Source organism: Crocodylus siamensis, chromosome 6, assembly GCF_052110815.1.
Source record: "Crocodylus siamensis isolate JL-2025a chromosome 6, ASM5211081v1, whole genome shotgun sequence".
Classification (NCBI taxonomy): domain Eukaryota; kingdom Metazoa; phylum Chordata; order Crocodylia; family Crocodylidae; genus Crocodylus; species Crocodylus siamensis.
In genome coordinates this window covers 37,362,594-37,583,384 of record NC_143400.1, presented here as the reverse complement: position 1 = coordinate 37,583,384, position 220,791 = coordinate 37,362,594, and the positions used below count along the sequence as shown (strand labels likewise).

Sequence of the window (220,791 nt, the reverse complement as noted above, 5' to 3'; positions counted from 1 at the left end):
TCTGAACAGAATCCACCTACCAGAAATGGCAGTAGCAATATACCAGGAACATGCCCATCAGGATTGCTGGGATTACTTTGCAAAATACTGCTGGACTCCAGCTGGTCGTCGCTCGAGCAGCATAGTGGTGCTGCGATAGGCAGTAGGGTGCCCAGCTGATTGTTTCTGTGGGGGAAAATCTTCGGTTTTGCAGACGTCTTACAGCAGACCTGTTCTTCTTCACTGATCTCCCCATCCTTAGTCAGTGCATGTCCTACTGCTTTATTCTTCCTGGGGTAGTACATCCCATGGACACCTCTTGAACCATCACCCGCTGAGTGGGCATTTTCCTTTCTGCCTGTCCCATTGCTTTCCATACCCTGCATTCTGGGCCTTGTGCATCTCTATATGGTCCAAGCTGCTACACAAAGAGGGACAGTTAGGGATGCTCTTTGCTTCCTGTGGGAGTTTGTTCCCTAGTCTCAGGCCCCAAGGAAGTTCAGTCTCCTGCAGAGATGAGCTTTAAGCTCCTGCCAAAAGTGCCACCGGGCCCGGAGGATATCGTTTTGCTGGCACCGTCTCCCAGACTTCTAGTGCTGCATGGTGAGGCCAAGCAAAGCATAATAGTCAGATGGTTCATATCTCCATTCAGCCCCACCCTGCTGCCATGCATGCAGGGATCTCCAATCTCCACAAGCGGCACCTCCCTACCAAGCAGGAAGGCAAGCTGCACCCTGCTCCATTTTAAACCCATGAGGCGTGGCACTTGGGTTCCCAGCATTTCCCAAGGTGCGGGAGAGCTGTCTGGGAAGGGCAACATCAGGGTCCCCCTTGCATCTCCTTGGCAGTGGGGACCATGGAAAGTCCCTGCAGAGAAGCTGCAAAGGAAGCGGACCTGAGCAAGTGTGTGTCCATGTCTTTTGGGAAGCAGGCTCATGCTGCACACTCCTCCCCTTCTGAGTGGCTTCTTTCTCCCTGTACTCTCTGCCTTTTGCACATGCAAGTGCTGCTGGCAGCCAGCTGCTAGTGCTGCCACCTTCAGGGACTGGCCCTCTCCACTGCACACCGAGCTCACGCTCAGCAGCATTTCCAGCCCAGCTCAGGGCCTCCCGGGCACAGCTGGATGTCTACTCTGCTCCAGGGATGTTTTTGCCCCTTCCTTCTCCATGCTGAACAGGGTCAGCAAGATGATCTGACCTCTGAGATTGAGCTGCTCCTTCCCTTAAGACCATGATACTTATCTGCCCCCAGGCCCGTAGTATCGGAGCATCTTGCAGTCTTTGAGGTGCTTATCGTTGCAGCCACTCCATGAGGACCAGCAGTACTGTTCCTCCATGACAGGTGAAGCCCCAAGGGGCTGGCTTGTAACAGAGGACATCTTTCTTTGCCTGAGCTGGCCACGAAACTGACCCTCCCCAGTGCTAGGCACGTGCCCTACCCCCTGGACCAACCTCAGTCCTGGATGAGTGAGGTGTCACTGATCCCACAGTGCTAGGGCTGGGCACTCTGCTACGCAGTCATAATAATGGCATCCCAGAGAGGACGTGAACCCCCCAGGAGCCACGTGGCTTCTCCCCAGTGACACAGCAGCAGCCCGCCCTGCAGTCTGCAGACCTTGGCTCAGAGCAAAGGAAAATCCTCCTGCAGTGTGCTGGAGCCCATCTTGTTTGCTGCCAGCCTCACAATGCAGAGGAGCAGGATGCCCAAAGCCAAGATGCTGCTAGAAACACCCAGCGCAACCAGTGTGTCCAGAAGCACCAGCCACCCAGCATCAAAGGAGAAACAAAGCATGGCGACGTGGCATCAGTCAAGCAAAGGGCCTGGAGCACAGCGGACCCTGGGCTGCCAGTGTGGCCGCATTTGTTACATATATGCCCAGCCTTTTGGGGAGCCCTCGTGGCACAGAGCTTCAAGACCGTCCCTTTGCAGTCCCACTCTCATATCCTCCCCACCAGTACCTCTGATTCGTCTGTGACCCCAGTTAACCTCCCACTCATCTCTGAATCGGAGTAGCACTTCCACTTTCTTTTGGGAAACTAGGCCATAAGGCAGAAGCACTGTAAGGGGAACTGTGGCAATGGTCCCCTTGGAGGATTCAGAGATGCCAGGTCACCTTATGGCTGCCATTATAATTACCCCCAAAGTGACACAACAGCACACAAGCAATGTTTGTTTGCATTAGTCTCCTGGCTTGCGCGGGGGATAGCTGTGCTACTCCCACACCACCGATGCTAACAGAAGCGTGAGTCATGCAAGCAGTCCTGGGTATGTACTACGTAGTTTCCATAGGCAAATCAGAAGGGCCATGTTGAAAAAATGTGGAGACAGTGTCTGTCCAGCAGCCAGAGCATCCCCTCCTGGTCTTGATTCATGGGAAGACTCATAGAGTAGCAGCTGCATGCTGTTGGTGGCATTCAGTGCAATGATAACTATCCAACACAGTTCCCCTTGTGCCTATCTTCCTAGGCAAGTGTTTAACCTGATGCTAGAATTTGGCCCATTATGGGGAGCAGAGCAAATTATTTATGAAATAACTCCTTTGACATTACACTGTGGGACAATAAGACATTTTGTCACCGTTCACCCTAGGACATGGGTGTCTTGTGAAGCTGTACCTACGGCTACCTGCAGCACTCCCTGCTACAGTTGTGCAGCATGAGACCAACAGATAGTCCATCCTACAGACTGCAGCTGCCTCCAGCTCAGGCTGTCAGAAGGAAGATTGACCTGTCTGGGTTTCTTCAGCCCCAACGCATGGTTCGTAATCATTAACAAGCTCACCGAGCTAATATCTCCGACCTGTTCCCCATGGTCATGTCAGGAAGTGATTCCCAGGAACACGTAGCGATGGAGAACACTGGTTTGACAATCCCAGTCCTTGCTGACCAAGATACATTGGAAGAAGGCAATGACCCAACCCAGGGCCCCTGCCCAGCTGCACAGCAGGAGCTTGGGGAAAGTGGTGGTGCTGCCCCACGTCTCAGCAGGTTCTGCCTGTGGACTGCCCCAGGAGGAGCTTCCAGCCAAGGTGGCTTTTAATGAAGGGATGGGTGTCACTGGATCCATGGGATGAGCCTGCCTGAAAGTCTTGTGGTGCACAGTGAAACACAAGAAAGAAAAATCGACAGCCACTGCCAGGAGGAGCTGGCAGCCTCAGCCACCATGTCATCATAACCCTTGTTCTGTTGGCTCTGACCATCTGCCTCCCTCCCTGCTGTAAACAGAGTTTGCTACAGAGCCCATCCCAAAAGAAAGTGGCTGGACTTCACTCTTTCTTCTGAGCTCCATCTGGGCCCCACCAAAGTGGGCCCAATGCTTACCAGCAAAGCAGACAGGCGGGCCAGAATAATGCATGCAGCCTTGCTGGGACCCCTATTGCCACCCCTAGCTGGTGGTGCCTGATGACTGAACAGCTCAGGTTTGCTTCTCTCTCTAAGCCACTTGAGGGAAAGATTTCATCTAAACTAACCTACTCATGGAGCCTCCTATACATATAACCCTCTGGCCAGCTGTTTGAGCGGCCCGCTCAGAATCAGCGAGGGGTATAGGGCCAAATGTCTTAGCATCTGGTTAATATGGAGACCACACCTGGTATCTGAGTACTCTACTAAAAAGAATGAGCCAAAGGTACTGACCACCTATCAGTACAGCTGTCCGAAGCCAGGTGTCCTTAAGGGCCTTATGGCAGCGCAGCCACATGTGAGAGCATCCCAGAAACTCAAGAGTCATCTTGGGAATCTGGAAGTCAGGTTCCCTAAGAAATGAAAATACATGGAGAGACATGAAGAGATTCTTCCTTTCCCATCTCTACATATGTGGCAGGCTGAGGCCACCTCTTTCTAGCTGGGAGGATGGTCGTGGGGTTTTCCTCCATAGCCCAGATTTAGGTCCTAGTTCATTTCAGTGGAAGTTTGGTGCCTAAATGCTTTTGAGGATCTGGGCCTGTGTATGCTCATACCAGGGACACAATTCCCTGTACAGAAAATCCAGGTCAAGCTTTTTTCTTTGCATGTACTTTAAGTTGTTGGTGCTCACATGCAAAATGAAACAGTTCCCCTTTTAAAACCCCCATGTCCCCTGAGACCACCCTCCAGAGAGTACCCTCTCCCTCTCCCCAGAGGTGCTGCCCCTCTCTGCACCTGTGGGAGTTTCAGTAAAGCAAGCACCACATGAATCACTCTCACACCTTCCTGAACAGATGAACTTCTGCTAAATTTGCTGGGCAGCAGCAGGGCCTGTGGTCACAAGACTGAGAGAAGTCACATGTCAGCTGACAGCCAAAGCCTGCATGGTACAGAGGGACCGGCATGAAGGGGTCATTAATATTCACAGTTTGGGGCAGCGACAACTCTCCCCACATATGGGGAATTTGGTATTGGCAGGCTAGCCCCTTTTTGTCAGAGGCTCAGGCAGCCGTCTGGAACACTGCAAAACAGATGGTCCGGTGGGATGGGAAAGGCCTCGATATCATTCCCTGCTCTTCTCCTGACCTCCTTAGCGTCTCTCTCTGTGCCTCAGTTCTCCATCTGTGAAATGGGAGATAGCAGCACTTCCCTGCCTCTCATGGGTATTGTTGGTGCCTGCCACTTTAAGACTGGAGCCAAGCAGCCAGCAGGTGCTTGATTGTGGTGGCCATATTAGATCTCTGGCTGCCCGTATAGACCGATTATCTGGCTGCCAGGCTCCATAACATCCTGGAGGTAAGGGAGGAGCTGTAGGGGATGGCTAGGGGGCTCCTGGTCCTGGGCATGACCTAAAACTGCACCCTGATGGGAGTGGGTGGCCTGGTGAGGCTCTCAGTGGCATGGGAGCCCCCAGGAAATGCCAGGCCAGTTATCGCCCTGGTGAAGAGTGGGTAGGGGCGCCTTAACCCTAGCCCTCACCTTTGGGTGGGTTAAGTAACACTGGAGGCAGTTGGGGGCCAGGCACAGCTGAGCCCTGTGGGGTGCAAAACCCTGAGGAGGGAGAGTAGGAGCCAGGCATGGCTGTGGCCACCTGAGCCCTGTGTGGGGTGCAAGACCCTGAGGAGGGTGAGTGGGGCCAGGCACAGCTGTGGCCACCTGAGCCCACTGGGGAGCAAAGCCCTGTGGCCCCAAGTGAGGGGGTGGGGTAGAGCCCCAGTGAGGGGGGTGGAAATGAGGACCCCAGTGAGGGGGTAGCCCTAGGTGAGGGGGGCAGGAATAAGTAGCCCCAGGTGAGGGGTGGCCCCAGGAAGGGGTGGAAATGAAGAGCCCCAGTTGGGGGGTAGGGGGAAGCAAAACCAGAGGGCTGAGAGCCCAGTATGTTTATGTTTATAGAGTTGCCCCCAAAAGGGGCTAGAGCAAGCTTGGACCTGGTCAGGTAATTGGCTGGCCGCTACCCCGGTGAGGGTCATGGGGGAGGCCCCAAAGTTGGTATGTCTGCCACCCCAGGGATGGACTAGCTAAGCCTATAGCCTAAGGGACCTCCCAAGAGGGAGCAAGGCAGGATGAGTCGTTGATATATGAAAGATCCCCTGTGAGAGGGTGGAGTGAGAGAGGCCCTAGTGAGAGGAGGGTGGCATGAATGTGTGTGTGACTGAGGCCTGGTGGCATGGCCTAAGCTTGGTCTGGCTGTAGGCTGGGAGCACTGTAAACATCTGGATGCCATCTGCAAGGCATGGCCTGCAGTGTACGGCAGGTACGGAGCCACAGATTATGCCCCCTGGCATCGGGGCACTAAATGGGCAGCCTCCTGCCTTAATTAACAACTATTAATTAAGACCAAGGCAGGGCAGGCGAGTCAGGTGGGAGGCATGCCCAAAGGCAAGTGGGGACCCTAGCACTGTGGCCAGGCGGGGAGCCCCACTTGTCCACACAAGGACAAATACACCAAAGGTCAGAAGGTGTCTGAAAAGTGCATCAGTAGTGACCCTGACTTTCACAACCTGAATTCGGCAGCTAAGGCGACTCGAGCTGCAGAAAGGTGGAGTGTCTTGCCCAGGATCACGGGGCCTGTCACTTTTAGAGCCAGGAACAGAACCCAGGGTCCTGGGTTCTTGCTTAAACCCTCTTTAACTATTTGATTGTGCTGCTTCCAAATCGGCAGATGAGTCTCTAAAGACAGCACAATGCTGAGTGACTGTGTAAGAGAATGGGGGGCTGGGGGGAAAAAAAAGTATGTTTCCAGTTTGCTCAAGGCAGCAAAACTCCCTGATACCAGTGCTACATTTAGGATGTTTTTGAGGTTGACAAGGCAGCCAAAGTTAGATGCTAAGTTTGAGGTTACACCAGTTTCACTTTCCATGCTTTATTAATATGGAGAGTTCTTGAAAACGGAAGAAAATGTGCTATCCCCCCCCCTTTTTGTAGCATTTCAGGGATCAACGTTGTTACATCATCACCATCACTATCATGATTATTATTAATTTGATTGATTTGCATTCCAGAGCCAAAAGCCCAGACCCTCTTTGGGTGGAGGGGCCCTTTCTTGCCATACAAACACAGACCCCAGTTCCTGCCTTGAGGAACCAAAAGTGATCAGACTTTATTTAATATATTTGTTCTCAGCTGATTTGTGTGCACGCTGTTGCCTCTGAAAATCAAAACATAAATCTCTGTCTTCCCATGTGCTTGCCAGTAAATGCAAAGGAGTTTCAGTGGATGGATGTGAAGCGGATTTCTTTTTCCCTTTATTCCTCTCAGACTACTTGGTCCCGGGGCTCGGGGCCTGGCCAGTCCTACAGTGCAGAGCTGCCTTGGAGAAGAGGAGCAGCTGAGAGCTAGATGGACCCTTGCCTCCTCCTCAGACACGGGTCTGAAGCTTGTTAACTGGGGGTTTAAACATGGACCTTGTTCATTTTGGCAGCTTGCACCAGTTGAACTTATATTGGTTTGTCTAGGCTTAAGTTAAACCACAGTAAAGCACTCCTAAACCCAAGTAAAAGCGTCCATGTTGGGGCTCATCCCACTTTCACTAAATTTCAGTTTAATTTAGGTTGCACAAGTACAATTTTCTTGTGTAAACTGGCCCTCGGTGACTCATTTGGCTTGGACCTGGGCATAAACCCTGCTGTGGGAAGCAGGGGCTTCAGACATTGCACCAGACTCCTCTGTGCTTGGATTATCAGCGAGGAATATTTCCCCCCCTCAGTGTAAACTGGGTGGCAGAGAGCTCCGGGGTGAAGGGTGCACCTGGCAGGGTGAAAGACCTTCAGGTGGGAGCTCCACTGCTGCCTCTCCTCCCATTGTACAATCATCCTCTCCCCAGGCAGTGATCCACCTTGTTTGGTACCACGTGGAGCCAAGCCAGGGCTGGGGCAGGGCTGCCTGGCACTCAGACGGATGCCAGCCTAGAACCTGCCTTTCACCATCTCACGGGGTGAGGACAGCTGGGCCAGTGCCTGCTTGCTCCTGCATGGTAATTAGGAACAAAAGTCTCAGCTGGGCCTGCCAGGAACCTGAAGCAAACGCCCAGCCCCTGCACCATCGAGTCTGGAGTAACTTCAGACCCCAGCGATGCACTTGGCAGGGGAGGGCAGCAGCACAGGTGCTGGGGTTGGGAGGGTTTCCCGGTCTGCTCGCCCTGCCCCGCCGCCGTGGGAGCGGAGCCGTTGCCCCAGGGCTCCGGTGGAGGCCCCGGAGCATCCCGCCCGCCCGGAAGAAGGGGTGGGAAGCAGCGACCGCGCAGCGAAAACGGGGCCTGGGTCGGGCTGCGGGGGCCCGGCGGGGTGCGGGCGGCTCCGGGCCCCCGCCCCCAGGGGAGCCCCCTCGGCCGGGGCTTTGCCGAGCCCTTGGCTGTAGCGGCCCCGGGGATGCGGGGAGCCCAGGCCCGCGCAGGGGAGGGGAAGGCAAGCGGGGAACCGGAACCGGCCGCCAAATAAGGCACCGGAGGCGGGGCCGGATCCGGGCCTTGTATGGAGCTTCCCCTCGGCTGCAGGCCCGGCCCCCCGGCGGCCGCCCCGCACGGCCCGGCACGGGGCCCGGCTCCCACGCGCGGGCTCTGCCCGTGCCACGCGTCCCCTTCCCCGGGGCGGCCCCGCCCCCGCCCCGGCCCCGCACCCTCCCGGCGGGGCCGGCCCGGGCTGGCCCCGGCGCCGAGCGGCTCCCGCGGCGCTTTCCCACGCTCCCGGCCCGCGCCGTGCGGTGCGGTGCGGTGCGGTGCGGTGCGGGGGACAGCGCCCGGGCGGGCAGGGTCACACCCCCGGTGCGACCTGCCCTTCTCCCAAAGCGGGGGCAGCCCCGAGCGAGGCTTGACGGCTTCCCGCTGCGGCCCGGGCTCTCGGAGGGGGGTCCCCGCAGAGCATCGCTGGGCCCCCGGGGCGCTGGGCACCAGGTGTCGGCCGGGCCGGGGTGCGGAGCGCCTGTGCCGGCCCTCTCGAGGCTCGTCCGGGCGCTGGGGAGGCAGCGGCACGCCGCGGGGCTCCTGCAGCACCCCCGGGGCCGGGGCCGGGGCCGGGGCCGGGGCCGGGGGCATGACCGCGCCGGCCAGACCCAGCTCAGCCTGGGGCACCTGCGCCGCGCTGCTCGGGCCGGGGTCCGGCTGCCCCGGGGAGCCGAGGCCAGCGCGAGCGGGGGGCGGCGGGCGCTCGCAGCGGCTCGGCCGGGGCGCCGCTTCCTGCTTTCTAATGTTCCATTGTGAGGAGCTTCCATTGTGACGTCGGCCATCGGCTCCGCTTTGTCTGTCCTTATATGGGCAGCTACGTCACGGAGCTTTCCCGCCGCTCTCATAAATAGGCTGTGGATTTCCCTGGCTGAGCATTTGGGCAGCAGTGAGTGAACCTGCGAGCAGGAGAGGGGGAGCGCGAGCGAGCGAGCGAGGAGAGCGCAAAAAGAGGAGAGGAGAGGAGAGGAGAGGGGAGGGATCAGCTACTCCCACCCGCTTCTACAACCGCAGCTGCGAGGCACAGCAGCCCCCCTCCCCCCCGAGGAAACACCACCCGGGACCCACTGAGGATTGTACCCCGCCTTTGGACCCCCCCCTCGCCCTCCTCCGCAAACCAGCCCCCTCCTCCCCCCCTTCCCCCACCCCAACTTTTTTCTTGCATGATTTCCCTGGCACGGATTTGCCATTCGGATGTCGTTGCATCGGGAGCGGAGCTGGGAGCCGCTCTGAACCTGCCTCGTCTCCAGTGCTATGACAGGCAAACTCGTGGAGAAGCTGCCGGGGACCATGAACACTTTGATGAACCAGTTGCCTGACAATCTGTACCCCGAGGAGATCCCCAACTCTCTGAACCTCTTCTCCGGCAACAGCGAGTCCGTGGCTCACTACAACCAGATGGCTGCAGGTGAGGGGCAGGGGCCCGCGGGGAAGGGAGAGGGCGCGGGTGTGATGGAGGCTCCACGGAGAAGGAGATGCCGGGCTCGGGAGCGGCTCCCCCACCCCCAGCCGCCCACCCCCAGCCAGCCCCCGCCTCGGCGTGCTTGCCGGCGATCGCTGCCTCCGCCGCCAGGCAGAGGGGTGGAAGGTAGAGCGGGCAGGGGCTGGGCCCGGGGGCGGCGTGGGGGCGCGCAGGCGGGGAGAGGGCCCCAAGCCCCGGCGGCAGAGGCAGTGAGTGCGTGCGCGCTTCCCCCGGGCGCGGTGTGCTGCTGCCGCCGCTGCCGCTGCTGCAATGTGACTCGGGCTGCGCGCGTGTGTGTGTGTGTGTGTGCATGCGTGTGTACATGCGTGTGTGTACATGTGTGCCTGCGGCTGGGATCCCGATCGCCGCGCTCGGCTCCGGGGAGGAATAATCCGGCCCGGACTTTTGTGGATCTTGCTGTCGGCGCGGCAGGGCGTGGGGGGGTGGCAGCGGCTTCCCACCATGGGGGTGCGGCGGGGGCGGCGGCAGTAGTGCGAGCTCGGAGCCGGGCCGGGGGCGAGCAGGTGAGCCCGGGCTGCCGGGGGGCGGCGCGGCCCTGCTCCGCGGGCCCGATCGGGCCGGGGGGGGGGTCCCGCCCCCGACTCCGACTCCCCGCTCGCTCGCTGCCTTCTCCGGGGGAAGCCGGGCCCGCCCCGCCCCGCCCCGCCCGAGCCTACCTGCGCCGCCAGGTGCCTGCGTCCTCCGCCCCCGCGGGAAGGGGCCGCCGGGGGGTGGGCGGCGGCGGCGGCGGCGGCTCGGGGCCCTCGCTCACTGCCGGCCGCTTCTCTTGCAGACAATGTGATGGACATAGGCTTGGCGGGCGAGAAGCCGAGCCAGGAGCTCTCGTCCTACTCGGGCACTTTCCAGCCCGCGCCGGGCAACAAGACGGTGACCTACCTGGGGAAATTCGCCTTCGACTCGCCGTCCAACTGGTGCCAGGACAACATCATCAGCCTCATGAGCGCGGGGCTGCTGGGGGTGCCGCCCTCCTCCAGCGCCATCACCAGCACCCAGACGTCGGCGGCCAGCATGGTGCAGCCGCAGGGCGACGTGGAGCCCATGTACCCCGCGCTGCCGCCCTACTCCGCCTGCGGCGACCTCTACCCGGAGCCCGTGGCCTTCCACGACCCGCAGGGCAACGCCGGCCTGCCCTACTCGCCGCAGGACTACCAGGCGGCCAAGATGCCCGACTTCCCCATGCTGCCCGACTACAACCTGTACCACCACCCCGGCGACATGGGCGCGCTGCCCGAGCACAAGCCCTTCCAGGGCCTGGACCCGCTGCGCGTCAACCCGCCGCCCATCACGCCGCTGGAGACCATCAAGGCCTTCAAGGACAAGCAGATCCACCCGGGCTTCGGCGGGCTGCAGCAGCCGCCGCTGGCCCTCAAGCCCATCCGGCCGCGCAAGTACCCGAACCGGCCCAGCAAGACGCCGCTGCACGAGCGGCCGCACGCCTGCCCGGCCGAGGGCTGCGACCGCCGCTTCTCGCGCTCCGACGAGCTGACGCGGCACCTGCGGATCCACACGGGCCACAAGCCCTTCCAGTGCCGCATCTGCATGCGGAGCTTCAGCCGCAGCGACCACCTCACCACGCACATCCGCACGCACACGGGCGAGAAGCCCTTCGCCTGCGAGTTCTGCGGCCGCAAGTTCGCGCGCAGCGACGAGCGCAAGCGGCACGCCAAGATCCACCTCAAGCAGAAGGAGAAGAAGGGCGACAAGGGCCCCGGCGCCGCCGCCGCCGCCGCCGCCGCCGCTTCGCCGCCCGCCGCGCTCGCCCCCGCGGTCACCACCTGCGCCTGAGCGCGGCCGCCGCCCCGCGCATCGTCTTGATCCGCAGGGACGCGGAGCCGGGCCCGCCGGGGCTCGGCACAGCGTGGCCTTCCCCTCGGGGCTCTTCCACACATGCCTAGGATGCTGCCGCCGCCGCCGCCGCTTCTTGTCTGCCCGCTCCGACGTGCGGGGCTCCCCGCAGCCCGGCCAGGCCCCCGCAGGCAGCGGAGCCGGGCGCCGGGCGGCACGGGCCGGGCGCAGGCGGGGAGCCCTCCTCCCCCCGCCGGGCAGAGCCGCCGCCGCCGCCGCCGCCGCAACCGGGGACAGACCGGGGGGGCCGCCCCCCGACCAAACTCTATACAGTATGCACTCCTTCATGTCACTGCCGGCTTGCTACCACGGTCCGGACCCGAGAGAGAGAGCATCTCCGTCTTTTACAGCTTTAACGCTTTATTTTTTGGAGAGAGAAAATAACTGTGAGGCGTCCGAGAGTCGCTCCAAACTTTCCTCCAGAGGGAAGGCGGGGGCGGCCCCGACCCCCCCTCCCAGGTGTCCTCTGTGAGCAGCTCTGAATGTACTTGGCCAAGGGGAAGTAGGGCTGTTGAGCAGCTTTCATCAAAGATCTGACTGAATGTACTGTTGTTACCTAGTCAACCTTCCCCCTCCCCCCGTGGCTCTTATACTGTTGGGGTGGGGTGTGGGGGATGGATTTGAGTTTACAGGGTGTCTAATTTTAAAGTCACTTTATGCATCTTTCCCCACCCCCCCACCCTTTGATTTTTTTTTTTTGATTTTTTTATTTTATGGGGGGGGGGTTTCTTTTTTTAAAGCACCAGGTTTTGTTTTTGGTTTTTGTTTTCCCTGTTGGATTATGGTGGATGTAAATGGACTAACTACTAGCTCCTGGAAAAAAAATAAAATAAAAAGAAAAAAAAAGCAAACTAAAAGGGAGGTGGGTTATGAATTTCCAGGTACTCCTCGCTTAATTTGGGGCTGAGGGTGTATCACTGGGGAGGATGGGAGGGACGATGTTACAGGGCATGGTTTTTTCAGCAGAAGGGAAATTCTTTACAGAAAACAGTATTTTGCTGAATACTTTTTATAATGTGATATATTTTTATTTTGTTTTATTTGGTCACTTGCAAACAACAACACCAACAACCACAAAAGAAAAACCAAGGAGGAGAAATCAATTAGTCCTCAATATTTTTTTTCCTTTCTCCTTCTGGTATGTGCATGTCACTGCATGACTATTCTGATTTCTTTCTTCTTTTGTTTTAATAAAACTGTGCTCAGACATTTAAGCTAAACTAAGCAAAAATAATAATTATTTAAAAAAAAAATCTTTGTTGCCAAAAGGTCGTGCTATCCAGGTTTGATGTCTGCATGTGAAAAAAAAAAAGTAAAAACATACAAAAAATAAAGGAGAAGAGAGAGGATGCAGTCTAATTTATGTGAACTGAAAGGAACAAAAACAAAATCAGGTTTAACCACACAAACCTAAGGGAATGATATTTTTTGAAAGACTTTTGTATAAAGTTGAGTACTTAGAGAAAAAAAAAATCATACCAGATGTAATATATTTTGTGGATGTTTTTATTTCTTGGATTTATAGTACCTTATACTAAGGTTAAAAAAATTATGCTTGATATTGTGAAAAGGTGATAATTTTCACACACATTTCATTTGCTCATTTGTCACGTTGTAATGCAAAGATGATAGTTAATGCATACAGCATTTTTAAGAGAAAAAAATCAGAAACATTGAACTGATGTATTGTTGTACCATTTGCACTGTGAGCAAATGCTAATGCAGTAAATATATTGTGTTTGCTGACAATCAAATCCTGTAGTAAATATCTTTATTTTACCTTCCTCCTCAAGTACGCATTGGTTCTGAAAAATTTGGTAGTATGCAAGAACACATTCAAATGACTTGCCTGAAATGTGTAGGCTGTTGGGCGATGTGCCTCTCTGCAGATGACATTTTGGAATCCACTTGTACATTTTCTGGTGATATATATATTTTTCATGTGAGGTGTTTTGTTGTTTTATTTAAAAAAAAAAATAATCCAACCTTTTCTCAGTTCCAGCTCCTTCAGGGTCTGTTGACAGGACATGGTGGTCAGAGCAGGAATGCTTAAGGCAACCAGGACTGGCCACATTGAAGCCGGATTGCTCATTTCTGTGTCCATTTTCCACAGAAACTAGAAGCCTGTTAAGATACTTGATCCCAAACTCATGGCAGTCCGTAGGAGCACTGCCCTGCAGACAGCAGACTTTGGATCAGGCTCCTAATCTGTTCCTGTCCAGTGGAGACCGGGGTGCTTCTGACCGCTTTTTCTCTGGGGCTCTGTCTGGTCAAAGTGGTAATAATATCACCATTTTACAAGATCCTAGTCGTATGTGGTAAGGATCTGTTGGCTCTGTTCAGTAATGGAAGGGAAAAGAGGATCTTTTTGGTTCAGCTCTTACTGCTTGCTTTCCTTTCACAAGTTTGAATTATGGCAGGTATATATATATTAAAAAAAAAAACCCAAAAACAACAAAAAACAGGAGAACATTTCCATTCTGATAGCCAGATAGGTCACTCCGGATGAAGTACGTGGGTTAAAAATAAAAATAATACGAGGGTTTCCGTGACTGCTGTAGCCACCGCCAGAAAGGAAAACATCCAAATGGGAGATGTAATATTATAAGAAACCTTGTACCCTGAGAGTGGGCACGAGTCTCTTTCGCGCCCAACCCCAGGCATGCTCCAAATTCTTGTGTTGCGGTGACTGCTGCGGGACTGGGAAGTTTAACTCGTTAACGGTTAGAAAGTGCTTTGAGGTTGATTGATAATGAAGGGCAACGGAGTCTTACGTTAAGTAGCAGCTTGTCTTGCATGCTGGCTGGGGTGACTGTTACCGCGTGGGAAGGGGCCTGCTGGGGAGGACGACTGGCATTTGCCCAGGTTTTTACATGCCCACTTCCCCACTTGTGGACCCAGGCAAGATCTGACCATCAGGCCTGTTTGCTTAGCGCCTTCTCCTCTTTTCTTTCGTAGGAACAAAGGATGTGTAAGGATGTAGGCTCTCATTCAGCAAGGAAGCGGGTGCCTAACTTGGACTTCGGTGGGACCGCGTATGGGCTTCATGTCAGGCATGTGCTTAAGTGCCTTGTTGAACTTTGGCCCCGGTGCTGCTGTTTGAGCAGAAGTAGTACGGCTGAACCCCCACCAGTCTCAATTTCTGCAAGCAATAATTGTCTGTTGCGTTAGAACATCTCAAATTATAGCCTAGCGATCCGTAGCACAAAGGGAGCGGAGAAAGCTGCCTTTACTCCTGGGGGTACGTACCCTTCTCTAACCTGCCTTCCCCCTCTCAGTCTTCTCCTTACCATCTGCTGCACGAAAGACCCGGATGCATTCAGGTTACTCCAGTAAGTATTTGGAGTGGTGCCACCATATTTCACATCCTTTGATATATATTTATTTATTTATTTTGTCTGCGAACCGGCTAGGGCAAAGCAGGTTCGGCTGCTGGATTTTCATTCTTCTTTCTCAGGGGGCCGCTAGGTGGGATGAGTCAAATGACTCCCAGTGTGGCTTTGCTGTAGTGAAATCGGGTTGGAATCGGCCTAAGCCCGTAGGCTGCCTGGGCTGTCTCGGGGTTGTGAAAGTTGGCTTTGAAGTACTGCAGGTCTCTGTAATCGCAGGTTCTTTTCGGAGGTGGGGCACCCACCTTCTCCCCTCTGGCAGGAGGTAAGTGTGATGTCTAGGTGGTTTGGCACTTCTTGGTCCCTCGGGTGAAACTTCACAGCTGGTATTTTCTGCAGCACCGGGACAGTTGGGATCTCAGGAGACTTGGCGTTAGACTTGGGTCTTGTGCTGACTGTCTTGGGCCGACAGTTTCCCTGCTGGCGCCGTTGTGAAGTTAGACATGTGCGGGGTGCCCGTGGCTGGTGCTTTCTTTGCGCGTGTGCTTTGGAAAGTGCTAGAAGATCCAAGGAGGTATATAAATACTAGGCATTTCTGCATGCACTTACTTTGGCCAGTTTGGGACGTGTTGGGGCACTGATGTCTACGCATGATGATTTCTCTTGGAAATGGAGATCCCAGAGGGGGCACTTGGACCTCATGATGAACAGGTGGTTACAGTGAGCCACTAATAATAGGAAATTTGCATAGAGAGGCGTAGAGCGTCCCCCTATGCACAGAACTGAAACAAACAAGTTTCTTGGCAATGCGGCATCACTGAAACAGAAGCGGTCCCATTGCTGCCATCAGGGCAGTCGGTGGCAGCTCGTAACCCTCTTTCCTTCTATTGGGTGACAGTGGCCTCTGTACAGCAGATCTCTGTCACGCCGTTGCTTTCTATAAACCAACATCAGCCTGTTTGCCACTGCCAACAGTCTGCACTTTAATGTGGTGAGACCAGAGAAATACTATGTGGGATGGAGGCAAATGCGTCTGTCGTAAGTGCTGCCTCTTGTCGGGCCCAATGAGGCTGAAGAGTGTGGTGGTAGCTTCGCAAAGACTGATGGAGAGATGCCATCTTGCGTTCCTGGTGACGCTGAAAGGGAGAGCTTCCAGCCAAAAGCATCCCTTTGTTAGGGCTGAAGCGGACTAGGAGTGAGAGGCTACCTCCATGTGAGGAAGGGTCCACCGGAGAAGTCTTCATGGCTGAGGCAGTGCGGGTGATGGGCACCTGGGCTCAGCTGGGCCCAGGTGGGTGTGGGACTGCTGCAAAGCCCTAGCCAAGCTGTGGGTCCTTGCTGGTTCACTAGGGCATCTGGGGGTATATCACCGGGCTCTTGGGCTGTAGGACGACAAGTCAGGTTTTCTCCCTGCAGGTATGTGGGGGCAGGGGGACAGGCACTGGGACACTCTTTTCCCTTGCGTGCTTTCACCTCCATCCCCACTGCAGAGCAGGCGAGATGCCAGCCTGAATTAACTTGAATGCTAACCCTGCCCCACCATCCTAGCTGGCTTTTGTGTGAGCAGGTTTGGTGGGGGGATTAGGAGCAGTACTTGAATCGGGGCCCAGTCTGGTGCCACAGTGAGGACCTACCCCCATAGCATATCGCTGCCTGGTGGGTTTTAGTCCAGGCACTTTGGTTTTTCAGGGCCCAGGCCTAGTCTCCTTCCTCCAAGCCTGTGCCAAACCTTTCAGCGAGGGCTGGGTTGGGCCCTCAGATATAGCGGGCTTCTGTATGAGGCGTGCTACCCACACAGCCTGTACGCAGCGAGGATCGGGGTCTGAGCCTCTGCGGCACTGATCGCCTGGCACTTCCCTTGATGGCAAAGGGTGGTGAGGGGGAGCATTGCCGTGCAAGAAGGATGCTGGTTGCTAAGGAAGCACAGGGCTTCCCCCCCCCCCCACACACACTTTCTGGACCAGCTGTAGTGAGGCGGGGGGTGGGGGTGCTTTTGCCAGTCACATACCAGCTCATCTGTCACAGCACAAGTTACTGCCTATTTATTTTAACAGTGTCCTTTAGAGGCATGAATAAGCCCATTGCCTGACATATTCTGCCTGTTGTATCAATAACAGCGCTTTGCCCTTCACCACCACCTTCCACCCAAGGATCTTAAAGGACCTTGCAAACATTTAATTAAGGCCGACTGCCCTCTGTGCAGGAGGTTGCGTTTCCAAACCGAGGTGCAGCGAGCTGATGTCATTTCCCCAGGTCACTGTGACTCGGGAGCAATCAGGGCCACAGCCCAGGAGCCCTGGTTCTGCGTTGTCATGGCTAGGCTGCACTTCTTTCTTACGGCTGGGAGCAGAGCCCAAGTCTTCACCTCCCCGACCTCATCCCCTGCCCTAACCAGCCTCTTCTGGCAGCTCTCGTCCCCATGTGGCTCCTGTCACCCCTCCGCTTTGGAGCTGGTGCCTGCATGGAACCAATGTTTCTTCTCCAGTACGGCAATGTCTAACCCCAGCTTTCAATGCTGCACTTCCATGGAAGAGTAGGAGTCATCCCTCTGGAAGCTGCCTAGTTTGTTGACGCCATGTAGCGCAGACAGTGGAGCGAATGGCCATTTCTCACTTGACGATGGAGCTCTGCCCAACCTTCGCTGGGGTCTTTCTCCTGACAAATCTGCTCCCGTCGATGCCGTCGAAGGGCAGGCCTGCTGCTGCCGGGGGGGGCCATGGTATGGGGATGCCAGAAGGGGCTGTTGTGTTTTACTCGTGGCAGAAACATGTAGGCTGAGCGCCACGCAAGGCCTATGCTATCGATTGCTGGTGGCAGACGGGCCCACGGGAGGCTGACGAGTCGCATCTCTACCTCCTCGTTAAAATGATTTATATGAGTCATTCTCATTGCTGCCCCTGGATGTTTAGTCTTCCTAGCAGCCGTGCTCGGCATAGGGGAAACGACCGAAGCTTCATCAGTGCATGACCCTCGCTTGCCTTAAATTCATCTCCCCACTGTGCTGCTCAGGTGCCTCCTTGTCCCTTGCTCCAATCGGGGGCTTTGCCCCCTTTCCTGCACTAGCCTGCCCTGCCCCTGTGGAGACATGTGCATGGGCCCCACTCCATGGTGCTTGAGCACCTCCTTCCTCCTTAGGGTCTTTGCCACCCTCTCGGGCGCTTGGGAAAGGTCATTGTCCCATGCTGCAGATAGGGACTGGAGGCATCAGGCCCTGCTCTAGTACCCTAGCAGCTGGGCTGTCTTTCCACCTAGGCAGAGCAGGACCAGGGAAGCAGGGCAGGGCCTTTGGCACAAAGTCATCCACTGTCTGGGGTGGTGTCTGATCCAGGTTGAGGGAATCTAACCCATGGGCTTTCCTGGGAACTTTCTTAAGGCCTCCCGTTCCCAGTGTCCAGCCTGAGTGCCCCTCTGCCAGGGGCTGCCAGATAATGGCCCTAGGACCACACTGCCTTCTCCATCTTTGCTGTTTTTTCCCCTTCAGGCACTTGCAGATGGTTCAGTTTCCCACCGCTGGGCATCCTTTTGCCAGGGCCTATTTTTGCAGTGAGTACCTCTGTCTCCCCCAGGGCCCAGCTGGCCGAGCGGGTACTTGGCAGTCAGGGCCGCCCTTCTTCCAGGAGGGTGCAAAGACACGACCCTCTCCTTGGATTCGCAAGCAATCCCCGGCACTGGGCTCCTCACAGACTCGGGCCACCTCGGTCCACGCCTTCCTCTTCAGCCATTTCTCTTTCTTGCCTGTGTTCGCCATTCAGCGTGTTTGTATCGTCTGCTGACTGACGCGCCTGGAACAGGTGCTGTCTCGCCTGCACCAGACGGGCAGGGGATGGGACTTGAAACCGGAGAGGGAGATTTCATCATGCCAGCTGAGAAGGCAAGCTGGTTGCAGGGGGCACTTGGACCCAAACCGGGGGGAGGAGTTAAGGGCTCCTTTTATGCCTCTGCTCTCCACCCCTGCCCCTGCCTTCTGGATCTGCCATGACACCTCTATGCCAGAAGCCCAAAGATGTGCTCTTTTGCTGTCTGCTGCCATGTTGCATTGCAAATTTCTATCTCCCTTGCTGTCAGCTCACACCTCTCTCTCTCTTTCTCTCTTTTGCCTTTCCCAGTGTCTCCCATGCAGCAAAGATCTATGCTTTGGGGTCCTTTCTCCCTAGACCCGTTTGCTTGCATTTGTCCAGGATCAATCATCTCTGCTCATTTCCTGCCCCTGTTTCTAACCTCCCTAGATCCTTTTAAGCTAATCCTTTGTCTTTGCCAGTGTTTGTAACACTTCCCGGTTTAGCCTCATCTGCAAATGTAATTACCGTGCTGTTTACCTGCACATCCAGATTGCTGATAAATAAAGCCAGTCCTCATGCTGATCTCCACCGCTCCATCGGCCACCTCCCCGCTGCACCGTGCCACGTGGCATATTCCGAGTCTGTGGCTCTTCAGCCAGGTTTCAGTCCACGTGACAGCTCTCGCACCGCCAAGCCCATGTGAATCAACTCCTCAAACAAGATCTCATCAGGCACCATGTCAGATCATACCCCAGAGTCCAGAAGTCTTCTGTCCTCCGCATTGCCTTCATCCGTTCACGTAGTAATAGAGACGTGAGGCCACCAGTTTTGTCTCCTGAGGCTGGTACCTCAGTCTCCAAGGCTTTTTGTTGTCTTGGTTTTTTCCGCGTGTGGATCCTTTCTGGGGCTGTTTATATCCATCTCTCTCCCACTCTTCCCCTAACTCTCTTGCTGTTCCTGGAGTTGTACAGTGCTCTTTTCCTGTCTCACCTCATGCACTTCATTTTTCCCTCCCACACCAACTAATGTCTGCACGAGCTAATCTTGATGCCAGTCGACTCCTCCCTCGAAGCCCCTCTGAGTTGCATAGCTCCTTCCTCTGTGTCTGTTTGCTCCTTCTAGGATAAGTGTCCTCCTTAGTCTGCACATTCTTTCTCCCAGGTTCCTGATGTGTAGAATGAGCTAATTCCAGCCCTAGAGACGGCGATCCTCTCTCTCACTTGCTCTGCCTTTCCCTCTGTGCCAATTCTTTATTGTCCCCCAGATAAGCTGGGACTCAACCTTTTGTGCAGTGCTGTTCCCTGCACAGATTTCCCCCCCACCCCCGTCCATGTTGCAGCCTCTGAGGTCCCACTGCCAGGGCTCCCACTGTCCAGCCTTGGTCTTGGTCTAACACCATCCCATTGCACCTAGCTACACCCCTCATTCCCCTCCAAACTGTTCCTCTTGCTTCTTGATGCTTACACCCTTTGCAGTTGTATCCCATTGGAGTCAGCTGCTGGTGCTTTGAAGCTCCTCTTTCTTCACTATCCATCTGGAAGTTGTAGTCCACAAAATTTTCCCAGAAGACTTCTATACCGCCCCCACCCTGCCCACCACACACACCATCCCAGCACACAAGGTGCATTGCAGTCCCCCGTCTCTTGAACCTGCTCTTGCTGAAACCGCTGTCTACTGGGCACTGTGTAAAGGCAGAGCGGGACAGTCGGTAACCTCCTTGCTTTTGCCCCATGATCACTTACACACATGCCCTATCACTGCACGCTCAGCTTTGCAGTCCCCAGACTGTCACACAATGGTCAGACATAATGGGCTGCTCTTCTCTGCTCTGGCACAAACTCCTCTCTCTTCCGAACTGGCCGTCACCCCCAAGACCTCCGCTGCCACATACTCTTAGTCTTGCATAGCTTCTTTCCAGATGCACAACAACATCTTTAGGCTTCTCCCATGTGCACACGCTGCAGATCAAACTGGACGAGCTAAATCACAACCACTTTCACACTAGGACAAGAGAAAATGACCTGATTAAGCGTGCAGAGGAAAAGGGTCCCAAAGAGGGCTCGGGGCCTACCCACCACATGTGTGAACAAACCTTGTCTTTAGAGGCATGCTTGCAATTCTAAGCATTTTCCTCCCAGGTACCAGGAAAACAGCTGAGATGACCCCACACCCCAAAAAAACAAATTGAAAGTTATTTTCCTGAATTTCTCATGTTTTGCGTTGCAATGCAGGGCCTCCCCCCCCCCCCCTCACAGTTTCCTTTCTGAAAATAACTTCCAAACTATAATTTCCTCCCACTTGCTTTTCCCCTCCTTATTTTGATTTGCAAAATTTCTGGCTTTGTGGAACAACGTCACGGTGCCAGAGCTCACTTGGCGCTGCCTTTGCACCGATGGTCTCGGTGCTTCGCTTTCCTTGCACAAGTAGTTACTGACACACCCGCGTGAGAATCGTCTTTGCTCGATTGCCTAGATGAGCAAGCAGTGGCTCTGGTTCCAGAGACTTGGATGCCTGGGAGTTGCATGGCTGCTACTTATTGTGTGGCTGCATGTAGGGGCATCATCCAAGATCAGGGCTCTGTTGTACAGATCTCTGCTGAGAGTCATTCCTGGAGGAGCTAACAATCTGGAGAGATCAGGCTGACCGAAGGGAACATTACTGTCATCCCCGCTTTACAGGGAGGAACGAAGAGAGAATAATTTGCCTAATGTATCTCAGGAAGTCTGGCACAGCAGGGAACTGAACCCACATCTTCCCAGCCCCACACCAGTGCCTGAATTGCAAGCTCCGTCCTTAATCCTAAACTTTACATGCTTCAGTCTTATGCAAAGCTGGGCTCTGAAAAAGAAAGGGAGTCTAATGTTTCGTGCCAGTCTTCTTTCCCAGGGGCTGCTTTCCACTCTGTCTTCCACGCTCTCTCTCTCCATTCCAGGCATGACAACCATCTTTATATACATATTTATATGTATATATATATAATTTTATTTTCCCAGGCTCCGTGAATCCCTCCCACAATATCTGAAACTCCTGGAACGTGTTTGATGGGCAAATGCCCAGTGATGTTTATCTCCCTTAATTCCCGTGTGCCAGGGCCCAGGGGCTGCGGCATGTGCCAGGATCTGCCAGCGACTCTCCCCCTGGCTGGTAAAAACAGTTGTTCTGATTTCTGACATGCAGGGAAAATTGCGATAGATTTGAAAAGCAGCCTATTCCCAGGAGGAGGGTGGATGAGGAGGATTGGTACTTATGAGAAGAGATGTGGTGGTGGGGTTTTATTTCCCCTCCCCCCTTTACTCAATGAATTCTTCCATTTTGTGTAATTTCTGCGGATAAGCAATTCTATCAGAAATAGGTTCTACTTGTTAATGACAGTTAAGTGTACACAGTTAAACATGGGCTATCAGATCTAAAAGCTCTGGCAAACCCCCCTGCAGCAGGAGCTACTGCATGCTTTTGCTTACCTGACAGCCAAGAGGAGGTGTCAGGCTGGGAGGATGGTCTTCCCCTGATGGGACGGCACCGGGGGGCACTGGGGCTTAGAGATGGGTTCATTTCCCAGCTCTGCCACAGGCTGCCTCCTTGACATTGGGCCAAGCATTTAACACCTCTCCCTGGGGATATTTTGAAAGCTGCCTTAAGGGAATTTGACTGATAAATGCCCATTAACTTAATGGGAACCTTCTACCCAGGTCTTTCTGGGGGCTTTGGAGCCATCAGCTTCTGTGCCTCGGTGCTCTTAAAACACAGGGGCTGATGCTGCGCTGCTCCTACCCTCTGCCTGTCGTCTCCCTAGGCTGTGAGCTTTTAGGGGCATGAACTGCCAGGTGCTTCGTGCTTGTGCAGCACCTAGTGCAATGGGGCCCTGAGCTCAGGTGGAGTCTGGAGATGCTCCGGCAATGTAATTAATAAGCTGTTGTTTTGGAGAGCTGGGAGGGCTTGGGCTGCAGATTTTCCAGTTCTGCCCGGCTCCTGCGACGTCTGGGGCTGCCCGGTCTCATGGTGACTCAACAGTTCTTCTGCCACATCTTCCCATGCCAGCAGTGCAAGGGCGTTCACACCTGACCTAAATTTCCCCTGTGGCAGCAACCGTGGATGGGGCTCATTACCAGGTCTGGATCTTCCACTCCAGCGGGAGTGGTTCCACCGTGCCATGCTCAGACACTTTTCTGCCAGGGAGACTCGATGGGAAAAGGAAGATCCCCACCAGCTTCCCCTGTTTCCAGCCACTTGGGGCACCAGCCTTCCCCAGGGTGCTGCAATGCTGATGCCTTCCTCAAAGTGCTCGGTCAGCAAAGTACAGAGCCCTGGGGAGCAAAGGGTGCTTGGCTCCTTGCAGGATTGGACCCAGCCTGAGTGATGGTAGCAGAGCACTTGTCAAACCATCACGCACGATCAGTAACTGTGGCTCCTATTCGGACTTGGCGCAAGAGGCTGCCTTGGAAAAGGCTGCATCCACCAATCCAAGTCTGAATGTGTCCCAGCTTGCAGTCTGGGCTTGTACTTCCAAGAACCGGGCTGATATGGGGCACGTCTGTGGGTTTCTTGTTGTGCCTTTCCACCACCTTGGAGCCGATTTAAGAGCTGCTATTCTCGGCTCGCTGCCTCTGCGAGAAAAATCAAGTTCCATCTGCTCCTCCCAAAAGCACGAGGGAAGAAACAAGCTTCTCCACCTGCTAAACCCCACTACCTACCATGCAGGGCTTTGCTATGGAAACTTACGCTTGGGTGAGCTGTCTAAGGTAAAGGGACTGCAAAGCCGCAGTGCTGGTCTCCAGCTGCTTAGTGTGGCAAGCCCGAGTCAGCCGAGACCTCGTGGCACCAGGACCTTGCGCGTGGTGTGTGGCACATCCAGGTCACACGGGCAGAGGACTAGACAGATGCCCATTCTATGATACGGGTGATGCTGGCGCACAGAAGTCTCAAGCATACTTAGGAAGATGCTCTGCTATTTTGGGCTTGGCTCTTGCAGCAGGAGGAGAGATTCCTGCCCTCTCCAACCTGTTTTCCTCCCAGTGGTATAATCAGAGCCCACAGATAATTGAGGCCTTTTTTGTCTTTCCCTTAAAACACGCTGCGTTGTTTGTGTCTGCACCAGCAAAACAAGTGACACACGTAACTTCCAGCCACAGGCAGAGGAGAGGTCACACGGGTGCAGTCTCACTGCTGGGGCTGCGGGGTGTCCGGAGACCACGTTTGGGCTGTATCCCCCACCATTCCAGAAAGAAGGACCCATGTGCTGTGTTACATCTGGCCTGGGAGGGGAGGGGAGGTAGCTAACATTTTCCCAAGTCCAGCTGCGAGACCAAGCGGGCTGATGACAGCTCAGGACTCCTCAGTCCTGGCATAGTACTAATCCCCTTCCCTCCCACTTGTAAGGGCATTAGAGACTGAAGCTGAGACCCCCTTTGCCTCCTCCTCCACCACCACCATGATAGTGCTCTGGGCTGGCTGGTATCACAGTTTATTGCCATACCCCGTAAAAAGGTGCCTGGGATGCAAAGAAACAATCAGCCTCTGGCACTAAGGGGCTGATTGTCTTGGGAGACTGTTCTTTCTCCTGAGTTAGAGGAAGGGGCATTGAAGCACGGCAGGGAAGGAGTATTGTAGCCTGTCCAGAGTGTTTGGATTCACCTCAATGTCAGTAGGGAGGACTGAAGGAGGCTGCCAGCTCCCAGCAGAGCAGCCGACCCAGTGGGGTACCATTGTTGGAGGCTCTGTCATCTGCACTCCCAGGTGAGGGTGCTTCCCGGTTTGCATCATTTCAAGAGGCGCCCGTTAAAAGACTTGCTGTTTTTCTTGAGCCGTTTTTAATTGGTTTCAGTGAGTATGGTAAGCCGTTTATTTATCTCTGTTGTTATGCAGTGCGTTGACATGCCAGTTGGATCTGCCGGTGCAACGTGTTGGATGTGGGAATTGCAAAACCCCTGGGAGGAACCCAAATTCCTGCCATCCCAAACCGGGAGCATGAAGAACGAGAGCTCTGCACATGGTGCAAGACTGGCAAAGGGTGACTCCCTCCGGGACCAGCTCAGCATGGCTCCTTGGCCTGACAGGCCTGTCTCCTACTCACCTAGAGTATCTTAGCTTGAGCCTGAGAAAAGGAAACCAGCAGGCAGAACGTGCATTCGAGGAGCTGTGGTCTACTCTGGAGTTACCCTGCATGTCAGCCCATTCTCAGATGGAGACCACCAGCTGTCAGGACAAATTGGTGGGACCCTGCCACAAGTCAGCTGGGGCGTGTTAAATTATCAAGGTATGCAATACGGGAAGGGTCTGGGGATGAACACGGGGAATGGCGGAGCCTTTCCGCTCGAGGCTGCTGGTGCACCGGCGGGCCAGGCAGGTACTGCTTAAAGCTGTTACCCACTGAGAGCTGGTGAAACAAGTGTGGTGGGTCTCATGAATAAGGAGGGAAAGAGGGGCTTGTGGTTAAGGTGCTAGACCAGAATGTGAGTGATCTGGATTCGATTTGTGGCTCTGTGGCCTGCTCAGACAGTGAGCTCGTCAGGGCAGGGGCTCTCACTAGGGGTGTACACAGCGCCTGGCACAGCTGGGCTTCTAGGCTCAACTCTGATATGAATAATCGTCCCAGTCCGGTTTCTAGTGGGTAGGTGTCGACAGAGTCACCCCTGCCATTGCTAGTTGGCTGTTCTAGGGATGGTTTCACAGGAAAGCCAAGGCAAGATGGGCTCTGAGGGCTGCGCTTCCCCTCTCCCAGGCCAGGGAGGGGCACAGCGAACAGGGCGCCTCTGCAGCAAGCAGTCAGACAACAGGCAGCTGCTCGTCCAGAGCCCCTCGTGAGCACACGCCTGACACAGAGGCTGAATCAGGGGCCAGGCCTGCAACTGGGGCAAAATGGTGCCGCTCTGCCCCAGCCCATGGGATTCTTTGGCTAAGGGGCCCCTCCCGTGTCTGAGGCACACCCCAATCCTTCAGAGGATGGCGGTGGTTTCCTCTCTCTGGTGTTGGGGGCGAGGGGAGCAAGAAGATGATGCAAAGTAATTCTCTCTGGAGATACGTGTGCGCGCGTGCTCTGTCTCTCCCGTCTTCATCATGCCTGGGATCTTGCTAACAAGTCAGAAAGGAGGGGAAGGGAGAGAGCGCAAAGAGCTCTGTTGAGCTTTAAGCCTGGTATCTCCACACAGAAAGTGCTGTGACTAATGCTCCCAGTTGGCAAAAAGGCAGTGTAATCAAAACACTTTCTTCCCCCCCCCCCTGTTTTTTTCAGTCCTTAAAGTTAGTCATTCTGCAAGCAGGAGTCCAAACAGGCAGACATGAAATGGAAGCCTGAGAGCTTCTTATGCAATATTTCACGCAGAAGGCCGGAGGCTTGTCCTGGACCCTTGTGGCTTTTCCTGTGGGAAAGGAACAGCACCCTAAGGGTGGGTAAGGGATCCTGGAGCTCTCTGGATTGAATCCATTAGGACTTTGGTATCTCACATGCAATGAATTGGGTCGGTCCAAGGCTGGTTCCAAGAAAGCAAATGTTCACCTTCTAAAAACAGCCCCTACCGCTGGTACCAAAGAGCCCCTGCACTGGCAGCCTTGTTAGAGAGGCCTTAGACTGCATGGGCTGCTGGCACTAAATCCCCACCCAAGTGGATCTCCCAGTGCAGAGCAGAGAGCGGGCATTGCTGCAATCTGCATTGCACCTGCCATGCTGCTAACAGGACTCCTGGGCATCCCACTAGCTACATCTTTGGCTGAGGGAAGCCTTCCAAGTCCTGTGGCTGGAAGGATGTGTGGGGCTGTGGGCGGCAGAGGACGGAGCCTCCTTTCCTCTAGGGGCAAAGGGAAAGCTCCTCCAACTCACTGAGGGAACTTCCTCTGCAAACAGGTACAGGCGGGACTAGCCCAGCTCATTTTCCCCTCTGCTTCTTTATCTCTGCTAAGAGCTTGGGGTCTGGGGGTGATCCTTCCCCAGCTGGCAGTCTGGGCCTCCTCTGGTGTGGGGGCAGCTGGATTTGGATGAACCGATCCCTGGATCCAGAGAACAGGTTTTCATAATCAAAGGCAGTGGCAGCCCATTGCCACCATGCCAACAGAGGTAGGAAAGGCTCATTAAGTCTCCAGGATCTGTTCTGCCTTCAGAGAGGCGGGCGATCTCTTCTCTGCCTCAGGGGGTGAATGAGCCTGAGAGCAGCTCAGCTCCAAAGGCTGCCACCCGTCCTGCTGACGTTTTCCATTCAGAAATGCCAGGTCTGCTGATCCTTCCTTTGCAGCTTGGAAATTACTCTTTGCCCACCTGGAGCCCCCAGCTCCAACCATCTCCCTAGCATGAAATGCTTCTCTAGGGCAAGATGCAGTTAGCAAGAATGGCTGTGCTCACTAACCCACAGCATTACCAGATAAAGCATGTCTTAATCTGGGTCCTGGTCTGTGTCAGAACCCATCTCTCTGGCTCCATAGACCCCAGGGCTATTCCTGAGCCTTTTGTGCTCTCCTCCAGCCCTCCTCTGTCCTGCCCTGGGGATGCACAGAGAAGCCTGCACTCCGCTAATACCACATCTGACGTCCCTTGGTCTTTGGCAGAGAATTCACTGACTCCGATCTTTCTCTGTACAGACCCGAGGTACAGCGGGCACCTGCCCGCATGCGAGAGCTGCACTATTGGCAGTCAGAGCTGAGTGGAGGCTGCTTCTATTGCCCCCACCCATCACCCGGGTCAGTGGCCTCTCTGTCTCCCTGCTTGTCTCGTCACAGGCATCTAGGCCACGCTGCAGGGAAAGTCAAGCCCAGTGCCAGAGATCAGAGTCAGGCAGGGCTCACAGAGGAGGCTGGGGTTGGGCAGGATTATGCAGCTGGGTGGCGGGAGAGGTCAGAATCTGCGCCAGCGAAGGAAAGCATCAAGCAGGCAGGTGCTGTGGCAATCAGGGTGGGGAGAGCGTGCCCGAATCCTGGGGTGGGACGCGTAGCATGTCATAACCCAGCTCACACCTGCCCTGCCCAGCTGTAAAGCACACCGCAGCGTGCCTCGGCAATGGCTGCACGCACTGCTCGAGCACTGCCGGATGGGGCAGCGTTCACAGCCATTGCTGCAGGGTGCTATGCTCCTCATCTACCAGGGTGTGCTGCCTCCTGAGCAAGACCTGGTGGGGCTGAGCCATAAAGCATCACAGATTCCTACAAGGCTGAGTAAATCAGGAGGCAAGCAGGCAGCATGGTCCTGTGGGCAAACACCTGCTCTGGAGGCAGGAGCTCTGAGACGTGTTCCTAGCTCTGCTGCTGATCGGCAGAGGAACGGTAGGCCTGCGTGCCTAAAAACGAGGTGCCCAGAAATGCAGCTTTCCAAAGGCCGGTAAAATATCTGAGACCCACCGGGTGCCTGTCTGCATCCTTAGGGGTTAAATGCCTGTAAAAATCTGGCCCTGTGGCTTTCAGCTCTGCACCTGTGAAATGGAGTTGCATGGAGGCGAAAAATATGCTGAGGACTGCAAGGTATGCAGATACCTGCCATATCTACCACCAGCCAGCCTAACCACTTTGCATCTCTGTTTTTCCGATCTGGAAAACAGGCCTGAAATATAGTTGCCCCAGAGGCAGGAGGAGGGGCTGCCAAGTGTGACGACCTGTTGCTGCCTGACAGTGCTGTGACATCCTCCAATGGCAGGGACCAGTATAAAGCACATCTTAGATTTCGAACTACGTTGATAACCATTCTTTGTTTGTATTACAGCAGCGCTGAAGAGCCCCTGGAGCAGGTGCATGAACACCGAACGAAGACAACATCCTTGCCCCAATGAGCCAGCAGTCTCTGACCAGGGCAGAAGAGAAGGGGCCCACGGTGGGAGAGCACAAGGAGCTGGTACTGGGCAGCGTGACTGGAGAGCCTCATTGGTGTCCAGCTTTCCTGCAGGTATCCCGACACTTCTCTTGATAGTACATCAGGGGTTGCAGAGCTGGTCGCCACCACCCTTTTAGAGCAAGGTGGCCCCTTACCACCATCCCACCCACGGGAGGAAGGGATGGGGGAGCAGTCCTCTTGTGCAGGATTCCCTGCTCCTTTCCAGAGGGGTACTGTTGTCCAGTGGACCGAGCGTCCCCTGAATTAATCTGTGCTCTGATTGTGATTCGCTGTATGAGGTTGGACAAGTCACTGCAGTTAGCATCTTTGTGACTGTTATTTTGGGGGACGGCGGGGGCCTCCAGTAACCAACAATCCTGAATTTTCCAGGACAGCCCCAAATTTCAGGGCTGCAGCCAGCATCCCCATGGAGTCCCTGAGCTGGCAGTTTTGTCCCAGATTTGGGAAATGGGTCCTAAATCTTGACCAGCTCTGTCCAGTGCATTTCGGCCCTGTTGACTTTAACCAGGTCCCTCAGCCCGTGGTCTACAGCCCACCGCTGAGCTGGAGAGACACGTCCCCAGAGTCAGGCACCTTAGGCTTTCTTGTTGCGGATGCTCAGCTTGGCCCCCTGGCCCCCGACTTTAGAAGCCCTACACATCTTGGAGCTCCGCCGGGCTTCAGCGGCACTGCCACATTGCACAGTGCCCCAAACCCAGGCTTGGGGGGGCGGCTTTCCAAATGCAGGGGCTAAAAGTCAGATGTCGGCTCTGAGCAGATGGGCCCGAATCTCTCGGCTTCTGCTCCCACACCCACCGCCTGCCTCCGTCGACCCTCGCGGGCGCGGGCTGTGAAGGTCGCTGGTCTTTAAAGGCCTGAACGTGGCCTGGGGGAGCAAGCGCTAGGACAAGGGTGCGCGGAGACGCGCCGGGGGCCCCGCTGCCTCTTCCTCGTATGGCGCAGTGGGCGGGTGAAGCGTGCAGGACATGTAGAGAGGCCACAGGTGTGAACTCACAATCACACCGCGCAAACGAGCGCGCGGCGGGGCTCCGAGAGGGCGGCCCAGGCAAGCACGGGTGGGTGTTTCACTGCGCAGTGGGGCCTTTCCCACAGGGGCTTTGCTCCCGGGCACGGACCCGCCACCCCGCTCACCCCTCGCTGGGGCCAAGCAGCAGCCGGGGGTAGGGGGCGTGCTGATGACATCACAGAGCCCCGCTGCCACGCTCCGTGGGGACACCACGGAGCTCCCCTGTGACATCACAGCGGCGGAGAGACACCACCCCCACGACCCCAATCCCGCCGCCGGGCAGAGGCAGGGGCGGGCCTTGGCTTCAGCTCCGCCCCTGCTCCTGTGGCGTCACTTCCGGAGGAGCGTGGTCCTTCCGGGAGCGGCGCCGGGGCTGCGGGGCCATGAGCTGGTGAGCGGGGGCGCGGGGGAGCCGCAGGAGCCGCCCCCGGCCCGGGCCCGGCTTGGGGGAGCGGAGCGGAGCGGCGCGGGCACAGGCGGCTGCAGCTCAGCCCCTGCCCGGGGCCTGGCCCGCGCTCCGCGCCGCCCCGCAGCATCCCCCGGGCGCAGGAGCCTTGGGTTTGAGCCGGTGCCTCTGTGCTGCAGGGGCCGGGCGCCAGCGTGTCCGTGTGGTGGCGGACGGGAGACTCCTCCAGACAAGTGCAGGGCGCAGCTGGCGGGAGGGGCCCCCCTCCTGCTAGGAGCATGTACTGATCTCCGTGCGATTACTGGGGATCTGTCTGCCCCTATGCCACACGGGCCCGGGCCAACGCAGGGCCTTTGGGTGCTTGCTCTTCCCACCTCTGGTTCCCCACCTGGTTTTGCTCAGAAAAGGGCGACCGGGAAGTGGCTGGCGTCGGAGTGGTTTTTTTATTCTCTCTCAGCAATTCCACATCAAACCGTTTCAGTTTGCGAGTCAAATATTTGATATTTTCTTGTTCCCCTAGCTGCCGGCGCCGCAGTCTCGGCTCGCAAGTTGAAAAAGCGAGCGGTGTTCTCTGCCGCCTCCTGTCATCTTGAGTAATAAAGGCGCCAGGATCAGAAGTTTGTTGACAACTGCAGTGATGGGCCAGGTTTCCAGGTGTCCCAGCGCTCTGCTGGAGCGGTGCTGCCGCTTTAGGGCTAACAGCAAGCAGAAACTTTGGTGAATCTGTGAAGTCGGCAGATCTGACTTGATAAAAAGGGACCCAGATGCCTTGTGTGTTCAATCGGAACAGCTGGGCCTCCCAGTTCTTGATTGAAGGCTGTGTTTTAGATGGTCAGCAGGATCCTGTTTTAAGGGAAGGAAGTCACGGTGTGTACTCTGGGGTACAAGTGGCCTAATCAGTCTGCTTTTCCTCCTGACTCATGCACCACTGTGCTGTAGTGAGCTACCTGTGTAAGCACTCATTGCTGCATTTAGGCTTTCAAGTAATCTCTCTTGGAAGTGTCGTACTGCTCTCATAAGTTGCACGGCAGACTAGCATCATTCCTACTTTTGTTGGTACTGCAACACTCGCTGCGTCATAAGCTATAAACAGCTGCATCTTAAAACCAAACAATTGCCTACCTTCTTTGTCTGTCAGTAATGAGTTGCCAGCCCCAGATTTAAAAGTCTGATCGTTTAACTGTTAGGCTGTATGCTCTGACGTTGCATCATTTATATGTGGGCAAAGTTCTGTTTAGTCCAGCAATAAAAATGGATGAGCAATTGGCTTCACATCTGGCTTCTCATCTAGTAGCACAACTGTCCAATGCTTGGTTTCAAAACAGTGTAGAAGAACACTGTACTGCAGACAAGCTGTTTTAATCGGAGGGTAATACTTTGGATTATCCTGTTTGAGTCGCTTTGTAAAAAGCGCAGTACACAGGAAAAAATGTTGCAGTGGGACAGATTGCATGTGCAACTTCCCTTGTTTTTACATTGGTTAGCTGTGTGTGTTTGGGAGGGCTAGTTTTAGTGTTAAAAAAAAAATTGCTGAAGCTGGTCATGCATAGACAAAGTTAGTATGATGATGAGCGAGCTGTATAAGGTGGAGGAAGACCTTGGCCTGACTTTCAGATCGTAGGTTGAGTTTGCAAGGCTAAGCAAATGGAAAAACAGTTGATCTGAAAAGGAACTTAATGAGGCTGTGGTCAGAAATCTGTTGAGAAGGTTTTCCATTTTCACATGGGAAGTTCTTTCCCCTCTAGGTGAAGAGTCTTGTTTTTGTGGTGTTTGTTTTTCCTGCACCCCTGTATATTGTAAGCTAAAAAAACCAAACCTCTAGCTAACTTGGGTGTTGGGCAGCATTGTTTATGAGATTTTTGTTCTGGGAGCTATGTTCTGCCCTTGTTACAAGTTCCCAGCTCTTTTTGTAAAAATTTTTTTCTTCTCGAGTATGGCAGAGCAAATGATTTTACTGTTGTTGGTGATTAATGCTAAGGAGACTTGTATGGCTCTTGAATCCCAGCTGAGCTTGAAGTTGGGAGCTGGGAAGGAAAGACTCAGATGGTACATGCCAGCCATGAAGCAACTAAGACCACAGATCTAGAATCCTGCTGTGTCACTACCGTACTACTTGGTGCATAGCTACATGCTCAGCGCCTGCCTACGCCAAGGGGCTTGGAGTCTCTGTAGAGTTAACGGAAGTTATAAGCACTTGTAGTGCTCCTGAGTGCTGTCGGCAAAGCCGGAGTTGTCAGCAGGACTTGGAGCGTGCGAACACTTGCAGCCCCTCCTCAGTGGCAGAACCACACCAGTTCTGCCAACTAATGGCAGCCAGCGCTGCTGTAGTGGAGGCATGCAAGCAGTTTGTGTGTAGCTGTCCTGTGGTTTAGCTTGGGTGCCTGTCCTCTTCCGGGCATATCGGGAGAAGGCATTGGACACTAAAAATAATGTCTCGGCATTTTCTGGGAAGGTGTTCAAGTAGCAGGCTCACTGCAGGAGTCTCTTCCATAGTACTTGAGGGCTGGGCCAGAGCAAGCACGGCCGTTCAGCTGGTTTGTCTCTGTGTATTTGTTCTTCCCCCGGAGTAACTTGAGTGGAGTTAACTGTGCAGTGGACAGGCATAAAATACTGACTGAGTACAGTTCAGACATGTCCCCTCGTTTGGTAGGTGCCTGTGAATCCTACTTGCCTGGCATCAAGCAGGATACATCAGGCCTAAAAGTTGCCCTCGTGTAGCTTCTCAGTATGCAGGAATGCAGCTGCCCAAAGTGACTACCCCTTTTCAGGAACATTTGCCTGCCGTAATTTGCATGGAAAATATGTGGCCTTCACCAGGACACCAGGTCTTCATCTGCTGCTGAGGAGGAGCGAAAGGTCATTCTGGAGGGTGGAGCTACTTGGCTGAGATCTGTGACTCCTTTTTCTTCCTCCACAACAGATCCCGCGTCAGTCCTTGCGCGTATTGTGGCCTTGGGTACACGTGAATGTGAGGGTCCTGAACTCTGTGGCTGTTCATCTGTGTGTAGAACACACAATCGTGCTCAGTTTGGTTGTCAATGCCTGGCAGGCCTTGCCAACTATAATAGTTGCTAATGTATGCAGATATGGCCAGTGTGAAGTTGTGCTGCCGCTGATTGAATGAATTGTCTTATTCATTCAGGTCTGGAATTGCCTACGTCTTTGGAGGAGAAAAGGTTCTAATGACGCGCGGCCCCTGATGTAGGAAGATTCCTGAGGTCAAACTGAGCCCGTTTTGGCTGCAGTGGTTCTGAGAGAACAAGGCTGCAACAAGATCTCCTGCAGAATGGCGAGCATGTCAAGGGGGTCTGTTGTTCAGGGGCTCGTGCCTGACTTCCCAAATGTCACCATGAAGAAATGGGTAATGTCAATTCTGCCTCTCCCCCTTGGTGCTCTGTGGGAAGAGGGAAGGAACTTTGTTCCAAGCCTTCAAGGCCAAGAGTTTTCTTTGTGCTGCAGCTCTGTTGCTAACTGTTTAGTTTGCGCGTGCTGCCTCTCAACAATGGTCTGCAGCTCTGAACTGCCTGTTCCAGAGGTTAGCTGAGGTTTGTGTAGGGACCAAGAGTCAAAGTAGCTGGATTTTTTTTTTTTACATCTGACTCTGCTTCCTTGTGTGTCCTTGAGCAAGTAGCTCTGCTGTGTGGTCCCTGTCTACAAAATGGGAAGAGTGACCTTGTGTAGTGTGGGGCTCAGATTTGTTTCTGTAGCGCAGGAGTGCTCAACCTCCAGCCCATGGGCCAAATGTGACCTACAGAGCCTTGAAGTCCAGCCTACAGCGCTCCCGGAGGGTTAGGAAACTTAGTGACGGGGGAGCAGTGGCAGTACTTCCAGCCCTCCCCACAGCCAAAGTCCCAAGGCCCCTAGGGCAGGTTGCCCATTTCTCTCTGCACACACAGGTTGTGGCCAGACCATGCCCTGTGCAGTCGGTTCGGAGCCAGGCCAGGTCTGGTCCCCTTCTCACTACCTTCTTCCCCCTCCACCCTCTGCCCACAGGGTTGGACCATGAACAGCTTCCTCCCCACCTCCTCTCCCCATGCAGCTGAATTGGGGCCAAACTGCCCCTCCTCCCTCCTCCCCTTTGTGGCCAGATGGGACTCCACTGTGCCTACCCTGGTGCTGGATTGAGTCCACCCCTGGGATCCCACCTGTGGAGGGAGTGGGCACTGCCCCTCCAGCCCACTTGGCAAAAAGGTTGAGCACCATTGTTGTAGAGGGTTCTGGGTTCCCCTGAGATCTAAGGTCAGGGAACCTGGTTGTGACAAAAGGATGGGTGCAATTCCATTGTGCGTTACTAATTCTTTGCACTTTCCAAGTTCTAGAGCAAATCTGAACTGGAGCAAAATTAGGCTTGTTCAGGGAAGACTCTTGCGTGTGCAGAGAAGGCATCTTCTTTATCTTGCTTGTCGGGAGCTGCGCTGGCTTTATTCCAGTTTTGTTCATTAGGTGCTTGTCTCCTAGATGTGTTGCCCAGAGGAGGATACTGTTGTGGGGAGAAGGTGTTGTGTGGAGGCTCTGCTGTTGAGCTACTTGGGCTGGGCATTTGCATTGTAATAGGTATTGGGCTGCCCTGTCACTGAAGTGCTCGGAGAGTACTAGGCAGACAAGGTTCTTTGGGTAAATCTGATTATTTTTTTTTTTTCCAACTACTTAGTTGGTCTAATAAAAAAATAAATTCTTAGCAAGCTTTTGGGTTGAAAAACCCTTTGTCAGGCTGAGGAAGCATCTGCAGTTGGCGTGTGCTGTTCCTGGGTGGAAGGAATAGTAAAGAAGCCAGAAGCTAGTATGTAGGCAAGGAAGACAGTCAGTCAAGATGTAAATAGGAGATCATTAAGCACAGGTCCTTTAGCAGCATCTGCAGGCTTAATTGTAAAGAATAGGGGACCACAGCCACGTCTGTGACCAAAGTAGTAGCAGTAGTCACAGAACAGCACTATTTGCATTCCTCATCAAGGCCTGGGCTGGAGTTGTCCTGAGACTTAAGAATCATCCTGCCAGTGAGTTTCAAGTGAGTCGTCTTGCAGCTGAGACTTCAAGGTCCCAGGGCACTTTATGGATAACAAAGAAAAGTGTAGCAATGATCTCCAGACCACCCTTCTTCCCACCCCTGCCCACTACTTCCTCAAAGCAAGCAGAAAGTGAGAGACTAATACTGAGTGTTTTCTCCAGGCACTGTACAGCAGGCATCTAATGCATTATAATGCATGGTTCTGGGAACTAAATACAATATTCCTGGTTTCTTTTCCACTCTGCTTTCTCTCTCTCTTTTTTTTTTTTTTTCTCCAAAGCAGGCGTCGCCCTCAGAATCACAGAAAATTAGGGTTGGAAGGGACCACAGGAGGTCATCTAGTCCACTGTTTCTCAACCTGTGGGTTGTGACCCAAAAGTGGGCCACAAGAATATATAAAAGGGTGGTGAAAAACTAAAAATAGATCAACAAGCTTTAAAAATGGATTCTCCTTTAAAGGAGAAAAACATGGGAAACCATGGATTTTCCCTTGCAGGCTGGCAGAGTTTCAGCCTGCAAGGGGCTGCTTGGGAACCCCTATGCATCACACACATCCACCACCACCACCCCACACACTGGGGGCAGGGGGGCAGAAGGTCAAGGGTGAGGGGTACAGACAGGGTCAGGGAACCGTTTTCTACTGAAACTATTGACTGGGTTGGGACTGGCCATCCATGTTTACAAATGGGTCCTGGTACAAAAAAGGTTGAGAACCACTGATCTAGTCCAACCCCATGTTCAAAGTGGGACCGTCCCCAACTACATTATTCCAGCCAGTGCTTTGTTGAGCTGGGTTTAAAAACCTCCAAGGATGGAGATTGTACCGCCTCTCGAGCTGACCTGGTCTTCACTACCCTTTTAGTGAGAGATTTTTTTTCATAATAGCCAACATAAACTGCCCTTGCTGCAACATGAGACCAGTGCTCCTTCGTAGATTCATAGCTGCTGGGGTCAGGTGGGATCTCAACAGATCATCGAGTCCGACCCCCTGCCTAGGCAGGAAAGAGCGCTGGGGTCAGATGACCCCAGCCAGATGCCTATCCTTGTTCTGTCATCTGCCACCACTGAGAAGTCCAGCTCCATCTTCTTTTGAACCCCACTTCAGGTAGTTGAAGGCTCCTATTAAATCCCCCCTCAGTCTTCTCTTGTCTAGACTAAATAAGCCCAGTTTGCTCAGCCACTCAGGAAGCATGTGTCCCAGCCCCTGAACCATTTTTGTTGCCCTCTGCTGGACTCTCTCCAATGTGTCTGCATCCTTTCTGCAGTGGAGGGGGCAAAACTGGACCCAAGACTCCAGATGTGGCCTCGGCAGTGCAGAACAGAGGGGACTAATCACTTCCCTTGATCTGTTGGCAACACTTATACCAACGCAGCCCAGTATGGCATTAGCCGTCCTGGCAACAAGGGCACACTGTTGACTCATAATCCAGTTTATTGTCTACTGTCACCTCCAGGTCCTTTTCTGCAGAGCTGCTGCTTCGCCGGTCAGCCCCCAGCCTGTACTCGCGCATAGGATTCTTTTGTCCTCACTGCAGGACTTTGAACTTGTCTTTGTTGAACCCCATGAGATTTTGTTTTTTGGCCTCCACTTTGTCTATGTCTTTGTGAATGCTAGCTCCTAGCCCTGTCTACTAACCCGCGCGCCCCCGCCCTCCCCCCCCAGTTGGTGTCATCTGCAAACTTGCTTAGGGTGAACTCCATCCCACCTTCCAGGTTGTTAATGAACATGTGAAGCAAAACAGGTCCCAGGACCGACCCCCTTTGCTAATGGCTTTCCAGTCACAGCTGGGGAAAGTAGAGAAGGTGGGAATAAACCCCAGAAGGGAAAAGAGCAGGGGAGGTTGAGGGTGTGGAGGCTTGGAGGTCAGCCCCATTGCAACTGTTTACTGGGAGTATAAACATGTTGAGCTAGTGTTGGTTATATGCCATGATGTTTGCATGTTGTTTGCTTAGTACACTATAGCACGTTTTATGTTGGAATGTCCTTTGCCTTGGCTAAGCTCTTTATACCATACACCTGCTGACAGGTAGCTCGTGTCAATTGGATGGAGCATATGGCCCTCCATCTGAAGCTTAGGAGATTAATTTTCTTGCTTAGTGACCCAAGATTTAACTCCCCGCACTCTTACCAGGGCTCAGCCCAGATAGGGAGTTCAGAGTAACGTTCTGCAAGACAGTTGAAGCACAGAGAGGCTGGAGCAGGGGCCAAGCACGACTTATTGAGTGCCTGGGAAGGATCGTGGAGAAATGCAACAGCACTTAGGCTGAGAACTGGGAGGGAGGGTGGGGAACAAGAGCAGCTGGCAAGTGGCAGGCATGTCCAAACTCGGGTCCAACAGGGGCAGCAGGGTAGGCCATACAAGGAGAGGCTGCAGGGCCCAAACCTGTTCAGCCTCCACAAGAGAAGGCTGAGGGGGATCTAGTGGCCTGTTACAAACTAGTCAGGGGGGACCAGCAGGCAATGGGGGAGTCCCTGTTCCCCTGAGCACCGCCAGGAGTGACCAGGAATAATGGTCACAAGCTGGCAGAGGGGAGATTCAGACTAGACATCAGGAGGCGCGACTTCACGGTCAGGGCGGCTAGGATCTGGAACCAACTTCCAAGTGCTGGCTCCTACCCTGGGGGTCTTTAAGACAAGGCCAGACAGTCACCTTGCCGGGGTCATTTGACCCCAGCACTCTTTCCTGCCATGGCAGGGGTCAGACTTGATGATCCCTTCCGACCCGACCAACTATGAAACTATAATGGTTGTTATTGCTACAGACAAGTCACGTGCAGAGGCTCTGGTTAATGGGGGGGTGGGGGGCTCCACCTGCTTGGACTCATGTAAGGTGTGTATTTACTGAGAGAATATGGTTATAGTTGCAAAAGTGTTGTTGGGTTAAGCCTGTGTTTCCATGGGTTGTAGACATGCTAGCTTGCCAGTCTGATATCAGATGGGTACCAACATAAAGAAAATTGGCTGCATTGGAAATCAGCCTGATGTGGCTGATAATTTGGCCAGTAAATGGTGCCTGCATGCACGCAGCCGCAGCGCAGCATGCCGGCGGCGAGGAGCAGAGCCCGGCAGTGTGGAGAGCTGCATGCAGCTGGTAAGTCCGTTGTGGTGGAAGAGGAGAGGGGAGGGACCCAGCTGTAGTCGCTTTGATGTCTTTTCCCACTGATTTTAGCAAACCAGGGTTTTGGCCTTAACTTGGAATAAAATTTGATCCGTCAACTGGATATCATAGAGAAGTAGGGCTGGAAGGGACCTCCAGAGATCATTTAGTCCAGCCCCCTGCCTGAGGCAGGATCATCCCTATCCAAATCATCCCGTATAAACCATAATCTAAACGCTACATAAGATTACTGTCAACCCTGACACAACACAGTCCTGGTCAAGTGTGAAGGGGTTATAATAACTGCATGGGGTTTTCTAGTGTGGACGGGAGCACAGTCCAAGGTGTTTTGCACTTCAGAAATACCCATGTGTAAATGCAGCAGTGAATGAAGTAGTAACTTTCTCCCCTCCATAAATTCCCAACTGAAAGCAGCCCAAGGATGCTTCCTTACCATGACTGTCGTGTGGTTTTTTCCTCTGGTTCCATGCAAGCAACTAAACAAAATGCTGCGAGAACACAGTTGAACCACAACCGTGTTTCACAGCCACGCTGAAAATGGTTATTTTTGTAGCATAGCCAGGGCCTAAAACCGCCTTGCAAAATTCTGCTCGCCCACGCGCCTGGCGTGAGTAATTTTCTTTTGATGGGTGAGTAAAATATCATTAGTTTTCTCGTTATCCTTTTGGAATGGGTGGGAGACATTATTGTTCATATAGTCGCTTAACACTGACATGGTGCTTGGCTCATGGCAAGACCTGAAGACAGGGTCTCCCCAAACACCTTGTAGCCTAGCATTGCTGAGGCTGATGGTGGCTGGCTGGGACCAAAAAGGGCCAAGTCCCCAGGGGTTATTTTTTTTCCAAGACTGGTTTAAAACAATGTGTTCATGTCTTGAGGGTTCCTCCCTGCAACAGGGGCTTGCTCTGATGCTGCTTTACTGGCTCGCAGCCAGGACTTTTCCAGGTAGAGTGGAACCGGGATATAAGGTGTGTACATCCTACAGTTTCGTTCCTAGGTGTCCAGTGCCACCAGCCAAATTCTCCGGTGCTGCCCCTCCTGCAGTTCCAACGACCTCCTCGCGAGCTTCCCGGGCCAGAGGCGATGCAGAATTTGGCTTGGCGTCTCTCTCAACATAAGCTATTTGTGATCCATTTGAATAATTTTTTCCTCTTGCATTAGCGTTGTATTTGGAGTGGTTGCTATGAGTTCGTCTAAGGAACGAGGAGTGGGGTGGGACAGTGCATGCAGTTGCCATGGACACCATGGAGCATAGCAAGGCATCCAGAGTGATGTGTTATATTAAGTGCAACCATGTCTTGCTTTCCTGCCATTGTCACCTGTCCAGGCTGGGGCTGCAATTCCAGTGCTGCTTGGGCACTCGCTGGGGCATGGTATCAGGTTGTGTCCTTTTTAAGGCCAGGGAGCAGTCTTGGGCTTCCAGTTTGGGCAGCAGAGGTGCTGCTATTGTGCAACCTATTGTTTACTTGCATATGCAGCACCAAGCACACTGTCCGCACGCAGTGAAAATCTTCCTAAGGCCCTGGCTGTATATGGTGTTGAGCATTTCTTGCCAGGCCACATGAGCGCTTACCATCTTGCTAAGCATCTTCCAGCAGCGGCGCTTGTGCCTGAGGTCGCTAGTGTAGGCAGGGACTCGAGCGTCTTTTACCATCCAATCATGTCGGCCTTAGTGCCATCTAGGAGATGATGCGGTGGTTAACCGCTCGTCCTCTTGGCACGTAGCACTACTGCTAGGGTGGCTGTTTTGTGCCTGGCTGCACCTGCAGTGTGGTTGACCTGTGCTTGTGTTGACATGGCTCGGGTGGGGAGAGTGTGAAGGGTCTGGGAAGTTGGGGGTTTTCAGTGCCTCGCTAGGTAGCTTCAGTGCCTGTCCTAGGCGGGAACCAGTGTGCATGTTGTGATTTCACAGCATGGTTAGCAGCTTTTACTGTGAAAGTACAAGAGCAAACAAGTAGAAAACTGCAGCCTTTGCACTGGGGGGAAACCCCGCGGTGTTTGGGCAGGGACTTTTCCTCTGTATGGAGAGAGAGAGAGAGATATTTGGGTTTTTTTTGTCTGTCACTTGGTCAAGATGGTGATTCATTTCTGCATTGGCCTATGGGGAGCCGTATCAGTGCAGCTGTTGCCTCTCTTGGCTGTGTGTTTTCAGTCCTTTGCTGTCTTGTTTTCTGAATTGTTGTGGTGCTTCTGCTGTGAGCCCAAGGACAGAAAAGCAAACTCCATGGCTGCAGTGATACTTCACAGCTCCAGAAGAACCAAGGGGTCATCCTATGCTCCCTTCACATGTCTCTCTGGGCCACATAGGCTTGCAGTATCTGCATGCAGCAGGGGTGGGAGTAAGCAACATGGCTTAGTAAGCCTCTAGGTCTGTGGTTGCCAAATAACTTCCGAAGGTCAACTTCTTCAGTACTGTCCATCTTGAGACTGCCTGCTGCGTGAAATGACTGCTTTGGGAGATGACCATCTCCCTGCCACCTGGATGATATATCACTTGGATAGTAACCTTAAAGTCCAAAGATGAGACTTGATCACCCCTCTGATGCGATGGTGGGGGAAGTAGATTTGGAAGTTCTCTGTGAGTGGGAGCCAACAGCGATACAAAAGAAGAGGCGCTATCATGAGCACTGTTGCAGTTGAGGACAAAGCCGCTGCCAGCGCCTTTCCCCACTTGGAGGGGGACTTTAATATTGGGAGTTATTCTCTTTCCCTGCTCAGCGAGGAGCAAGAGTGGCCAAGATTGTGTCCTCCTTGTCAGAACACCCTGCAGGGCAGTAGAGTAGATCCCAAGTGCCTTCCTACTTTAAATGTTTCGATATGATTTTCACTGGGCTATTCCTAAGTGGAAGGGGTTGCAGCGGCAAAGTGAAGCAGTGCATGTTAACATTTGCTTCCCAGCAGACCTCCTTGAGTTCCTCCATTACCTGCTGGATTCATCTGTAATTGAGTGGTTAAACTCAATAAGGAGAGACAGCCTTTGGTATGTAAGCCTGAATGCGCACGTGGGACGGCCGAGTAAACCTAGAGCATGGCTGGGGGAACTTCCCAGGACGTGGGTCATGGCTGCGCCCCACCTCCAGGGCCTCCTCCACATCCCTGCGGAGGAGACACTTTCAGGCTTCTCTACCCACCCACACTTTTTTCCCTGTTTTTTCCGAGTCCCACCGCATCCTTTTAGTGGTGCGGTTAGCCTCCCGTCTGCAGTCCCGAGTTCTTTCTGCTTTCTGCCAGCCTGAGGAGTGAGGCCAGGAATGTGGATGGTGTTGCTGCTGCTTGGGGTGATAAATGACCATATCTGACCAGAGTGGAAATCCTCTGAATGACTCAGCTTGCCCACGCTGTTTATTAACATGACTTCACACCCCAAACACAACCCCAGCATCCTTTCAACAGGAAGAATTGCACATGGTCTCCTCTAAGCTGCATACAAGATGTCCTGATTTTCCTAGGGTTAGTGTCTATGGCTGTCTGTAACATGCAGTGAAAGATGGATGTGAAATGTTGTCCATGCGGGTTGGATGCATTTCTGCTGTGCCTATCCTCTGACTATTTAGACAGAATAATATCTGGAGACTTTGGTCCCTAAGGCAGTATGACCCGTCTGAGACTTGGCAGCATCTCTCTCAGAGATGCCTTATCTCTAGTTTAGAGATGGGGAAAACTGATGCAACGTGACCTGGCCAAGGCAAGCCAGCGCGCATGTTAGACCTGGGCAGTGCTGGTGCTGGGCTTGGGGTCAAATCATTTGAGTACCTCTCAGCTGCCAGCAGCACCTTGTTGAAGCTTTGCAATCCAGTTGCAAGCATGTCAGGTAAGCTCAGATCTCAAATAAGATCAGTGCTTCTAATCTTGCTGCTTCCTTGTTTTAATACCTCTGCAATTTTATTATTATGATTTTTTTTTTGATTTTTTTTTTTTTTACTGAGCCTTATGAAAAGGAAGAGATTCGGAAACCAGGAGAAGACGCTCACTAGAATAAGTTTTTGTATGTGCAGGGAAGAGGTGGGGTGAGGCGTCGTTTCATGGACAAGGTTGGTTGTGTTAAAGTTCTACTGAACAGATGCAATTAGGCAGGTGGCATCAGGATGCTAATAGAAATTTATAGCTTCCAAGCGTAATCGGTTGAACATCTTGTTGACTTGTTCTGGGTGGAAAAAAGTTGTGGCTGTTTCCTTTTTGGAGATGCAAAAAAAAAATCTTCCCTTAAATGAGATTGATGCCCAGTATTCTTATAGCACATGTGCTTGCGGTGTGCACTGCCCATGCAAGGAGGATGGCACTCTGGCTGGAACAGGATGACTTCATCCCATTAAGCCACGATTTGACCCAAGCTGCTCACTTTGTTATAGTTTGGCTTGAGGAGGACCGGCAAGCCTTAAAGTAGCTGGTGTCAGCTCAGGGTAAAGGTAGGAGGAAGGAGTATTATCAGCTAAGCTCAGCCACATTACCCAGGTGCTTCAGAAGACCTGAAGTACTCCTTGGTGTGAGCCCTGCTTCCTCCTTCCCTTTCCATCCTGCAATTAGCTGTTACATAAATCACCAGTTGCCTGTGATCTGAATTCCTGGGCTTGGCCTATTAGGATCCAGGGCCCCGTACATGTGACTTGTTCTGGTTGGCTTCCGGCATCCCTGTTGCGTCACTGGAATTTAGCTAATTTTACTTTGACAGTCGTGGTGGGCAGGGGGGTTCCCTTAGTTTTGTTAGACTGTCCAGAGCAGCGTGGAGGTTTTTTGGGGGGAAGCCCCTGTCCTTTGAGATGACGCCAGTTGGGGCTTCTCAGGGTCCTGGGCTGAGAAGGCTGATTCGATTAAGTGGTGCAAGGTCATGCTTCAATAATGGCTTATATCACACACGTATATCCATCTCATAGGAAAGCAGGGGTGTGTGCGTGTGCACATGTGAAATGCACACCCCACTGTCATACCTTGGCACTGCCACATACTTTTGTTTTTTCCCCCCTTAACCTGCTGGTCCTGCTTTCTGTTCCAGACGGGTTTGTTCACAGCATCTGTGTTTCAGTGGTTCCCTGTGGCTGTTGGTGTCTTGGAGCGTCTGTAATGGCCCGTATTTAAATTTCTGTTTACTTGTGTGTTAACTAAGATTAACCATTAAGAGCAGAGAAATAATTATCTCTAATCAGGCGCAGCCTTTGGTGAGTATGACGGTGCCTACTAAGTCTTCGTTTCTTTCCTTTTTCTCATCTGTCTTACTCGTCACCCAGTTCTCATTGCAGCTTGAAAGCTAAACGGAGCCCATTCAAATAGGGAGACCCTCCTCCCTCGTATTACTCCATGCCACATCTGGGCTATGATGCCACGTAAAGACTGACATACAGAATAGGGGAGTAGGCAGAGAGACAACTTTCCCATTCCTTTCTCTACCACAAATGCCCAGCCAGGGCCCTGTCTGCCAAAAGGAGGATCAAGACTTAGAGAGCCCTGGTGGGAATATTAGCAGGAGGTGTTTTAATTTTTTCCAAGTAGTTTCCTGCAGCACAGCATCAGAGATACCCAGGGCCTCCAGGCACCCCCCAGGCAGCTGTGTGTTATGTATGTCACTAGGAAGGAGTTTACTTGCGCACAGGTTCTTTGCTCACTATTAGCTTCTCCAGTCTCCCTGTTGGGGCTCTACATGGTCTCCAAGCAAGGCTTGCTGGAAGGGCTCCTCCGCAAGCCTTCTGGGCACGGCAGGTCCAGATGCTGCAGCTGTTTGGCTTCTCTCTTCTGCCCTGCTTCTTCACCCCTCGGGTGTTTTGTACCCAGCTTCTTCCCAAAGGTGATGGCTGATGGTGGTTTCTGGCTGCCCCATCTGTGAACGTCTTATGTTGCCATGTGTATGCCTCTGTTGGAGGCACCTGGCTCTATTGACCCCGACTGTGTGGCCAATATGGGGAGCTGACCCATTTTTTTTTGACCCGCCTTGGAAGAAATCCTGTATTATTGTCCTCCTTCCACCAAGGCATCGCATCCAGCAAGCGCTGCTGTAATTATATGCTAGATGATTGTTTGTTTATAAAAGAAGGATGATTCATGGTGGCCGAGGAATGGGAAAGGGTTAATAGCCTAAAATTGCATCGGCTGAGAACAATAAACAGGAAGTGCTCCAGAAACTTGAAATTTTCAACTTTTGTGACTCAGGTTGGCTCGCGCTCTGGGCAGGGGGCAGGGTGGGATGGGTTTTAGTTGAGGTTTCTCTTCTCGGTGGCTAATTATACCAGTGGTTAGAAAATGGTGACAAGGATTGGCTCAAAGGAAGCCAGGCAGGATCAGGCCACCGGGAGACATCTCTCTTGCTTCCCTCGGATTATATATGGCGTGATGTCACGGTACGCAGCCCGTGATGTGCTTTTTTGGAAGGTTTTGCAGACTGACATCCAGCAGCTTTGTCTTAATGGTTAGGTGTAGGTCACGATGGGTTTGACACCGTGGAACCCTAACAACAACTGGGTGGGTTAAAAATACAGGCAGTCCTCGACATACCACATTTTGCACTTTAAAACGTTTATAAATTGACACCCTACTTCAACTTTCTGACGTCAGTTTTGACTTTACAACGCTTGATTCGGTGCGACGCCATGCCAGTGAACAAGTTTCCTGCATCGCCCATCTCCTTGGAGAGCATCTGTCCAAACTTCCTTGGACACTTTCTGTAAGAAAGCGACGAGACTCCAGAAGCGTCCGCAGCCAGGACTCCTGAGAAGACACCAGCCAAGAGCCCTTCAGAAAGTTCAGCCAAGTCACCTCAAAGAAGTCCTTCCAAATCAATATGATAGCTGTTTACAGTATAAATACGTTGATGTTGCTATATTACTCATCTGTAATTGATTGAGTACAAAATTCTTGGTTATTTTTAGTGAAAATAGAGTATTGGGCCTTGGCTCAGGAGCCAGTCCCCCATTTATAACCTTGTTTCCTATGAGAAAATGGTTCTGAGTTGCAACCTTTCAACTTAAGACCTAGTTTTCAGGAACCAATTAATTGTGTTGTCAGTCGGAGGACTGCCTGTAAATTATTGCAAGAATGAACCATCTTCCTTGTGTTGCCTGCAGCTTCTGTGCATGGGTTCTTGTATGTGAAGCTAATTAGGGACAGATAGGAAATGAACTTGCCTGCTTTCATTATCCAAAATGAAGGCAAATAGAGTTTAACTTAAACTGTGGGGGGTAGGGAAATTGAGAAGTCACAAGGTGGGGATGTATTTCTTGCTATGGAGCATCTGGTACAGACGGTAGTTTGCAGACAGGATATTCTTCTAGAGGAGCTGCTGATCTGACCTAGTTGGGAAAAATCCTGCGTAAAGAGATTTCCTTTTTTTTTCTTTTTAATGTGACCACATTCTGTCCTCAGATAAAATGGCCTGCTGTGTAACCTGCACACCGTGTAACCCAGCTGGTTGGTTAAGTGGCGAAAAAGTTTTGGACCACGTAATTTAACCTGATAACATCCCTCTACATTCCTGTAATACATTAGAGGTGGTCGACAAATTACTGGTGTTTGTGTGTGGGCTTTTTATTACATTGGCTATTGAGGAGAGGAGGTAACTTTTAAACGAGTTCACTCATTGCAATAAAGTGACCAAGCCAAAAGCCTGAGCGCGGTGTCGTCTATGAGCGCTCTTTCTCCTTGCACAAGCTAGTGGGGAGGTAACAATTTAGGTCACCCAGATTGTACAAACAAGCGCATGAAGGTTTTTAAGAATGAAGGCTGCTGAGCTGGCAGGTGAGCCATTCCTACAGCTGTTGTATCAGGGAAAAACTCCTTTGAAGCAGCTCCAGACACTTGGACTGTTTTGTTTTTTTTGTTTTGTTTTGTTTTTAATGTCTTTCTAAACACTTGCAACTTTTTTTTTTTATCTCTTCACTCACCTTTAGATTTTGTTGTTAATACTTAACTTTTCTTCAGCTGTCTGCTCAGCCAAGGAAGCCTTGCAGCAGCCAAAGCCCATCTTGGTGTTACTAGGTGCTGAGCAGATGGGCACGGGGTTCTCACGTGCTGAAGGAGACTCAGCTGGCAGTGCTGTAAGGATCAAAAGAAATGCTGCATAGGTATCAAAAAAAAAGGGGCTGTGACCTTGCAGCCCTTGGGTCTGGGGGAATGCCGCACTGAAAGCAGCTGGTCTTCTCCGTGGACGTGAAGGAACATGGGACGGAGGGGGTGTCCCTCCTGTTGCCTCAGAGGCCGGCTCTTGGATGCTCACATATCCCTTATCTCTTTTTCCAGGATTCCGTTCAAGCTCGGGCAGCCCAAGAAACAGATTGTACCCAAGACGGTGAGTAAACCGATTCCCCCTTTTTTTAGATCTCGTCCTTGATCATGTGGCTGATGAGTCAAGCCAGCACTTTAACTCGTCCCATTTTTTTTCCTATGTGCATGCCCGTGGGAGGGGAGTGTGAGCGAGCAGAACCTGTTGCTGTGTGTGTGACCTGGGAGCAACGGGGAGTCCCAAGGAGCTGGAGTACTCAGGGCTGCAGTCAGTCCCTCGGAGAGGAGGGGGTTCACTCACCCTGGCACCGCTTTCCTAGGACGTGGCTGAGCATGCTTCCTTCCTTCCTTCCTTCCTCCTTTCAGCAATGGCTTGTTTGTTCCTCCTCTCTGAGCAGATGGAGGAGGAGGAGTGGTTCAGATCGCTGAATATAACTGTTTCCAAAGGAAGGCTTATTGGAGGGAGCTGCGCTGCTGTTCGGGTGTGAACTCAGTTTATGCTGCGCAGCGCTTGGTGCAGAAGCAGATGTGGAAAGTGTTTTGCCTTTGGAGATGCTGGAAAGCCCTGCTTCAAGGGTTGTTCTTTGCAGTATGCTCTGGTATCTTCCCCTCCTTAAGCAGGTGACCTCTGTCTTGTGCAAGCATCCCTCTCCCCAGCGCTGTCCTTGAATTAACCTGTGCCTCTGCCTTACCAAGTGTCCTAACTATGCCTCTCGTAGTCATGATCTTGATAGCCAAGCTGGGAGCTGAGCCCCTGTATGGATTGGTGAACCTGATCTTGATTCTGGCAAGGCTAGGCCAGCTGTTATGCTGCTTCACTTCTGTCAAGGTTGAAGTATCCAGGAGGCAAAAGTTAAGGAACCAATACCTCTGGTTGGCTTCCCCTTCCCTCTCCCTCAATTCCCCGAATGCTGAAGAAGTGCCATGAGTCTGTTTCAGTGGCATTGTTGCTCAGCATGGGCTGGCTTATGGCCTGCCATCTCACTAATGGTCTTGGGGCAAATGTGTGGAGAACAGGAAACATGGAGCTGTGTAACCTCACTGAGTAAGTGTGAAGTGAGTCCTTCAAAAGACTACAAAAGACAGGAAACCACCAGTCTCCCCTGGGAAGCTGATGTTCCGCCTTGCACTCGCCTCGGTTTCATGGTCTGAGAGCGTTGGGCCGCTTTGTAGCTCCAGCTCACTTTGGCCCAGTCGCAGGCTGAGACAATCCATCTGTGCAGGCTTGTGTGAGCGGCGGTGCCGACCCTTTTAGCTGTCCATTATGTTCCAGATGTTGGCCTCTGGAGCCTGCTGCAGGAAGTGGGCCACTGTAGCATCTGCAAGGCTGCATCCAGAGGTGCTGGGAAAGGAATTGGTTTCAGGATGGATCTCCCACTCACAAGATGGCACCACAAAAATCAAGGAGCAGTTGTCAGAGCTAGCTTTTGGCTCCTCCCAGAGCAGGCAGCTCCAAATGGGAGAGGGAGAGTTGCTTGGACACAGCGGGCTTGACTTGCCACAGACTTTTGGTTGCAAAGAAGCCAGTGCTAGTATGAATACGAGGCTCATAGTAGGACTGGGAAGTCATTTGACTGGGCTGCAGCAACAATGAGTCATGACTCCCTGTGCCCACTTGCTGCTCGTCTCTTGAAGAAGGGCAAAGTGTCAGTGCCGTTTAGCTTTCTGGGTAGCAGGAAGCCCCTGTAGAAAATTGGCTGATGAGCTGCTCTGATCTCCTACCTCTCCAACATCTCACTGCTTTGCTTTGTTTCTACCTTCACCTGGACAAATCCAGTTTCAGACAGAATAATGTCTCCCCTCCTCTTCCCCTGTCACTGAGCTTGTACAGAGGCAAGGAGACTGGGTAGGAGGATACAGAGAGGGATGGCAAGTAGTGCAGCCCAGTTAAGCTAACGCCCATTGATAGGAGGGGAAGCTGTGCCGAATGTTGGTCTGAATCCGAAGGGCGGGGGAAGCCTCTTGGAGCAGAGGCGAGTTCCTGCCTCTCCTTCCCCCAGGACAACTTTGTTCTGAGCAGAGGTTATGCTCGAGCCAGGACTGCAACACAACCCAGCTGCCTTGACTTCACCTGTGTCACCCTGTGGTTGTGCCATGCTCTTCCCTAGGGACCTGGTTATCTGAGCTGGCAGCTGGCAGAAAAGTGGAGCTCCTTTTGTCCCAGGAAGCCCCAACCTCGGAGCACAGGCTCCCACCTGCTGCCGGGCAAATCCAGCCCTCTTTTTTTTCTCTTCCCCCTACCCCACAGTCTTGGTTGGGTTCTCTCTTCCCCATCCCTCCCTCCCTCCCTTTGGCCCCTAGGCTGTGGGCTGGAGCTGCTCAGGATGCAGCCTTCCCTCAGTGCACCGTGGGCTGGCCACCAGTGAGTCAGCCTGGCAAGAAATGTCCAGAGCGCAGGGACCTGGGTTGTGGTTTGGCGAGGTTGCTTGACCTCACTTCCTTGACTTATCCACAGGCCTCAGGAAACACAGGGCTTCATTATAACCAGGACTTCACTGTGAAACTGGTCATGGAGTTCATTTCCCCTTGACATAGTAACAATCCTCAATCTCCCACAAGGCAGTAACAGCGCGGCCGTGACACTGGAGGCTCAGTTTGGTAGCTTGCCTTCCATGATCCCATCCACCCTTCCAGCCCCTGGCAGAGTGACCTGTCCCCCTGCCTTGAAGCTGCGTGCCGTGCGCCCGGCGGGAGGCCACAAGAGCAGCTTTGCTTGTTGGCACAACTTGTCCACTTGCAACCCCGCTAGGAGGTGGGTAGGTGTGACTGGTTGCTTTGTGAAGCCTGTGATATCCTAATTGGGATCAGAACTGCTTGGGTCTGGGTTTCAGCATGATTGTAGCTCAAGGCACTTGAGAAAAGGGATATTGTGTCTAGGGCTTATTGTTTACTGCGCCCAGTTTATGCACACGCAATCCTTTGTCTGGCGTCTTCAGTGTGTTGATGAGATGGCAAATGCCCAGCAGAAACTTGAGGTTATGACAGAATTTCTGGCTTAACTACACAGGTTTTTCTCTTGTTCCCAAGTCCCATAAAGAGTTGGAGTCCCGTGGAGCGGTGCCACGTAGAAACCAGAGAGAGCACCTCCTCCAGGAAGAGAAACCGACTGGAGGGGGGGAGGGGAGTAAGGAGCCTTCTCGGTCCCTGATTTCCATCCCTTTGTAGTGCTGGCAGTGCCTTGCATTGACTGCTTTGCCTCCATGGCACTGCCTAGGATAGCGCCCTGAAGGTAGAGAGGTCTTTTGCGGCTGGAAGGCCTGAAGCTTGACACCTCCATTTCTTCCCCCTGTTGGCAAAACAAGGTAACGCACCACAAAGAGATTTTTTTTTTTTTTTTTAAGAGCCTTTAAATATAAAATTTGTGGATCGGTACTTTTGAGTAACTCTCCAGCAGCCAACCAGCGTGCTTTCCCTGGAAGGGAAAGCATCTTGGTTCTGAAACAGATGTTGACTTGAAGCTGCCCACCTCGCTTGCTCCTGACGTTACTTTCTATAACATGCAAGATCATGTAGGGTGTGGGGGTTTCCCTTAACCGGCGCTTCTTGTTTGCTCATTCTATCAATAGCTCTTCACATTCAGTGTGGGGAGTACTAGGCTGTAAGCTTGGATGCTGGTGCTGCGGGTATGAGCCTCCTGTACTGGCCAGATGTGCAGGGTTCCCTGCTGCCTGGTCCTCCTTGCCCCCTCCATTTTTACTCATCTGCCTGTTGTCTTTGGGTAAATCCAGATAGTGAATACCCGGGGTAGGGGCTGATTTGTATCATGTGATGGAGCCCTCATTTGATTGGGGTCTGTGGTGCTAGCATAATGCAAATAGGACTTTAATAATAGCTGGTAGAGGCATGTCAGTGGGCAGAAAGCAATGACTGGTAGGCAACTGTTACTGTGGGGGTGCACAGTAAGCAAGGCTTGGCCAGCTGTCTGTGTCGCTGTCACCAGGGAGGTGAGTAGAGAGGGTAGTTTTGAAGTGCTGGCATGATGAGATGCATCTCCAGCACCACAATATTCAGGTGAAGCAACTGTCACCCTGACATGGCACACCAGATGGGTGGTAGTGTGGGGGGGAAGACCCTGCATTTCTCGGGTTGGTGTCGTCCCATGACTAACCCAAGCACCCTAGGCTTTCAAAGAAATCTGTTGATCAAACCATAAGGGAGATAGCACTGACCGGTCTGTCTGGAGTGGGATGGAGCTTTGTGCAGAGAGCTGGGGGAATAAGACCACCAGCCTTCAAAGGACATGGCTCTGAGTCAGGCCAACCCCCTTTGCCCTGCGACCAAGCCACTTTGCACAGACATAAATAGAACGTGGCACTCGGTTATTTTTACAGCGGGACAGCCATAGAAATACAGGGTGGCTTTACTATGTGCTGGTTACCTGACCTCGAGGCACCAGCTGCCGTGGATTTTTGCAGAACTGTGAGCCAGGCGTTAGCCGTGTGAGCTGCCCCCTCACTGCACGCCTTTTCTGGAGGGACCATTTTTAGCAGTGAGAAAGGGAGTGTGGTCTCCGGAGCTTTTTGGTCTATAGAGCCTGCCAGTGTGTGTACCATCAGTGATGGTATGAGTCACACACCTGTCCAGGGGGAAGTTCAGCAAACTCCCTTCTTGGCCTTTAGACTAGAGTGGTTCAGCCATGACCAGTTCTGGCTGTGTTTGCAAATCAAGCTGATGCCTATGAAAGGGAGTTGCATGAGCCCTGTTTAAAACGTTGCTCATCTTGCAGCAACTCTGATAAGGAATCAAGTGGGAAGGCTCTAGGTGCCTCTTCTTCGAGCCATGTTTGACTGCTCCAAGGCTGGATTTTTTTTTTTTCTTTTTCCTTGAAAACTGGAAGCAGCCTAGAGGTTTGCAAATACTCTCCTCCATTCTGGTCTCTGTCTGCATGCAAGGATTTGTTGCTTGTATAATAGCAGTGGTGACTTAATAACAAAAACCCAGGGCTGATCCCATGAGAACAGAAGCACAAGTGTTTACTCTTGGCTGCTCAGTTGAAATCTATTTGCTTAATTGGTCAATGAGGTGTGGAATGAATGTTTAAGTAAGTGTTAAACAGTCCCTCAAAGTACCTCCAAGCATTTTACCTCCTTGGCATGAGCCATCATCCCCAATCTGCTCTGCTTGGAAGACTTAAATAATACACTTTTTTTTTTTTTTCTCCCCAGGGGTTGTGACTTGATTTCAGCACTCTGGAAAGTGCCTCTAGTACTAAGGGTACTACTGTGAATTGGATAGTTGAACTGGCTGCTTTCCACCCCATATTCTAGGAGACCTTTTTGCAGCGGGGTCAAGCAATTTGGGAGGGCTTGGGGACCCTAGTAGTAACCTAGGGTAAGGAAAGGCCTAAGCTCAGTATCTTTTTGCTGGAGACTTGTTTCTTATGGGTTGCAGGCTAAAGGTTAGTTCCCCTGGCATCTAGAACGGAAAGCTGTGCACCCAAAGGTAGCCCATGGTAAGAGGGGAAACTGCCGTCATGTGGGCTAAGGTAGAGTCATGTAGCTCTTTCTCCTGGGCAGTAAGAGCAGCCATTCAAACAGCAGCTGTAAAGCAGTTGAGGCACATGACAACCCCAAGCCCTTTTAACACCCTGTAAGGTCTTCACTGGGTCCTAGCCTTCAGCGTCCAAGTCCATTTTAATGAAAATGGGACTTGAGTGCCTCTCAAAATTGACTGCTTGGCTTCATGTATGTGAAGGTGGCCAGCCTAGCCTGCCGGTGACACTGTCGACAGAAGTAGTTCCCAGATTCTTAGGAAGAAGGGGATCCTTTTGCCAGCTGCTTCTTTGGGACTAAAGGAGCGTGCACACGTGCACCAGAATGCCAGATGAAGCTTGGGCTGCAACTTGTGTGTAATCAGTTTTTAACTGTAAACATTTTCTAAATCCTAGCTGGGGATGTGGGTATCAAGCCCTCTCCTGGACCTGGCTGGCTCTGTTGCTGCATTGGCAAAGGACAGTGCAAAAATCTGTTGATACTTGTAATGAATTGCATGTCTGTGGGGGAAGACTTGTGTCTCAACAAATGACATTTTTAATTAATTTGGTACACCAGGGTGGCTCAGCATGGGGTGCCTGTGTGCTACTACTTGCAGATCAACCTGGTTATTTCTTACTGCTGGGAGAAGTGAGGTTGCTCAACAGCAAAAACTTCTCCCTGATCTCCCTCCTGTGTGTTCGGATATGTTGGAGCTCACTGTGCTTCTCTTCAATCCCACAGGTGGAGAGAGACTTTGAAAGGGAATATGGGAAACTACAACAGTAAGTGCTCCGCAGTGTCGTGTGAGGGGCCTGTGGTCTGTAGGACAAGTGTCTGCTTCTTACACAATCTGATATTGTGTGCTGCCTTACGACAGTGGTCTGATGTACAAGTTACCAGCACTTGTTGCCTTGAGGAGAATCCTGAAAGGCAGGAGTGGCGAATGAGCACCACAGCTTGGGCCCAGATAGTGATAATTCAAATGGGAAGAAGTATTTGCAGAACAATGAGGGGGGCATGCTCCCTTTGTCAGCTTGGGAGGTGGGGTCAGACCAGGCTGCTAGTCAATAAAGGCCACGGCTGACCTGATAGAAGGTTACAGGTGGGTCTCGGTTCAGCTCCACTTCTTTGAAAGCCCTCATCACTTGACTGACCCTTTCCTGGCATTTGGTCTCAGCGGGTCTCAAAGTGACTGACTGCTTCTCTCGTCTCTGAGACATGACTCTCCAGTTCTGGACTGTCACGCAGCAGTGTGCACTAAGTTATACATCAGGGGTGGCCTAAATCACCGCCCAGGGGCCAGATCCGGTCACCAAAGGATTTTGTCCAGCCTGCAGCAGGTTCCTTGATCCCAACTAGTCCTGCTGCCCCTGGGCACGTGGTAGGGCTGGGGAGGTGCAGCGGCTGGACTCGCTCCCTGGCATCTCTTTCCAGCTGCCCCCAGGGGCAGGACCTGCACAGGGTTGGGCAGATAGGATGGGGATGTGTGTGGGTGGGAAGTGGTGTTTGGGACAGGGATGGGCAGGCAGGGCCAGGATCACAGGGTGGTTTCAAAAAAGAGAATGTATCAAACTGCAATGAAAGGGAAAGGCAAGAAGGTCCTCTCTTTTTTTTTCTTTTTTTCCCCAACTCCCTGAAGTGCTATCAGCTTATATAATAAAGAAAAAGAATATGGTATGAGTTGGTTTGTCATTTTATTTGTACTCGGAGCTTAGCCTTGTTCTTACCTTTTTCAGGCTGGAAGATCAAACCAAGAAACTCCAGAAGGACATGAAGAAAAGCACAGATGCAGATGTGGGTGTGTAACAACATGCAACTCCCTGGGGTGGGGGGTCACGTTTTTTTTCTTTGAGGTCACATACGACGTTGGTGGCACCTGGAAACAGCCTAGATCTCATATGGGTTTTCCTTCAATAAAAAATCTTCCTTTGGAGAGATCCTAATCTAGGACTGTGCTAAGTCCTTGTACAGCAAGTCACGTAGCACAGAACCTGAATATCCTGGACCCCTGCTTTGTATATAACAGTAAAAATGACTTCCCTTTGTGCCTCTGCACTGGGAAGATTGGGATTGCTATCGCCTGTGTAGACGAAATGCCTGGAGTCCCATTGTATTGGGCACAGTGCAAGTCTATAGACGTTTCTTGCTCCATGGAGCTTGCTGTCTCATGACTTGCTGTTTCCCAGGGGGAGGAGGGTGCAAGAGTGACTTTCTGCGTGGCACTTTGTAAAAAAGCATTTATGACTCAGCTGAGTAACCCTGCAAGTTGTGCCTAATGGCTGGTCTGGCCTTGCAGCAGTGGGTCATGTAGGAAGCAGTCAACAAGTCATCTCCGTGTAGTCCTGCAGCTGTTGTCGTCTGAGCATTCAGTGTGACATCTGCCCTGCAGGTGTCTGTCTCTTCTCCATATCAGTCCCTGCCTGCTCAGTTAGCAGCCTCTCCCGTAGGAAACTAGCCTGAGCATACCACGTGACGTAGGGTTTAAGCAAACATTGTTCACTCTTCTCATCTTGCCCAGCTGAAGCGGGGCAGCAGCAGTGGAGTTCAGTGACTGCCTTAAGGGTACGCAGCAAGTCTGTCAGGACTTGACAGAGTAGGCATGCTGGGGAGAAGTACTGGTGTTTGCTACTGTGCGCTCATGCCATGCCTGCTTGCTCATCTCGATGGTCACTCCATGCTGAAGACTAAATCCCTTCCCAGGGGACAGGTTCCCCTCCCTGGACTACTGGTCCATTGTCAGGGTTCCCCTGGTAAGGTTTTCCTTGTAACAGATTCCCCTCCCCTCCCTTGCAGTAGGCGTTGTTTATATGAAGCATTTTGAGCCCCAGAGGAGCTGTGGGAGGACTCTCTTTCCGTTCTGCTGCATGGCAGAGTTGCAAATTATCCCAGGCCCTGTCCAGATCCAGCCAGAGCTGAACTCTCGTTTTAAAGGCATGAAATCCTGAGACGGGAGGGCAGTGAACAAAGGGTGGAGGGAGGAAGCTAATTCTCAACAGTCACCAAAGACTGCTGGATGCTTCCTTTGCCCAGCAATAGCTACCAAAGCCAAGGAGTTAAGCTGTATTCAGCCAGCGAGCTCAATGTGCAGCCTGGCAGGGCTTGCTGCAGTGGTCCCCTGAGTGTCTTTATTTCTTCCATTGTACCTCGCTCTTGAGGGGTGCAATTATTTACTTGGCCTGTAAACACTCATTCGCCAAGCCGACCTGGTGGGGTGAGGCTCTGTCTTCTGCCAGGAAGGATGCAGCCTTGTTCCCAGCATGAGTCTTCCTTGTGTGCACTGAGGTTTTCCTGGGAGATTTGGTGGCTGCCCTGCCAGCTGCAGCAGCAGGGCTGGGAAATGGGAGTGGGAGCTTGGCATGACTTACAAGTAGCACTCGCTGGGCAGCTGTTAGGGGCCACTTGCTCTCCTTCTGGACAGGGTGTAGGGCTAGAGTATGGGGGGGTGAGGGTCAAACAGTTATCTGCTTTGCAAACAACACAGCTGCCTTGTAAAGTCAGCGTTTATGAGATTCAAAGATGGGGGTTTTCTATGAATGGAAGGCTACATATGGCCTTTCTCTAATATCGATGCTCATCACGTCATTGTTACCAAGTTCTCCGTGGATGTTTAACCAGCTCTTCCCCAGAGGCTGCTGCTCCGCGAGAAGTAGCTGAGTCTCCTCACTTAGCAGCTGGCACAGAGGTGAGAATCAACTCGGCACGAGTTGCACGGCATACCAGCAGCAGAGGAGGGGACAGACTCTCTATTCCCATCTTGGTTGCTTTCACCACTTCCTGCTGCAAGGATCTCTCCTGACTCATTCAAAAGCCTAGATTTCCCTGCGTTTTAAAGGGGCAGAGTAGCTTCTCCAGCTGAGAATGTACAGTTTTGAGCTCATCCCTTTTTGGCACAAATCCTTCCTCAGATGTGGTCACACAAACGGATGATATTCCATCTGTTTTAAATGCCTAAGCCCTTAACATTTGGATAATGGACGGATACGGTAGCTTTGTTCCTCTGTTGTGAGCTGCTCGTTCCGGACTGGGCTTTGCAGTCGCTGGAACTTGAATTTCTGAGTTCTCTGTGTAACTGATTTAAAGATGAGACAGAGTATTTAACCCTTGACTTAAGATCTGAAGTGCCATTACTGGGTAGGAATTTAGCTTCTGATATTTAGCCTAGCACAGAAATGGTCCTTTATAAAACTGACCTCTCATATGGTGGGGTCTGTTTCAGCTGGCCTTACAGCAGCACTCCTGAGAGAACAGACAAATTTGTAGATACTTCTCCTGCTTCCCAGGCATCACGTGTGCGCATGTGTGCCTACACACAACAATTGGGATGTTTGAGCCTCTTGCTGTGTGATCTCCTCATTGCTCTTCTCTGTTACTATTTTTACCTTAGTGTGTGTCCAGCAGACCTGGTGAAGGACTTCTGTACTGAACCTTTTTTCCATTGGAAAAAGGTCAGTTGCTGAGACGGAGAGAGGCATGCAAATATAAAAGCAACCAAAAGTGCTCAATGAAATGAGTGGGTGCATACAAGTCCACCAGTAGGCAGGTGGCCGGTAGCAGCTGCTGGTCCTCTGCCTGGAAGTCTTCTAGAGTGAACGAGCAGTCAAAATTGCAGCTTCTCTTCTGGGCTGTGGAAGTAGCTTCTTCCAGGACAGGAAACCTGACCTGGTGATCATGGTGTAAGCTTTTCACGCCTTAGCTTGGATGCAGGGAGTTGGACTTCCTGACGCAGGAGGTGCCTTCAATCTCATGATTTTATTGCTGCCCGTGTTGTACCTGTTGAGGGCAGGCGACACTTGTCCTCTTTGAGTGCTTCTAATCTGGCCTCTTCCCCAGCTCTAAATCCACTTAAACTAGATATTTTTGTAAAGCTGTTTGAGATTTAATAGACTGCAAAGTTTTTTTTCGCCTCGTTGTGGAAGCACTACAGTGAGACTGAGTGACACTTGCTAGTCTGAGAAAAGCAGACACTGAAAAGAACCCCGAACCATGTACGCTCATTTTCTTTCTGTTCTTTTGCTAAAGAAAGCTATGTTTTGGTTAGTCTGGTATTATTTCTGGCTACATCACAAGTCTTGCATTTAAATGGTCCAAACTTAACTACATATAAATAAATGCTTTCATGAATGACGCAGTACTTTTGTGTCTTCTACTTCAGCCCCCTGCTTGTGTTCCTGGGAAGTCTGGGCTCTGAATTTTTAGTGGCCGACGTTTTTAGGACGTCCAAGAGCATGCTTTGCAGTGAAAATGGTTCATTTTCCACGTGAGTGCCCTGTGATTGAACCCTGTGAGACGTGAATTGCTGACAGGCCTTTTGTCTCTCTCTCTTTGGGTTTATGGGTTCTGTCGTACGGCAGCCATGTCCAAATCTGCTGTAAAAATCTCTTCGGACCTGCTGTCCAACCCGCTCTGTGAGCAAGATCCCAAGTTCCTGGAGATGGTGATGGCCTTGGACACTGCTATGAAGAGAATGGATTCCTTCAACCAAGAGAAGGTGAGGACTAGTTTTACTGAAAAGGGATGGAGGACAGGCATGGAAAGGAGGGTAACATCTTGTGCTGTCAGTGTGTCTGTCTATCAAACCTGTCCCTGCCCCTTGCTTTCCCCCCTCCCTATTTCAGAGGGATCCCCAGACTGACTGACTTTCCTCCAAGGCTTATCTCCCTCTCTTTGGGTGATGAAGATGGATGTGCTTCCCGGTAGGGCTATGGGTCCCCTGTTACTTGCACAGTGCACCCTGTCTCTGAGTTGTGTGTCATTAACTCATCACCCCCATGGCAGCCTGTTAGTCTGTAGCTAGTGAAGAGCTCACTACAGTTGCCACTGATGAGCCAGAAGGCTGCTTGGGCTTACGGTACTATTGGCAACTTCCCTTCAGCCCGGGATCGCAGGAGGCTGTGATGTGTTTGGTGCCTCTGAAGGGGCTACTGCAAGTGCCTTGGTTATAGACCCTGTATGGACCTGAGACCTAAATCAGGTGATTGCCTTCAGTAACTTTGGTTTGTAATAATCTCTTCTTCCAACAGGTGAACCAGATTCAGAAGACAGTCATAGAGCCCTTGAAAAAGTAAGTAGCGGCACTTTTTAGTACAAGCAGCATCAGTGCAAACGTGTCAGACAAGCCTGGGGTGTTAATTTGATAAACTTGTTTCCCCTGGATTTCATGCAAAAGTTGACTTTTAGTCCAGTTACATTTTAAGGTTTTGGGCATGTTTTGGTCTGAAAGTCCCTCTAACGTTGCAGGAGAATGAACATAACTTCACATCACAGCTGGGCAGAAGATCGGGCCTGGGAACAGCCAGAAAGTCTTTTGGGATATGTTTCAAATTCACTTGACCACAGACCTGTATGTTCAGCAGACCCAACATCAGATTTTTTTTGGACTTGGCTGAAGTCAGTAGGAAGTGATGTTTCTTACAGAGACTCTGCCCCTGAGTGTACTAAGTGTGCACGTGAAAGCAGAGGTTTGATTTATGAATCAGTCTCTGCAAAGCCATTTGCTGTCTGTGTCCAGTGTCTCTGGTGTGGTAAAAGATGCCATGAGAATTGGCCGATTTGCCAGCTGGCCTCCCAAATGGAAGGGAGAACTTGGCATCAAGGCTTTTCTGTGCTTACATGGAGGTACTGTGGGGGGGAACCTGGGTCTCCCTGCAGCTCTTGGCTTCCCTGGGCCAGACCCCCTGTTCCCTTGAAAGCCTAGATCAAGCCCCCTTGCGCATGAGACCTGAGCAGACTCTGCATCTTTATCATTTTGCTTCCTTTACATGATGAATAGCACCTTCCCTGGAGTAGGATGACCATGTTCTTCTACCCCTTCACCCCTTTGAAATGTAGGAGGCCAGCTTACATTGCACAGTGGTACAAGTCAATGAGGTGATTTCTGTGGATCTGAAGGAGAACCCTTGTAGAGAGACTGCAGCATGCAGAAGGCTTATGTACTGAATTCTCCCAGGCCTCTGAGTCCCGCCAACTGCATCAGAAGTCCTAAGGCCATGTTGGAGGCTGTACCCCCAAACACTTAAGGAGAATTTAATTTACTGCAGCAAATGTGTTCAAGTCCCTAGATTTGCTCTCTAGCAGAGCAAGAATGAAAATAAAACAAAATGACTCTAAGACAGTAAGCAATGCAAATTGCTGAATAACGATTCCAGGTTTGCATTTGATATGTGGGGGGGTTTTAGTTTTGTTGCTTAATCCCAGGCATGAAAGTCAAATATAACGCACCATGTTGTACATAGGGCTACTCGGTGGTCCCAGTGTGGGGGCGCCTGATGACTTGTAATGCTTGAGTAGTCTGCAGAAAACCCTTGATAGTGGAAATAAAACTGCCCCGTGCTGTTGAATGGTGCCTGTTACATATCTATGTTCACTTTCTCTTCTAGTTTCCAAATTGGGGGCTGGTTCAGAAATGCTGGGGAGTCTTCAGGTCAACTTTTTCTTTTCTTTCTTTCTTTTTTTCCTTTCTGTTCTATGTTTGTACAGTAATGAGCACAGTGGGGTCCTGGTCCAGGCCTGGTGTTTAGGTACATTGGGAATGCAAATAACTCATGTCACCGTGTGCATATAGCAAGAGCGATCTCTTGGTGCCCCCTTGTATTCTACTTGCATTTCAGGCTGTGCAGAATCAAGTCAAGATCCATCATTAATGACTTGGCTCGGGAGATTTTCGTGCTTCCCGTAGGAAGCAGTGTTGGTGACGTTCTCCCTTTAGCTGCGGTGCTGCGTGTAAGAGTCGTTGCACAAGGGCATCATCTCACAAGATATGAAAGTTGGCTCCTGACCACTTGGCACAAAATTTCTTACATAGGGTTTGAACACTTAATACTTGGGTGTGCTGACTGCATAGGAGCTTCAGCAAACTGCTCTGCCTCCCTGAGTGTTGCCTTAGCTTCTGAATATGGCACGTCATACAACCTGCTGTTTGTTGGTTGAGAGCTGTTGTGATCCCGCCTTGATTGTGTCTAAAGCAGGTGCGTTGGCATTGAGCAAAAGCAGTTCCACACCCCCCCCCACCACCAATGTAGAAGTGTCCACATATGACCTAGCGCACTCTCTGTGGAGCAAAGAAGCCAGTGTCTGATATGCAATATAGAAATGGAAACTTTCCCTCTGTCCTTGTTGTGTTAGCCAAGAGCTGCCATAAGCTCTGTAGAATGGAGTTAAAATGGAGTGCAAGCTGCCTGGAGGTTCGTCTTCTCATTTGCAGTTGGGTATTGCTTTCTCTGGTAGAGGCAGCTCTCCCCAGCCGCTCCCAAACTTGCCTTGACCTAGAAACAGGCTTGGATTCAACAGCTGTGCTGTATTACTACTTCACTGGTGGTCTTTTTATAGTTTATTAGCCAAGACAGAGATAAGTATAATCCAGGCAATTATCATTAGTGGTATTACATGGTAATCGGAGGCATATGTGCAATAAACTCCATTCTGTTGTCCAGCGATAGGAGGGTATCGAACACTTGGCTGAGAATAGCTGTCTCGGAAAAAGCAGCAGCGGCACTGGTTAGTTCTCACTGGTTATAAGGGATTTGGGATCGTGCGGACTTTCCCTTTCAAGCACTGAGCTATTGCAGTTCCATCATGGGGAATGGGTCGCTAGAGTTTTTCTAACTGAGGCAAATTTAGCGAGGTGTAAGGTGAAAAGGTGAGAAGGGGTCTACACTTCACGTTGGGAGGTGCCTGAATGCAGCTTGCATCAGATCAGTTAAGCGGGTGCATGCTTGGGGGGGAGGGAGGGGCAGGAAATATGGAGGAGGGGAAAGAAACCAGCTGCTTTTTGCTTTACTCTGTAGCTTCCAGTTCCTTAGCTTGGCTGGGTTTCTCCATCCCCTGGGGTGAGGTGTGTTGGCTGAATATGGGGCTGGAGCTGAGCTGAGTACTGTCGTCTTGGTGTTGCATCTTGTCTGTCCTGACTTGAGGAAGGAAGGTTTTTATGCAAGCCAGGAGGCTTGGCGGTGGGTCTGTAATGCCTCTCGTGTTTGGTGCTGGGGTCAGCTCTGACCCTTCTGTTAGACAAACCCTGCTGCAGACTCTGCCGGTCTGAATCTCCTTGCTAAGCAAGTGGTCAGGCTGCTTGTGGCCAGGTGAGGCCCTTCCCTGGGGGTCTAGGTACTAAGTGATCCAAATCACTTTTTTATCTGACTCCAAGGGTCCTCCCCCCCCCTCCCCCCACAAATTGGTTGTCTCGTTTGTGCTAAGATGGTGTCAGCAAGGGGACTGTTCCCTGTGTCCAGAAGCACCTCTACGTATAGGAATAGTTGCAAGCAAATAACTGGAGGTGCCCGAGTGGTTTAGAGCTCTGCCTCGGTGCTGGCCCAGCATCTCCAAATGGGCTGGGCAGAGCACCCCCCATAGAGCAGGCGCGCCCAGGCCTTGGTTTGCCTGGCTTGTCGCACACACGCTGTGCAATCTCCTTTGTGTTTCCCCCATAACCACAAACAACCCTGCCGTTAATGCCCTACCACAATCTTGCACTTCCTCTGACAACAAAAGCAGCTAACCAGCCGTCGGGATCCCCAGGGGGTGCTGGGGACCGGAAACAGGAAAAGCCGCTTTCATGTCCTCGCAGGCCTCTAACGAGGATTTCATACGCGAAGCTAGGCACACGGTTGCTTCCCCCTCCCCCGGCTTGAGGCTCTGAGCCTAATCCCCAGGATGCTCCGGCGCGCACTGCCGTCTTTTGAGTCGCTTTCTGCTGCCGTCGGAAGGGATGGTTTTAATTTCCCCTTCCTGGTGGGTGGATGGGCCGGCGACGGACGTGTGGGCATGGGCTGTGGAATGGCTGGCATGCCTGAGCATAGCCCAAATGCTTTGGCCCAGCACTGAGCCACCCCTCTCAGTGCTGCCTCCCCACTTCTCTCTTCCCAGTTGTTTAGCCTTCTCCGTGTCACACTTGGTGGCAGTTTCTTCCCCCTCCTGCTTCCTGCCTTTCCCTACCCTGTTCCCCTCGTCCCCTATCCTGGAGCGCCCTCGGAAGAACACACGTGCTCGCTGTATGCTGTCAGCAGGGTCAGGGCCGGGCTAACTTCAACCTGCAGCCAGATTTGGGTTTCTCCTAGTAACTGGGATTGTTCCTGCCTTGCTCTTTACCTGATAGGGTGAGTGGGGGGCTTTATCCTGGGAGCAGATGTGGGTCCATGGTCAGTAGACAGCCATATTTGAGGTAAGGCAGCAAGGTGCCAAGACAGCACCACCCAGACCGGACAGTGAGAGCGGTGTTAGTGTACCATGGAGGAGTCTAGCGTGTTGACCCACCCAGCCTGACCAGGAAGGGTGTGCTGCTTCTGGGTCAGGTGTGGGCACGTAGGGAGCAGAGACCCTCAGCATAGTGCTGGCAGAGACAATTTGCAGCCAGGTATGGACAGGGCAGCCCAGCTGAGCTCTGTGCATGTGCAGGGTGAGACGCCCGTGTCAGTGCTGAAGAAGGCTCTGCAAGATGGTTGTGAAAATGCTCTTGGTGGGAAGGAATGTGGCAGGAAGGAGGGAGCTGAGGGAAGAGGAGCAGGTCGCGGGGTGCGGGCGAAGATAATGACAATGCTTCAGCACTCAGTCTGCGTTCGCACCGTGCTGAGTGAGTGCTAATCCTCGCCACCTGCCTGCAAGAGGGGAACTCGGCAGAGAGGGGAAGTGACTTGCCAGAGGCTGCTCAGCGAGTCAGTGGAGGAGCTAGAAATAGAGCCGAGGAGTCCCGTTCCCCTGCCTCGTGACTCATCCCGTCTCCGGAGGGGGGTCAGCCTGCGGGTGAGGGGCAGCACGGCAGTAAGAGTGGGAGATGGGTAGAGAAGAGGCATTTGGGAGGGAGCAGGCAGATTGCTCGATGGCCTTGGTGCTGCCGTTCATCTGGTGAGAACGTGTGGAGAGATTGACAGAGGGAGCGGGCGCAGGGCCCTCTCTGCCACTCGTCTGCTGTCTTGTCTTCTGTGTCTTCGCAAACAGAATGAATCACGCTGCTTCTTGCCGGGGGCTCTGTGAGCATCCCCTTCCCCGCGGCAGCAGAGCTGCCCCGCGCTCGCAGCCACCCAGTTGCCACGTGCTGATGCGTGCCCCCTATACCCACAGGACTGCCCTGTCTCCTGCTAGCCAGGCGTGCAGAGTCCCACTGGGGGGGGGAAGAAAGGTCTCCGTCGCAGCTGCCATGTCATAACTGGTGAGGGAGAGGCGTTTGCAATGTTCAAGCAACAGCCCTGTCAGCCGGGGTGACTAACTAATGAATCCTGCAGCAGCGGAGATCCCGATAGCACTTTTATCTCCCGTGGCAGCGTCTCTCCAGCCCCATCCTTTAATTATGGGAGCTGAAGGGAGCTCCGGTGTGGAGTGGAAGTGGCAACATGTTTTATAATTCAGAGGATCTTCTAATGTCTGGATTCCCTTTTTAAAAAAAAATTTTTTTTTGTTGTTTTTCTGAGGCTAAAATGTCACCTAAGAGGCACTTCATTGGTACATTTTTCTGCAGTGGTGGGGAGCTGATAATTTGTGTTTCCCTTTTAGTTATCCCTGTGTACCTACTCTCACTTGTGCCTTATAAGCTGCCTTCTGCAGATCTCCCCACAGCTGCCTGTATGGAGAAGTGATAGGAAGCACGGGCAGCCTCAGCAAGCCAGGGGCTGTAGCAGCCTGTTCCTAAAAGCTCCACACATACTGTTTCTTCCCTCTCTTTAACCGTGTGTCCATCCATGGCAGAGCCTCTGAAAGCCTCCTTTACTTTGTATTACATAAAAGCATGCTCACGCGAGGGGACTTGGGATTTTTAAGTGTTGTGGCTGTCAAAACTTCTCCCTGTGCCCTGGAACAGGTATATGGAGTTTGTGGCAAAGGTGGCACTGGGTTCATTACTGTTCCTAGGAAGGCCAGGCTGGAAGGATCCTCAAAGCAGGAGCATCCCTGACTCTGCCCTCGAGCAATAGTCTTTTCATCCACAGACCTTGGAGCACGCAACAAAAGTCCACGTGGTTATCGGGGAAGCAGAGGCACGTAATAGGTTTGTAACCTAGCTTAGCATCCCGCAGCAGTTCAGAGGTGGAGTGTGGAGCGTCTTCATTTCTGGAGCAGCTCTCCTACTTCCCCTCACCCTGGGCTACTCTGCTTTGCAACGCCCACCTTGTGAAAAGCCTCTGCTCCTGGCTTCTAATCCAGGCAGTTTTGCAGGCTCCCTCTGTCCCTGTCTCTCTCAGCCTTCATTTCCCACCCTGTAAAATGGAGATGCTGGTGGATGCTTTTCACTCGGAGAGCGGCGGTGTCCTACAAGCACCATTCACCGGTTCGGCTGCCTTTGAGCTAAGTACGGCTCCACAAGTAGTAAGGGCGTCATTGCCCAGCAGGTTTGCGGTCTCGGGGTCATGCTGTCTTGCAGGGGTGTCATGAGACTTAGATGAATGTTGGTGGAAGGGGTTTTCCTCCACCCAAACCTGAGCAGACTTCCTTGTTCTCCCTTTTCTGTTGCGGGAAAAGTCACCTGCTTCAGAAACCACCTCTTGCAACAATAAGAGCATGCAAGGGGTTGAGCACTTTGAACTCCAGTGTCGAGGCAGGCCTGCGAGCGGGCGAGCTCCTTGGGATCGGACCTGAGGGGAGAGCTGACGACAGATGAGGTGTCACCTGTGCCGCAGGGCTGTCAGGTGCTGACACGCTGAACAATTAGCTTTCTGCTGAACAGCTCATTAGATGACTAGAAGAAAAAAAAAGCCCTAGTATCAGTAGGTGTTGGTTTCCTTGCTTCTCAGGAAGATGCTGAATTTGGTTCGGGGCTTTTAATGGAATAGCTCCCTGAGTTTGATCTAAGCCCCAAGCACAGACCGCGGGGACCCGAAAGTTTGAAAGCAGCGATTTCAGCAGTAGCTAAGGTTCCCTTGAAGGGCTACCAGTGTAGCGCAACAGAAGATGGTCTCCTATCATTAACCCTGCCTTTTGAGGGCTTGGCCCTTCTGGGATGGAAAGGAGCTTTCTGTGCCTTTGATTCAGGAGCTTGGATCTCCAGCTTGTCAGCAGAGTCTGGAGCTGGCAGGGTGCATTGTGTTAATGGCAGCTTGTGGAGTCGACCCAGCCTCCTTTCTCTGAAATACAGTGTGTAATCTATGCATTAAAAGTCCTTATGAGACAGTAGTTGCTGTGCCCACACAGTAACTGCCTCTTCAGACTCGGTTCTGTAGCTGCTTTTTTTAAAGCACTCAAAGTACAGTGTCCTTCCATTACAGGCTGCAAAAACTCACTGGGTTAAATGAAAGCTGGTTGGAATACGAGAAGTTGGGAAAAAAAAAGTCAAAGCCATTTTGTGTTAAGAAACTGATTTCCCTTCAAAGTAAATGGAAACCGTGTTGCTGGTGCTTGCCTGAGCTCTCCCTTGCCATGTTTCTGAGCTGAAGGTTCCCCCACCCCCAGCTGGAGTGGGTTTATAGGATGCAAATGGCTGCATGTTAATTAGTTGATGTCCTGCGTGATGCTCTCAAGATATAAAGCACCGTGTAAGTGTTAAGTATGATGGGTTGTGATGGAGAGAGCTCTTGTTAAACATGCATCTCCGAGCGTTACAGGGAAAACATGTTGATGAACCTATTTAAAGGATAATATCTAGTACTTGGACAGTGTTTGGCATTTTTTTTCAAAGGCTCTTATGATACAAAGCCTCCAAACTCCAAGCGTTGAGGTAGGCAAGGATTATTTCAACCTTACAGAATGGGAAAACTGAGGCACAGCTACTCTAGACAGTGGGTAATTATAGTAAATAATTATATCTATATTTATATGCCTAGTAATAGCTGGCTTGTGGTTGCCCTAGTTACCAAACCCCACCCCCTACTCCCCCCAGCCATCACCCCCTTGGTAATAAAGTGAAAAGAAATGAGGGCTTCTGTATTGGTCATAGTCCTCCTTTTCAAACCCTATTTATTAAAAGCAGCCACCTGAATTAGCTAATTTAGCAGCCTTTATTCACTATTCACTGCCACAGGAACTCGGAGGTGGGTTCTGTTTGACCATACAGTGCACCTAGCCTGTAATTTTAGGAGGTTTCCCATGTTATTTCCCCCACCTGCACAGATCACCTTGTCCTTTTAGGTCCCCATTGATCCAGGCCCGTGTAATCGCTGTGTTTCTGTACGTATTGTACTGGGAGGAAAAATTTTGTGCACGTGTTGGAGATGACGGATCGGTTCAATGGCCTTTCTGCAGCCAGCACCAGTGGGAGTCGCTCGATGAGCTCGTTGCAGCATTTAAATATAATGGCCGGCCCTGTGTGACACTTACCATAAAAAGTCATCTCCGAGTAGCTGCATCTGATATGCATGTGGCCAGCTGGATGGAATAATGACGCTGGGGAAGTGTGTGATCTTTGATGACTTTTTCAGGTTTCGCAGGATGATACCAGCCTCTCAGCGCTGCAGCCCTAGCTACAGCTCCACAGTGAAAGTAAGGATTGGTGGATGCAAAGAATCAGCCGTATAAGGCACCGTGGTTTGGAGGGCAGGGCTGGGGATCTGCCTTTACTGACAGGCCCCGAACTGGTGAGCTGTTGCCTCCACTGCTGGCAGCGAGCTCTTGGGGGCACCCTGTGGGTATTAAACTCACAAACCGCAGTTGCTGCAAAGCTGCCGTTCTAATGCACAGCGTTGCCCCACGTACCCTTGGGCAGAGTGGGGGATGCTTTGGGTGGGCACGTGATCAAGTGTGAGCCTCGCCGTGTGCCTGGCACTGACTTCTGCGCTGGCTGGTTTGAAATGTGCCTTGCGGTCCGGGCTGTGACAATGGAGGTTGACATTGCACCAGCCACATGGGGTATCAATGTGTCGCCTACCCCAGCTCTTCTGGCTTTTTTCCTCAGTCTGAAAGGGCAGGGGCCTCTGTCTCCTTGTTGTCTGCACAGCTTGTACAACCTTTTGGGTGCTAACACGGGGTTTAAAAAATACAGCACTGTGGGGATAATGGCCAGGGCTGCAGTGGGAGTTTGATTCCTCCTTTTAGGAGGCTTAAGTTCTTCTGCATGGTTCGTGGGTTGAAGGATAGTCAATGTAACACAAACAACAAATGGGGTCTGCCTCTATACCCAATTCTGGTGATGCGTGTTTCAAATCGGGGGGCTGTAAAATTTGCTCACCTGTGAGGAGGACATAGCTGGGGTGAGCATAGCACCACTGTGGACCGATCTTTCGTGAAGGGTTGTTGGCTGTACTCTGTCTGACCACGTGGCCTGTGAACAGCCGGTTTTCCAGTATGCTGTAGAGCGAGCTTGGCAGGGTTCATGCAAGTGAGTTCTCACTAACAACAAAATCCACTGCAAGTTAGAGATGGCTGAATTTTTTTCACAGAAATGCCATACAAGTCTGTGCCAGTTGGCTTCCTAGTCAACTGCTGGTCTGGTCTCCATCTCCTGGCTAAGCTGGCTGCTGCTTGTGCTACTTACTGCAATATATGCTGTCTGGCCTCTTAGCTGAATGTATGGTTATAGATTTCTTCAATCGCAGGGCACAATGATCATTAGGAGTACTCCTAGCTCCTGGGGATCTGTTTGGCTTCATGTTATGGGCAATAGGTGGGTCTGGATAGCGTGGCTCCCCTTCAGTCGGGTGCTGTCCAGGGCACCTGAGGGTCCTAATTTAGTGGCACACCCTAACAATTAATGGTGGGGAGGAGGGGACTTGGTCCTTCCAGAGTGATCATTTTGCATCTGTGTGGTAGTTTCCCTCTTTGAGTAATTTTACAGATGTTAAGGCGTGAAGTCCAACAACTGTTTTTCGGTGCTTAAGCAAACTAAATGTTTGGGGGTAATTTTCGGGCTAGGGGTTGCTTGGTCAAAAGCGTTTCAGGTTGCACTCTAGAGGTTTTCACAAACTTCTTTCCCTGGAAGCGGTAAACTGGGGTCAACGTGTTGCTGTTGCCTGGGTGTAGTAGTAGGATACGATTAGCCAGCTGGAACTGCCTTGAGGAGACCAAGAGAGAGGGTTTTTTCATATATTAATAGATTACATTATTAACTCAGGGAAGTTCAGACTCATATTTTTCTTCCCACTGCCAAACGAAAGGAAGCTGCAGGTTCCTGGGCTGGGACAGAGGGATAAGCCCAGCTAATTTTGCGACAAGTCGCAAGTGCTAGCGCCTGAGAAATGTAAAAGCAAATAATAGTTGGCTTGAGGCTGTCACTTGGAAATTCAATGCTCTGTGCATGCGTGGTAACTTTTAAATAAATATGAAGTAACACTGGATGAATAGAAATGAGCAAGATGAATGAGGAGAGCACATTCTCGCGTTAGCTTGTTTGGTGTGTTTAGTAGCACTTTGTAAGGTCAGTTTCTGTCTTTCCACCCCGATCCAGTGTAGCCAGATTCCCAAAATCTTGTGCATCTCTGATGGAGCAAAGGGAACAGGGTGGGGAGGAGAGATGCTCTTAGAAAAAGGAAGCTGAAAGTAAAACCACAAGGAGTGACCAGATGCCTCAGGTCTGAATTGGACCCATTTTACTAGGCACGGCAAATTAAGTTGACTAGTCACGGATGTGCCGCTAAAGGCATAGCGCTTCCCACAGAGGCATCCCACGGTGCAAGAGCCATTACTGTGGTCCACGGTATAACCTGAGTGTCATCCTGCTGAAAGACATCAATATACAATAGGGATCAGGTGCCCCCGAGTCTTAACAAATGTCTGGAGTCCATTGGCTCCTAGGAATGGTCTGAAAAGAGAAGCTGAAGTTGGCCTGATATCCTGTAGGCCCTTATTTTAGGCTCTTAGCAACTGGACTCTTGGATGGGAGGTTGGTCTAGCCAGTGCTCTCCTGAGACTCCAGCCGGACTGTTGCATTCAGAGAGGCTTTGTTGTTTTGGCCCCTGCAGGTTCAGCAGCGTGTTTCCCAGCCTGAATATGGCCGTGAAGAAGCGTGAGCAAACCCTGCAGGACTACAAGCGGCTGCAGTCCAAGGTGGAGAAATATGAAGAGAAGGAGAAGACCGGCCCTGTTCTGGCCAAGCTGCACCAGGTACGGAGCTAGGAGGTGGGTGGGAGCCAGGCTCCCCTCATTTACTGGATGATTTACTCATGTTTGCTCAGGATAGCGCTTGACGCTTGCTGGAAGCCCCAAGGTGCTCCAAAAGTGGGTATGACCGAGTCGTGACCCATGGCTTCAGACAGTCCCAGCTGCATGGGGACTGGTGTCCCATTGGGTACAATCCTGCATGGGCAGGGAAATGGCTGGGATGATGCTTGTATTTTTCCTCCATGGACTCAAAGTCGCTTTATTCCATGTTTTGGTGGAGCCAGCCTCCCATTATTTGTAGATAGAAAATTGATGCGTGCTAAGGCCACGCAAAGAAGGTTATTTGGCATAAGAAGAAGAAACCAGACACCTGATTCCATAACAGAAAACTAGCTGAACTAAAGACCCTTTCCAGAGCGCGTAGCATCTTGAGTTGGGATCCGTTTCCTCCTGCCCTCAACTATAACCTCAGAATTGGACTAAACGGCTGTGGAAAAGATCAGAGCCTTTTGAAGTTGGTATATTTGCTGCTGTGTACAAAGCTTTACTCTCTCAGTGCAAAGCTTTACTCTCTCGGTGTACAAAGCCTTGTCAACATTTCTTCTCCTTCCTAAAACTCCAGGAAACGCACTGTTAGGAATTTTTTTTCCCAGCTTTCCCAACCAAATCTATCATCACTGCAGAAAGATGTATGCGTGACCTGTGAAGGAACAGGTGACTTCATTGGCGTCGAGCATTTTTGATCCCTTCCCCTGCGAAATTAAGCATTGTGTTTAAAGAATCACCCAATCAGCATGAACAAAAGAGAATTCAGACTTACTAGTAAGCAGCTTACGCTCCTTAGGCTCAGTGACTAAAGCTGTGGCTGGAAGAATGTGAAGCCTTTTGTCCTGGTGATTATGGGGGTTTATTTTGTCATTCCCCCCCCCCCAAATGAACCCCTTGTAGGAACTGATGTTTCCCACCAGCAAATGTCTTGCATAACCAGTCTGAGCCTGCACACCTGTCCATGGCCAGCCATATTCTTGGAGAGAACCTGAATCTAGGAAAATGTGTGATGAAAATATGAGTATAATTCCATCGTGGTCTTTCCACCCAGCCTAAAATATATTCCCTGGCCCTTTAAGAGCCACTTAACCAAATCCTCGGGAGATGCAACTTTCTCATGAAATCTTGGGGCCTCGACGCAACAGGCCAGTGTGTTTTGCCAGGAGAAGCAAACCGTGGATCATCTCCTGAGCTGCCCTGTAGCACTACAATGCACCCTGCAATTTCTGGCAACACCAACAGCAGAAGCGGTGGCCTGCGCAGAATATCGGGCACTGACTATATAGCCAGGTTGGACTGGAGACTTGACCCTAGAGGTCTTCAAGAGAAGACTGGACAGTCACCTGGCTGGGGTTGCCTGAAGCCAGATATCTTTCCTGCTTGTGCAGGGGGCTGGGCCCGATGATCCTTCGGGGTCCCTTCCAGCCATACGATCCTATGACTAAGACAACCAAATCCTTAGGATGTTTTAATGCTGGAAGAACTCATCTTTAAGCTTAGAAAGTGTTCGGTTTGGCCCCTTTTCTCCCCTCGGTGGTGAGGCGTTCTGTTAAGACCTTGCAAGCCCAAAGCAAGGCAGTTCCTTGCACCCAGCCCTGCATGCCTGACAGAAGGCCAGAACCTGTGCCGAGCCACCGGCGTGCCCATAGGATTAGATGCTGCCAGAGCAGCACAAGTGTGTGGCATCTCGCTCTGAGCCTGCCCCCTCACCCTGCCCTGTGCAATTCCACCAGGATTAAGTGACGGACTTGAACTCGTCTAATGTTTCACCGCCCACCCGCTCCTGCCCTTTTCCCCACCTTCTCAGAGACATTTCCCTTTAGCCCCATGCTGCTGTTTAAAGAAGCCAAACGGGACTTGCCAAACTGAAGGTCACTGGTAGGCTTGTGGCGAGTCTGCTGGGCTCTGACCCTATAAATTCCCACTGGATGTGGGAGGGGAACAACCCCAGGGGCCGAAGCTCCGTACTCCACAGCAGCCCTGGCACGTCCCACAGCCTCTGGAAGCACTGCCGTAACTCAGCCTGCAACCCCTCTTCTTGCTTTGCTGGCCCAGCGACTCCTTTCTTCTGACCACTAGGTTATAGCAGTGAGTTTTTTGCTCTAGCCTGACAGGATATAGTGCCTTCAGTGCAGGGGGCTGCAGTTCTCCCAGGTGGAGAAGTGCAACAGATAGCCAGCAGGACCCTGTCAGGCTCTGAGGTTGCTGGTCCGAGATGAACCATTACAGCTGTTGGAGGTGTTCTTGCCCTGCAGCGCTCCATACTTTTTCTTAAGGCTCCAGTACCTCTCTGTCGTCTTCCCTTCCCCCTGGAAAACAACTTATTATCTTCTCCAGAAAACAATTCATTACCTCCCCCTGGAGGAGAGCTCTACCTAGTTGCTCATAAAAAGCTAATCATGAGGCACACTATTTACAGCACAGCATAGATGAGATGATCACGACGGCCAAAATGCACTGAGTTAGCTTGCGCATGGGCAGATGTGGCTAAGCTGGCTGGGTCCTTGCCTTGCAAAGGACTTTTTTGAGACGGGTTCTTCGGCTTTCCCTCCCCCAGGAGCTTCTCAGAGACGATGGTAAGCCTGAATTCCTTTTCTGGTCCCAAATCCACGTGCAGTCTTTGTAACGTGCCGTCGGCCCAAACACTGGGGAGCCTCGAGCCATACTCTGGGAAGCCGCTGCCCTGTAGCAGCATCGGAAGGTTCTTGTGGGGTAGAGGATTTAGTCGTGTGTCTCAGCTGCCTCCTGTCTCACTTCTTCCCAGGCCCGTGAAGAGCTGAGGCCGGTGAAGGAGGACTTTGAGGCGAAGAACAAGCAGCTTCTGGAGGAGATGCCCAAGTTCTACAGCAGCCGAATCGACTACTTCAAGCCTAGCTTTGAATCCCTGATCCGGGCTCAGGTGAGATCTAGAGTGAAATTTCCACATGGCACAGCTGCCTCGCTGGTTTCCGTACACCAAGGGGTGATGTGATGTTGGTTTTGGGATGGTTTTGCCAGCATCCAGGCCCCTGGACCAAACGCGATATGCAGGTGAATACTTGGGAAGGTTTGTGGGCTGTACATGCGGACCTGGGTGCGCTGAAAAAAAAGTTTGGTCTTTTTGGCCCTGCTTTTTGACTGGCTTGTTAGGTGTGTATCGTAACTCTTAATGGCTTTGTTATTCTTCTGGTATCAGTGCTTTTGGCATGAGGGATGTGTAATGGGCAATTCGAGCCTGCTTTTTGTAATAGGTGGTTGTGAGGTAGTGCACACAACAGTGCCTTTCCACCCTGGCAGGTCTTCCCCAGGCTCAAAACTCGTGCTGTGGCCTGGCAGGCAGGCAGGCACCTACCCTGGACCACAAGGTCAGGTGCTGTATTGGGGTCACAGGCTCCAAAGCGGCAACGCTGCATGCAGGGGGGTGTGTGAGCCTCAATCGGGCCTTCTAGAGGGAGCGTACGGTGGTGTAAACAAGCCCAGAAAAGGCATTGTTGAGCCTGTACGTGGCACTGACTGCTGTGCGCAGATCCCCTTGGGATTTGGACTTCCCTGTGGCATGGCAAGCAACTGGCCCAAAAGCCAGCTCACCTGCCATCTGGCATTCAAGTGACCCGCGGGTCGATGAGATGCTAAATTCTAGGGCTGCGGCAGTGTCTATTCCCTGGGTAACGATGGAGCGGAGGGCTCCATACCCCACACGTCACGGCTGAAATAACCAGACTGCCTGGAGCCGCAAGCAAGGTTGCTGTGGCCCTGCCTCCCTCCATGCTAGATAAACAGTGCTGTGCAGCCTGCTGGGGGTGGGGCTCTTGGACGGGACCTCGCAATCCAGCGGGCTGTGTGCTGTGTGTGGGCATGAACAAGCCTCTGGCAGCCTGCGCAGAGAAGGGACTTGCCCTGCTGCCCTTGGCCTAAATTTCCCTCCCATCGTGCCGGGTCCCTGTGCCACGTGGCTGTGCCAGCCACACTTAAAGGGCCCGGTTTTCTCTGCCGTTGGATGTACGCAGGCTGTCTCAAAGCATTGTACAGGTGACGAGAGCTAAAGAGGCATGCCTCCCCTCTCTCCTCCTGGAAGTGGGAAGGTCTTACAACAGGTCTAGCAATGCCCAGAGCTAGTGTCAGTTCCCCTTTCCCTGGTTTACGTACTGGGAGTCTCTGCACCCTGTTGCTCCAGTATGGCCATAGCCCAATGAGTAAGTCGGGCTTGCTCACAGGGCCCTCTGCTTGTTCACTCTGCTGCGTGTGCTGACGATGCAGCCAGCTCTGCTCAACCCCCACCCCAGCTCAGACACATCTCTGGCTGCAGCTGGGGGAGACGAGGGTGGTTTTATTGGTTACTGCTTGGAGGTGTCCAAAGGCAGAGGCACTTCAGGAGAGGAGTCCCAGGGTAATCCTACCCCCATGTGCACAGAGTTGTCATCCCGGGGCCTGTTGGAGAGGGATTCCCGCACGGCCTAAAAGGGAATGTTAAGTGACTGGATCCTGCTGCCACCGAGAGAAGACTCGGACAAGATTTGACTGGGCAGCACGTGTCTGCGTATTCCCTTTGGCTGGCACCTGGGACTGCACCCAGCACATCATCCCCTCTGCCAGAGGCCCCAGATAGATCAGGTTGTGCTGCATGTATAGTTTCCTCTGTTGGAGGGCACATGTTTGAATAGAGGTGATGCCTGCACTTATGGGAGATGGGGTCAGGACATCTGTGGCTGACCTGGGCCCTGCTTCTGCTTCCTCCCTAGCTGTAGGCAGAAGAGGGGTCAGCATCCCTTGGTTTCATTCGCAGCCACTGTTGGTCGCAATGCCAACCCTGCTCTAGACCCTCCATCTCCGCTCTGGGAGACTTTCAGGCATATGCAGCAGCTAGGTATTATTCCCCCACTTTGAAGATGGGTAAAAATGAAAAGGGAAGCATCTAACCCAAGGTAGCTCAGTGAGTCAGCTTGGAGCCAGGAATAGAAGCCAGGAGTCCTGACTCACCGCAGCGGCCGCCAGCCAGCAGGGTCCCCCCGGGGTCGTCTGAGGTAGATATGCAGGTGAGGGCTTCCTTCCCAGTCTGGCACGGGACCCTGTATTTACAGAGCTGCCCTTCCCCCTCCCAGGTCTCCATGCCCACGGCCATTTGCATGCTGAATGGGGGGTGAGCTCATGGTCAGAGGCATGTGGATGGTAATGGGCTGCTTTGCCGCCCCCGGGCAGCCCATTCATCCCGCTGACGTTCCTTCCGGGTTATCTCTCCCTCCATGCCTCATTGAGCGTATTTAGCTTCTTGGGGTTTCATATTACCCAGTGGAATGTCTATTTTCATCCTCATCTACATGTCTTTCTCTGTAATAGCAGCAATTGGTCTAGGACCCATAGCCCTTTTTTAAAAACACGGGGACAGATTGAGCCTTCAGAATGAAATAGCAAACAGTGCATTGCAGTGATAGCTCTTCCAAGCACCTTTTGACTCTGAGGTCAAGGACCTAGGAGCTGCTTGGTGAACCCTTGGTGGAACAAGCCTTGCCATGAGCTGGCACATGGCAGCTTCCAAAAGTGTGGTCCAGCGAAAGGGACTGCAACCCTTTGTCGCTGTGGAGTCTAGCATATGTGTGGTGTCTGTCTTGCCTTGGCTGCCAAGTCAAACCTGTTGCTCTGAGACTCCCTGAAGTTTGAAGCCAGGCAGTAAATAAAGCGGTCGTCCTTCTGGCCTTTCTAGTTGGCTTCTGTGCTAGAAGGAAGGGGCACTGGGTGGCAGAGTGAGAAGCTAGCGGGGTTTTGGGCTGCAGTAATCTGACATGGGGGTGATGGGGCCTTGCAGCAAAGCTGCTTCCAGAACATAGGAGGCCATGGATCAGGGAAGCAACTGGTCTGAACGGCCCCAGAAAAGTAGGGTGCCGGTTCTGATTATCCAGGTTCACATGCCAAGTATGTGGATTTTGTGTTACAAGTCAAACTGGGCTCTTCTGTGCAAAGGGGCTGAGCCAACAGAGTGAAACGCTTCCCTCGCTTTGGACTTGGAAGTGACCCTATGACGGTTGTGGGGCGGGGGGGGAGTTCACGCTCTACAGTCTTTCCTTCCCCCCAGCTAGAAGACCCGCTGCTCCTGCTTTCTGCTCCTAGTGTAAAGCATGCAACAGAACAGGGGCCTTCGTGTGGGAACAGCCTTGTACGTGCTTCAGCCCAGTGGGTCTTGGGTAGCAAGTGTTCCCGTACAGAATGGCTGCAGCGCAGCCAGAAAGGAGCCCCCACAGCTCTGTTTGGCACGGGAGCCGTGCAAATAGGGGCGACTGCTCCTTATGGAGAGGTAGCGTGGAAGACGCCGAGATGCGCCAGCGAGGACTGTGTTACAAACGTGATGGGGAAATGGGTAGGATGTGCCTAACGGGAATAGAAAGTGTTAAGGACGGCTGGAATTGGGAGGCTTTTGGGCCTGTCTCGGCAAAGCGCGACTTGGAGGGCTGCGGCGGCGTATGGGATCTCCAGCTAGAAAAGCCGGCAGCCCACATGCAGCTGCCGCTGCTAGGCTAGAAACGTGGAAGGAGAAGCGTTTGACACGGGGTCACTGTTTCAGAGCTCAGTCCTGTGAGAGGTGGGGCAGGGGCTGTCCAAGGGCAGACCTGACTTGGGCACTTCCGAGGTCCCTGGGGGCCAGGGCACTCGGCCCGGGCTGCAACCCTGCTCCTCCTCACTGCATCACAGCGTTGCGTGGCCCCAGAGCAGCGCCAGGGCATGCCCAGAGATGCATGAACCAGCAAACGGTGGACCCAATCCTGCTGTGTGCTCCCACGCAGGTCAAGGACTTCAGCTGGGCTCTGCAGGGCATGGGGCACATGCAGAGCACACTGTCCTCTCCCCTCTGATTTGTCTGTTGCGTGGTTTGGTCCCTTTAAATGCCAGTCTGCTGCTCTGTCCCTCCTTTCTGGAAACGATCCTGGGTGAAAGTGAAGGTAGCTGTGGCAAAAGGGAATCCCCCGCAGCTGCTGGTTTGATGCCAGGGCCTTGATCTTGCCCTGCTTGTGAAGTGGGGAGGCAGGGGTGGGGGTACCACTGCAGCGTGCCTGTCATACGAGCCTGGCCTGGGTGCAACTTAGCAAAATTTCAACTTTGCAAAAGGTCTTTACCTCTTCCTTCCCTCCCTCCCCCAGGCAAGACTGAAGGGGAGAAACATCTTTGTGGGATCCACGCATGGTGTAGAAGGGATCCTGCTAATTCAATGCACGTATTTGAGCTGTCGGGCCACGAGCTGATGGTTCTCAAATTGCTTCTCACTAGAAAGGTGTCCCTCAGCCAAAAACCCTGCCCCAGTTTCTGAGCACAGTCCCCTTGCCAGCCTTACTGCCTTGGTTACTAAGCAGACGGTAGAGGCTGAAGTGCTGCTCAAAGTGCTGCCAGGGGCTCTGAGACCTGAAACCGTGGCCAGAAGGCTTGCTCGGGCCCTCTCGAGAGAGAGGGGAGGTGGCAGAAAGGAGCAGCAGTGTGCCTGGGTGGGGATGTAGAGTCTCGCAGCTGTCCAGACCTCTCAGCCTTCCTCGCTCCCTCCGACTCGTGCATGCTCCCTGACCTATGCAGGGAAGTGGAGAGATGACCGGGAGCATGGGAGAGTGTCGTATGAGCCTCTTGCTGGATTGTAAGCAGACTTGGGCTGCATGTGTGCAGCTGGTTCCAGTTTGATGGAGGCTGTGTGCATGGCTGGGGCTGGTACAAAGGATCAGGCAGTGGCCTGGAACGGGATCCTTGGGTGGCAACGTCTCCCTTGCTGTGTTCCCTGGAGGGAATAGACTACTTCTCCATCCGTGTTCCCCTCCGTACTTGAAGCGGCAAGCATTTGAAGATGGGAATAGCCTAGAGGCGCAGAATACGACAGTGGATCTGGTGTCCCACAGGAGGCGCATGGGCAGGTGCCATCAGCTCAGGAGCCAGGGGTGCTGGTAACGCAAGTGCCAGGCATCGTGGGCTGTATCCGGCTTGAAAAGTAGGCGTCAGATGTGTGCTTTGCACGTGACCAAGTGCGCTAGTGCACCTTCCTAGACGGCCATAATGAAAGGCACCAACTTTGGGGAGTCTCAAGTCACCTGCGGGGAAATCCAGTGCTGCGGTGAAGTGCTTCTCGTGTTCCTGGTTAATCGTTCTTCACGGGGCATCGCTTAATCCTCTGCCTGGTGTGTGGGGCCCCCTAGTGCCCTGGCCTGTGTAGGAGCAGCATCTGCAAGGAGCTGTGAATACAGCCCTTCTGGCTACTTGCCCCTCCAACCAAGAGAGGTGACCCCCCTCCCCCCCACAACAGCCCTGTTCCACCTCCAGGGGCTGCAGGGATTTCTCATGGCACTTGGGCTGCTTTGTTTATGGGTGATCGGATGCGACTCCAGAGTGAGGGTAGCTGTTTCCTTGCTTCTTCCCAGAGTGAGATCTCAGTGGGGGAATGTGGCAGAGTGCCGATTGCAAATTCTGCCGAGCGTCATCTTCCATCCCCGAAGGCCGCTGGCCCAGCACGCACCGCAGGAGGTCCTCCAGGCAGTCAGTGCAGTGGAGCTCCCCCTGAGGCTGAGCCTGTGGCCATCTAAATGGGAAACACCAGCACCCGGCAGGAAGCGGAGAGGACTGCAACCTGCCTGAACCTGCCAGGGGGTTCCAGGCTGCAGCCGCAAGACCCAAAGTGCCCTGGTGTAGCACTGAGCATGTTACGTTCTCCTGGCCTCGGTAGGGGCCCTGCAAACACCTCCCTGTTGAAGGCAACGTCCAAGGAGCTCGCGGACTACCTGCTGCCCAGGGCCCGTGAGTTAGACCGTGGCCATGGGCCTGGAATCGGGATTGCAGCTTGGCATCTGTTGCACGGACCCCCACCCGGCCCTGGGGTCAGCTCTCCCTCACAGGGAGGAGTTGCCCCTGCCGAGTCACCCTGTGGCTATTCTCGGACAGGACAGCGACGTGCTGCCTCCTCTGTGGGCTCAGGAGCCTGAGCAGTACAGTCTGCTGCGGTTGCAGTGGCAAAAGGCATCTCGTGGAAAGTGCTGGAAGCTGCTTTAATTAGGAACCGTTTAAGTGCTGGGCGATCATCGAGGTGGGGATAGCAGATAGAGGCGTCCTAGCCTAAAGGGTCCTTGCTCATGCTGGCTCTCTGTGCTGGAAAGCACAGCCTGCTGCTCATGGGCTTGCGAGGGTGCAGCCGGGCTGGGTCAAGCATTGTGCCCCTATGCCCGGGTAGATGTGCCCTCCCATTATTGCCTGTACCACACCTCTCTAGTGTAGGGGTCAGGCATCCTGAGCCTGGGTCCCCTTATCTGCATGCTGGGCACTGCCCTTCTCTGCTGTAGGCCCTGGGTGAGATGCAAAGCCACCTTGTGCACTGCTGCGACTACGGGGGTTGCTTTGCTCTCCCGGTGGAATAAGCCTCAGTGGAGCCCAGCACTTGTGGACAGACGCATGGGCTCCCAAAGTGGAGGTGCCTGCACTGTGGTCGTGGAGGGGGCAGACCTCAGAGCATCCAGCGCTGGTGCCTTGCGACTGAGCTCAGCCCCGTGCACATAGTCCTCCCCCTGTGCTGTCTGGCCCGTTACCTCCCACATGCTGGTTACCCCCGGGCCCGCTGCTAGGTGCGGTGCCAGGACCTGCTTGACTGCCCAGAGCAGGGCCGTGGGGCGCTCCGGGTGCTGCCCACTTGGCTGCGGTGCCGCTGAGGGATGGCATTAGTCACCGTGCAGTCAGGTATTCCTGCTGCATCGCCGGGAGCTGAGCGTGGGCTCCTGCCGCCCTGGGGAGGGACCAGCCCAGGCCCGGGGGCGGGGGTCCTGTGGCAGCACCCAGAGGCTGTTCAGGCCTGGCTACGCCCATGTCCCAGCAGGGACACGAGTAGAGCATGGGGAGGGGGGTGGGACAGTTGGCAGGAGGCTCGTGTGTCCCCAGCAGCCCAAAATAAACCTGCGCTGGAGAGAGTGCAGGGGAAACGGTCTCCATGGAGACAGCGTGTGTATCGGCACCGGAGCCGCTGGCGCGGACTTCAGCGGGTGGGATCCGTGTGGCTGGGGGCTGCCGAGTGGCTCGGCGGAGAGACCCGTCTGGGTGGAGACCTGTGGGTGGGCAGCGAGCATGTTGGCAGGAAATGCGCGTCTCCCAGAAGCTTGTGATGCAAGGCTGGCAGCTCCCCGCCCTCCCCCCCCCACCCCAGGGTGGGAGGCGGCCCAGTCCCAGGTGATGTGTTTGGCTGCAGCAGCTGGGAAAAGCAACCTGGCGCTAGTCTGAGCCAGGTACCCCTGCGAGCTGCGCACTCGAGCTCTGTGTTCGTGCACTGTGTCCTTGGAGGGCTCTGTCTGTTGTCCTAATCATGTGCGTGCATACAGTAAGCAGAGCTGAACTGGCCTGGGGACCTTGTACTGCATCCCTGGCGCCCCCGATTAGGCTTTATGCTGTGCGTTGGCCCCGAGAAGGAGCACTTGCCGAGGAAGCGTCTGTAGCACGTGGAGCTGGTGAGTACTGCAGAAGGCCGAGAACCCAAGCATCGAGCCTCTGGCGAAGGAAAGCTTTGCAAAGCATGCAGCCCCATGGCCCGAGGGCAAGGCCAGAAGGGTAACTGGCTGTGCCCTCGAGCCTGGCACCTGATGGGCATGCTCACCTGTCGTACAGGGAGGAGGTAGTGGTGGCGCAAGTCTTAGCCGGCCTTGGGGAAAGCTTTGTAGGAAGTCCTGTCCCAGCCCGCACTGCGCTGCCCCGGAGCACAGCTGTCTATGGAACACCTACAGAGAGGGATGGGTTAAGCCAGGCTCTTCCTGGCTGGCGCTGCTGGAAGGCCACTTGCTGCGGAAGGAAGCGAGCGCTCCCCCAGCCGCGTGCTGCAAAGGTCGGAGTTCGTGATTCATCCGCTGCCTCCGCGCCACTCCAGACTTGGCAGGCACCTGTGTAGGCAGAGGCTTTGTCACCGGCGAATCATGCCTGACTTCTCCATGGCAGCCAGAGCAAGCCGTCCCCGGCAGATGTCAGCTCAGCAGCCGAGACCCAGCTGGGCCTTGCTGCAGCCCAGCCCACTGCCAGAGAATGGAGCATGCGACACGGGCACTGTGCAATGTCCTATGGGTGTCCCAGGAGCACAGCAGCAACAAGGCCTACATCCTGGAGGCCTACGCTGTAGGCCTTGTTGCTGCTGTGCTCATGGGGATTGCCTTGCTGTCAGGATGTTGGTAGAAAGTCTGGATGCAGGGGGGTGGAGACTGCTTCAGCATGGGAGTGTGCCTGAGCTCTGCCCTGAAATTCTTTCTAGACTTGACCAAACCTAAATGGGCACTAAACACCTCCCTGGGCAATTTTATTGGGAATGTCCTCCAGGCAGGCGGGGCCCCCACTGTGTCAGGTGCTGATGGTGGTTCTTTTCTGGCATAGCAGAGTTTGTGCTCTGAACGGAGAAGTGGTCTGAAGGCAGTGATGCTAACAGGCCCTTCTTGAGGCTGCACCTCTGTGCTGAATTATAGATAGACCTGAGCATACATGATGTATTTCAACACTGTACTGCCTGGGACCCAACCGACAGCCTGGGCTGGGGCTGGTGGGACAACAGGTGGGTTTTTTCTGTGGCACCCCCAGCCAAGGGGCCACATATGGAGCTGTAGTGAAGCCATGGGGCGAGGGGAAGGGCTGGTGTCAGCTGCAGAAGTGTTTGGCTCAGTTTGTCCCAGGGACTGCTGCGCCTCTGAGGAAGACAGCTCCCCCCTGACCACTCTCTCATCCCCCAGGTTGTGTACTACACAGAGATGCACAAGATCTTCGGAGACCTGACGGAGCAGATTGCTGAGCCGGGCCTCACGGACGAGCAGAGAGAGAAGGAGAATGAGGCGAAGCTGAGTGAGCTGCGGGCCCTCTCCATTGTGGCCGATGACTAATGCCCCTCAGCAGGCTGCTGGCCAGAGCACAGTGAGGTGGCAGACGGTGAGAGTCCACTGCTTCTTGGGCATAGCCAAGCAGACTTCCTGACTTTAACCTCTCGTGTACAAGCGACTCTGTCCTGTGTAGCTCCGCACAGCACGCGAGATGAGGTACAGCTTCCCAGCAGTGGGCTCCAGGGGTGGGGAAGAGCCTAAGCCTGCTCCTGACTTGAAAAGGACTGTAGCCTAATGTGCATTGGGGGGAGGTGGGAGCACATGTCAAGGAGCTGCAGCAGGAAGGTGGGTGAGTCAGGGCTGGGGCTGAAGTCTTTCTGAAAGGAGAACCCGGAGCATGAGCCAACCAGGCTCAGCCGCTGCCTGACTGTGAAACCCAGCTCAGGTGCAGCAACAGGAAGGCAGTTGCAGCCCCATTTTCACCTTTGTCCACAGAGGAGCTTGTTTAGTGACTGCCTTACATCTTGGCACACTTGCCCTCCTGTGGCAGAGATATAAGCTGTGGAAACATGCATGCAAGTTTGTCATTTTTAGGTTGGTGCTGCTTAAAAGCTCTATCGGTCTGGTTGTATGTGTCTCGTGTGGGAGGAGTGGTCTTCTGGCAATGCCCCCTGGATGGGACCTGTCTGGTGAGGGGCTACAGCTGTGTGCTCTAGTAACACTGCAAATGAGGCTTTTTTTTTTTTTTTAAATAAAAGGTTTAACTGAAGTGTGTTGTGTGCTGCTGCCCTCTGTTGCTTTGCACAAGCTATAGATGATCCATTGGGGTGCAGGAAGAAAATATTAGAACTCCTATTTATATTTATATATGCATATATTAGGGAGTGCATACTCAAATTTTTTACTGATGAACATAGTAATGTGCCAAAGCACTAGTACCAGCCCCCCCCCAGTGAGACAAACAGCACAGTGATGGTTTTGTAGCACACAACTATTTTACTTTGTATACCTTTCCTTTTAAAAAAAAGAAGGTAAGCAAGTTAAACAAGGCCAAACTGAATGTTGTTTTGGTCTAGGGGAGACATGGACGTAGTCACAGACTGAGTCGAAAGTACCACGTTTACTTTATAAAGCCACGTGTTGATACTAACCGGAGATGGCTAACCTTCACGATTTATATCTAGCACTTCATCAAGGACCTCTTACCAGTTGCTGCTCTGCACAGGTTGTTGTCTTTCTGTCCCCTTTGCATGTTGTGCCACTACCAACCGGCTTAAGGGACTCTAACTAAGAAAGCAGCAGCCCTATGGGATTTGACTCAAGCCCAGTAACCCACTGAAACTCTCCTTTAAGCCCAGGATCTCCACAAGGAGCAGAAGCTGGACAGGGTTGAGGGCTCCTAGGCCTTCTACCTACATGGTTCCAAGGGAGGCTGGGAGACTGTTGGTCCCAGTGGCGTCTCCTGCTTGCAAGGTGCAAGTCTCTGTCCCTGCAGCTGCTCCCTTGGCCCAGACCAGCTGGCTGCAATCCCTTCCCTGTGTGCAGGATGGGTACCAGCCTCTGGCAGTGAAAGGGGTTCAAGTTACTAAAAAAGGTTTGTTGGAATCTCCAGCATCTGGGTGGGACGCCAGCTATGCCCCTTGCACCTGCTAGGGCAACCATTGTCAGTTGCTGGGCGCAAGTTCCTTCTTCTCTAAGCAGTTATTAGTCTGGAAGAGACAGAAAGACAGAACATGCCAGCTTGGCCTTGGCCCAGGGTGGGAGGGGGAGGTCTATCACAGAGCCTAAGACCTGGGATGCCCCAGTACCTTCTCAATGATCCTCTGAATCTCCAGCTGCAGCGGAACCAGGCGCTTCTTGTTCTCCTGCAGCAGGCGCTGGACGTGAGCTTTCTGCCTCTCTGCTGCTCTTGCCTGCTCTTCTGCCTCTGTCAGGCGCTTCTGCAGCTCCTGCAGCTCAGACACTAGGGCTTTGTTGGTTGACTCTGTCGCTGAGAAGCGGACCTGGGTCTCTTCTGCGGGTAAAGCCCAGGACACAATGTAACATGCAGCTTGTGATCGGACGGAATCAGCAGAGCCCCTACCGCCCATCACGGCTCACCCAGTTTGACCTCCAGCGTATGGATCTTGCTTTCCAGGTACAGCCGGCCACTCTCAGTCTGCTCTGCCTTCTCCAGCAGCTTCCCCACATTGAGCACTGTCCCATTATGGGAGACAAGGTCTCCGTGCTCCACCACTGCCTTGGACTGGGCAGGAACCCCAGCTGGGGCCATGGAGGGGGGCAGCAGAAAGAGATTTCCTGAAACCAGAAGAACCAGCATCAGCCCTCCACCTGCACTGGTCTTGGCGTAGGATTACCTTCCCCTCTAGGCTCCATACCTACCCAAGAGCTCCTCCTCTGGCAGCTGGTTGGTAGTACCAGGGTCCGGACCTTCCTGACGGCTGTAGCGGAGGTTTCGGTATTGGCACACATACTGGGTCACCACCCGGCTCACGAGGCGCTTCACCTGCCGCAGGAATGTACAGATGAAGCTGCTGCCCTGGTCCGGGCCCTGAGGAGCTGCCCAGCCCTGGCCCTCACCTGCTCCTTGCAGAGGTGCAGCCCCAGCGTCAGCAGGATCTTCTCCAGGTCTCGTCGGTGCAGGTAGCCACAGAAGTTGAGGTCAAAGTAGACAAAGGCCAGGAGAGCATCAAGGGGCAGCACAGCACTTGGATCCAGCTCCTTTGGCTAAGCACATGGAGGAGAAGAGCAAATTACTCCTTGAACTGGGGAGCTAAGGCTCAATCGCTACCCAGCTCGAGGGCTGGCCACTGACCGCATCGTGGAATGAGGAGAACTCCATGTCGGACTGGTTAGACGCGTTGGATCTCACTTCAGAGTCATCCAGCTTGGCACCTGCAGGAAGGACGTGAGTTGGCTGAGACGCCTAGATTTGCTAAGGTGGCTAAGCGATGGCTGTGCAGCTCTGGCTACATACCAAAGTCATCTTCCTCATCCTCCCGCAGCAGCAGCAGGTCATCCTCCAGGCTCAGCATGCACAGCTCGTCAGTGGAGTCCTTGGGCTCGGTTTTGCATTCGCCTTTGACGCTCTCATCCACTTTGGCCTCTTCGCTGCCTGCTGTCCGTTGACATTCCACCTCTGCATCCCCAGTGTGATCCACCTGTGGAGGCTGAGCACACCCACCCACAGTCAGCCAGCCCTGGGGAAGCAGTAGCAGAGCTCACACCTGGAGGCTGAAGGATTCCAAAGACCCACCTGTGCTGCCTCTTGGGTGCTGGCTGTTGCGCCCTCAACCGTGGGAGTCTCCTGGGCCTCTTCCTCCTTCAAGTCTTTCTCTTGAGCTTTCTTGGCCTCCGGCAGCTCCTTCTCTGGTAGAGTCAGCAGTGCCTTGTAGATCTTGTAGCCAAAATCCCGCTGCAGCATCTCCTGGAAGAGCTCAGCCACCACAGCCACCTGGGAGAGAGGAAGCTGTGAGTATGGGGCTGCCTTCCCCCAGCAGGAGCACCTTGTCCTTCAGCACAGCTGTCAGGCGCCTACCTCAAAGGAGAGCTTTTCCCTGCGCTGCCTGTACTCCAGCAGGTTGTGGAGGGACATGTTGGAGCAGCTGAGTTGCCCACCTTGTGTGCTTGGGTGGGCCATGATGGCAGGTTCAAGTGGGGGTGTGGGGGCTTCCAGCTCTGGCTCAGGTTCTGGATCCTGTGGTCCAGGTGCAGGCTCAGTAGCCTCCTCTGAGGCTTCTGCTGCTAGTTCGTTGGCCTCTATGTGCTGCTCAGGGGTCTCTACTTCCTGTTGAATGCAGGGATTGAACTGCCAGTAAGACTACTGCTTCCCTCTCCCCCCCTGCTGCCCTGCCTTTCCTGCCCACCCTCACCATGTCTCCCTTCTCTGGGGAGGGGGGTGGCAGAGCAACTTTCTCAGCTTTCTGCTGACAGAGGGCCTCCCACTCCTCCAAAGACGGCATACAGCTCCACACATCAGGAAGGAACACCACCACCTTCTCCTGCTGTGCCAGCTCACCCTGGTGCAGGTACCGGAACTCAGCAAAACGGACCCTGCAATCCGGGGCGGGGGAAGAAACAGCAAATGTATGTGCTGCAAGTACCTGCAATCCATACGACACCTAACATGGCTTTGGGCCACCGTGGTTCCCACAGACTTGAAGGCTTTCAATTCAACATCTCGCACCTTGTCATGGACCTGAACCTGTATAAACTAGTCAGGGGGATCAGCCAGCCGTGGGGGAGTCACTGTTCCCCTGAGCAATCCATACTAGCATACCAGTATACTTCCCATAGTAGACACCTAGAGTCAAACTCATAGACTAGACTATCTACTCACCACTTGGTGCAGCTGCTTAGGTCCAGGCCTGTCTGTGCCTTAGTGCAGCGTATTGCTGTGCGAACCAGAACCATGGGGTCAGCGTCAGGGTCGGACCCATCCATAGATGGCACCCACTCCCCTCCTATCAGGACAGCTTCATCCTCCTTCTTCCCAAGGAAAAACTAACAGTGAAAATGCTTTGAGTCAGGCAGGTGCCAGCAAGACAAAACCTGAGGCCACCCCAAGCCCCAGGACTACCAGCCTCACCTTGATTAACTTTGTGGGGTGCTCTGGAGTCTCTCTCTGCCCCCCAGGATCTTCAATATACAGCAGGCAGTGGCGGTAGAACTCCTCCAGCCCCGGGGAGGACAGCAGCATCACCTAGGCATACGGCAGCATTGTCAGCCTAGCAGAGACCTTGCCCCCACTACCAGCAGAGTCCACTACTCCTGCACCACTTCACCTTGGCAGCAAATGCAGCATCTGCCTCCGCCTCCTCCAGTGTCACCTCTTGCCCTGTGTCATCCTCTGCTTCCGTCACCTCCTCTGGCTCTGCTACCTGGATGCGGCTGGGGTGCCTTAGAGGAAGCGGCTGTGTGAGAGGGAACGTGTCTGGCCAGCATATGCGCAGGTCGTAAAACTCTTGGGGCAGCTGGATGCTGCTATACCGTCGCAAGATCTCCATGGCATCGCAAAATGGGCTGGTCCAAGCCAAGAGAACACAGGCATTAGCTCTCTCCCCACCCTCTTCAGCACTGGTGGTTGAAGGTTTTCCAGCTAGCTCTCACCTGTCCACAGTATAGTGGGCAAAGTGGACCCGGTACTGCGGAGGATCGTGGCGTGGCTTCTTTACCCCCCAAGGCTCACCTCCTTTCTGTTTCCGCTTCTTTGAATCAAACTCATCCCTGCAAGAGATACCCATACATCAAGATGCAACTTCACTGCAACAGACTCAAAGCAGACTACAGAGGCACTGATGCACCCATACCATCTGCCTGTGTCCTGCCTGATCTTAGGACCCCGTGCAGGGTATCTTCCCACATGTCCCAAGTGTAGAGATGGAGATGACTGAAAGAGACTGATTGCTGGGAAAAGAAACAACCCAATTGGTCATCACTAGACTGGTTCCCCCCACCACATCCCTCCCTCACAGCATCAACTCAGGGTACTCACGCTTCTGGGGAAAGAGTGGGGGGATCCTGTGCGGCTGGAACAGCAGCTGGGGTTGGGCCCCCAGGATTCCTTGCTTCTGCCCCAAGGATGCCACATGCAGGAGAGGTGCAGGTGTCTTAAGCAGAGGCTACAGGAGGAAGAAGGCACCCAGCCATCATCCACAGGCTTTGGCAGCACCCAGCACCGCCAGCACCAGACGCTAGGCAATGCCCCAGTCCACTACCTGGTTGGACAGCGTCTGCACTTTCAGGGCATTCCAGGGCACAGCTTGGCTCGGGTTGTAGACTGCCTTCACCAGCACCTTCTCTCCAATCTGCGGGATCCGGCCCTTCACCGCACTGAGCCAAAACACACAACAAGGCCCCTCTGTAACTGCTCCCCCCTCCCTGCACACACCCCAGCACCACCCCTCCCTACCTCAGCTGGAAGAAAACCTCTTCATCCACCACCCCAAAGTAGTCGTGAAGGCTGGTGACGATACCAGTGAAGACACGCTGCTTCTCACCCCCCTGCACAGCCAAAAAAGAGGGAAGCCAGTCAGCACCCCAAAGCCCACCCTGTGCCAGGCAGCCCTCCCCCCACACCTGAGCAACCCACCTGTAGGTGCCGCGTGCTCTGCAGGAGGTCGGCAGCCACGGGAGGGCTGAGCAGGCCCGGGGGCAGCCCCAGCAGGGACGTGGCTGAGCTGCCTGTTGGGAAAGGAGCAGGATGAGCCCCCCGCGGGCTGGAGCCACCCCCCCCGGCCCGGCCCGGCCCGGCCCACCCCGCACCTGGGAAGGCGCGAGCCCCCGGCAGGCCGCTACTGCCCGCACGCGGCGGCTTCTGGCGCTGGAACTGGGCCATGGCGCTGCGGGAGGAAGCAGAGCGTTAAACCCGGCCGCCCCCACCTCTAGCGCCCACGGGGGGGCGGTGCTAGCAGCCAAGGGCAGGGCAGGACGGAGCGAGCCCCCTCACCGCTAGATGAGGGGCAGCCCCCTCCTTCGCCCCGCGAGGCGCCGCCCGGGCAAACAGCGGCCCAACCGGACGTGGTGGTGGCGAGCGGACCCCGCGGGGGACGGGCCGGAAGCGGAAGCCGCCGAGCCCCGGGTTCGGACAAAGGGACCCGGAAGCGGGGCCGGAAGTAACACGGAGCACGAAGGGCGGCGCACCTCGGCGGACGGAGAAGCGCGGTGTGGAGGGCGGCACTGGGATTGGGGGAGGGCGCGACTCCCCGCTGGGTGACGTCATAGCGGGGGAGGGGGCACTCCTTTGCAGCCTGGGAGATGGCGAGATCGACGCCAGGGCATGCATTACATCATGTGATGAAACCTCCCCAAATGAAGGGCACGGGGTGCAGGGGACGTCACATCCTGCTGGGTGACATCATCTGGCAGCAGGGTGATGTCACTGCTGGGCGGGAGCCAGCACAGGCCCCAGTCCTAGTGCATGCAATAACCTCCCCCAGGAGAGGGCACAGGGGGGCAAGTACCCCCCAGCCTGACCGCAGGGTGCCTGAGCCAGGGCCAGGCAGGGGGCCATCTCTCCCAGCAGTGCAGCCCTGGCCCCTGCTCCACTAGCTGGCTCTGCAGTGCCCTGCGTCCTCCCTGGCCCAGGGAAGCCCATGCCTCGCACTGATCCCAGGACTCCAGCCGCAGGGAGACTTCCCCCTTCAGCGCCAAATGCTTTCCTTGTGGGCGGAGGGAGCCCTGCCTGCTGGCTGTCACAGCCCCGCTGTCCACCAGCCATCCTCCTCCCCGCTCACGCTCCAGCATCTGGTGCAAAAATTCTTTGATATTTTATTTTTTCCCTAGAGTGTCTTGTTCTTCCCCCATGCATGTAGCTCCGTGAGCTCGTATAAATAAATCAACAGAAGTGGATGTGGACAAGACAGCTGGCGCCAGTCAGAGGCTGAGAAGAGATTGCACAAGTTTTATACAATGCCGGGAGAGTTTCCCCTGCCATCAAGACCCCAGTGCTGGGCTGTCACTGGGGCTGGGGACACGCATACAACCCTGCTCACGCCTCAGAAGGACAGTGGGTCATTTCTGGTGTACACATTGTTCCTCAAAGTCCCCCAAGCGGTCTGTGCTCCGCCTTGGTCCATAGCGAGATGCCGCATAGCCGAGACAGCCATCAGCTTGCCCAGTGCCTGGGGCACACCTGAGCAAATGTGACCTGCAGCAGCCGGACCCAAGCTGGGAGCAGCAAGATTTCAAAGCAACCTGCTGGCACCAGAACCAGACCAGGGAGGTGCAGGGGGAGTGGGCAGGAGGGGCTGAGCCAGCTTCCTGAGGACCAGCCTCCAGCGTGGTGCATGTCAACCGGAGGAGTAAGGGAAGAGTCACAGCAGGGGTAGAAGCAGGCCCAGCTCAACCCTTTGCCATGAGCCCAAAGTTTAGGCAAGGCAGAGTGCCTTGAACCTGCCCCCAAGTCCTTTCCCACCCCAGAGCCAGCAAGGCAGAGTCTGAGGAATCACATCCAGGATTAGGGGTGAGACTGGGATGCTTCGAGGAGTGCAAACAGTTCCCGGGCAGGCTTAGCCTCTGGCACTCCAGCACCAATCCCAGAGGCACTGCAGGCTCCAGGGTGCTCAGCGCACAGACAGGGTCTTCGCTCGGTGCTTCTTCACGCTCAGGCCTGGCAGGAAGGTCCTTGCGGGGTGGGAGATATGTTTCTCCAGCGTGGCCTCCGCTCTGCAAGGCAGAGGATATCAGGCAATGCCCCACACTACAGCAGATGCCAATGTGCCTCGGTCCCAGCCCAGAACTGCTGGAGCAGCTACTCATGCCCACGCACCCTACAGTTCCCAGCCCTGTGCTGCTGCCCCCAAGCAAACCCGCTGAGGCCTGCCCGTTGAGTCCTCTGCCCTCCTGCCTTCTCCCTCAGCTGCTCTCTGTCCCAGCTGCCTTGCCAGTCTCACAGCTCCTCAGAGCTGCCCCAGCCTTCAGGCCTTGCTGCTTGCTTGGGGGGGCTCGTACCATAGCAAAGTCCCTCACGGGCAGGGAGAAAGGCAGGCAGGCAGCTCTGGGGACTGGCTGGGAGGGGAGGGCAGAGCTGGGCCGGGGCTGCAACATGGAGCCGCAGCATCCTCAGGCTGCACAGAGTTGAGGCAGTATCTCCCCTGCGAAAACCCAGACCCATGGCACAGCTGCCCTTGACCCACGGAGAGAGGATCCCACAGGGGCTGGCTCACCTGCAGTGCTGGCCCCCCGCCGCCTCCTCACTGCCTCGTGTTGATTTCCGGGCGATCCTGGTGATCAGGACTTTGACTTTGCCCCACTGCGACAGGTTGCTCTGGGAGAGAGACAGTGAAGCAGTCAGAGGGCAGCAGCAAGGAGGCCAACTTCCCCAGCTCACAGCCCTTTGCATCCAAAGTCACCTCGGCAGGCCCAGACAGAAAAGGAACTCCAAGCCCCTGCTGGAGCTCAGGCCCATCCCACGTTGTTGCTGGCCCAGCACCCTCCACCCACCCCAGCCATCCCCTTGCACAGAGAGACATTTCATGGCCTGCCAAGCGCAGGCTTGCCCCTAGCCCCCAACTCCCAGTGTTGCAGAGCACAGCACCTACCTCGGACCTTGTGCCCGGGAGGAGGGTGCTGCCCCCTCTGTCCGAGTGATCCAGCAGGCTGGGTGAGCTGCAGGAGGGCCCAGCTGCCTTCCTGAAGGGAGCAGGGTCGTTCTCTGCAAGAGAGGAACCAGAGTGGGTACCAGCTATCTCAGCATACAGCACCGGGTCCCAGGGCCTGCACCCACGCGCCTCCGCTCCCAGGATCACAGCCTGCCTTAATGCTCAGAGAAAGACCTGGGAAATACTAGGTCTCATTTGAGAGACTGCTTCCAAATCCCACTTGGGCTCTGCAAAGAGGGGTGCACGTGACAGCCCCAGGCTGGGGGCTGGAAGCAGGGACTGCCTGCTCCCAGTCCAACAGAGATTGCTCCAGACAGCCCAGAAGAAGAAGGGCCAATGCAGAAGAGGAGACCTTACATGCACCACACTGCTCCCCTCTGGGCTTGCACAAGGAGACCTTCTCTCCACACCCCCTCCCCTGCTGCCACAGGGGCCTGGCCACTGCCACTGCCTACCTGCACTCCTGTTCAGGTCCCACAGCGTCCCCGTGTCTGAAGATGAACGTGTCCGGAAGTGATGGGGCCTCCACGGCATCAGGGACACGTCCTCCTCCTGCATCTGCAGCTCCAGCCCTGGTGCTGGGTCTGACATCGGCGCCTGCTCCTCTGGGGCTCTGTAAGGCACCTCCACTAAGTTCATTATCTGCCGGGAGAGGAGATGCAGAGCGTGAGGCAAGCTTATAGTTTCATAGTTTCTAGGGTCGGAAGGGGCCTGAGTAGATCATCTAGTCCGACCCCCTGCCATGGCGGGAAAGAGTACTGGGATCAAACGACCCCAGCAAGGTGTTCACCTAACCTCCTCTTAAAAACCCCAGGGTAGGAGCCTGCACCACTTCTCTTGGAAGTTGGTTCCAGATCCTAGCCGTCCTGACCGTGAAGTAGCACCTCCTGACCGTGAAGTAGTGCCTCCTGATATCTAGCTCATCATGGGTAAGTCTGAGCGGGGGAGTCCCTGAGTCCCAGGAAGGAGGCAGACCCTGGAGTGCAGCAAACCCAGGGCATCTGAGGCTGGAAGAGGTCACAGCGTGCCAAGGAAACACCAAGCAGCCAGGAACCACCCCATCGCCACTCCCCTCCCAGGGCATCCCAGCAGCAGGGGGACACCAGCCAAACAGGCTGGGACATTTCTCCCTCCTTCCTGCACGTGGAAGTTACTAAACCCAGAGGGAGCAGGGGGCACTGACCTTGTGGCCCCTGCTGCCAACACAGGGGACCAAGACACTGAACTCCCCACCCAGGACTGGCCCTGGCTGACTCCCCTCCCTCCAGTGCAACCGGCAGCCTTACGTGCTTGGGCTCCTGGCTCCGGAGCCGGCTCTCCATCACTGCCTGCTGCTGCTGGAGCCGCAGATTGGCCTTCTGCAGCTGGGCGATCCTCTCCAGCATCTGGCACACGTGCTCCAGGTAGCGCAGCCCCTGCCCTGGCAGGGTTAGACTGGGGTCCCTGGGCCCCTGGGGGATGAGACAATAAAGGGCATCACGCACAGGCACGGGCTCCCAGTCATACCCCACACAGCAGCAGCTGCCTGCAGCCAGCTTCTCTTGCCCCCGTTTTTGCTCTGGACACACCACGCAGGGCCCCTGTCCTTGATGGGGGCAGTAGCCGAGGGGAGCAGCCCCTGGGAGCCCACTGTGTGGGGAACGCATCGCCGTTCCTCCTGCCCATCACCCACTCAGCCTCCTCTGCCTCCCCTGCTGCCAGGGGAGCAAAGCAAGGCACACAGCAGGGGGTTAAGGGGCTTAAAATCAGATTAGGAAATTAGGGCATTCCTCAGTTAGGCTTCCACAGAAGCCTGGCCCTGTTCTGTCCCTCACCCAAGCAGAGCGCAGGGAGGAAGAGGGAGCCAGCACCAGCCGCGTGGGCAGGGAAGGGAGCCATAAAGATGTCCAGCTCAGGGTCCCACCCCAGCTGCGCAGTCAGCTCCATCGTTCCAGTGCTGGCAGAGAAATGCAGGTTGCTGCCACGCCCCAGCCGAGACCAGGAGGCACCCCTACACGGGGCACGCTCATGGGCTGGGAGCCAAGCCCCCACCCACAGCACTCCTGCCCAGGCACCCATCTGCACAGGCTGCAGGCCACATGGCTGCTCACAGCGCAAAGCTCTGCCCTGACTGCTCCGGGGGCAGGGGATGCCTTTCTCTGCAACCACAGAGAAACCTTCCCCCTTCCCCTGCTCTCCCAAACTCCCAGCCCTCTGCTCCCACACAGCCTGCCTCCACTGGGGGAGTCTCACTGCGGGGCCAGAGCTGAGGTGACAGAGTCCAGGCCTCCTATCGCTGTGAGGCATGTGGCTTTTGCCCCCTGCACCTCCATCCCCTTCCCTACAACTGCCTCTGAGGCCCCCCACAATGGCACCCGCTAGGCCCCCCGTGGGAGGACACTGCCCTGCGTTACCATCACCTGCCCCAGCATCAGCACCCAGTCCCACTTCCATGCACGTTGCGGAGGTGGGGGCGCTGGCCTTCCCCACCCCACTCAGCCTACTCCTTATGAAGAAGTCAAGTCCCAGCACTCACCGCTGTCCGGTCCCCACTGGGCTCAGGACTCCCTGCCTCTGGGCTCTGGTGGCTGGAGGGGGCTTGGCTGTGCTCCCCCGCAGTCCCTGCGGTGCCACCCTGGCTGCCAGGCTGCTGTGAGCCACGTGGCCCTGCGCCCGCCTGGCTCCGTCGGCTCCTGCTGAGCTGTCGGGCAGAGCGCCCGGCTGCACGGTGCTTCCTGGACCGCTGCAGCACCTGAGCCAGCTTCACGCTGGCCGACAGGCTGCACTGGCAGTCCCGCTCCTGGAGGGTGTCCGGCTGCCCCAGGCTCGCTGCCTGGGTACGGCTCTCCTCGGGGTTGCTGCCCGCCGGGTCGTCAGTGCAGGGCTGGAAGCCGTCGAGGCCGTCCAAGGAGAAGCTGCTCTCAGAGCCGAGCGGGGTGGAGGGCGAGTGATCGTTGCTGGCCATCTCCACCCCGGAGTCCTCCGACTCGGACTTGAGGAGCTGCCCACTCTTGGGGAAGAAGCCCAGAGAGGCAGGAAGGCCCCGCACAGGCCCGGGCTCTCTTGGCAACTCGGCCCGGTCCCAGGGATCCTGCTCACCGCTCATCTTGCTGGCTGGCTGCGCCCCAGCTGGGGGGTCCCGGGTCTCCTGCAGCTTGCGGTACACGCTGGCAGAGGTCAGCACCACGCAGCCCTCCGTGGGCTCCCTGGCACGATCTGCAAGGCAGAAAGAGAGGGACACAGGTCACAGCCAGGTTCTCTTTAGGGCCAGCTTCTCCCCTCTGCTCATTCCAGCACAGTACCTGCCAAGCAGGTCACTCCTCCTCCCGCCTCCACCTCCGCGGCAGCCACCTCCCAGCCCTGCGTCAGCCCCTGGCCCGGCTCCAGCCCAGCCCACAGGACCAGGCCCCTGGAGAGCTCCCAGTAGACACTGGGGCATTTCGGGGAAAGCAAGGCTGCAGGGACGGGCGGGGGAAGAGCACTGGACGCAGAGTGCTCCTCTGGGGAGCCAGAGCCATCCTGCACCACCTGCCCTGACCTCCCTCCTCCGTTTGCACGATGTGCATCACCCGTTCTAGCCAGTGCCAGGAGATGGGCCCTGCCACCTTCCCATGCACCGTGACCTCGTCCCAACCCGCAGCCCCCACACACGCAGCTCAAGGACACCTTCATCCCAGCTGCCGGCAACCCCAGCCCCGCGCTCCCCGCAAACACCCCAGGCCTGCTCCATGCCTGGGCACGGGATCCCCTACTCTGACCTATGGCTGCCAGGCAAGGAAGGGGGAATCACCGGGCATCATTCAGCCTCTTGCGCCCTCCTCCTCGATGTTCACCGCCCGGGGGGCTGAGAGCTCACCCCACAAGCCTACAGAGCAGCGTGTATCCCCGCAAGGTCCCTGGAAGCATGTCCCCGGACCAGCCCAGATCTCATGGCCCACATTGCCAAGACGTGCCTCCACACCCCTGGCAGCAGGCCCAGACCACATTCCTCAGCGCTGACCTGGCCATGGCTCCGCTGAAACTGCCGCTCTCACCACGTCACCGTGGGAGCAGGCGTGGATCCATCCACAGGCAGGCTTCCCTTCTAGAGCCCCAGTGCCCAAGCCACAGGTGTCCTTCCACCCCTGCCGCAGGGCACCCAGGGCCCCAGACACGTCTCTTGAGCATCCCTCCGTGAGGAACGCCTGCTGCAGCTGGGAAACCCTCCCCCCACGGCTCTCAAATACCCACCGATGGAGAATTCGGCACTGCCCAAAGCAACCTGCTCCCAGCTTAGACAGGGGGTAGGGAGGCAAAACTGGGCTCGAACTCAGCCGGCTCTCCCAGGGAGCGCCAGAGCCTCAGCACCCAGCAGCCGCAGAGACGATGCAACTCCTGCATCCCTGCTCTGTGCACGGAGATGCACGGCACTCCCAGCATGGACCCTTGCCGCAAGTCACAGCGGGGAGAGCGCATGGACTGCAAACCTCTGAGCATGGGGTCCCCTTCCCCTTCCCCACAGACTCCCCACACCAGATGGGACTGGTCCTGCACTGGTCTGGGCAGCTGGGAGCATGGCCTGGGGAGGGCCCTGCAGGGAGAGAGCTGGGTGAACTGCATGTGTGCAAGGCTGGAATCCATTTCCCATCGCCATGCAATTGGAGACACAGTCGGACCCAGAGGGACTCACTCGCCTTCCTGCCTGCCCTCCTCTTCCACCCAGAAGCCCGGCCCCGGCCCCACATGAAAGTGTGTCAGGAGGAGCCTTGCGAACAGATGCCTCGCACAGGATAGAGGCGTTTGGACCGAGCCTCCAGGACTGGCAGCTGCAGGGGGAGGCAGCCTCTCCTCTGCCAGTCTCACCCGTGTGCCTGGCTACGACACAGCCTTCCCCCCCGCTGGCTCCGTCCCCGCACCCATACAGTTTAGGGGTAAGAGTAGCCGTGGTCAGGCTGTTTGGGGCAGCGACCAGCCACAGATCCCGCGCTCAACTGCTCCTTTACTTCAGGCAGGACTTCCTTTACCCAGGCCTGGCAGGTAGGTTTCCGCACGCACAACTCCCTCATTCCCACAGCACCAGTTCCCGGAGGCAGGGCCGGGGGCCCCGTAATTCGGGGTTTGCATCCCACCCCAGCCAGCCTTCCTGTACTTAACTTGCATGTCGCCGCCACGGCTCGCGGACGAGCAGCCCCTGCACCCTCGCGGTCCCGACTGCCCCGGGCCGCCGGAGGAGGCACCTGCAGACACTGCCCACAGCTTTCCTCGCCCGCTCCGTGCTCCAGCAGCCCCCCTCTCGCAGGGGTCCCAGACTCGGGCGCTCGGTTTTCCTGCGAGCCTCGCAGCGCCTCTGCCCGCACCGTCATGGGCTGAAGCGCCCTGCAGTCGCTTGCCTGAGGCCATGCACCCGCTCGGCGCCGGACACGGCCCCGCCTCACCTCGCCCTCCGGCCACGCGTCCAGCCTCCCTCCGCCAAACGCAAACCTGCGCCCGTCGATCCATAAGGACTCTTGGGCAAGACCGCCTCACGTCTCCAACCAGCACGTGAAACCGGGAGGCTGGGCCTGGCAGAGCGATGACGCTGCCAGGAGCCGCTGGCACCGGGCAGGAACAGTCGCATTCCCGGGCGCGGAGGGGCGACGAGGGCGCGACCCGGACCGGCCAGGAGCCGGAGGGCCGGGGTCGCGCCAGAGACCAGGAGGCTCCCGCCAGCCCCGCGCCTGGCGCCCCCGCAAGGACCATGCCCACGGGCGCTGCGACCCCCGCCCCCACGCAGACTCGGATCTTTTATCGGACCGACTCCAACCGCCGGGAAACCTCCACAAGCCCCCGGCCCCGCACTCACCGCGCCGCTCCACCGCGAAGACCCGCCGGCGCCGCAGCATCGTCCCGGCCCGCCCCTCCGCGGAGAAACTGAGGCACGGGCCGGCGGGGCGGGGCGCGCACGTGCGGCCGGGCACGCAGCCCGCGGGGGGGGCAGCGGCGCCCATCCGCCCTCCTGCTCCTCCCAGCCGGGGGTCGCGCGCGCGGCCAGGCAGGCAGGGGGCGGCAGGACCCCGCCGGCACCGCGCCTGCGCGACGAGGCCGTGGCGCCCCCTCGCGAGCCAGGCCCCCTCGCCCCGGCCGCGAGGTAGCAGTGCCGGGCAGACGCCAGCCGCGGGCGGCCACAGGCCCTTAACCCTGCCTGGGTCCTCGCAGCACGCCGGCAAAGGGGGCAGGCGGCCTGCGGCCGGGGCGCCCTGCCCAAGCCCCAGCGCCGCGCCGCCCCCTCAGGCCGAAAGGACGCGGCCGGGGCGATAAGGGAGGCGGGTGAACGTGCTGGAATCCGCCTGCCCCCCCGGCGGCTGCCGCCGCGCGCGCTCCGGCCTGGCAGGGCCGAGGAGGGGGCGGGCGGCGCGCACGTCCGCCCACGGCGCCCCCGAGACAGCGGCACGGGCGGGCCGAGCCCCCGGCTGCAGCCGCGAGGCGCCGCAGGGGAACCCGGGAGCCCGGCCGGTGTCCCAGCACGGGGGTGAAACGTTTCCAGGAGAGAGTGCACGCTCCCGTGGCAGCGGGCAGAGCGGAGATGCTGCCGGCTCTGCCACCCGCGCCGCACCCAGAGCGCACAGATTGCTGAAACCGGCCTGGCAGGAGGGCGGGGGGGCGGGGCAGGATGCTGCCTGAGATAAGCAGCTAATCCCCGATACCTCTCTGCAGACAGCGCCGGGGTGAGGAGCTGCAGATAAGCCCTCGCAGCCCGGCGTGGGGGGACAAAGGCTTCCGCTAACGACACGTCCCATTGACACCTCGTGGCAGAGAAGAAGGGGGCAGGGAGCAGTCTGCCCTCCCTGCCAAGACAATCATTACCCTAAAGGATTAGGGTGCAGCAGCCCACCTGGCCCCGAGCACACGCACACACACAGCTGCTGCCCTCCATCCCCCTCCCCACACTGCCCTGGCCTGCCAGGCTCCCGCTCCAGCTGGCCACTGGGGTCAGGCATTGCAATGGGAGACGGGGGGGGGCTGCGGCCTGCGGGCATGGGCAGTGGTAGCAATGAGGCAGCTGGGATGCCTTGGCAGCTATCGCTCCCAAAGCTAGCCTGCTCCAGCGACGCAGCATGCCTCTGCTTTGCCGCGCAGGAACAGAGCCCAGGAGGCCTGGCTCTCGGCCCTGCCGGCCCCTCCATCCTAAGTGCCAGCAGCACCTGCGAGAGGTCCCTCCGCACCAGCACCGGAGAGAGACCCCAGGAGCCCAGGCTCCCAGAGCCATCAGGCGGCTGGGGAAGGGAGCAGGCGAGGCCCGGCTGCTCGCCGTGACCCAGCTCCTGCAGCAGGCGGGGGCTCGGGTGCGAGGCCGGGCCCTGCCCCTGAATGCGGAGAATGCGAGGGCGCATTCCAGAGCGGCCGTCGCTGCGGCGCAGGAATGCGACAGGGCGCTGGGAGCGAGGCGGCACCGGGACTGTCGCTCCCCGCCCTCGGCACTGGGCTTTGTTTGCGCAGTTCCAAGGCCTGGACCACCCTGCCCCCCCGCCCGGGGTTGGGTGACCCCCGCCAACCTCTCTGATCCTGGCGCCCGCCCCCCGGCATTCCAGCCCCAGCCCCGAGGAAACGGGAGGCATCTGGAGTAGCCAGAGACGCACGTCACCATCGCCGCGCCCTGCGCTCCTGGGTCCTGCTCCCCACCACCTGCAAAGGGTGGCCGTCTTGTGAAGGAGACCAGGTCGCTCCAAGCAGAGGGCAGCAAATGCCCAGAAGGCACCACAGAGCTGCTCCCACGCTCGGCTGAACGCCCAGCCCAACACACACACTTACCCCACTTAAAAGGGTGCTTGGAGCCAGACTTACCCTTCCCTATGCTGGAGGCGAGGCCGGCCAGGTCTGACTCAGGGCAGGAGCCCATCTGGTGCTGGCTGGGCAGGCTCAACTGTCCCTCGCGGATGCCAGGCAGAGGCGTGGATTCCTCCCAGGCCTGGGCAGCGGCTTCCTCCCGCAGCTGCGACTGCAAAGGTTGCAGGAGTCGCTGGATACAAGGCCAAGGCAGCTGCGAGAGTCCTGGTGATTTGGGAGCTCGGTGGCAGCCCTGGGTAGCTAGCACCTCCAAGGGCTTCCTGCAGTGCCGAGCAGGGTTGTGCATCCCAGGACTGCTCCTCTGCAGGTGGATGAGCCCCTGGGCAAGGACTTTAGGCCAAGCCCTGCGGCCCAGGGCTGCCTGCACGCTCAGCATGCCCAGGCTCCTGGAGAGTATGCATCAGCTGGGCCTGCTCACCAACACAGGAAAGCCCTAACCAGGCCAGCTGCAGCTCAACCCTAGGGAGGGTGGTGCAACACAGCAACACCAGGGAGAGCCAGGCTGGCTCTGGCCTCTCCCTTTGTGCGGGGTTGGAGCACAGGCACAGGGCCAGCAAGGAAGGGTCAGAGGACAGACAGAGATGGAGATAGGACTAGCTTCCCGGATTAAGGACAATAAGAAGTCCTTCTTCAAATACATAGGGGGTAAAAAGAGGGTCCCGGGTAATGTGGGGCCCCTGCAGGACACGATGGGCAACTTAGTCATCATGCCAGATGACAAAGCTAACATATTTAACGATTTCTTTGCCTCTGTCTTCCTAAGTAGGGACCAGTTCAGCCACCTCCCTGCTGGGCCCCCCTCGGGCCCCGAGAGAGACACGCCTGGGCCAAGGGTTAGCGAGGAGTTAGTTAGGGTACTTCTGGAGAGGCTGGACGTGTTCAAGTCCGCTGGTCCGGACGATCTTCACCCTAGGGTTCTACAGGAACTGGCCGAGGTCATTGCGGGACCCCTGGCGCGGCTCTATGAGCACTCGTGGTGCTCTGGTGAGGTGCCGGAGGACTGGAAGAGGGCCAATGTGGTCCCTATCTTCAAAAAGGGAAAAAAAGAGGACCCGGGAAATTACAGGCCAGTTAGTCTTACCTCAATCCCGGGTAAGCTCTTTGAAAAAATTATCCTGGCACACATCCAGGAGGGCCTTGCAGGGGAATGCATGCTCAGGGGCAACTAACATGGGTTCATCAGTGGCAGGTCTTGTCAGACCAACCTGGTGGCCTTTTATGATCAGGTCACCAAATCATTAGACGCAGGGGTTGCTGTGGATGTAGTCTTTCTGGACTTCCGGAAGGCTTTCAACACTGTCTCTCACCCTGTCCTCATCAAAAAGCTGGGAGACTGTGGTGTCGATGCCCACATGGTCAAATGGGTCGCCAACTGGTTAGAGGGCCGCACCCAGAGGGTGGTAGTGGATGGGTTCTTCTCGACCTGGAAGGACGTGGGCAGTGGGGTTCCGCAGGGCTCGGTCCTCGGGCCCGCACTGTTCAACATCTTCATCAGTGACTTGGATGAGGGGGTAGAAAGCACCCTGTTCAAGTTTGCTGATGACACTAAGATGTGGGGGGATGTGGGTGCACTAGAAGGGTGCAATAGGCTACAAGCTGACCTTGACAGCTTGCAACGGTGGGCGGATGAGAATAGGATGGGGTTTAACACTGATAAGTGCAAGGTGTTGCACATGGGGAGGAAGAACCGGCACCACACTTACAGGTTGGGGAACTCCCCTCTTGCCAGCACGGAGATGGAAAAGGATCTTGGAGTCGTCATTGACTCCACGATGAACATGGGTCGGCAGTGTGGGGAGGCAGTCAAGAAGGCCAACCGTACCCTGTCATGCATCCACAGATGCATCTCGAGCAGGTCCAGGGAGGTGATCCTCCCCCTCTATGCGGCACTGGTCAGGCCGCAGCTGGAGTACTGCGTCCAGTTCTGGGCGCCACACTTCAAGAGGGACGTGGATGATATGGAAGGAGTCCAGAGGAGGGCCACTCGTATGATCAGGGGTCAGCAGGGCAGGCCTTATGAGGAGAGGCTACGGGACCTGAACCTGTTTAGCCTCCACAAGAGAAGGTTAAGGGGGGACCTTGTGGCCTGCTACAAACTGGTCAGGGGGGATCAGCAGGTATTGGGGGAGTCCCTGTTCCCCCGTGCGCTGCCAGGAGTGACCAGGAATAACGGTCACAAGCTGGCGGAGGGTAGGTTTAGATTAGATATTAAGAGGCGCTACTTCACAGTCAGGGTGGCTAGGGCCTGGAACCGGCTTCCAGGGGAAGTGGTGCAGGCTCCTAGCCTAGGGATTTTTAAAAGGAAGTTAGATGAGCATCTTGCCGGGGTCATGTGACCCCGGTGCTCTTTCCTGCCAAGGCAGGGGGTCGGACTAGATGATCTTCCTAGGTCCCTTCCGACTCTAGCTACTATGAAACTATAGGACGGGGGGCCGCACTTCCCCTCCACACCCCCATCCCAGCTCCTGACACCAGCCTGGCAACCGGCCCCTCCCTGGACTGTGCAGGGCCCGAGCTGCACCCGCTAGGAAGGGGCTGGCGCTGCTTTGCAAGGCTGTGCACTGGGGGGCTGGTCACCACACCACGGCAGGAACTAGGCCCTGTGGGTACCCCTACTTCCCAGCCCTGCCCTGTGCTGGAGAGATGCGGTTCAGCCCTGGAGATGCTGCAGGAAGCGCTGACCCAGGGCAGCCCCGTTCCACCCCCACCTGCCCTGCACCAGCACTTGTGGCCAGCTCTCCTGGCAGAGCAGCCCCTCAAGGCTGCGGACCTGCAGTGGCACTGGCAAGCCATCCCTTTCCCAGTGTAGTGCAGTGGACACCCTCTAGTGGCCAGTGACCCACACTACACTGGGTGTGAGCAGAAGACGCTGCCCGCACCTTGCATTAAGCTGTGCAGTGCCCTGCAACCCCAGCCACAGGCACTGGAGCCATCCTTGTGCCACCCATGCCCTGCATCCCCCCGCCTGTGCAAGTCACTGGTGCCTGGGCACAAGCCTGGCAAGGTGCCCCTGTGGCACCCAGGTCCCTCCCGTGCCCCCCTCATCCCACAGGTGCTCCCTGCTCCCGTTTCCATCTCTACGGCCCGGCCTGCCGACAAAGGCTGTGGTGCCAGCCCTGCCCCAGCTCACGCTGGGCTCACACACCAGACACGGGAAGGGGTACACATGTTATAACTTACATAGAGATCTGATTTAATACCTTAGAGAAGCTTAACAGCATCAATGTGCCAAGCAGTGCCACCCCACGCCTGCATGCCCCCGCCGCCACCTCGAGTGCGCACAGCTGCTGGCAGCGACTACAAAAGCGGCTCTAGAGACAGAGCGACCCGGCAGACGGGAACTCCTACGCTAGCAGCCCTGGGGGGTGAAGCCCTCTGCCCACGGGGCGGGGACGGGACAAGCCGGTGTCCTGAGGAACGTGCCCCAGGTGCCAACGGGCTCCCTGCTCTCATGCCCTGGGGGCACCTTGACTTCAAAGAGCCAGGCGGAGAACAGGCAGCACTCATTGCACACACCAGAGCCCCAGGAGCTGAATCCAACCTCTGATCTGGGCCACCCTCTTCCCTTCATTAGCAGGACACCTGCTCAGCGCCTCTCCACAGGCCAGAAGCAGCAGTGCCCGCTCACCAGGCAGGCGGGCGGCTGGCTAGTGGAGGGCAGCTTGGAGCTGGCAGTGATGTGCATGGCATGGGCTGTGGGGTTTGTGTGTGGCAGAAGCTCCCCGGGGGGGCAGGCTGCGCCGGCAAGCCACAGCCCTGGGGCAGCTCAGGACTTGGAGCAGAGGGCAGTGGCGCCGGCGCCAGCACCAGGGCGCTGGTAGCGTTGGCGGGCGTGCTTTTCGCAGTACATCTCCTCGCCCACCCAGAAGTGGCCCCGCATCTTGAGGTTGAGGCCGCAGTCAGTGCAGACGTAGCAGGAGGGGTGGCGGTAGCGGCCCTCGTGGATCCTCACCGCCTGGGTCCTGCGGGAAACAGCGTGGCACGGTCAGGACGACCGTGGGAAGCAGGCTCGACCAGCTCCAGCCCTGCCCAGCTGGTGCCTGTCTCCTCAACAACATTGCCAGGGTGGCCCTGCCCTCTTAGGCAAACACTGAGAGGCCTTCCTGGCTCCTTGCTAGCAGGAGATGGGCAGAACAAGCTGCCTTCTCCCGTCTCAGCCAGAAGCTGCAGTAGGCACAGGCACCCAACAGCAGAAACTGCCCACGGGCCCTGCCTGCTGTCCGGGATCGGCACAGGCCCCAGCTCTGATGGCACCACAACAGCTCGGGGGGCTTCACAGCCCTTCAAAAGGCCTTTGCAGCTGGGGAAACCGAGTCACGCAGCCAGGGAGGGACTGGGAGAGCACCCAGGCCTGGGCTCCTCAATCAGCAGTCTGGGGGGACACGGTGGTCACAACCAGCCCTCCAGGCTCACATGCCGGAGCCCGGGCAGACGCCCCTACCCTGCCCTACAAAGACAGGATCTTGCAGGGACAACAGCAACCCCCGAAGTCCCGGGACACAAGGAACCACCGAGGCCCCGGGGCAGCGTCAGGGGTCCCCGCCCCAACCCTCCCCGCGCACCCCAGGAGAAGCAGCACTTACGCAATGCTGTTGCCACACTTCTCGCACGTGTGCAGCTTCTGGACCCCTGCCACGGAGCTGCAGACGGGCTTGTGAGCGCCGGGGGACAGGCGGCTGGGGAAGGGGGTTGCAGTGCCCTCTGCCAAGGGAGGCGAGGGACACATCAGGATCCTGGAGGCCTGAGGACCCTCCCCAGAGCTGCGCCCCAGCGCACAGCCCCAGAAGCAACGCTGCTTTTAACCCTATTGCATCCACCGCCCCCCCGCCCTGCCTCACCTCCACCGCTGGTCTCCAGCGCCTCCTGCAGCAGGCGGAAGGTGCTGGACTGCCGCGGGGCAGCCCGCAGCTCCCGGTTCTCCTGGATCATCTTGTAGACCTCGGAGTCCTCCTCCAGGCGCCGCATGGCCGTCTCAGAGTCCACGCTGTGGGGACGCAGCGGCTCAGGTGCACAACCCCTGGCTCGGAGCCCTGCATCCCCCCAGCATCACCTCCCTCAGACTGGGGGCAGAGCACAGGAGCCTGAGGCTGGTGTGGGGGTAAACCCCCCATTTCAGAGCGAAGGCTGCAGCGGGGCCAGGACGCGCAGGATGCTGCTCTCCGAGGCCCCGTGGAGGAGCAGTGCAGAGCCCCCAGCCCAGTCCTTTCTGCACCCCCAAGCTACTTGCACGTCCCCACTGAGCTAAGCTTTGCCCCCCTCGCACTCCTGTTGTCCTGCCTGAGCCCCTACCACCGCACAACCCCATGCACGTGTCACTCCCAGCTGCCCCAGTGAGTGGGAAAGGGAACCGGAGATCCCCCCCATCCATACCCTAATCCCAGCACTCCCAGGCAGCCAAGCCTGCTCCCTCCCGTCTCCCAGATGACAAGGCAGACGCTCCCTGCCCTGCCTGCTCCTCCCACACACACCTGGATCCGAGGCTCGGTTAACCCTCTCCCGGGCCTCACACCCGTGAGCCGAGCTCCCAAGGCCCCATGCTGAGCCCGGCTGGGGCACCAGCTCTCACGGGGGCCCTGGACCCCCAGCACGCTGCTTGGACACCCCATCCTGCTGCGTCCCAGCCTGCCAAGCGGTCTGGTGGAGGGGCCAGGTGGCTCTAGTCTAGGACACTGGTACCAGCTGCAGGTTGGGATTGAGGGTCACGACTTGCAGCTTCCCAGCTCCGGCCCAGCACTGCAATCCTGACCCCAGCACCCCTCCAAGTCCACCGCAGCCATCTCCAGCTATGCAGCTTGCTACCGACCCATGCTGCCCTTGTGCCTCAGTGCCGGGGCTCCCTCCCCAGGTGCCAGCCAGCATGTCCACAAGGCTCCCACCTCCCCTGGATTAGGTCCCACACCCTGGCCTACCTGTTGCGAGGGCTGTAGGAGGGCGAGGACCTGCCTGGGTCCTTCCCCAGGTCCCAGGGGCTGTGGGCAGTGAAGCCCCTCGGCGAAGGCGTGCGGTTGAAGGGTGGCAGGACGGCAACCGGAGAGCAGCTCGGGCGGCCCAGGCTCCCCCACTCCTGGGACAGAGATATAGAGCATGGGAGCAAGGTTTATGGGGACAGCCCAGCTGCAGCAAACCCCGCAGGGCCAGAAGAGGGGGCCTGGGTCAGCCGCCAGTGCCATGCCCGGGATGCCAGGGAACCAGGGCCAATACCCAGGACCCCTGCTTTGATTTCTCCCTGCACAGCCGCGTGGTTGCAGGACCCGAGGCTGACACACGAGCATGCCCTTTTGCACAAGCCCGTGTTGCTCACTTTGGGCACGAGGGGGCACCCCAGCCCTACCATCCATTCCCTCCGTCTGTGTCCAGGGATCTGGGAAGCCCGGCAGGGCACCTGGCATCGGGACAGCACACCCTCAGCAGGGCTGGCATGCCAGGACAGGAGCGGCGCAGGGAGCACGCAGGTCTCTCCCCAGGCCACAGGCAGAGCTGGGCTCCAGGGGAGAGCGGCAACTTGGAGCAGACACATGCCCTAGGCCCTGGGGCAAAGGCTCCAGCTCCTGGGCACCGTCCTGCGCTCCTACCCCCAGCCTGGACTGCTCCTTGGCTTCTGCAACAAGTTCAGACACATTTGGCACCAGCACCCTGGCAGGCCAGGCCAGACCCCACTCCCTGTCGGTCCAGACGCCTTGCTCGAATCACAGCCTCGGCTCCCTCCAGCAGGGCAGTGGCCAGGCAGCGCCAGGCAGGCACGTCCGTCTCTCCCCGGCCCCTCCACTGCCACAGCCGTACCCTGCCCTGCTCCAGGTCAGCGCTGCTCCCCCTGGGCTCCTGCGGCCTGGCCCCTTCCCCCTCCCCGAGCGCCAGGCCGCTGTTTGAAGCCTAGCGCCATCGCACCCCTCCCGCCGCATCTGCTCCTGTTTAACAGGCCTGGAGACACACGAAAGAAGAAACCCCCAGATAAGTGAAAGCAAATGTTTCTGGGCGCACGAGAAAGAGAGCATGAGACGCCTGATGCCACGTGCCCCACCAGGCAGCAGAGCCCAGCAGCTCGCCCCTGTCCTGAGGGAGCAGGGCAGGGAGAGGGATCTGGAGCCCCCTCCCATCCCCAGCAAGGACCCAAGACAGCTCCCCACCGCGAGGACCGATACCTGGGGTGCATGCACATGAAGCCCTCACGTGTCCCCAGCTCGCCAGAGCCCACCACTCCTCATCCTGCTGAGGGGATCACCGACCCCGCTGTCAGTGCCTTGCGCAGTGGGATCCCTACACCCACATGGCAGTCAGGTCAGCAGCCCCAAACACAGGCAGCAAGACAGGGAGGGGAGAAGCCCCCAGGCCGGGTGGCACGGAGCTAGGCGATGCAAAACCCATCGGGGTGCTGCACCCCAGGCCTCCCACGCTGCTTGCCGTCAGCTGCCCCAAGAGCCGAGGCGCGCGCTTGCACAGCGGGGGCACAGCCCCATCCCGGCGCTCCTGTCCCCAGCTTCGGGAGGGCAGTCCTGCCAGTGAGCAAGGCAGGGAAGGAACGCAAGAACAAACAGGCGGGGGAGACCAAAGGGGCTGCTGAGGCCAGGGCTCATCCACCGCCAGCTGGAGCGAGCCCCGCTCAGGGCCGCCGCACCTCCCAATTTGGGCTTGAAAAATATCCCCACCAGCCCCAGGAAAAGAGCGCCAGCAAGAGAGGGAGGGAGGGAGGGAGAGGCCAGCCCAGCCCCTGGGACCAGGGCAGCCACGGAGCCGGGAAGAACAACACCCAGCAGCAGCCGTGCGGGGCCCACGAGAAACGCCGCGGAGGCACCGTGCCACGGGGACAGCGCCCGGGATCGGGAAGCCAGCAGGCCTGGGCGGGGCCAAGGGTCCTTGGTGTCCCGAACGCCACGCTGCAGGAGGCCTGCGTGGCAGATGTAAGCGTGTTTCCAGCAGCGAGTCCCAGCTGCACTGCAGGCACCAGGACCGGGCCCCTGGGAGCCAGGCTCTGCAGCACACCCAGGGGAGCTGGGCGGCCCGACGCACACCTTGGGGCTGCGGTGCCAGCGCCCAGCCCTGAGCTCTGTGCTCCTTGCTTGGGACCAGTGACCAGAAAAGGGGGCAGGGGTCCTGGACAGGCAGCATCCAGCCAGAGCATGGGCTGTCGGGCAACAGAGCGCCCCCGTGACAGGCTGCCGCGCAGGGCAGCGCAAGTCGCCTCACCTGCCAACGCCCCGGCTTCCCCATGCCCACGGGAGACAACAGCACCTCCCCAAACTGGTTTGGCCTCCCCAGCTTCCAGGTGTTGCTTGGAGACACCAGGTAGAGACAAGCAAACATCCCCAGCCAGCTGCGCAGCTGCCCCGCGGGGACCAGAGCTGCGTGCGAGGCAGGGTGAGGTGGCGGCACGCAGCTGCATCCACACCGGAGCTGAGGGCACCGCGGCTCCGTGACCCTAGCTTCACTGGCAGGGGCAGAGATGGGCCAGCCTGGGCTACGGGGAAGCCATCTATGCCCTCAGCTTCCCACTGCCACGCTGGAGCCCTGCAAACACCCGGGGCCAGAGTCGTTGTTGGGGGAGGGAAACTGCAAGGAAAGAGGATGGATACTGGGCCTCGGGGGCAGGTCCTGGGGAAGCAAGTGGGGCAGACGGGAGAGGTGGGACTCAGCCCAGAGAAGTACCAGTCCTTGGCAACCCCGTGCAGCAGTGTCGGAGCGAGAGCCCAGCGGGACCCTGCAGGAGGTCCCCGGCCCCCGGCAGGATTGTCCCCGGGTCTCCAGCAGGTGCCAGCCCCCTGCTCCAGGCTGCTCAGAAAGGACCTCCCCACCTTTGTCACGGCCAGGTGGGCACCTGACACCTTCCCTGAGACGGGGACAGGCTCGATGAGCTGCTGGGCAAACACCCGCCCCCAGATCCCAGGTTCACACACAGCATGCCCAGGGTGTTGGGGGACCTCAGGGAAGCCCATGGCCTTGTCTTGATATGCCACAGCTCTGTGCAGGACAAGACATCACGAGGGCTCTGGGGACCAGCCCAGATGAGCACATGCAAGAGCGAGCGTCAGGAAGAGGACAGGGCGGCCTTCGACTCTGTCCCCATTGCACCCCTTCCCCATCAGCTACCCCAGGCACGCAGTCTGCCCCACCTCAGGAAGGGCGCTGTCTCAGCTCACCTGCCTGCTGCCCAGACGCTGCGCGTGTGGCAAGGGCGAGTGATCCTCGCTGGTGCTGGCAGGGCTGGCCAGAGACTGGAAGCTGGGAAGAGGAGGGGAGTCCATGCAAAGTCCTGCTCCTGGGTTCACAGCCCCGACGTGCCCCCTTGCCAGGCCCACAACAGCAGTGCCCAAGGTCATCCCACCAGCCTCACCCCCAGCACGCGCAATGCCCCTCTCCTCCCAGACTACAGAGGTGGATCATCGAGACCTCCTCCCCCCGGTGCAGATCGGCTCCCAGGCCCGCCAGGAGCGGCCCTCACCTGCGGCTGGTCACCAGCTCCGCTTGGCCCTCAGAGCCCAGGCTGGGCTGTAGGGGGGCGTAGGGGCTGCTCAGCTGCAGCCCAGGGGACGTGGGCAAAAAGGGGCTGCCAGGCCGTGGGCTAAGGGACCCGGGGCTGGAGTAGGAGGATCTCAGCGAGCTCTGGCTGTCGTCTCTGGTTCTCATGGCATCCTGGCAAACAGGAGAGAGAGGCCATCAGTCAGGGGACCAGCCTGAGCAAGGGGCAGGAGTGATGTAGGGTCCCCCTATGTCATCTCCTGCCTGGGGGAAAACGGGGAGGGGTCTCACCTGGAACCGCATGGCCAGGACCTCGGGGGAGCTCTCACCATTAGTCTGGTTGGGAGAGAACAACAGGGACCTGCAAGCAGGGCGAGAAGGGGGCCACCGTGAGCTGGGCACCTATTTCCAGAGCCGGGCCCCAGGCCCTGGGGTGATGGTGGGTCGGACCCCACATCCAGCCTCCCCTCCCCTCCCCTCGTGGCTGCTGGCCTCTTCATAGGGCACCCACCAGCCTGCTGCCCCAGTGCACGTTAGCACTGGAGGGGAGGGATCACATGGGGCTCAAGGGGCTACTCTGGGGCTCTGGAGATGCCCACCCAGCTACAGACTGCCGATAGCCCCCTGACAAGTCACCTTGCCTCTGCACATCATTCCTCCCACACATCTCCTTCCCCGTGCCTGGAGGGAGACAGCATAGCCCTGCAGTCACCCCGCCGCGGTCACCAAGGGCACAAACAGCCTCACCCCCCGGCCACAAGCACCCTGCTTGCTGCAGAGCTGGTGCCTTCCCTACACAGGTACCCAGGCAGGCGCAGCTGGACCGACGGCCCATTGCTCGTCCTGCCCATTGCATGCGGGATGCAGGCAGACGGGGACATGGGGCAGGCTTCTACTCTCTCCCCTCTTCACCAGGACTCCATCTGGGGCTTTGATGTAGCCGGAGCTGGAATTCATTAAGGGGAATTAAACAGTGGAGGGAGGGAGGCAGCTCCAGAGGGGTCTAGATGGGCCCAGAGGAATGCAGCGGTGATGGGAGCCGAGCAGGGGGTTAACCCCTCTGATGCCGTGCTCCAGGGAGCTGAGGTGCTGGCAGGATCCCTCAAGACCCCAAGTGGGCACGGGATGCCCTCGCACCAAAAGGCAGGAGCAAGGGCAGCGCAACCCCCACGGTAGGTGGGCACCTACCACCCCATGCATGTCAGAGAGCCCGCAGCCAGTCACCCTGCCGCAGCAGGGCAGCTGCAACCCGACCCCCAGCGTGCAAATGCACGGAGCAGCTGGGTGCTCCAGACAGACAGACCAGAGTCCTCCCGGGCACCGACGGGACCATGTGGCTCCCCCAAGCTCGTTAGCGCAGCAGCCGCCGGAGCAGGGCAGGGGGACAGACAGCAGCCAGGGAGCACGGGAGCTCTGACCTGGCCCCCGTGACCCGGCAAGAGGACAGGGACAGCGGGCCGACTCTCAGAGAAGGAGATTAGCTGCAGAGCCCAGAATGAGAGGAATGCTGCCTCCTGAGCTGCTCCGGCTGTGCTTGTGGGCTTTGGGCCACGTCCAACATGCCATTAGGGTTTCCCACCCGTCGTCAAACCCGCCACACGTCTGAGCCAGTTGGAGAGGGCGAGAGGACGCAGCCGACACGCATGCACTGCTCAGGGCTGGGGGAGAACCATCCGCGCACTCGGGACCCCGTGCAGCCCGAGGGCAGGCCACGCCGCATGGCACCAGCCTGCTGGCACGCATGCGTGCCCCGCAGGGAGGGGGCCAGTGCCACTCGCAAGCTGCTGAGCCCAACTCCCTGGTGCAGGAGGGGCTGACGGGGCAAGGCAGAGCTTCCCAAGGGCTTCAGGGCATGTCCCGACTTAGCCCTGCAACACCTGGCTGGGGCCAAGCAAGCTGTGAGTCAGGCCGGCAGCCACGCCCCAGACAGGCTGCTCAGCCAGGTATTTATAGGATGTGCTCTGCACCCCCATGCAAAGAGGATTGCACATTCCAGACAGGCCGAGTCATCATGGGAGGCAGCATAAAGCAGCTTTTGCCTCCCCACCCAGGGCAGCAAGGTGCAGAGGGCAAGAGGGGGAGGGTGCGGACAGCCGCAGGGCCCTGGATTTGCTGCGCAGCTCAGCGCAGGCGGCCGTGCTGGGCTGGGGAGGAGTCCCTTTTCCCCCAGCCAGGGCCCTACCCGATGCAGAGCCAGCCACAGAGGCGACAGGCTGGCCAGCTCACACCACGCTGGGTCCCTCTGCTGCAGCCCAGCCAGGCGCAAGCACCACGCCCGGCTCCCAGCTCTTGCTGCACCAGGCTGGTGCCAGGTGTCCCGCACGCCCAGCCTGCTGCTGCTCCCAGATGCGATAGGCACATGTCCCCAAGGGCTGCACGCTGCCGTGAGCCGCTTCAGAGCTGGAACCAGTCAGACCAGGGCGGCAGGGGAAAGGCTGCCAGTGCTGCCTGCTTCTGCGTGCGCACAAGGGTCCGGTTTAACCAAGTGCCCAAAAACGGCATCTCCTCAAGTGTGGGCAGATGGGCAAGGCAAGACGTCCTGCTGGCTGCGGGTGTGGGACTGGGCACCATTAAGGAGGGGAGGGGACCCCTGCACACAGTCAGCGGCAGAGCTGCAGAATGAACCCAGGGGCCCTGGCTCCCAGCTCCATCCCCGAGGCCACCCACTGCTGAACAGCGGCAGGGATGGATCCTACCCGTGGAGTCATGAAAAGAGGGGGAACTTCCCCAGGGCATCACAGAGACCGCATACCCAGCCCCAACACTGCCCAGCCCTAAACGGACAGGCCTGAAGCCCCATGAGGAAGGGGAAAGCTCAGGAGAGCAGGGCTTGGGCACCCACCTGTCCACCAACAGCTGCAGCTGGCCTGAGCTCTGCTTGATCTTGTTCTGCGCCTCCACGTTGAGCATCTCAGCGGTGCTCTCGCCATTGATGGAGACAATGACATCGCCAGGCCGGAGGTCACCCACAGCTGCTTTGCTTTGCTCCGTCACCTTCAGGGTCATGGTTGGGGGGTGGGGGAAAGATGCACACACACACTAAGATATAAAATAGCTTTTAAAAATATATATATAACTCGTAACCAAGGCCAAATTAGCCAAAACTAATTCCAAATCCGAGAGTCCAGAACCATAAATGGCCCTACTACCGGCAAACATCCTCCACCCACACCTGGGGCTTCAAGTGTTTCGAAAACCTTTGACAAGCATCATACTTGCAGGCCCAAGCCTGAAGGCTTGGGGTTTGGATGCCCCCGAGTTTTACTGGGCCTCAGCCGTGAGGCCCTCGGACCAAGTAAGGGAGGAGACTCCCATTTCTATGCATTGGGCTTAAAGCCTCTGCACCTCGGCAGGTCCTGAACCATGTCAGAAGAGCAGTTCACCTACGAGGCAGTGCAGGAAACCTGCCTTCTTGGACACAGAGCCATGGTATTTCCCCTGCCGGGTTAAGAAGCCACTCCGCTTCATGTGAGCCTTCAAGGGACAGCTGCCCCAAGTGAGATGCAGCGTGGGTCAAGCTGGCCGGCAGTGTCAGCCCCCCGGGAGACATTGCCCCTCTGCCCTGGGTCACCTGCAGCTTCCTGCAAGCAGCAACAAGGCAGGGCACCCTCTGAGAGGGGCAAAGGCAAGACAGGCAGAGGCTTCCTCGGGGCATGCACCAACCTGCGCTCAGACCTGCCTGGCTGGGTAAGCCACCCCCTTTGCGCCAGCTTCCCTCCAGCCCTGCTCCCTGCCGGCCTCCTGGGCCGACCTGGGCTGCCTTGCCCAAGTTAAGAAAACACTGGCTCTGGGCTGCGGCACCCTGCAGCAAGGTGCCCAGACCCCGGCCAGTCAAACCCACCTGCCACTGAGTCACCAGCGATTCCTCTGCAGGGCACCGCTGGGGCTGACTCAGAGGAGTGCCCGGCTCCTTCCAGGGTCCTAGAGCCAGCTGCCCATGCAGGAGGTTCCCAAAGCCAAGCCCGACCCCAAAGCCAGACATCCACGGCCCTCTGGAAGCTGCTACCAGCATGAGGCTTCACGGATGAGACCCAGGGCAGAGCCACCAAAGCTGGTTAGCTGCGACCACAGGCCCTACAACCCAGGCTCCCTCTAAGGGCCCCCTCTCACCCCCATGCTCTCAGCTCTGCTCCCCCTGCCCCCAAAAGTCTCTGACCCCTGCTTTTAAGACCCTTCAAAGCATGGCTCCCACCAAGATTAGGGCAAGGCGTGTGCATGCCTCTTTCCACACCCCTACCAGGACCCCACCCAGGAGGCCAGAGTTCAGGTCTCATTATCAACAAAGCAGCAGAGGAAGGGAGGACACCAGGAGCTGGGAGAGCGGGGCAAGGTCAGTGCTAAGCAGTGGGGAGCTGCTGGGGTAAAGGCCATGCACGCCGTCTTCATGCACCCTTTGTTGGTCTGACACAGTCTTAAGTGTGCTCTCCCCCCTGCCAGGATGCTGGTCCCACCAGATTCCCTCTCACCACCTTCCCCTCCAGAGCCTGACCCAAGTCCTGCTTCAGGACCAGCTACACCCAGCTCCTCATCAGCATCACATGTTTAAAGCAGTGTCTTCATTGCCTTCCTTCTTTGCAGGCAGCAAGGACAGCGAAGAGCATCAGCCCCGGCATGAGGACTGGCACGGTACAGCTCACCCACACTAGGCACCTTCCCTCAGATGCCAGAACCTGGCCTTTCCCATATTGCTTCGCATTAGCGATTGCTGCACATGCTCAGGCCAGGGTCCAGCTCCTAGTGGCTTCGGCTGCAGCCAGAGCACTCGGCACACCAGCCATGCCAACTCAGGGCGTCTCATCTGGGCACACGATACCTCCCAACTGTTTGCTTTCAAACCACTCCCCTGAGAGGCTGCAACAGCTGCAGAAAGGGAATCAGTTTTCCGGGGCTGTATCCAACAGCCAAAATGCCCCTAGTTTCCTGCAAGCCCCTGCCTCACTCACATAGCACCTTCCAGCTACTGCAAGAGAGGCAGCAAATTGCTAAGAAAGGACCTTGCTCATGGGCTTGCTCACAAGCACCAGGAGCTTAGCTGAAGGCTGGGGACGGCATGCCCAAGACACCCCAGCTCCTCTGGCCCTGCAGAGACCACTGGAGCTGATGGAGCTGCAATGGCCAGGGAGGGAGGAATGGCAAAGGGAAACTCCTCTTGGCCAGCAGGGTCCTCCCAGGCTCTGAGGCAGCAGCGTGCGCCTTGCCTTCGCGTGCAGCAGCGGGGCTTCAGGCTGCTTCCAGGGAGCAGGACGCCTGCAGGACAGTGAACCGGATCTGCTCCCTTTGCCATGGCTAGGGGACAAAAGGGCTCCAGAGCAGCAGGGAAACCCCCAGAAATCCCTCAGCAACTCAGTCCCAGTGCCAGGGCTCTCCCCCGCCGGCCCCGCAGAGGAAGCGCCCGCCGGCTCTGCACTGGCTCCTTCACCCCTGCTCCCAGTTCTGCCTAGACAGCTGCCACCCTGCGCAGCCCACCGCCTGCAAGTCACGCTGCGGCTCTTGGGACATGCCGCCCTGCCTGGCTGCTGCCCCGGGCTCTCACTTGGAGCAAATCCAGCACCTTTAAGATTCAGAAGGTATTATGTGCCAGTGTGTTTGCATCACACAGGTCTGGGCCACCTGGACCTCGGTCTGTCTGACACCCTGCACCGAGCTGCAGCCAGGACCTTCCAAACGCCTGAGCCTGGGCATCGCCAGAGCCAGCACGCACAATCTCCCAGCCTGAAGCCACCCTCCAGGAAGCCCAGCAATGGGGCCTGGCGTCGACCCCAGGCATCCTGGCTCCCAGTGCCCCCCGAGCCTTGCATGCCTCCAAGAGCACCTTTACCTTAGACACCGTGATGGGCTTCCTGAAGTCCCTTCCCCCGGTGATGCGGAAGCCCCAGGGGGCCGGGCCCGTCAGAGTCACGGTCACAGACATGGCAGCAGGAGTGTGGCACCTGGCGTGAAACAAAGCAGCCCGTCAGGATGAGGGGACAACCCTGCTGCGCCAGGCAGCACAAGGCCCCAGCACAGCATGCGGAAACCTCGCCTTCCTTCCCCCGAGCCCGGAAGGATCCCCGGCGACCTCGCTCGCCGCAGCCCAACGCCTGCACCCAGCGCTGGAAGTAGAGCCCGGGTGTCCCTTCCCTGCCAGCCCCCAGCCCCTTTCCCCAGTCCCCCGCTCACAGCAAGGAGCCCGCCAGATGGCAAGCAAAGCCCTCTCCAGTGGTGCACGGCAGCTCTTTCCTTCCGGGGGGGCGGGAAACGAGAGATGGCGCAGCGTCTCGTGCTGTCACACGTCGGCGCAGGCAGCCTCAGCCTTCCTGTCCCAGTCCTGGCACCAGCCAGCGAGACCTGCGGGCTCTTTGCTTTTCCAGGCTGAGGGCTCCCAGGTGCCTGGCAGGGAACAAGGCAGGAGGCTGCTGGGCGCTGCCCTGCTAAGGGACCGGGTGCGCCGGGCAAGGCGCAGACGGGACGGTGCCAGTGTCGGTGCACCCCGGCAGGCCGGGGCTCAGGCTGTCTGGTGATGCAGACGCCCCGCCGCACTTCGAGGCCCTCAGGAAGCCAGGAAATTGAGGCCTTGCAGAGACAGCAGCTGCTAAACATAGCGTGCACGCTGAGAGCTGGCACGGTGTGTGCGGTGGGGAGGGGGCAGCATCCACGGCCCGGCTCAGGGCGGACCTGGGGGGGATGCGGGGTCCAGCCCCACCCTCCAGGACGGGCACAGCAAGCTGGGGCCGAGACAGCCAGGGAGCAGACGCGAGGGGTCGCGGCATGCCCAGACTGCCAGCTCACAGCCGCAGGAATGTCGCGGCCAAGGGCAATACACCGGCAAGGCAGCACAGAGCCAGGGCAGGCCAGTGATGCCCAGCGAGGGGGCGCAGGGCCAGGGGTGGCAGGGGCCCCCGGTACAGCCAGACAGGGACAGGGCGGCGCTGCCAGCACCCTGCCCGGGGGGGGCTCCCCTCGGTGAAGCCAGGGCCCGGAGTTTGCAGCCGCAGCTCCCAGGCGCTCGTCCTCTGCCCGGAGCCGCCCGGGGAGGATGCTGGCAGCCCGGGCAGGCGCCAGTGCCGCCCCAAGCAACCCAGCCTGAGCCGCCCAGCGCCGGGGAAAGGACGGGAGCCGCTCCCGCGAGCCCGCGCCGCACCCGGCACCCCGGGCAAAGTCCCCCCGCGGCCGGGCTGGGCACGGCGCTGCCCCGGCCGGAGGCGGCACCTGCCCCCCGCGCCCCGCGCCCACTCACCGCCGCCGCCGCCGCCGCCGGAGCAGTGCGGGCGCCGCTCGTGAGCGCGGGGCCGGGCCGGCTCGGCAGCACCACCTGCGGGCGGCCCGGGCCGGCCCCCCTCCCGCTCCCGCTCCCGCCCGCGCCGGGGCGCCAGAGCGGGGCCCCGCCTCGCCCGGGCCGGGCCGGCCCCTCCGGGAGCCTTCGCCCGGCAGCCGGGCTGCGGGCCGCGGCGCGGGCGGGAGCGGGCAGCTGCCCCAGCAGGCGCAAAGCTGGGGAGACCCTGAGGGGCGCCCCCGCCCCAGCACCCCCACCGGGGCGCTGCCCGCAGCCACCCTCCCTGGAGCCGCACTGCGCCCCACGCTGACCCCCCATCACCACCAGGCAGGACCCACGGGTGCGCGGAGGCTGGCGTTTAATCAGAGAACAAGCAGATAAGGCGCGGAGGTGAGGGGCGCAGTCCCCGCCACGCAGCTCCATCCGGTTGCGTGATGCCGGACCCCATCCGCCTGCGGCAAAAGGGACTGGTGGTCTCACGACTATCGCCCATGCGAACACCCGGGATCCAGCATGGCCCGCGGGGGTCCCGACCCACGCTCCGGGGGCTCCCGTGGGGGCTGGCAAGTTGCTTGTTGCATCCCTTGGGGAATGGGCCCTCCCAGGGCTGGGGCTGGGGAGGAGGAAGAACAAGCCAGGCCCTGGCCCCAGCACAGGCCTTCCCGGCTGCTGAAACAAGGCACAGGCTGAGAGGTAGCTCCGGGCAGATGTGGGAGGGAGGTTTACGTGCGGGGAGACCCCTGAGGGCTGACCAGGCAGCCAGGCCCATCACAGTGATCTCTTGGTCCCTGTTAGTAGGTGCCCCATGGCGGGGATTAAGGCAGGGGACTGGTCCCCAGTGGGGGGTTAAGGCAGGGGACTGGTCCCAGCAAGCAGAGCTGGAAAAGCAGAGCGATGTGACCTAGTCAGGGCCAGGCGGGGGTTTTTGCCCAGACAGCGGGGTCCTCCCCTGTCGAGCACCCATCCCCGAGGCAGCACCCAGGGCCCAGAAGCCCCCCGGGGAGAGGAATAGGGCTGCGGCAGGTCCATCCCCATCTCCTCCTCGCTTTCCGTGTCTCTAGGGCCCGTCGTGGCCGGTCAGCTGGGCCCTCGCCTTGGGCCTGGCTGGAGAAACTGGAGGTGCTGAGGCAGCGTTCTTGCAGTCCCCGCTGGGGCGAGAGGGTGGGCGCGCTGGTCACACGGGGGCAACGTAATTGCCAGGGAAGGTGCCGAATTTCTGGGTTCTTCTGGACACGCCTGGAGCAGGGGGACAAAATGAGGGGTGGCTTGGGGCCTGCCCAGCCAAAACCAGGCAGGGGGCTACCAAAGGGCCCCTGGCCCGCGCCCTGCCCCGCTTGCGTTTCCTGCCCCTCCCCGCCCCATCGTACCCACAAACCAGCCATCGTCGCACTGCTGCATGACGTCCACCTGGTCACCCTCGCGCAGCTCCAGCTCGTCCTCGTTCTGGGGCTTGTACTGGTAAAGTGCCCGGTACCTGCAAGGCACCAGCGGCCCATCAAGCCCTTGGTCCTGCCATGGCTGAGCCTGCCAGGAACCGCACAGCACCTGGGACACGAGCAGTGCCCTGTCCCTGCCTCCTCCCACCAGCCAGCTCCTTGCTCCCCGCCCCCCAGGGCTGCTTGGCCCCCGTGCGGGGGGTCGCGGTGCCAGGGTGAGAGCCAGGTACGGCTGCCAGTTGCATCCGCTGAGCCCGCCCCTGTGAAAAGGCCCTTGTTCGGGGGAACAATCCTGACACTGTCCCAGCCCCACAGCCCGGGGGCTGTCTGCAGCCAGCCCGCGGCATGGGTCACTTCACCCGGGCGGCCTGGCTGGCTTCCAAGTGGAGTCGGGGGTCCCAGCTCCCCTCCCTCCTTGCTGTGCCAGCTGCTTCTCGGTGAGACGGGGCCACTCGCTGCACTTACCGCGTCCACTGGATGTTGGAGCCATTGCTGGACGCGGGGCAGGAGCTGGCAGGTCCTGAGGTCTGGAGGGCAGAGCTCTGCGGGCAGACGGGGGCCCCAGCCGGCAAGGAAGGCACCACCGGCTGCTGAGTCTCTTGCGGCCGGCAGGGTGACAGCGGCTGCGGGCTCCCGGGGCCCAGGCTCTGGGCGGGGAGCAAGGCGGCACCTCCAGAGGCCAGCGGGAGACTCTGAGGGAGGCTGGGCGATGCTCCAGCATGCTGCAGTTTTGGGGAGCCGGGGAAGGTGAAGCCAAAGGGGCGCGGGGAGGAGAGAGCGGCCCCCTCGGCACCGCGCCGCTGGGCCGAGGGAGAGCCCGAGGGACTGGCATGCCAGCTGTTGGGCGCACACCGCTGGAGTGGGGAGCTGGCATGGACCAGCGGGCCTGGGGACAGAGGCAGGGCTGGGCCAGGGGAGGAAGGGAGCTCCTCTGAGGCCTTGACACGCGGCTCCTTCACCACCTGCACGTAGGTAGCCGGGAAGATGCCCTGGCGGCTGGTGCCAGAGATGCGCCCCTCATACCAGTTCTCATCCACCCTGCGGACCAGGCAGATGCGCTCACCCTGGCGGAGGCAAGGGAAAGGCAGCGGGTCAGGCACCTGGCGGGACCAGGCTCCACCCTTCCCACTCAGACCAGTCTAGCCCCGTGCCCGCTGGCACCCCAGGTGGGTCCGTCCAGCCCAGCCCCTCTGACATCCTGCCCCCCAGGCTGTCCAGGCCTGCATCCTGCCTCGGGCAGCGCAGAGTCCAGCGCGCCCAGCTCTGCAAGGCTGAGCATGGAGCGGGGCATCTGCCTGACCCGTCGGTGAGATGCTCGGGCCCCGGAGCATGAGGACGAAGGGGCCATGCTCGCATCACCCCGGAGAGGGCCAAACGCGCCACTGTGCAAGGGAATTCAGGGCTGGTGCATGGCTAACCTGGCAGGCAGGAGGCCAAAGCTTGAGCCAGCACTGGAGCGGAGAGCTCAGCCTCTGGGCTATATCCAGTTGGCTGCCGGTCCAGGAGCTGGGCTGAGGCCCCCCAACTCATGACAGACGGGTAGATGCAGACTGCCAGCCTGAACGGGCTTCGAAGCAGGTCACATCCTGCACCCTGGCACCCAGCAGGCCCCTACCTTGCGGAAGGACAGCTCTACCGGCAGGTCCCCCTTGAAGCCGTACAGTGCCAGGGCCTCCCCATACTCCAGCACCTGGATGGTTGGGGGCTTGATGGGCTTGGGGGCTTCTGTGGGAGGCAGGACCTGTTGGGGAGAGGCAGGAGCAGGTGAGCAGAGCCCGTGAGTGACAGCAGTGGTGGGGACGGCTGCCCAGCCTCACAGCTGCCGGGGTGGGGGGTGGAGGCTGGCACCTTCAGGGGACTTCTTGGGTGGGGGGTGGCGGGGTTAACCCTGTTGGTGCTTCTGCCAGCAATCAATGGGGGGGAATAGCAGCTGCCTGGTCTGCTCCAGCACTGCAGGCACAGCCTGGTTGAGCAAGCCAAGCCTGTGCACCACAGCTGCTACGTTTGGGAGGGGAAGGGGCCGTGCGGTACAGGGGATGGGGATGTTGGGACCCCAGGCACCGCTCAGGTCTGAGCAGCACGGGCAGAAACACGTGGCACCATCAGACAGGCATTCACAAACGGGCACAGTCCCAGGACTGGCCACGAGAGGGCATGCCCTTCTCACACCCTGCGCCTGCCCGAGCTGGGCTAAGCTGAGCGAGCGGGCGGGTGGCAAGCAGCTTGTTTCATAGTTTCTAGGGTCGGAAGGGACCTGAGCAGATCATCCGAGTCTGACCCCCTGCCATGGCAGGAAATAATACTGGGGTCAAACAACCCCGGCAAGGTGTACATCCAGCCTCCTCTCAAAGCCCCCCAGGGCAGGAGCCTGCACCACTTCTCTTGGAAGCTGGTTCCAGATCCTAGCCGCCCTGACCGCGAAGTCGTGCCTCCTGATGTCTAGTCTGAATCTCCCCTCTGCCGGCTTGTGACCGTATTCCTGGTCGCTCCTGGCGGTGCTCGGGGGCACAGGGACTCCCCCAATGCCTGCTGGTCCCCTCTGACTAGTTTGTAACAGGCCACTAGATCCTCCTCAGCCTTCTCTTGTGGAGACTGAACAGGTTCAGGTCTTGTCGCCTCTCCTCATAGGGCCTGTCCTGCTGTCCCCTGACCATGCGAATGGCCTCCTCTGGACCCTCTCCATGTTGTCCACATCCCTCTTGAAGTGCGGCGCCCAGAGCTGGACGCAGTACTCCAGCTATGGCCTGACCAGTGCCGCATAGTGGGGGGAGGATCACCTCCCTGGACCTGCTCAAGATGCATCTGTGGATGCACGACAAGGTGCAGTTGGCCTTCCTGACCGCGTCCCCACACTGCCGGCCCATGTTCATCTTGGAGTCAATGATGACCCCCAGATCCTTTTCTGCCTGTGTACTGCCGAGAAGGGAGTTCCCCAGCCTGTAGGTATGGTGCCGGTTGTTCCTCCCCAGGTGCAGCACCTTGCACTTGGTGTTGAAACCCATCCTATTCTGATCCGCTCACCCCTGTAACCTGTCTAGGTCTGACTGTAGCCTGTTGCATCCTTCTAGTGTGCCCACGTCCCCCCACATCTTAGTGTCATTGGCAAATTTGAACAGGTGCTTTCTACCCCCTCGTCCAAATCACTGATGAAGATGTTGAACAGTGCGGGCCCGAGGACCGAGCCCTGGGGGACCCCACTGGCAACATCCCTCCAGGCTGAGAAGGACCCATCCACTACCACCCTCTGGGCGCGGCCCTCCAGCCAGCTGGCGACCCATCTGACTGTGTGGGGGTCGACACCGCAGCCCCTGGTTTCTTAACAAGAACGGGGTGAGAGACAGTGTCGAAAGCCTCCCAAAAATCCAGGAAGATTATATCCACTGCTACCCCTGCATCTAATGATCTGGTGATCTGGTTGTAAAAGGCCACCAGGTTGGTCTGACAGGACCTGCCACTGATGAACCCGTGTTGGTTGCCCCTAAGCATAATCTCCCCTGCTAGGCCCTTGTGGATGTGCGCCAGAATTATTTTCTCAAAAAGCTTGCCTAGGATCAAGGTAAGACTAACTGGCCTATAGTTTCCTGGGTCCTCCTTTTTCCCCTTTTTGAAGATGGGAACCACGTTGGCCCTCTTCCAGTCCTCTGGCACCACACCAGAGCACCATGAGTGCTCGTACAGCCGTGCCAGGGGACTCGCAATGACCTCGGCCAGTTCCTTTAGTACTCTAGGGTGGAGATCGTCCGGACCGGCCGACTTGAAAACATCCAGCCCCTCGAGAAGCTCCCTAACTAAATCCTCGCTAACCCCTGGCCCAGGTGTACCTCCCCCGGGGCCCGAGGGAGGCCCAGCAGGGAGGTGGCTGTTCTGGTCCCTACTTAGGAAGACAGAGGCAAAGAAATCGTTAAATATGTTAGCTTTGTTGTCTGGTGTAACGACCAAATTCCCCAACACGTCCTGCAGGGGCCCCATGTTACCCAGAACCTTCTTTTTACCCCCGATGTATTTGAAGAAGGACTTCTTATTCCAGGAAGCTAGCCCTAATTCCATCTCTGCCTTGGCCTTCCTGACCCTCCCCACATCCCCGAGCGACTGCAGTGTAGTCCTCCCTGGCGATGTCCCCTTCTTTCCATTGGGTGTGCGCCTCCCTTTTAGCAAGGAGACATTCCCGGATGCTTTTGGTGAGCCATGGGGGCTTGTGTGCCCTCCTGCTCCCTTTGATCCGTGTTGGGATTACCTCCCTTTGGGCTTGGAGGATCGTCTCCTTAAGGAGCGACCACTGTCCTTGGACACCTCAGCGCTTCCCCAACTATCCTCCTTAGCTGCTGCCCCAGGCACACGGGCATCGTCTTGGGGAGCAGGAGGCTTGCGCACTCCTCTTTGCCCCTCCCGGACTCTGGTCCCCACAGTAATGCCCCCCACCCTGCTCACCTCCACGTAGTTGGACGGGAAGATGCCCAGCCTGCCGTGGTGCTCGCCCTCCAGCCAGTTCCTGTCCACCTCCTTGTGGATGTAGACAATATCGCCCTTCTGCAGTGTCAGCTCTCTGCAAGACCATGGGCAGCGTGACCACCCTCCGCCACCCTGCACCCAGGGCCCCCGGCTCCTCCAGCACCCGGGAACACGGCTGCCCTAGCTCCCTGGTTCTGGCACGTGCCCTGGCTTCTGCCCCCACATCCGCGAGGTGCTTGGGTACCGGGGGCTTTCCCAGCTCCCACGGGTGGGGAACGTCCATGCTGGTAACCTGTTGCCCCGTCTCCTGCCCTCGCTTTCCAGGCCTCAACCAGCTTCCCTGAACGCTGAGCTGTGCCCTGAATCCCTCTTCCCACCTGTGCCAGTAGCTGGGCTCAGTACTGCGCTGCAAAACGGGGCGCGGCGAGGGCGTCGGGGCATCCTGCTATTCCCCCAGCCTTGAACGGGTCCAGGTCGCTTGGGCTGGGGACTGGCCACAAGCTTATCACATCTGCCACTGCCTCTGGAGATGGACCTTTCTGCCCCTGAACTCCTGTAAAGCTGGGGGCTGTTCGCTTCCCTGGGAGAGACCCCATGGGGGCTGGGAGGAAGACAAGGTCCCTGCCCTCTGCACAGCCCCCAAACGTGCACCCTGGGCTGCCCCACCACGAGCCACTTACTTTGGGGACTCAGCCTGGAAGTTGAACTTGACACGAGCGGCTTTCATCTGCACGAGGGAGTGAGAGGAGGGAAATGCCATGAGACATTCGAGCCGGGGCGCAGGGCGCCAGCCTGCTCTCCCCAACACCTGCCCCGCGGGGCTCCACCCAGGGCTGTGCCTGCCACCACCTGGGCTGCCAGTGACTCCCCAGGGGAACCAGGGCCCCCTCCTGTTTGGCCCCAGGGCTACTGGATGGCCTGGAGAGAGGCTGCACCCACCACCAACTTGCTGCCCTCTCTCCCCTCTTGTCCTCCTAGCCCTCGAGTAGGCACAGCACCCCGGGCACGTTCCACAAGCCCCCAGCAGACACAGTGTCTTCAGGACCTGGCCGAGCCTCACCTTCTTCTCCTCTCTCTTCACTGGCCCATCCAGCTCAGCCAGGGCCCGCATCCCATCAGCCAAAGAGCTGTTCCCAGGATGCTGCGGGGAGTCTGCGGAGACCCGGAGAAGCGGGAGGTTACGTGTGGGAAGGGCATGGCACCGGTGACACAAAGCCCTGGCAGCTCTGGGGTGGGGGCTGGAGAAGGGAGCAGGGAGAGGGGCTCCAAGAAGGCCAGGCCAGGGCGAGGGGACCCTGCAGTGCCCCCGGGGCACACAGGCACATACCCTTCCAGGTGGGCGAGCTGCTCCAGTCTGCCGGGGCCAAACCCAGGCCCCCTCTCTCCATGCTGGGGCTGGCAGGCGGGTAGCGGCGGGCAGCCAGCGGGCTCTGCCCCAAGGCTGGGTCCGCACCGCGGTCGCACCGTGGGCTGCTGCGGGGGGAAGCGAGAGGTGCTACAGGAAATCCCGCGCAGCTCGGTCTTCCCCAGCCGGCTCCAGCGAGGGCTCCTTGGGCTCAAGGTCACCCTCCAGGCAGGCTCCGCATCCCTACCCTGCGCACGTGCAGGCTCCACAGCTGCAACACGTCGTCCCCTGCCCTGGGACCTAGCAGCTGCAAGACGCCACAGGGCATGGGGGGCAGTGACTAGTGTGGGGGCCAGGAGCCGTGACCCCCGCTCTGGAAAGGGCATGGCAAACCTGGCAGCTGCGGTTGCCTCTTTATAGGGGTGCAGCGATTAGGGGGACGGGGCAGGACCCCACTGTACCCAGAGGGACAGTCTGGAGGTGCCTCTGAGCAGCGGGCACCACAGCTCGAGCCATCTTCCTCCCTGGTGTGGCGGTGCTGCCAGGAGCAGCTCGCACGGGTACTTTACAGCTGGGTTTCATTTCCCCACCCAGCCCAGCCCGTGCAAGCCCAGCCAAGGGCCCGCGAGCGCCGACCCAATCACGGGAGCCGCCGAGGGGGAGTTGCCAGGCCGCACGCAGCACCAACCTGCCTGCCAGAGCCACAGCCCCAGCCCGCGCCAGACCCCTGCTCCCCTGCGCTTCCCCTCCCGGTGCCAGCCCCTCCTTGCACCCACGTCCAGACACGGCTCCGGCCTCCCCGCAGGGGCTGGGAGCCAGGACTCCTGGGCTGCGCCCCACCACCAGGAGGCAGGAGCACAGAGATCACAGCTGCCGGGGGGGCAGACCCCGGACTCCTGGGTTTCATCCCACGCTCCGGCAGTCACGTGGGGCCGTGCCCGTGCCCCAGCCCCATCTGTCTGCCTGAAAGCAGAGCCCTGGCACCTGGGCGGGTGCAAAGTCTCCTTCTGCCCCAGCAAGCGGCCCCCTGCCCTGCTCTGCAGGAAGCAGCAAGGAGCTGGCAGGAAAACAGCCCTTGGCTAAACTTTAACTGTGTCTCAAGAGCTCTTAAAAGGGCAACACCCCTCCTCCCCCCCACACCCACACCCACACCCTGGGAGGGGCACCCTGCTCCGTGCCCCTGCTTCTCTCCTGACCCCTTCCTGGACCACAGCCCCAGGGGCGAAACCAAGTGCAAGGCGCAGGTCCTTGTGGGCCCCCCCATGCCCCCTGTTTACAGTAGGACCTACAAGAAGTCCAGCACTGCTCCCCAGACCCCTGGCTGCAGGTGCGGAGCCTGAGGCTCCTCAGGGAAGTCTCCCGCGGTTTCGGCTCTAACCCTTACCCCCTTGACGGAGGCTGAATGAGCAACTGGTTGCAAGAGGGGAACAGGCCCAAGTGCCCCGCACACAGCCAGCTCCTCCTGAAGCACAGGCTGGGAGCCCAGTGCAAAGGTGGAGCTGGGCCGGGCCACATGCTGTCCCCCAGCAGCGAGGCCGTGTGCTGGGGGACAGCATCTGGTGAGGGGCAGGCCTGACAGCATGCAGCCCCCATGGGCACCCACGCTTGGCCGGCACGGCACGCACCCTGGGCTCTAGCACCCACGGGGCAGCATGCTCACATGTATCTAGGTGCCTGGCAAGCCCTTCCCAGCCCCAGTGTTGAAAAGCAGCCTGCTCTGGGCCCCGTGTGGCCTGTCCCTGTCCAGAGGTCTTTGGCCAGCCAGTGCCCTGCTACCCCCCTGCCCATGGCTGTGGCACGCAGCACCACCCCACCCCGCTGGCGCGCTCAGACCGGCCCATGGGCCCCAGCGCACAGGCAAGAGGCCATCGTGCTGATCAGCCTCCTGCTCCCTCCTTCACCCGCTTCCTCCCTCTCCCCACTCCTGCGCACTGGTGCCCACCAACCCCAGCTGCCTGGGGGATGTCCACCCTGTGGCCCTTCACCCTGGCCCTACTCACCCACTGGTGGAGGCCGGGGCAGGGCAGTGGGCAGCCAGCACCTCCGGCGAGCGCTGCGGGGAGAGGGGAAGAGGAGATGAAGCATCCAGGAGGCTGAGCCTGGCGGGACGCGAGCGAGTCGGACTCCTGGCAGAAGGGAGCCAATAAAGAGGCAGCCAGTGGGGAGGGAGAGCCGGCTGGGCTGAGCCCAGCCGCGAGGAGAGCCAGCCCCGGGAGGCCGGGGTCCTAGCGTCCAACAGCCGGGCCAGGGCAGAGACAGGCATGGGCTCCCACACTCGCGGAGTCGGGGGGCACCCGCTGGGTGGACAGACAGATGGGCAGAGCGCTAGACTGCAGCTGCTGTGAATCAGCTCAGCCCCAGGGGCTTGGAGGAAGACAGACGGACACAGAGCCAGACCTCTGCACCAGGGCTGCTCTCTGGGATGGGGCGGACAGGGGGCACGGAGCAGTGGGGCTGGGGGGAGGCGGGAGGACAGGCAGACGGGAGGAAATGACTGATCTGGAGCATCCTGGAGAGGCAGTGCTGGAAATCGATCCTGCCGCTGACCAGACCAGGGGGAGGAGTGGGGGAGGGCGGCTCAGGGGGCCTTGCTGGGGCAACTGAGGGCTTTGAGACTGGGTCGTCCTACTGGGATGAGGAAAGGAGCGGGACGGGTGGACAGACAGACAGGCAGCATCTAGGTGCTGAGATCCTGGGGTCACGGTTGCCATACAGACACCACACATGCTTTGTGGAGGTGATGGCCCCCCCGGTAGGCAGAGCCTGCCCGCCCATGCCAGCCTTGCCCCCAAGCACCCACCGCTGTGCCGAGGGGTGGCGGGAAGGACCTGGCTCTGGGGACGCAGGAGGCGCAGGCACTGGAGGTATGGCCCGGTCCAGCTGCGCAGGGTGCTCCCACCTTGCCAGGCTGCCGACGGGTCTCCATGGCTCTCATGTCCTTGTCCAGCTGCCTGCTCAGCTGCTCCAGCTCCCTCTCCAGCTGCACCTGGGGGCAGGCAGAGGCTGGTCATCACTTGCCGGACACAGCTCCTGGCACCGCCAGCGGCACAAAACACAACACTGATGTGGGACACCACCCGGCACTGCCAGGGGAAGCGGTCGCTTGTACGGATGGGTCCGCACAGTGCAGGGCTGCCCCGGTAAGAAGGTGCCAGGGTACCATGGTGTCAAGGGCAGAGATGCCTGGCTCCCAACCGTAGGGACACCGTTGCAGGGGGAGGGTAATGCACATCACACGGTGTCCCCAGTCCAGAAAAGGGCAAGGGCCCCTGGCACCAGACACGTTGCCACCCCCAGCGTGGAGATCCCCCAGGGCAAGGCCGCCATGGGTGCAGGGGAGCTGTGCCAACCCCGGCACCTCTCGCCCGCGTGGCACAGCCCTTTGCTTACAGCCTGCAGCAGGATGCTTGACCTGCCGGGCTGGGGAGGGGCCTGGAGACAGGAAACAACAAGCGGCCGGCTCCATGGAAGCCGGTAAACACAGCTGCAAGCCCCCGCGCAAGGGCCCGGCAGGGCCCACACAGGGAGGGGGGCCGACCGGCCTGACCCACCCTCCCACACTGGGACTCAGAGGCAGCCAGCACATGCAGGGGGATGCAAGTGGCCTACACCACACCTGCCCTGTGGCCTGGCGCTCACCTCGATGGGCTGGGATGGTGGGCGCTGCTCCACAGGAGACTCGGCCAGGCGCTTCCTGGGCTGCAAAGGGACGGATCAGCATTGGAGCCCCGTGTCGCCCGTGGCCCCCGCCTGCCCTCCACGGAGCCCACTGACCCTTCTGCTGCCCCATGGGGCCAGGTGTCCACTCTGGGACGGGGTCTGGTGCAAGGGGCAGATACACCCACAGGGCTGGGGCAGGCAGTGCCACTCTCCTGGACTGGTGCAAAGGGCAACAGCTTCTCCCTGCCGGGTGTGAGGGGAGCGGGGCACCTCCTCTCTGCCGGCCCACAGATGCGCTCATGCTGGGAGCAACCTTGGGGCCGCCATGGCTGCAGCAGAGATGCTCTACTGCATCCCTGTGTGAGGCAGATGGGCCGTGCGCTGAGGAAGGAGGCAGCAGCCTCGGTCTGGCGGGAGAAGCATCTCCAGAGGCGGCAGTGGCAAGGGCTGGAGCAAGGGGAAGAGACCCCCAAATCCAGGATGCCCTGGGGCCAAAGGCCCCCAAGAATCCTTACCAGGCTCCCAGTCTCCAGCTCCTGCAGAAACTGGTACCAGCTGTCAGCACTTCCTGCGCGGGGCTCTGCTGCCTGGGGAGGGACAGAGCGAGCCACCTGAGCACGGTCCTGCCCCGGGGCCCTACCTGCCCCAGTCTTATGCTACACAGGGTCCCAGAGCACACCTACATGCCCGCGTCCAGCACGCGCATCCCAGCAGCCAGCTCCGGGCTGCCCAGGGCCTCGTGTGCACGTGCACATGCACGTGCATGCACAGCCTGATCCCTGCACACACATGCGAGGCATGCGCACACATCTGCCTGCAGTCACGCTGAACAGAGCACCTCTCCCAGTGCAGTCAGGCAGTGTCACGCAGGGACAGCTCGGGGCCAGCACGGATCCTAGCGGGCCCCCACCCTGCTCCTGAGAGCCCCCGGCCTGTGGGGATCCTCGAACAGGGAAAAGCTGCGTCCTCCATGGTCCCCCTTCCAGACCCGGCTGCTGCAGCGGGGCAGGGGCAGGCTGAGAGCTGCCAGCCTGGGTCCCGGGCAGTGCCGGGGGAGGCTCCTCACCGGCGCAGGGCGGTCGAGGACAGACGACTTCCCGGGCTCGTAGTCAAAAATGCTCCTGGGCTCCATGGCAGCCGCGTCGCAGCCCCTCCTGCAGGGGGGCAAGCCGGTGAGCAGGGGCTGCCCACCAGCGCCGCCGCCGAGCAGACTCCAGCAGCATGGCTGAAGTCCAGGGCACCCTCCCTCGCAGGCACCACCCGCCACGGCAGCCGTCTCCCCCTCCTGCAGCCTGCCCACCTGCTCCCTGCAGGAGCCGGGGCTGCCCAGGTCACTGCTGAGCCTGCAGCTGGCTGCACCCCAGCATCCGGTGCAGAGCAGGGCAGCACTCAAGGGGCTGCTGCAGACACGGATGCGTGCCCTGGCACATCCTGCCAGCCCCGGTTTCTGCTGATACGGCTGGACCTGGGGACTGGGGACGCAAGTGCTGAGGGGTCTCAGCACCACGGCTTTTGGGGCCACGGCTGTAGGGCAGCATTATCCACGAGGGGGCACTCGACAGCTGCAGAGACCCACCGGGGAGGGTCCCGGTAGGCGGCGGGTGGGAGACCGGCGTCTCAGCCTGCAACGCAAGGGCTGCGCCATGGCTGAACGGGCCTCCCGCCGTGGGACAGCCTGACGCCATCGGTGCCTTGCACAGAGATGAGGGCTACTGCTGTCCCCCCTGCCGGGGAGGCACACAAACACACCTCGCTTCCTGCACCGGACAAGAGGTTGCTTACCACTAGAGAAGCTCCTATCCTGGGCTCCGGGGACAGACCCCCCCGTTTTGGGAAGCCGTGATGGACACGTAGGGAATGAAAGCCCAGAGGGGACAGCACGATGCTCCCTCCCCCCCGCGTGGACCCCCCACGCCCGCACTCACCAGTCCAGGCCGTTCTGCAGCGTCAGGCCCTTCCTCGCAAGCCCCAGAGGCTGCAGGTCTGGTGGGGAGAGACAGTCGGGTCAGGTGCCAGTGCAGAAAGGGCCTCAGGACAGATGCCCTGATGCACAGACCTATGGACAAGGGAGTGTGCGGCCCCCCCGGCACCCTTCCCATGGAGCCCAGCCCCTGCCCTAGCCCCCCCAGGGGGCAGGACACCCCTCCAGGGGTGTCCCCTGTACAGACCCCGAGCTCTGCCCAGACCCACCTGCCCCCCAGCAGACCCCAGGGCCCACCTGTGGTGCTGCGGGGGGACTCCCAGTCCAGCTGTGGCTCTGCAAGGGGACGGAGAATGGCATGAGCAGTTTCCCCAGGAACCAGGGCCCCAGTGCGCCAGCACATGCAGACTACAAAAGGGATCAGCCCCTCCATCTGGGCCCCTTCCTACCCTGGGACGTGGCCTCCTTCCCCCAGCCCAGTCAGCAGGAGCCGAGAGACCCCTCCCCAGCTGGAATCAGGCTGCCCCGGCCCAGCTCACGGGGGGTTTAGGAAGCCGAGACGTGGCCAGCGACCGGCGCAGAGGAGGGGCGTCTGTGCGTGCCTGAGGAATCAGCCTCTGAGCTGTGTAGCAGGCTGAGCAGACACGTGGCGGGGAGCTAGGAGCCTGAAAGGCCCCCACATGCCAAGGGCAGGAGGAGGCAGGTGCCGCCGGTCGTGCCCCTTCCAAGACCATCGTACCCGAGAGCTTGCCATGGATCTGCTGGAACATGCTCCGGTACCAGTCCCGCGGCTTGTCCACGCTCTGCTCAGGGGAGCAAACACACCAGGCATCACCTTGCGAGCAAGGAGGGGAGCAGAGAGCCGGAGCAGGCCAGAGGGCCATCGCTGGGGTGCTGCCACGAGCAGCCCCTGCCCTGCTCCCTGCAGCACAACCCCCTCCCCAAGCATTGTACTGGGCAGGTGGGATCAAAGCATCCCCATGGAGGCCCCCTCCCTGCACCCCAGCTCAGCCCTGGTCTCCAGGGGCTGCTGAGATCGACTCACAGATCGTGAAGCAATGGGCATCCCTGTCTCATCCACCGGCCCAATGCCGGCGTACTTCACCCAGCGCTTGTTCTTCCTCTTGCTGTCCTTGGTCCACGTGGCCGACCAGCCTGCCGGCCGGGGGGCCACAGCAGGCGCCCGTGCCAGGCCGTTCTCCACGGGGCGAGGTGCAGGGCTAGCCTGGCTGGGCCGTGGCAGCGTGGAGGTGCCTGGTGGTGTCAGCTCCTTGGCAGGCCAGGTTTGGTACCAGTCACTCTCTGAAGGAGATACAGGGGTTGTGGGCTGTGCAGTGCCGGCAGAGCGGACTGCCAGCCCCACACGGCTGCTGGGCAGACAGCCACGGCACGGCCCTACCCACCACCACCATCCTGAGAGCACCCTGCCTGTGGCCCTGCGCGGGGAGCTCAGCTGGATGCAGACGGCAGCCCAGAGAGGCACCGAGGCAGCTGCCCACTGGGATGTGAGATCCAGGCAAGCCCCGGCGGGCACCGGCAACGGGGCTGGGGTTTGATCCGAAGGGAAGCCTCCCCGGGACAAGGTGCCTGGTGGCAGGCCAACGCCGTGCAGCGCTGTGCCTCCGTAGTTACCGGGGCTCCTCGGGGCCGTCCCCCGCTGCTCAGGGGTGCCATGGCACACCGTGCGTGGGGCCGTGTCGTGGAAGTCGAAGTTCAGGGTGTTGGAGCCGCCGTCCCGGATCATGGGCACCTGCAGGGGGGAGGGAGACCATGCACGGGCGGCTCTGAGCAGTGCGGACGGGCACCGGTTGGCCCCTCTACTTGCAGTACGAGGGCCTGGCCATCCCGCAGCCACCCCCTGCCTATAGCGCAGCCTCTGCTTTGCAGCCCCCGATGGTCGCCCTGGGCACAGAGCAGCTCTGGCTGCTGCCCTGCTCATCCAGGCCCGCAGTGCCACCACCCCTGCAGCCAGGGCTGGGCACACTGCCCCCGACTGGCCCTGCTCACCCTTGTCACTCGGCAGCGCAGCGGGGTCCACGTAGGCTGTGGCGTGGACATGGCCCTGGGGGAAGCTGGGGGGCTGGTGGCAGACGGCTCCTTCTGGAGGTGGGGCGGGATGAAGTCATCCAGGCTGAGCCCCCACAGGGAGCTCGGTGCCCCAGGGGCCCGCAGCGAGGAAAAGCTGGAGGCCGAGGACCCACTGTCCGCTAGGAGGGGGCTCCCCATGGCCCAGGGGATGCCCTGCAGGGAGGCAGAGCAGAGTGGGGGTTGTGCCTGGCTTCATAGTTTCATAGTTGGTCGGGTTGGAAGGGACCTGAGCAGATCATCGAGTCCGACCCCCCGCCATGGCAGGAAAGAGTACTGGGGTCAAATGACCCCGGCAAGGTGTTCATCTAACCTCCTCTTAAAGCCCCCCAGGGTAGGAGCCTGCACAATTTCTCTTAGAAGTTGGTTCCAGATCCTAGCCGCCCTGACCGTGAAGTCGTGCCTCCTGATGTCTAGTCTGAATCTCCCCTCTGCCAGCTTGTGACCGTTATTCCTGGTCACTCCTGGTGGTGCTCGGGGGCACAGGGACTCCCCCAGTGCCTGCTGGTCCCCCCTGACTAGTTTGTATCAGGCCACTGGATCCCCCTCAGCCTTCTCTTGTGGAGACTGAACAGGTTCAGGTCTCATCGCCTCTCCTCGTAGGGCCTGCCCTGTTGTCCCCTGATCATGTGAGTGGCCTCCTTTGGACCCTCTCCATGTTGCCCACATCCCCCCTGAAGCGCGGCGCCTAGAACTGGACACAGTACTCCAGCTGCGGCCTGACCAGTGCTGCATAGAGGGGGAGGATCACCTCCCTGGACCTGCTCGAGATGTATCTGTGGATGCATGACAAGGAGCGGTCGGCCTTCCTGACCGCGTCCCCACACTGCCGGCCCATGTTCATCCTGGCATCAGTGATGACTCCAAGATCCTTTTCTGCCTCTGCCCTGACAAGAAGGGAGCTCCCCAGCCTGTAGGTATGGTGCCGGTTGTTCCCCCCCAGTCTTAACTCAGCCTTATTTATTATTTTGCACTTGTCAGTGTTGAATCCCATCCTGTTCTCATCCACCCACCCCATAACCTGTCTAGGTCCGATTGCAGCCACTCCTCCCTTCTAGCGTGCCCACATCCCCCCACATCTTAGTGTCATCAGCAAATTTGAACAGGGGCTTTTTACCCTCTCGTCCAAGTCGCTGATGAAGATGTTGAACAGTGCAGGCCCGAGGACTGAGCCTTGCGGGACCCCCACTGCCCACGTCCTTCCAGGTTGAGAAGGACTCATCCACCCCCGCTCCCTGGGTGTGGCCCTCCAGCCAATTAGTGACCCATCTGACTGTGTGGGTGTCTACGCCACAGCCCCCCAGTTTCTTAATGAGAACGGGGTGAGAGACAGTGTCGAAGGCCTTCCAGAAGTCCAAGAAGACAATGTCCACTGCTACCCCTGCAGCTAATGATTTGGCAACCTGGTCGTAGAAGGCCACCAGGTTGGTCTGACAGGACCTGCCACTGATGAACCCGTGTTGGTTGCCCCTAAGCATGCAGTCCCCTGCTGGCCCCTCCTGGATGCGTGCCAGCATAATTTTCTCAAACAGCTTGCCTAGGATCGAGGTAAGACTAACTGGCCTATAGTTTCCCCCTTCTTCCCCTTTTTGAAGATGGGAACCACGTTGGCCCTCTTCCAGTCCTCTGGCACCACACCAGAGCACCACGAGTGCTCGTACAGCCGTGCCAGGGGTCCCGCAATGGCCTTGGCCAGTTCCTTTAGGACTCTAGGGTGGAGATCATCCGGACTGGCTGACTTGAATATGTCCAGTCCCTCCAGACATTCCCTGACTAGATCCTCACTGACCCTTGGCCTGGGTGCGCCTCCCCTGGGGGCCGAGGGGGGCCCGGTGGGGGTGGGGGGGACCGTTCCAGTCCCTGCTTAGGAAGACGGAGGCAAAGTAGTCGTTAAATATGCTGGCTTTGTCGTCCGGTGTGACGACCAAATTTCCTAGAGTGTCTTGCAGGGGCCCCACGTTACCCAGTACCTTCTTTTTCCCCCGTGTATCTAAAGAAGGACTTCTTGTTGTCCTTGGTCCGGGAAGCTAGTCCCAGTCCCATTTCTGCTTCACCCCTGAGTAGCATCTGCCCTGCTCCGCCAGCCACAAGAAACACTGCGTGCCAGCGGGAAGTGCTCAGGCCACCAAGGGCCCCTCCTTGGCTCAGACCCTCCCCCCCCACACCCGGCTGCAAGAGCCACCACTGATGGGGAAACTGAGGCACAGGGCCGGGAGGAGACTTGGAGAACCCAGGAATGCCGGCTCCCACGCCAAGATCTGCTGGGATTTGTGCTGTCCCAGCCTCGGCCAGGGCAGGGCTGCTCCCGGCAGATGCTCTTATCTACACTGGCTCCAGCCGAGGACCTCCCAGTGCTCCCCAGGGAGCCACTTCACAGCCCAGCCCTGGGGGAGCGCTTCCTGTTATTCACAGGCGGACCCCAGCAAGAGGAGAAGCTGTATGAGGGCTGCCCAAGCTACACTCGCCCGCAGGGACTGTACGTCCCGGAGCCGCCAGCCAGGAAGGCCATCACTGTTTCACCCGGGCTGGGGCGGCTTACACAGGACCTTGAGACACGGCGGGAGGGGGCATGACTGCAGGGCCCAGGCTAGCCGGGACAGGGGCTGCCCACGGCCTCTCCTCTGTCCCCACACACAGCCAGCCCTGCTGCTGGGGGGGCATGGCAGTGCAAGCTGGGGACAGTGCCCATGGCTCCCAGCTGATGACCCATCAGGGCTGGAGGTGCAGCAGCCCCAGGCCCAGGGGTGCCCAAAGGGGCTTGGGACCCTGAGCATCCCGTGCCTGGGCTCGCTGCGTGGGAGGGCAGGGAAGGCTTCGGTGCTCCCTTGAGGAGCAAGGCAGCTGAGCGAGAGTCCTGCTCCTGTCCCCGAGAGCAGGAGACAGCCCCCCGTGCGTGGTGATGAGGGGGTGGGACCCCGGCGAGGCCAGTGCCTGGCCCCTTTCCCCAGCTGGCCGCACATTGTGCCCAGACTTTCGCTGCCGCTGCAATGATGCCACGGCCTGGTATTCAGCCCCGAACAACAGGCTACAGTCTGAGCAGCTGCCCGGCTGCTCTCGTGGGAGTGGTGCGGCCACAGGGGGCACCGCGGGGTTAACAGCGGGGGCTGGGTACAGCTGGTGCCTGTGGGGGGCTCTCAGATGGGCAAATCCTAACCCGTCCCCCTTCCCTGTACAGGTGGGGACCCCTAGCCACAGCTAGAAGGCAGAGCTCGGTTGCAGCTGCCAAGCAGCGAGGGAACCTCTCTCGCCCCGGCTGCCTCCTCCGGCACACCCAGATGAGGGCCGTGCCAGCCAGCTCTTCCTCCCAGGCCAGCTCACCTCCCTCAGCTTCATCCCAGCACCCCCCAAAGCCAGGCTAGAGCACGGGTCGCAACAGCCCAGTCCTTTTGGCAGAGCAGGGCGAGGCGTCCCGCAGACAGAGGCTAGCCCTGCAATCTGGGGAGGAAATCCACTGTTCCCAGGCATGTCAGGCCAACAGAAACAGGGTGGCGCACATGATTTTCAGCCCAGCCCATGTGTGCTCTGTATGGCCTTAACCCCAGAGCTGCTGGGTTCACACACGGCGCACATTCCTCGGCACACGCCTGTCCACTGGGGCCGAGGCTGGGAAATCCCCGAGGTGAGTGAGGGACCAGTGCTCTTGGCAGGGACACAACCCTGCCGGGGAACGAACGGGCCGCCGACACTTCTGACACACGCTGAGGTGCCCGGGTGGCACTGGAGGGGGGATGCTCCTGGCCGCCAAACCCGCAGTTCTGCAAGCGGAGCAGGGTGCACATGCACGCGTGTGCGTGCTGGGGGCTCAGGGACCCAGGCATTGCTGCACACAAACCACAAAGGCGTGCCAATGTATAAAAAGCTCTTTGTCCTGCTCCAGCCCCGGGAATCACGGGATCGCAAACACAAACAGATGAGCCCTCCCCACATGCCTGTGCTGTTATCCCTGCAGTTTAAACGGGGAAATTGGGACACGGAGAGAGCGCCTCCCACGCTCGCACAATGAGTCAGTGGCACAGCTCTGAAGAGCACCCAGGAGTCCTGACCCACAGCCTGAGCAGCAGACCTGCAGGCTGCTCCAAACCGTGGCACCGTCTCCCCCTGCAGCGGGGTGACACTTCCCACGACCGGCCCCGTTTCCAGCACCTTCTGACTGCCAAAGTTCAGCTGGTTGGGCTGAACTTTTCCAAGGCGGATACGGCCCCGAGCTGCAGTGGAAAATGTCACCTCACCGCAGCACCGGGGCCACTTCCAAGAGCAAGGCTGGCAGGACACGTGCTGTGATACCCACCTGAAAAGTTTCTGGGACTCTGACTCGGTTTGCAAGCGCTCTGGCACGTCCCGGTGACCTGGAGCAGAGACTTGAACTCTGGCAAGGAGCAAGAGGCAGCTTTTGTGTCAGGGATGTGCCTTTTGCTCGCCTCTGTGAAAATCCGCCTACCGCTGGCCCAGTCGCAAGCCTCTAAAAGGCGGCCGCTGCTCGTCTCCGTTGAGACTTGCTAGGACTTTGCAGCTTAATTCCCTAACGATTTCGTCTGCCCTGGACACGCTCCAGCCCGGAGGAGGATTTTCCCTGCTCTCGCAAGCCCCGTCAGATCCAGACCCTGGCAGTGCCAATGCTATGAACAGGCCCCTGTCCCCCCGTCCACCCCGTGGCTTCACCCTCTCCCTTGGGCCCAAGTCTCTCTGCTTCAGCCTGGCCCCCAGTCCCAGCTAGCCCTTTCCCCCTGCCTGAGGCTGGTATGGGGGAGCTCTGGGGCATCCCCATGTGCCAGCTCCCAGCAGAGGGAGATGGGCCCTGGGGAGCACTATATTTGTCCAGCATCTGGGGCTGGATGACGCCTCCTTCATGCCTGGGACCCAGCTTGGGCTCGGGAAGGTCTCAGCCATTGCCAGGGCACAGTGCAGAGAATGAAGCACATGGGAACCACATCAAAGGGGAGTGTGCTCGCCCGCCCCTTTCCAGTTTGTGCTTGTGCCCTGGCAGCCTGGCACTGAGCACTGCCTTGCCAGCAAAACATCCCACCAGCTGGGCCGTGCTCACCTGCTCCCCAGCCTGCGAGGCGCCGTCCCCCCTCTGCCCCCAGCACCCCTGTGCTGCCCGTGTAGAAGGTCGCCTGCGGCTGGAGGAGAGGGGTGCACTGTTAGGAGGCTCGTGGCCCAGCTCCGGGGCTGGGGTTAAGCGTTTCAAGTGCTGAGACGTGCAAATATTTCCACACCCCGCCGTGCAAACACTGCCGAGCAAGGCAGAGCCGGAGGGGGGGGAAGCGGGAACAGCCTGTCCTGTCCGAGCAGGAGAACAATTTTGGAGAGGAGGGAAGAGCCCACCAGCGAGGAGGCTGATGGGATGAGTCACCGCCGTGCTGGCTGCCCTGGCAGGGCACCAGGGCCGGGAGAAGGAGGAAGGGAAGAGGGGGAGCATCCCAGAGTGTCTCCCAGTCCTCTGACCTTCCCACGGCCAGGCAGGGCCCCTCCCCGGCTTCGTGCCCAGAGATAAGGAGTCAGCTCAGCAAAGTGGCAGCCAGGCCTCCCGGCCGATCCCCAGCCCTGGGAGGGGAGCAGAGCGTAGTGGATTAGAGCAGCGGGAAGAGAGGCTGGAAGCCAGGACTCCTGGGTCTTGTTCCCAGATCTGGGAGGCACGTGGGGACCCAGGGATGACGGCAGGGAGGGGCAGAGCTTGCAGGCCAGCTCTCGCCCGTGCATTTCTGTCGAGGGCTGCTACAGGGCTGTGGAGGGGAGAGGGGATTACCTGCAGCTCCAGAGGTTAGCCTTGGGGGTCTTGCTACTCCAAGCAGGACCGTGCCTTGGCTGCAGAGGCAGAAGCCACAGCGGAGACCGGCTTCAAGCAGAATGGCTTGGCCACACCTGGTGTGCAAGCAGAAAGGGATTAGAGGGAATAAATACAACACAGCATTGGCTGAGACCTCGCAGCGCTTGGCACACGCTGCTGCCTCCTCGCACACGGTTGGGATGGGGCCCTGCCCAACCACTGCCCGTGCCACGGGGACAGCGCGTGTCTAGAAGCACACACCACCCGCCTGCTCCCGCCCTGAGCCCTGCTGCAGGAGACCCCGCCACCCCGCACCCAGGCCAGTATCACCCTCCACCACTGCATGGCACCAGCTCTGCACCCCATGCCTCCAAGGACTGCGTTGCACTGCACCCCACCCAGCCCAACACTGCACCCCTACCACCTCCAAACACTGCCCTTCGCTGTACCCCCACCACCTCCAAACATTGCACTGAGCTGCACTGCACTCCACCCAGACCAGCACGGCACTTCACCCCTACCACCTCCAAACACTGCACTGCCCTGCAGCCCACCCAGACCAACACTGCACCCCGTCACCTCCAAACACTGCATTGCACTCCACGGCACCCCACCCAGATCGTCAGTGCACCCCTACCACCTCCAAACACTGCACTGCACCCCACCCAGCGCAGTCCCGCACCCCCAAGCCTTCAGGCTCCGCACTGCACTGTACCCAGCTCAGCACTGCCCGCAACATCTGCAGATACCGCACTGCACTGCACCCCACCCCTGCCAGACACTGCACTGCACCCAACTGCACCCGCCCCAGCACTCAGTGCCCACCCCTCTGCCAGTGTCCCACCAACCCCCAGTCACCCCAGCCGACCCCACCCCAACCTGATGGTGGGGGTCAGGAAGCAAGCAATTAACCCTTTGCTGTCCACCTTTAACAGCCGCAGCCCTGGAGCCCCATGCCCTCAGCAGCTACCTCTCTCCCTTGGGTGGCAGCTCCCGGCTCCCAACGTGTCCTCCCGGGCTCGGTCCCAGGCTCCAGCCTCTCTGCAGAGCCTGCCTTTGCTGCAGGGCAGGACGAAGGCATGTGCGGGGGCAGAGGGGAGATTCGTCCTCCAGAAATAGCCGGGCCCGTTCCAGCCATCAGCCAGCCGGGTGCCCGGGCACAGGGCCCTGCCCGAGCCCTTCCTCCGGCCCTGCTCTCTGGCTGCGGAAAGGCGCCCTCCTCGCCCCGCCGCGCAGCTCCCAGAGGCTTTGGCGCCGCGGGCTCGGTGCCGCCGAGACGCCGGGTCGGAAGAAGGGCACCAGTGCCCGCGCCGGCGGGGCCGGGGCCGGGGCCGGGGCCGGCGGGGGTCTCTCGCCCCCCGCGCGGAGCCTACCTGCGCCGCCGCCCCCGGCCCCGCGGGGGCGCACACGCGGGGCGCGGCCCGCCCGCTCTCGCGCGTCGCTGACACGGACGGGCGCACGCCCGGGGGTGGGGCCTTCGCGCCCGCCGCCCCCACGGGTGGGTGTGCGTACACGCGCGCGGCGGGGCTCACACCCGCAGAGGCTTGAGGCTGGGGCTCTCTGACGCGCGCACACACGGGCTGGGTTCGCTCACACAAGCATGCGCATGCAGGTTGGACTCGCACATGCACACTGGTGGGCACACACATACTGACAGTCATGTGCGCGCACACATACACACGCTGATGGGCACACACACACGTAGGTTGTACTCGCATACTGAGAGACGTGCGCACACACACACACACTGATGGGCACAAGCATTGATGGACATGCACACACTGATGGGCTCACAGGTTGGGCTCACACTGATGGGCGTGCATGCACACCCACACGCTGACAGGCATGCACATGTGTGCACACTGATGGGGACAAACACACACACAGGGTGGGCTCACACATACTGACAGTCATGTGCGCGCGCACATACACTGATGGGCACACACACGTAGGTTGTACTCACATACTGATAGACGTGCACACACACACTGATGGGCACAAGCATTGATGGACATGCACACACGATGGGCGCACAGGTTGGGCTCACACTGATGGACGTGCATGCATGAACACACACTGATGGGCACAAATGTGTGTGCACATACTGATGGGCAGAAACACACACTCAGGTTGGGCTCACATACTGATATACATGTGCACACACATTGACAGGCAGGCATACGTACATACTGATGGGCACGTGCACACACACACTGATGGGCACAAACACATTGATGAGCATGCACACACACAGATGGGCACACACATGGGTTGGGCACACACACGGGCTGGGCTTAAACGCACACACAGGCTCAGGCTGGGTGCTCTCACACATGCACACACAGTATGGGTACACGCAGCAACAGGCATGCACACACAGACACGGCCTGGTTGGCAGCGGGGGGTCAGCATCTTGCCGGGTCGGGCCCATGGGTCGCTCTGTTGGGCAAAGGCAGCTCCAGAAACAGCCACGCGAGTCTGGCCACAGCCTGCTCGAGCCCTGCCCCGTAGCCGCTAGTCCCCAGGGCCCGCTGTGCTGGGCCTGGCCCTGGCACCGGCTGAGACGCACCCCTCTGACCCCCGGGGACAGCGAACAGCCCCGGCCCCCGCGACTGCTCACATTGGAGCCTGGCTCCGTGCCCTTCATCCTGGGGACCTGCCTGCCACACACATGATCCACCCCCACCCTAGTCCTGCGTCTCTTCTCGTGTCCCTACTGCCTCTGAAGGGGGGTGTAGCAGGGGCCAGCTGCAGCAAAGACCCTGCCTTCATCGCCTTGCCCATCTCCCCATTCACAAGCATCTTGAGCGTCTTGAGGCGTCGCTAGCCAGGGAGCTGAGCCAGCATCCCGCAGGGCAGAGGTTCAGGGAAGGGCCTGGCCCGTCAGGGCAGAGAGCGGGAAGAGGAGCTGGGCATTAAATGGTGCTGGGACCACAGGCTGCTCGCCTGAGCGGAGGGGGGAATATTTCCACCCTGCGCTGGATGCGTGGGGATCTACAGCTAGGAAGCAGGGACTCAGCCCTGGTGCTGGTGGGGGAAGAGCAGTGCAGAGCTACTACAAAGCTCCAGCCAGGAAGGGATGAGATGGCGGGATGGAAACAGCTTGGCCGGGCCAGGCAGGGCTGTTATCTCACGGCTTTCCTCCAGTTTGTTCCAGCCGATCCTGGCTTCCACCCCTGGGCGGTGGCAGCTGACTGTCCAGACAACAAGCAGCGTGGGGCAGTGAGTCAGGCCCTCGCACTAGCCCTGTGCAGGGCATCGCCAGCTCTTCGGGGCCGATTTCCTGCCCGTCCATGCCCTGCCCAGCTCTGTGCCCAACCACGCTGACCTGCCTTCAACTTTGCTCCCCAGCTTCGCACCTGACTGTGTCCACTGCCCAAGGCCTGTGCTTTCTCCCTGCAACACACCCAGTTGGGCACTGACCTGCGCGGAGGCTGACACAGCACGCTGGGTTCCCCTGGATATACCAGGATAATGCAAGTGGTTACTCCTCCAGCTGGACCTACTGTGGGCACCTCTGGCCACTTCCTTCTTGAGCAGTGTCCAGAGCTCCTCCGTCACCACAGCCACCGCCCTTCCTGCTGCTGAAGGAAATGGGGTAACCCCGGGCCTTCCTCAGCTGCTTTCTCCCTGCCCCAAGGCTCGCTCTGCCTAGAGCCACGTGAAGATGAGCAGTACAGGGGCTCCAGCACACTGCGCTGGTATGGATGCGCTTGGAAGGGAAGCCGAGGCAGGGGAGAGGTTTCCAGGAGGAAGGATGTGCACAGCACAGCCTGCAAGCGCCATGCAGCCCTGGCAGATGCCCTATGCGGTCTCCCCTTCCAGTGACATCCCTACCCCGGGGAAGGCTCCTGGGGCAGGGGAAGAGAAGGGAAGGGCTGCCTCATGCATCCGCTTCCATGCAGCACCCGAGAGAGCTCCCAGGTGTCCCCAGGGAGCAGGTGACGTGGACTCCAGCAGGACCCGCGTGCCTGCCGCAGCACGCGCATGGTGCGCTCTGCCTCGGGGACACCGAGAACCTCCCCAAGCTTTTCTTCATGGCAGCAGCGAGCTCAGGTTACTGCCCGCACCCAGTCTGGGCCTGTTCGAGTGAGAGCAGCCATTGTGCGGTCCAACACGTGAGCCACCTGCCCCGCTGCCGGCGTGTCCTGTGGCGCCAGGCCCCCCCCAGGAATCCAGGGCAGGGCCACGTTCCAGCCCTTCGGAGGTGCCAGGGTAATAAAAGTGGCATCGCCATAAGCTGGGCTGTGACAGGATCTGGCACCAGAGTTGCCTCGCGCGTGATGTCTGTGGAAGGGGTGCCCAGGCAGCAGCACTACCCTCTAACTAGGGGGTTGGTAGTAAGCCTGGAGCACCTACAAGCATCCTGGTGGCTGCAACCAAGGCAGGGCAGGTACCACGAGCACCTGAGATGTGGCCAAGACATTGCTGAGTGCCTGCCGCTGGGAACCGTGCTGCTATTACTTGACCTGTGCTAGCTAGGTAAAACTTGGCTGGGGTGCTGCAGCTCACCTCTGAGGGCAGCGCAGAGTGAAGGGCTGGAGCGGCATGGTGCCAGAGGGGCCCCCAACCCAGGGCAGCAATCAGGGCCTTGCCCAAAGGGAGGAACCAGCCTGACGGCCCCGAGAGCTGGGCAGCAGGACGTGGACACCTCTAAGGCACTAGGGCTGCTCCAGCCGAGCAGGCTAAGACTGGGTGAAGGATTTGCAGCCCTGTGACTCAGACGTGCCCAGCAGTCACGCCACATTGCAGAGCGAGGGAATGCCCCAGGGAGCGGAGTCCACTACGGGGCTTCCTTGTACACACGAAGCCAAGGAAGTCCCCGGGACAGCCAGAGCCTGCCACAGGAGAGGCCCAGGCCGACTTCCACCAGCACCATGAGACCTGCATGCTTTGAACCCGCTGGCTCTTCCCCCGCCACCCACACCAGCAAGGGACAAGCTGAATCTGGTCGTGGAAAGGCTCAGGCCCCTCGCCTCCGCCGCAAAAGCACCCCACCTGCCACCAACCCCCAGAAGCAGGCCACCAGCCTTTACCCATAGTGCCACCACTGGACCCAAACAAGGCTGCTGTTGGCACAGGACAAAACCCACTTGGCCTAAGGAAACCTTGAGGGGTTTTTTACAGCATTGGTGTGATGCTGCAGAAACCTTTCATGAGTGTGACGCTGCAGAAACCCCACGACAGCAGTCAGCCTTAGGCACTGGTAGTGGTGTGTGCATCTGGTTAAGCAAATTGTCTTTGCCTGGAGAAGAGGGGCCAGGGCACCTCCTGCTGGATTCCTCACACCGTGGCAGCGCGCAGAAACATTTCCATGGGAGAGCAGGGGCAGGGGAAGAAGCAAGCCAAGAAAACCAACAGCAACTATAGATCTGCCAAAAGAATGACACGCTGGAGGTGGCGTGTTCCCATGCAGGAGGCAGCATTTCCAGCACAGGACCACGGCCATTTGAAATGGGGAAGTAGCTAGCACAGCCCTGGGGTCTTGCCCTCGCACATCCCCTGGTGCAACCTGCAGTAAACTGTTCAGTTATAGTCCAAAAGACTGAGCCATGTGTGGTGCCAGACCACTCCCTTCCCTAGCACACACAGAGCCAGCTTCCAGGGGGTGTACCCCGCCGGGCCACACAGGGGTACCTTGAGGGCAGGGTATTGACATGGGGGTCTGTCCTTGAGGGTCAGGGCCTTTGCTCCTCACAGGTCAGCAATCGAAGGCATTCCTCTCCAAGGTTTGCTAAGTGACCACCATTGCTGCCTGCTGAACAGTCAGATAAGCTGGCTCCTCTCTCTCTCTCGATGTGTTTGTGCCCATCAGTGTGTGTGTGCACGTGCCCATCAGTATGTACGTATGCCTGCCTGTCAATGTGTGTGCACATGTATATCAGTATGTGAGCCCAACCTGAGTGTGTGTTTCTGCCCATCAGTATGTGCACACACATTTGTGCCCATCAGTGTGTGTTCATGCATGCACGCCCATCAGTGTGAGCCCAACCTGTGTGCCCATCATTGTGTGTGCATGTCCATCAATGCTTGTGCCCATCAGTGTGTGTGTGCACATCTATCAGTATGTGAGTACAACCTACGTGTGTGTGCCCATCAGCGTATGTGTGCGTGCACATGACTGTCAGTATGTGTGAGCCCACCCTGTGTGTGTGTTTGTCATGTCAACTCTCTGGCCAGGGATGGTGCGTGCATAGAGCCATGGCACAGCAGGTCCTGATCTGGGAGTAGGGCCCCTCACCACAGCAGTACTGAACAAACCAGCACCACCACCACCACCTTGAGAAGCGCTGACCAGCAGCACAGAGCAGACGTGACCCCCTGAACACAGCAAGTCTGCCGTTCTCGGTTCAAGATCAGACCACCGCCCATGCTAGTGGTAACATAGAGCAGGGCAATGGAGAACAAGAACCGGCCATGTCCCTGAGGCGCACTCTGCTTGGGGAATGTATCCCATGCCATTCATTGCATTTTAGCCACCCACCCCAAAATGGGCCGCTAGCCTGTGCAATACACCCATGGAGGTGTTCAACCCGAGTGTGAAAGGTCAGAGCCCAGCAGCTGATGTGGTTAAGGCATGTCAGCTTCCACAGCTGACAACACACAAGGCTCAGATGTGGCTGCATCACATAGAAATGGGCTTCATCCCTCCACCTGAGGAACCAGGGCCTCCAGCACAGTCCAAAGCAGGACTCTAACTTACATCCCTGGAGCCAGAGCAAGGTACCATGCAGGAGGTCTCAGTGCAAAGGCTGCAAATATGGGCTGGTGGCCATGGCCACCCCATCCTGTGGCAGGGCATCTCAGGTTGCCAGCTAGTTGAGAAAGGATGCAAGGGCCCAAGAAGCCCCATTCCAGACCTCACTGAGAACGGCCATGGTCTGGAGATCCAGAAGAACCTCCAAGCCAGCTGCTGTCAACCTGCTCCCAGCGCAGCAAACATCACCATAGTGAGGTAGCCGCTTGCAAGCAGTCTGCCCAGCGCGAGGGCTGGATTCCCACAGTGGCGCGCCTTGCTGCACTGGTGAGGTGTCCCCAACCCCACAGGCAATCCCCACCACACCTGCAACATCTGCACGGACCCAGCTCACCTCCCCAGCTCCTGCTTGCTTGGCAGCCTCTGCCTTCCAGCTCTTTTCGTGGGCATACAGCCTCTCGCTCTGCCCCTGCACCAGCCGATCCGAGTGCGTCCTTTGGCTGCTGATAAATATTTAACACGCAGGCAATGACAGAATTCACAAAGGTCGAGTGTTTCGTGTTTGCTCGGCAGTGGGCGCCAGGCCTGCTAGCATTGATTAGATAGCACTCCTACACATCAGCAAGTCTGCGCTTGGAGTGCCACGGCCCGTCTACAACAGCGGCAGGCCCTTCTGCAGCAGGCTGTCAGCCCAGGGCTCAGAGCGCTTCGAAGCTTCAGCCAGCAGAAGGGAGGCACAAAGGGGCTGTGACTTCCCCCACGTGGCAGAGTTTGGAATAGAAGCCAGGAGTCCCAGCACCCGGCAGGGACAGCTGCAGAGAGGTGCCCTGGCTTGAGAATAGTCTAAGAGCTTTCTAGCAGGTCCCTGTGGGTAACAGGTCTCCAAGCCGGGGGAGGCAGTGCTACTTCCTATTACATGAATTGCTACCGTGCCTAGGAGCCCCAGCCTGCTGCTTCTGCTCTGGATGCCTGGAAGCAAGAAGCATGGCTGAGCGTGGGGTCTTTGGTCCATGTCTCACCTCATAAAAAAGCCATGACACCTAGGAACAGACAGCTGCAGCAGCTGGACTGGCTCACCTGGGTAAGGCATCCCCTGCAAGGTGCTGCTTTCTGAAGCTCACTCATCTGTAGGGAAGGAGGGCTCAGCTTCAGTGTTTTGAGGGACTCAGCCTTATTTATTGGCATGAAGGCTGCAGGGGGTGGCACTGATCCTGACTGCAAGGGCTGGACAACAGGTAACACCGGGGAGCGGTGGGGGCTTAATGCAGGCAGGAGACAGCATCGACAGCCAAAGAATGGGTGGTGAATGGCACCCATGCCGAGCTATCAAGCTCTCTGCAGCAAGGGCCTACGCTCCGCGTTCAGCTTATCTCTACCCAGCGTCTCAAGTCTGCTCACAATTCTGTGCTGTGTTAGCAGGTGCCTGGCCCCGAGGCATTTCGTAGCCCAGCCAAGGTGGTTTGCCTGCGGGCTTTGCCTTCACCAACAACCCCTGTCGTCCTCACCTTGTGCTGTTACATTGTCTTCCCATTGCAGAGCGCAGCAGCTGTGCCTCAGCAAACACCTTCAGTTCCAGGACCTCCCTGCGCTTTGACAGCACTGATGAATTAAGCTGCACGGTCCCATTTTAGAGACTGGGAAAACTGAAGCCCACTGTATTCACTCATCAAGTTTAGACCAGCGCAGGCAATAGCGAACCCAGGTGTCCTGACGTCCTGGGTCTGCCGTTATGCCTGCCTCCTCTCTGACTGTGGCACACGCAGTGGAGAGGAGCCAGAATAGGGAGCAGGCCTGACTCCGGGCACCACAAGGAGTTGGGAGGCAGGAGGGGAAGAAGAATCCCCCTGTAACAGGAGCAGGAGTTCAGCCAGTGCAACTCCCTAGGTGGGTTCTCCCTAGCATTCAACATCCCATGATGACACCTGGCCTATGCCCTTCTCTGGTGAGGAGTGCTCAGCTGATTTTTATGCAGCAGGGTCAACCTGTGCTCTACTGTGGGCAAACGCAGGCCAGTTACCTCCCGCTACTCCACATTTAATCAAGGCCTGGAATGATACTGACTTTCTTCTGCCAGGGGCGCAGGGCTGTGGGCCTGGGACAGGGTGCTGTTAACCTGGGGACCACACAACAAGTAGAGCTCCTGCCAGTGCTGACACTGGGACACGGGGATTCAGGGCCAAAGCACCATGCTTTGATTTGCTTCTGAGGAAACGCACAACAGGAAAGCTGCCAGTGCTCCGATGCGCCGTGGGGCATCAGACTTCAAGGAAAGACTCCGGAGCCGAATGACCGTGTCATTTAATTTTTAACTTTTTTTTCCTTAAAGATGACTTCCCATTTACAGTAAGACAGTTCTAACAAATTCATTCCTTGTTCACAAAAAAGAAGAGAAATTATATTAAATAATTTCTGCCAATAAATAACATTTGTCACCATTTTTCTTTAAACATAACTAAAAAAAAAAAAAATAAAGCAAGAAAAAAGGAGGCAGTCTCCAGGCAACGGGCATAGGATCCTTCAGCGGAGAACCTCACATCACCATCGCACCCAACACGCGTTCCTACGGGCTCTGCGGTCCTCGTGGCGTGAGGCAGCCCAGCCTCCAAGCGGCTCTGTTCAGAGAATCTAGCTAGGTAAGACAGATCTGAGTGCTGCAGGGTGCTGAGAAAGGCCCTCCCCGTAGGTGTGCGGGATGTTATCGCCATCAAAGTTCTCCCCATACAAGGTGAACGCACCTTTGTTCCCAAAGCTTAAACAAAAACCCATTGCTGACTCCCTCCTTGTTACATGCACCTTGCTATAACATGCAAAAAACCCCAGGCTGCTCGAGACAGCCTTCCAGAGAAAGGAGTGAGTGCGAGTGCGCTGCCCCAGCATGGCCAGAGTCACATGGACTGACTGTGCTCCAGGGCTTAGGGCCTGCTTGGCTTTTCCCCCCCACCCCTTTTCTTTTCTTTTTTTTTCCTATTTTGGGTTTTTTGTTGTTGTTGTTGTTTTTTTTTTTGCAAAGTCTCCTTTGTCGAGCTTCTGCAGCTAGATGGCCCAGGAGGAAGAGGAGGGGGCACTAGGTATTCACAATGCTTGGTATTGGGATGAGGGGAGCAAGGAAACCCCTCCTGTTCTCACGCAAGCCTCTGAAGGGCAAAATCCCTCTTCCCCACACAACAAATGCTGGGCCGGTGGCCTAGTGCCATCCTGGGAACCAGTTCAGTTTTCTTTTTTGGAGCTGTCCAGGCGTTAAGGCCTGTGCGGCAGGGTTCTCCACCTCCCTCGGGACGTGCTGGATGGAGGTAGACGGCACCGCGAGGTCTAAATGCTTAATACTAAAAGTACAATGGAGACTCTTTGCACTTGGGAGCAGCAGCTCTCGCCAACTGCTCTGACCAAAAGTGAAGTCTCAACCTGCCCTGGTTCACCCTCTCATGGGGACTCTGTCATCATCTGTCCATACAGTCCCTGCCACTCGCTGTGTAACAGCACTGTGCTGCGCAGCAGCAGCAGCTAGCTAAACCCCAGCAGAGGGGAAGCCAGCACAGAGAGGGTTACAGGGATGAACATTAGTCAATCAAGGGGGTAATTAACACCCACTCTCCCCAATCTGTGCTGCCGCTCACCCCCTCACCCCATTAGGAACACTGCATGCTGTGCTGAAGGAACAGAGACCCTGGCACTGGCGTTCCCATGGAAACTGGAGACTGTGCTTTGCCTGACAGCATGCTAGCTGCATGTGCTTGTGTGGGATACAGAATACATTCCCAGCAGCTCTCAGATGGATACTAGAGAGGAGGGGAAAGGCCCAATAGCTCCTGCATGGGGAAGCCATGAGTCATCCACAGTGCTCCCGCCGCCCACGGCCCACTGGGCTGGCGATTACTTGTTCCTCCCGTCTGTGACTAATGCGAGAGCAGGACTCCTGATCCCAGCTCAGCCCCACCGACTGACAGCAACGGGATGGCTCGGGACTCCTGTTGAAGGAGCATCCGCTAATTAACAGGCTGGGAGAGACCCCCTCTGGGTCAGCGTGCTGTCAAGTCACAAGCCAATCGGAATTGAAGAGGACTCCTGGATCGGTGTCCCCCGATCGGTTGCACGGATAATTTTGGCAGGCGCATGGCTCCAGTAACTATGGTTTCACAGCTCCAAGGTTTGCAAACACCACTTAGCAATGTTATGATGAGCCTCTTGCTTTGAAATAGCAGCTAATCTTTTCCCCGGGGAGAAGAAAGGGCTAAAAGGCCCACAGCGAGAGCTGGCAGGGCCAAAAAGTGTGATCTGCTTGAAAAATCCATCTGCAGAGCCTCTGGCACAGGAGAGGTTTTACAAAGAAACGACTTTGCCTTGTGAAAAGCCAGTACCAGAAGCCCACAGTGCATGAGCAGAACCACAGTCAGAGCTGGCACGCCATTAACTGAGGCAGAGTGAAGGGGGACAGAAACCACCATTGGCGGTAAGTTCCCAAGTGGCGATGAACAGTGAGGTTAACAAATATCTTGGCAGTGTCTTCCTCTTCTCCCCAGTTTTAAGGGAGGGATCCCAGCTGCCTCATCACTCCTGACCCCTAATTGGGTAGAGGCCACGTTGTGGGGTCCGTCACAGGGCTCACAGCCCAGAGTTGCTGAGCAGAGGCCATCCAGCCCTGGCCAGCACCTCTGTGCCATCAGCTATCTTGGAAAGAAAGATGCAGTGCCTTAGCCCACTCATGCTTTGGGACAGATGCCATACAAAACAGGAGGTGCACAGACAGGAGCAATGAAGCCCTTGCCCCCCATGGGGTAGGAAACAGACAAGCCTTCTCAAAACACTCACATTTGCACAAAGCAGGGGGCATGTGGAAAAAAAAATGGAGGCAAGTGACTTCAAGTGTCCATCACTAAAACCCTGGTCTGCTTACACAGGCAGTTACCTAAAGAACCACTAAGGAGTCACCTTTGTGACATGGAAGCAGGAGATAGTTTAGAAGAGGTTTCTGCAAGGTTGCTGCCTTCCCTAGGGGCTAGAAGACAAGCAGGTGGCTACAGCATGAAGGGAAGCCAGCAACATCAAGGGGCAGAAAACAGGCTGGCAAACATCCCTCTCTAGAAGGCTGAGTCTAAGGCTGCACACTTGCTACACTTGTTCAGTGGTGTTGGCATGTGCTTTAAACTGGAAGGGCAGTGGAAGGTGGCAAAGTGTGCTGCTTTGATGAAGCGTGACAGCAGCAGAAGAGGATCCAGCTACAGTGACAGGTCAGCCAAGGACAGGGGAAGGGGCCTTTGCACTCCTGAAAAATAAGAGAGCTTGCTGGGATTTTTACGGGTCTGTTCTGACACCTGTTTCAGTCCGAGTCTAAGTAAACTAACCCAATGGGGCACTCTGCTTACTGAGATTCCAGCTTTGCAGCCTTTCACAATTGAGAGGCCAATCTCAGGAAATCCTCAGCTGTGTGCTGGTAACACACACTGAGCACCCTGCAACGAGATGCCTTTTTGTCCAATTTGCCGAGCGATCCACTCCACTAAGTGCCTTCAAAACCGTTGCCCCACATCCACTGGGTTCTCCTACTCACTTACCCCCTCTACAGCGTCTCTCTCCCCATTGCAACCATAGGGCACAGATGCTTCTGAGAACACAGCATTTCACAAGACCCTCTCTGCCACGACTGCTCGCTTGCTCAGGCCTGATTACCGGTGGCACCAGGGGCAATGTTCAGCAGTGGACACTGATCCTTCCTCCATGATAGCTATGTCACTGGCAGGATACTGTGGTGCTTGCCCTTCCTGTGGCCAGATAAGCTCCTCCTTTCCGACAGTCACTGTTGTCCCCTGGACGGCTCAACTAACCACTGTAGAGCAGCAGTCTCACCTCTACTGGGTGCTTGGTACTCAAATGCATTATGCTTGGTCTGCACACCTTCTGGTTGCTCTACTCTGTGGCAAACCCAGCAGTAAATGCTGAGGGCCAGCAATTCCCCTTGCACTCCGTCTCTACACAGGAAGATCTGGCACAGCGAGTTTACTGCTTTCTCCCAGCCTCAGCCCCAAAAGCAGGCACATGAAGATGGCTTGGGAGACTACAACGAATTCCTTCTCCACATGCAAAGACAAATGTCCAAAACCTTCAGCAAAAAACTTCACTTTGTGAAACAACAGCCTGGCTCACCTCCCCCACCTCGACCCATGCACAAATTCCTGTTCAAAACAGATTCATGCTTGTCTGCCAACTGAACAATTAAGGAAGCCTCTTGGCATCACGCTTTTCCCTGTCAAGAGTGCTATGTCCCATCAGATCCACTGGGCACGCTGTTGGTCTGCCTGAGTGTAACAAAGCAATCCCTTCTACACATGTGCAGGAGGTGAAAGGTGAAGGTACAAGTGGGCTGGAACCCCAAAACTCTTCAAGAGGGACTGAGGGTATCTTTCAACTTCTCAAAGGAATGAAGATCTGCCATCAAGATGGGCACAGATACTTGGCAGCAATGATGGAACTGCTAAATCCCATGGCATCAGACTGTATCGGTCTAGGAAACGCTGGCAGACCTGCACTCTTATAGTCAGAGCAACATCTGCTGCTCACAGAGGGCACTCACAGGGGCTCTCCATAGCCCGACTTAACCATGCTAATGGAACCTGGAAAATTCAAGAGTGGCTTGTGCTATCTGACTGTGCCCTGCAACAGGACTCTAGCCTAAGAGGTGCTGTGAAGTACACTCAGCCCAAGATCAGCAGAAGTCCACATAGGCACTGGGGCTTGGACTCTAGTCACAGCTCCAAACATCTGAGATTCCCTGAGAGCTGCAGTATGTCAATATGTTCAAGAAGCTACTATCATATGATGGGGGTAGAACACCTGCCTCAACAGTTAAGCCAACAGGGCTTTTTTCATGCAGGCCTGGAAAAGTCTCTAGGAAATCTGCCATTTCTGGAAAGAGTTTCCAATGAGGGAGATTCCAGATGCGTGATGCTCTCTGCAGAAGATTTAGATGCCAATCACATGTTGCTTATGCTGTCTGGAACTATGCAGGTGTTGAGCAGCCCGGATTCCAGAAGACCAAAGCTTATGAAAGAAAGAACAGCTGCCAAAGGGAATAATTCCCCATGCTTGCCTTTCTGGTCAGTCTCAAAGATGGGTGGGTTTTTTTTGTTTTTCGTTTTGCTCCATTGAAATGAATGTGATCCTGCAGAAAACGGTGCTGGTACTGGAGCATCGCATCTTTGTCCCTTAAAGATAATGCAAGGCTCTTGCTGGAATCTCAGCTACCTACTTTGATGTCCCTTCTGATAAAATCCTCTAAAACGGTGGAGAGGGATGGATCTGAGCCAGTCGCACCATGCAACATGCCTTCCACAGAATCAAGTGCTAAAGCAGCAGATGCAGCTAGGCAGCGAGTTGGAGAAAGGAACAGCTAACTCTGGGAAGAAGATAGTTGCAAAAACATGTTAGAAAATGAAAGCCCCTGCTTTTGGAAAGCACAGGCCAATTTAAAACTGTATCAAAGTCAAAAGACCAAAGCTGCCTGGGACTTGGGGGGGGGGGGGGGGGGGGGGCGGGCAGGGCAGACATGGGCAGGGGGCATTTTTTTTTTTAAATTCCCCAGGAGCTCCCCCTCTTGCTGGGGGAGAGGTGAGCTGTACAGCACAACACTTCATATATGCACTAGCAATTAGATCGGTTTCTAAATTAAAAAAAGATGGATTTTTTTTATATATATTGAACATAAATAAAAAAATTACAAAATGGTCACCTTTCTTACAGAATGGATGCAAACTGGATTATGAACGTGCCTCCAAGTTAAGTTTGTTTCTCCCAACACCCCCACCCTGCCCCCATAATAAATAAATAAAATTCCTTAAGTTTTGGATCCTCTGGTGGTGCACATCGGGCCCTGGGACCATTACTGAGCTTTCTTCCCTGTGCCGTTCTTTTCCGCAGAGTTTGTTGAGGTTACCAAGTTCACCGGCCCGTCTGGGTGCACTGAATCTTTGCGTGGAGGCATGCGTTCGTTAATGCGGTCCAGCCCTCTAGCTTCTTCGAAGCTGCGGATCCTGTGCTGCGGTGAAAATCCACGGATGGCTACAAGGAGGAAGAGGAAGGCACAAGAGTTAAGTCTGCACCCTGGCATAGCGAGAAAGCCTGGCAGCACACACAGAACAGTTATGAGTACAGAGCACGTGTCTGGTGAAAGAAGCAACATAAACAGTGGGTCTGTGCTTGCCGTTATCACTCTCTCAGGAGCTGTCACAAGTACACTGGTGACATGTAAAGTTGTAGTATCTTTTAAAAAGTCAATTTCCAGGGTCCTGATGAGTCTGATAGCACAACTGATAAAGTCAATGGTTATTTGCAATGTCTGCCCCAATGGTTTCTTTTCTCATATAGTTTAGTAGGAACAGCTTGAAGCCAGACATGTGTTCGATATTCCAAATAGTTAAATGTGGTGAAAAACAGCAGCAAAAACTTTCACAGCTGAAAAACATAATACTAAAAAAAAACAGTGAAGGTAGATCAACACAGGGGGGTTTACATCAACACACACACGCACACACACACAGAGCAACGTCACAGAGAGGAGAAAGAGCTACTCCTTGGATCAGGAAGACAGCATTTTATCTTGCATTACCAAGTCTGAGTGGAAGAAGCTGCTTTCTACCCTGTTAGAAACTAACTCAGTTTCTAACAGATGCAAGTAAAAGGGTTTCACTCCAATTCTTTTTAAAGATCCAATTCCTTCAGAGACAGGGCTCTTCCAAAAAGCACAAAGACTTAACCCAGCACAAATCAGGTGCGGCTGCAAAGGACAGTGGAGATTCCCAATGCTGGTATTACTTCCCTGGCTGCAGGGTGGGCGCTGCCTCTCCACATTGTGACCAGGCCACCTCACCTGGACAGAAGACCCAGGTTAAGGTCATGAGTCAAGGAGAAGCACAATCTGCGCCAAGTGCCCAGGCAGCCCTCACCAAATTGTGGGCAGGGGCTGAGCTGAGCAACCAGCTATGCCATAGTCACACTGCACGATCCAGTACAAGGACAGGGAGCCTAGGATCTTGCTGCGGAGCCTGAAGTACCCAGACCACAGCCACTGAAAGTCTGCGCCCCACTCCTCCCCCACAACTCAGACATGGGAAGGTGGAAATGCATTTGAAGCAGCCCAATATTTACTTCCATCTTCCCAGCAGGGCCTCATTCTCCCCCGCTTCTGGTGATGCAAGAGTAAAAAGCTTCCACTGTTCACTGCTGAGAAAGCTCTTTAAAACTAACAGACACACAAATGACCAAGTCTCTCACAGGTTTCTAGCCATACCTTCCCGTGCCTCTACCGCTTCTACTGTGGCTGTAATACAGAAGGAACAGTGGCATGCAAAAATGAAGACAGAAAAGAGTGAGAGTGAGTGAACTGACATCACGGCTGCTGTCAAAGAGCCCCACAACCCTCCCGGCCCCAACAGGGAAGATCACGGAGATCAGTGGGCAGAGAGAGGGCAGCAGGATGCAGGGACAGAATTGGTTCAGCTGAGCATCAGGCTCATACCTACTGACGCAAAGCTCACTGCCTCTGTTCAACTCGTGAGCTCAGTGCAGTGGAAAGCAAACCAAGTAGACAAAAAGACAAAGAGGTCTTTCAGTGCCATGACAACTGTGGCACTGGTGCTTCCAGGATGGAAAGGTGCCATGTCTTCATTGGCCTACCAAGTCCAAGTTGAATGGACTCCTCCCCTTGGCTTCAGCTGCATGGCCTTCAGATGCCTTAAATGGGTGACTGAGAAGGATCACTCTGCTTGTGCCCTGTCCCTTACACTCTTCCTTCAAAGCATCTGCAAACTGCGGCTCTCAGAACCAGGATGCTGTGCTCTGTGGACCTTCACTCTGACCTGGTACAGCCGTTCTTGGCAATCTGTTAGGCTACTTTGGGAAGAACCATCCCAGGGCACCAACTGCCTTATGGGGGCTGCAGCACATGCAACAGCCTAAGGCCAAGTGCCCCTGTCGTCTGAACACGAGGCTGACCTTGAGTGACAGCTTGACATTTGAAAGCAATGGTAAACAAAAGGGGCTGCTCCTTTTCCGGGGGTGGAGTGCTGAGCAGCACAGTACCAGGCTGTTCAGTGCCTAATGGCTCGCATTATAGCGACACACAGCCTGATATTTCCAACCTGCTTGGCTTCCACTCCTCCCACTATAAAGGGTTGCTAAGCAACAACACCCCCCCCCAAATCCCATCCCAAACCAAACCAAACCGGTGGCTGTCAACATGCTGCTGCTAGCTGTCCCCACCTGAGGATGTCAGCTGGGCACCCAGAGCAGCCTTCCCAACACCTGGACGATGGTAATCCTTTGGGTGCTGCACAAAGGCTTTTAGCTCAAGAAGGGGAAGAGGAAGGAGGGTTGTGCCTTAACCCTGGCTCTAGGCTGAGTTTCTGGAGTTGCCTCCTCCCACATTCCTGTTATTAAACATCTGTCTGAGGCTCCATGACAGAGACAGAGAGAAGAGGAGCAAACCCAAGACCTTCCTTCCTGAGGCCTGAAGATTTGATGGCACAGGCTGACCCAACCCGCCCCAGAACACACATGCAAGTGGAGGTGAGGTGGCTGCACAGCAAATGCAGTCCTGGGCAGATGGGCTTCCCATGTGGTTTGGAAGGAAGATATTTGGTTTACATTAATTAGGAGGCTGATCCAGGCGTACAAGGTGGCATGGAAGTAAGCATGATGGTGGGAGTGGGCAAGACACAGGGAGGGCATGACCGGAGACAGAAGGATGGGAAAGGCATCAGAAGCAGGATGGAGCAGAGGAAAGGAAGATGAAAGGACTTTACAGACTGCTGTGAAGGTGAGAAGCTTGGACTTCATGCGGAGGATGGGGAGTCTGCAGAGCCTGAAGAAGGATGGAAGGAGGGAGGAGTGGCAGGGAAGAATGATGTGGTCTGGCCTATTTGACTACAAGCAAGCCATCATGTGCATGACAAAGCCACATGAAGCTCAGATCCTTCATGTCAACTTAGAGGGAGGGTCTCTGGAAACCCGGGAACATGTCTGTATTGCAACCGGTGGAGGAAGTGGAGTTCTGGGTTGAGGAACGACCTCCAAGCAGCAGGCATATGACTGCTGCAGGCATGTTCACACCTCTAGCAAGCAGTACCTATTAAAGCATGGCTCCAAGAACCACATTCAGGGACTAAGACTGCTTCAACCTTTTGTTTCCCACCTTCATCAGGGCAGGTTCAACCTGAGTCAGAACACTGCCCTCTGACCAGACAACTGGCCAGCATGTAAATTAAGCACATGCTCTTTCCCAGACAAAGAAACCTACAAGACTCCAAAGATGCCAACTCCTTCTCCCCAATAGGATCCCACAGCAATTTCCTCCCGTCTCACACACGTGAAATCCTTAATCAAGGAGAGACAGTTGTAAAACAACCCTCGTTCCCAGCCATCAAGGAAATTATCTAGTGCTTACAGTGAGGGAAGCAGGCCGGTTATAAGCCAGTGCTTGAGGGCTGGCAGCAGGAAAGGATTAAAACACTAGATTACACGATTCCCTCTGGGGGCACATGTTACTATGATAACACATTCCCTGACCACCAGCCAATCTCACTTCCCCCTGGGTCTGAAACACTTGGCCTACAGTGAGGTCTGATCAGGCTTGCTCTGAGGTGTTAAAATAAGGCTTGAGACCAACTGATGGGCAGTCCAGGTAGCGAGCAGAGAAAAGAATAAGCACGTGCACACAGGAAGGACAGTCAAACCCAACTGCATAGAGTCGCGGGGCCTGTGAATGGTCTGAATGACGCCTTATTTAAACTGAAAGAATAGCGAGGGATTTAGCAAGATGAAAAAGCCTAACTAGGAGGCAGACATTTCTCACTGTATGTGCACACGCTGATACACAGGAGCAGTAGAGTAGCTGAAGCAGAGACGCCTAGGAGGTGGTGTTAGAAGGAAGGACATCTCAAAAAGGGTTATAAAAACAGATAATAGAGCAATAGGCATGCTCGAAGCCTGGTGCTGTTCATTCTCAACTCTTGGGTTGACTCCGTACCTTAGAAAACTCTCCTGCATTGTACCCATTTAGGCTAGGGGTTCTTAACCCTTCCCTCCTGTTACTGCACACAACGCTCTGGTCTTCCCCAGCACCCTTCCCCCAGTTCCTATGCCGATCCAGCAGAAGAACTGTGGGATCAGTTACTCTGTCTTAGCAGAATGCCAAATACCAAGGAACAGAGTGAAGTAGGACTGTGGCTTTTGAGGCCTTCAACCAAGTGTCAGCAACTGTCCATGGGCTGAACAGCACCAACATAAGCATTCAATACGGGACACGCACGGGCCTTACCGAGTGGTTACTTCTCCTGTACTCACCTGTCTGTAAAGTCTGCTTCCCACCTGAGAGGACTCCCAGGGGAAGCGTACCTGTGGGAGTCAGGCCTTTGAGAGTCAGCACGCTCTCACTCTCCTCTCTGAAAAAAAAGGAAGCAGAAGGACAGGTTAGTGTGGACAAGTTAGCATCTAGGCAAAATGGGAACTGACAGAGGCATGTTAATTCAGAACTACTCATCCAGCAGAGGGGGCAGGCTTGCCATAAGGGAGGGCTTCCCCTGCCCTCCCTGCGCATGGGCTTTGTAGAGTCATGGGAGGGATCCCCAAGCTGAAATCTAAGACGACCTGATCATTAACTTTGCTGCTGGGACAGAGGTTTGGTTAGTCCCGTCACAAACAGAATGCAGATGACTTGCACTGCAGCACCAGAAGACTCGAACCTGCTTTCTCCAACCATTGCCACCCAGCCCTCCTCGGCCAAGAGAGTTCTGCAGGAGTGTACAATTAGATTCCTCCCTGCCTGCCTGCAGGCCTTGCTCACCTGTCAAGCTTTGACAGAGAGACACCCCCACTGCCCAAACTCCAAACCCTCCCATGTTCTTACCGAAGAACTGAGAAGACACGTGCCATCTTTCCAATGGCTCTGATCTTATTTCTGATGATCTCCTTACGAACTGTTGTGCCTCCTTAGGGAGAGAAAAGCATGTTTAAGAGACCCTGTGCCACTTTCAAAGCCACAGGTAATGTCAGCATGAAGCATCTGTTTGGCTCTAGGAAAGAAAAATCATGATTTACAAATTCACAGCTACACTCTGGAAAACCGTGATGGAAGGGGGATGGTCAGAATGGCAGCAAGGAGAGGAACACTAACAAGATGACGCACAGAATAAAGGCACAGGGAAGTAGAACCACCAGAAGAAATGGCTCAGATGGTCTGCTGCTTCAAGCAAAAACTTTTTACTCAACAGACTTAATCACACTATATGAAATGCAACACAAATGACTCAGCCATGAAGACACAGTTTGGCAAGGCAGAACTGTGACAAATCTGACTGCTGATGAACACCTTGGAATGCCAGGCTGTGCTTGCAAAAGGGAAAGTGGTCACCCAAGCATCAGCTCTGGCATCAACACACAATGCATGGCTGGCTATTGCCTTGCAACTCTGCTTGGATCCTCACACACGCACACATGAAGAGAGTGGGGTCAGGGAACTCCCCTTCTACTACACAGACCAAACACTGGAAGAAAAGCATGGAAGGGAATGGGAGGTGAAATAAGAGGGAACAGATACATCTCCTCTCGGCTGAGATTCTTCCGACTATACAGTGGACTAGTACAAGCCAAACTGGGAATCTAACATGCACCAATGGTTCAGCCATGCACTAGGTGGCTGCATTCAGAAGTCAGATAGAAACGTGACCCCATCTCTCACGTTCCTGCAGAAATGCAGAAGGGTTAAAATAAAAACACACGGCGCTCATGTTAAAACTGAAAGGGGGATGGAGAGACTGCCCAACTAGTCAGCTATTCAAATCCACTCCAAGGAGTCTGGTGGCACAGGCAGTGAAAATTAAGCTGGTAGCAAATTCTAGCTGGGTACCTTTCTGATAGCTTGAAATGTAGTGATCTTCAGGGAGAGGAGACACCAAGAAACAAGAAGATGAAGATAGAGATAGAAGAAACAAATTTAATTTTCATGGGAGGAAGAAAAAAAAAAAATCAAAAACGAAATGCAATGGTAGAAGCGGGTTAAAGTCTCAACCTGCAGACAGAAGCAGTACCTTGTTACATTGCAATCATGTTCTACCTTTTATTCCCGCACTGGGGTTGCCCGACTCTGCGGGTCGACACCTATGTATTTATCATCATTTATGTGGTAATCAACTTGCCTCTTTCACACATCACTTATCAGCAAGGACAAAAAATGAGGTGTTCTCTCCGGAGAGGGTGTGAAAAGGCAGGACCGACTGATCCAGTGCCTGAGCACTGAAGTTTAGCCTTAACACAGAGCTGCACCAGCAAACTGCACAGTAACTAGGGCTGTGTGAAGCTTCGGTCCCTGATTTGATTCAGTGGAGATTCGGTTTGATTTGGTGGCTGAATCTCCAAATCCAAATTGAATCAGAGGACCCTTTAATCTCTCTGAACTGAATCAGAGCCCTCCGAATCAATCTGGGCATAGAGACAGCTTTATATGCTTTTTTCTACATATGTCTAGGTAGCAGGGGCTCACTAGTGCTGAGACGCTGGGGCGCATGGAGTGTCCCACAGAAGCGTGGAGGGCTCCCCAGCATGCTCGGCAGCAGACCCGGAAGTGGACCAGAAGCACTTCTGGTCCGCTTCTGGGGCCGCCGGGGAGCGTGCTGGGGCCACCCCCTCAGCTCAGTGACTGGTGTCTCCTGGGTCTGGGGGGGGACACCCGGGGTCCCCCTGCAGCTGGTTGCTGAGCTGGGGAGGTGCATGGGGGGTCCCCAGCACACTCCTCGGCAGACCCAGAAGTACATCAGGTCCACTTCCGGGTTTGCTGCCGAGCATGTGGAGGGCCCCGCCCGCACCCCTGTGGGATGCTCCACGCACCCCAGCATCGCAGCGATCACGAGCCACGCCTACTACCGCAAGGTATGTAGAAAAAACTTTTAAAGCTGTGTCTATGTCCAAATCAGCATCGAATCTTCAGATTCGGATTCAGCCAAATCGAAGCAGAGACAGTGATCTGAATCAACAAATCAAAGCACTGTTCCTGATTCAGGTTGAATCTGAACCCTACTCAAATAGGGCCCTCTTCGCATACCTCTAACAGCAATGTTCAAGTTCAGAGGGACAAGTGAGGAGTAATCCCACACCTTGGTAACAGCAGGAAACCTTTCTCCAAAATGGCCAGGGAGAGCACATGGCTGCAAATGAATAATACTCCTTGCACTTGTGAGGAGACAACATTTCTTACGCACTTTAACTACAAAAGGGTTAACTAAAAAAGCTTACTGGAAAAGAGGTATAAACTGAATGCTAATAATTCTCCATCTCACTTGCCACACCCTTCACACCCCTGCCATCACATCTCCATTTCAAGTTTGTTACCTTCCAATGTTTCGTCACCATCTGAAATCAACTCGTCATCGGAGCATATGTTGAGGATGTTAACGAGCATCTCTGTGACTGCAAGAAGTAGTGAGAAACAGGATGATTAGAAAAGCCTGGTGCTCACACTTGGCAGGTGAAGTACTCAGGAGGGCAAGCTGGACTGCACATATGATCTCAAGGGCACTTGATAGAGGTACATATACTAGTCTCTTTGACTGCAAAGGATCTCAAAACACATTTCAGGCTCAATACCTGGACCTCGCTGCTGCTCAGGTATACACAGTCCAAGCAGAGAACACAATGCTGAGCACATGACGAGGGGAGCTGGGCTGTCAATGCTCATGTATAACCAACTGGGCTCCCCTTCCTAAATGCCACACGATAGGCAGTATGTCTCAGAACGTCTGCTTGGATGGGATTTCATTCCACAGAGCCTAAACACTTGAGATCACTAAGTTATTCCCAAACAATACAGCACTGAATTAGAATCTGACACTCCTGGGAAGAAATCAGAGCTCCTGGGCTAAGAAGCAGATTCTGAACAAACTGTTAATTAGCCCCACCTTATTAATGCTGCAATAAACCTCATTTTCCCACACTGATAGGCAACCAACCCCGCTGATACCCAACTTCCTCTTTTTTTGCCAGCATCAGGGAAGATGTAGACACAGACCTGGAAACAGGCAGTGCTGCCCAAGCAGCATTTTGGTGGCAGCACAAAACTGTGAAGCCAGGAGTAGGTTTACTGCATCTCATGGTATGCAAAAAGCAGATGTTTTTTCAAGTGGATAGCTGAAGTCACAAGAACTTGATCCACCAAAGTCCATGCGAGTGTAGGAGGTCACCATGAGCCTTAACTGCCTGTCAGTGCTGTTTTATGGTACTGAGCCAAACCACACATTGAAGGCCTCTTAGGTATTATTTGATATGATATTTACAGACACTTACTAGGCCAAGGAGGACTTCCAACATGCAAAGAATTACCATCAGGCACTGTTCTGGCTGCCGACCAGTGATTTCTCTTACCCTTTTCCCCTACGAAAGGCAAAGACCATGTGAAGACATCCATGAAGTTTGGAAGCCAATAGGGATGTGGAGAACAGTTGAACTGCCTGATGTTCATGACATTGTTTTCATATTTCAGCACAGCAGCTAGGAAGGAAGGAAGGAAGGAGAGAATGTGTACATGCCGAGACTCTAAGTCCTTCTCACCAACACTGCCGTGGCAGTCTACTGTCAGTGTGAACAGAGCTACCATTTTCATTCAATACCATCATCCAAAAAAGAAAAATAATGCTATACTAATGTGTCTGCTCTGGTCAGACCAAATGTGCCATTCACAGCTAAGGCTGCTAAGTCTATAGCTTCTTTCCTGTGTGGTAACCAAGATATTACCCCTACCCCTATTATGCTTTCAAGTTGGGAGTCAGCAGCCATTTGCTATTCCCTAGCTTTAGCCTATTCAGCACTTTACTGAAGCTCTTTTCTCTTCAACCTGTAGACACTCAACTTATCCCAATCACAGTCAAACAAAATGTTTTTTTAGGATGGTATCAGGCCCACGGAGCACGAGAGCACCCGGGCCATTTCAGAGATACTGAAGAGCCAATTTTGAGCAGGCCCACCTCCTCTGCTTGTTCTCAGTTCCCAAACATCCACTTGCCTCTTGCAGGAGGCCAATCTTAGAGGCAGAGGCTTATCAGCAGGGCTCAGGTCACAATAGCCAAGGGAAGAAGATAAGCAGTACAGTGCCAGTATAATGCAGCTAATTTCCAGCACAATATCTTGCAGCACACAAGGTGTATGCAGACCTAGGGAGAGATTTCATTCAGATGAGGAGAATGATGGAGTGTGCCGTGGGATCCCTGCGATTGAGGGAAGAGGAAGAACTTGGAGAGGGGTTTCCTACGAGTTAAAAAAAGCTCTGGCATCCAACTGCAAAGACTCCATCTAGCCAGTCTTACCTTTGTTGTTATAGACATCTAGGTAATTTGGTGCAGAGAAGATTGTGATTAGCGATGGAAAGCCTGTTGTCTGGCTCTTCCTGTACATTCGGTACCTAGAAAGGAGGTCAGAATGTTAGCACGTGAGTCCTGTGGGTGCAAAGGGACAACAGAAATACTCTGTACAGCAGTGACAGTACTCGGCACTTACCCGGCATCCTGGGCTTCATGAGCTCGGATTACAGATAACAAACTATTGTTCTGCAAAAATTCACAAACAGCGGGGTAACTGCAAAGGAGAGTTTTCACCAGATTAGCATTCAGCAAAGACAATAAACCTCTCCTGGTAGGCAGGAGGAATGAGAAAAAAAAACAGTCTTAATGGGCTCCTTTTCAGAGGTACCACCCGCTTGCAGTTTCCACCAACTTCAAAGGTGAACCGCATCTCCCAGGCGAAATACAGTCCCAAATGCTTCAGGAACATAGTTTAAAACAGTACAAAACACAATTGCAAAGCAGAGTAGAAATGGAAATTGTCCCAGATTTCTGGGCTAAATCCCAAGCAACCTATCAAGCTGCAAGGAGTCAGACAGAACAGACCCCCTTTAAAAGGATTCCCTTCCTTCTAACAGTTGTAATACTCTGGTGCTGGACAGTGTCTCAGAAGGGGCCCTCAGGGGTACTAGAAGACTCTGCAGCCCTAAGGTCTTAGGTGTCATGCAGTGGTGCAAAATGAGAGTGCTTCAGGGAGCCAAGTATCACAGACTGAATTTTCTTGGTTGTGTGGTGTGTGTTGGGGGGGGGAGGTGACATACAGTTAATGCAGATCTGCCGAGTGCCTTGGAACTGGAGACATTTTATGCAGCAAATCATGGGTTTCACTCCACTTCCCAATTCCCTTTTAAATGTTACCTCAGTGCAAGGCAGGGCAGAAGCCTTGGTTCCTTCAAGCAACACTGCCTACCTGTAGAAATAGGAGCAGCCTCGAACAGTGTTGTGGGTGAAATGCTCCAGCGTCTTCTCGTTGCCATAATCCTCCGATGGATCGGACCAAAGCAGGTCACACATTGGACCAAATGCTGGAGGCTCCTTAAACCGGTCTAACTGAAAGGCACACATACAATGGAGACAACTGTGTGGGTGAGATGGCTTAGTAACACATAGGTATGTGCCCTTAAGCTCTGGAGATGAGCTAGTTTAAACAAGTGAAAGCAAGAGCTCCTTTCCATCCTGAGCCTTGAAAGATTAGTCTGACTGGCATTTCCTTTCCTTTTTCCTGTTTTCTGGGCAGTGAGGTCTGTGGATGGTAGCCAAATGTCCACCATGCAGACACTAATTAACTGGCTTTCTGTACCACCTGCTGTTCCTTCTTCCTCCAAGCACACAGAACCCAGGGATCCTAACCTTAAGCCTCCTTAAGTCATTTCCACATGTAGTGAAATGTAACCTCCTTAGCCCAGACGATGCTGTCAGCTAGTGCCAAAAAAACAATTCTGTACAGTGAAAACCACACTAGATACTAAAAAATGTGGTCCACACCAACAACAAGCTACCAGGTAGCAATTTAGAGAAAAGAGCTGGAACAAAATTGCGGTGGCCAGAAACCTTTCAATAAGCAGGGTACTTTACCATCTGGAGACTCAATGGTGAGTCTCCAAGCTCTGTCAGGCACTTGCAACCAACCAGACAAGGAAAAAAGAACACAATGCACAGATTTAGCTGTGCTGCAGAATGGAAGACCCTGATGCTGTCTCCCCCATACTTTGCAGTGTAACAGAAATAGCAGCTGAAGTGGAACAGTATTTAGAGTGCTGGTGTTTTTTTTAAAACAAAGTATGTCAAACTCCATATCAATCTTCAAAAAGCAGAGGCAGCTCGTTGACATGCACCACACTCCATAATATGGAACCTGTCATGTCCATGCCATATGCAACACAGACGAGGCTTTGGCTTTTCAGGCCCCAAACCAGCTAAATGTCTGGAACACAATTTATTTGCCTTGGAAGAAGCAAAGGCTGAACCGGGATTCAAACCTCTTATCCCAGGGAGAGTACTCCATCCTATACCCCAGGACAAGTGAGAGCTGTGTTCCAGCCGCTTACCCTAAGATGCAAGTAAATCAAAGCCCAGACAAATGTCAAGGACCAGGGAGGTTACTTACTTTCCTAATGTCATCTAGACATGTGATTTCTGGAGACAGTCCTCCATGGACACACAGGAATTGCTGATTTAGGAGGGCAGCGAGAGGAAGACAGTCAAATGTATCCATACATGCATCATACACTCGCTCTGAATACTTGATTCGACCTAGTGGAAGAGAAAGAAGAAGGCTTATCACCTACACAACATGAGCAGATCAGGGTGAACTAGATACTCCAGTAATTTTCCAGGCTTTTCATGCATTTTAACATGCAGACTATGGCCACTGGCAACTGAAGTTCTGATTTCTCGGATCACTGATAGACCAGTTCCAAGGGGAAGCAGAAATAGGTTACACCTATCACAGTTTAAGCTCAAATTTGCTCCTGTGCATTAGTGAGATTGCCTTAGAAAACGCTTACTGAAGCTGATGGGGGAAAGGCTTCACACTGTACTTTAGTCTTCTTCTCTCACGCTCAGATATCCATCTTTCTTAGCAGGTCCATGCCAAGAACTTAATGGCAGATGGTCCCAAGTACCTGCCAGTGCATTAAAAAGACCTTGGATTCCCAATACAAACATTAAGTCAATATCTTGCACTCGCATTGTACCTTTCATCTCAAAGAGCCTTACAAACTTCAGCTGCTAAACAGGTTATACACAGGGAAAAGCAGCAGCTGTTTCACTTGGGAAAACAACATAGCAACACATAGCAGTTCAAGACAGGAATGGCAGCTTCAGCTCGAAAGAAGTGCTTCAAGGAAGATCCAGGGAAGCTGAAGGAGTTTGAATAGGACCAAAATGCCAAGGGTTAACACGAGTCTTAAAAGGAACACCACAGGACCAGTAATGCCCACAAACTGGGCAAGCTCTCAGTATAAAGCCTCTTCCTAATGTCAAGGAAGCAATGATTGACAGCAGTGACATCATCAGACAGAGGAATGGGTTTGTTATGGATTCTTGGGGATGATCATGGCCGCTAATAAGCCTTCAGCACAACTCCCTGCAACCTGTCAGCAGTATTTCAAGGGCTCCTTACCAGACTGAGCGGCAACCAAAGCGCTTCTGCTCCTTCAGCCAGGGTACACCACGGAGAGCAAGTTCTCTCTCATGTACCAAGCTGTGCTGGGCTACACGGCTGAAAAAACATATCCCAGGATCTCCACATTAAAACACTTTCTAGGGGTTCAATAGTCTGCAGTTGTTCATGAATATCACACCTGGAGCTGCTCTAAGCAGCTGCAGGCAAAAGACTTTTTTTTGCTTTAGCCAGTAATGCTCTGCAACTGAATTTCTTCTGCTGCTTGTTTTAACAGCCAGCGAGGGGAGGAGGGGTGGTTTCCAGGGAATCAAACAGAAGTATTGCAGGTTTCCTAAAAGGAAACACTTAGCTTTCACAGCAAGCTTCCAGATGTGTTCAGAAACATTCCCTACATGTGCTACTGACACATAAGATCCCAGGCTGCTCAGTAAGAGAAAGATCACCACATCTTTACAACCCATTCTCTCACGTTGGCAGCACCTGGGCAGAGGGTGACGTGCTACCAAACCATATCTCAGAAAAGAAGTCTTATGTTACAGGTTAATTTCATTTTCACAATCAAAGGGAAGTGAGGTTATGGAGTTTTTCCTGTCCGCACACATTTCTGTGCACTCTGGTACTCAAATGCTTACGTACAGTAAGAGAGAGTGTGGTTTCATAGTTGTTAGGGGTTGGAAGGGACCTTACAGATTATCAGGTCCAGCCCCCCTGCCCTTTGGCAGGAAAGACTGCTGGTTTTGTCCCAAAGGGGCTAGCGAGAACAGCATACAGGACCTTATACTCCGACTCACTGGTTCAGACTCACCACAGATCACTAGGGCCTGAGCAGACAAGCCCTGTCACAACACCCACTGACACTGACCCACTCAGAATAAAAAGGCCCTATAACTCTGAACTGTGCATCTCTTCCAGAGGCACTTCCATCAGACCAGCGTAGAGGCAGTCTAGCAGAGTTACTCAATTCTGCTGTTCTCTAGCCTCTGCCTGCTGTTTGGAGAGAGGATTTCTGTCTCCACGGCTGTCGTCCCCGACCCTTAACCTGCGCTTGTTTCATGGAGTTTTAAAAAAATTGTAAATACTTGAATAAAAAACTACCCTAAAAGTAACCATTCACCCACTGCAAAACGCCAACAAAATTGTCCCTTATTTGCTTCCAACTGTAATCACCAATCCCAGCTGCACAATCTGGAACTGAAAGTCATTTGGCAGTAATTACAGGGTGCTGGGTTGGAAAGCTGGGGGGGGGGAAGGGGGGTGCTGAGGGGGGCTTTGCATGCAACTGACTTGTCAGCAAGATGCAGCAGCAGAGAAGATGCATTTGTGTGCCTTTTATCTGCACTTGTTCCTTCTCCCAGAAGGACTGAAATGCCACACCAACATGTGTTCAGCCTTTTACAGGACTGATTCCATCCAAAATGTTAAACAGACTCTGAAGCAGCCTGCCAGGATATTGGAAACAAGAGGACAGCTTAGTGCAGATACATTTTTCTAAAGGCAGTTGGGCCCTCAAGGCAGGCCTGAAGGAGGATTAAAAAGCCTTTACCTAGTGGTATCAAGCTAATACATCTAAATCCCTGCTGCCGAGATCTGGACATACTTACATTCCTGTTTAAAGGTGAAGTACTCTGTGAGGTGCCTGCACTCATGGTTCCCTCGAAGCAGGAACAGCGTTTTGGGGTGATTTATCTTTAAACTCCATAAATACAGCACACACTACAAAAGAAATGGAAGGAGAAGATGGCATGTAATAAAATCTTTTATAAGGCACTAAGCATCTCTAGACTTGTCTAAGAACGTCTGGGAATCAACCCAAAAAGCTGATTTCAAAGTGGAACCCTGATAGCAACCCAGTTCCATAATCGGCAGCAGATCTTATCTTGGCCAACTTCACCAGTAGGGGAAAAGCCACAGCGTGCATTTCTCTATATTAGGCCTGAGCTGAAGAAGTGTCAGATGAGATCTCATTCAACTGAAACTAACTCTGCACTGGGTGGGGGATGCTTTTCCTTCCTTCCTCCCAATGAGCAGCCACTGAAGAAAAAGCACCCATTTTCAGAGCAGCTAAGCAAAACAGATGGGCAGTAAGGAACCATACAGCTGTCCCACTGAGTTAAACCACCTCTCTAACCATTTCATCCAGCAAGCTAAACTTTCGAGTAGTTCAATCCCAATGTTTCTCCCGCTGAAAAGAAAAGCTTTTGTGTAGTTACATATAAGAGATAAAGGTAAAAACAAACAAACAAAAACACACACAAAACCCCAAACAGAAAAAAAAAATAACAAAACCCTTGTATTAAAAAGATGCTTTCCAAACCTTGAACAGCGTCAGGTCAAAGCAAACTGAAACAACTGTCCTAGCAGGGTGACAAAAGGGTGCCCTGCTGGTTTTCTGAAGCAGCTACATGTAAAAAAGGTAAATGCTCTGAAGGGTACACTCTTCCTCCCACCCCCTGGGCTTGCCAGACTGACAATTAACCAGCTGATTTGTCTAACATGGGAGAAGTGCTCTCAAGTTTGCTTTGTTGATTTTGAGAATTGGAAGGATAATCCGTTATGACAACAAGCAATAAGGTTTGGATTAAAGTTTTAACAAGCGCGTGCCCTTTCGGCTGACATGCTGCAAAAACCATGCGCTCTTTCAGAGCAGGAAGCAGGGAGGCTGCACTCAAACCCGCCACTGGTTTGGGGCATACAATTCCAGAAGCCAGCTGCCGGGGTCTAAAAACTAATTCCAGAGCGAAGACAAACCAGTTTCTTGCACAGATGGCTGAGACATTGTGGCACTTAAACAATGAACCCCCAGACAAACTTTGCATTACTTATTTGAAATGTTTGCATCTCCAGGGGAATACAGGAGTTTTTCCACCTACATAAAATGTAAGGGTTGTCAGAGTCCCAGTTAGCTCTGAAGCATCTCTCTGTGTAAATTACATAATTCAAATTCTGGAGAAAAAACTACCTAAAAAATATTGTACCTAATTTTAAATACAACTAACAACAGTGTGGGGTAATTTACACTGTTCTTTTAGGACCAGTAAAAAGTGTTTTAGTAAATCTATTTTTAGCCAAAATGATCATATAAATGTCTAAATATTCTAATTTTTAAACTTTACCCAGCTGTGTTTGCAACCAAATGTCACACATCTGGGACAGCACTCACGATCCAGAAAATGAAAGGTACCTTAAAGGAAACAGCGACTTTGAAAGGGATAGAGAAGAGAAGATCAGAAGACTGACCGGGTGGTTTCACTGCTGCTCAATGCAATGGTGGGCGAACATACAGAATCAGTGTCGACGTAGAGGATATAAGAATTTCAAAGTTCTTCCGGCATTAAAAATATTAGGGAGACTGGCAACTTGGGAAAGGGATATTTCACGAAACAGAGTAATTTAGAGCAAGGCCCTGGAAAATAGGTATGTCACTGAACACTACAAAGCTTCCTGACCAGAGAACAAAACCTGTGGGACTCTATAACAAATGTGTAACAGATTTGTCCTAAACAGTTTGCAGATATCTCAGAAGTACCTGGGGAAAAAAAAAAAATCACTGATGCTGGAAGACAAAGGTACTATTGGGGTACATCGAACTGTGAGCATTCAACAGCTGTGTTGACTTGGGAGGGCTGCGATGACAAGCAGAGGCCTTTAACTACGCAGCACACAGCTGATTCTTTTCTGGGTGTTCTGCAAAAAGATCCTTCATCCACATTTTCCAAGGCTCCGTGCCCAGAAATCGATTACTAGATGTTTACAATCGCTCAATAGCAACTTGAGACAATTACGGATTACTAGATTTAAGCACTCAACTTCCCTTTTTTTTTTTCCTCCCTGCCTGTGAGCTTGAAGCCCCAAGCCAAGCACTCAAGCGTGAATGCATATTTGATTTCCTCCCTTGCAAGCTAACACTTACACAAAAGATTTACTCTTGTACGACACCCCCACCTACAAGAGGGTGATCAAAAACTGCCTGCAACAAGCTGGGAGGGAGCAGTTCCTAAATGAAGCACTGAGAATTAATTGCTGCAGGGGGAAGGGGGGAGGCTGGAAATCATTTTACAAGTTCCTTTAAGCAAACACCATACTCTAATTATGAAGCAATATAACCACATTTTTTTTCCCCTGCTGATCTGGAAATTAATAAACTGCCTCTGCAAAGTGCTTGTAAACATTAACCTGCCGGCACCCTTGTGAAGTAGGTAAGCGCTACAGTTCAGCAGAGGGGAAAGCAAACAGAGAGGTGAAGCAGCAGACCACAGAACAGAAGGCTCGAGAGCTCCTGGATTTGCGATCCTGTGCTTCAACTGCATGTTTTCCTTACATGGCTATGTGTTTTGCAGTACACTTCTGATGTGATGGACAGACATAGCTAGGCAGTAGGGCTAAGCACTTGCTCTGGGCCAGACACAGAGTATTATGAGGCCTTACTGCAGGTTGGGTATAGAAACCAGGCTCAGTTGGCAATTGCATGCAGTTCAGTGTCTTCATCAAGGTGAAATACAGCTTACATGGCTGAGCCAGAGAAGCTGATCACTGCCTTCTTTGATAACGTTAGCAAGACAAAATGAAAGGAAAGCAAACACCAACATATCCCCTCTCAGGAAGCGACTGGTTTGCTTTTAACACATGCATGGTTTTCCTCTCTCAGAGGCAATATTAAAAATCACTACCGGGGCCATCCAGTAAATTGCAAGGGCACTGTCAACAATGGCAGGCTCAGAATTAAGTCTCCAATAATCCCAAGTTTTGACAGGGTTTTTGAGGAAGGTGCCAGCCTGAAAGCTCTCATCTGGAGCCCAGTCCTCCATGTGGAATGGATGTACACGGCTTTCTGCTCATGCATCTGTATGCAAACCCCTCCCCCCCATACTCTGGTCTCTAAAGGATGCACCAGCAAGTGGGCCTCCTACAGCCATCTAAGATTGTTTTTTATGGATGCTTTCTTTCCTGAGAACAGCAACGCAGACCAAATGTTTTAACAAAGCCAAACCAGAGGTGAATTTTTGCTGGATTTTGTTGCATCACAAACGCATCTATCTGCCTTCCAAAGAGAGCTGTAGCAGGGAGAAAGCTCTACCTTCCGGGGGGGGTGGGGGGGGGAAAACGCACTCAAATATCACACCGCACCACTGCTCCCATGCTAGCAACACAGAATTTACCAAAATTTAACTCTCTCTGCACATGCCTTCAAACCGAAACAAACCGTTGGGTCCAACTAGGTTTGCCGACTATGGCTACGTCTCCCGGATATTTCATCATTGGATAACGAAGCACACTCCAGCCCTACAGACCCACTGTACACAGAGTCCTGCAATCACACAACGGTAGCAGTATTTAGCCTGTTTGGTAACAGGCAAATTAGCCTGACAAAGGTGTGCATCACCCCCCCTCCACCACTCCAGAGGAATCATCTCCACAGACATCGCTTCTGATCACAGCGCTCATTTAATTTGATTTTTAATAAGATGATGTTATCGACTGTATTACTGTAGTGCCCAGAAGTCCTTGCCCAATCAAAGCCCAATGTGCAAAGCACCGCTTATATGTGGAGACATGCCCCAATAACAGAAGAGAGGCAAAGGCAGAGGAAAGGTTAGGAGCATGTCACTGGTGGAACTGAAAGTAGGACCCAGGTTTCCCAGGTCCTAATCCTGTGCACTATTTGCAGCTCGTCTTAAGAGAAGCAAAAAAATGAAAGGTTTTACTGCTTTTGGATCGTAGCTGTTTGGTGTTCTGAACACACACTAGAGACACAGCTAGGCAGGCAGGCATTCACAGTATTACGTGGGAGTCTCCAAGACAGGAGAGGCGACAGAGTGGAAGTTGGGTGGAATTTGTGTGCGTGACTCAAAGCTTGACAGGAATTCATCCATATGAGCAAATGGACACACACACACACACACACACATATATATATACTTTAAAGCAGAGGTGGGCAAAATAGGGCCTGCAGGCCGCATCCAGCCCACTCTATCCGACCCGCGGGGCCCCTAAAAATTTTGGAAAATATTTATCCCTAGGGGGAGCCTCAGCAGGAACACAGCAGCTCAGCCCTGCCCACCCCCAGCCATTTCCCTGCCATCCTGCCCCCGCACTGCTCCAGCACCACATGGATCCCAGCTGCATCGCGGGAGCACAGAGCCCATACTGGTATGGGGGGGCAGGGAGAGGGGGAGGAGTGTAGGGAGGGACTTTGCGGGTGTGTATATGTGTTTTCATAGGGTGAGTCCCACACACAAACCCCACCATACACATGCACCCACACACCCCCTTGCACTGCTATACACACAGACCCCCACACCCACCCCCTCACACAACCCAGCCACCCTTCCTCCACACAACCCCCACAACCACCCACACCCCATATATCCACACACACACTCCCTCACCCCACACCTATCCACCTACAACCCACATACCCACAGCCCCCCACAAAAGTATACCTACCCCCCCACAACATACAAGAGTAAGACTTCATTTTAAGCTATTATATACAATCCCCTCTATGTACACTACACAAATGCATGTAAAACAGGACAAAAATATTTTTTGAAATCAAATTAATGAATGTTTTAGATGTTTGCTTTTTACAATATAATTCAGTATTTTTCTGGTTTCAAGACAGCAAAACCGCTTGCGGGGGCAAGGGACTTCTGGTAGCAAAGGTCAGGGGCTAGGGGGTGGGACTTCCAGTCCCAAGACGGTGACCGGGGGCAGGGAACTTGTCAAGGTGCAGGACTACCCATGCAGCCCTCAAAGGATTGCCAAAACTGGGTAAGCGGCCCTCCGCCCAAAATAATTGCCTACCCCTGCTTTAAAGGAAGCTCCTTTCTCACTCCCCAGTGGAAAAGAGAGTCTATTACCAGGATATCTTGCACAGTCAGCGGCAGGAACCTTGTACACTATACAAGCTGGGTTTTTTTTTGGTTTTTTTTTAATGTAACAGATTTCTTGTATGTGAAACAGAATGATCTCGCAAGCATCCAGAACATACATAATAGAATTACAAAGACTCTGCAGGATCATGGCTCTTCAGAAGCAAGAATACAAGTCAGCTGCTGCCATCAGATCCGCAGGAGATGCATGCTGCCATCCATGTAGCATACAGCTAATTTGTTTGAAAGGAATCTCGTTTGCCAAGCAGGCACCCATAAGTACGAAGGGAGAAAAGATTCCCTGCCGAGGTAGTAACACAGAATGGATTGCAAACCAAGTCACGAATCTCACTAGCTTCCGATTGTTGTCCTGGAAGGCTTAGAGATTTGCTTCTATGAAGGGGGACACAAACTATATTTTTATTTAGCACAGACATGCTCTGCAGACAGGGCCTCTTTGTGATAGGCATATAACTCCTCATTCACAGGATGGCAGCCAGACTGCATGTCACCACAGAGGCAATCACCAGGATAAGATTTTTTTTTTTTTTTTTGTGGCTTACCGGGTGCAAATTTAGTGCCTGTGAAAAGCACAGATTGACAGCTCTGGAGACCACAGACTTCTGTTTATCCCAGAACAGGTACAAGTACAGATATAGCAATGATACCAGCCTCCTTCACACACTGCTGTGCCATCCTACAGATCAAGGCTAGGAAGCAGAGGGGAGCTCAGTCTCTAGTCCATTCAATGCATCCACTTCACAGAGTCTGCCAAAAAGACAGCTAATTAGCCTCTTGCAAAGGTGGGTTCTGCAGTATTGATTGGAAAGAGAGCATTTCACACTGGCTGTATTCCTTTCTGCCATGTGCAACCTCAACTGCTGTGCAGGTAAAATTATTTTTCCATTGTTTTGTGCCCATTTTAGCTACCAGAACTGGATGTTTTTTAAAGTACAATGCACGTAGGTAGTGGGTGCGAAAAAAAAAATCTGCTGAAGGTACCCGACTGAGTCAGTAAAGAGAGACTTGGCATGATTAAATGCTCAGCCTGCGGACTACACACAGCCACTGTTATCTAGGCAATCAATCCAATATTCAGCAAAACACAGGTAACTTCCACGGGCCGCTCGAGTTGCAAACAAGCAATGCAGTTCTCCTTAATGTCTTCCCAGTCCCCAGTTTTGCATCTTGCTTCCTGGCTCTATGCATCAGGAAGCAATTATGCAATTACCTCTCATTTCATTCAGTTAAAAGGTTACAATTATCAGCCACTCTGGGCAGATACTTGATAATATCTACAACCCGTGGATGCAGAAGTTGGATGATGCTGGTATTCTTCACCTTAGAACTGAACCACCACCTGAAGAGACCAGGCCTGCCAAAACTATGGCACTCAAGCCTCTCAGATCACAATGGCTAGCATTTTGAACGCAGCAGCCACTGGGCTTGCAGAGTAGAAATTACACTTGCCCCCCACATCATGAACCCCTTTGCTAATGAGCCACTTCTTTGCCCACAGCTATCATCTCAGTTATCTGCTGAACTGCTGCCATTTCACTGTAAAAACCGGCAATATTGCAGTCTGTTACAAAAAAGTGGGACTCTCTTTAAAATGCAGAGGCTGCACTGTGCAGTAGGTGGGGGAAAAAAGGCACACATCGATAAGCACAAGGGAAGCAAGCCTTCTATATTCTGTTTTATCAGTGACATTTGGATCAGCCCCCACGTGTACTAATCAAAGCCCACCCAGCTTCGTGAAAGATCAATGTTTGCTCTGTGGGGAAATAGAAAGCTTCACAGCTTTATCTCCCCTACGGACTCAAAGGGAGAGAAGGGTCAAGAATGCCCTGAAAGGGCTTCACGCTGACAGCTCACAAAGAACAGCTGTCCCAAATGGCTCTGAAAATGAAAAATCAGGGTCACTCTACACATGCCTCCAGCACTGCAAATACATCAGGTCTGAATGGAGGCTGCAACGGGCAAACTTTCACTAACCCGCCAGCCCTTTTAGGCTCCCCACTCTGTGACCACATTTCTGCCAATCAAGCCTGCTCACCAAAGAGGCTCAATTACCCCGCTTCCACTCCTGCTGCACAACTGCAACCCTAGTCCCAACAGGCTCTCACATGCTGAGTCTATATAGCGCCAATCACCACAGTATTTCAGCAGGCAGGCCTCTAGCCAAAGAGTGTTTAGGTGCCTAAGTTAATTTGTGGATCCAGGCTTAAGTGCTTAATCCTCCTGTCAAGCTGGACAGCTGGACAGCCCAGCCCAGCCCAGCCCACATGTATACAGGTAGGGGGAACCCACCTTATAGTCTATGCCCTGTAGAACATATGAAGCATTGTTTACAGACTTCAGGGTTCAAGGATCCTGTGTTAAGGTTTTCCCTGCAAAACTAAATATTCTTCATCTCAGAGTGACTAAGCTGGCATTCAACAGAACCCCAGCAGGGGAACACATTTACACCCTGAACACAGGTGTGTGCGCAAACCAAACTGTTTTATGCAGGCTTAGGCAAATTCCTCCTGCTCCAGCTCCCCTCTGGAGATGCCATGCAGAGGTCCTTGTACCAGCTGTAAAGACAGCTTACCGGCCTCTCCAGCATCAGTAGGTCCTCTATCATTGCAAGAGCTCAGAATCCTTCCTTGGCTTTCAGTCAGTGCATAGGACTACAGGGTACCCCGTTCAGGCCACTTCAAGTAACTCCAGGGACACAGGAGGGGAAGGGGGCTCCTGGGAGGGGCTCCCCTATTTATACTAGCTGTCCCCATTGCTGACTTGACTCCTAGCTGATCTGTGCATACAGACATCAGCTCCTCGTTTGCTGGGGGCTCTGCCCTTTTTTCTCACATGTGATATTAGCTGAAATAGCCTTGCAGCTTCTATTGCGTTACCTTTAGAATACCAGGCCCACAAGGCCCAGCACCATTAGTTTTGCCATCTGTTAGGACCTTTGCCTGTCTTGCGTCACCTGTCATACTGTCTCTTTACCTAAAATCAGCATTTCTCCAGTAGTCACCTCTGCTTTCATGGAGAGAAAGAAAGATCGTAATCCCTTCTGGTCGACAGTGCTTATTAAAAGAAATCCCACAAAGCAAGGAGTCCCTCAGTTCCTAGTGACTGTTCAGAGAGGTAGCAGCTGCCACTGATCAATTACTCTGTCCCTTTAAGGCCCACATTTCTCAACTGTCCCTAAGCTGTGAGGCTACTTGGTCAGTAAATGGTACTACCAAGAGCCACCAAAGCCTGGAGAGAGGGCTAAAATCAGAAATGGGACACAGTATTACTGCAGCAAGGCATCATGTTGATGCTCCATAGTTAGATGTGAAGCCAGAGGACACTGCACTGATCACTGTGTGGGTCATTAAGGCCCCAGTATAGGGCAAAATCCTCCTCTGTGGATGCAACAGTAATCACTTTAAGGGGGCCACATGAAAGAAAACGGATGGTTAGCTCATCTCATCTCACTCCTTCCCCTACTGGGAAGAACCCCAGAAGCTTCTGCCCGCTTGCTCACCTCCCCCTTGCACATTATGGGCAACAAGGGAGTGACCTGGGTTCCCTTTTCCTGCTCCAACTCTGACAGTGGCAGGTGACGTTACTGCTACAGATCAAAAACAAAGAGTTTGGCTCTGTGGCTACATAATGAGGGCACAACATCCAGCGTGTACCAAATGGATGGTCCTGCTATTGGTCAATGCTTTTCTAACTTGTGGCACGCTGCAAAGACACAGGCTAGGATGTGACTTTTTTGCATGTGAGGATGGCGTACAAGACAGGGATTTGGTTAGACTTAGTTCAATCTGTAACATGCCAAACCCCAAAAGCTCAGATTTAATTGTCACCTCTATACTGAAGTAGCCTCTGTCCACATAGTCTCCCAGGAAGAGGTAGCGAGTGTTATTGGGTGATCCTCCAACTTCAAACAACTTCATCAGGTCAAAGAACTGCCCATGAATGTCACCACACACTAAGGGAAAAAGAACAACACAAAAGGGACAGAATTACAAGCTAAGAAAAGAAAGGTCACAGCAGCAACAGGGAGCATGGCTTCACTCTGACCTAAGCAAACTCAATCTACGCTATGCAAATCCTCTCTCTTTTGGGAGTTAGGGCAAGTTAAAGACCCTGCTGCCTGTACTCTGGCAGTAAGAACACACAGCAGATAATCATCTGCTACTTTTGGCAGCTTGCAATTCTAGAAAAGCCTCATTTCTGACTCCTGCTCTCTCTGACCTGTGATTGGCGCCTCCACTTCAATCATTGTCTTCTCGTGCCTCAGAATGGCAGCCCCATCATTGATGATCTTTAGTGCTGCATCCTCTTCCAGGCGCCCTTCCTTCACCAGGTGGCTCTTCAAGACATCAAGCCTGGGCTTCCCATCTTCAAACACTTCCTTCAGCGTGAGCCGTTGCGTGGGTGGAAATGGGACAGCTGGAAACAGAAAGAAAAGTTAGCAACATGCCTCTCTGGAGGCAAAGTCTTATACTCACATTTCAGCTGGAGATTTCTGTCCAGAGCTCAGAGCCAAACTCACATTCAAAAGCATTTGTTTCACTACAATTTTGCATGACAAACGCAACGGCGGCATACTTAGGCTGCTGGTTTAGTTAATACTTCACCTCATGGCACACAAAAAAGCCATGCCTTCAGACAAAATGTACGCATGTTCATGGATAGGGAAAAACTACAAGGAATGGGAGGAAACAAAGCAATTCCTGACTTCAGCAAAGGACATTTACCACTAAGATGCTGGTCTGTGTTACAATTGCAAATACTGGGAAAAAACAAAGGGATTGCGCAAACATGGCGGTTTCCTCACAGCAACAATTAACCTCAAGCTCAGGAGAAGAGGGTTAAGGCCAGCAGTTCAACAAATATGGCTTATAAGGAAGTTGCATATATTCACAAAGCAGAAGCGGCTTCTTCCCCCCCAACAAGAGAACATCACACTTCATTCAGCACCTGACCTTTTTCAAAGCATCTTACACAGGCTCAACTGCAGGCCCAGCACTTGGCAAGTCAGGATGACATCTCACACTTGTTGCAAAGGTTTCTAAGGATATGGCAACACAAATGCATGATGGAGAGACCAGCTTGGGTGTGAATTTACAACCACTAGCTACTCTGCAGTGCCCGTCTGAGCAGGCACCCTTACTTTCAGAGGCAAGATGACTAAGTTAGCCGGAAGTAGGCTAAGCTAATGAATTCACACCCTAGTTTGCCTCTATGTAACATGTTGGTTTAGCCATACCCCAAGGCACCCACTGCTGTGGTATCTGGGCCTATCTTGCTGATGATGCCTTGCCTAGTTTTCAAAATGTGGTTAGAAAGGATTTATTCAAAGCTGTTCATGCCAGGTGACTGTATTATGGGCTAGGGGAAGGATCTGAAAGGTAGAAAGGAGATTTCTCATGAGTTATTGAAAGGTGAGAAACGTTTGACTTGCTTGTCTGCCCTCACTTGGGTCCAGATACATTAAAAAGGATAAGGGCAAAATGACCATTGCATGATATTTAAAGGCTACAATGAGTCTAACTCCTGTAAAATTAACTCCAAAAGGACATTCTCCTGTAGGGGTTCTGACAACAGTAAGAAAGGGAGGCTGGAGGCAAAGTCCCATCAAGCAGACATCAATGTGACCCAGCTAAGGCTAAAACCGCCACAACACATGGCTATCTATGGACATTTCCCTCTCTTATCGCCAAGATGCAGCACAGAGATTGTCTCAGGGCCCAGAGTCTATCTCCTTTTCAAAACTTCCTAAATAACCATGTACTTTCTCATACATCAAGCTTCGGCTTTCTACAACCTCCATCTCTGCAGCATCTAAGCGCGTAGGTTAAAGCATGACTAGGGAACTCTCAAAGGGAACAAGTCTGCTGCAGGGAGGAGGCAGAGTAGGAGGGATTCTACTGCTAGGGACTCCCAAAGGCCTTGTACACCACCATGTTAAGGAAAAAACAAGGAAAAGCCTCTTATCTGGCTGGGGGAGAATTCCCACAATGTAGGTAGTGCGTAATGCTATCACAGCAGGCTTATGCAGGCCCCCTGCCAGCCAGGGCTTAAGGGAGAAGGCCAAAGTACACACCTCTCCAGAGGTGCTTGGGGGCATTCCTGCCATAAGTATATAAAGGGACAAGTTTTTAAGTGGTGCCTGGAACAGCACAGGGTCCAAAGAGCCCAAAGGTGGCTTACAGGCCCAGGCTGCGTCTGCTGCCCTTCCAAGAGGCACAGTACACAATTGCATCCACAGATAAGGGAACTGCCTGGGTCAAGTCACACGGTGAAAAATGAATTTGCTCTCAACTTTGATCCAAATAAGAAAGATAAATTACACCAATATGCAAATGAAGCTCATGTTCCTAGTGCTCAGGATAGAAAGACATTCTGCATATCAAAAAAAACTGTGCTGAATTTAACAGGGATTGTGGGGCAAATACTACAGCAACTAACGGTAATGTAGCTGATCTCTTTTAAATGCAAATACCGCAGCTACTTAGGTTAGAAACCCAAGGGGCAGACAGAAAGGCAGCAAGACAGCACAAGAGATTCTCTGGAGCTAAACTCTGATTTTTAAATAATACAGAATGTAGGACAGCAGGAGAAAAGGATGAGGTATGATGAAAGGGGACTTGGTCCCAGACTTGGCGACTGAAATAATGTGTCGCTGTATTACACGCAGCTTTGAAAGTTCTGTCCTACTTATTATGTACAGTTTGCTAAGAGCCAGCAACATGTTCTGTAAGCTTCAGCACATGCCCGGTCCCTTCCTCAAGAAGTGCACAATCAATGTAACGAAGGCCCCACATACCCAACAGGAAATTTGAAATAACAGAGCAAAAATTATTTCCATGAGCAAGACAGGCAAGTAAAGTGGCCACCTGCCTATCAACAGCAATTTCCATGCAATGAAACATTTGGAGGCTTTGCTCTTCCATGGATTTTAGTCTTGTTGGTGCCACTTCAATTGTGGCAGGATGGACGGGGAAGCTGCACATGTGACAGCACCATACGGTTGTCTGAGGGAAGCCCAGAGGACAGGACCCACTGAAATAGTGAGCCCATATCCATGTGCAGCTCCCAGTACTCTTGATAACTGGGGGCTGAAATGCCTTGCAATAACAGACTGACAATTTCTAGTTACTTCTCCAAGCTCAGGAGTTGTCCAATCTCCCACCACCTGCCCCTTGTCAAAAAGGGAAAAAACTTTGAAGTCAAATGATTCGTAAGGGGGGGGAAAAAAGAAAATTTAAGATGAACGAGGAATCATTTTGCAAAGCTAACCCTCTGTGCCACGGCATTCGCAAGCCTCCAAGATGCCCAGCAGCTCCCCAGCCACCCAGTTCGGTGGTTACTAAGAAAAGTCCAACCGCAGAACTGAGGACGGCATGTGAAATGAAAATGATATGTGACCACAAGAGAGACAGTGCCCATCCGCAGTTCAGCGGCAATCCACCAACAGCTTCTGGCACGTTCTCCCTTGCCATTTCCCAGTAGCCCTAGTGAGCAGTTATGCAAGATGAAGCGTGAGGATACGCTGATGCGAACAGCCAGGAACTTTTATGTAAGTTTTGCTTTTGGCTTCCTATGACTTAACTCTCAGATAGGGCTGGATGGGGTAAGAAGTCCAAAGTCCCCTCTGCCTTGCTGGTTTCTCCTCCACTCTACAGCAGGCACTGCATGCACCAAGGACAGTCTGTTCCAGAGAGTGAACAGCCCAAGCTACAGCTAAAGACATGCCGCTGGACCGCCCCACTGTGTGGGGAAACAAATAACATAGTAGGATATGTGTTCTGCTGATCATACTTCCTACAGACTATTAACCCAGCGACAGAGCTCGTGTTGAGAAATCAGGGACCTATGCTGTAACGCAAGATGATCAAACATTTCAGAGGCCACCCCAAAGTCTGCACTCACACTGAAGGCCCCAGAAAAACCAAAAAGCACCCCATGATTACGTCTTCTGCACACAGCAGTGATGAGGATGAGCGCCTAAGTAATTAGTGTTGTCAAAGCAAATAATCCTGTTAGCCAGTATAACTTGTATAAAGGCTTTAATCAACTCAGTGCAACCAATTATCCCATACGCTAATTTCCACCTTTGGAAAATCCAAATTCTGCCCTCCTTTATGCTCAACTCTGGTCACTGCTGAGTAGAGGCTGGGGAGAAAAATCACTTCCCTGATCTCATCCTTGTAAGCAAAAGGGGGAGGCAGTACAGACTGGGGGTTAGATCAAGACCCTGCTATAAACCCACACCTTGAAGCACCAAGACGAGGGGTCTCTTACCCGTTTCCTGCCCCATCTATAAAACAAGGAAATACCTTGCAGGGAACTTGAGTGATTAATTAGAAACCATTAAAATACCAGGAAGATGAAGAGTGCTAAGCTGATCCCCACAACACACCCTCTAAGACACTGCCCATGAACACTAAGTGTGAAAAAATCCAAAGAGGATAAGCATGCTCAAGATCCAAAGCATCTCCGGTAGCCCTTTCCTCCTGGTTGCTGCCATGCCTTATGCCCAGTCTCCTTTTAGACTGAAAATTTTTTGGGCTGGTGCTTACCATCTTGCCAAGTACCATGTGCACCCTCTATAATTAGGTCAAAAGCATTATAAATTCCTGTGTTCCAAAACAGGCAAGTTTCTTTGGTTAGATGCGATATCTTTTATTAGACCAACTGAGTACTTTCCAAAACAGCACACACAGTGCAAACCTGCACAGCACAAAGTACATGGGTAAGTGGAGTTTGAGAGGTCAATCTTTGTGTGCCAACATGAGAAGTCAGTTGTGTTTTGAGCTCAACAGCAGCCAAAAGACCAATAACCTTGCTATGCTAAGGGCAAAACTAGATGCCAGTGAAGGCAACAGTCTTTACTTCCAAAACCCAGGTGTATGTACCACCTGTAGGTAATTCCTGGCCTGCAAACTAAGAGAAAAGATGCAGCAAAAAGCTAGTTAAGTACAGGGGAATTTGATGAAAAGCCATTTCTCAGGTTCTATCAAACCAAGTGCTTGACAGCTTATGGATGGAGCCATCTCCTCCACACAGAAGTCATGCTGCCACTGCCAAATCACTATGGTCTTCTCAGTTAACTGATCTGCACTGTATCTTCATTAACAGCGGAAATTATTTCTATGGCTGCCATACCTGTTTAAACATCTATACAACCAGCTACAGGTTATTCTAGCACAGGCAATAAAATAGTACAGCGGTTAAAAACATACCGAGACAAAATCCCTGCCATTGCTAGTCAGGGAAATCAGGCAACAAGGGTTAAACAGGATCGTTAGCCCTGCTTCAATCCTAGTGCCTGGAAGGCCAGAGTCAAGTGATCCCAGCCTTCAGAAAGAATGGACCAGTGCCATGGAAGTGGAAACAAAGTGGCTCTCGTATTACTGTTTATATATTTAAGAGTTCCTTGGACGCTTGTACAGAGTCACAAGCAAGGCTCATTACTGAAAAAGGAGTATTTGCGTCAACCAACGACCGATACAACGGAACTCCGTTTTCTCCCTGACCCAGATTAGTGGTTCAGATGGACAACAAGATCTTAAGATTTGGCCGCTTAAACCAACTGTCCTGCGAATCCATCCGCTGCCAACTGATTTCATTTAAATGACTGGGAAACTGCTCAGATGGACTTTCTTTGCATAATATAATGACTGAGTGCATTAACAGCAAAAAGGGAGCTGAAGAAAGTACAAGGTGTAAGACACCTTACCAAACTTTCTTTCCCACTTTCCCTGGGAGGTCATAGAGCACAGTGGTGTGTTGGCCTCCAAGTCTAGTCTGGACATCTATTCTCAAGTGTGGGTCTGAAGATGGAGTTTCTATAGGAAAGGTGTAGGGCTGCAAAGCTCAGAAAACTTCTATTGCTCTCTGGGCCCTGGCAAACCATTTCAAACAGGGCCTTCATGGCTCCTATCTTTTTGTAGCCACCTGTCTTATTGGTGATCAAGGCTTCCTAGATTGGCTGATGCCCACTGATCTGTAAATTAACTTCCTTCCCTACTAAACATACTTACCGGACTTCATGTGAACAAGATTCAAAAGGTCACAAGCACTTCAATACTGGTTCCTCTCTTAGAGGCTTCTGGGAAGATGGGTCAACCCATTTAAATAGACAGCTGCAATAAAGAACTGCAGGAACTATAAAGGATGTGTTGTGCTGAATACTTAAAATCACAATGACAACATGCACATTATAGGCAAAACTACACAGTAGAGAAAAGCATTGCTGCTTCTCAACTAACTATCTTTTCTGTTTCGGAGAGCAAGAGCTCCTGTCAAGAGAAGTCACCTGGAATTAGCAGGACAAGGAACTGCTCAATAAATATGAGAAATCCTGTTGCAAGTCCTGACACTAATTTGGGAGCACGCCCTGAAGAACATTCACTGCAACAGGCTTCCTTTCCCGCATTCTCCTAGTCAAAGGACTGGAGAAATTACAGCTAGTTAGCTGAACAGATGGCAAAGACTCCTCTGGGGAAAAAAGGCATCTCAAGCATTCTCAAGCAGCCAGTACCTAGCTCTTATCTGGACCGTACAAGTCAAAACTATCTTGGCTTCAACTCACTTCTAAGCTCGCACAGAGTTTAGCTTGCAAGTGTCTCTCTCCTCCATGTCACACGCTAGGTATACCAACAGCTTCCAAAAATGTCACCTGCCATATACTGTACCCCTTTCACCTGTTCTACTAGACTGCTGAACTGCTTGCTGATTGCAATCAAACAATTTGAAAATTCATGAAAATGGCTGTCCTTCTGCCAGAGAACAGATCTGACTAGCTGGAAGATCACACCAAGTCGCCCGTGGTAGGAACATAAGGAAAAACCATGGAATTCAGTGTGTGCAGTCTTTAAAGGGCCAAAAGCTACTACTACCTTGTGCACTGGATGGCGCGAATGCAAGGTTAGCAGTATTTTCAATTCCAAAATATTTCAGCAATACTTTTCCTGAGATCTTCCTGTTCCTTGTTCATGTGGAATTTGTATTCTTTGACTAAGCAGACCTATCTGCAGGACCCACATTAACTGAGTCAAATGACTAATGGGCAATTATCTCAACAAACCCACCTAGTTCAGCCATGAAAGGTAACAATAGTGTTATCCTATGTTCACAGAAGGCTTACGTTTCTGCAACGTGCAAAGCTGTAATGGTAATTAATAGGGAACAAATACTTGGATCACAAGCATTGGATGACATCTTTATCACAGCCATGGCAATATTCTAGTCAATCTGCTGCGCTATTTCTTTTTCTTCCGAGGCACCATACCATCGTTGTCCTACGGCCCTGTGAGCTCCCATTGCCACAGACATGCACAACTTATTAATTTACTTTTCTGTAGCACCTTGTCTGCCAAGGCCTTCGAGCACTGCCTGCCAAGAGCACATCTGCAAGATGGGAAATGAACACACAAAGTGAATCCTTGTATCCAATTTAAATGGCAGGGGGAATGATAGGTAAGTAGAATGAAATCGCTCCAGATGGAACTTGGGAGAACTCTTGGGTTGAAATCCCTAACTCTCAGGAAAAAAGTGCTGTGGAATTTTTAATGATAACAAGCTGTCAGTACCCTCTGTTTTTACATCTCCTCCAACAGTAGCTCCACCAGTGCTCGGTTCTGTCCCCCGCAATATGCTGGGGCATGTGGTCTATATGGATTCAGAAAGGAGAACACCATTTAAGAGACTGATACAATAGGTGCTGGCACTGAAGTCCTCTTGGAGGTCAACTATCCAAAGAGTGACCCAGCACGACTTGACCTGGAAGATCTGACAAAAATGTTAGGCAAGGTCTAGAAGCGGAAATTAAAGAACAACAACCACCACCCACCACCACCACCACCCCAAAACATTTCAGAGATGAGCCCAAATTGGGGAAAACCTAATAATAAAGTTCTCTTCACAACCAGGTATCCAGGTTGTAGCCGTATTGGTCTAGAAGAAAAAGCAATCAGCACTTGTGGTAGAGGTGATATCTTGTATTAGACCAACTAGATTTTTGCAAAAAAAAGTCTTTGAAGGGTGACTGTGCCTGAAAGCTTGCAATTAAAGACTTTTTTTTGCAAAAATCCAGTTAGTCTAATACAAGATATCACCTCTACTATGAGCACTGACCGCACTTCACAAGCAGGGCTTTTCATTTCTGTCAGGCAACAGCTTGGTATAATACTTGGAAAGCTAGACTGGCAATGTGGATAACCACTGCAGGCCTACCAGCTAAATAACAGGAAAGCATATTAAGCTTCCTAGTTCTGCCCGGCTGAAAGTAAAAATGGGTTGAACCCTGTCTGACCCTTAGCATTTAAGTAAGCTGGTCAAATTCAAACCTGCTGTGAGTTCCCCGATATGTTTATAGCTCCAGTCCAATTTTCCATGGAATAATCCTTACTTCTTGAAATGATCAGCTGGACAAATTTGTGGTCACAAAACCATGAGATTTCTTTGGTGCTGGAGCTTCCGTCTTGGTCTGTCCAAAGTTGCTTCCCCCTGAATTGCCTCAGGGTGAGTTTATATTGGTGCCTGCAGGAACAGATCTGTGCTTGATCCCAATTTTTCAAAGCCTGGACAGACCCAAACAAATCATCTGTGTCATTAGTCACTCTGAAGCACTGCTGGCACAGAAGCACCGACCCCAGTATGTCAGAACAGACTACCACCACTTCAGTGCGTGAGCAACGTGCAACCAAAATCACAACAGGGTAAAGAAACAGATTTTCCAGACTGCTCCCCAAACCTGAAAATAACACACTCCCTTAACACACAACCCTATTAATTCAGACTAAATTCACACATTGGGAAAGTCACTTACTGAAACCAACACCAATCCACAGGGAGGTCACAAGTACTAGGCAAGTGCTTAGTACTATACCAATGAGATCCTTTCATTCACCCTCCAAATCCCTCCACTTCTTCATATTCTCATATTTCTCTCGCAGGCTACTATTTTTCTTTTCCATTAGGAATTAACAGTGCCTAGATTTCAGAAACACTGGGCATCCAGGAATCTAGCTCGAATCGATGAAAGCTGCAGGTTTCACCTTTGAAATCTGGCCCAGGGGGCCAGGCCAAGGTCCCCAAGACAACCCTTGAGTTCACTAGCAACCACTACCTAAAATTGCTATGCTCTATGCCCCTATTAATGGAGAGATGCTGGACATGACAGACTTGGAGGATCTTGCCTTCCTCTACCTTTTTTAAAGTAGCGCTAGGTTTTCTTTTACTGAATAGCAGCTACTTCAAACAGCCCACCAGGACTTAAAGGCCAGATTTCATATTTCTCTGATCTAATTTGAAACTGGCCTGAGAGCCACACTGTCTGAATGGAAACAATCCTTCCTACAAAACCAGGTCAGAAATCTTACAATCTTTCATGTAGATTCAGGTGATTTTTTTTCAGACTATAACCACATTATGAGCCATCATCTCAAAATGAATTCTAACCAATCTGGAATGCATTTAAAAAATCCTACCATGTTGAGCAGGCAAAGTCATAATCGTTATGCTACCAGATGGAAATTGCTGAGAAGGACCATTCAACTGAAATGCTCCTGTCAGAGATAAGAATCCAAAGTCCATGGTGACACTTATCAGCCCTCCTTTCCCACAAGCCAAGGAAGCGCCACCCACCCTTCTGGTTTTGCTGGCGTAACAGAAATTCAACCTCAGTCCATGTTATAAGGCCATGCATCTCTAGTGCTAAACTTCAGGTGCCAATGGGCAAACTCTGATACAACAAGTGCCAAGAGAGCAGAATCCTGGTCTTTTTTTATAGATCCATTTAAAGATGTCTCCTGTAGGCATTCCCCCTGCAACCAGAAAGGACCTGTGGGTAAACTGAAGAAGCAGTAAACAGAAGCCAAATAGAGCCGAGTCCTCGACACCAGTTCAGAAATAACATAGGTCAGGTTGTGTTACCTGCAGGCTGTTACTCTGTAGTAGATTAGGACTGAAGCAGTAAGTAGGCTGCCATTTCTCATGCCTGGCAAAGTATTTCTTCTGAGAAGATCAACACACATGCCGAGTGCAGCACGATGCTCCCTCTCTCTGCAAACCCTGTGCAGAGAGCAATGAGTTCTCACAAGTTGCTGCATGTGATTTAAAACAGCAGTATTAATTAGAAAAGGGGCATCAACCCTCCTGCTCTTAGCAAGAGGAACACCTACCAAGACTTTCACTATGTAAATTAACTCTTCATGCATGGATTCTTTTCCTGCCAGTGGGATTTCCCCGCAAACCAAACTTAACTTCAGCTGCAGCTAAGACCCAAGCTCGCGATGACACAGGTCTTCCAAGAAGCCCAGCATCACTATCATACTTTAGGTTTTGCATGAAAGAGCCCAACTGGGACACAATATACTCGTGAATCTTCCAAACAATGATCAAAGCACCAACGTGCTAGTGCCCAGGAGGGTCTAACTTTCTTTTAAAAGTATACACACTGCTATGCAACAGTTCACGGTCCAGTTCTGAGCTACTGATCTGCCAATATTGGTTTGTTTTAATTTTCAAGCTGCCAAGGCAGGGACCTGGACTTGCTCTGTTCTGGTGAGGACTGACACTCAACTGCAGAAGGAGCCTGTGTCAGTCTCAAATTGCTAGCTCCCATAAAGGAGAGCAGAGAAGCTCTGAAGACTGGCTTTAAAAAAAAAATCTTTGAGACACTGAAGCTCTGCAGACCTTTTAGCAGTTAAAAATACATGTATTACTATGAAACAATCACTCAACAGCGAGCCAGCCAGTGTCAGATTTGTCATCTTCCTTTCATCGGTTCCATCAGATTGGACGTTTTCCTCAGCTGACTTGTGAGTGGGTCATTGCTGTATACCCTCCCCCACCCCAGTCTTAGCAAACAGCTGCAGCTACTTAAAAAGTGAGCTAACCAAAAGGAGATGAGATGGGATTCCTAGATGTCAGCAGGCCGGGGAAACTCACCACCTGTTTTCACAAGGTTAGCAAGCTGACAGTTCATCCACTAATAGATTATTAATATAAGAACAGTAGGGTCCTTGTGTCAAAGACAAATTCCCCACCTGCTGGTAAATGTAAATTTGACCCCACCAGCAGCATGCAGGGGGAGTGAGGGGGAGGGGAGGGGTGCTGGCACTTTTTATAAAGCTACTTTAAGTAAGCATGAGTTTGCACATAGTGTACTTTTCAGACCAAACTCCAGCCAGCTCTGTAGGCATAAACTGACCTGTTCCATATGGGAAACCTAAACAAAGGCACATCCAGCAACGCTCCTAGCAGATTCCTCTGCTGACTGTGACGCAGAACTCAACCGGCGGGTCTGTGATAAAATGATCACAGTGCTGGTAATAAAAATGGCAAGTACGTGCGTTTCCCATTGCAGAACAGTAAGCAGGCCAAGAATGGTGCAGTCCTCAGCCAGCGGGTATAAAAGATGACACAAAATGACAAAATTCTTATGGCCTAATCACAGGCAGTGGATAGGGTAAGGATCCACGAGACCAGATCACCTGCAGACCACTACCTCAGTATGAACAATCCCTCTTGTGGAGTCACTTAAATTTAATCACCACTTTCAAAGGAATTACTTGAGCCAGTAACAGCATAGGCATAGCCCAAACCATTCTCCGCTCAGTCCCTGGTCAAAAAAAAGCTCACAGCCAGCTGTAAAATGCCCCTTTCACATGCAAGCAGGAGTACAGAGTGCAGTCCCACTATTGTGAACTCAAGAGCCACTAGGCACCACCACTGTTGGTGTCTTCACTAAGGGACCTGTCCCAGGGAACCTTCAGGTTACAAATTTGGGGAAGGCAGCTTTAAGAGATGGATTATCTTTTTAACAAAGGCAAGGATTTTGGGGGTGATAACTTTTGATGGAACAAATTGCGAGGCTGGAATAAAGTAAGGCAAGTTTTCCAATGTAAATGATGAAAAATGTCTTCCTTTTGAAATCCTGTCTAATTTTATTCCCAACATGCAGTTGGCCCAATAAGAGAAAGCATCCCCCCAAAATCCTTGTCTTTTGCATAATTCCTGAGCCATCATAGCTGCTTCTTTTCAATGGCATTTTATGCTGGATTATACCACTCCTCACCTGCCTAAAAACACTGAATGACCCCTCGAAATAGCAAGGGGAGCAAATACTCATACAAGCTGCTTTGGGAATGCAGCTGGCATCATATTCAGGACTGTAGAAAACTCCTCAGTAATCACCTGTCTTACATGATAGAGCAATAATTCTCTTGCATATCCTAGCTCACCTCCGCCTGTTTGGTTTGGAGCGTAGGCAGCTTAAAATTACATCTCAAACCCATCATCAATGCCCTTGCAAACTAAGGTACTGATAAAGGCAAGGGGAAAAAAAAATCAGCAATGAAGAGACTGCTTTAGGTTTCTAGAACTCAGATAAATAAAACCAAAGAGCCTCGTATAAGCAACACACCCAGGCTCCCAGCTGGAGGAGGTCACGTTACACTCACATCTACCTCTGCTACTAATGGGAACACAGCAAGAACCTATTATAACTTCCTAGCTGGAGATACTGCAGCTAGAAAAGCCAGTGAGACTTCCCCTTCTGAGACTGGAGGCCTGAAGTCAGAAGTGCAATCTAGGTAGTACAGCACTCCCAATCCCTGCGAGCTGAGCCATTAAAAAAAAACAGAAGAGCACAATTTCCTTCTCCTGCTACTCTGGCCATTTTTCTTATCCACAAAGAGTTTTGTCCTGCACCCTGGTTACCCCATTCCTATTTTCTATCCTATCCTATCCTATCCATCCACCAGCCTTCTAGTTAGAGACTGGACACCCTGCACACCCTACCAATACCAAGCAGTGAAATCACCCTCTTCCTCTAAGTGTTTTAGGGTCCTTCCAGCCCAGGACACAAGCCTGACTCTCACTCAGCAGTCCTGCATGTCAAAAGTAGGCCACCAAGCTAGAGTCAAAGGGGGGTTTTAAGCAGAGTTTTGTATTATAGGATAATGCTGATAGCCATCACATTGTCCATTCCCTTGCTCCAACTGCTTAACGATGTCTAATTCCATTACTACACAAGATATTAACACACTGTACAACTGGTAAGTTGACCCAGCATCACAAGGCAGTCTTCACCCAAGTGTAAAAAGACCACAAAGGAAAGGCCTGAAAACTAGGGAAGAAAAGTCAGAGATTAACCCAGACAATTACTGGTCTACAAGCTAATATCTTTAGACCAGAACCCCCTCCGGGACTCCGGGATTTACCTAAATAGCTCTGTTCATCACAAACAGCCCAGCCTTCCTTACTATTTTAAGCCAGCACCCTGCCCTACTTCCTGCAGGCTCGATTCCTAAGCTAGCAGCCTTCCTGCTTTCACTAAACATAACACAGCTAAACACTGAACATTTTATGACAGCTTGAAGTGGTGAATTTCTTCCAAGCCACCTCTTTTTATTAAATGAAAAATGCTAAGCATTTTCGTTTCAGTGCAATACCTGGCTGATTTGAGCTCATTTGTTCTGATTGCTACAGAATTGGGTCTCTGAGTGGCAAGCAGAGACCTTAATATAAGGAATGGAATTAACCTTTCACAGACTGATGCCCAGAAAGCAGGGGAGGAAAAATAAATCACATTATACACAGAGAATTCACAAGCTAACAGCAATTCTTGCTATTAGCACAAGGATTTTCTTTCCAAGACCCAGTGCCATTCTGGAACTTTATCCCCAGTTCTCCAGGGAAGCACAATTGCAACCCAGCCTTTTTTTTTTTTTTTAATTTCTATGATGCCTTATCAATAATTTCCAATGATTGTATTCAGTAACCAAGATTACTACCATATTTCAGACTGGGGTAACAGCAGTGATATCTCAGCTGAAGAACAGATGAAAGGGAAGATAGAATGACAGAGACAGAAGAGTCACAGTTTTTGGCTGCAGGGTACTGGCACAGGAGAGTGGCTCCCACAAAGTTTACACTATAAAGATTACCAGACACATGAACAGAACAGGCCATTGCTAACATACAGGACTGGACAGGAGATATTTACTACCATGCACATGCTCTGGCTGGAGCACCTGCTTCTCCAGGCACATCCACAGCCTGTGCTGTATTTGATTTCTGTTGCATTTTTGGATGCAGGCTCATGTGATGTAAAAGTGCAAGCAACAGCTCTGCAGCAGAAAGTCCAAGCCAGACAGCATTAGGCCTCTTCTCAAAGCACACCACATTTAAGACCACTCGAGCTATAAAGCATCTTTTAGGCCAGAAAGCCCCTGCTGTCAATTCAGGAACACTCACGTAGATTTCTCAAACACTTCACGGTTAAGTCCTCACTACCCTGGAAACCTTGATACTTACTGTGATGAGCCCAGGCCCAGCCACTTCCGGACCACAGATGAAAGTCCTGACTTGACCAATGCCATGCCCTGACTGTGACCTTGTCTCAACCCTCAGCTTGATACCTGGCTTGACCTCAGCTCCCAGTTCAGTAATCCCCTGCCCTAGGCCGATCCATTCGGATTCACCGCCTACATCCCAATCCACTCGGATCGATCACCTACATCCCAGTTTGCCCTTACACTCATCAAGTGAAGTATTTCTACAGTGACATCACCTGCAACACCCACTGCTGCATCTTAGGTCAGCTTGCATCTGCACTATGCCCGGGGGCTCCCCAGATGTCACAACACCTCCCTTGCTCTCAAACATGTCTTCACCGTTTTGTCCCCATCTTAACCACCTTCTGAAGAGCTCTTTCTCCTCAACTGAATCTTTATTATTCATAAAATGGCTACCCTTTAACAAGATAAACCAATTAAGTTCATATCTCATAAATGAGAATGCTGAAGATTATGATAGCCATTATAAAAACCTTCCCCCTCTTTCCTTCTGAATATTCCCCTGCATTTCAGATATGCGATTCCTATTCCCTTTGTATGCACTGTGAAGCTAGTCTGACTATCTGGGTGTTTTGTTCTGAAATTGCTGTACAGCACCTGGAGTCCACCTCAAACGAGGAAGCAGCTTTACAACGCTGGCTATTCAACTGGCCAACAGCATTAACGTGGTGCATTAGGGATGAGGTAGATCTAGGTATGATTTTTTAATAAAGTACATGACATCAAAAAAGTCCTCACCAGACAAGCTAAAGTAGCAAACTATCTAACTCCATTTTCATTCTGCAAGTACCTGAAGGAATCCCGAACACGTCAAAAGCCTCAGGACACTGAACATGTCAAATCAGTGTCTGTCCGGCTTGCCTAGAGAGAAATTTCTCACGGAAGTCTGCCTGAATAAGGCCCATGGCTTGAGACACCCTCTAAAACAATACCATACTAAGCTGCCCCTGCCACAAAACTATGACCTGCACAGAGAAATAGATGGGCTATGCGTAGTACACATGTATTCTACTTAAATGTGGCTTCACATAACTTTCACTTCCTTTGTCTGTTATAGGGCTTGATTAGTGACCCTACACCTTGATCATCTCTTGCACCAAAATGTATCTGGAAGACTCAAACCTCTACATTGCTGAAACAAGTTAAAAAAAAAAATTCTTCAGAATGGTTCAATATCTAGATAAAGTAAAGTTGTTGGGTGAATTGTCACATATCAGCAGCCCAAGAGCTGGCAAAGATTTGGAGAACTGTTACACTTGCTCTTTTTAAGTGGTTATCCTAATAGCACAAGGCTAGATATGCAACTCAGAGTCTGAAAATCTCTAATGTGCGGAGGAGAGAGAAGCCAACCTTGAGTTCTGAAGGATGATACAATACTTGCCTGCAGCACATCTTTAGCAATATGGTCTTAACTAATACATGGCCTGCTCAGTGCTAATCCCAGCTTTTGCGCTGATTCATTGCATGGTCTTATAGTCATTTCATTTCTCTGCATGTCAGTCTCCAATCTTTAGCGTACTCTGCTTAAAAGTGCAAAGCCTCTGGATTGAGGAAGGCTACACACTTACCAAGGGGATGCACTTCCTCTAACTAAATGCAAACAATGTTCATTAGCTACAGGAATAGCCTGAACTAAGCTTTGGCACCTCCTTCTCTTGTCTCTTAAGAGCACCTAATGCCTCTAATAGTAGCCTTAAATTAACAGGCCAAGAAGGTTGATCAAGAGCCAGCATGGCAGAGATAGGTCTTGAACTCACCACTCTCAAGGTCTTTAGAAGTGACAGCACCTAGTCAGTTCAAGTGTGCTTTATAAAACCTTGAAACTGCCAGTTGCTAGGCAGTTTCACTAATTATGCCTGTAAAGCGAGTAATTACCTTACAAAGTAGACAGTCGGGCTGAAGAGCAACTATGCACTTACGTGGTTTATGCACTTAGCCGATATGCAGATCACTGATGCTCACATTATGCAAATAAGTATATTACGCCTTTCTTCAACATGTGCAGAAATGGAACATGCTGTTAGAAACAGCGAAAATGCTTCCCTGCCTCACAGAATGATTGAAAACTAGTGAATATGCTGAAACCCTACACTGATTACTGAGAAACTTGAAGTAGTGACCGTTGCCAAATGAGACAGTGCCAGAATCCAGCAATGCCAGTCTGCTCTGTTATTGGCCAGAATTGCTACACTAGGATATTTAGTTTCTGAAAAACTCACACAGCTAGGGAGCAATCTCTGGGTTCTTTGCTTTGGCCCAGAAAAGCATTTAAGGAGAATCTGGGTATTGGTACTGAAGAGGTCTGTTTGTGCAAGAAGCCAAACAAAGCCCAGGTAGCTGGGCTGCTCTCCAGTCCAGTACAGTCATCAGCATGTAACTCGGGAAAGGATGTGTTAACCTAAATGCCCTATGTAGATGCCTATTCCTAATGTCACCACTGTTTCCCTCGGAGTGTATTTTACACCCTAAAGTCATGGTTTATTTTATACAGAATGAAGCAACTGCCTCGGTGTATAAGGTTAACCAATGACTTAGCCTTTCTAAGACATTTCTTTGAAGACTGGGGACCCATTTATCCAGGGAAGTAGTATAGATCTCAGTTCCCTGCCAATATGGCCTCACCTCTGCCCTGGAGTACCCATAGCTAGGTGCGAGATGCAGATCACCCCTGTGGTCCTCCCAGTTCTTAACCTTACTGCTGAGGCTGTGACTGTGGCAATGAAGAATGATTTCAGAACAATCCCCATTTCATGGGCTCTATTCCTGACCAAAGCTTCACATTCACCCATCCCTGACGGGTTTATTATGCTTCATAAACTTTGGGTCTCTAATTTGGGCCAGGCCCTTTCAGAAACAAGCATGCAAAACTCCACCTACGTTAAAAGTTGAACGATTCTACTCGGAGTAATGCCTTGACAGCTTCCCTAGAGATGTGCTCCTGGCCCTGCCCAATCTATTACCATATACGTAAAGAAACATTTTGCATAAAACAGGCAGTGGGTTGCATGTCAAACTACTTACTATTTGTATTCGCTGGCACCCACAATGCAAGCAAGGGGCCCCGTGCAAGACAGCAACTGAAGTTACGCACATTTAAACAGATAACGTTTGAAGCAGTTAGAAACACCATAGTCCTGACAGTTAAAATAAAGAATTAATGCTCCAACAGCACTCTGGAAATGTCAGTACGTCAAGCTTTTTTCAGATCAACAATTAAGCTGCAGATATGAAACAAATTGGCAGGTTTCTCTTCCCATTTCAACCATTCATATCCCAAGCAACGCCATCACCTTTAAATACCACTTCTGTGGAGGCATTTTAAGATTCCTCCCAAAGGTTTCAAAGCCAATTCACACATGGCCAAAAGCTTTCCTAGGGGAAGCTATCAGTAGCCTTCCCAAGTCCAGACGACATCCATAACTGCAGCTCTCTACAGCCAGTAGTAGAGGACAGCCTCCTGAGGCTAACCTCTGCCGCATGACACGCTGCAGGCATGCATTTGTGTAGTGAACGGTGAGGCCGTCTCCCTTGCAGCTCCAGCAAACACTACACGTATCTGAGCCCCACCTGGCTGGGCACTAATTGCCAAAGGCCACTCCCAGACACAGGCCTGCACCACTGCCGAGCCCTTTTGCTGCCCGCACGGGGACCAAGGCATCAATCCCAGACCCACCGTCACGCCGAGGATCGCACAGAAAGGGGTCGAGAAGCTCACCCACAATGTAAGCACGGGTGGGACTGATACAGTAAAACTCAGCTGAATCATAATGGCTGCATTGACATTACCTTCTCTGAACAAGGCCAACCTCCACGCGAGTGCCCGCCCGCCCGCTACTTCGGGGGGAGACTGCCTGCCACTCGCTCCAGCCACTTGGGGACCAGCGTGTCACACGACCGCCAAACCGCTCGAGGAAACACCCCTGCTCTCCTCAGCACAGCAGTCAGCTGAAGCCAGACCAGCAGGGAGCACCCCCAGACCAGCGCTGGACACGAGTTCAGCGGCAGGCAGCACTCCTGGCCAGCCAGCAGGGCAGTACTCAGCCCCAACCTTTGCCCTGGGTGCTGACACCGGGAGAGACAGCTGGGGGGGCACAGAACAGCACCCCACAAGCGACCCCTGCACCCAACTCCGGCCTCCGCCTCAGGCCTGAGCTGGGCAGCGGCGCCCCCCCCAGGGAAACCCCCCATAGTGGGGAGTTCCCCATGCAGCACTGAAACCCGCCCCCCATGCAGCACAGAAGGCCCCCCACCGGGCAGTCCGCCCCCCCGCGTGTCCCCCCCGACAAAGGGGGGGGTGTAGTGTCCCTCCCCACCAACGGCCGCCCCCCCATACCCTTGACGATGCGCTCAGTCGTGGGCAGCTTGTGGTGGCCGCGCCCGGACATGGTGCCGCCTCCCCGGCGGAGCAGGCCGCGGCGGCTGCGCTCGGTGCCCGGGCGGCGGCGGCGGCGGCGGCGGCTCTGGGCTCTCCCCGCCCCCCGCCGCCACCTCCACCCACACCCCGCCCCGCACTGCCAGCGCGCATGCGCCACCCGCCCGCGCCCACCAGCGCGCAAGCGCGCCCAGCCTTGCGCTCTGCGTCTGCGCCAGGATGGGGACAGGAAAGGGGGGGGGGTTAGTCCCAACTGGCGCAGGCGCAGTGCGGGCTGCCCCTGGGTGGCCACATGACCAGATGCTGAGAGTTGCTGTCCCACCGTGGTCCTGGCGCCCCTGGGTTAGAGGCACGGTAGCTCTCCCCCTGGAGCCTCTTGTCCCCTTCTCTGGGGTTTGTCAGCTGAATACAGCTGCAGAGAAGGGGCTTCCCTGCCCAAACTGGGGAGGGCGGCTTTCATAGGCTTGCAACCTGCTGTGTTTCCCTGCTAAAAGCAGGAGCGTGCGAAATGCCACCCCGCACCAGACTCCGTTTGGGAGCAGTAGGGAATACAGCGGTGTAGGCAATAACACGATGCACCCTGAAGGCCTTCTGGGGGAAAAAAGCAGCCGCCCCTCCCTGCAAGACATGGTTCATTGGGTAAATCTGTTCCTTTATTAGACCACTCAAATAGTTGGAAAAATTGGGGGGGGGGAACTTGTCCAACTATGTGAGTTGGTCTAATACAAAATATCAAATTTACCCAAAGAACCTTGTCTGCCTCTGTCCTTAGACCAACACGGCTACAACCTACACCCCTCTTTCTGCAGGATGCATTACTACTAGAAGAAACCCTTTTAAGAAGGGAAATACTGTGCAGACTACCCAGATACCGGCAGCAGAGACCCAGACCTCCAGATCAGATTGGTACAGCAGTGGGCATCAGTGCCATCTTCTGACAAACAAGCCACACTGCACTTGGCAGGGGTTTCCTATAGCCAACCACAGTGGAAAAGCCCCGATTACATCACCCAGCCCAGCCTTCTGCTCCTATGGGAATGCTCCCGTTGCACCACGCTCAAACCTCCCCAGTTAAATTTTAAAAATATTTAGGAAATGGAACTTCAGTCTGTTCCCCAGGGAAACTCTTACACAAGCTGGACAGATCAAACCTCAACAAGCCCCAGCCTTCAGCATCTGGTCCCATGCAAAAAAACAGGCGTGCCATTCATCACAGAATATAGTTTATTTGTGGCATTTTACAAATAACTTTACAGTTCACATGGACATAAGTTATGCTTTTGATTTCAACAAGTATTTCTTACAACACCTGAGTTATTAAAATACTGAGATGGAACTTGAGCTTCTAATCAGACACGTAAAGGGAAATATGGAGAAAACCCCACACAAACTCAGACAGATGGCAGTTTCCTCGCTCATCACCCCCCCCCCCAAAAAAAAAAAAAAAAAAAGGTTTGGACCATCCCATGAATTAAAAGCAGATAATGTCCCCTTCCAGCACCCCTGTAGTGCATGCACTGGTTACCTGCATCCCCCAAAACCCACTATTACAAGTATGGAGAATCTTTTTGAAGGGATATCACAGGGAGCTCTCTAAAAGAATTTGTGTTTTCATTAAGAGCATGGCTCCACGAGCAACCTCTCAATTTCCAGGTTGCAAGCTTCTGAATCAACTCAGCTGCCAAGAACACTTGGAAGGAAACTAGAAAAAAAAAAGACTGGAGATCCCTGTCCCTTTTTTTAAAGGCTTGTAAGAGCCCAAAGGAGGTTAAACATCAGCTCCTGACCAGGCTTTCTACCACTCAGAAGTCAGCTGAACTTCTATAGTCCTTGTTTACAACCATTTCTGAATTGAGGATTGTTCCTACGGGAGAGGCAGAGGTGCAAAGTACTCTCTTTTGCCTATTGCTAAACCATCCTCGTCAAAGCTGGACTAGCTCTGGCACTGCTAAAAAGCAGTAGTCTTCCATATGGAATGCACTGGATGGTGCTTTCCAGGCACTTCCTTGGGAGGAAATGGGAAATTTAGTCCTCACCCCTTAAAAAAAGGGGGGTTTAACGATGCTGTCAATTCAGAAACAGGGCAGCAGCTCTCACCCCCTGCAGCATATGCTCTTTGTGCCATGAGCAAGGGCAGTTCCCCTTTGTACTGTTCTCAGAAGCTGGCTGCTTCCTCAGTCACTTTGTTGAAGACAGGTCCCATCCTGACCATCAGTGACCCCTATGAAACACAGCACCAACCCAATTTCTTTCTCCCCTCAAACTGGGCAGCAGGAACCCCACCATGGTGTTTTGATCCTTGAGAGCACGTACTACAGCACCCAGAGGCCCTTATTAAAACCCGTTGGTGAACAGGTCAAGGATGGGTTTTGCAAAACAATCTCCACTGGAGGGTTTGTCTCAAGGTCCCAAACAGGGCCAATCTTTTTCAAGCATTTGCTTTTGAGGTTCTGCAAAAAGGTGATATTAACCAATTGGCTGTAGGTAATGAAACCTCCAGGAGAAGCAATGGCACAAGGATTTCCTCCTGGCAATGGGCAAAGAGACACAGCCCAGTTACATAGGGTGTTGCAGGGTTCTACTGCAACCTCCACCTTCCTACCCGTGCACACGAGGCCAGGGCAAGGGTCAGGATTGGGGCATGCACACTTCACTCAGATGCCTCTGCCTGGTAAAGTGGTTGAGCTGGTGGGATGGGACAGATGGCTGGCCTCTACAGCAGGTAGAGATTCAGATGCGAATGGCATTCAAGATACAGATGCTGACCTGCTTGGGACCTGTGTCTTAGAAATCAAATTCAGGTAAGAGATAGGCTTGTTTATTGGCCTAGAAAAACTCCAGCCCTTTGGGCCTGTGGGACCAATGGCAGTGTTATATACTAATGGGAAATGGAGAAGACAGGGAGTCAAAGGGCTCTTTATGACAATCGCTGGAGAAAGGGAAAGATGTTCAACAGTTACCTGAGCAAGTCAGAGGGCACGGTTATTGCAGGGCGAAGGGCTGACAAGTCACAGTCCTGCTGGAAGCACAGTGCCTGCACCAGGATATATCCAGAAGACCTGGATCTCCTATCCCTTTAGTCCCTCCAATTTCAGCTTGCCCCTATGTCCCCTGGGCTAGCTCAGGTACGAAAGGGAAGTCTGTGCCTGTGAGCTGTGATACAGATAAGACCTGGGGTATGATGAGCAGACAAAGCCTCAGCTTCCATCTGATGGCAGGAAGGAGGAGGAAACATGGACAAGAGCTCCTGCTCAGGCTCTGCACTGAAGACAAGATGATGGAGGCGATGCAGTGATGCATCACTGACTGCTTGCTAGATGAGTGACTGGACAACAGGTGTCCCTCGACCCACAGCCACCCAGGCAGCAGGGAACACCTGGACAGGCTGGCAGCAAACTCTCTGCCTGCCTCAGAGTAATAACACCAGGCTCCTCTTTAATGCTTTTCCTCAGTCAATCCCATACACAGCACAAAGGATGCCAGTATTACTTTCCCCATTTAGCAGGAGGGGAAACTGAGGCATGAGACACTGTAGTGACTAGCCTAAGATCACCCAGTGGGCCAGCAGCATACCTAGAGATAGAACCCATGTATATGAGACAGTCCAGTGCTCTGCCCATTAAGATACCCTGCCTCAAGTCACTTTGCTCACAAAGCCACAAATTCACAGCTACAGGGTGCAGAATCAACTGGGGCGGTGGGGAGGGAGGCGAGGCAGTGAGAACAGCCTCATTCGCCACCCAGGCTGATGGGGACAACGTTATCAATATGATAATATATCAGTTCACCTAGTGAACCTGGGAAAAGCCAGCCCAGAGGCAGACAGCTGGGCAATGCCTTAAAACACATTTCATCCCTCCCACAGTCCCCAAGGCTGGGCTTGAATCCCATGCCCCCACCATCCTGGAAGCACGAGTTCTGATGCCACTCCGCAGTGGTGTCTATTTAAACAAAAACACACAACTCCAAGCAACACTGTGAACTTGTCATGTCCCTAGTGACCAGCACCAGGGGACATGCTCCCATCCCTCCTCCCCACCCCACAGCTCAGAGAAGCCATCTCTGCAATAGTGAGGTTTTACAGTATCTTTGCATCAGAGCACAGCTGCCCCTTGTTTTCCCCACTTCCCCAGGTCCACAAAATGTGATCCAAGGGTCCCAGGACTATTTCTCTTGGCAGTAGGAAGTCAGGAGAGGTGGCAGCATCTGGGTTTTCTTCCTCCCCACAGCACCTCCCACCCCAGAACCATTTATCATAACTCTGACCTGCAGACGCTACTTGTCTAGTTTCCTATGCCCCCAGGGAAGCAGCATGCCTCTTCCCAAAGCCAGTCTGACCACATGTCAACATGGTGCCCCTTCTCCCAGGAAACTCAGTGCAGTGAGGATTGAACAGACAGCAGAAAGAAACCAAAGCAACAATAGCTGTGATGAGCAAGATGTCTAGCCTTGAGGTCACATACCTAACACTATGCCAGAGAAGGGTGGATTCCAGCATAACTGCAGGAAACTTGCTCCTCCTCTCACTACAAGCCATCTGCCTGGACCCCTGTCAGCTTTGTCCCCCCACAGCCCAGTGCATCCTGCAAACAGCCTGCTTGGACAGCACAGCTCTGTGGATTAGTAGGGACATGGATCTTTGGGAAAAAGAAGCCGCCTCTTGTGCGAGTGGAGCGCTAGAGGCTGTCAATGACAGTGAAGCTGTCCTAAGACCACCCTCTGTCCCGACTCCCAAACCCCACGTTTCCACTGCCTGCAGATGGACAGCTCCAAGCATCAGGTCTACCTTGGGGGAGGCAGCCTCATATCCAGTGCTGATGATCTATCTGATCCCCTTCTGTGGCTGCTCCAGCAGGAGGGGAGGAATGCAGCATGCGCATGGTAGGAGATGAGGCAGCCAAAGGATCCAGCAAGTCTGTTCTGATTCTCACTCCCATCCATCCCAGGAGTCCTTCTGATGCCAAGAGAGGAGGGGAAGGGATACTATGCTGGGAATGGGTCCTTGGGTCAGTTTAGTTCTACAGCAAGGGTAGAGTCCCTTCACTAAGCGATTACGTAGTCTATGGAATAGTTTCAATAGCAATGCCTCTGTTTCTGTAGTGCTGTGCGATGCCCAATGCCCCGCAATGGTCCGGTCCGTCCCTATGTTTGCAGCTGCAGATGCTCTTTGTGCCAGGCCCATCCCTACCCTAATTGGATCTGGCCTGAGTACATGGTGAGCAGCACCATGATGGTGAACCCCGTCAGCAGCCCTGCATTCTGGATGGCAAAGGCGATGAGGGCGCTACCGTTCCGCTCATCCTCCCGGCTCACTTCATTCATTTCAGGGAACTGGAGGAAGGAGAAACAGAAACAGTTAAATGCCTGGATTTCCTCTCCCCAACCCTGACCCATCAGCCTGAGAACTGGCACCCTCTGGTCCATCCCCCAACTGTTAAATTCCCACAAGGCTATTCATGACTGCCAGGTCCTGGATGCATGGAGCAGCCTGTCTTTCCCACACCGCATCCCAGAACAGAAGAGGCAATGGGGAGACACACACCAAAACGCATTTCTACAAGGAGGGCTTAGCCCACCACGAATGCCCATTACAAGAACAGCAACAGTTCTTCGCAACTGTTTCAGCCCTGTACCCACCAAAACAGAGGGCTAGACTCAATCACACCCAACCTCTTAGGACTAAAACATGGCCACAACAGGGCCCTAACTCCTCTGGAGAATGCCATGTGGGTTGTCAAGATCAAGGGTGGCAAGACCTTGACTTCAGAGCTGCGCTGAAAAGCCAACAGCTCCCCTGGGTTAGAATCTCCCATGCGTCAGGTGAGGGCACAAAGTCAGTGTGAAACCACAGCCACCAGCATCTTTTCTGGACATCCAGGTGACCCATGAAGGCCACCTTCCAGCACCACTCTCAAGAGTAGGGGCAGACCCTGGTTTGCAGGATATGGCATTGCCAAGTTCAGCCATGTTCTTGTAGCTCCCACAGCCCTGTGTCCTAGGACCCTGCAGTGGAAGAATAATCCTAAGGAAGGGCTTGCTATACTCTCCATAGGTGTCCAGCAACCTAAAAGTGCAACCTTCCAGTGGTCGCTAGAGAAGACTGCTGCACAGTTCCGATCCCCCACCCGATGACTTGGGATTTACCATATCGGCTAGTGCAATGTAGAGGAACATCCCGCCAGCCAGAGCGAAGATCCAGTTGGCAGAGAAGTGGCTGCCGGCCAAAATCCCAAAGGCTAGCCCCAGGTAGCAGCAGCAGGCCGAGATGAAGTTGAAGAAGAGTGCCTGCTGGATCGTCATGCCAGCATTCAGAAGGATGACAAAGTCGCCTGCATGTGGAAGGAGCAAGAGCAAATGAGGGAAGGAGAAGGAGACAGACCATCACACAAGAGCATCAAGGCAGGTGCCTCAGCAATCTCCTGTCTGTGAACATCAAGGAAGGACAGCAACTCAGTCCTAATGAATGAGGGGCTGAGTTGGCTAGCCGCGGCCAACTCACCCACATGCTTAAGCACTTTATGGAATGAAGACCTTATGTAGCACTGTCCAACCACTCATCTCTATGTGCTTTGAAAGGAGAGTCAGGTAGCAGTATTCTCCTTCCTGGGAAGAGGAACAAACAGACCCAAGGTCACTGAGTTGGTGGCAAAGCCAATCTCCTAACTCCCAGCCCAGCGGGCTCATCTCAGTCCCAAGCTGCCCAAATGGCAGGGTGGCCGCCAGCCATGCCAAGGTAGTTAACTCTACAGTAACTAAAACTTACTGCCTGAGCACCAACCTTTGAAGCATGACAGCTCTGCTGATTTGCTAGGCAACTGGGGGAAGCTTCAAAACTCCCCTCCTGCCTCCTCTTCCAAGGAGCACATGAGAAGTGCCTTCCCAAGGCACTTGATTTAAGTTTAATCACAGACATCATATTCCTCCATTATTTTAGCTCGCAGATGAGCTCCTTGTCATTTACTAGTTCATTTCTCACTAGCACTCAGTTTCACGTAACATCCTAGCTACCCGTGTTTCTTGAAGTGACTGATGAGTCCACGCACTTTGTGAGAGGTGGAAGAGGAAGCAGAGAACTTGGTTCAAGTAAAGCACATGCTAAGGTTCTTCCTTTGAGAGCAGGCCTGATCATCACAACTGGATTTGGAGGCCACAGCCCAAGGGCCACATACCCAGCTCATGTGGGAACTCCTCACAGAGGATAGCCACAGAGGTGCTGATGCCTTGGAAGACGGACACAGTGAAGGAGGCGCCAATAGCTAGGCCATCGATGAAGTTGTGCAGGCCGTCGCTCAGGGTGATCATCCACGCCAGCGTACCAATGTCTGAGTAGCGCACACCCTTCAGCCAGTAGCACGCACTCTGAGATGCCTGCAGGTCCTGCAAGACAGCAGCAGAAGGCATACGGGAGGGCTAGTTTAGCACTGAACCTTCCCAAAGCAACCCATGGTCCTACAGGTCCAGCAGCCTCACCGCCCCTGTCTGGGTGCAGGTCTATTCCCAACAACTACCTCAAGGCCTTCTGCCAGCAACACACCCACCTGGACAGACAGAGAGCTCACAATGACCTTCTCATCCCCAGCCTGGGACTTGCACTCCAGTTCGCTGCTCCTGTGAGGAATCATATGATCCAGGTCCCCGTTCTGCAGCTTCTCAGTCACTCCCTCTTCCTGATCCTTCTTGGAGGGGAGGCTCTCAGGGCTGTAGTGGCTATGCCCATGGTGGTGCTAAGGGGCAGAGAGATCGTTAGGCATGAGCGGCTGGGTTCCAGCTCAGAAGTGCCTGAAGCATGTGGATTATTTTAGCTTCCCCCACCCCAAGCCAGTACCAACAGGAAACCTGGTACAGAGGCTGATGCCAAACCCAACAAATTACGAAGGCTAAGTCTGCTAGGAAATGAGAGAGCAGCTATTCAAACCCGTCGTAACTGCACACTTCCACAGTGTCCATCATCCCAAGGCTCCTTCCCCATCTCCTCACACACAGAGGATACTGCAGCTGCCTGTGGGGCAGCATTTGGCTGTTCACCATAACATCAAGAAGCTCAGGTCAGGTAGGCAATCTGGCATGCAGTCAAAATTGCCAAGAGACTTAAGAGGGGGATGTGCAGAGTTTTACCAGCTCCCCTTCAGATGCCCCAGGGTGGTCTCAGGCAAATCTGCTCGTCCACCCAGATGTCAGAGAGGTTTGAGCATGCTCGTGGGCTTGGTGCTTGAGTTAACCATGACTTGAAATGGAACCCCCTGATGACATGAGGGTGCAAACAGCCTGCCTCTCACCTGGAGTGCTGCCTGCAAACTTAAGGGGCCAGGTCCCCAGCTCAGCCTTTCATCCAAGTGTCAGCTCCTCCGCCAGCCCAGCAACTCCTCTGCTACTGGATACCAGGTCCAGCCTGACAAAGAGCCATCCCTGATGCAGTGCACGAAGCCCACTTGTAACCCCATCTACCAGTTATTGGAAGTATCCATTTGAAATAATAACCTTCCCTGGCTTGACAAACTCAAAGATGATCTATCAGGACTGCACTGCAGCATGTTCTGGCTGTCAGCCGCCACATTTGACTTCATATCCCCAATCAGGTAAGAGGGGCTAGGAGCATCTTTCCAGGTGACCCAGCCTTTAGGGCAGATGGGGAGCAGGAACACACCTCTCTCTTGGTTCGCATGCCCCGTACCACTTCAGATGTCACAGGGTCAAAGAGGGATGGTTGAAAATGGCAGCACCACCTTGCCAGAAGCATGGTCTGGAGCATTCCCCGCTGCTACCCCCTGCAAAGGCAGCTCCACCTTACCTCATCTTTCTGCTTGAGAAGCATCTTCAAGATTTTCTCTGTGAAGAAGAACAGGTAAAAGCCTCCAAAGACCACAGCAGATTTGGAGACATAGTAATCCTCCTGTGGGTTGAACCCAAAGGCCTGTAGGTGGGGAGGGGGAAACAGAGAATTTAAGAAATGTGGACCTCAGCAACCCCTCGCTTCCCTCCCTCTTTGCTCTAGGGTCTCCTGTTGCAAAAGGCTGCTTCATTTGGCCCTTGCTCCAGCAGGCAACAGTTCAGGAGAACACCAACTGACGGCACCTAGCTGGAAAATGCTCTCCCTGACTGGAAGAGAAAATCTTCTTGATGGAAATCAGCTCATGCCCCAAGGTGTGAGAACTGTTACCATCACTGCTACTTGTGATCATCTGTCTCATCTCTCTAAACTTTGGCTACTGGTCTGGACATCCTGTGGGTGTGAATTCCACAGGCTAATGACATATAAAGAAAAAACTCCTTGGCACCTTGGAGGTGGTTGCTTTCTGAAGTCATGGTTCATCCCCCGCCACAGTGGCACAAATATAAAACATAGCTGGGGGGGGCGCCACTTAGGCCTTGTTTGCCAAAAGCCTACTCCCAGAAGGCATCAGGAAAGCGGCTTCTCCTCTCCCCTGAGCACACAGCAACTAGAGGAGCAGCTGCACGGCTTCTATAAGCCTACAGAGCTAAAACCCACTTCTATCAGGCAGCTGGGCAGGGGTTTACCGGACAGATTTATCACACTCCTCTCAGCGTATTTATTTCTGACTTGTATAAAAGGTGCCTTCTGCAAGTTCTATAGCATAAAGTAAGGATTCAATAGGGCCACTGGTCTCAACTCCAGACCCAGATTGTCCAAGTCACTTCTCCCTTAGAAAACTGCCTTGGCCCCAGAACAACATCTTGGAGTGCATACAGCGAGGGCTGGCAGAGATGCCAGGCACCTAAGAGTCCTCATCCCAGGGTTGTCTTTCATCCATCTTTACTCTTGCTCTGGCCCAGCTTAGTTCCCTCCCAAGCCATTTTCTTTACATGGCTTGAGAACACCCGAGACTGAGATCCTTAGAGCAGAGCCAGTCCCCATCCTCTGACAGGCAGGCAAGTGGTATCAATGCCATTTAACAGCTGGGGACACTAAGGTGGACAGATGTGCCCCAGGTTTGCCTAAATGTTTCCAGCCTCATAAACCCAGTCTGGCTGCACCTTGCTCTGCATATCACTTTCATTCAGGGCTCTCTTCCAGCTGCACTGGGTTCCCCTTTCTAAGGCCACCGTGCAGAGACAGACAGACACACACACACGAGACAGACCCGAAGGCCCACACCGTACCTCGGGGATGAGCTGGAAGAGGGCGTTGGAGTAGAGAGTACCAATCGCCAGAGCTATGAAGTAGAGAAGCAGCCGCTTGTAAAAGGTCTTCTTCATGAAGGGCACCACGCTGGCCCCCACCAGGGAGCAGAGGGAGATGACGGTCACACACAGGAAACCGTAACCCCAGACTGCAGCGTGTGCGCCAAGCCCACCCCAGAGATCCCAGGGCAAATCAACACAGGAGAGCAAAGAGGGAATAACAGGAGAGAGATACAGAAAGGAGGGTGGGGAAGAGGGAGAAGAAAAGGAGACATTTATTAGTGATTTTGTATCAATCTGCAATTGGTTTCAGGAAGCAGGGAGGCAAACCTGGTACCCACCAGAGCTGGGACTCTGTCACTCTGCCCCGCAGCAGGCATCCCACAGAGACCTGTGGGCCAGCTACCCCGAGAGCCTCTCGAAACAGTTTCTCTTGGACTTTAGTCAGAGCCCTCCAGCATCAGCTCCCTGCACCTGCAGACCATTTCCAGGAGGTCACAGCCTCACTGGGGACTTGTGTCAGAGTTCCAGCACAGCATGGGGCAACCAGAGTTTTCCTCCCAGCATCTCATACACTCCAACCTCATCATGCCGTTGTGCTCCCTCCAGCACCTGCTCACTTCACTTGGGCACTCCCAGTGCAGTCATGATGCTCTGGCTGGGCTGCGCAAGGCCCTTCCAGCCCAGTGGGTCAGCGCAGGTTAGACAGGCTTGTGGCACATGCCCTGGCAGTTATCAGGCAAGGGACAGGGGACATCCCCATGGGGGTGGAGTGTATGTAGTTATTTCCAGTTCCCATCAGATCAGGAATTGAACCATTTTGTTCCCTTTTTTTTAAGGATATAATAACACTGCAGTTCTGGAGCTGAAAAATACCCACAAGCTGGGGTCCAGCAGACTCTGGGTCAGATCCATGAAAATAGTCGCTGCCAGCACAGGACACTGCAGGTGTCTCTGGGGCAGGAGGAGCACCATCAGGGCTGGGAGCTTTGCTTTATCTTGCAAAGAGCCAAGTGGAACAAGCCCCAGCACTGTAGTCTCCCATCCCCTCCTTGCCAGCAGGCAGAGGCTGAAACTGGCACTGAGAGCAGCATACATGTAAGATGAGACACCTCAACCTGCCATGGCCAAGCAGCAGAGCACACAGCACATGCACCCAACAAGGTCAAAGCAAGCCTGGGATTGCTCTAGGACAGAACAGAGGAGTTGGTCCACCAAAACCTGAGGGCTTATTTTGATCCACACTTGTCAGGCTGGCAGGGCAAGGATCTGACTGGTTCAAGTTTCTCAGCTGGTTTCTTGTGTGCCCAGACGGCATGCGCTTCCAACCCCTGGCCTTAGAGGGCATGGAGATATTTATTCAACTCCAGAACTGCACAATTAACCACAATTAATTCACGATGTAGCTGACTGACCATGAGAGCACCAGGAAACCTCCCTGGACAGAAACTCTTCCAGGGACTGAAGTCAGCAAAAAAACCCCACAGAAGGCAGGAGAGCCAAGGGAGGGTGGTATCTCCAGTTCACCTGATGCAGTTTTAAGCTCCGTTCCCTCCTGCCTCTGTCCTGCAAGCTGCCATGCCCTGCCTGTAGTGTCCAGTGCTGCCTTGGCACCAGGAGGCTCAGCGGTTGCAGATGCACATGAACCCAGTGTTGATGCATAGGAGAGGCTGAAAAGATGCCCCTCTGCTCTGCAGGCTCCCACAGGCTGAGTGCTGTATTTACCCATGCTTGGTCTGAGCATGGGATGCACCTCAGACTGCAAAGGTAGGCTTTGGAGCCCCTCACACTAGTGGCTAGGGGATACTACACTAAAAGGCTGGTGGGGAGAAGAGTGAGATTCCCTTGCCATCAGATCTGCTAGGCAAACAGAGCCATCTACCCATGGCCACAGCCACCCAGACTTCTGCCAGCTGCCTGACTGGAGGATGGCAGGGGAAATTCTCACTAAAAGTGGGATCAGCTACCAGGTACAGCACGTGAGTCAAGGGGAGGGATGCGCCCATGGGACCTTTCACCTGCACCAGGTGCGACGTACTCAAAGGGGGCATCGCTCTCTGCAGAGAGGCCGCAGAAGCAGGCAAGAGCCAGCAAGGGAGCACCATGCTCCTGGACACCAAACATGATCTCTGACCAGACCTTGGGGATGTTTCCTGGTGCTAGGAGGTCTAAGAAAAAATCCTGAATAGCCACTGGACAAGAAACCAGTGTGGAAAAGGAGTTTCCCTGGGCCTCAGTCACCAAGAAATCTGCTGGAGAGAGGCTGGGCAGCCAGCCCCAGGGAGAGAGACAGAGACAGAGACAGGCAGGAGGCAAGGGGTGGTCTACTGCACCTCTGGGATAAGCTGGAAGAGTGCGTTTGAGAACAGCGTCCCAATGGACAACGCGATGAAGTAAGTGAGGATCCGACGGAAAAAGGCCTTCTCGGTGCAGGGCACAATGAAGACGCCGAGGAGAGAGGCCAGGTTAATCACTGACACAGTGAGAAAACCAAAGCCCCACACTGCAGAAGGAGAAGAAACGAGGGCCACATTATTGGGGCACTGCAGGGAGAAGGGCTAGAGTCAGCAGCTCCAGATACTGAACAGCCAACGCGAAGGGCACGCCAAGGAGCTGGCATGGCCGCGGCACTGCCCAGCGGTCACAGACGGTCACTCCCATCTTGCTTGGAAAGCTTTAATCGCTGTACAAACAAGTCTGGGGCAGAAGGGCAGGGGAAGAAGTCAGGCCATTTAATGGGTGTTCGTGTCTCTGAATTACTTCTGCAATTAATTCTATTAAACGGGCTGGAAAAAGTGGGACTGAGCCAGGAACGTTCTAGCACAGTGGGAAACCCATGGGCAGCAGGAGGCATAAGACAGTCCCAAAATAATCCAGGATCAAGGCCTCAGGGTTTTCACAGAGCGCACTGATGTTCAGAGAAGCCAGAGGCTGGACCATTTGCACTTTGGGGGAGCACTACCCGGACCATGGGCAAGGGCTGGCTTCTGTTTCATGTCACTCTAACAGTCTGCAGCTTGCTACAAACCCAACCGCTCCCAGCCCGTGCTATCCAAGAACAGACCCGTCTGAGCACAGCTGGGTTTGCCTGCCTGTATCCCCCGTAACCACCCTGTGACAGACACCATCCTGCTCCTCATGCTTTGCCCCAGGCTGCCAGGCAGCGCTGCTGGGCTGGTTCAAGGTAGCTGCCTACCACCCAGAAGCAGCAAGGAGCAGAAGTTCAAATCAGACTAACAGCATGTGGCACGCTCTCCAGGAAAGGCCCATGGCTCTGCCATCATCAGCCTCATGCAGCCTCAGTCCTCACTGTGAGAATGGCAGATGCCAGGCTGAACTAACACAGCCTGTGGGCCAGAGCCCATATACAGGCCATCAGCTTCCTCCCCACAGCAGATGACACTGCCCTGCCAGAAGCATGGAGCCAAAGACTGCTGCTGCGGAAAACAAAACTAGACTCTTTACCAGGCCAGCAGCAAATTTGACACCGCACTGCCCATGGCCTGGTTGCTCTGCCTTCCCCTCCCTGAGGTGCTGTTACCATGTGGGGGCAGCATGCAGACACGGCAGGCTTGGAACAGCAATGCCTCAGCATTTTTCTGCAATCTGCAGCCTAACCACACCAGGGAAAACTATTAAAACTATTAAAACACTCAAAGCGGCTGAAATGGCACCCTGGAAAGTTGCACTTTCCTTGCCATTTGCTTAAAGAGCTCCCATCTACTCCAGCTCCTCCAACAAGGAAACTTTGGAGAAGCCTGGATTCAGAGGCACCAGAGCACAAGCCGAGCCACCACAACTTCTTGAATGCTCCTTTGTGGGTAGTGTCCCTTTGCTTCCCACCAGCCACACATCAACCATTATTATGAGGCTCTTTTATCCCTGTGCTTCCCTCAGCAAAATCCTCCTCATCTCCTGGGAGGTAGGTAGGTAGAACTATCACGTGGATCACACATGGGGAAACTGAGCCCAGGGAAAATGCCAAGACTTGTCAAGGCTACATAGCAAGGCAGGGCTTGGAACAACACCCAAGAATCCAGGTCCCAGAGGGCTGAAGTCCTATGTTAGCATCGCTAAGAAGCCTGGTTCACCCCTTTAACTCAAATGCTTGGGGCTGCAGGCTTGGACCCACAGGCCCTGCTAACATGAGGGAGAGTCTGTGCATTGACTGCTTGTCAGCCACAACTCTTAGTCTGTTCATCTCGGACAGCGTCCTGCTGGAAGAAGCTACGGAAAAATATAAGAACATGACCTCCACCGTTCCCCACGGTAACAGTCCCAGCTCCCAACATCCTGCATGCACACGAGTGCCAGTCCTGAAGCAGGAGTCATGGGCAAGGAGGACACCAAGGAACAGGGACACCAAAGCAAGGGCCAGGAGGTGCGCTGGTGCCCTGCACTCCAAAGAGGCAACCAATTTCCAAGCTAATGCAGGCCCCAGCACCCCTTGTGCCCCTCCGGCTCACCTTCTGCCGAGCTAGGGCGCCCCTCCTCAGTCTGCTCGTTCTCTTCATTCTCCAGGTTCTCCGAGGTGCAAGCCCGCGACTCCAGCTGCTGCAGGATGGTTGGGCAGAACTCCTTCAACTCACTCTGGCCAACGCGGGACCCTTCACTCAGGTTGTGTGTGGCAAAGAGCTCCGAGGAGCTGAAGCACTGGGTGAGGGAGGAGAAAGAGACCCTGAGAATCCCCAGGCATATCCCAGAAGAGCACTAACTTATCCAGAGGCTGAGACACGGTGGCTCCATGGGCTCTGAGGACAATGGCTCCCCCACACAGCCCCTAGGACAGGGGCACTGCTGAGTCCACACCGCAGACAGGGCTGTGCCTTACCCGGGAGAGGTTCCTGTGCTGCGGTTCTGACCGGGACACGTTCTCATGGCCAACTCCTACGTCAAGGCGGTTCAGCAGGGCTTTGAGCTGCCGCAGGGTCAGGGCATCATCCTCCCCGTACCGCTGCATAAGGTCCCGCAGGAAGGATGCTGACGTGATGGCACTGGGGAGCTGCGGCGTGGCGCCCATGTCAGCCCATGCCTGGCAGAAGATGCCCAGGAAGGAGAAACCCTGCAGCACAATGCAGCTTCGAAAGCTCGTGGTCAGGATCATGGTGGGCAGGAGGTGCTGCAATAGAAAGCAGGTGCTGTGGTCAGGCTGGGCATCCTCCCAGCCTCCAGGGAAGGCTGAGACAGGCTGGCTACTAATGGCCTGGCAAGAAGCTCGCTGGGTACAACTCCCACCACCCAACAATTGCACTGTGTTGCTCCCCTGCACCACCCTCAGCCCAGGACACACATCCACAACAGGGACAGACCCCGTCATTGCACCCAGTAGTGCCCAGCAGGGGGCAGCAGGTTTCTTCTACGGCTCATTTCCACCACCCACCCGCCCATAACCATGCTGCAAGAGGGCTCAGGCGGGAGTGGGACCACAGAGGCATGTTGCAGTTCAGCAGAGATTGTTGGAGAGGATGCCAGCCTCTCCCTTCCAAACCCAAGCGAGGGCTCCAGGGTCCCAACAGTGTCTGCTCCCTGCACGGGTTCCCGATGTGCACAAACACTGCCAGGAACGGTCTGTTCTTCCATGCAGCCAATTCCAGAGAAGGTCAAGGCCACTGGTGCTGCCAGGAAAGGCTCCACTTGCTTATCAGTTGCTGTGTGTGAACAGCTGGAGCCAAAGGGGCAGCATCACATCAACTCCCAGACACCAGCGTCAACTCGGAGCAGATGCTGAGCTGAGGATGCAGGCTCTCGGCAGAAAACCGTTTTAAAGATCATCATCACCCGCACAGGCAAGAGCTGAGCGGTCGAGGAATGAGCAGCAGGGGAGTAGCAGAGGCTGGGCAGAGAGGAGGCTCAGGCAAGGCCGAAGCTGTCCTCTCTGATGGGCAGGCACAGAGCCCAGCAGAGGGGAGACCCCTCTCCAGCACTCAGTTCCCCTCATGAGGGCCTGGGGATCTCAGGAGCAAGGCTGACACATTTCAAGCTCTCTCAGAGTGAGAGTACTCAGAGCATTTACAAGGTCCAGCCTGCCTGGGGTAAGGTGAGGGCTTCGCACCACTGGTTAATGGGTGGGAAAACTGAGGCACGGTAAAGAAACCTGCCTTGACCTACAGAGTGATGCTGCGTCACAGGCCGGCACAGACCTGGGGACTTCCGGTACCCAGACCTCTGCACAATGCTGCCTCGCTCAAAGCAGGCAGGTCCCTGCTGCCCACTCCCTGCATGAGGCCAGGATCATGCTGCAACTCCCACAGAGCCATGTCCTGGTGCACTGGTTCCCAAACACTCAAGGTCACCAACCCCTTCCTAGCTTGTTACACTGCTGTACACCCCTGCCAACTACAGAGTATAACCTCCCCAAGCAACCTCCGAGATGGCAGAGGAGTAGTCTGGGGGCGTTTCTATTTCCCATTTGCCTTTCCCATTCTTTCACCTCAGAGACAGCAGGGCAACCCTACTGTATCCCATACCGGGGTGGGAGAAACCTGCTGGCAATCACGTAAAGAAGGAGACGGCTATGCCAGGCAAACCACTGGCACTCACTGGCTCAGAGGAGCCACCTGCTTACCCACCAGAGCAAATTTACCTCCCCTTCCCCCAGTCCTGACTCGGGGGACTTACTTGAGTCCAATCAGGAGATTCACTGGTTCTGTGTAGAGACAGTCACTGAGGAGCAGGGGGCTCGGGGGGCATTCACAGCCAGCACAGCTTCCAGGACCTGGAGGAGAGACAGAGGGGCAGTTGGAGGGCAAGCGGGCAGGAGTATAGAGGGGTGGCCACCACGTTCCTCCCAGCTCTCCTGCTCGGACAAAGCACCACGGCCTAACCGCCCAGGGAAGATCACCCCCCAGCAGTGCCTGCCCTCTCTTCTGAGGCTGGCATGAATGCAGCTGCAGGCCAGCGCACACTGCTCTGCCTGCACAGCGCCAGGAAGCTGCATCCCCACTCCCTCTGCAGACTCCAAGGGGATGCAGGGGAGAAAACACCTGACTGTGCTCCCAGGTCCCAGCCGGGGCTCTGGAGAGAGGGACTAGCCAAGAACCACAGCCACAAGGCACCCTGCTAGCTGTGCATGGCACTTGTGGGCTGGATGCGGCAACACTCATTTCTATTCTAACCCCAGCTCCATCCTCAATGAACAGCCACTGCCTAGACCCACGGTGAGGCCCTGCCATTGCCTGCAAGCACCGGCTTCCCACCTGCTTGCCTACCTCAAAGCTTTGGGCAATACCTTCACTTGCAGGCTTCTTGCATGGAAAGACCAGCTCCCCTTCCCCCCAGCACCAAGCCTCCAGTCCAACACACTCGGGTAGGGAGTGCAGCCAGGCAGCGTGTGCCCTGCGGCAGAAAGGGAGCTGTGCGCAGGGGTGTGAGAGCCTGTCTGAGCTGCCGGGGAGCTCAGAAATAGACCCATGAACCCGAGAGGGAGGTGAACTAGGTGTTGTGCTCTCTGCGTCACATTTTAACCACGCTGCTAATAAGGCTGACCTGTGTCCCAGTGCCTCTCCCCGGGGCACAGTCATACCTACATTTACAGCATTTGCCCATCATTAATCCTTGACCCTGATGCATGTTTTTTCATATAAACGTAAATCAATAAAACAGATGAGGCAAAACATCAAGTGTCATCATCAACCCCTGCTCTGCCACCCACTATGGTAAGGCATGCACAAGAAGTGGGCCTTACCAAGGGCCACAGGAAGAGGACCAGATGTATTTAGCATCCTAAAAGAATCCAGTTGCAAGAAACCCTGCAGACAGCAGCTGTTGAGTCGCCAGCCCCTATGCCAAGTGTCCTCCTCATTCCTGAGCCAAAGGGTCTGCATCCCTTCCAGGGTGGGTCTGTATCACTGCCCTTATGTCCTCTTGCAGGACAGTGACCAGGCTGGAGGAGTGTGGAGCTGGAAGGGACCAGGATCTCACCTTCCGCTTTGCACAGCAGATCTCCCCAGAATACAGTGACCCAAGGCCTGTGGGAAAGTCCTTGGGGCTGTTTCTCTGGCTGTTCCTCCTTCACTGGGATCGCTACCAGGCAGAGTCAGCAAAAACACTATGCACCCACCCGCAGCAGCACAGCCCTGCACAACAAGGCACACGACCAGAGTGGGAGCGCTCTAAGAAACCAGCCCAGCCCAGGCTCTTGCATCTCCAGATCACTCTTCTGGGCCCACAAAGGACGGTGCCAGCCACGGGGCCCAGTGCATACCAGGCTTCGTGCTGGTGTTCAGGGACAAGGCTACAGCTCAGCAATCTCGGAGGCATTTGTGATATGGCTGGTCTCCACGGGAAGGCAGGGCTGCGTCTCTGGGACACACACCACCACTACACTCGCGCGGCTAGGGCTTTATCAGGGGAACTCTGCGTGCCAGAGAAAGTGTCTGTATGTACGAAGGTCAGTGGCCCCTGCTGGGATGACCAAGGCCACAAGCTCCTGCTCTTGCAGAGTCCTTCTTCCCACCTTTCTGCTATGCAGCAAGCAGGGCATCGTGGCCTAAAGCCTCTCTCAAGGGCAGAACTGAAGCCAGCCAGTGACAGGCACAGCTCCTTCCACCAGCCCCAAGGTTCAGCGCTCTGGGCCTCCATGGGTTTCTCTCCAGCATCTGGAAGACACTGAAGAGGGTGTGGGGAGAGCCTGCAGCACAAGAGACCCAGGCTCAGCTCCCAGCTCTGGCACTGATGCCTTGTCAGACCCTTAGTCTCTACACTTGCTTGGGATGCTGATTTGTGCAGCTCCTGGGTGCTCCCCTCTCCACACCAGCATTTCTCAAGCTGGGATAAGCAGCAAAGGTCCAGAGTGGCAGCGAGCAGGAGAGAGGCACGGAAGAGGAACAGCACAGAGAACAGCAGCAAGCATTTTGGATACTGGGGAGATCTCAGGGTGGATACAGCAACCTCAGAGTGTTACTTTTTTTTTTTTTTTTTTTAAATCAACCATAGCACAGCGCCAGAGGGGCAAAGGGCAGGAGACACATGCAGCCCGGGTTACATGACTCCAAAGAAGTCAGAGAAGCACAGACAGAAGGGGAAATCCACCCTCCAGCTCTCCACCATCGCACAAACAGCCCCTTGCTGATGTGCTGCAGACTGGTGTCTCCTGTAGGAGCTGACCCAAGACGCTTCTGGATGCCGTCCAGCCAACCTGTCTGAAAGCACAAGGGTTCAGTTCATTGGGCAGAGATGTTTTTGGAAAGGCAAGGCCTCTCCTGAGGGACTTGGGCAGCCAGGAGCCCTCCTCCCAGCCCCAACGCTGTCCAGAGCAGGGTGGGGAAGAGAAGACTCAAGCATCTCCCATCCAAGCCAAACGTTGTGCAAATCCGCTGCTTTCCCATTAAAAGGGGATCGACATTCTCACGGTCTTAAAAGCTTACAGCCACTTTGAAATCTTTGTTTTCCCAAAAGCACCAGGAAGCCTGGAAGGGAAGGGAGGTTTTGACTGCTCTGCAAAGGGCTTAGGTGCGAGGCTGGAACTTAACTCCTCCGGCCCCAGGTGCAGAGCAAGGCAATTAATTTAGGAGTGCATTTGGTACAGCATGTGGGGCCTCCCCAGTCACCCCTCCGCTCACCCCACAATAGCAAGGACTGGAGTAGCTGTATTACACTCTCCTCAGCTCCCAGTCTGCTCCAGAGCCTCAATGCTGGAGATGAGACCCAGTCTGAGACAGCAGAAAGCAACCCCCCCGGTTTGATCGGCACTAAAGGATTTCCTTCTCCACTCTCCTTCTCTCTGCCCCACTCCCAACACCCAGCTCAGTAGCTGCCCCTTCTCTCCCAGCCTGAAAAACAGCAAATGCAGGAATCGGTTAGCAATGATACACAGGGCTAAACATGGGTGGCTGGGGGAGAGAAGTTTCTTCCTTACTTATATCAGTGGCTGGCTCAGGCCGAGGTCCCTTCCAACCCTCGTGTCTATGAATTTATAAGCCTCCCCACACTGGCCAGGACAAGAATGACGAAGAGCAGAGGAGATATTTGTTCTGACTCAGCTCTTCCCCTTTAAACTGCCGACACCGACATCTGGGTTTTACCCGTGGTTATTCAGGGAGGAGTGAATGTAGGCCCTGTGCACTGACATTGCTCACTGCAGCTCCCAGCCCTCTGTACCGTGCTGCAGGAGCTCCTCTGGCCCCTTGCAAGCCCCCGCTGCAGAGCCGAAATATAAACCACTGTGTCATTTGCAGGTCTGGGACACCTCCCTGCCCAATCCCCTCTCCCAGCTACATGAAGCCAACAGCGCTAGTCTGTACCACACGCCTTGCTCAAAGCCTCCGGCTGGCCTGGACGCTGACCACCAAAACCGTCTGCTTGGTGAGATACAATAAGCACATTCTTGTACCTGTGAGAAGTTCAAAACCAATGCCACCGAAAACAAGGGAGCCTTCCCAGGAGCCTCGGGGGCTGGAATTCATGGAAACTATGAGCCAGCACCACTTGCAGCCTCCCTCTGCCAAGTCCACGTCCCAAGCAGCAGGAGTGGAAGGAAAATGAATATGCAAGGCAGTAACAGCTAGCAGCACTGCTCTCACACGCCATGCAGGTTCTCTCAGGTGCCTGACACACAAGGCCTGCAAGGTGGGTGCTAAGCAGGTCTGGGAAGGGAAGAGACTGGTCCATAACCACTCCAGGACTTGCACGCAACATGGCAAAGCAGCCAGCAGGCAATACTGAAATGGGGCCCCAACTGCCAGCAAGACTGGCAATGGGACACAGGCCCTTCCACTCAGAAGCTGCCCAAGTTAGCAGGACCAAAACCTGTTCCCCTCCAGCAGATGCTGAGTGAGCTATACGGAAAGCCTTGGAAGACAGGCATCCACTTCAATTCAAGGAAAGCCACTATCCATGCCTTTGCCGGCAGTCACAGCAGAAAGACAAGGCTAGCATCGGCCACGGGGACCCCGCTTCTCTCTTCCCTTCCTCCCCTGCGTACAGAGATGCTGGCAGGGGACAGTGTCTGCGTGCATCTGTCAGAGAGAGAGGATGGGAGCTGCAAGCTGTCACCAGTGCCTGAGGAAACAAGGGAAGGGTACCTCTCTCTGTCACTCACACTAAAGGCACCGGGAGCACTTCCCTGCATGGCTTCGGAGGATTTCTCCCCCTGCAGAGCTTCCTGCTGGCAGCTCCCAGGTCTCATCTCATCGGAAACTCACTCCCTGTCCCAGCCTGACCATGCCACACACACTCTGACACCGGTCCCTGGGGCAGCTCCCCGCAGCAAGCTGTGGATCAGAGTAGTGCAAACTGTCAGGCAACACAACACGTTGCCTGCGCTGGGCGGCAGCATGCTCTCGGAGACTGGCACTCCCAGGATGCACAGACCAGAGCAGGCAGGAAGAGCACAGGTGTGCCACATCTTGCTGGCAGAGTTTGAGAGAGCGGCCAAGCAGTCCTCTGCCCGCTGCTGTGGGTGGAAAACGTGCTAGTAAGATGCTTGTGAGAGCCTTTCAGAGCCTGGTCTTCCTCTGCACAGATAAACCAAGCCCCACCTCCCCCAGACTTTTGAAAGGCAGCAACATCATTCATCACGGAGATTAGATGGGTCCTCTGGCCTGCAGGGCAGGACAGACAACAGGAGTCCATAATTAAGGGTCAGAAGATATAGCCTGGAAAGACAAAGATGACAGCAAGTCCAGAGCACGCCCTTCTGAACAACAGAGTGAGGCATCTCTGGTGCTGGCGGACACCCGGTGCAGCCCCTGCTATCCCCATGCAGTGGGGGGAGACACTCTGTACAGTATTAGGAAACAGCCACACACCCCACAGCAATCCCAGCCCTACCTCCCCTATGACATATCACAATCCTCCGGCGACACACGGCTGCCAAACAGCCAGGCTCTCGTTCCCAAGAGACTGGCTCTTTCTTCGGCAGAGAAGCAGTAAGAGGTCTCAGTCCCAATCAGGTCAGATCCCACCCTCAGGCTCCCCCATGCTGGCTCAGCCCCAGCACCTGGAAAACGGCACTGTCAGAGCAGGCTTGAGCCTGGCTCTGACCTACTTAGTCCCAGGTATTCCCTCGCTAGCCTCTGTGGCTGAGCCGAGCCAGCCGGATGGATGGACAGATGGGAGGAAACCTCCAACCCGGTCTGCAATTACATCCGATGAGGCCAGGCTGCACCGTGCCCGAGAATCACATCCATCACAGCCTGCACGCAGCTCATGGCAGTGGCCAAGAGCCCCTCCTCAGCACCAGTTTGCTCACAGCATCTGACTCCCAGTTTCTAAATACACACCCCCTTATCAAGCACAAGCACGGCCACAAGGCCTAACAGAGTCTCTGTGAGTTGCTATTTACAGAGCCGCTATTTGGTGCCCTCCTTCCTTGCCAGCCTGGGCTCTGCTGGGGGTCTTAAACATCCCAGGGTTCGATGTCCCTGGCCAGTGGAACAAGTTGGAGCCCTGAAAACTTCCATCCCTAGTACTGATTCAGTGCCCCTCCAGGCCAGCTTGTTCCTCTCCCCCCTTGGCAAACTAGGGGCAAGTCCCCGCTCCCAGAAGAAGTAGGTCTTGATGCTCATCTTATTGGGGTCATCTGACCCCAGTGGTCTTTCCTGCCCACGTGCAGAGGGCTGGACCCAATGATCTGTAAGGTCCCTTCCAGCCCCTAACAATTAGGAAAGGCTTTTGGAAGCTAGATTCAAAACTGCACCATGCTTACTCACATGGGGGCATCCCAGGGGAACGGAGGCATGAGTGACAACTTCCTGACATCAGCCTGAGTTACACAGCCTGAACCCAGCAGCTTGGCGAGCCCACCTGGGAGTTAGTCATTCGTCCTAGCGGCGGCGAGACATGGAGGGAAAGGCACCTGGCCAGGAAGGCAGTGAATCAGGAGCAAACCCTAGCTCTTGAGGCTTATAGCGCCCTTTCACTACATAAAGGCACTACCAAAGTGAGCGATGCACATGCGAGGAAGCTCGTCTCAGATGGAAGAAGCAGCGGTGTGTTAGCACCTGGGACAGGCAGTGACCTCAGCTCTCTGTGAGCAGGCAGCCAGAGCCAGGCAAGCACACACTGTGCTTTGAGGGATGCTCAGACTTGCCCTTCCCCCTGACAGCAAGGCGTGACCCATCTGCCAAACTGCCAGCAGCAGTCAGCTTTGCTACCCTTGGGAAACCATGCGGCCCACTCGCTCCTCCAAAAACAGCACCCGGCACTTCCTGCCGCCTCTGAAACCTGCTGCGGAGGAGCGGGAGAGCTGTCGCCACTCGTGCTGCGACAAGGTCAAAAGGGGCACATGCTGGGATCCCCCCCTCCTCCGATTACCTCGTCTAGACTGCTCAGCCCCTTCAATACCGACATCCTCAGCCGCTCTCCACCCTGCACCACGCCTTCTGGAGCAAGGATGCAAAGGGACCCTGTGCTCATAGCAGCCCTGCTGCATCTGTGCATTGCCCTGCTCTCACTGCAGGCACATCTCTCGGACTCTCCCCGAGCCATAAACGCAGTGGGATGCACCACAATCTTACACCACATTCAACTTGGCACCTGGGGCAAGCAGGAATAACTCCAACCTCAACAGACCTCCCGTCGCCTCTTGTAGCAATGCAGGACTCGTACCGCTGGCTGGGAAAAGACTCTCAAACAGGCCTCGCCGCCTGATGCCAGCCTGCCTGCCTTTTCTTTTCTAAAAGAAAGGCTGCCCTACGTGACACAGGTTGGCGGGCCGCAGTCCAGCCCTAGTAGGCAGGTGTCCAGACAGCAAAAATCATTCTGCAGGCAGCAATCGTCCCTCCTGCTGGCAGTCCCACCAAAGAAGGCAAGGGCTGGCAGGGACAACAACAGCACTTTGCACCGCTCGGAGCTTTTTATCTAGAGATTGCACAGCACTTTGGAAACAGGCAGAGCAAGGGCATCACAGTAACAAGTAGTCATAAAAAAAAACCGAACAAAACAAAACCCCAGAGCCTCATGCCCGCAACGTCCCATAACAGGGCCCCGTGGTGCCGTGCCAGGGTTAGCCTGCTAGCACGGCTCTCACAGGGCCTGCACAATTAGCTTGTTTTCTGCCTTGCTCCCAGATCAGAGAGTGTTAAAAGATTAGCCATTACCCCTGCCTCAGCCCGCTGCTGCCAGGGTTGAGCTGTGAATGCAGCTGGGAAAGGTCCAATTTTAAATCAAGGGCTGTGCGTGATAGGAAGTGTTTCTATTAACAGGCCATGCGGATTCTCACCAGCCAATTTAAGCCTCCCTCCAACCCGTGCAGCAAAGGAGCCTGACTCCCCCTGAGGCACAGATGACCAACAGGAGCACGGGGGGCACAAGCGATGCCCCAGCCACGGGTGGAGACACAAAGCCAAGGAGTCCCGACCCCAAGCGGAGGGTGCTGCCTAGCACATGGGCTCCAAGCGCGGACAGCAGTTTTGCCTGGCACGTACAGACTTGCCTGGACACGGCTGCAGTTGCACTAGGGGTAAGCAGCAGCCCTGCGAAGGCAGCATCCTGCTTCCAGCCCTATGGGGGAGGTGTACTCCTGGCCCCCATCAGGGCTAGCAGCCTGCTGCAAAAGCCCACTACTTTCGCTGAGCAGCACACCAGTGTCACTGCTCCCCTTGCCCTTGCCATGCCCTGCCCCGGGCACCTCTGCTCCCACCCCCAGAGACGGCAACCTACTGGCCCCAAAGGCACAGCAGACGCCCCACAAGAAAGCGGCGCTTGCCTGCCCTGGCCCCTGCTCCCCGGCAGGTACCCCTGCCACCCCCCAGTATCCTCCCCAAGGTCCCCCAGCTGGGGCAGCCCCTTGCCGCCAAGCGGTGCCCACACTCCCTTGGCAGCAACCAAGCACCCCCATGCCCCTGCATTCCCCTCCAACCCCTCCCTGCACCCCACCCCTCGGGCTCTGCACCCCACATCCCTCCCCGGTGCCCTCCATGCCCCCAAATCCCACCCCCGGCCTCTGCGCCCCCTTGCCCTTGCTGCCTGCAGCCCGCCCCGCTCACCCGCTGCCCCGGCGGACGGATGCCCGTGTGCTCGCTCCGCTCCCGGGGCCCGCGCAGGCTGCCCGCGCGGCGCATGCGCCAGCCGGGGGACAGAGGACAGCCCCGCCCCCGAGCATGCCCATTCTCCCCCGCGGCGGGTTGATCTGCATGGCCACGCCCCCGGACACGCCCCTCCCCGGAGCCAAGCGGCCCACGTGGCGGCGGGGCGGGGAAGGGTCGACCCGGAAGGCAGCCTGCTGGGGCCGCAGAGTTGGGCACATCTTGGCCCTGCCAGCTGCACGGGCTGGCACCGCCTGCCAGGGCCTTGTCTTTCTTTCTCCTCCCGGCATGGCTGCCCACGCCTGCTGCATCCGGATACACGTGCACCCGCCGGCTGCCGGCTTCTGCACACCTTGGATGTGCGCCTGCGCACGGCCTGCCCCGCTGTAGGCAGGCAGGGTTTGGGTAAATCTGGTATCTTTGATTAGACCAGCTCAAATAATTGAAAGAATTCAAATAGTTGGACACATTTGAGTTGCCTTAATAAAAAATATTAGATCCACCCCAATATTAGACCAACAGGGCTGCAACCTGTACCTTGTAGGCAGGCACATGTCCCTGCGCGCCGCCTGGGCCACCTGCCCAGAGCCGTGGTCCAGGCCCAGCACTGGGCCCTGGGGCCCGAGACACTCAGGCCGAGGCGGGTTGGCTGGAGCGCGCCAGTGCTTCTGCTGGGACCTAAGGCTGGAGTTTGCTGGCTGCAGTGGCTCAAGGTCAGACCCAACATCATATTTGGGGTCAGGAAGGAATTTTACCCCCGGTCAGATTAGTATGGACTGCTGGGGGGGAGGGGTTGCCTTCCTCTCTAGCAAGGATGGTAGGTCTCTACCTACCATCTCTCGAGCAGATACTAACGACCTTTAATAAAAGCAGGATGCCAGCTGCTTTACTTCTGGCAGACTGGGGTGTTAGGTTTGTGTTGTGGCAGAGTGGACACTATTTTTAGGAAAACTGTGGGTTTGTATAAGATGTAGTGGCAACACGTAGGGGTGCATGTGCACCCTCTGAGAGCGCTGGTGCACCCCCGATAGGCCACGCTCCCTGCCTAGGCAATGTGCAAGGGGGGCAAGCACTGGCTGGGGGGTGGGAGCACCATGGCCACTTCCTGGTTGGCGTGATTGGCCACAGGGGACCCCCCTAGTTGCTGACTGGTCGCTGGGGGGGGCCTGTGCCCCCCCCCGGACTAAGGTGGCACCAGTCACCCATGATAGGATGGCTTGGATAGGGGTGACCTTGCCTCCCCCCTCAGGTCCCTTGCAGTTCCACTTCTCTAGGACGTTATGTTTCTATGGTAAGGCAATGGGGGGAACAGGAAGTGGGAATGTGAGGAGCTTTGATGCAAAAGGCATTAATAATACATGAGTAAATGTGACCCTTTGCCCTTTCCTGCTCCTCCTTCCTGAGAGTTTTGCAACCTAGTGAGTTTGGTGTCTCAGCCAACCCTGGCAGCCAGTCAGCATCAGCCCCAAACAACAGATGGAGAAACCAAGTCTGACCTAAAGTGATGAGACAAGCCAGTGTACAGCCAAGAACACCACTCCCTGTCCCAGCTCCCAAACGAGCTCGGTAACCAGGCCATCCTTGCTGTCACTCTCAGTCACTGGCCTTCATGTTCCCTTTACAGCAACAACAGCAAAACCCAGCTCTTCTACAGCACCCAATCCATAGCTCGCCAAGGAGGTCGGTGTGATCACCCCCTCCCCATTACAGATAGGGAGTCCGAGGCTCAGGGAAGTGGGGGGACTTCTCCCGCTGTCCCTCAGCAGTCACTAACAGAGCAGGACTAGGACCCAACTCTGCCAGTCCCAAACCTGGGCTCTGTCCCGCAGGCCATGCTGCCTTCAGGAAGGAAGTGGCATTTCCTCCGCCTGTTGTCACCCACCCCCACAACCCTGGGTTGGGGCTCCATAGAAAGCAAAACAGCAGCAAAGATTCTTTGCTCACCTGCTTGCTGTGTTATCCAGGTCTGCCGCCGCTCAGTCTTTCCCTCAGGTAAGCCTGGCTGGTGGTTTACCTGGGAAAGAGCAAACAAGGTTCCTATTTAAGGGTGCAAGTGAGACAGTTTCTTCAGTTTCCCCTCCCCATACCATGGAGCCTCCATTCATTCCCACAATTATACCTGTCTGTTGTAAATTATACAGCGGAGATGCAGCAGCTCTGTCATCTCAGCATATATGGAGATGGGTCAAGCTTAGCACAGCCCCTTTGACAATGCAAAAGAGGGGCTTGAAAGAGCCAAAGATAACAAACCCTTCTGTTCTTTGAATCAGCCTAGTGGTTATAGGTCTTTCTCTCACTAAACTGGTTGGTGCATGCTAAAACATTAATGCAAAAGCAGCCGCTGACTCCAGGACTAAGATTTCTGTTTGCGTATCATGGAGGTAAAGACAAAGAGACAACACAGCCCCCAGTGTCTGATATGCCATGGGCACAGAGAACACAGACCGGAGCCAATTGTTGTGATACGGCTAGCAAAGGATTATCTAGAGGAAGTCCAAGCCCGCGCATCAGCAAAGTCAATTGTTACCACAAGCAAAAAAAAAAACCAAAACCCCCATGCATGCAGTAAATGTTCTTCGTTCTGGCAGCCTTTTCACCTCCCTTTGTCATCAACCAGCTGCCAAGGAACTACCTTTATAAAACATTTCTTATCTCAAAGCACTTTACAGAACAATGCGAACTACATGTAGAAAAACATTCATTCATACAGGAGCCATGCACCCACCTCTCTGGTTGGATGCAGCAACTGTTCAACCTGTTTAGGCAAGACGGTGAAGAATAGCCCACGTAGGTGAAATGCGGGCAGAACTGAAAAAGAGGCAGAAAACTAGCAGCTAGTCAAGAAGCCCGGCTTCTTGCAAGGCTGCCAGAGGATTCTTACTGCTCACAAGTTGTCAGGGCTTTGCTTTCAAGCCTCATGAAATGTGAATTATCTTCACAGCACAGTACCCTACAGAGGGACAGTTTCCAGGAGATAAATGCCACTGAAGGCACCAAGGACTTTTCGTCTCTGTCCCTCCCTGCCCAAAGCTTGGATCAGGCCTGCCATCTAGCACACAAGATACCCCAGTCATTAGCTCATTCCTCATCCCCTGAAATCATTAGTGTAAGGGCATTAAAAATGAGCCCTGGATGCAGGTCTCCCAGTAGGACAGGCTCCAGCCCTGGTTCTGCTGCTTTGTCTCCTTCTTGGAGCAGGATGAAGGAATGCTGCATTGTCAATGCCTGTACACAAAGAGTAGCTGCCTTGAGTCCCGCGGTCTTCAGCACCGCTGGATCCTCTACTAACCCACATCACACCCAGAAACCTCCTGACCCTGCCTCACCAATCTCTGTTTCCCCTAGGAGTCAGCCTGCCAGACACCAAGAGCCAACGTCGGATCGGACCCCTGAGCGCGCACGGGCAGGAAGCACTGCTGTGGAGTGGGTGTAGGATTACCCGTTGAAGGCTGTTAATGGGAGCAGAGGACCCAAAGGGCATGAAATCGGAGCTGGGGGACATGAATAGTTCATTAGCAACCCACTCGTCCCACAGCATTGTTGTAAGGCCCAGACAGGACCTCAGGGAACCAAATCCCTCCTCCTGCTGGCTTGGAAACCAGCTGCATCGCTCACCGGTCCTGCAGCCGCTCTCTCTTTTACAGCGGTCTTCCTTGCTGCTCTGACCTGTCTGGTACTCACCCCATGCCCTCTGTGACAGCGTCCCACAGATCATAGGGCAGCAATAAGAAAGCCATTGTGCTGCAGCACTGGGATTCGAGTCCGAGGCTAAGATCTGATCGCTTACCCAACTGATTAGCCAGCAGAGCAGACTCTCGGATTGGGCGATGGCAGGCGCAGTTGCCGCACTGCTTGGAGATCAAAAGCCAGTCTGTTTTCCTTGCACCAGAGGTGGTGGTTAGCCCAGACAGGGGAAAGGACACAGTAGGCCCTGTCCCCTAAAAGCAGCAATTAAGTGGTTTATAAAAAGGAGGCTGTTATTAGGCCACCAGCCCTGGGATCCAGGATAATTATAGCTGCTGGGATACAAGTGATATAGGCCAGGGCACTGCTTCAACAGAGGGTGGAGCAGAGATGATGTCAGCGGGGGTGTAGGTGAATGGTTGCTTTGAGCCTCCTCTGCCAGCCAGACCCGGTACAGCAGCCACTGGAGCCATCACATAGTCCTCTGTGCCAGCCCTTGTGAACAAAACCCACAGGGAAGACCAAAGCGGTGCCAAGCCTCCTCCACCTGCTTCCAGTGGAAGCCATGCTCTCTCCATCCCTGCTTCCCACAGCTCACGCTCTGAACACAGGCCTCTGGCGATGTGGTGGTTGGCTCTCTCTCAGCCTTGCATGTCAGAGTCATGGGAGGACTTCAGCTTCCTTCTGGAGGCACGCAAACCCTCTAGGTTGCAGAGGGAAGAACGGAAACCAACTGGCTCAGAAATTAGGCAGCCTATAAAAAGCTCCCAGGATCTGTTAACATGACAAAAATTCTCCTCTGCTTAGCCTGCCGCGTGATTTCTCAAAAGTGCAGGACAGAAGCCCCATCTCGTGCCAGGCTTCTGCAGTGCTTGCTCTACCAGGGGCTGAGACATCCAGTGAATACAGGCCGACAAACGCTCTGCCCT

At 54.7% G+C, this 220,791-nt stretch overlaps 9 protein-coding genes across 15 annotated transcripts; 2 read left to right on the top strand and 7 right to left on the bottom strand.

Annotated features, from left to right (window-relative positions):
- Positions 1–8,939: 8,939 nt before the first annotated feature.
- On the top strand, positions 8,940–12,495 carry EGR3 (early growth response 3). Its single transcript, XM_090054429.1, has 2 exons — positions 8,940–9,226; positions 10,074–12,495. The coding sequence occupies exons 1-2, from the start codon at positions 9,073–9,075 to the stop codon at positions 11,084–11,086; spliced, it is 1,167 nt and encodes a 388-aa protein (XP_089910555.1). The 5' UTR covers positions 8,940–9,072; the 3' UTR covers positions 11,087–12,495.
- Positions 12,496–29,404: 16,909 nt separating this feature from the next.
- BIN3 (bridging integrator 3) lies at positions 29,405–80,792 on the top strand. 3 transcript variants are annotated; one of them, XM_090056333.1, is made up of 9 exons: positions 29,405–29,456; positions 45,816–45,864; positions 52,013–52,053; positions 53,008–53,069; positions 56,623–56,759; positions 57,292–57,332; positions 68,077–68,218; positions 71,028–71,162; positions 79,942–80,792. In XM_090056333.1, the coding sequence occupies exons 1-9, from the start codon at positions 29,449–29,451 to the stop codon at positions 80,086–80,088; spliced, it is 762 nt and encodes a 253-aa protein (XP_089912459.1). In that variant the 5' UTR covers positions 29,405–29,448; the 3' UTR covers positions 80,089–80,792. The 3 variants fall into 3 exon arrangements, with proteins under 3 accessions (XP_089912459.1, XP_089912460.1, XP_089912461.1); XM_090056334.1 differs by lacking the exon at positions 29,405–29,456 and adding an exon at positions 29,992–30,338; XM_090056335.1 differs by lacking the exon at positions 29,405–29,456 and adding an exon at positions 32,676–32,832.
- Positions 80,793–81,001: 209 nt separating this feature from the next.
- Positions 81,002–86,606, bottom strand: CCAR2 (cell cycle and apoptosis regulator 2). Its single transcript, XM_090056331.1, has 21 exons — positions 86,474–86,606; positions 86,290–86,366; positions 86,117–86,208; positions 85,937–86,028; positions 85,743–85,857; positions 85,520–85,646; positions 85,335–85,431; positions 85,135–85,251; positions 84,810–85,047; positions 84,614–84,727; positions 84,365–84,528; positions 83,898–84,078; positions 83,564–83,812; positions 83,282–83,479; positions 83,003–83,195; positions 82,841–82,920; positions 82,606–82,752; positions 82,408–82,531; positions 82,126–82,323; positions 81,834–82,039; positions 81,002–81,734 (listed from the first exon to the last, which is right to left on the bottom strand). The coding sequence occupies exons 2-21, from the start codon at positions 86,360–86,362 to the stop codon at positions 81,690–81,692; spliced, it is 2,850 nt and encodes a 949-aa protein (XP_089912457.1). The 5' UTR covers positions 86,363–86,366; positions 86,474–86,606; the 3' UTR covers positions 81,002–81,689.
- A 103-nt stretch (positions 86,607–86,709) lies between these two features.
- C6H8orf58 (chromosome 6 C8orf58 homolog) lies at positions 86,710–95,656 on the bottom strand. Its single transcript, XM_090056332.1, has 7 exons — positions 94,927–95,656; positions 91,642–92,321; positions 90,413–90,577; positions 89,582–89,768; positions 89,067–89,179; positions 88,692–88,792; positions 86,710–88,191 (listed from the first exon to the last, which is right to left on the bottom strand). The coding sequence occupies exons 1-7, from the start codon at positions 95,069–95,071 to the stop codon at positions 88,089–88,091; spliced, it is 1,494 nt and encodes a 497-aa protein (XP_089912458.1). The 5' UTR covers positions 95,072–95,656; the 3' UTR covers positions 86,710–88,088.
- Positions 95,657–100,073: 4,417 nt separating this feature from the next.
- PDLIM2 (PDZ and LIM domain 2) lies at positions 100,074–113,523 on the bottom strand. Its single transcript, XM_090051471.1, has 10 exons — positions 112,518–113,523; positions 112,177–112,288; positions 109,201–109,352; positions 106,650–106,719; positions 106,342–106,532; positions 106,040–106,121; positions 102,818–102,972; positions 101,747–101,892; positions 101,492–101,609; positions 100,074–100,870 (listed from the first exon to the last, which is right to left on the bottom strand). The coding sequence occupies exons 2-10, from the start codon at positions 112,267–112,269 to the stop codon at positions 100,675–100,677; spliced, it is 1,203 nt and encodes a 400-aa protein (XP_089907597.1). The 5' UTR covers positions 112,270–112,288; positions 112,518–113,523; the 3' UTR covers positions 100,074–100,674.
- On the bottom strand, positions 112,312–114,033 carry LOC149862340 (uncharacterized). The gene is made up of 3 exons (XM_090053913.1): positions 113,575–114,033; positions 112,483–112,727; positions 112,312–112,333 (listed from the first exon to the last, which is right to left on the bottom strand). Exons 1-3 carry the CDS (start codon positions 114,031–114,033, stop codon positions 112,312–112,314), a joined length of 726 nt encoding a protein of 241 aa, XP_089910039.1.
- On the bottom strand, positions 113,952–135,934 carry SORBS3 (sorbin and SH3 domain containing 3). The gene is made up of 23 exons (XM_090053912.1): positions 135,279–135,934; positions 134,253–134,342; positions 133,548–133,626; positions 132,795–132,872; positions 128,429–128,662; positions 128,054–128,171; positions 127,467–127,723; positions 127,161–127,224; positions 126,719–126,757; positions 126,426–126,483; positions 125,567–125,654; positions 125,016–125,087; positions 124,480–124,539; positions 123,740–123,826; positions 122,841–122,893; positions 120,823–120,968; positions 120,556–120,647; positions 120,176–120,222; positions 119,475–119,589; positions 116,662–116,787; positions 115,512–116,110; positions 114,978–115,084; positions 113,952–114,846 (listed from the first exon to the last, which is right to left on the bottom strand). Exons 1-23 carry the CDS (start codon positions 135,932–135,934, stop codon positions 114,785–114,787), a joined length of 3,327 nt encoding a protein of 1,108 aa, XP_089910038.1. The 3' UTR covers positions 113,952–114,784.
- Positions 135,935–143,251: 7,317 nt separating this feature from the next.
- Positions 143,252–191,196, bottom strand: PPP3CC (protein phosphatase 3 catalytic subunit gamma). Of its 4 annotated transcripts, XM_090051616.1 has the most exons (15): positions 191,034–191,196; positions 172,578–172,775; positions 172,187–172,311; positions 163,068–163,179; positions 160,447–160,592; positions 159,250–159,389; positions 158,497–158,574; positions 158,307–158,401; positions 157,369–157,494; positions 156,340–156,417; positions 154,862–154,888; positions 153,863–153,944; positions 153,301–153,398; positions 150,248–150,277; positions 143,252–149,019 (listed from the first exon to the last, which is right to left on the bottom strand). In XM_090051616.1, the coding sequence occupies exons 1-15, from the start codon at positions 191,083–191,085 to the stop codon at positions 148,841–148,843; spliced, it is 1,566 nt and encodes a 521-aa protein (XP_089907742.1). In that variant the 5' UTR covers positions 191,086–191,196; the 3' UTR covers positions 143,252–148,840. The 4 variants fall into 4 exon arrangements, with proteins under 4 accessions (XP_089907742.1, XP_089907744.1, XP_089907743.1 ...); XM_090051618.1 differs by lacking the exon at positions 150,248–150,277; XM_090051617.1 differs by lacking the exon at positions 154,862–154,888.
- A 1,082-nt stretch (positions 191,197–192,278) lies between these two features.
- On the bottom strand, positions 192,279–216,180 carry SLC39A14 (solute carrier family 39 member 14). 2 transcript variants are annotated; one of them, XM_090055804.1, is made up of 10 exons: positions 216,140–216,180; positions 207,831–207,927; positions 206,044–206,331; positions 205,679–205,865; positions 203,546–203,715; positions 199,861–199,983; positions 198,611–198,796; positions 198,242–198,449; positions 197,217–197,401; positions 192,279–196,403 (listed from the first exon to the last, which is right to left on the bottom strand). In XM_090055804.1, exons 3-10 carry the CDS (start codon positions 206,314–206,316, stop codon positions 196,257–196,259), a joined length of 1,479 nt encoding a protein of 492 aa, XP_089911930.1. In that variant the 5' UTR covers positions 206,317–206,331; positions 207,831–207,927; positions 216,140–216,180; the 3' UTR covers positions 192,279–196,256. The 2 variants fall into 2 exon arrangements, with proteins under 2 accessions (XP_089911930.1, XP_089911929.1); XM_090055803.1 differs by lacking the exon at positions 203,546–203,715 and adding an exon at positions 201,192–201,361.
- Between the last annotated feature and the right edge of the window lie 4,611 nt (positions 216,181–220,791).

Coding starts and splice junctions, on each gene's coding strand:
- SORBS3 (XM_090053912.1), bottom strand. CDS start 135,934: ATGACTGTCAGTATGTGTGTGCCCACCAGTGTGCATGTGCGAGTCCAA. Junction 126,484..126,718: donor GTCCCCCCGCAGCACCACAG/GTGGGCCCTGGG, acceptor TCTCCCCACCAG/ACCTGCAGCCTCTGGGGCTT. Junction 125,088..125,566: donor TCCTCGACCGCCCTGCGCCG/GTGAGGAGCCTC, acceptor GTCCCTCCCCAG/GCAGCAGAGCCCCGCGCAGG.
- BIN3 (XM_090056333.1), top strand. Junction 57,333..68,076: donor GTCATAGAGCCCTTGAAAAA/GTAAGTAGCGGC, acceptor TGGCCCCTGCAG/GTTCAGCAGCGTGTTTCCCA. Junction 71,163..79,941: donor AATCCCTGATCCGGGCTCAG/GTGAGATCTAGA, acceptor CTCATCCCCCAG/GTTGTGTACTACACAGAGAT.
- CCAR2 (XM_090056331.1), bottom strand. CDS start 86,362: ATGGCCCAGTTCCAGCGCCAGAAGCCGCCGCGTGCGGGCAGTAGCGGC. Junction 84,529..84,613: donor ACCCCACAAAGTTAATCAAG/GTGAGGCTGGTA, acceptor TTTCACTGTTAG/TTTTTCCTTGGGAAGAAGGA. Junction 83,813..83,897: donor CCCCAGAGAAGGGAGACATG/GTGAGGGTGGGC, acceptor TGCATTCAACAG/GAAGTAGAGACCCCTGAGCA.
- C6H8orf58 (XM_090056332.1), bottom strand. CDS start 95,071: ATGGGCGCCGCTGCCCCCCCCGCGGGCTGCGTGCCCGGCCGCACGTGC. Junction 89,769..90,412: donor GGAGCCAGGAGCCCAAGCAC/GTAAGGCTGCCG, acceptor CTCTCCCGGCAG/ATAATGAACTTAGTGGAGGT. Junction 88,793..89,066: donor TCCCGGGCACAAGGTCCGAG/GTAGGTGCTGTG, acceptor TCTCTCTCCCAG/AGCAACCTGTCGCAGTGGGG.
- EGR3 (XM_090054429.1), top strand. CDS start 9,073: ATGACAGGCAAACTCGTGGAGAAGCTGCCGGGGACCATGAACACTTTG. Junction 9,227..10,073: donor CTACAACCAGATGGCTGCAG/GTGAGGGGCAGG, acceptor CTTCTCTTGCAG/ACAATGTGATGGACATAGGC.
- PPP3CC (XM_090051616.1), bottom strand. CDS start 191,085: ATGTCCGGGCGCGGCCACCACAAGCTGCCCACGACTGAGCGCATCGTC. Junction 158,402..158,496: donor CATGAAGCCCAGGATGCCGG/GTAAGTGCCGAG, acceptor CCTCCTTTCTAG/GTACCGAATGTACAGGAAGA. Junction 154,889..156,339: donor TGGTGACGAAACATTGGAAG/GTAACAAACTTG, acceptor CTCTCCCTGAAG/ATCACTACATTTCAAGCTAT.
- SLC39A14 (XM_090055804.1), bottom strand. CDS start 206,316: ATGATCCTGACCACGAGCTTTCGAAGCTGCATTGTGCTGCAGGGTTTC. Junction 205,866..206,043: donor AGCACAGGAACCTCTCCCGG/GTAAGGCACAGC, acceptor TCCCTCACCCAG/TGCTTCAGCTCCTCGGAGCT. Junction 197,402..198,241: donor GGAGTTCCCACATGAGCTGG/GTATGTGGCCCT, acceptor TTCCACATGCAG/GCGACTTTGTCATCCTTCTG.
- PDLIM2 (XM_090051471.1), bottom strand. CDS start 112,269: ATGTCTGTGACCGTGACTCTGACGGGCCCGGCCCCCTGGGGCTTCCGC. Junction 106,720..109,200: donor CTGCAGCTGTTGGTGGACAG/GTGGGTGCCCAA, acceptor CCCTGCTTGCAG/GTCCCTGTTGTTCTCTCCCA. Junction 101,610..101,746: donor GCTGGAGACCAGCGGTGGAG/GTGAGGCAGGGC, acceptor CTCCCTTGGCAG/AGGGCACTGCAACCCCCTTC.
- LOC149862340 (XM_090053913.1), bottom strand. CDS start 114,033: ATGGAGCTGCGTGGCGGGGACTGCGCCCCTCACCTCCGCGCCTTATCT. Junction 112,728..113,574: donor CGGCGGCGGCGGCGGCGGCG/GTGAGTGGGCGC, acceptor GTTCCCTGCCAG/GCACCTGGGAGCCCTCAGCC. Junction 112,334..112,482: donor GGGAAAGGGGCTGGGGGCTG/GCAGGGAAGGGA, acceptor TGCCTGGCGCAG/CAGGGTTGTCCCCTCATCCT.